The sequence below is a fragment of the Amblyomma mixtum genome, chromosome 8 (genome assembly GCF_055824585.1).
Source record: "Amblyomma mixtum isolate Tamu chromosome 8, ASM5582458v1, whole genome shotgun sequence".
In the NCBI taxonomy this organism is placed as follows: domain Eukaryota; kingdom Metazoa; phylum Arthropoda; class Arachnida; order Ixodida; family Ixodidae; genus Amblyomma; species Amblyomma mixtum.
In genome coordinates, this window is record NC_143019.1 from 5,939,152 (window position 1) to 6,227,509 (window position 288,358).

Below are 288,358 nucleotides of genomic sequence, written 5' to 3' on the forward strand. Positions count from 1 at the left end.
GAGACAATCGACCGCGTACAGTCATGCAAAAAAAAAAAAAAATTAGGGCAGGTGCTTCTGCGAGAAAAAGAGAGTTGCCGCAGTATTGCTGCAGGAATTCAAGCGTTTTCTGGTCCAGTACGGAGAGCAGTCACGACACTATTTAACTAGCAACAATATTTCTAACCATTTCTTCACTACTGTACCTCCTATATCCGCACAGCTTAGTATGAACAGAAGAACGCTTTGCTACGAATACAACCAATATAATGATGTCGCGGTGAGGTCTATGAAAGTTGCTAGATGGCGGCCACCGAATGTACGAAGTACAAAGCTTCGCCCTGAACAACTCCGTTTTATGAAGGCTCCTCCCATATGCTACTGGTTGGGTGTGTACAGCACGTCTACCATGCAGCCCTTCGTGTAGTTATTCTTTACTTCAACCGCATTCTTGTCACCCCAATTTACATTCCATGTTTTTCTGTCGATCCAGCCTCATCTGATCAACCTCGTACCATACCCCATCCCCCTAAGCCGAGTGCGAGAAGGAAAATGGGACACGTGAACGGGTGCTACCACCGCGGTTGTATTAATAACAATATTGGCATCATACGCATGCTAACAGCCTCCCTAAATAGAAGCGAGATGTAGAATTAAACGTAGAAATATTGTGAGAAAAATTGCTTCTGGCATTGTGCTCACCCTGCAGTTCAAAGAGAAAGGCAGTGCATTTCTAATAGATATTTTTTTTCGAAAAGTTGTCATAGGGACACAAAAAGGTTGCTTTATTCACACGATATATTGGTACAGTTCAGTTGAGACGGTTTTTTTTTGTGTCAGCCATACCGGCTTAAAAAATACGAACAAACTCATGTAAGCAGTCGCAGAAGAGGTGGACTTAAACTTATGAAAGGCTATTTCACATTAGACAGCAAGCCTATGTGAATAAACGACTATATAAAAAGGCAATTTAAGAAGCCGTCAATATCACTAGAAATAATTAGTCACAGATGACTATGCGCTCCACCTGAAAGCTTAAGCATAGCACTGGGGCGAGAAGAGATTCCATTGCTGAACAGCGTTTCCTTGGCATGCACTTAAATTTCTTTCAGAGAGGTCTATTATTATAGAAGTACTGTGTTTTGGGTAGATTTGGTTCACCAAAACGCCATGATTACTTCAACTCTGACAGCGAACTTGCTGCGAGCCATACTTACGAGTGAGATATTTGGGGATCCCACTTTGAACTGCCTCGCATCAGCTAACTAAACTCCTCCGTGAAAGTTCAGTACGTTCGGTCACAGGTCACCGCGTTATGTCACTGCCGTGGTTTTTCCTCTGCGCTCTTGTGTGGTTTGCCAAAGAGGGGAAAAAATAGCCTGGAGGGCCCAAGTCTGCACCACAAATATAATGAAGTTTTGTTTGTGAGCCCTCACAATCGAGCTAATCAGAACGTTCAACCAAAATATTGGAGTCGATTACTTAGTTATAACAAAGGTGAGACCATTCCACTCATTCAGTATATCTAATTTTGTCATCAAGTTTAAGAGGAAGTGTTATTTTGAATGCCTGATTTAGCAAAAGTCGTTTCATGGCCTTCCAACTCATGTAACAATCTAACAATGGGAGTTATTGCTCAGTAGCCTCCCCCCAAGCGCAGCCACACGGTTAAAAAAGCCGTACGAAAAGCCACACGGCTGTCGTTTGTAACTGTATGATAGCGTTTGGGTACATGCTATTAGGTAATTGCTCCCATTAATACAAATCTTTTGCAGATTAGAGGAATGTTCTTATCATATGACGCACATTTTACCCCATTTCACTGTTCGTATAATTGAGGATCAAAATTTGGGAAAGTAATAAGCGACGCTCGTAGTGCTTGCACGGCTTCCTCATTTATCTCAGAAACACGTCGTAACGCCGTCGTTCTAAGCACAGTAAGTTTTTGCGAGCTGGGTACATCAATTATAGAATGAAAACATTCAAGCCAAAATTCGGACAGGAATATAACATCCTGGTTTTACGAGCTATAGTTTCTGTAAAGACAACACCCAGGAAGACATAAGTCATATTTTGTTGATGGCGCACAGCTGAAACTATTTCAATTACTAAATTTTTTCTCTCCTTGCCAGAAAGCTGAGGGACCTTGTTTAATAGGCATAACGGTACTAAATGCAAGAAACTAACAATGCTTGATTAGAATGGTTTTACTCTGTTTATAATCAGCTTTATTTTTGCACAAGTTACTTTTTGTATGAATACCGACACGAAAAGTTTCATGTGTAAGTTGAAAATTGCAGCTCTTAATCGTCGTATTACCTGTATTTGCCACGAAGAACTTTCTTATGCATCAGGTGGCCAAAGAAAAACTGACCGCTTTAGGACTGTGCCAGATGGGCGCAATGGGCAGCTTATATTTATGTCATGTGAAATTCATGGGATCTAGGGGACGAGTATATCCACAGCAGTCGTTATCCTCCTTATCTATCGCTGCCCCTACTTGCCTGCGTGGAAGGGTTAAAGTTATATTGGGGAGGTTTTTCGAACTAGAACCGTACCGGCAGCTAGGAAGAGTAATTATGTTATACTGACATTTTCTCCAGATTTAGCACTGTAACGCATGCATTGTTGTGTTTGTTTCGCAAAGATCGACCAACCACAAGGTATAATTTTGCTTTGCGTTTTTCAGGAAATTGTAGAGATGGAAAATGTAAAGCGTGATCTTCAGGAGAAGAACAGATCTGGGACAGAAATAAAAATATTGCTGTGATTACGTCCCTCTGCTGTCCAACTTGCGACTCAGACTGTTTCTTTTTTTCGTTCTACTAACGTTTGAGTGCCAATCAAAAATAGACCCTTGAAAGCGCTTGTTACCCTTATTTGGCGGACATTTTTAGCTTCATGCACACAGTAACATTGCAGTCAAGTGGTATTGGAAACAAAAGTGGGAAGGACATGAGAGTAGTGACCAAGGAGCATATATCTTTCTTTCCGGCCAGTAAGTTCAGGCCATACTGAGGACAGAGAAGTTACTTCAGCTCACTTATCACGAGATTGTTTTTCTCACATAGCACTTTTAGGTCAAAATCGCCAGACGCACGTTAGAGACTTCTGTTTCCGATGCCACATAAAAGACTTTTGCACAAATTCAATCTTAATGAATCCTATGTGATTTTCACAAAGTGTGCCAAGTGTAAATAAAATCAATATTTTATGCTAAACTGCTTACAGCCATGTGCAAATGGCTGCTGAGTTCTTTTGAAGAAGTAGCTCCGATTAGCTACCAGAAAAGTACTAAATCAAGCGATAAATCAATGAAAGGCTTGGAAATTAACGTTTATAATCTAAAACCCGCGTAGCTGCATGAGGGATAACAAAACGGAAGAGCTCTGAATTAATTGGGATAAGCTGTGTTTTTAAGCGAGAGCTTCACTACGGGACCTCGCGCTTCGATCGTCGGGTGCCTAGTTTTGACCTTCAGCTGAGTTACAGGTCAAACCATGAAAAAGAGAAAATGAAATTGAATCAACTTACACGAATGGAAGTCGAACCCGCGGATGCGCGAACAGATCTCCTTTAAGGGCCGCTCAGCGAGACCACTAGGCCTAGGCTATCGCTGCTTTTTTTCTTTCTGCTTTAGTAAGGAAGTCTCAGCCAGGTGTAGAGAAACGTAGCGTTTCAAACATCAAGTACTTGAGAAAAGTCAGAAGATAACGTTTATTCATGCGGAGTCCGTTTATCCAAAATCCCAAAGCGACGTGCCTGAAGAAGTGAACAAGTGCTGCACATAGGGTTGCAACTTTCAGGAAGGCCAGTAGCGCATGTGCTCTAATCTCTCACCATTTCAGCCTCCAAGAAGAGGCATCTTACCTTCGGACAGATCTGGTGTGGCTCACGCTGCAATCCGGACTCTAAACCACTACACGACAATGTCGGCATGGCCATTGGTGTGGTTTTTTAGTCCGATTTGTAACGTGGTGGTTGACTGCTATAATCCGCTCGCTTTCGTCATAGCATCCCAGTTCCACGTCAGAACCTGAAAATTGAAGCAAGGCACCAACCGAAGGTGCCGCCACGGACCCTGATTGAACTGGAATCCTTGTTATGTGGGGCAACGTTCCCAGTCAGCTAACGTTTTTCAGAGTTGCGAATAGGGATCATACGCTGTAGAGATAGCAGAATGAAAAACGAGACGCGGACAAGAAAGTGGAAACCCGTATGCTGAAGAAGAGAAAAGGGTGGGAGGTGAATTGCTCATTGCGACATTGCAGAGGAGAAAAGAGAGGAAGTATAAATAATAAGAAGAAATGCCAGCTTCATAAAAAAGAGAATTGCGAGCTAGGAGCGCATGAACTTTGCGCGCTTCAAACTCATAGCAGTCTAGACACCCCACGAAACAGAAGAATGCTAGGAGTGACGTTGTGCGGTCACTGACAAGATGAAAGATGTGTAAAATCACTTCTCTTCGGTCTCTTAGTACATATGCCAGATTTGTGTTTAAAAGGCAGGGTCCGCAAGCAACGTGGGCAGCATGCGCTTTAGAGAAACCAATAGGTTACCGCCAGGTTTGTTCGGAAATAAACCCAAGCGTCTGCACGTCTAAATGTCGTGTGGACAGAGGAGAATACAACATGCGTAGGTCAAAATTGCAGCTTGGCGAGATTTTGATGACAGCATCATCAAGTGAAGGGTAGCTTGCTGTTGAAAACGTAGGAAAATTTGAAAATAGGTATCTGACAAACACCCCGAAAGAAAATAGTGGCAGTCCGGCTTCTCAAAAGCAAGTACGACATGTTGTCCGCAGAAGTTACGTCGTATCTCGTGATGTGCTCTTTTCTAGAGCGAGAAATGATCTCGCACCTTTCTATGCGCCACGCTGTAAGAGGTCACATGGAGCGCAGAATGTCAGGAAAAAGGGGCAGATAAAACTGCGCACATTGAGCACACACAGCCTGAAAGCAGCCAGGGAGGTCTCATTCTGCAAAGAAATTGAACCCTGAAACCAAAAAAAATGTTTACGGAATGCGACTCTGCTATTTTAGGCGTTAACAACGGCAGCATAAGCAATGCGGAATGAAAGTAATTCTATATTGCTGTAATGAAGAAAGTTTTGCTGTTCCCGCCCTTTAAAAAGGGAACTATAGTGGGGCTGATGCAGGATACAAGCAGTCACGTATGACAGCAAGGAACAAAATACAGAAGAGAAACTAGACTTTTACATTTTCTTTGATGGATACCTTTTGAAGTGAACATGAAGAGAATAATTGAATTTATTCAGATTACACATTGAAACTCTCACTAACTCAGATCTGGTTTCTTGTAGAGCTCGCGGGAAAGAAATATTCCTTCAGTAAGGGAATAAAGATACGCACATCTACATTTCTTAAGATATAACTTATAATAGAATAGTCCCTCGGAATATTTTTAATCCAGACAGTGCAAGTAGACCAATGTAAACAAGAAAAGTAGACAGTAGAAGCGCTGAGTAGCCCATGATCTCAATTTTTATTTCTAAGAATACAAAGACGTGAGTTATCCACAAATCTATCGGCTTCGGTGATGATAAGCTTCTGTATTCTGATACGCCCGATATAACTGTTTTTACCGTATCTTGTGCAAGAAAAAATATAGCATTAATATATGTATATTTAACTTCATTTACTGGCCTTAAAATCCCGAAGGCATTGCACAAGGAGAGGTACGCGTATGGGTTGGAGTGGTTGCAAGACAAAGCAAAAAAGATGAAGAAAAACAACACAATAACATATGGTCTAAGAGCAAGGATAAAAAACAAAAAAGAACATGGAAAGAGAAGTATTAAAAATTCATTACAAGGTACAGCGGACACTGCAACGTCCTGGTGCGGTTTAAGATTTCTGAAGGGTTTTAATGCGCAGCGCCGAAAAACGGGTTGATGTGTTTATGGAAAGCGACTGGACAATTTATCGCTGAATATTTGGCTGTCGGAGCCTGTGAATCTAGTAAAGGGCAGGGTATTCCAAAGTATTTTAACATCTGGGGAAAACCAGTTGTTCATGGCGGACGTGCGAACCGAAATGCATGCGTCGCGAAGACTGGCTTAGGCGGGATAATGTTCACTAGAGTGGTTCAAGCAAGGAATGACTTGGTGAGCGCTTAAAGAGTGTTAAAGGAATAGGCGTGAAATTCTGGAGCGGTTTACGAGCGTTGAAAGGCCCAGGGATTGTTTTAGTTAAACGACGCTCGTATTCCTTCAGTACTTCGCTTTGATGAAACGGGCCTCTGGACTTTCAATTGCTTCTAAGGCCGAGAAGACGTACAGGTGGCATGCGTTACCTATGCCCGCCATTTAAGTTTAGGTGATGTGCATTTTCGTTTGAGATTTTAGATATTATGCACTTTTACTACAGAATTATTCAATTATTAGTAAGCGCTTGTCCATTCTCTTCCAAGTTGATTTCTGCATATCCCTCTGATTCGGTTCTACAATGAATCGCGAACAACATTCGTTTTTTCTTGCGAGGATATCACGGCCAACTTCTGATGTAGCATTTTTTATATGCTTGAACTTATGCTCATCTATCCAGTGGACAACATTTCAAACATTCAGTACTTCACAGTTACGCATGCAATAGAGAAACCTCCTTTTGGTACGACATATTGTCCTTGTTGAAAAGAAGGTGCATCTTAAGATTAGCATATTTACTCGCATACTGAATGCACGTTCTTTTCCCAAAAAATGTTTGAGAATTTGGGGGCTGTATATATTACGCGGGGTTAAAGTTCAGAAAAAAATCTAGGAGTAAATATAGCGCAAAGTATAGTGCGGTATAATAAATACATACTCCGATACATTTATCCTTAAAAAAACCCAGTCTTTTAGCATGGTTGCTATGCTGGAAACCGCAGCACGATAATAGACAGCAATACTCACTCTTAAAACCACTGTCATAACTCACGTACCAGCCCATGATGCTGTCTAAGAGAGCACAACTAAAGTTTACTTTAGCAGAACTTACAGCATTCAGCAAGTAGCCCAAATGCAAAAGTTCCTATCATCTTGCATCATCATCATCATCATTTATTTACCCTTAAGGGCCCCAGGGGGCATTACATAAGGGGGGGGGGGGGGTCGAACAGTAATCAAGTCACAAAGAACAAAGAACAAAGTTGGAACATAAACTTAGGCACATGTAGATACAGCTGTGAACACTTCAAAATAAAAACAAGCGAGTAAGTAGGTAAACACAAGAAAAAGAAAGAAAAAAAAAGAAAAGAAAAAGAAAAAAGAAAAAGAAGAAGGGCCTTCAACGGGAATCATTTGGGGAATAAATCAATTAACATCTGTTTAAATTCTAGGGAATTAACTTCATTCACAACACTGTCAGGAAGGACATTCCACTCGGCTATGGCCGCTGGCAAGAACGAGGAATTGAACGCATTGGTTGAACCATGAATGCGTTGAATACTACGGCAATTAAACAAACGTCGCGATGATCTTAAAGGGGGCAAAATTAGGCTCTCACGCAGTTGGGGAAAATTATAATAAAGTTTATGAAATAGACAGAGCCTTGCTATCTTACGACGGGATGCCAAGGAAGGTAAACCAACGGAGGATTTGATATTAGTAACACTCGACCAAGAATCATAATTTGATGTTATGAACCGAGCAGCTCGATTTTGAATGGCCTCTAACATATGTGCTAAATACTCTTGATGGGGATTCCAAATGCTCGATGCATATTCAAGTCTAGTGCGGATGAAAGTTTCGTATGCGATTAGTCTAACCTTAGGGGGAGAAAATGTGAGCGATCGTCTGATGAATCCTAGTGATTTAGAAACGCTAGCAGCCAGGCACGTAATGTGCTTCGACCAGTTAAGATTACTTGTTATTTCTATGCCGAGGTATCTGTAGGATTCAACTTCAGATAGCGCGGTCCTGTTCAGCGAGTATGAAAAGTGCAGGTTAGATCGTTTACGGGACACGTGCATAAACTTGCATTTAGTTTCATTCAATTTCATGAGCCAGGTAGAGCACCAACTTTGTATCAAGTTCAGGTCGTCCTGCAGCAATGACTGGTCGTTCGTAGTGCTAACACGGCGGTAAAGAACGCAATCATCTGCGAACAAACGGATGGATGATGAAATGCCAGCAGGAAGGTCATTGATAAAGACAAGAAACAGGAGCGGCCCAAGAACTGAGCCCTGAGGCACTCCGGAGGTAACTTTAGTAACGGTAGAAGGATGGTTGTCGATGACGGTGTATTGCGAACGATTAGTTAGGAAACTGCGAATCCATGATAATATCAGCGGGTGCAGTGAAAGGGAGGAAAGTTTAGCCAAGAGGCGCTGGTGGGGAACTCGGTCGAAAGCTTTAGAAAAATCGAGGTAGATGATATCTGTTTGAAACAAGGAGTCAAGGTTTAGGTGGAGGTCAGTCGTAAATTCAAAAAGTTGAGTTTCACATGAGTAGCCAGAACGGAATCCGTGTTGGTTTGGAAAGAAAAAAGAATTTCTATCGAGGTGATTAGCTACTTGGGAGTAAATAATATGTTCAAGTAGTTTACACGCAATGCATGTTAGCGAGATGGGACGATAATTTGATGGATCAGAGCGGTTTCCTGCCTTAAAGCAAGGCACGACTCGGCTAATCTTCCACTCAGACGGAATTTGGCCACTAGAAATAGATTGCGTGAAAATGATTTGCAGGAAGTGGCTGGATATTACTTTGGTACATTTAAGAATTTTCGCAGAAATGTTGTCGGGCCCAGGAGCACTTGATACCTTTAAATCTTCAATAAGTTTACATATTCCTTCGGCTGAGATACTAACAGGTGGCATTTCAGATACATTTAGGCTCTGTGATGTAGGAATGTTTACGGCTGGTTCGTGGGTGAAAACAGATGAGAAGTACGCATTCATTACGTCCGAGCGAAGCTCATTTGGAACATGACAACCATCTTGATCTAATAAAGATATATTATGCGAACCGCTACGACCTGGAGTTAAAATAGTCCAGAACTTTTTTGGGTTGTTTCGAAGGATATCGAGTAGGTCATTGCTGTAAAAATTTTGTTTAGTGCTCTTAAGCAACTTGGTGTAATTTCTCAGGCAGCTAAAATATTTTTCCCATTTAGACGCTAAGTTGGAGCCCTTAGCTTCTCTAAATAATCGTTTTTTCTTATTGCACAGACTTCTTAAAGAGTTGGTAAACCACGGTTTTCCGGCATCACCACGAATGCAAACGAGGGGTACATAAGATTCAGTTAAAGAGGTAATTTTATCTCTATACATGGACCAGTTATCATCAATAGACCTGAAAGAGGCAGTCTGTTCGAAGTGGAGAAGAAATTTGGCTAGTTCTTCATTGATTTTAGAAAAATTGGCTTTTTTGTAGTCGCGTATGTATTTCACTGAGCGTTGTCGTGGAGTGATGCGAACTGAAAAATTGAACAACACTATGCTATGATCGCTAAGACCGGCGATGGATGATAAAGACTGGATTAAATCAGGATTAGATGCAAGTGCAAGATCTAGGATGTTAGTGCCCCGAGTTGGTGTTCTGACTGCTTGAGAGAGGTCAAACGAAAGAATAAGATCCAAAAATTCTCTGGAATGGCGGGAAGATGCGGTTAGATTGTCCCAATCGATGTCAGGGAAGTTAAAATCGCCGCTAACTATAAGGTTGGCTCTGGGAAACTGTTTATTTATGTCGAGCATAATGGTACTTAGGTCGTCGATGAAGGAATGATCGGAGTCAGGTGCTCGGTAACATGCGATTATTATATTAGTGCAATGAGCAAGAGAAACGTTCACGCAAATTATTTCACTTCTACTCTTGACTGCGACAGCAGAAGAGACCAGAATACTTTTAACAAGAACCATCACGCCGCCTCCCCTACGGCCTGGTCTGTCACGGCGGAAACAAGTGAAGGATTGCTTATCTTGGAAAAGTTCGTCATTCAGTATATCAGGTGTGAGCCACGTTTCAGTAAAGATCGCAATATCTGTGCTGTTGTCTTGCAATATAGCTTCCACGGCTTCTTTCTTTGGAAAATAACTTCGGATATTTGTTAGTAAAACGGAAACTGATTTATCGATTGGGGCAGGGGCTGCACGCGTGCGATTTTGGAAGCATTGGTGCATAAATGACCTGTGTGCCTGCGGTGAGCGCTATAAATTTATTTCAACCACAGAATCTTTAACAGCATCGTACACAAACTGTTTGTTGTTCATGATGAGCTTATCAAACCGGATTTTAAATGAGCCACCTCGTTGCTGACCATACGAAAAAAGTTTCTTCCTTGCCAAGCGAACGCGTGCAGAGTAGTCCTCACGGACAGAAAAGGAAGAATTTTTAAGCTTGGAGCTGGCAAAAAGGATACGCCCTTTGTCTTTAAATCTCATAAAGTTTACAATGATAGGGCGGTTTTTTCCTTGTTGGAAACGGCCAAGTCTGTGAGCACGCTCAATATCGTGGCTATCAATTGTGACATCGAGCTCGTCCGCGCAGAATGAAATAATCCGCGCTTCAGACTCGGACCAAGATTCATCTTGTTGATCTGCGATTCCAAAAAACAGCAAATTGGACCGTCGGAGGCGGTTCTCAGCGTCATCACATTTATCTGAAAGTAGCTTAATGTCGGATGAAAGTTTAGCCATATCAGGATCGGCTGATAAACTCGGGCTACTTAACTGATTTGAGCTCGTGGATTGTTCCAGGGCGTCAACTCGCGCTGAAAGGCTGGATATTGAATCCTCGACCTTCGACTGAGCAGCGCGAATCAACGCTAGTTCACTAAGCATAGTATTTTGAGAGCATTCAATGCGGGATATAGCCAAGGCAATTGATTCGAGGGATGGTTGAGGGGCGTTATTCTCTGGGGGTCCTGGATTCAATTCCACATCCCCGGCTAGCACAAGCATAAGACAAACGACATAGGCGTTGATACACTGGTAGCATGAAGAGCACAAGAACCTTCGCAAACTGCAGTCAGCGTCGATGGGGCACGACACCGCAACCAAAAACGCGTTATCAGAGCGAATGCAAATTGAATTTGGTAAGTAACCAACCTGCATGAAAAAGGGCATTCTTGTGACCTGCATCGTTGCGGTGGCGTGCCCCGAGTGATCGCAGTGTGATGGCGGTATTTGTAGTCCAATCAACGCGGTGGCGCTGAGCGTAGTTCCTGGTTGCCAGATGCGGAAACAGTTCGCCAGATGGGGAAAGGTTGATACAAGTGGGTACTGCACGGCGTCGATTTCGTTGTCCATGAAGTCAACTTGCTGCCGAACGTCGGAATCCATGTCCAGGTTGTAACAGCTGCCTTGACAGCCCGGCGGCGTTGACGTGGTAATCCATATCAGTAAGGCCTGCATGAAAAAGGGCATTCTTGTGACCTGCATCGTTGCGGTGGCGTGCCCCGAGTGATCGCAGTGTGATGGCGGTATTTGTAGTCCAATCAACGCGGTGGCGCTGAGCGTAGTTCCTGGTTGCCAGATGTGGAAACAGTTCGCCAGATGGGGAAAGGTTGATACAAGTGGGTACTGCACGGCGTCGATTTCGTTGTCCATGAAGTCAACTTGCTGCCGAACGTCGGAATCCATGTCCAGGTTGTAACAGCTGCCTTGACAGCCCGGCGGCGTTGACGTGGTAATCCATATCAGTAAGGCCTGCATGAAAAAGGGCATTCTTGTGACCTGCATCGTTGCGGTGGCGTGCCCCCGCACATGGCAGTTTGAAAACAGAAACCCTCTGCGACGAGGGGTGGTGTTTGTTGGCTCTTATATTCCTCGCGGAACGGTCTTATTAGCTGTTCTTCCGGTAGCTTGAGGAATATTAACCTTGGCGATCGACTGATGGCAAATTTTGGTATTGCATAGTAACACTGTAATACTGTTTTAGCTAAGACGTACTAGAGTTGAGAAATAATGAAGTTGTCTTAACATGGGATATCAATACCCACATTAAGGAACTCGATGTGCATATGGAGAACAATTTCAAGCTTTTATTAGGCCTCTGTGAGCAAGATACTTTATTATATTTAATAAACAAAAAAAGGTGTGGGGTGAGAAATCTCGCTTTTGGGAAACCGGCATCAAGCACTGACTCCAACATTGCCACGAAAGATATCTAGGAAATGGTAATAGACAAGGAGTGCTTCTGCAGCTTACTGACCGTCCATAGACAAACTACCCTCTACTGGGCCAACGCAGACAGTACGAAGATAGTCAGGCCGGGATGAGGACAAGATCTTTTTGACCAGAAGACTAGTTGTGGACTTTGTGAGAGAAATGAAGAAAGAAGTACCTCAATCAACAACGATAGTTGAAGGCCATACGGACTAAAAAGCTTAATGAGGAAAGAAATAGGAAGGGTAGAACAAAATAACTTTTCAGAAGGCAGATATAAGTCCCGAAGTGGTGGAAAGCAGCACGTAAATATCCGAATAAACTCCGGAGACAGGCAATGAGGGGGCCCGGTGGGGCAAAGAGAAGCGGGGTTGGATCATCATCATCATCATCATCATTATCATTATCAGCCTGACTACGCCCACTGCAGGGCAAAAGGCCTCTCCCATGTCTCCCTAATTAACCCTGTCCTTCGCCAGCCGCGGCCACCGTATCCCCGCAAATTTCTTAATCTCATCCGCCCACCTAATTTTCTGCCGCCCCCTGCTACGCTTGCCTTCTCTCTGAATCCACTCCGTTACCCTTAAAGACCAGCGGTTATCCTGCCTTCGCATTACATGCCCTGCCCAAGTCCACTTATTCCTCTTGATTTCAACTAGGATATCATTAACGCGCGTCTGTTCTCTCACCCACTCCGCCCGCTTCCGATCTATTAACGTTACACCTATCATTTTTCTTTCCATAGCTCGCTGCGTTGTCCTTAACTTAAGCTGAACCCTCTTTGTTAGCCTCCACGTTTCTGCCCCATAGGTGAGTACCGGTAAGATACACCTGTTGTATACTTTTCTTTTGAGGGATATTGGTAAACTGCCATTCATGATCTGAGATAACCTGCCATATGCGCTCCACAACATTCTTATTCTTCTAGTTTTCCCTCTCATGAACCGGATCAGCGGTCTCTACCTGCCCTAAATAGACACATTCTATTACTACTTCCAGCACCTGGCTACCAATTGCGAACTGCAGTTCCCTTGCTAGGCTGTTGAACATTACTTTGGTTTTCTGCATGTTAATTTTTAGCGCCACCGTTCTGCTCTGCCTGTCTAATTCATTGATCATGCTTTGCAGTTCATGTCCTGAGTGAATTAGCTAGGCAATGTCATCAGCGAATCGCAAATTACTAAGGTATTCTCCATTAATTATTATCCCCAACTGTTCCCATTTCAGGCCCCGGAATACCTCCTGTAAACAGGCAGTGAATAGCATAGTGAGAGGTGAAGAGAGAGCGATACATGGGCCGAAAAGTGCAGTTTAAATGTCCGCGAGAACGTAGCCATGAAAATTAAAACAGAAAGCCTCGTTGGATCATGGTAGTTGGAAAAAGAACGCTGACGGTCCGAGTAAACTTCTAAACTTTATGAATCACTTGAGGGGGAGACAAATGATTCATTTTTTTTATATAGGAGAGGTAATGTAAGCATATTAAATGGCCCGCGGATTTGCAATTCATGGATGAGGTAATTCGCGACAAATTTAAATTAAATGGAGGGGCGCCTTATAGGCCCACAGCCGCTGAAACGCCGAAACGGCAGACCGAGAGTTAGAGAACCTTGACTGGGAGAAAGCGCTAGAAAAGATTCCTAGAAATGCGGCAACCGAACCCGATGATTTTCAGAAAGGTTGTTTAGTGAGCTGGCGCTAGAAACTAAACGTGCATTGTTCACATATAGAGAGTAAGCTTTTCAGAGGAAGTACCAGAAAATTCGCCCCGTGGCGCAAGCCATGCCTGATATACCGAGGTAAGTAAGACAGCTCGATGACAGATTCATATGACCGACCGCAATAGCGTTGGTTGCTTGCGATGCAGGCAATGAAAAGAGAGCTACCGTCATGGGCAGAGAAAAATGGAGTGCTGGGAGAACTGCAGAATGGCTCCAGTCAGGGCAGTCCTTTGGAGCAAAACCATTTGTAGTAACGCGGTTTATTGAAATAGCAGTGAAGGAAAACTTGCCGTTATGGATGGCTTTTCGAGACAGATAAGGTGCATATGAGACTGGAAGCCGGGAATTTCTGCGGAACTCCCCAAATGAAGCTGGACTATGTGGCGACGTAGTAGAGCCTGTAAGGGCGATGTAGAGGTACTGGCGTGGAAATGATCGGGCAGTGGATATGTACTAGTGAGGAAGCGAACATCAGTAAAGGTGGCTGTTGTCGCCATTACTTGTGGTATACAGGGTGTTTCGCTTAATATTTTACGCTGCTTTTAAAAATAGCCTATTTGAGTTAGAAGCGCAGTTTTTTCGGCATAGTATTGACAGCGACGTAGTACATCAGAATATGGCTAAGTGCTAACTGGAAGGATGGTTAACTAATATTTAACAGTTAACATTTTAACTATTTTTTAGGCTCCTTAATTATTGAGAGGCGTGTAGACTACCGTAAGTACTATCCATATCAGTTTTTAGAATTCGAAAACGCGTTTACCGTCGCCGCTCTGGGCCAACAAATTTTGCCTACATCGCGCCAAACCACATGTGCTTTCGAGGAACTTCCAGGCAAAGAAACGTCTCCAGTTCATGTAACTCGTCGAAATAGCCAAAATATTTTATGCCACAACTTCTAAGGTGACCGAATTTTCGAAATTGTGAACAGTGATATGGATTTTACATGAGGTGAGCTACATGCCTCTTAATAATGAAGAAGCCTAAGAGTAACCGTTAAAAGTCAACTACTCAATATTCGCTAACTGGTTTGCCAGTTAGCAACACCTAAATTATTCTGATTTACTAAGCAGCTGAAAATCCTATGCCGAAAAAGGACTCTCTAACTCAAAAAACATATTAAAAAAATGGGCAAAGTCTCAGGTGTCTATTTGGTCTATAGCCGGCAAGGACTAACAATCGCCTAATGTCGGTTTGGTAAATTTTGGCCGTGCGTACAGATAGATGCTCGGCCAAAGGGATCTATGCTTTTAGTAATTATCGCTTTATGCGCAGTTTTTTCTTGCAAGAATAGCAGTAGGCAGGAAAGGGTGCATTCCCAGATATTCAAACGGGGATGCGAACTGCGTTTATTGTGAATAGGCCCATGCAAAATTTTGAGGATTTGCTAAACATGAAGTGAAGGCGAAATCTGTGCCGCACTGCGTTTCATACCATCATTCGAAATTACGCCTCGATCCCCTGATCATAAATTGCGCCTTCTCGAATATGTGTAATGCATCGCTTACAAGGTCGCTATGGACAAAGCGCCAGTAAACTAGCAGAACTACGGTTGCACCTTTCTGACCAGGTGGTACCGCGCACCATGATGGTATTTATGGTCCTGGTCTACGTGTATAATGTTCTCATCGCCTAGGAAGAATACGCAAAGAATACGGGACTCACCACGATAATTGTGACGTGAGTGGCGAAGCTCACCCATACAGACATGATCGCAAATTATATGTATGATGAGTATGTTTTTTTTAGAGCGCAGCTCTTAGGCGCCCGTTTTTGCTTTTCGCGGCGTCGCCGTGGACACCAGCAGTGGACACCCTTTAAGCTGCGGAAGCAATGGAGCGAGAGCTTCGAAAGGAGGAATTAAAAGCGCAACTTCCTCCTCTCCCTAGCAACCGGCACGCCAGTGGGGGGCACAGCTTTGCATAGCAACCGTGACGCCACATAATAGCGGTAGAACCAGTGCGCGCGCGTCGGCGGTGGCAGCTGCACCGCCACTCCTTCAAGGCTTTGGACACTACATAAATCCGTGGATTCTATACCCCGACCTTTCTCTTCAGCTGCGCAAATTGGAATAAATATGGTATCCACACAAATGCCGAGCAAGGTTCGTCTCTAATTCACACAAAAGAGTCACCACCTCAGAACTTTGCAGCAGATATTGTTTACAGGCAGAAAGCCAATTTGGCAGCAGCTTAAATCAGCATGAGCTCCTTAACATCATTAAAATCCTTACTCAGTAGGAGTTAAAGCTGTACCAAATATCACAAGGGCATTAAGCTAATAAAAGAAAACCGCAGGGAGTAACCTTTAACAACTGCGAGAACGTGATCGCAAGAGGTGGCAGGGAAGGGTAGCTTGAAATATCCCTTTGAGCATAAACGCAGTCCACAGGCGATATCATTTTGCCAAGGAACAGTTCGAAACGAGGAGACAATTCACTTTTCCTTCGAAGCGTTGTCATAACAATGACTCCACAGGTCGCCATGCGGTACTCAGCGCAGTAAACCTGCACAATGCTCTTCTAGACCAAGTAAATAGCACCAACGCGTCTAGCATTGCAGCTATCTGCTACTGACAGTGACCATTCATCAAAGACAAGAGAAAGTTTGATGAAAAGGTCGTAAATAATTCTATCAAAACATCTATATCTCGACAAAGTGACAAGTGAAGAAAGTGACCAATGGTCATGCGTGGCCACTTGCAGACTTGTCCGTAAACACATAAATCTTATAAAAGGAGTTCAAAAGGCTGTGCCGTCAACATCAGCGGACTTTTTTTTTCACAGCTACCACCAAAATGATGAGCTTAGCCCTAGGGACATTTGCTGCGGCGTCGCTCCTCAGTTTAGTCCAGGAAACTGCCGCCTATGATGAAATGATGCAAAGGCCCATAGAGTTTAGTTTGCCACCCGGACTTATAGGAAACAAAGGCAGTAACGCAACGACAACTAGAGGGACTGTAAGTACACTGCATGAGACAGTTTGAAGTGACGGGTTAAAGGTGCATACAGCAGCGTGTGTTGTCCTCCTGCCGGTTTGCATTCGCCAAGGCTAAGTTCTGATGGGGAGGAATACCTGCCATCCAATAAAGTTTAAAATTATTCCTGGAAAAGTAACTTATACGAAGTTCTATCATTGTTCCAAAATCACCTCCGTCACTACCTTGTATCCTAAGCATTTAAAGGCCGAAGTTTTTACAAAACCTACTGTGATTCTCTGCCCCTAAAATATTGCTTTATGGCATACCATTTACAAATATGTTCCCATCTAATTATTTTTTTATGTCTTTTTAACTTGGATGCTCACGTGAAATTTAACAGGCTAAACACTTGTACTGCCTGCTGTAAAGAAGGTTGAATTTTGGTCAAATGCCGTTTGCTGTTACTAAAATTCTCCCTCAGTGTACAACTCTGCATGTAAATATTATTAGATCTCATCACCTCATATTACACCATCAGCTCATAATGAGCAAAATCTTTTTTGAGACATGGCGGTAGCCGAAACACAGCAAAAAGGACCTGCGACGATCGAATTATTTGTTGGTTGGCATTCCCAATGCCAAAACACCTTCTCATCCCATGTAGTCGTCTTCTTTCTCCCACTATGGTAGCCGCTCTGTGATCTAATAAGCCGACCATCTGTCTGGCGGCTCGCATAGTGTAATAAAAACCTATTAAACTGTCGCAGTGTTGACGCCTCAGTTCGCAAAGCTATGCATGTTCTGTGACCTGCGTAAACACCTCCTCCTGTTTGCGGCTTCAATTCCTTGGTCTGAATAGAGCCACCATTTTTTTAACGAAGAAGGGGCTCCTCGGTGCCGCGCTCGTGATCTAGACCTTCATTGTGCGATGGCCCTTCAAAGTGAGCTCACCCGCGAAGAAAAAGTTGTCATTCGGATTATAAAGTGGCTTCGACTTTCCTAAACTGGCGGTCACTCAGACTGGCCTCACTTCCAGGCTTATTTGCCCGCTCCTAGTGTTAAGTATGCGTATTCCGGGATGTTGTAGTCATCATACAGTAAACGACCTAATTTGGCATGAACACTATGTCATGATTTTCAGTAAGGTCGCAAAATCGGAATCTTTCGCGAGTACTAAATATAAGAAATCAGAGATCATAGCTCCCTGCGTGCACCTTTTGGCCCAAATTCTCGAGGGACCAATTTTTCATAAGGTACATGTATTTGGTAAGAAAAGCACAGATTTTTCTCGCGGTTATAGCTCGTTACATACCTTCATTTCCTCCGGGTCTCTAGGCTTTGAAGCGAAGACAATCTTGCGAATCTCCGCAACGAGTCTCTCCAGCTAGTTTTGCATCCTATTTTTCTTGGGCATAGTGGCCGCATCGGTCATCGTTTCTCGACGTCAGTATATCAGCGAAGCTTATTGCAATGATATAAGGCTTCAATAAATGAAATGAAATGAAATAATCATTCCGTGTAAAACAATAAGGCAACGAACACCGCGAAAAATAGAGTAAAATGATGGAACACAAGTCCAAAACCGGGTTTTGGAAAAGGCGATGATTCTTTTTGTTAGCATATAGCAATTTTTAACAACACTCTCACAAAAATTCTTCTTGACACTGTTTTTTATTCCCTACAGAGGCGGCAGCTTGGTCAGTACTGCAGCTACAGTCGCCCATGTGACGAAGGACTGTGCTGTTTGCGCCGTACAAGATTAAGCTGGAGAACCTGCCGGCCACTGGCTGGGCGTTACCAACGCTGCAGCGACGGCCAGACGAAAGGAGGCAACTACCACCGCCATTGCCCCTGTGCGATGGGAATACGTAAGAACCCTCTGCTGCTCTTCACTCAAGCATTGATATAAAGTTTAAAATGAAAGCGTATCTGTTGCAAGTTTGTTATTGTTGCTGGGAATAACCAAAAGCTTCAAAAAAACTCTTGGGTGCAATGCTGAAACCCTCAAAGCAGGATTTGGTATCCCGCACGCCAATGAAGGAAGATCTTTGTGCGTCTGAGAAGGTGTTTTGTGCGATTTTCATGCCATTTGCATGGTAATTTCCAGAACGTGCTGAAGGAGCCCGATTAGTGCGAGTGCGTTCCTGTTCACCACAGCAATATGGAAAGAAAAAAACGAAGTGCAATATTTAAAGGTGGATAGTCGGCTCGCGTTGCCAGCTGTAAATATTCGAAGCACACTCTGGTGCTCATCGACACAGTTCCTGGAAGTATTCTAAATTATTTGTGCCCATACATAGCTCTACGGCGATTTTTGATATTTCAGTTTTTCTAAATTAGTTTTTTTGGTGCAGTATAAGTTGCGCGCGAACTTATCAGAATATAATGTCAGACTTTTTAAACACCAGCAACTAGTATTTATCATCATATTAAGTCCCTGTTCCCACAGAAGCTTTATTAACAAACTGCTTCCCCCATTGATTTAACATGCCTTTTGATTACAATATGACGCACCAATTTTGGGACCGCGTTTTCAGAATAGCCTGCGGCCATCAGTTATTCGCACTAAAGCCTTCTCAGTTGATAACTCTGACACCATCGAGGCACAGAGTCAGGGAAGCTCTCAATGAAAGTCTAGTCTATGTTGGCTCACCCCGTCACAACATGGTCAAATTTTCTCTCGTTGCAGCTCGCTTTTTTGCCTCTCAGAGTACGCTCGAAGCCTACCCAAAAACGTACAATGCAATTATTGTCAGCAGACAGGTTTAGTCATTCCATAAAGTTCACCCTTTTCTTCTACAAGCCATTTCTAAGAAGTGCGGAACAGTGTTTCGGGTCTTCATTCTGTTGAAACACCAATCAAAAGCCCAAATTCTTTAGTGGATATGGAAGCATAATCTTTTAGGAAATTCTCTGATGAACTTCTTTGATATGACACCTTAATTCGGTGAAGGAGACCAAGTCCACGATCAAGCAATTAGCCCTGTGCCATTACGTTGCCGCCTGTATGGTTTAACATGGAAAACTGATGACGAGGTTTCTATCAAGTACGCTTTTTATTGGTCGCCTACCTACACTACCTCATCCTGGTAGCCCAATTATTTCCATTGACATGGGGGTTTTGAGCTGTGCTTCTTGCGTTTAGCTGCCGATATTGTGGTTAGCGTCTGAGAGTCCATAGAACCGCTGTAGAGCCTGATACCACGGCCAAATCTTTAAAAATATCAGTAAAACACAGTAGAGAGTTTTTCGCTTCGCGCGAAAAATGTCCTTTTCAATAATTTGGTTGATAGATCTAGGGCATCACTGTAAAAATGGAAAACTAAACTTGCACTCACTCAGTATTTCTTCAAACCTTGCGAAGCCGCTGCCTCTGCTAGGAGAGACATTGAACGCTGGTAGAGTTCCATCCCAGAGTTGTGGCCCTAGATGATTGCCGTTTGAACAGTCTTGATGCCACTACGTGCACCCCACATTCCGCTCATTGCCTATAAAAATGTGCAGTAAGTGGTTCTGCCGCAAAATGTGCAACTTGAAAAAGGCGGTGTGCTAATATTAAATCATAACAAACGGAAACTGAGAGCTAACTGAAACGCCCATGAAAGCACAAAAATAGGGAATGAACTGTATGGCAAACAATCGTCCCCAACAACACCTGGAGGAAGAAGAGGACATTATTGCATCATAATATGCTGAGAAAAAGCAAATACGTATTTTATTTCCCACATGTTTTCCATTTCGACAAAAATTTGAAGATATCGCATATTTTTGTCCGCAGCTGTACATAAAACAAATAATGGAGGAGGAAATCAATGCCAGGGGAGTTAAAGAGCTTGAAGTGAAAACCAGACTGTGAAAACGGCGAAAATCGGAGTTACTAATGACACGAACTTTCTACTATACGCCCCGCCGCGGTGGCTCAGTGGTTACGGCGCTCGGCTGCTGACCCGAAAGACATGGGTTCGGTCCCGGCCGCGGCGGTCGAATTTCGATGAAGGCGAAATTCTAGAGGCCCGTGTGCTGTGCGATGTCAGCGCATGTAAAAGCACCTCAGGTGGTTGAAATTTCCGGAGCCCTTCACTACGGCGTCCCTCATAGCTTTAGTTGCGTCGGGACGTTGAACTCCAATAAACTAAACCAAACATCCTCTATACGTGCTCTGCAGTTCTCTCAGTGCCCATGAAGTCTCTTGTCCTCATCTGTTAGCTTATTCCCTACATTCGACAATTCTTTCAAGTAAGACGCCTTGTGACACACCAGCTAACGCATGAGAGGTGGTTATAACACTAGAAGTTTTCCGGCAAAATTTACTTTTAGCAAATTACGAGAACTAGATTGCAAAGAGCGCGGATAATAGTAGCAATAATAATCTTAATATTAAATCTTTTATTCGTCATAGCATTAGAAAGAATAACTGAGCAGGCTAGTCAGGCTGTATCTGCCGTTCAGTCGACGCCATTCAACACATCAACATAATGAGAAAACACAAATAAATAAACAAGCCAAATTTTAACATTACATGCTATAGGTGATGCAAGGAATGTTGTGAATAAGATGGGTTTGCAGAGGGTAGTAGCTGCATGTGATAGAATCTTTCATGCAGCTTGCATTATGAATGCAATATTTCGCTGTTAATTACCTCAGAGCTTATATGGATAAAGCGCAGGTATGCACGTTGAGAGGGAAAACAAATTAATGCAAGCCACTACCACAATATTAAAACCGTCTTGTTATACTTCGTTCTTAACGAATAGGTAGTGATAATGTCTGAGGGTAAGACAAATACCTGGGTGAAAACGACACCATATTATTTAAGTGAAGCGACCATATTTTGTGTGTGATGGCTTTCCACACTGCTTTTACATTGTTCGCGTTATGATGTAAGGCTGCAATGGAGTTACCGGGCTAGATTAACTTTTCTCTACGAGTTCACTTTTGATCCTAATTTTCCTTCGATATCACACGTTGCAGTCTCTGTCTGAGAACAATGCCTCAAGGACGAAAATATTTATCAGGCAGCTATTACTTTTTTCCTTTACTGGTCGCATGTGATTTTTACAGATCTAATTTCAGTACCTTCATGTCATGAGAGTTAGTGAAAAAAAGTGTTCACTGGAATATGTCAGCCAGCATGTCAAATCTTGTATTGGCAATATGAGAGGTAGTGAATTAAAAAAAAAATGACTTCAAGCCTTTTTTTTTTTCAGATGCTTGTGAGAATGGCTACTGTGTCCCATGATACTTCAGACAAGTTTTCATCATTTTCCGCTGAGCAAACTAATCGCCAATAAAAATATTATGAAAGCGTGCTTGTAAGTTATTCTCACTCGCTGAATCTCACTGTGGGTGCAAGAAATTTTTCTTGTTTATTCCTTTACTTCTTCATGTGTATTCCAATCAAAACCTCCAATGTCAACACCAAAGAAGTCCGTCAGGTGTCTCTGTTTTGTAGTAATGGATAGCTGTAGCTGCTTCCTTTGAGCGTTTTTTTGGGAATTCACAGTAAACGCCCCGAAGGCGAAAACGCAGGTGTTCAATTGGCTCTGCCAAAATCAATTTTATGCTTAAGCTGCTGCGGGTCAGGATGCAGTTATTTCTGCTTTTTTGAGTCACGAATAAAATATCTTTCTCAATCAAACACTTCTATTACAAATCAAATTGTGTAGAAACGCAGCAAGCCCTAGATCGCCCGACGGCTCGAAAAGTAATGAAAATATTGCCCACCCTTTGCAAGCGTTAGTACCATCAACGGCTATAAAATAAGTCCTTGTTTAATTTAGCTTAATTAAGTAAACTTTTTCTAGATATATCGCAATTATATATTCGCAGAGTTTTCAAGAGTAGCTATATTATGCTATTGCAGTTAACCTACTGCCGAGAACGTTAACAAAAATCGTCTGTTCTTCAATAAGTACATTAGAAGTAGTATTAATGAGGTGAATTTTTGCAGTGACCTCATATGAGTTGTGTGTCTAAAAAGTGGCAGGGCTTCATTGTAAACAGTCTTTGAACTACAGTCCCTGAAGCAACGCCATTAAAAAGCTGTACCTGAATCATGGAACGATAGTAAACACTAAAAAAACACACTGCAAAAGACCGCGGAAAATTACAATAAAATACAAATTTCAGCAGAAAACTGAGTGCCGAGAAAGTGGCCAGACATGAAGCAAGAAAGGCATGAAGTTGGGCAAGTTGGTGCTTGGAATCAGTCATAATAAAATTGCGCGAAGGATACAGAACAACAAGAAGAGGCAATAAAAGGAACACACAATGCGCAGACTTCCAACTAGTTTTATTGCGTGAAACAAGGGGACTTATAGGGGTCTTTAACATGACAAAAAAAAACAAGAAACAAACCGAAGTGAGCCGAGGACATGGCAGCGACACAGTATAATACAAGTTAGCAACAATGCCACGAGTGCGTTAAGCCCGATAGACAGCCCGAACGTGCCCATCCAGGAATTCGATCTCTTTCCTCAATAACGACAAAGAGGGCGAGCTGGGACAGTTGTCACACCTTTTGGCTGTGTGTAAAGCCTCGATTACCTGTCTCCGGTTTTGTTTTTGCCTTCGCTAGGAAATTTGTCCTTTCCCGCGAAAGCAATAGGTTTACGGTTTTTCTGGAAAGAACAAGGGAAAGGAGAAAAAGGCACTCAGAGGGGAGCTAGCCCCTGGGGATAACTACTACCAATTCCGCATTACAAAATGGGCAGTAGTCTGTGCACATTTATACTGCAGCAGAAGTACTTCGACGTAATGTGAAAAATATTCAATGCACGGGGTGTAAGCTCCTGATCTTGCACCCGAATTGGCAAAGAAGGGAGAAAAATGGTAAGCGAATCTCATGAAAGGTACAAAGCATTCGTTGTTGCCAAACTACCCATCTCGATTGCAGCTACTGCCACAACAAAAAAAAGCTTGTCGACGTGCGCAGTGCACACTTTCCTTCGCTCTCCGCCGCCGCCGTAGATAGTGCGTCCTCATTATTCCCACATGATTTCGCCCAGCTAGACTGTAGAAATACCGCTCTATTCGAATCACGCGTACCTCTGCAAATTTGATCATGACAGGCAGAAAAATTGCAATACTTTATAAACTGCGCTCACACCCATTCTAAAACTTTCTGCGCACTATAAGATGCTTATAAAATGACATAAAGTTTGTAATGAAAATTGACAGGGGCGTAACGCAGTTAAACCGAGTAGACGTGCGAAAGCAGGTGCTCATTCTTCAGCTGGAGGGGGCGCTTAAACTCAGCCTCACGGGTATGACGGGTTTTACTTAGTGGGTTAATGCCCATCTATGCAGAATTGGTCATTCTCTACTAAATGTTCTCATTTGGCGGCCAGTCCTCAAACCACTACCAGCGAAATGGCGCAGCGATTAAGAGAGAGATTGTGTGACCCATATTGTTTTTCCTGAGCAACTTCTGGTGCAGCTGGCGTGATGCGTCTGTGAACTTACTCCAGTAGTGAATTGGGTAATCTGGAGTAACTAGGGCAAGCTCGTGTATTAACTCGGGTTGCTAGGCACCAGCGCAAGCTCCAAGTATGGACGTATGGTGACAAAATTCTTGGTATGTGTTGATGAGCGTATGAGTGCTTTCACACTAAAATTTACTGAAAAGATTTGTTGAGAAAAATTAGAGATCACTGCGGAGACCCGCAATGGGAGAATGCGATAGCATTGACGCCTCCACTGCACTCGTCGCCTCTCTTTGCCTCTTTTTGCCTCTCTTTATCATTTTATTTTTACATGTTAATTAATTTAACTGCTGAATTAGCGTAATTATCATAAGCATTAATTATAGCTAGATTTAGTTACTCTGGTTACAACTTTTTTTACATAAATCAACCATTTTGGTTTTTCACATTACGCGCCATGGTTGCTTTTCCGTCAACTTACTATATCCCTGACCAGACTATGGAACCGTCGAATGGTTTCTGATGATGATTAACTAATTAATCTATGTCAATGAAACTTTTATTTAGATTAATTATCACTCAACAAATACACTCCAATTGATTTCAAGCTTTAGTTTCACTCCTTTCCCTATTTTACCCTATTTTGCCATCCACGGCTGTTTTCTCGTCCACTCATATCGACATCGGCGCTATTTTGACACTTTTTCGACATTTTCGCTCAAATTATTCAACCAATCATCCTATCAACATAACTTTTTGTGGAGCATCTTCACATCATCTTACTTTGATTACCACCATTGGTTTGATACTACCTGTTATGAGAACGTCACAACTGCTGCGAACGCGTTTTGCGGACACGTTTTGGTGACGCGACCCCGCTGACATAGCCTAGAAATGCTTTCGCAATAATAACTTCCTTTCACAGGGAATGCACGCAATGGGACGATACACCAATGAAAGGAAGCGATCTGGCTTGATCACGTGAGTCGTACTTTGGCGACCGCCCAATCAGCCCATCAGGGGACGGCCAAGTGATGATAACCTCAGAATGAATCTCGATTGACCAATGAAACTGCAAATGTGTCTTATTTTTGCCTTGGTGGCACTAGTTCATCTATCTCCAGGATTCGTCAGAGATCCTGGAGATCCTGAGTTCCGCCAATACTGGGCCGCCCTACAATACTGGGCCGCAGGCGAAACGCAGATAAGTGTGCTTTCCAATTGCAAGGTGGTGACAGCTGCTCAGGCACACAGCTGCCTCCATCTGGGCGAACCACACACCGACATCTGTATATCGGAATGCAGGAAACGCCGGGTGTAAGGTCTGTCTGTGTTAGTCAGCCTGACGTCCTGGAACGCCTGCGGATGGAAGACGCGGCTCAGCGGGCCACCAGACTATGGAGGTCGTAAAATAGGCCTCCTCCTTCACATTTATTGAATGCTTGCCTACGTTTCGGTTGGGAGAGCGGTGCGGCATCATCTGGCCGAAGCGAAGGTCCCAAGAGAGCTACAAGCCACGAGCGTTGGCACTGGCGCTACCGTTTTCATCCTATTTCCCAGGGGCGATGCTGACGACACTAGCGCCGCTTCATCCCCTTAGATGAGCAGAAAACATCTGACATACTCGAATACTCAGCGCTCATGTAAGCATTTCGTATCGAGAATGTAGATGAGGAACATCGAAAGGCACCGTAAAATAAGTATAACCGTTGCTTCCACAAAACAAAAGCTAGAGTTTACGATGCAAGAAATTATATTGTTTTTTCGTGATAGAGATGGATGGGCCACTCACCAGGAATAACTGAGCTCGAAATTTCCCGTTTTATTCAGGAGTATCCATGAGCCGTCTCCAAAATGAAAACAAAATATGTTAAAAATAAACCTGCAATCCTGACACACAAAAAAAATGTACTACACTTCTGAATGAAATAAAGGGCCTCTTTTTGCCTGCATTTTGCGCCCACCCCTTTACTAGGCCTATGCGTAGCTGCTGTGCCATGGAGATTCAATGTAGAAAAATCATTAGAAGCGCTCCTTTCCCACGTTACGACAAGGTGATTTGCTCTCATATTTTATTTTGGTCGCTCTGGACACGGTCGCCATCTCTTTGTTTTTCAGGAGAGCGGATAAGCGCGGAGCGCAAGGGGAGAATGCAGTTTTTTTGCGTATGCTATTTTGTTTATTACTTACAATGTCATTACTGAGACCATTGTATATTTATGTGACAGTAACTAGCGAACCCTTCCTTTGAATTTGTTTAAACTACGTTACTTTTCATTAGGAGATATTTCGACGGTTTTTCAACCAAGACACTTAATACAATTTTAATTTCTTGTGGGTATTTTGCTGGTATTATGAACGCCCAGTCAACTTGAGCTTCAACTGTATTCTCGGTCTTCTATCGATCATGCAATTTCTGCGCTCCCAGGTGTGTAGAAAAAGACACTGATTAAGAAAGACTATGCTAAAGAAATTCATCTAACTACAAATCTTACAAAAGTTTACTGATTCTTCTTTCCATGTCCAGTTTAGATAGGCAGCCACAGTCATTCAGTTCCGGCCCCTACCCGTTGTTTATGATTCTCTACTCCGCGTGTGTAGCATTGCAAGGCGAGCATCAAGGCTAATATTGAACTGAAATTAATGTGCCGCGTTTTTTAAAGCTCCGCAGAGTGGCAACATAACCAGTCGCAGCACCTCGAAGAATTCTGAACCTTACAGTCTTTCTCTATCTAAAGTGTTTCTCATATTGCCTAGTGTTAATTCTTGAATACAAGTTATGTGACTTCAATTGCAAGTCAAGCTGCTAAAATTTGATGTTTGTTTTATGAACTGCTGTGGAATGAGCAATGCCACTTTAAAGGTACTGAATGCTAAACATGACGTCGCCGACTACATATTTATTCAGCAACTTGAAGCATTCGGAAAAACACTCCTGATCATGTTACAACTCGCGTAAAAAAGTTAAAAAAAATTTCTCGCCTTCGAAAATTCGACAATCATGCAGAGTTTCGCAGGCACCGTGAGAGGCAAGGTCTTTAAGTAAACAGAAAAAAATACTTCGACATGCCGCATTATGGCATCTCTATACGAATTTCGTATTTATTTAATTAGTTTGGGAGACGAAGATTATCTTTGTATGTAATCCTTAACATGGCTATTGCGCGGAACAAACTAGCTGCTAGAGATTGCAGTAGGTGTGACAGATCCCCGTAATCACTCACGTTTCTTTCCACCAAAGGTTCTCGCAGGTCAGAGACATTTAATCGATACTCTGTGCATTAAAGACTGACGACAGGCCTATCTACGCGCACAGAAATTTGCTCTCAGTGTCTCTGAACGTTGACACAAGAGCTGGAATGGGTTGAGTCGGTATCTAACAATACTGAGGAAGTAAGATGAGAAAACCCAAATATTTGCCGCAAACAGGTTAAGATTATTATATCAATAATTTAACGTCACGAACTTAAATTTAACTATACTGTCTTGCTTTTATCCGTATTCACCTCTGCGTTATTTCTAATTACCATGCCATTGAAAATGGCAACTTCAAATACCATCTAGTTCTTTCTGAAACTGAAGTAATCATGGCTGAAATAATGATATTGGGGGGTATCTAAAGGGCCGAAGCCGCCATTGAAAAGGTTGATGTCGAGCAGGCAGGTTACCGCTGTCATAAAATTGCATTTCATGGAAGAAGCTGAAGCAGTCGGAAATGTCAGATTGGCAGAAACCGTAGCAGATACAAACATGTGGGATAACCTTTACCCAAACGACGCAGCGTGATCTGGAGAGCTGACAAGAAAGTGTTGCTTAATATATGAATATATGAAAAAACTTCTAGCAGAGCAGATGAATTTCTGTCAGTGTACTGCGACAAACCTGGAATGAAATGAAAATAAGAAAAGGGCTTGTTTTTCACTAAAACCGCGTCATAACAATGGCTTCGCTGTTGACCATGTGCTAGACAGATAAGCACATCGGCCCGGTTCTCCGTCGGAGAACCAAAATAAAAGGATCTTTCTAAGCGTTTCAAGCTTCTGTTGTCCTTCAACTATTACACGCGACAGATTTATATGTTAATACATTTCTAACAAGAACGATATTTTTTCTGCCAATTAGAAACCAATTTTTAAACAATGGCGGATATTTTTAAAAGTAAAGCATGGAGCGAAAAGCAACAAAGAAGAAAAAAAAGCAGTTAATATAGCTATATCTGCCAACATCAGTTAATATGCAGAAAGGAACTAAATCCGTGTACGAAATAAGAACTTTGCAAATGTGCAGAAGGCACTGCCAATCTACAAAAAATTCAGGGGGCACTTTGTTGACCTAAAGTGCGGTGAGGCAGAAGCCTTAAGCGCAGAGTTGCTGCTTATGCCACTGGTGTGTGGTTAAGGTGCTGAGCTTCGCATCGTAAGAGTGGAACGCTACAGCGTCTTGCAATGCTTCCAGGGAGTCCACAGAACGCCATCGCTCGTTCGGCTGCACGCCTTGCTGGTCGGTAAATTGGTTTTTGAGGAAAGGGAATGTATCTGTCTCGCATGTCTCGATGGACACCTGAACCTCGCCGTAAGGGAAGGGGGGAAGATGGGAGTAAACGAAGACACCGCATTCACTAGACGTGCCTTTGTTCATTCTAAACCATTGAGCTGGCATGGTGGAGTGGTTAGCGTGCTCGTCTCGCACTCCGGAGACCATGGTTCGATTCCCCAACCCGACCAATTTCCTACACGGTTTTATTTATTTATCTGCTCTCACTAGAAAGGTTAATTAGGCTAATTGGTTAATTCAGCAATTAACTAAACTCAGTGATACTTACTTGGAGCATCACTATACGATCCCTTCAATTGGTTGCATGGTTACTAGCCAAAGTACATTTAACCCCGTTTGAAATTCGCACACTGTGACGTCACGACCATTTCGACCAATTGAAAAGCGTAACATTTCTGTCGACAGCTCCTGCTTACAACGGTGAGGCATTAAAGGCTTCCGCTTTAAAACAAAGCAATGGAAATAATCACGCAAAATACCTATTACTTAATACCGTGAACGGTGACACAGCACGTTCTCTGCAGAAGTCGTCGTTGTCACCGAGTGTAACTGGGCGGTGACTTCAACACATACGCTACTTTTCCTTTAGGATGAGGAATGCGGGCACATATTCCGTCATGCACTAGTGGACACGGCGATCACGGTTAATGAATTCCCCGAACAAAGATTTGCAACCACACCTGTTATCGCACTTCGCTCAGCGTCCAGTTCGAGTGAATGCCTTGAGTTTGACAGCGCTGTCTTGAGCTTTCCTAGATGGTTGCAGCCGGACATTGCTAGAATGGTAGTCAATTACGGTGATCGCAATCAATGCGCGCTGGAGCTGAATGACATGCGCATAAGCTAACTCATGCACTGTAGGTCACAACAGTCACTCGATTACACTCTGTGAAACAGCGATGTGATTTGTAGGAACACATGACCTCTCCTTGATTGCGGTGTGAACTAATACGCGCTTCCATTCTTTTTCGCATCTGTACACTGCATTCTGGGCCTACTACATATCCGCCAAATTCATTTTTAGCACTATGTTGTTTTCTTCTCAGTTAACGTTTTAGTTACGAGACAGTGATAGCGCAGGTCCGGCAATGACGGAGATGGCAGCGCAAAAGGCTATGCCTAAATACGGCCACCCTTAGATTGTTGTGGTACTGCCATAAATTGGGTGTAGTGTTCACAGTGGTTTAGTTACCATTGAAGGCCGTATGTATCGGGCATCTAAGTCTCTAAATAAATAAACAAGTCACCTAATTGAATATGAGTAATAGCGTACCTCATGCACAACAATTACAGCCTGCTAGAATACTTCTAATAGCGTTCCAATGCCCCTGCTATCAGAATCGAAATTTTCGAAACACTTAGCGCCTGGAAATGAGCAAACGAATAAATGATAGTTTTGTAGACAGTTAGTGAGAAGGCTTAAAGAGAATAGAAACAGGGGAGCGGAGAGCGCCTGCTCTCCGTTGATGGCGGCGCGCTCTGCGGTGATAACGCAAAAACTTAACCCCCTAAAAGCATTTCCTCTTTCACATAACCGCAGAAGTTGTTTCTGATAGTCGTTGTATTTTTTTACTTTATGAGCTAGATTTTAAAAATCAATTCACAAGAAAGCTAGTAGTATGGAAATGACCGTCAATGTCGCCTCCACTTTTCACTGCTGATATAGAGAGACCAGGGGCCGTATTTCGTAAAGCATAGTGCCAGAACGAAGAAAATAAAATTCTAAGCATTAGAACGTGAACTGCTGTCGCCGTCGAACTTAAAAAACGATAAAATAAGAGAGCACATCAGCGCGGAACAAAACCGGTCACCTTTCACAAATTAAAGAAATAATGAAAAATCCGAGGCTTGAAGCTAATCTGACAAAGGTCTGAAAAAAAGACAGAGCATTGACATTATCAACTTTACGAAGAAACGTAGCAAGAAACCTGCTCGATGCTTGCTGATCTCAGTTGCTCAAGGTGAAAAATGACACACGCGTGCAGAGCAACCTTTCATGGCATTAACGACTGGCGCCGAAGTTCTCACAAGCAAATGTTTACTTTTGTTCAAATCGGTAAGCGCTGCTGCTGTGTTTGACACGTTTCGAGGAGAAACTACGTCGTCGAGTAAGAAGGGCTTTAAGGCGAGGAGGGCTTTCTTTTTGTGTGTCCAATGGCGCATGCATATCTCAATATGGAAGGAAAGAAAACCGTATATGTCATCTGCAGTACATGCAAGTCAACAGTGATATTTGGAAACTGCATCCAAGAGCGGGATGACATTCTGTGTCCCATCCATTACCTGTGCAATGCTGATATTGTTGATATAAACGACTGAATATTCAAGCTTAAACTGCTCTGCCATGGTAAATATAAAACTGCAGAAGAAAGTGATGGCTAAGAGGCCCGGTTTCCTCCCCCCCCCCCCTTCCCCTTTTTTGTTGGTACTCATATAAGACTACCTCCAGGCTGCTGGGTTTCCTTGTGGCTCGAGGCGAGTGCACTAAAATGGCACGCTACATAGTGGTGGCCAGTGCTGCGCTGCTGGCTGTTATTTTTTTGCAAGAAACAACCGCCAATGATGACGATGGCTTGCTCCAAAAGCCCATAGATATTTCCTTGCCTGAAGGCACAGGAGTGGACAATTTCCCTCAGGAACAAAGGCCTGCTACTCCAGTGAGTACTGAATAGGGCAACTTATAAAAGCGAGGTAAAGTGCAAGAAATCCTGCCAGTTCTATAACCCCTACGCGATCCAGTTAGACTGAGATCAGCCAGATGTAGCTGCCGCTATCCTCCTGCAGCATTGGCTATCGCTGAGGAATTGCGCTTTCTTAGTATTAGTTCATAAATTATAGGAAAACGGCACAACGTAACCAGTGCTTTCGAGCAAAAATAACCCAAAAAATGAGATACAATGTTCAATATCTTTAATTTTTAGAACTGTTGCGAAAAAGAGACAAGCTGAAATTTTTTTCATCTACAGAAATGGCTTACTGATCACGCAACTTAACCGAAAGTCGTCGATCAATCGGTCCTAGCCGGTCTTATCTGTATACAAAGAAAGTCGACAAACGATCGATTACGCAGATTTAGACCTTGATAAGAAGATTCACAAGGTGCTGATACTATTCGAAGCAGCTAACCATGGCATGCAGTTAGCTTCATGCCCGAGGAGCTCCTATGCAGAATAAAACAATGCTAAATCCTATTAGACGAGGCAATTCTCCCACACACATACGCCCGATGTTTTCCACACCAACACAATGTAATAGCGTGTAGAAAAATTACAACACATTTTCCTGTACATTTATTCGTACTCTTAGTGTCCATATTTTAGCAAAAAATTTGTTATCTCTGTCCCAGTCTCTGCGGCTACGTAGGCCTTAGAACCTGCAGCCAAATATTTTATCAAATCATTACCAGTGATGACTTCACATTTTCCCTGTTGTATGAAACGAACCTAATGAAACCCCAATTCAAAGGAGCCAATGATATGCAAACCTCATTGAAATCTTTCCGCGAGTGCACAATTGTGAGATGAAAAATTATGTCTCCCCTATTTAAGAGTTAAAACGAAGTGCCGCAGTCCTATGAAAATTCATCTCATGGATGCTTTTTTATGGCTTTTGTGGTTGTCGCAATCTATATGTTGCGAATAAGGGGGACGCGGCTTTCAGCAAAGCTTTCTTGCTTCTTGTTGTATTTGCCTCAAATGTTTTGAGAAGATTAGAATTGATTTATCACACCTGTGATAAATTTCAGTGTTATTTGTGCAGGAAAATGTTTCCTAATATATATTTTCCCTCCGAATCCTGTGAAAAGACTGCCGAATTAATAAATTGAGGCAGAAAGCTAGTTCAGCATTCCTCACGTTACTACTGACGTACAACACATCAAGACGTCCTTAGATTTTTTTTCCCAATGGTGTGGAATTTTTGCAAAGCAGTGTACCTTGACATGTCAAAAAAGAGAAGACATTTCGATACTATATTTTTAATTTTATACATCTGAAAACCAAAAAAGAAGGCCATGTCTTGGGCTATGCTCCTAGGCGTTTGTCAAAAGAGACCGATGAAAATCTGCACCGCAATATGACTATCTAAGCAGAAAAGAGAACACCATTTCTTCGAGCTCATCCCTGCAATGAACAGCCACCATGGTTCAGGAAACAGGAGGAGGAGGAGGAGGATATAGAAGAGGAAAGGCAGGGAGGTTAACCGAAATAATAATCGGTTTGCTACCCTACACGGGGGGAAGGGGGTGAGGGGATAAAAAAAGAAAGAGAAAGGAGAGTAACAGAAAACTGAAGTCACTATAAAACGTCACTGTTCGTTAAAGTCACAGCCTATCGTGCAGGCCAGAAGTTCTCAAGAAGCGGAGCAGTGCCTTGCAGGCCTTCTCCGCCGACGACCGCCGTGGCCAGGGGCCGAGAATCTTCATTTCCGTGAAAGGGCGTGTATCTAGGCGCTCCAGCGCACGGCTGAGAGACTGCCTTTCGGTGGTGTAGGCAGGGCAGTCACAAAGAATGTGGGTTATGTGGGACTGCATAAGAAGGAAGGAAACAATTTTTGGCCATTCTTTGTGAGGTCAATGTCTCCTCCAACCTTAAGTACGTGGCGCACAAAATAATTCCCGCATGTAAAGTAAGTGCACGCTGGTAAAAATGAAGAGGGACTCATTTCTTTTCAATAAAATAAATTGGCCCCAGGATGACCACTGCTCTTTTAAGTTACCATGCTTGGGTACCGCAAGGTTGAGAGGCCGTACTGTGAAGCAGAGGAGCTTCGAGCCCATGCAAAAAGCATTGTCGAAGCGATTCACAACTATGAACATTACTTATAAAAAAGAATACGTGTGGTCTGCAAAGCAACTTCATGCCGAAAAGTTCTTACATCACAAGATTCTCATGTAAAGGAGAAAATCTTGACAATATGCGTTTATTCATGCAAACGTAAACAAACAAAACGACAAAAACAACGAAGAGGTACAAGGAAGCCGAACTTAACTATGTCGAAGAACGAAGTGTTCCTCAATTAAACTTAAGTTCAGGGGGAGTGAAAACACACGTCGGTCAAAATGTCGCGAGAGCTTTCTACCCCTCACTGAAAAAAAACATGCAATTCTCAATGACTCTCAGTCTTTGTACCTAGAACTCTAGATATATACCGAAAGCGTGCAATAAAACCATGTTAATCGTGTTTATACTTAATTGCGCCTGAAAACTGTGCAGCAGGCAGAATAAATAATGCGCAGTATTTGCAAGTATTTAGGCTGAAAAATTCCAAGGAATGCTTGAAGCTTATCAGATTTAGGACTTCCAGGATTAGATGCATATGCAGCTAAAGAAATTGCACAGAATTTATCTATACGGCTTCTCTGCTTAAGTGAAGAGCGCGTACAGAGAGCGTATGTTTCTAAGTTACGTGATTTCACGACAGCTTCTAACCTCTCAGCTACCTCTTTTCTACTCAGCACTGTCTCCGCGTGGCTATTTTATTGCCACGTTTGTTCGACGGACATTTCACTCCAACATCCAGCAGCTATTTTGGGGTTCGGAAATTCAGGGAGGAGCGCAGTATCCGCGCCCATTGCAATATTCGCGGCTAGCGCATTCAATACAAGTCAAGGCGCTGGAGGAAACTAATTTGATAAATAGTTTGCAAAAAAAAAAGAGCATCGGAAAACTTGCACCCGAGTGGGACGCCGCAAACTTCTCTCCGCGCTGCCTTGCGACGCCTACGGACATCGCGCGAGCTGCAGAACTCTCTACGCGTTCTCGCCGAGCCATTTCAGGCTCAGCTCATTCACTTCACTTTATAACAGCAGTGTGAACTAGCCGATAAGATAAATAAGGCTCTTGTATTTCAGCAACAATTTTCAGTACAACAACAATCTCTACATCACTACAGCATCCTCATTGAACTGCGATCTTTTCTTGAAGCAAATGTCCTAGCAGGGTGTATATTAGCGTAATTAGTCATTCTTGCAGTAAACGTTTCAGGAACATTCTCGTTTTGTAACAATATAAATAGCGTGATCGAGCTTAAATATTTGCTTTTGACGCCTTCTCCAGAAACGAAAGCGTCCCAAGTACTGCTCGAATAGCGACCAATGCGGCAAAGGGTTCTGCTGTCTCCAACGACGACCTCCCTACGGCCCCAGAGTCTGCCGACCAATGGCTGGGCGCTATAGACGTTGTGGTGAAGACCAGGTGAAATCCGGATACTACTTGCGCCACTGCCCCTGTTACCTGGGGACAAGTAAGGATGATTTTGCTTAGTTCGCTACTTCAGAGCAGAAAGCATTCATGAAAAAAAATTGACCTCACCAAAGGTACATGTCATGCTGTGGCAGTCGGAAGAGGTAAAAAATATTTTTTTCCCCGTTGAAATCTAATAACTTTGGGCACCTCTAAAAGGAACGCTATTTATTGGCTGAGTATTTCTGTCGTTTAGGCGCAATATCCAGGCTGTAAAGTTCCTACAGACGCCTAACCAACCCTCCCCTCTCTAAAAAAGTAATCATGCATACAAGCACGATACCTCTGCTGTCAAAAGCGACGTGATCATAGCGAGGGGTAACACCTTTTTTTTTGGTTATGGTGCAAGAAGGACTCGCTGTCTGGCACTTTCAACTACTTTTTTATCTTTGTTTCCTCTACCGAAGATGGCAGGCGATAAGGGGGGCGGGGCAGTGGTGTTAAAATGCACGCCGGAATAGTCTTACTTTTACATGTTTGTAATTATTCCGCCGTTACTGCACACCTTGAACTAAATGAACATGAATTACTACTCACCTAACGGCATTAGTAGCAAATCATTGCCTAGGGGGGATATCAAACGCAGGAGATTGGTACAAAAAGTGGTAGACTAGTCTATAGCCCAAGAATGGATTAGATCAGGTAAAAAAGCCGAAATTATATTTGAGTTTATAAGCAGAGATAGCATAAGATGATAACAAAAAGGATAAATGTAAAAATCAGTATATACATATGCACCTAAAAAGCTCCGGTCGGAATGCACTGTTTTTCAGTTACAGCTGCGCATTCATAATGAATTCTTGTTTCCCACCCACACCCTTCTTACGTTTGCTTAAATGCTAGCTTAAACCAAGCCGTGAAATAAATTAGGAAGGAAATTCAAAGTGTGGAGAGACAAGGAATATGGCAAGTCTTGTTTAGGAGCCTATGAAAAGATCCTTCGAATCTGCCAGTATTTTGAGAAATCGCTTATCTGTTGGCGGTTTAAACTATAAAATATTATTGCGTGCCTAACTGCTGTTGATAAATATCTGCAATATTTGGTCTCCAAACTGCGGGGACCACTTGTAGTTTGTACGTCGCTCAAATAAGCCCTGGTTGGTTTATCGGGTTTTAACGTCCCAAAGCAACTCAGGCTATGAGGGACGCCGTAGTGAAGGGCTGCGGAAATTTCGACCATCTGGGGTTCTTTAACATGCACTGACATCGCGCAGCACACGGGCCTCTAGAATCTCGCCTTCATAGAAACTCAGCCACCGCGGCCGGGATCGAAGCCGTGTCTACTGAGCCACTACGGCGGGGGCAGCCCTGGTACCATATTTCAAAACACTGTAGTGTGGCTGAAGATGGTTGTTAAGGGTGTATGCTGAGCGAACCGGTGCAAACATAGACTAGCCACAAGAGAGGGACAATAGATGGACGAGAGGCTTTTTGACATTCTGCTCCTCTTAATGTTCACCTGCTCTACCTAAGTTGGACCAGCATTGGGACGCACTTTCTATTTTTTATCTTTGCCACGATTAGCAGCCACGTCATGGAATAAGTTCTCTTGCAAAATATCTGCTCTTTCTTAACTGATTTCCTCTGGTGTGAAATTGTGGCTAATCCAATTTAATGGGCCGCCAGCGCTACATAGATGTAATAGTGCCAGAAAAACTGCAAAGAAAGCTCAGTTTGGTTTGGTATGTAGCTTAGTGTCTCAAAGCGACTAAGTCTATGATAGACGCTAGGTGGAGTGTTCCCCGTAATTTCGACCACCTGGGGTTCTCCAATGCGCATTCAAATGGCACAGTAAACAGGCCTCTAGCATTTCGCCTTCATCGAAATGCGACTGCCGCTGCCGCAGGTCGACTCGCGCCTTTCGCGTCAATAGCCGAGCACCATATTCACTGCACCACCATGGCGACAGCAAAGAAAGATGCTAATAAAAAATAACTCGATCAGCTGGCCAAATCCCTTAAATGTTTGTAGACGCTCCGTCTCCACCCGACTCACGAAAACATTGAGCAGGCTTTTGCGCTTAATGCTATTTCTTTTCTTTACTTTTATTTGCGTTCGCGTTCTTCAATTGCTTCTGTTTGGCATCGAATATCTCTCACATACCATAATGCATCTGCCCCGCTTCTACCCAATCAATTTAATGGATGATTAACTGGTATTTGCTAAATGATAATACTGATTCCTTATTAGTTATTCTTTCGCTTCCACTGAGAACGGTAGCCGTAAACTTCATTGTCATAGCCGATATGCAAGGTATTAGCAGAGAGCGGATACAGTGCTATTGGCTACCGACCGATAGGAAGAAGACCTGATTTCCAACCGAACTTTCATAATACTCGACCACTGGCTTCGAGTAAGATTCCTGCATCTTTTCGCGGATGTGGAAGTTTTCGTAGTGATTAGCACTCCTGCTTCGCTGATGGACTTTGTAACACGGATAAGCACGAAGGAGGTATATTCCACTTAGAAAGTGGGGCAGAAATAGAGAGCACTGCACTAATGCTGTGCGCTTCTGAGAAAATAATCCTACAGAAACCATGCCGCGTTGCCGAATAACTAATGAGGGTGCCACTTATGTAATCATGCTGTCGTGTTCTGATGGCTCTTTCATCAGCCTTGGGGACGCTAACCGCAATATTGCAATGACGGCCGCTGGATAATCACCGATAAAAGTGGAGATTGTATTCATTGGCCCAGCGCAAAGCTTAATTCTGATTGTGTTTTGCGATTACCCCACACGAAAAACACATAGGGGTCTTCGATGAACTTTGTGAGCATCCTTACGCACCCAAACATTGTGCAAGTGAGCCTGTGTCTGAAGCAGTTTTTTTTTGTGTTGACACGTATGCTGGAATGCACGTTTCAATTCGTAAATATTTATACGATTTCAGATCTGCCTTGCCTGTCGAAGAAGGCGGTCTGAGAAAAAAGATTATAATTTTCAGTACCATCCTTTTTCTCGCGCATGTTTCTGTGACCAAACGAAGAAACATAGCAGGCCGAAACAAGAACCACTATTTAACATGCGAAGAGCACACTGGCAGGATGTTGAACGCCGTTAACAAGACACTTACTTTGTACTACCAAAAGAGAATAATTTACCTGCCTTATGCACAACAGTAACTTACTCATTGGTATACTAAAAAAAAAAACATCGGCTTCCCTGTCACAAATAGCCCCTGTTCCACTGTGCATCTATGCAGAGTGCGTATTTACTTACAGCAGTAAGTGATCGCTTAAGTTGTGCGGCTTAATGTTTCATAGGCCACCATTTATACAAACGGTATAATTATAAACAGCAGTATTGTGGAAAGAATACTGAGCAGTAATTGCATGGGAACTTTGCCTTCAATTTCTGTGATTTTTTATTTTTGAAAAAGCTTAAAACAGTCTGCGTTGATATCTACCTTTATTATTTGCATTCCCGACAGAACAGTGAAATCAATGAAAGAGTTCCGAATCGCTGTATTCTATATAATACATGGCGATAAAATTGGATTTACAGGTTTGTTTTTTTTAAATTGGGCATTCAGTGGTATCCGAAATCTTCCTTTGCAGTAAGTTATGTGGTTATAGGAACAGAAAGCGAGATCGTATTCTATATAATACATGGCGATAAAATTGGATTTACAGGTTTGTTTTTTTTAAATTGGGCATTCAGTGGTATCCGAAATCTTCCTTTGCAGTAAGTTATGTGGTTATAGGAACAGAAAGCGAGATGGTAACTATCCCCGGCAGTCACTTAAATACCAGAAATGTGTTGATGAAATTTTCAGCCACTGAAACTAGGGTTAATTTCTTGTATTGAAAACATAGAGGCTCTCTAACTGCTAGACAACACCACTTGGTAGAATTCCTCCAGAGCACGCGTGTTAATTGTAATCGCCCCGAAAGTTTTCACTGATTTCTTGTTATTAAGCATGCGAGGCGGTGGCAGTTGAATTGAAACTCTAACAAGGTACCCATGTGGGCTAGTTGGTGTACATCAGACATAACTTCACCAGCGAAAGAACGAGACACGAGGAGAAGAAGAACACAGGACAACGCTGGAATTGAACGTATTGAAACTCATTGCAACTGTGACGCTTCTGTTGCGTCGGCCGTTTCTTCGATTTCGACACCCGGAAGTCAAAGGGAAAGAGCTATAAGCCTCGCCGGCAGCTCTACGCAGTTGGCTGACGCAACTCCGCGTCACGCGAGGAGACGCCTTCTTGAATGCGCAATTACGCCGATTGAGCTGGGAATTAGTAACCGAATATCTCCTAATACACGCTTACTGTTACAGTAAGAATTCTGCCGGATGAAGCTGCGTAGGAATACTACTGTGTAGAAGTTTCCTATATTGAACACGTCATCTTACTAGGGTCCCTGAAATCTTTATTCTTCGATTTTGGTTAAATAGGCGGCCGACGTTGGCAATGATCAAATCATTATCCCTCTCCTGACCGTATAACCTAAGTGCTGATGTGGATTTCACCTTCATAGAGGCGCTTAACTGCAAGAAAGTTGTAATGCCTGTTTTTGTCACCCTCTATATTGAAGTAAAAGGCCTACCCAGCCCTGGCTGATTCAGGAAAATTTTTAATCAATTCCATCGCATGATTAACTTATCAAAATTTCCCCTCTCATACTTATTTAGAATAACTGCAATATTCATTGACAGCCCCCTCTTTTTGCGTTTCGCTCGGTCGCTTCAATTTGTTTCCCTTTTTTTGCGTATTTCTCATTGCACTCTCATTTCCAACGCGCTGTGTGTAATGAACTGGGGCCTGAAAATAATTAAAATGTGTTTACGCGCTTGGCTCATTGCATAAACATTTTAAGTGCGCCTCGCCTTTTCATGACACCCGCCACCACCAGTCTTAGAGAGTTAAAGAAAATGGTAGAGAAAATGCAACGTTGATATTTGTATTCCATGTTATTATTTGGCTTCGGCTTCACGCAAGTGCCTCTTGTGTCGGTCGGAATTTATTCTAAAACCGAGTTAAGTCACACACTTTCAATTCCTATCTTGCAGTACTCGGTTTGAATTTATCTCTCTCTACGTCTTTAGATTATGCTTTCCATAAATGTTAATTTACCCAAAAATAAGGCACAGTTCGCGGGTTTGGTCCATGGGGTGGTGTGGAAATCTGTTGCTTCAAGCGCTCCGCATGTTATCACGTCGTGACCTAATTGAACCCTTACGTTTAGCAACGTGCATACAATCTTATGCTTATCGATACTTGGCATGACAACTTGAGGAGCGAACTATGCTTTCAAATAGGAAAGGTTATGAACGGAATGGAGTAAATGCCCTGTAAACAGAATTTCAAGACATCGGAGGTTTGGTCAAATGTTTAGGGGAATCCCAGAAGGTGCAGTATATTTGTAATAAGGGAGTAATTACTCATTGACTTTCGCCCGAGCGCAGCCATACGGCTACAAAGGAAAGCGTTCCCTTGGCGTCATATAGCTGAGCAATAATTCTTTACTTCTTGTCACACCTTCCAGGCGCCAAAACTGCATTCTTTCTTCTCGGGACAGCTAATGTCGTCGAAGCTATAAAAAAAGCCTATGAAATCAGCAGCTCGTTTTGCGCTATCTTGCTCTGCTTTATGTTTGGGCATGATTTAATACTGATGAGTCTTCTTAACTTACATTTGATGACCCGACACTGCGCATTTTTACGAGGTTAGGCTACGAACAAGACGTTTCACAACGGTAGGTTCACGCATCGCCAAACACGCTTTTATGAATCTTTTGAACATGAGCAGTTACTCCGGAAAGAAAGACGATGCACGGTTGCGTAAACTCTTATTGGAAGAGCATGGCAATCAAAAGCGACCGAAATTCCTGACTAGTGTTCCTTGGTGTTCAATTAGAAATTTTTACTGGCACCCCTTCCAGCTTGCGTGTCATGCATTATTATGCGATTCGACATATTTCTGTTCTATATTAGTGCGATATTGAACTTTTCTACGTATTCGAGGAAGGAGCGAAATAATAGCGCAGCATTAACTGCCATTATATTCCGAATTTCTTTCAGATACTTGTGAAAATGGCTACTGCGTTCCGTAAGATTGGAATGTCCTTGGTCCAGCAATGTGTTCATCATCGAAGCACCCGGGTATGGGAAGGTAATAAAAATTGAGAAAAAAAAGAGGAAAATGAAATGTACAGAAAGAAGAGCGACGATCGGTGACCCACTGAGTGCTTAGAGATGTCGCATTGGCATAAGGGACCGGACAAAGAGAACTATGAATAAACAAATCTTCTCAAAATGTTCTATTTGGCATACTTTGATACCTCTTCATGAATTCATATTGCCAGCTCTCTGTACTTGCTTTTCTTTTGATATAAAACATATACAACTTGTTACAAAGCCACCCAGACGGACTTCCGTCGAAGATATTCGCGACCTAATCATAGCTTGTCAAATTTCAGGTGGTGTTTGATGTGCTCTTGCTGGTGAAATTCTATCTTTGAGAACCTGAATGAACACTTCAGAGGTGCCGAGTTTATGGAGAACTAAAAAGATTTGAAAAGGAAGCTGAATAGGAAAGCGGCAATCTTTCTCAATCACTTAAGACGGCAACGCGAGAACAATTCCCATTTGGGGAAGCTCTGTATATATCTTTCCCTCTAAATCATTCCATGTTTGAAAATGATGCTGGTTTGTGAACCTCATGCGAAACATTACATCTCGATGCCTAGCACATTTTTTCTTATGGCCACGACTAGGTTGGCAAGTAAGACTTTATCACAATTTCTAATAAATTTACTATGGCGTCAGCGGTAAATGTTTAAAGAACAAACCGAAGTACTGCTCTACTCAGTGATCGCGTGCTTTAATCAGACTGCTGAGAAAAATGCGACTTTCGGAACAAAAATTAAATGGCTAAGTTTTTATGCCACAGTAAGTGCTGTTTAAGGAATGCAGATTGTTCAACCTAGTGCACTGCATGGGCTCGGGCTGGCCCGAAAGCACAGGCCCGGCCCGGCCCGCGGGCCGGGCCGGGCCGGGACATGATTTGTTTTGCCGGGCCTGGGCCGGGCCCGGGCCTGAAGTTGCGGGCCCGGGCCGGGCTCGGGCTTAAAGCTGCGGACCCGAATCGGACTTGGGTCAGTACAGAAACGGCTGGTGTCCGACTATTCATTCACTATTGCAGAGTGAAGTACACGACTGCGGCACTGGAGCAGCGACAAGTATGAGCTATGGGTTATAGTACGCGCTGAGAAAAAAGCTAAGCTTTATTCATTCACTTATTTATTTCCTTTCTTCCACGCCGCGGTGGCTTATTGGTCAGGGCGCTTGATTACTGAGCCGGGGAACCAGGGTTTGCTCCCAGCCTCGGCGGCCGCATTTCTATTTAGGCAGCAAGCATGACAGCCATGTACTTTGTAGTATTATTGCTCGTTGAAGAAACCCAGGCGGTCGAAATGATCCGGAGCCCTCTGCTTCGGTGTCTCTCACAGCCTGACTGCCCTTGGGCCCTTAAGCCCCCAAAACATAGCTTTTATTTTAGAGCTATATTTTTCTCATGTCAGAAAACTCACGAACTAAAGCGCGTTTGGTTTTCTTTTTCATCAGTTGACCGGAACGTCTCGTAAATGAAATAGCCACAAAAGCTCGCGAGAGTTTGTAAATCTCATCTCATAACCACATCTATCCCTCCTCGCTTCTTCAGCCTGGTTGTCATGACAAGTGTTTTGCACTGTAAGTTATCACGTTGTTCGCGCGTTATGTTCTGCTCCTCCAGTAAGAGTTAAATTCAACAGCTCTTAATTGGCCATTGATCGTTCGTCATCCCAAAACATACTTAAATAATATTAGAATTGGATTCGGGAAAAAACAAAACATTCTTATACAATATTAGTGATTGCATTCGGAAAGAACATATTAGTTTAGGACGCTTATAGTCTTCAAAACACACACCGTGAAATACTCAAGCCTTTTAGCTTCTCGTTTCTGCTGAAAGGCGATCAGTTCGGCTATGAGCTCAGCCTGTGAGATCGCGTTCACTAAAAAAATGTCATCCTACTGCTTGCTAGGCCGCTTTAATGTTTATGCTTCTGGGCGACAAAATATAACTGATTAAAGTCATGAGGGAATGCAAAGTAGTCTATTACGCGCGTATGCAGCCCTTTTTATTTGGCTCTCGGAACTTCCGACTTTATCTTTGCACACCTACACGAGATCACTGTCCAAAAGACGGGCCTGGCGAGCACTACTCTTAATCACTTCCTTCTGGGTTAAAAAGAACCAACTTTCTGCAAGCCAAACTGTGGTTCCAGAGCCTTTGTCGGCCAGTCTCTTATCGGTCTAGTAGCAGCCTACTTGCTCAGAGTGAGCAGTAAATCTCAAGCGTTACTGTGAAACGGGCCGGGCCGGGCCCGGGCTGGGCTTCACTCCGGGATTCACGGGCCGGGCCGGGCTTCCTAGAGCAATAATTTAGCGGGCCTGGGCCGGGCCCGGGCTTGAGGCCGCGGGCCTGGGCCGGGCTCGGGCTTCAGGTCTCGGGCCCGGGCCGGGCTTGGGCCTCAGATTGAGGCCCGTGCAGTGCTCTAGTTCAACCACTGAAAATGTGAGCTCTGCGAATCCCAGTTCCCACAAAATGCTGACTTCCTATAGGATTCGTAATACTACGAAATACCATTACGATGAAATATATCACTGCAAGAGAACATATCAAATACTTGGCTAAAAAGAAAATAGCTAGAGGTCTGTTTGCCTCGGAGGCAGCTCTTAGACATCATCAGATTAGTTACAGAATAGTGGTGAATGCCGGAGAGTTCGTAGGCGTAGCAAAGTACGGGTACTAATAAATCTAACAAATTTTACACTGAATCTTTGTATTTTCACGCGCATTGCTCCTGTAAACCTTCCGCTGAGTTCGGCTGTGCGTAATTAAAGGATAAAAAAGTACCGTGCTCACTGGCCATATCTACACGCGCGTGTTGTGGCCACATATTAACAATTCATTTTAAAATGCCTGTAAAGCTGGATGTTATATGCGACTGGGATAAGTTAGAATAAATGATTCGGTAACAGACCCCTCTAAAATGCAATTCTTGGCCCGCGTTCACAAGGCTGCTTCCTTGGCATTGTGTTAAGGCGTGCTTTTCTAGCTGCGAGGTTAACATTAACAACAGCGGTTAACAGCGGTTAACAGCGGTTAATTCGTCTTTGTATAGTATGAACATACTGCCACGTATGTAAACCTTAGATTGATAAACAAATTTAAATATTTTTCATAATCACTTATACCAAGCTATACGAAGTTATACCAATTCAGTTATACCAAATACCTTTACTGAGCCCTAAGTCCTGTTTAAACTACATAGGTTGCGTGATCAGCCGGAAGGACGCGGACCTCGGGTCCCTGCGTCTGGAGAATATCAAGAAATCGCGCTCCGCGGCACTTAAATTGATAACTGGCGGCGAGAGGTTGCCCAGGACGAGCAACCTGGGTGTCACAAACTTCACCCATGCCAGCACCTGCCATCGCTGGGCAATGCCGTATAGCTGAGCCGCGGCACCACTGCGCCAGAAGTGGTATGAAGACTCGGGGGGGGGGGGGGGGTGGGGGGGGGGGGGGGGGGGGGGGGGGGGGGGGTATATGAATATAAAGTGGATAGCGTTGGAGCTGCGCACTCTGTCCTGTCAACACTGTTTTGACCGGTGCATATTTGCTTGGTGAAGACCGGGCGAAGCAAAATGGCGGCAGGAGAAACAAAATGGGTTTTATGTACAGTATTTACATGGCACTACAAAGCTGCGGCACTATGGCTTTCCGAGATGGCCTCGCTTAAACGACAGAGACCCGAAAGCTGCGTCTGGCTCGCCGCCCTGACCTCCATGCTCACCCTTATACCGTCGGAGGCTGACCACACTTGCATTTGTCCCATCGTCAGGAGGGGATTCATCGGCGGAGGTTCACGCCGGCCCAGGCATGCTTGAGCGTGCTGGGACGCGTAGCAGTCGGGCGCCAGGCAACGAGGTGAGCCTCGCTGGACGGATGAGCTCGGCGCCTGGTCTCAACATGATGCCAGCGGGAAGGAATTGCGTTGAAAAAGCTCTGGCTCAACAATAGTGACGAATTAACTCTACCGCGTCATAACCTTAAGACGTACCCCAGCTTTCCTGTCCAGTTTTGGATATAGGCCTGGAAACCACATAGATCCTAATGCAGTATCCAGAAATGGAACGTTGTGCCTGGAAATAACCAGCTGCCGAGACAGTACTCCTCTCTATTGCATGCGTCCTGGCCACGACTCCTACTAGAAGAATCCGCCTGCTCTTTACTCAAAACGTAACTAAGAACGGACTTTCACTTTGGACAGGCTAAGTTAACGAAGGTTACTGCATTGAAAAAGCGGCATTCGCATATGTGCAGCTTTAAACAAAAGCACCCAAATGATGCTGATTAACACACGCGTGGAAGGGCTGTTAATCATCATCATCAGCCTGACTTCGCCTACTGCAGGAGAAAGCCTCACCCATATCTCTCCAATCAAGTATCTCCTGTGCCAGCTGCGGCCACATTATGCCCGCAAAATACTTAATCTCATCCGTGCGCCCAATTTTCTACAACTCACTGTTGCACGTGTCTTTTCTTGGTATCTAGTCCGTTACCCTAAACGACCATCCGTTATCTTGACTTTACAGTATATGTGCGGCTCAAGCCATTTCTTCATTATGTTGACTAGGATATCATTAACCCGCGTCTGTTCCCTGAGCTATCGTGCTCTTTTCCTGTCCCTAATGTTACAGTCGTCCTTTTCCTTTTCATAGTGTGCTGCTCCGTCCTTAATTTAAGCTGAACCCTTTTTTGTTAGCCTCCGGGTTTCTGCACGATAAGTGAGATACACGAGTTATATACTTATCTCTTGATTGATATTGGTAAACTGCGATTCCTGATCTGGGAGAACCTACCAGATGAGCTCGACCCATTCTTATTCTTCTGGGTATTTAACTCTCGTGATCCGGATCTTCGGTCACTACCTGCCCTAAGCAGACGTAATTACTAACCCATTCTAGAGCCTCGCTACGAGTAGTGAATTGCTGGTTCTTTCCGAGACTGTTCAGCATTACTTTGGTTATCTACATAATTTTTAGACCAAAGGTTCCGGTCTGCCTCCCTAAATTATTGACCATTCTTTGCAGCTCTTCCTTGCATTGACTTAGCAAGGTAATGCCATCGGCTGTTGTTAAAAAAACCGCTGTTAACACAAGCATATAAAATTCTAAGTTACTTTTGCTGAGGCCAATATCTACACTCACTTTCAGCAGATTTTGCTTTCAGCGATGCATAAGCTGTTTAGCACGGAGCTAAAGGAAGCACCTAGAACTGCATAGTTTTGAGAAAGCATTCACATTTCAAGAGTAGTCGTCATGTAGCAAACACATCAAGAAACAAAGAACTGAGCGTGTGGATGATACTCTTCACAGTCTGAGCCTTTGGCCTGTTTAGCAGCGCCCAAGTATATTGCTATACACTTCTTTCATTACTGCGGGAAATAAACAAATGTTAAAAAGAAATTAAGAATTTATTTATTGAACAGGCGTGCAGAAATGTGGTGTATGACTGCTTCTTGCAGGACAAGTGTTGTCATTCCAGAACGCTCGTAGAACGTTTTTTAGCAGCTTTAGCTGCAAATGACGTCAACAACTCCCGCGAGTGTTATATAAGAGTAATATCTATGAGGCATATATCACAAAAAGGGCGCTATTCTGAGAGCAAAGGCCAGCTTGTTCAATGCCAACGTGACCTATCTTCATGATAAGGCTTTCGACCTAGGCTGAGAGTCTTGAGCACAAAGTTCAGATGTGAGGTAGAGTCTGCTTTAGGTTTAGAGACAGAACCTGCGCTAGTAAGTAAACTGGCGCAGTTTCAGAACGCTACGTAAAACACGTCTAGTAGTAATTCTTCGCTCATGAAAGGCGATTAACTTGTAACGCTTAAAGCCGTTTAGTTCGGTCTACAGGCACAGCCGTGAGATTGATATCAATGTTCCGGCGGTGGTAGCACGATGAGAGGACGCAGCAAGGCAGGAGAGAGAGGCATATGCCGTGGTGGAGGGCGCTGAAAAATTTCGCCACAGTGTTCCTTCAACGTACGGTGACAACCAACGGCACAAAAAAGTTAACTCATTTCTCATACTAACTGCCAACTTGTGACACCTACAGTGCATCAACCTCAACATTAGTCTTCTTGTAACGTGGAAATTAAGAGTAACACCCATTAATATTCTATGGTGCGCAAAATTATAGTATAATGATCCGCTTTATGTGAAAACACCTATAAACTTCTACAGTCACGTAATAATTTTTTTTCTAGATAAAATATAGTCATCAGCAATGCTGCCAATTTCTATTTTATGTCTGACTGCACATCTGTGCACATCATTGTTTTAGGAGTGTATTTTTGTGACTTCCCATGCCTATGATAATGGCCCTATACTAGCTTCACCCATAGGTTCAACAAGCCTTGATGTACTTTTGATTTTGACTAAAATACTTTTATTAAAAAAAGCAGCTGTCACGGTCAGTTATCTTTAAAAGACGCTTTTGCTCATATCGTACACTATATCCCGTAAACCACATGGGCAATTAACTGCAATGCGTTATGTTTTGCTGCATTTGCTCTTTCTATGCTTGCTATGAATACGCAGACAGAGTGATATTAGTGATATTGAAGCGAATGCCTTTAATGGCTCAAACTCGTGACCATGACTCTGTCAATCCGTCCGTCCGTTGCATCTAAAGTGAAAGTCCAGAAAACACACACACACACACACACACACACACACACACACACACACACACACACACACACACACACACACACACACACACACACACACACACACACACGCACACGCACACGCACACGCACACGCACACACACACACACACACGCACACACACACGCACACACACACACACACACACACACGCACACGCACGCACACGCGCACGCGCATGCACACGCACACGCGCACGCACACACACACGCACACACACACACACACACGCACACACACACGCACACGCACACGCGCACACACACACACGCACACGCACGCACGCACGCACACTGCGCTGCGCTGCGTGGCACAAACTTGATAGAAAACAGCAGAACTACAAGGGCGGCAAGGATATACAGCGCATCAGGAGAGTGAACCAATGTGGTAAAAAGTCCAATGCTTCGTAAATGTCCGTTACCTGCAGGAACATTCGGCTAAAATTAATTCTGGGCGAAACAACAGGTTAAACGTTGCAGTCTTGCATGCGCGCTTTCTAAAGGCTATGAAGTCCAATCAGAAGAATCATATTATAGGGTTTCGAGTCAGGTTGGGAAACAACAAGGTAGCATACACTGTAGGAATTTTGGAGAAAATCTTTCTGTAGCGTACTCTGCAGCACATTCTAAAACAAAATCACGTCTTTTGAGCGTGTAGAACAAAGATCCCACCAAAGCATATGCTGTTCTCCTTGTCTAGCGTAAGGACGATAGAGAGCATTGCGGGAAAGGCTTCCGCCACATTGCACTTTGGATCCCCAAAGTGCCCCCTCGAAATTTTTTTGCACCCATCATAAAAGAGAGTAATGTGTTCAGTTTGAAGCCTAGGGCTAATACCGATGTATGTAGTTCAAATAGTGCAGAAAGCGACTTCGTAGTACTGCCAACGATAATATGGTGCGTATGACCAATGCCTCTGAGGTAGGTGGTGCTGTCATTGGAACGTGCAACAGTCAACACAGCCAGATGATAAAAGAAAAGACATTCTTGTACTGTTTGCTGACAGCAATGACCCACAAATACTTTCAACCCTATGGACACGCGCGGGTTAACTTGTGTGCAATAGAGTGTGATTTTTTTCATCAAAAAACATAATAAAGAGGCGGGGTAAAAAGTTTGACAAGGAGCTAGCAAAAGAAGAGGAAAAAATTGTTTGAATGCCTGCGCAGGTGTGGTGTACTGGTGGTTATAAGCAGATGAGATTCGTTGCTGCTAAGAGTTGAGCGTGGGGCTTGTTTACCATCTGGTTTATTGTGTTGCCTGTGCCACGCTTTGTGGCAATTATGAATGCACAATAATTTTTTTCTTACGGCTCCTACTCAAATGGTTCATTTTAAATAGTGCGAAAACCACATTGTGAGCAATCCGAGCCGCTTTCGTACAAGAAATGCCATTCAGTGTGCTGGAAAAGAACAGCACTTAAGCTTCGGGTGTCATATCTGCAGCATGGCGCCCAAGGTGGCGTCGTCTTCTCGCAACTGACCCAGCTCACCAACTACTGTGTTGTAGTGATTTTTCAGCATTGAAAGTTGACTCTGCAGGTGGAAGCGACTGGATTTATTAGAAAACATGGCACCCATTCCTCTTATTTTAGTTCGGACAGAGGTGATTGCTCCCAGGGGCCCGGACGATTGACAGGTGGCCCTCAGTTACTTTCATTACCGCCGTTTTCGAGGAGATCCACATCTTTTAGGCACTCTCTGAAGATACCAGGCAAGTTGGCAAAGATTATGTACCACTAGCAGCGTAGCAAACACAGTTGCATGCAAGATGGCAAGGGGCCCACCTTGGCACTGGACTCCGGTGTGGTCCAAAGTGTTAGGCACCAGCAATTGATTTTTTTCGGTGCTGAAAAGTTTCGTGTGAATAATTCTATAACTATGAATACCCATTTTTCGTTTAGGAACACGCAAAACGTGTATTCAAAATTTTTTATTCTCCTATTCATCGATGGGATGTGTTTAATAATTTCGAAAGTTTCTGTCATAGTGTCTGAAATTTTCGCAAAATTATTGCTGTTTCGTAAGCGTCATATATTCTGCTTTTTTCGTACAGTTGAAAACAGAACTCGATTAGCCGCGGGGCGTAGTGCTGCCTTAAAAAAATTTAACGGATGGGAGAATAAATTTTATGAACACCAGCCCCTTTTCCCGCTGTGAGCAAAGAGTTATAAAAGGAATTCTTGTTTAGAAAACATCGTTATGGAAACAATTAAGAATCAAATACTTCAATCTATTTTCAAAGAAATGCATCTTGAAAAAGTGATTCTCCTTTGTTCAGTTTAGGAAAAAAACACACATGAACCAGTTTCGTATTTTTGCAGTTCCAACTGCTCGAAGGGGAATTGACATACGAGCTGCAATAACCTTTAGTAACTGGAGCAAGGAGATGACAGGTTCTGAGAAGCCACTGTTTACTGTCATCCAACGCCGTGGGCTTGCCGACATATTTCAAGGCAAAATAACGCCAACTTGTAAGAAGGGCTGCAAGGCAGACAGGCTCTTCTCTTTGTATTATCATCTGCGCCGTCATGTCCTTTAAGCTACATATGGAGGACCAAGAAAGCCTCCAGTGTGCTCTGCGTGAGACCAATTACTATAGCGATATTTAACATTTTTAAAGAAGACTGGTTTGACATTACGTGCATCAACCCTTTCAGGCTTGAGGTTGATACCCTCTAGACAGTCCAGTGGGTATTCGGTTCTGAGAAATCCTCTCGGGCCTAATAAAAAGCTGTGAAAGCAAGTGGTGAAGACCTGCAACGCAAGATCACGCCTGAGGTAAAACTGTCAGAGCAAAATCCACAGATGTCCAGGTCTTCGTTGTCGCATCGAGGCCTCGGCGTTACAATGCCGCGCTACGTATTACTGATCAATGCAGCACTGCTGTCAGTCGTTTTAGCGGTACAGGCAGGCGTTAATGATGAAGACATGTTTCAAAGACCAATTTCAATGCCAAATCCATTTGACGTGGACGATGCCAGGAACAAAACAAGGCCATCAAAGCCGGTGAGTACAGCTTGACCCAGTTCCAATAAGCGAGCGAGGGCGCCTGTCCGTTGTCCCCTCGTCTTCTTTTGTCCTTGTGAAATTATTTGCGCCTAGGTGGTTTTTTCTAACTTTGAAGAGTGAGGGCAACGACGCCAGTAAATTGTAAAACTCCGACATAAGACAGCACGAATGAAATGATCCAAAGAACTTGCCGCTTCTTCCAGTGCGCTCGAGTGTGTTTAAATGTTTTTAAACTTTCGGCAGTTAGTACCGTTTAGAAACTTGGGGAAGAGACTCGAAACCTTTATTCATCCACTAACCGGTGAAAAGAAGAGGAGCTAAAAAGCTGAACATCATGCGTCAAAGTGGTGAAGTTTCTAGGTCGTTATGCACACAATGCGAAGTATCCCGTTTTACCTCGAACGTAACAGCCACATATCCCTGGAGGCATATAGAAAAAAAAAATGGTTCTTTACGGAGGTCTACTCCGGGCAAGTGCAAGGGTCATTAGTTTCAGCATGTCTTACAGCTGGTTTTGTTTGATGATCTTTCAAAAACTTCTACACAAATCCTAGAAGAGCACGAAAAACGGATCCATAAGTTGTCAACTGAAAGTTACTCCCACAGTACATTCTTCTAGACGGATCCCAAGCGATAAAAAAAATTCCGAGAAACGTCAAGGCAAAACCTCTTTTAGCAAGTTGAGGTAAACATTTTTATTGAATTCGATTTTTCCAAATTTTATTTCTGTGCAAAGCATAGCTGACGCGCCTATCACACATGACCCTTTAATCTTTTCACAGCCCCCTGATGACATTATCTCTTGATATGAGCAGAACTGCAGACCTTATTGTGCTTTTCAACTCAGTAAGAGGTTTTGCCTTTGTCTGTGTGTTTTCGGAGTTCGGTTTCCACTTGGAAAGTCAATATCAGAATATACTTTGGAACAACCTTTGACACAGTTTACTTATCCTTGTTTTGTACCCTTTTCCGTTTTGGGTCCACATCCAACATTTTCGGACGAAACTTTTCAAAATGGACAAATAGTAAGATAACGTCAGGTAAATATGGAATGCAGTGGTCCATTCTTTTGATATGATGCAAAATCTTTCCCACATATCAAGGAAGATTAACGGTCATTCAGTCAATCCTTCTCAACTGTTCTATGCGATCGAACAGTTAAAGGTGCACTGAACAGTAATCTGAACTCGTCTTTTTGCCGCGGGAACTCAATCTACAGGTTCCCAGCATTCTTGGAAACTTCGAGTTATTGCCCTGTGAGGCCGATTTCTCTAAATAAATGGGATAGACGTCCGGCTCCCACATTTGTTTTTTCATTCCCCGCATACAGTGGGAGGAGTCGATCAACGCATGGAGTGCCTTTCAGGGAGTGGCGTGGCAACTTTGCTTTCGCTTTTATTTTGTTTCTTTTAGGTTTCCGGGAATAAATAGGTCTAGTCAGACACTGCATAAGTGCAAATTAGGCCCACGGAAATAAAAATACGCGTGGACTCTTTGCTTTCGCCGATCACTGCGTATCACTCCGCCGATGGTAGAGCGGCAAGCCGCCACAGGACTGGGTGAAAGGTTGATCGGCTCCTCCCCCTGTTTGCGGGGAAATAAAAAAAAAAGTCGGGAGCCCAACGTTAATCCTATTTAAATTAGGGAAATTGGCCACACAGGGCAATAATTCGAAGTTTTCAAGAACGCTCGGAACGTGTAGATCGAGTTCCAGAGGCAAAAATACGAGTTCAGATTCCTCTTCACTGCACCTTTAAGACGGGCATTAAAAACGAATGCGAAACGCTTTTGATGATAGAAGAAATGTTTCAGAAAAAAAATAGAAGACCGCCGTTCAGTGATCTGAGCATTTATTGATTGTTATAGAGAAATCTTACATTATACGAAAAAACTTCGATTATAAATGGTTTCCCGCTTAAAAATGCTTTTGCCCAGAATTGTTGGGTATGTTTTTCAAAAGATCAAGTGAAAGTCCATGACAAGGACCAACTAGACTAGTTTCAGACACTATATATAATGCTTGTTAGGTATAGCTTTGTATAGCATGTATAAGTGCCTAAAGACTATGAACAATCAAGTTGCATTACGTAAAACGCATTAAATGGTGATTCGTTGTATCGGGCTTGCCGCTGTCCGTTATAAAGTGGCCCCATATTTTGTCTCTCCTTGTGTCCACACCCGCAGAGAGGTCCAGGTTTTCAAAGGCCAGTCTTCTGTTCTGTACCTGTGGTTATACAGTGAACGTATGGCTGCGTGGGAACGCCAAATGCCGTGGAATAGGCTAACGCGCCTTACTCAGCCCGCGCCGCAATGCGCGAGCTTTAGAAGGAGCCGACATCTACAATAGTACTCGTCTCAGCTCAACTGAGTTACAAACGCATACTGAAGTATATATGTCTGAAGACGACAGCCTTAAAGAAGAGAAAACTTCAAATAGCTGCTACGTTAAGACCAGTGAAACGACAAGACACAGGGTCGTTCAAAGGTTTCCAGGCCACAGGGTCTGCTTTCGAGGACTAAAGTAGGGCGTTAAAACACTCATGAAGCCGAAAACCTCTATAGAATAATGTAAAAGTATCATTTCTAGTTTTGAGAACCTTGATAGCTTCATTTTTTATCATAAGTGGCAGGGTAAGCCGCTAAAAAGCAGACCCTGTGGTATAATAACCTTTGACCAGCCCTGTACCTATCGCATAAAGAATGGGTCCTATGTATTGTATGTCCTTGCGGAAAAGAAAGCTAGCCCGGATAGCCTTTCAATGTTTTTGGTAGGTACACTCTTCAGCAGTTAGTGAAGAGCACTGAAAAGTGTTTCACATCCAAGGGAACCCCATATAATGCACTGTTTTAAGCACTTGCATCGCTGTACCGATTTAAGCCACTTAGGCCAGACCTCTAGATTTCCACTCATGATGTCCTCACGGGTATACTAATGTTTAAAGAAGAAATTATTTTAAACCTTTTTGCAGCCACCAATTATTGTTTATTTTCCTCTCTGAAACAAACTATTTCAGGTACCTATTCGAAAAACTTACATCGTCTCTAATTGTTACCTCCATCACTCACTCGTGCTTCATTGAGCTTTTTTTAAAAGCAATCAGATTTGCTTTCTCAGGAGGTGTATTTTCACATAGTGGCCATTAGTTGCTGTCACATTTTAAAAACAAAAATTTCCCCTTGTGCTACCCAATATGTTCAAAGGGTGAGTGTTCTGTAAAAACTTTTTATTTGAAATGCATTTTCTGCCTTTGTCGCTACAGCATCGTATATCTTTTGAAAAGCGAGATTCGTGGATAATGCAGCAAAACCCAAATCTAAAGCAGCCAGTCGATACTCTCAGAAATTTATGTTATAGAGTACGAACACCATATCTTCGTCAGTTACATACACTCTAACCGTGCCTACTAAAATGTCAGCAATAAAGCTCTCTCACAAGAGATACTTCATGAAGTGAAGCGTTCAATGCGACAAGCTGAGTAAAAAAGTAGAAAATATTCTTAGCTAGGCTGCGGTACTGGTCGAGCCCTTGATTTTCGAGTTAAAACGATTGCAGTAAGCTTTTGAAGCACGGACAAATTTGGCAAATAGCAGGTTAAATACAAATTTATGTTCATGAACGGTGTCAGGAAAAGATAAATTAAATGGAAGACCCACACAGAGAGTGGAAGGTGCCATAAAAATTTTCTAGAAGATGCTCGAAATTCGACGTCAATGACTCCGGTTCAGCACACCTTGGTGTTCAAGAAGGACCAGGTCGAAACATGTGCTGGAATTCGCCGTAGTTTTACTGGCAGCATTTCTACGATCCAGCACCCTCAATTACAGCGTCCTGCGTAGCAACGATGCATGGTTCTTCAAGGTGCCGCTTTGATTGTACTACAGGCTTCCGATGTAAGCTTAATTAATTCAGCCATGCAGCATTATTTTGCGTGAATATGTTTGAAACTAGCCTCTTTTATGACGCCTGTGGTCCTGTGCGCATTGTACATAAATATAAACGTAAATAAATACATTCTTCCTCATCAGGTCACTAAGCAATAAAGGCATAGGAAGGCTTCTTAGTTAAAGCTGTATATCTTTTTTTCAGCTGAGTACAAATTAAAGTACCGCAAAATAATACAAGGACTCCAGAATAGTTCAGAAGCGAACCAGGACAGCTTCTGAAGCAGAGTTGTCGAATGAGTGGCAAATCTCACAGTTAGCACGATGGATACAGAACTCTCAACTGATGTGCTTTTGTTTTGCCAATGCGTAAGCGCCACGATGGGCATCTTATTTGAACCGCAGTTCTAAGGAGAGACATGGGAAATTTGGTATCGTAGGATTTGCTTGCCTATCTCGAACGTTCCAATACACGGAAGTAACTTCTTACTGTGCACATGGGGGATTGCCCATTCTTGTTATAAAATACATAACAGAGCTCGAACCATTTACTATAACCCACCTGCAGGATGTGAGAGGGCCCGGCCAAGCCTGCAAAGATACCAGCCAGTGCCCACCAGACTGCTGTTGTGTACGGCAACGACGCCGCGGCCGCAGAATCTGCCTACCACGTGCTGGACGTTATCAACGTTGCAGTGAGGATCAAGTGAAAGGAGGTTACTACATGTACCACTGCCCCTGTTTGATGGGGAAACGTAAGAATGAATACCTTTAGCCTCATTGCTTCATTGTGTTGGGCGGGTATAGAAAAGAAATGCTTGGATGTTGTGCGCTACGAAAGCTGCGACGGTGAGAAGAAACAAACAATCAATGATACTAACGAAAAAAATGCTATAAATTTTAGTGCTCCACCAGGAAAGATTAATTATGGTCTGAAGTCGTTTTGTCCTCGCGCAGTTATAGCGCCTGCAAGCTATTGACAGCAAATTAGCCCTGCCAATAAACATGCCGAAAGGGAAGCAAAACTCTGGTTTAGGAACACACGAAGGAAGTGAACGGTCATCAAAGCCAAGGAAAGCATAGGGTAATGTTCATATAGTTGTATTACTGTTTTGCAATTGTTGTTGCTAAGTAGGGCAATAATACTGTAATTATTTTGTTGCTGAAAGAAAAAGTGATTAGAAACTTGCATAAAAGACACTATTGCCGCGGGTGGGAGCCAAATCGACAATTGTTGGTTTGAATTGCACCGGCAGCATGTGGTTGTGTTTCCTTCCCGTTTGTTACCAAAATATCTTTCAGCGACAAAATAATTACACTAATAATTTCTGAAAGATCAACACCGCAAACTAAAAAGGAACAGATAAGAACATTCAGCTCTGCTTCGCTTGGATGCAGTGGCTATTCACTTCCTTCATGTGTCAACGCGATCGTGTAATTTCTCTTGCTTTTCTGCACTGGTATGAGAAGAGATATGATAGTATAAGAAGTGCAAAATACTTTTTGCCATTATTGGCGAGTATATATATATGGGCGTGTTCAGATAAGAACGGTAATCGAGGTCCCATGACCATTTTTTGTTTTCAATGAACTTTTTATATGTGGTGGGCAAATGTGTCCACACAAAGGAATAAACCTTAGTTTTGCAAGAAACTTCGTAGTTTTCTCGGAAAAAAATCGTATGTCACAAGAGGTGGAAAATGTCGTTTTTGCCACTTCGAAAAGTTGCAAGTTTGGAGCCTCATTGCATGCACAATAAATTTTTTCCGCTCAACAGCGTTTTTTGAAAAACTCTCTGAAACTTTTCCTATCTAAAACAATAACAAAAAGTTTTCTTGCTCTGTCAACCTTTTCAGTAAAAATTTTCAAACTTGGCTTCTGAAGCTACGCGGTGCGAAAAAGGCACTTTTCAGGGCAGCCTTAGGGCAAGATGCCTACAGATCTCGTCCCTAGATATTTTTCTCCATATTTTGCGGCTACTTTTGCTCACTTCAAGCAAGTTCTGTAGCTATAGATTTGACAGATATTTTTCAATATGGCCTCAAAGTTGGCCGGAGTTCAAAAACGTCAAAAAAGTGACAACTTTGACTTGAATTAAAAAAAAAAACATCATTATCGATTTGCATTAAAATTTTTCTGAACAATCTTCAATATTTCAAAATTGTAGCACACTAAAAATGTATTGCATTATATTGTTTTAAAGTACAGAAATAAATACAAAAGTGTCTTCATGATTTCAATCCCTACGACTCCTCAGTATTCCCTCTTAGGATGCGCAATCGTTAGAAGCTGGATTTAGTGTTGGTTGCATATGGGTACATTTTAAACGCTACACTTGCTGAGTTCATACGTGCAATTTGTAAGTGTTTTTTTCTGTCAGAATCAAAGGTTTAAAGCTCCTGTTCGCTTTCGTACTCTTCTAACAGTGGGACTTAAATTACTCTAAGCATATTTTAGCACGTTATTTTGGAGTGACGTGTGTTTAGTGGTAGTTTATGCAAACATTTAATGCACCTGTCGCTGCTCTCAGGATGCCTTTACCGAGCTAACGCCGCTCCAGGGATGAACCGCGCTGAGCAGCCGCTCCTATAGCTGTATAACGCCCGGGGCGATCCCGAATTTGATAGCACCATGTGTGCCGCCGCCGCCGAACCGAGACTTTAGCCACCACTATCGTCTTTCCAGCGCAACACACCGCTTTCCTGAACGCCTGGCAGTTATGTCTCGGCCTTCGACCTTCGACCGAGACAGCCCGTTGTAGCGGTGAGCGGATGTTGTTCGGATCTCGAGCTTCGCGTGTCGTTTTGCAGGCCTGGTAGACGGTGGGGGTGTTTTCTGCACTCACGTGTTTTTGGAGGGATCCCTCGACAAGCATACTTGGGGTCTCAGTCTCAGCTCGTACGCCACACCGAAACAGCATCAGTGTCGACGGTGCGCAGCCTGTGCTAAAAATCCATTCATCTGTCCATATCAACTTCTTGGAAAAGGATCCCTGGGCCCTGCATGTCACCTATTCTTCCTTCTCGCGATAATCTTCGGAAACGGTGAGCTTTTGCATTCATGAAGAAATTTCCGCGGCGAACGTTTTGTGCCGACTACACAAACAGGCACAAACACCAGATTGAAAAAGGACGTAATTTTCGCAGTGTAAAGGCACTCAATATCGCTGCTCTCAAAAAAGTTCTACTTCCCGAAGAAGCTCTCCGAGTACGAGAAAGCGACTTCATCTGTCAGAATTGTTACCGTCGGTTCAAGGAAGAAATAGATAATATGCAGGGAGAGTCAAACGAAACATTCGATGAATTCCGCCCTGGGGAAGAAATCGTAGAAAATTTAAACTCCAGTGTCAGCCTTACCTCCGAAGTTTCACCCCTAAAGCCACCGAGCACTCTAAAAAAGCGCCTCAGACTTTCCTATGCAAAGCGAAAGCAGGAAGAGGTAGCAAGAGCTGTGGTGACGAAAATCCGATCGGGGATACAGGCAGCATATAATATCCCAGAGACTTCGCGCGCCTCAGAAGAAAAGTGTGCGCAATGCACCAGCTGGGAAGACAACCTACATGCAGCCTACAAAAGGTGTACGTCCTTTCAAGAGCGTTGCCAGCTGCTGACACTGCTACCAAGCAACCTAACCGTGAAATATGTGCAGGAAGTTATTCCAGAGGCAACGAGGTACGTTATCCGAAAATCGAAAAAGATGGTGGATGAAGAAGGCGTATGGTCAACACAGGAGAGATTTACAAGATGCAGACTACAACAGGAAGACATTACCGCCGTTTTAGAATATTACACCATGGATGAACTCGATTGCTCTAGACAGACTCCGAACAAAAGGGATGTTGTGAGAATCGAAAAGGAGGGAGAGAAGGAATGGGAACCTAAACGCTTCATGACGCGGTCCTTGCGAGAAGCATACCGCCTCTACAAGCAAGCTCACCCTGCCTCCCAGGTTGGCCTCACAAAATTTATATCCTTGCGTCCTAAGTGGGTGAAATGTTCGCCACAATGGGAAGTGTGTGTTTGCGTGTGCTGTGCAAACTTTCAACTGTGCCTCGTGGGACTGCAGAACGCGTCCGGAAGGTCGCTTTCTCCCGAAGATATTCAGAGTCTCTGCGTATGCCAAGAACCCACTGCGTCATGTTTCCTGAGGAATTGTGAGCACTGTCCGCAAGATGGCATTTTCACCTCGGAAAATTTTGAAATGAGCAGCGAGGATGAGGTTTTGATTGCTACATGGGAACACGGTGAGCTAGTTAAAAAAACTCTGACCGCTTCATCTTTCATGAGAGAATTTCAAAGAATGGCCATGAAATGGATTCCCCACAACTATATTAGATCTGTGCAAGCAAGAGCAATACATGAAGAAAAACACAACTGCAAGAGAGGTGCAATTGTTTTGCATTTTGATTTCGCCGAAAACTGGACAGTTGTGCTTCCAGACGCAGTACAAGCGTACCATTGGCAGAAAAAGCAGGTCACCGTGTTTACGTGCGTTGTCACGTCAAGAAAATCGACTCGGAATTACGCCGTTATTTCCGACGATATGTCTCACGATTCAGCTCATGCATGCTTGGCTCTGTCGAAAATCAAACACACACCTCGAAGACAATGCACCAATCTACAACAACATAACATATGTGAGCGACGGGGCTCCCGCTCACTTCAAGAATAAATATCAGTTTCATGAGCTACAACGCAGTGAATGTCAAGAGACGAAATGGATGTTTTCGGCCACAGGACACGGCAAAAATGCTTGCGACGGCGTTGGTGGGCTAGTGAAACATCGAGCATCACACCACAATTTGCGGAAGCCTGCAAGTGAGGCCATACAAACAGCCAGCGGCTTCGTAGACGCAATTCAGGGAACGCTAAAGAACATCACCATTCTGGAGCTCCCACAAACGGAGCTAGCAGACTTTCGCGAAATGAAGAAGGAAGAATGGAAAATGGCAAAGAAAGTGCCTGGAGTTCAGACGCTCCACATGTGGAAGTACGTTCAGTCAAATGAAGGCAGTGCATCCTACGTAGCCTCCACCGCTGCTTCGGAATGGAAGAGACTGTGATCTGGTTTGTGCTTCGTGCTGGAGAGTACACAGTGCGCAAACCGAAATCAACTGCTGCGGTTTATTTCTTGTTACAATTTTCTGAATTGCAATCTGCACATGAAGTGGCATCCAATTTGTAAATTGCCTCCTGATTAAAATTCCTCCTGTTTAAAAGCCTTGCAGATAAATTGTTCCCCTCAGAAGACGACGTTTTGTCTCCTGACAGTGCCTTGTAGAACCACTGAACACAGAGGTAAAGAGATGCAGGTTCGGAAACGTCGGCTTCAGAAACACATTAATATTAATTTTTATACATAAATTTTTTCTAAGCATCGATAAATGATCTAATAGTTTTAAAGAATAGATTAGATACCAATGAACGTTACGATGACAAATTAGAGAACACAAAATACGTTTGACCGCCACCAGCCAGTTCTTGAGACGTCAGGCGAAATAGCGAATTTATTCTCACTTTGACGCATTAAGAACGCCGCTAGCAAGCGAATAGAAGCTCTACAAGCATTGAGAATGGTTCGGATATTGTGGTAAATAAAACGTAACCACATTCGGTGAGTGATAAATCAAATTTCTGACAGATAATATTTCTAAGAGCCAGTAATAAGCAATTCTAGATAACAAAAAGGTGAACTCAATTTCGTGTTTATTTTTGTAATTTAAAACAATATAATGCAACACTTTTCTGGTGCCTCAGAATTATCAGGTATTGAGGATTATTCAAGCAAATTTTAACAAAATTCGATGATGATGTTTTTTTTTAAATTCAAGTCAAAGTTGTCACTTTTTTGACGTTTTTGAACTTCGGCCAATTTTGAGGCCATATTGAATAATATCTGTGAAGTCTAGAGCTACAGAACTTACATGAGGTGTGCAAAAGTAGCCGCAAAATATGGATAAAAATATTTAGTGACGAGATATTTAGGCACCTTGCCCTAAGACTGCCCTGAAAAGTGCCTTTTTCGTAGCGCGTAGCTTCAGAAGCCAAGTTTGAAATTTTTTACTCAGAAGGTTGACAAAGCAAGAAAACTATTTTTTATTGTTTCAAATAGTACAAGTTGCAGAGAGTTTTTCAAAAAATGCTGATGTGCGGAAAAAGTTTATTGTGCATGCAACGAGGCTCCAAACTTGCAACTTTGCGAAGTGGCAAAAACGACATTCTCTACCTCTTGTCACATACGATTTTTTTCTGAGAAAACAACGATGTTTCTTGCAAAACTAAGGTTCATTCTTTTGTGTGGACACATTTGCCCATCATATATAAAAATTTCATTGGAAACAAAAAATGGTCATGGGACCTCGATTACCGTTCTTATCTGAACACGCCCATATATATATATATATATATGGGCGTGTTCACATAAGACGGTAATCGAGGTCCCACGACCATTTTTTGTTTTCAATGAAATTTTTATATATGATGGGCAAATGTGTCCACACAAAGGAATGAACCTTAGTTTTGCAAGAAGCTTCGTAGTTTTCTCGGAAAAAAATCGCACCTCACAAGAGGTGGAGAATGTCGTTTTTGGCACTTCGCAAAGTTGCAAGTTTGAAGTCACATTCCATGCACAAAAAAATTTTTCCGCGCATCAGCATTTTTTCAGAACCTCTTTACAACTTGTACAATCCTAGAAAATAAAAATTGTTTTCTTGCTCTTTCAACCTTCCGAGTAAAAAAATTGCAAACTTCGTTTCTGGAGCTATGCGGTGCAAAAAAGGCACTTTTCAGGGCAGCCTTAGGGCAAGATGCCTAAAGATCTTCCCGCTGGATAGTTTTCTCAGTATTTTTCAGCTGTTTTTACTCACCTCAGGCAAGTTCTGTTGCTCTAGACTTGATAGATAGTTTTCAGTACGGTCTCAAAATTGGCCAAGGTTCAAAAACACCAAAAAAGTGACAACTTTGACTTGGGTTTAAAAAAAAACATCATCATCGCATTTAGTTAAAATTTGCCTGAATAATCCTTAATACATGATAATTTTAAGGCACTAGAAACGTGTTGCATTATATTGTTTTAAAATACAAAATAAACACAAAACTGAGTTCAAGTTTTTGTTATATAGAATGGCTTATTACTGCCTATTAGAAATAGTAGCTGTCAGAAATTTGATTTAGCACTCATTGAACGTGGTTACATTTTATTTACCCCAATATCTGAACCATTCTCAATGCTTAAAGAACTTCTATTCGCTTGTTAGCGGCGGTCTTTTCCCCTTCCGCCTTAAAACGGTATACTCCAAAAGGTGGTATAACAAGCTGCAAGGGGGATCTGAATACGCGCACCGTATACGTCCGAAGAAGGGCATGGGTTTAGATTCCACTGGCGTTATGTCCATATTTTCTTCGTCTTTGTAATCAATACGTTCCCGATAATGTGATTGCACCTACAGATTTCCTACTTATCAACAACACAATGTAAAGAAACTTTGCCTTTTGCTTTCCTTGGATTCAATCACAGTTGGCTTCCTAATTAATATGTCACAACGTCCGCTCATTTTATAGCCTTGTCTACTCGAAAACTTAGTGAGGGCCTTGATTCCCACAGTCCTGATGCCGTACTCCTGGTGCATAAAAGGGTTGTAGTAGCACAGCTGCCGCCCTGATCTTGCGATCATGTTTCACATGACAATCGCGGTAGTAGATGACGTTCTATGTCCGCCGCTATGGACAAGGGTGGCGCTGGTGAACACTACTTTGTGAAGGCTTCTTAAGTATTTCCAAAAGTAGAAGATTGGAGAGCCGTCGCCATAACTGAGTTGGTGGAGCATCGTAAGCGACATGCAGAGGTCTTGGGTTCGGACCCTAGTGGTGTCAGTGGTCGTTTTAGAGCGGTAGCTCCAAGGCTCCTGTTTAGCGGATAAGGCGGCGTCGGCGTTGTGTGGAGAAATCCGCGGACGCATGTCGAGGAGCCCACGTAACGCGTGGATGTTTTGAATGAAAATGACTGACAATGGGACTTTTTATGTAATCGAATGTGGTCGTATGTCTCAAGCAGCATAACTTTATCAAGTAAATGATTTTTCATAAATAAAAATTCCAATTAATGCTAGTTGGAATTAGATCCAGCTACTCTTCACGTCACTGGGCCACGCGGCAACTTTTTTTGTTGCCTCTACGAGAGTTAACGACAGGTCATAAATAGATTATGTTCGGAACTTCATTCTAAAAATCAGGAGTGGACATGCGCCTCGCTCACAGTAGGAACTCACAACCATTTCGAGTTACATACCTACTGCCACCAATAGGAGAGTAGACCAGGCACCCACGCTTGCAAGCCTTAGGAACAAGCAGGGTTATATACTTCGGTTAATCATATCAAGTGGTACCTTACAAGTGTATGCTTATGAGTATGTCATCCATAGGAACAAGCAGGGTTATATACTGCGGTTAATCATATAAAGTGGTACCTTACAAGTGTATGCTTATGAGTATGTCATCCATCATCGTCATCAGCCTGAATTCGCCCACTGCAGGCCAAAGGCCTCTCCCATGTCTCTCCATTAACCCTGTCCTTTTCCAGCTGCGGCCACCATATTCCCGGAAACTTCTTAATTTCATCCGCCCATTTAACTTTGTGCCCCCTCCAAATACCCCCCCCCCCCCTTGCTACGTTTACCGCCTCTTAGAACTCACTCCGTTGCCCTTGCCCTTAAAGGCCAGCGTTTATCTAGCCTTCGTATTGCATGCCCTGCCTAAGCCCATATCTGCGTCCTCATATCGACCAGGAAGTCATTAACCAGCGGTTGTTCCACCACCAGCTCCGCATGTTTCCAGTCTTTTAACGTTAAACATATTTTTTGCTTCGATAGCTCGCTGCGTTGTCCTTACCTTAAGCTGAATATTTTTCGTTAGCTTCAATGTTTCTGCTCCATAGGGGAGCACCGGCAAGATAAGGCAGAACTATACATTTCTCTTGAGGGGTACTAGCAAACTGTTTTACATTATCTGAACCTCAATGATTGAAACATCAATTAAGCGAGTAGAAAAGTTCATGTCGGCAATTTAATGTACAACTTTACAGCAACAGAAGGTGCTCTAGCAGTATAAAATTTTCTGAGTGCGGAATCTGCGTTATTTTAAGATGGTCCTCAGTGGTCATGTGATTGTGGGTAGTGCAATGAGTACTCTGCAGTGTGTGTGCATATCGAAGCAACATCACATTCGGGAACCGCGTCTGGAAGACTTCAAAGAGAAAAATGTGAAAAACCTGTTGTGATAAATGAGTGAATGTGAATGAAGAACAGTGACAGCGTGTGAAAAACCGCTGGTGGAAGCTGTTAACGCTATAGCTTTATATCTTTGAATGCAGAGCTGAATTGTTCGTTTAATTTTTTCTTCTACTTGCTTACCAAACACTTTTTAAAGAATGTAGATACACTACACATTTCCCGATAATCAACACCACAAATTAAAACTTCTTTCCTATAATTTCCTTGGCTGCGACAAAGTTGTCCTCTTTTATATGTTGGGCTTAAGGTAAATAAAAATGTTTACTTCATACAAAATGGAGCTCCTATGCAGGTTACAATCATAGCGCAATATACTTAAGGAATGGAATACGGCACTGATTAGCCTCGCCTTCAGCAGATTTTATTGTTCTATTGAGTTAAGTTACGGAATGTTTGAGAAAGTAGTAATTGGTAGCTCTGCAAACTCAATGGACCATGATAAGCCAACTCCATGCAAGGTGAACTGTGGTAACGTCTTCGTAAAAATAAATGTACTTCCCCCCAAAACAAATCTTAGCACCACATTGATGTTGAAATATTTTCTTCTGCACGCAACAAATGCTCACTAGCTTAACACGATTCACAACGGTGGTCCCCTGAGGGCCGTTTTAAGAATAAACCTGAGCTCAAATGCGTGTGCTAAATCGGGAATCATGCGCAGTGGCAATTTTGGCTACCGTTCATGCTTTCATCCATGCTGCTTTAATACTAAATGACTAAGCATATTTGTGTCATAATGGACCTTTCTGTCTACTTATTGCAGAAAAGTAAAATGGTGAAACAGCATCATGATGAAATTACATTTCTCTTTGTTTCAGATACTTGCGAACATGGATTTTGTATCCCATAACTATCAAATCAAATCCTCTTGGTGCAGCGTGCCTTTCGCCATCACGGGAACACAATATATTAAACTGCTTAAGTAACCCCCGCCCCACCTCTCTCCCAAGAAAAAAGTACGCTAGGCGATTGACGCAGAAAAACAAGTGGAAAAATTTCGATCGGTGACACAGTGATCTCCTTTGAAACATTCTACCACGATGAGTGAAAGGAAAAAATATGAATAGAAATAAAGATGTTTTCGGTGGAAAAGATTGGTTTTATGCGTCAAGCTCTTCTTATTACTTTTTGCCGCTAGAACTTCCTCTGGAGCGGAACTTATCGAGTGAAATTTGTTTCAGTGTTTCTGGGGTTTTAAATGACGAAACGATTCTCGAGACCCTGAGAACACGTCAAGTGTGCATATTAAACCCAAAATCTCAAAGGAACCTGGGCTCTGAACACGACTCCAACATCGCAGAATGTTTTAACTGTTTATGAGAGTTCGGAATTGTACCCGAAGAGTGGATGCAAGCGCATGTCACCCTGATACCAAATTCCAGAAAACTACCCGGTCTGGAACATTTAAGGTGCATTTCCTCCACCTCCTGCCTAGGGAATCTCTTTGAACTACTAGTCCAAACAAGACTGTACGACTACGTAGAGCGAAAGTATTTTCTATTGCACACATTTTTTGGGTTCCTTCCTCCCGTCTATACAAAGGACGAATTAGTACAGGTCAAGGAAAGGTGCTGACCCATTTTCTCAACGCGGAGAGAACATCATCCTGGTGGTCGACCTCAAGGAAACCTTCGACAACGTTTGCCACGAAGCTATATAATTCGCTAGAACACCCTAAACAGGGGAAGATGGATTCACGACTGCGTAAAGGCCTTCCTCTCAGACAGGACGGCCGCGATCGAAGTCGGAAAGCTTCAAGGAGAAAGAGTCTCGTTGTCCAATAAAGGCACCTCTCAAGGTTAGGTTACACACAACATGAGTACAACCGAAAGTAGAAATTTGGACAGCCCCCGCCTTAGCTAAGTTGGCAGAACACCGTACCCAAAATTCGGAAGCCATGGTCTGGGATCCACCGCTGGTACTAAAGAGTGGACTACACCATTAGTTACACGGTGATATAACGAAAAACGGATGCCGCATGAAAATTAGCCTGAAAATGGTCCTCGGCTTACCAACACGCACCTTCAGTCAGAGGTTAATAGCATTAGGAATCCAGCTGCGCCGAACACCAGGAGGCGCTCCTGATAGTACAGAAGGAGCGCCTACTCTTCTCCGTAACAAGCCGGGCCCTGTTGGCCAGGTTGGTTTATGCTGAAAGCATTCAAACAGTTCAGGAAACGGTTATTATCCCAGATCAGCTGTGTTGGCCACAACGAGACGCCAAGTCGGAAGGGCAGAAACAGCCTAAGTAGACGCTTCCACCTACACAGAAATCAGAGCTGCAGTGCCTCGCTGGTCAATCACACTCATCAGGAGATAACCAGCGCCACTGTCAACTACCAGAAATAAGCTGAAGCAGAGGAAGTCGTCATTACCCTTAGGATGGTCGAATGCTCCAGGAGGGTCAATCCCTACCCAATAACGACGAACCTCGAGGCGGCCTGCTGGAACTATTTGAGAGGTAGGATCAGCAAGTCAGCCTTGCAAATTCTACGTCTGGGTAGTACGGACGACATCGGCGAGCACAAAGTTATATGGACATCAGCGCACGCCCGCTTCGCTGGGAACTGCACTGCAGAATACTCTTGCCTAACTGCGGAAGACCCTCTAGAACAGCGTATAGGTGCGTCCTAGAACAACATCGAAGGTGGACGATAACCACACCACCACCTCAAAGTCAGCTCAGAAAAAAACAGACAATAGCTTGGAGACGGCTACAGACAAAAACTTAGCCGCAGCCAAATATCGTCATCAAAATTCACCGAAGAACCCATACAGCCGCGAGCGCCGAAGACCTACAAGGGAAATCATTACCTGCATGTTCACCGGCTGGGCAAAGCTTCCCAAGTGGGAAAAGAAGGGCGTTGGACGCGAGACAGTGGCATCATTGAAAGCGAAGTCAGGCGAAACTACAGACTTCAGTCGTGGACCAACGAACAGCAGCGATATGAGAAGTCGCTCCTTACGCATGCAGGTAGCGTCAGACAGCGTACAGTGCAGCTTATATATTCTGTGCAGCGAGGGCAGCGCTACTGTCCCCACTGCACTGACATGGGAACGATAGATCGAGCTCTTCAAAACGCACGTTTTCAACCTGTCGTTGATGCGTAGCTGGCCAGATGTGTCCTCCGATTACTATTTTCCTGCGGGCCACGACATTGCAGAGCCGCGTACTCGGACGAAGCCATTTAACGAAAAAGTACGAGCACTACCACATCGCTAGGAATCTAATTGATGCAGCCGATCTGCCACCAGCTGCTGTGTACACTTCAACCACGATTAGTAGTACCCCGTTCCCAAAGATGATTGCCTGTACCAAGACTCTCGGCGAGAACATGACCAGTCTGGAGAGCCTGGAAAGAGCTGCGGTAGCGCCTGCTTTGAACAAGTATGCCCGCATAACGCTGCTTTTTTAAAGAAATAAACACCACTTCTTGGCCACTTAATATTTTCGGCAGTTATACGCAGAGTCAACTTACTACAGCATCGGATATAATGAACGGAATCCGCGTGACCGTCAGGCTCTTCATAAATGGGCTCGACTTTATTGCGTCGTTCCTGTGGCTTTGCGCGGAAAGAAACAAAAATGCTACGAACCATCGCGCCAGTATGTAAACTCTACTGAACGAAGATATAACCTTAGTACTGGGGAACCACCTGCGTTATTTTATGGTATTATACGCATCAAATCGTTCTTTCCATGATTCTAAAAAAAATTTTTACGGAGCCCTGTTTGTCTCCCAGTGTCCGTGTGTGTTTAGCCCTGTGAGGCAAGTGAACCGTCACCAACTAGCCCAACCTTCCATTCCATTATGATGTTTTCGCTGGCATACGAGTACCTAATTTCACTTTGTTATTTACCCAGACAGTTAGGCTGATGTACACTTGCCAAAAAGAGTTATGTGTTGAATTCAGCCATTACGAGCGCTACGCCCGTGGGTCCGTTTCGTTTTTACACAGAACCCGCCGATTACACGGCGTACGCGTCGGGCATTACATTCCAATAACAATAAACTTACTTCCTTATGCTACATTTCTCAGAGATTTGTTTTCTCGTAGGTATTCCAAGGTTTTGTACTTTAATTTTTGTTACGTTACGCTAGTATATTCCCCACGAGTAGTCTTGAAGGTAAACTGCTAACTGATCTTCTCCGCTGCCGGGCACTGCGCTTCAAGCCTACCTTTGGTTAAGCCGGCCCGCATATGTAGAGACGTTTTGTCGTGAACAAAAAAATAATTACAGCGTTTTATTTTTAGTAGCTGGTTGCTAATTTTCACGTCGTCGGTATACGCAGGGTGCTTGCCGTCTGACACGTGCCCCGCTTGGCAGGTGGCAAAGTAAAAACAGGGAAATACCCTTCTATACTTTTAGACAACAGGAGGAAGAGGGGAGGCTTCAGGTTCCAAAGTGAACGGAGGGAAAATCACGCTTCACCTTTATGGCCGGGAAGGTAGACGGAATAGGGAACTAAGAGAGGGTGGGTGGCCAAGGATGCACTTTAAGCTTAGGCATCTGCCTAGGTTGCAGAAGCTGCCTGGTTCGAAACCCAGTGCAGAGTATAAATGCAGTTCTCAGCCAGTCCGGATTTACCTCTAGCTGGAAAAAAGTAAGAGTATAACTAAAGAAATATTCGCCTTTACACCCCAGCTAACGTTAAAACATTCGTGTTTTACGCGCCTAACCGTCCAGTAATATTTTTTTTTTTGCGCTAGCACTTTTAGTAGTCATTCCCCGCGTTTAGCCGTTGTGTGGTTGTCTGTCTGTCTTGCATGTCTGTTTTTCTGAAGCCTATTTTGTGGCAGGCGTAGAACAACACCGAGAAGCTAATTTTTTTGAGTTTATATTTTTTACAAAGATTACACATTTGGAAACTAGTGAACGCATTCTAGTAAAAACAACGAGAAATAAATACTTCATGTTTGCATGAAGTTAGTCTGAGCCTCTGACCTTCTTAGGATGAGCCCAGCACATCCAAGTACACTTTCCCGGTTAGTGCAGGCAAAATATAAAAAAAGGCGAACAAAGCATTGATCTAATCAAACTAGATTTAGTGACACCTTACGGGCATATGTGACTCTTCCAAGTAAATGCTGTGTTCTCAGAGCGTTGCATGGATGTTCCTGTGCTAGCTATCATTGTCATTGACGTCAAAAACACCCGAGACATGAAATTTAGTAAGAACCTTTAGGCATATATCACAATAAGGGCGCTATTCTCAGTGCAAAGCCCAGTTTTTTTTAACACCGACGTGGTTCATCATCTTGATAAGGACTTTGACCTAAAGAAAGGGGTACTGATGTGCAAAGTTCAGGCGTGCGGCACTGCCTACAGTGGGTTCTGGACAGTGTGAACGCAAGGCTCACACTTGAAGCGGCGGTTTATGTCGATGCTGAAGGCTGTCAACAAATGCCGCTCACTACGAACAACTCATATAGAACACTGAAGCTATTTCGCAGAATCATTACAAGAGAAGCGATATGCCAAGTTCTTTTCTCAAAGCTGAAAAATAAGGCTAATTTAAGTTTTGCTTTACACTTAGTGCTTGAATAGCTGAAAAAAAAATAGCGCCAAACCATGCAAACCGCAGGCAACACGACACAGGCATCCTCGCTTTATAATTACGCGGCATAATGGAGATGAAAGTTGCTGCTGTACTGAGCAACACTTTGCCCTGCAAGCCTGCTTGTGCGCCTTGAGATCTCATCGGATTGCAGTCGGTCGCTTGCAGTGAATTCCCTTTTTTAAATGCACATGCGCCGATTCTGATCTGAACTTCTTGTGGTTTGCATGGTTTGGCGCTATTTTTTAGGAGACACGTTTTATGATTCCTTTTTGTGTGCCCTCAGCTGTGAGTCATTCTACATCGCGCTGTGTCTTCATTGCTTTCACTTTGTAAGCCCTAGCACGAGTATGCCAGTTTCAGAATATAGAGGTCAGAGGCGCTGACCGAAATAGAATCACCGTCTGTCCCACTCATTTTCGGAACAGAGCGTGCTATTTTTCAGGCGCTACTTCCGAACCGGTAGGTGTTTTCCTCCGCTGCGCATGCACATGCTGCAGTCTTCGAGTGCCCCGGATCCGTAGACCACACTCGTAGCTATTGCCGCAAAGCCGACCGGGCCATGCAGCAGAGCCTTCAGGGTGTGCGCTGTCTCACTGCTAAATAAAGATCCTGAATATGTTAGCACCTCAGGTTGTGAAGTGGTCCTGAGGTCGCCGACGCAGCGAGTTGGTTGGTTGATTTATGGGGTTTAACGTCCCAAAGCGACTAAGGCTATGAGAGACGCCGTAGTGAAGGGCTCCGGAAATTTCGACCACCTGGGGTTCTTTAACGTGCACTGACATCGCACAGCACACGGGCCTCAAGTATTCCTCCTCCAAAGAAATTCAACCGCCGTGGCCGGGATCGAACCCGCGTCTTTCGGGTCAGCAGCCGAGCGCCGTAACCACTGAGCCACCGCGGGGGCATCCCGACGCAGCGAGTGAATTTTCCCTCGGTGGCACGCGGCAGCGCTTCGGCCCCCAGAGATTTCCTTATATGGGCGCGTCGCTCGAAATTTGACGTTAAATTTCGCATTCGTCATTGCACTCACAATAACCTCGTCACTCGGCTGCTGGTACACCAGAGTTCTTTCAGCGGCGTCAAGCAGCTGATTCCATTCGCAGAATTCCTGCTTTACACCTGCTTTAAGCTTTTTCAATAGATCCTTACCTTGCCCAAGAAACTCGGGCCTCATTAACACTAAGTTCTCTAAGCTCCCTGTGTTTTTTTTTTTCATCTCGTGTGCTGATTTCGCAATGGTCATACTACAGGTGAGCAGCTTCGCTCTATTTTGCTTGAGCTGATTCATTCCTTATGTCTAATACGACCGCGGGCCGAAAGGCCCAGCCGTTCGGAGGCGTCTCGCTGGCGGCTAATTATAAATCAGAAAAAGAAGAGCAGTGGCAGTGAGGAAGTGTGCGAACTGCAGGAGAGGTCTGTGTTTGGAATTGGGATGGCGGCCCAGTCCGCATGCGCAAACATGTCACTAGTGGAGCGACGCACACTGTAGCCTAGATGTAACAGAATGTAGCGCTTACTGTCTACACACAGTGTATTCTAGTTTTTCCTGTCTACAAATAGTATCAGATTTTGGTTCCTAATGTTTTAATTTGATAGCGACGTCGTCGTCGCCGGCGTTGTGTGCGTAAAAATTCCCAGGGAAGCAACATACGTGGGGCATCTTGGTCACGGGACTTGTGGCGGCATCATAACCTGCCCACCTGCGATCCCAGCTGCAGCAGTCGCACTTCTATGGAGGCGATACGCTAGCGGCCTGTGTACTGTTCAATATCAGTGCACGTTAAAGAACCCCAAGTAGACTAAATTATGCGCAGCCCTCCACTACGGCGTCGTCGTAGCCTGAGTCGCTTTGGGACGTTAAACTCCCATAAAACTAAACCAAAACTCCTGCCCAATGGGTTGTGAGGAAACCGACCACAGTGGCAGGTGGCAGTTAAATTATTGTTTAGTACCCAGAGGTTGCTTTAGATCGTGGTGGTGACGTAATTGTACACGCGAAATTGTACCGGCGGGTAATTGTACAGGCGGGAGTGACTCAGGCTGAGTTAAGTAATTACGTCTCTACCACTGTGCCAGGAGTATTATGAGGACTTCAAGGAATCTATGCATGCATAGTCAAGAATGACGAATTCAGCATATTGGACACTAATCAATTGATGTATCGCGTCATGTCCATAAAAGCGGAGCTTAAGTGTCCTCTGGAAATTTCGATCGCATGGTTTCCATTTAAATACTGGAAAAAATTATATAGAGCGCAGTAAGCTCCGTGCATTTTCATCTGTTCCATTGTTCCAACTGCGATTTCTCCTATTAACGAAGCAGAAATACCTTAAAAATTTTGAAGCCGAGAGAAAGCTGTTCAATATTCTAGACACCCATAGCAGAGCGAGTTGTATTAGTAGTCCACGACTTTTTGTACGAATGTGTTTTAGGAATGCAATCGCAATGTTATTTTTCATTGTTACTTTATAAACTAAATGCCTGTTAAACATTTTTTTTTTGCCTTGGGCGCCACTTTATTCCCTTTTTTATTCCTTAAAAAGCAATATTCTGAGTCAAAAACATTGCTCGACCCGAACAGGGGAAAGAAAGAACAACACGGGCTGGTAGACTGTAATCAGAGCATTTATTCCGCGAACTGCCAAAGAAAATCTAAAGAAATGTGCAGAGTAAGCATTGAGATGTCAGCTGGCCTACGTCTCATCTTTATCATCCTAGTCCGTTTCAGCCTTATTTCGTTCTCATTATCGAAGTATTGTTGTTTATTTATTTTTTCGGGAGGGGAAAGGGGAAGGCATTTTCCATGTTTCGTCGTGTATAGACACACCATTGGTTCACGTCTGCATCGCATTTTAAGAGGCTACATTTACTGGAATTTCTCGTGCTCCAGCGTATGTTACATGGAGAAAAACCTGGCGACATTATTTCCAACGGTTCTAAGGTGCAGCTTAGTGTGATATGTCCTTTGCATGGACGATGAATTCACTTGAAGCGCTTTTTCTGTGGGCTTACTCATCTTGACGAGTGTCAGTATAATTTGCCTTAATGCACACTGGAATGCCGCAAGCATAGTGAGCACTGTGCTTTTTTATCTAATTTTCGACAATGGACACATTTGGTCTGCAATAAATGCATGATTTTCTTGAGTGAGATTTATGCCTAGAATAACCATTTACTCATTTTGTAGCTGATATTTGAAACGTCATTGAAATCTTGTCATACTACTGTTTTGTGCCAGATATTCTGAAATGCTCTTCTGTTGCCGCTGGGCTGAAACTATTTTTATAACTTGCAATGCGGTGCCATACAGAATCTGCGCTTTATTTCTATCAGTCTAAGAACTCAAATACCAAAGTGCGGATGCTTCCTAATGTCATCTTGTTTCTAGGGGGCTTGATTTTCAATCTTTAGTGGTGGTTACGAAAAATCAGCATACAGAATGAGGTCCCAGAGTAAATGATTGTATCGGGAGAAAAAACTTAGCACAAAGAACATTTGCGCTGAAAATAAATGCAGCAGTTCTGCCTTTTAGTCATATTCAAGTGTTTTTGAAACTATTTCCTATGTGTCATTTGGTGCAGGCTTTTTCTTGCAAAGAATATGTTAGCAGTCCCTTTTCAATTAATACTTTGAATCTTAAAATACTTATATTATCAGTTTCTGATTGATTAACACCACACATATAAAAAATAAACATTCCCGTATGGGTTCCTTGGTAAAAGTGACTTTGTTTCTCTGGTAAGGAACGATTAAGGAGAGATAAAAGTAGCAGTCTTTGTTTTTTCTTCGCGAGAACTTATTTTTCAGCCTAACTGTGGTTTGAGTCAAGTTATGTGCCGCAAAAACATTAGGCAGAATTCGCGCTTTGATGCATAGCCTTGGATTATGATAAAAAAGCTGAGATGGTAGCTGTCAGTGCAATGGGAGTATTAAAAGTGGCTTGAGCACAACGGAAGCTGTATGACATTTGAATATTTTAGCAGCGCAGCCGTAGCTGAATAATATTTCAAAGATGCCTCAGCCTCAGATGTTAGGGATTCTCAAAAAAGTGTCAGTGATAAAAGAAGAAAATATGAACTCAACAAAATCAACAGAACTTCAATGATAGAGCACGGGTCAATTTTCAGAACATCTTAGGGAGGCCGCATAACATAGCAGTATTAAAATTTAAACACAATTTCTGAAGATTTGTCAAGAATACTTCCCATAATTTGCCAAATATTCTGATAAGGTAGTGATTAAAGAGAAAAATGCGCAGTGATAGTACACTTTAAGAATTTGACAGTTACTTGAGTGCCTTAAACGTTTATTTTCTCTGCTCTCAGTGCGGACCCTCACTAAGTCAGCGTGGCACGACAGTGCACGAAATGCAAAAGCTGTTTCTGCGCCCGTCCACTGTCACGCGAAGCGATTGTTGTTAGACGTAAGAAATCCTCAGGTTTTGTTCATGGCGAGACCATAAACAGAACACAACCCTGCGCAAGCACAACTCTCAGAAGTGAAATGAATGTAGGACAAAAAGAAGCTGCCTCATAAATTACTGGCACCAATTGGAGTACACGCTTCATTTATTTTAGTGCCACATGCCTTACACGTCTGCGGGCTTGAATAAAGCAGATTTAATGTTTTAAATTGAAAGCATTCCTCAAATTTATGAATACAGAGGGAGGCGCACAATAACCGCTGGCCTAAATTTTTCTGTGACTACTTTCAAAAATATAAATAATCCTAAAAAATCTCTGGGGAAGTTGCACCACTACAGTCTAATAAATAGGCGCAGTTTCCGCACTGCTAACTTCAAAAGAAGAAAGACAAGTCATGCTTTGTAAAGCTGGTCTGAACTTCCAGCGATAAAAAACTGTTTTCTTCACACAGTTTAGAAAGCAGAGAGCGTTGAAGCGGTATTAGAGAATCCGAAAGTTCGCAATTCTCATGTTTGAACTTATTCGTTTTCACCGCGAGTACTGAGGACTAAAATCTCGACAAGGATGCTGATGACGACTGAAGTGACATTCACAGCTCGTTGCCAGATAACTTGAAATATTTGTTGCTTTAAAGGTTTCGTTACCTTTGGTCGTAAGCGCAAAGAAAAGTGCTGCGGCCTTTACACCTAACCCCTCAGCAATCGTAGAAAAGACACGTTAAGACCAATCTCGTCTACAGAATCTATCGCATTACTGAGTGTTAGTGTCATAGGTGGTTAAAAAGGTGTATTCTCAAAGTCGAAATGCGTGCATTTTTTTCAGAAATCACCGAGTAAATACACGTTTTTGTCGTTTAAAAAAAAACATTGGTGGTAATGGTAATACCCCAAAGCGTTTCCGCTATCAATGGCGTGAAAAAATTGAAGATTACTTTTTGAGGAAAGAAAATGATGCAGTAACTGTCTCACATGTCTCAGTGGACTTTCGAACCACTCCGTAAGGAAGGGAATAAAGGAGGGAGTGAAAGAAGAAAGGAAGAAAGAGGTGCCGTAGTGGTCGTCTCCGGAAAAATTTCAACCACCTGGGGATCTTTAACGTGCACTGACATCACAGAAAAACATACTGCTTCTCTATGCTGACATCGCACAGCACACGGACGCCTTTTGCGTTTCGCTTCCATCGAAACGCGGCCGCCGCGGTCTGGTTCGAACCCGGGTACTCCGGCTCGGTAGACGAGCGCTTTAACCACTGAGCCACCGCGGCGGGTGAATGGTGTGGCGTTTTCAAAGGCTTGCGCAGGTGCAGACTATGCATGTCACGCTGGTTTTGATAAGGCAGCGCGGCACGTGAAGCGTTCTGCGCAGTATTCGATATGTAACAAGGAAGTGATTACTCATTGGCATCCACCCAAGCGCAGCCATACAGCTACAAAGGAAAGCTATACAGCTTTCTCAGAAACATTTTTAGTTAAGAAAAATTGGTCCGCAGTCGAGGACGAATTTTCTCTACGATAAATTTTTATGTAACTACGAAGCGTCTTAAAGGCTGTATTGCTTTCCCTTGTAGCTGTGTGGCTGCGCTTGGGTGGATGCCAATGAGTAATCACTTCCTTGTTACAAATTCGCTCCACCTTGGGGGTATTCCCCTAGACAGTTCACCATGGTGTCGGTGCTGGCGACGCGCCATCTTTCGACGCTTCTCTTTTTCACTGGAGTAAGTGCTTACTCTAAAAGCACGTCCTATACGATCAGTAAGGGTTCTGGGGCTAAATCGTGGTGTGTGCCAGAAGAAAAAAACGTTCAACAATACCCTGTACAGCCCTCTTGAAAATTGTGCGGAATCGCGCTGAAAGTGAAGGCTCTGCCCTGCGGAGATTAAAGTTGTAGACAATTCTTAACTGCGTGGCAAGAAACCATCTTTGGGTAGATGAGCTTGTAGATTCTACTAGCGCCTAGTGACAATAGGCCGTTGAGGGTAGTAAAATAGCTGCTAGTGTATTTAAGACATTTTAATCATGAGGCCTCTCGTCGTAAGGCATACGCTCTGAATCTAGAATTGCTGTGCACCCTGCTCAGCTATTTTTTGAGGCATTGCCTATGTGTGCGTATTTCGTAGGCATTTAATGTGGTAGGATAATAAAAAGCGCGTCAGAGACTCCAACTGGTATTTGAAAGACCTAGAAGCATGTATACTTCGGTTTGATTTTATTATTTACGTCTACTTCAGAGCAGTGACCCCAGCCAAGAGCGGATATACGGGGAACAATTTCAGGGCCCATGCCCTCCATTCTGGCATCTCTTTGTTTGTTTGTTCTTTCACTCCCACCTTCCCACTTTCTCTTACGCCGCCCTCAGTTCGGGTGTCTGCTGAGATGTGAGACAATTTCTCCGCCACTTCCTTTCTTAAAAAAAACAACAAATTTAAATCAACGAGCCCTGCACCCGCAGCCGAAAGCCACTGTTCAGGCGAGAAAAACTCAGGAGTGAGTTTATAGGGAGTAAAATGAAAACTACCTTTTGTTTCATCGCCTAGATTTTTACTCACTTCACAAAGCCAGGAATTCAGGAGAAGAACATTTTCCAGCAAGAAATTGCTTCTCAACGCGATTTTTTTCACATATCGTTACCAGTATATCAATCAATATATCCGCAGATCTCCACACGGCAGGCTTCTATTATTTTGCTGCTGTCAAAAAGAACCCCCATTGGGCGTTATGGCTATATTAATTTCTTGTTGCCAGCGATGGACAAAGTTTGGTAAAGGATGAACCATTACCTTCGATATTTGCATAGCAGAACCTTACAATATTCCACAGTCGCCTTAAAACTCATACTTATGCCCAAATATCCTGGACAATTTCTGCGCCAACCATGGTCGATGCGAAATGAGAAGAGAACGATGACGTCCAACAAAGAAGTGCGTCACGCACTCCCAGATGATGCTATTACTTCAGTCGTACGGAGGCGCTTTTAACAGCAGGCATATGATTAATTCCTTCAAGATAAGCTTGTGCGTCTGTCAAGAGAACCTAGTGATTGATCCGCCAGAAGACGTGTATGCACAACACTAAAAGCGCCCTCTACGCGAATTGGGAAGGCAGGCTGCCGATAGCGTGAACTGCCGAGGTATAAAAACAAGTGTAAACATAAATGAAGAGGGCGCAGCAAGCAGCCGTCTCGACCATACTCACGTTCGCATCGCTCCCTGTGTCTGAAGCTTCTTGACCCGGACATTTTTCGGCTAGGCTCCGAGAAATGAATGGGCCACCACCATCACCATCGTGTTCCTCGCCACCTATGGACAACGGTTTCAAAGCCTCCGTGTCGAAGACTGCCCCAGGAAATCATCCCGATACATCGGATACGCGTACCGCCGATGCCGCCAACATGGCTCCCAGGCAGCCTCGGCAAGACGCCGGGCCAACATCGCTCCGCGGCGGCAGAGATAACGTGGCACCGTCTGCCGCTGCGCTTGACGCCGACGCAAGCATGACGGATGAGGATTCCAGCCAAGTGGTTGCGGTGATACCTGTCTCCAATTCCTTCTCTGTTCATTCCACGGAAAACATGCCTGGAACTAAGCCTTATCAGGTATGATATTGCACTTTTTTATTTTCGAAATGTGACAAACCAACTCGGACGAGGTTAGGAGCTTCCCAGATTGCTAAAGAGCACTGATATGGAAATGCGCCTACTTCATAAAACAGCTTCGCTGCAGTTTCAAACAGATTGAAGCACGCCATATTCTCACGGCACAATTCCCGGTGCAGCGCAAATTTATGAAAACTCATAAAATACGAAAACGCACCGTATTGAAGATAAGCTTTCCTTCTGCTTCATTCGCCTTACCTGGATAACATGTGCACAAGAAAATAAACACACTGTGAAACTTTAGCGTCAGTTATAACTTAAAGTGTGAATTGACCATACTCGATGCACACTGTAGGAGGTAGGAGCTACACCTCGTGTTCAGAGTACAGTGATGGTGAATACGCGCCTAAAAAATAGAGTATGATATATTAAAGCGTTTATTACAGGGAAGGACTGGCTTTGGGCCGCTGTTTGTGAGTTAGGACGGATGGGTGTGTACGTGACAAGAAACTTCTACTCGGTCATTTTCGTAGACTTTAGAGCTGCCTTTCGTAATTCAGTCGACCTCTCTCACACCACTCGAATAACTCCGCTCTAGCTACCGTTTGGCGCGATGACACGTTGTTTTGCGGAGCTTAACCGCATATTATCTGCTATGGGGGCCATGCCATCATGTGGAATGTCCTGAATTTTGTGTCTCCCTAGCGAGAAAGATGCACAGGTCCATATAAGTTGTGGATCTGGTCTACAGTGTTTTTGGAATAGAGTGCATCTGTTTTGCATAGATGCGTCGTGTCTGGCAAGAGACCACTTGTGAAGTATGTACGGGGTGTACGTCGTGTTTACAATGAGCTCGTTTAAAAAGATCTCTCACAGTCGACTGAGCTCTCCCTTGGTGTCAAGCACTGGCGCTGGTGCTCTTTCCTGTAACATACGCCTGCTGTCTGCTTTTATTTCGGTGCGAACTAGTACATAAGTGCTCTGCCGAGGGAGCCTTCCCTGAACAGTTTCTGGCAGGAATTTCTATCTACCGGGTTCGGCAGGAACTTGAGCAGAAACGCAACTACCTGCCGAACACGGTAGATAGAAATTCTTACCAGAGCAACTACATGCCGCGTGGCATGGGTCACAGTGGCATGGACGCGGGAAACGCCGCTGCATTTCCTGCGTCCGTGCCACTGTGATCCGCTGTCCATTAATATGCATGTTAGTTCCTACGTCTCGGACCCGTTTCAGCCTCTTCCTTGTGTTGTTCGCCGCCGCGTCCGGTGTCGTTGGTATTAGGATTCGATAGTTATTTGCAGTTCACCGTTCCACAATATCGCCTGTGGCGGTCTTAGCGGTGTTGACAGCTCCCCGTACGGCAAGCAGCTCCACGTGTAGGGTTGAGCTTCTGGGTAGGTTATATGTGTGCTGGCCGTTGGATTGCGTTACTGGCGCACAGCCCGTGGCCATTTCAGCCGTTTCGTTTATAACTGCAGCGCCCGTGTAGATGTCTGTTTTGTTCTGTTTCTCATCAGCTTTGTTCTCTATTCAAAAACTTCCTAGCGACCGCGTTTCATCTACTAATTTGTCCCGGTGGCCTTCGTGCGGTCACCGGCATCTCCCAGACATCGGATATGTTACTACCCGTGGGCTCCGGTGTCCTGTTCATTCGGTTGCCCTATGAAATCATCTGCTTCCTTTGTGTCGTTTATTGCCAACATGGATCGCATTCGTACTTTCGCTTCCTTGATTATGTTTCGTATGGTCCGGAGAATTTCGAACAAGTAAGGTGGAGCGCGGCACATATCGTGCCTAATACTCGCTATAGCAGTTGCGGTGGGAAGGTGTCTGTACGCGGCATCTGTGTATGAGTTTTATGATTGTAAGATCGAAGAGATCGAAAAACCATACAAGGCCACCCTTCGCACCATTACTGGTTTGCCAAAACACACGCGGAACGAACAGCTGCTTAGGCTGGTAAACATATCTAAAGAAAGATGCCTGAATGGGCATTTCGAAGTTTTATTGAATAAAGCACACAAAAAAACGGCTAAAATTATTCTCTAAGCACTTTCACTGTTACTTCCTACGCGGCTATTACTAACGAGAAGTTCTTTCACTGCATGAAAAGTGTAGCTTGATTGCGGTGTGGTCGAGTCTGACAATAGCATGTATATTTTTGAAACTTCAAATCCACTTGAGAACCTTCCAGCCATCCCGATTTTTTGCTAGTTAAAAATAAGGCTACTCGGATAGCAGTAACATGAATAGTAAAATAGTTCCATGAGGGCAAGGTTCGATAGATCGTTAGTGAATCTCCCTCACAGCTTCTAAAAAACGGTATCTCAAGCGAAATGTGAGCACTTGCTCGAACATCCTCATGCATAATTTAGGGTCGTTAATTTATGCAAGAGAGGCACAACATTTTAGGGACTCTTTTGAGATTTCAAATTTCATGTTTTAAATTTGTGTACGCCTTGTGACGAAAATTTGATTTGATTCAAACTAAATGCTCTCTCTAGGCACGAGAGCTTCATAAATTCTGGCAGACATATGCTTCTGAGATCTACGCCGTTTGAGAGAAGCTGGGAGTGCCTTTGCTCTGGTATTCATTTGCGTACAGATCTTTGTACATTAGCACGACCCTAAGGAGAAACATAATGCTTATTAATTGGCTACTTTGCATGACCACCTGCATGTGCTGTTGCTGGTGTGTTCGAGCACTGAAACCGAGTCATCCGTCTGCTTATAGCGTGTCAGTGCGAAACTAATGGCACTGGTACATAGGGACGATCGTCTTGAGTAAATATTTTATGAGCAGCTAATAATTTGGATTGGAACATGCTCCGATTGGAACATGCTCCCAGAATCCCTTTCTCAAAATAGCAATTTTAGCAACGCATTGGAAGAACATTTCTTTGGTTATCTCATTTTGTATTTTTTAATGCTGTTGTTTTTATCTTCCCTTTGTTATCGCCGATTGATGCTGTGTTGTTTTTTCGTTTCTTTTGTGTATTGTTAGGTTGTTTGCCCCTCCTGCCTGGGCCACATAGGCCTGCAGTATTTTGAAATAAAAATAATAATAATAATAATAATAATAAAGCTGGCGCTCTCAGTCATTCAGTCATTGCGCGCAAACGTATCGCTTTAGAAGATATCTCGGCATATGAAAGTCGATTTCCCATTTAGAGTTTGCTCATTTTAAACGTACAGTTCTGACAAGGTCCACATAAAAAAGTAAACACTGCCGGGACATTAAAGTGAACAACAAGATTTGATGCCCACCATGCCCTGAGTTTGCTCGCCGTACGAAATGCAACCAGGGACCAATTTAACGAAGCACTGCGTGCCACATCTCTGAGTATTTTCCGGCTTATCCTCGAGTATGGCACGTGATATATACACAGATCACTCCGAGGTGCACGCGCATATTTGTAGTCAAAAGTCAAATAGCGATTGAGTGCAAGCAATCTTCAAAAGTTTGGAGCTCCAGTGCGTTTACTTCTAACCTGTGTAATGGGACTCCTGTACCATTTATGGAAGCCGTTCCCGTTGGAGGTTGCAGAATACCTTACGGCACTATAATATTTGCGCTTTCATGTGACTCTAAAGCCACAACTGTGCCGCGGTTGCCGCGGATATTGCCTCCTTTCCTTAGAAAAAATGAGACGCCCTTTCTCATTTGGATAACACGTCTCTGCGTCGAGGGCGCAATCGGCGATGTAAGCGTCTAACGCCCGCGTATTCAAAATAAGGTGCAGCCAAATTATCGCAGCAGATGTCCGCTATGAAATTCGGCCACAAATGCGTGTAAATGCTATGAGCTATTGCTGATTTCGAGAATTAACCTACTGGTGTAAACGTTCTCAATTTGCATATCACTGGTTTTCATTATAAAGTGCTTGAAGAAATAACATTGAGGTAGAATGCATTTATATATCTTAGCAGTCACATCAAAGTGGTCTGTACAAAGCTGAACATAAGAGTGAAACGCCCGGATGTTAACTGTAATTAACGGCGACGACTTGTACTAAATTAAAAGAATGGAAATTCAAGTGGGAAAGAATGCGGAAAAACGCCACACAATTTTGCAAATCGCCGCCAATTGTTTTTGTTCGCAGATATCAAAAAACATATAGTGCATAATTATACTCTACCTTCCTGGTGTCACGCATAGCAGGTATGAAAAGGCCGACAGAATATAAACAAAGTAAAATTGAATAAACCATAAAGCTTAAAAACTTAGCTGCAGTTCAGCTACTCTTGAACCTGGTTAGAGAGCGAAGGCTATGGCGTATCAGATAATTACACGCGGCTTGGCATTTGTAACGTTGCGTGCGTTCCGGACACTGGATAGGCAGCGCGCCAACGCTGCCACCCTGGCAGGTGGCAGTCGTTGGTTGATCGCGAGAGTTTGCTCACCCAATGAACACAGCGGCCTGCTGTGCCGCGCGTCGGCCACAGCGTTGTCAGCGCTAACGCATGCCGCTCACATCTCATCCTCACCACCCCTACGTACCTCAAACCGCGATTCAGGCGTCCACTAACCCAGGGATCCAGTTATGCGCACTTCTTTTCCTAAAAATCGTCGGAGTGTAGTACACTGTCACCGCCAACGCCAATGAACCCAATAAACACCGACGGCCTATGGCTGCAGTTTCGTGTTTCTGCCACAACGTTGTCAATGCAAGCGCATGCAGCGCAGATCTGTCACATCCGTTACGTAGCTCAAAACACGACTGTGGTGTTCACTCCCACAGGGGCCCAGTCATGCATATTCGTGTCATGCATCTTTCCTTTGCTTTCGGAGCTCCCGCTCTTCATCGGTTTCGTAGCTTAAAGCGCGACTAAGGTGTCCACTGTCCTAGGGGGCGAGTTACGCGCCTTTGCTTGTGGAGGTCAAGGTAATTTGGTTAAAATTTGGTCCACCGCAAAACTGACTTTACCCACCCCAAAGGACAAAATGAAAAAGGGCACGGCGCAAAGCGAGGCGCCTTCGAAAATCTGCGCATTTCTAGCCGTTGCAATGCTTCCGCACAAAAATGACTTCGTGAACATTGACACCATCTTTGGAAGCCCATTTTCCTGGTATTATTTTGTTCCATCGCCCACTAGATTGAAACTCCACGCCTAGTTACACGATGCTTTTTTTTTAATTTGCTGCATTGATCGCATCTTTTTGTGTTTAAGTGTCACCGTTGTTACTCTTTGGATTAGCCATATTTAACACATATGAAGAGTTTTTTTTTCGAAATGAGCCAGATCCACCAAAACAGAAACTTAGAACAAGGCCATAATTTCTTGTCTGAAAGGAATGCGCTGCTATTCAACCTAGTACCTCACAAGTTTTATGGGGCAGATAGAGCAGTCGAACAGCATTAATCGCCAAAAATTTACGTGCATAGTTTGGCCTATACAACAATGGAAACATTGGATTTGGCTCATATCGAAGTGAAGCATTAGATTCAACCCAGCTTTCTCCTCGAAACTTTATTATTACTGCAGTATGTTTCAGGATACATTCAAAACAATATGGAAAAATGCTTGTGCTGTGACTTCAAAAGAAAAAAAAACTTGCAAGTATGCGTCACCCACTTTACACTCATACATGGATAGCAGGCCTGTCTTCCTGGCAGCATAAGCAGCCTTCTTCGCAATCTTCCATGGGCTCATTTTCTTGACAGCGACGTAAGGCAGCCTCAAAATACGCAAGTTCTTCGTTTTCTTTCCATGACACACCAAAGTGAGTCACCAGAAGGTTGCTCACGTCTCTCAGCTTCAGTTCGTTGATGTGGTGTGCATACAGCTCGCACTGTTTCGGTGTTTGTACAAGGGTCTTTCCCCTCTTTAGGACCGATACAAAATTAGACACCGAAACCCTGAAGTGGGGTTCGGCTCTAATTTGAGGGCTTCGGCCTGTCCCATTTCTCTGAATGTAAAAAACCTTCGTTTCAGTAATCTTGAAAGGCAGGTTGGACGTTGATCTCATTACTTCCGTACAGTACGCCTTCCAGGGAACGTTCACCAACCTCTTCATACCCGTCGCAATCCATGCGGAACTAAGTCCGTCAAAGCAAAAGTCTTGAAAAAACAAAGGAGCTCGCGAAACAGACCACGCAGTCCGCGCTATCACGCACGAGCACCGCCGGAACGAGCCTACAAGGAGGCTGCCATGTTGGCTGAATCACGTGGTCTCTGGGTGAGTCTCCTATTGGTTGAACGGATTTGGCTCATTTCGATCCACGCAGTGGAAGGATTTGGCTCGTTTTCGATTTAAAACGTGATCTGCGGGCTAGCTCAGTTGGTGTGATTTGACCCATTTTGTTCTGATCTGTTTTTTAAAGGAAAGTTGACTGGCTTAGCTTGCCACTACAGTTGGGGTTGCGTTACTTTCGGTTTGTGGATTTGGCTCATTTCGAAAAAAAAAACTCCTCATTGTGGTTTGGTTCAATTCCCCCTTACAAAATTGACTTTTGAGCTTCAGTTGACGCCTTTTTGCGCTTTTGTTGAATCAACAGGAAACCAACAGGATCCGAATATATATTGAGCCTACTCAACATCTGCTAAAAAAAAAATTTGTAGAACGTAGTCAACAGATTAATTGTTTAGCAAATTCTATTGAATTTATGTTGACTCGAGTCTCATGGCAGCCGTTTCTAAGCCTAACTAAATGAAATCGTTTCGACATGCATCGTGTAAACAGAATCTTATCAGATGATACATATTAAGAACGCCGCCCCGCCGTGGTGGCTCAGTGGTTGCGGCACTCGGCTGCCGACTCGAAAGACGCGGGTTCGATACCGGCCGCGGTGGCTGAATTTCGATGGAGGCGAAATTTTAGAGGCCCGTGTACTATGCGATGTCAGTGCACATTAAACAACCCCAGGCGGTCGAAATTTCCGGAGCCCTTCACTACGGCGTCCCTTCTAGCCTGAGTGGCTTTGGGACGTTAAACCCCAATAAACTAACCAATATTAAGAGCGCATGCAGCACCTGTTAGAATTCTCGTAAAGCGCTCAAAGTCAATTTCTTCCATAGAAAAAGCTCTAGGGGTGCAATACGCTCTTTCAGGCATACCGGTTTCGGAGGATTCGTATGTGCACTCATAAAAAGGGCGCTTAATTAGTGCTTTATTTTTGTTGTTTATAAAAGAATCAGGTCTTCAACTAACAGATCGTTGGATTTGAATCTGATTACTTCTACTACACATAAAATAAATAAATATAACTACCCTAATAACTTAATAAAATATAACATAACTTTGCTGATTGGCAGGCAATTACCTGCGCAGATTCGGATGCCCTTGAGCAGGACTGTATAAGGGTGAAGCTGCGATTGCGCTTAAGATGTAAAAGTTATAAACTCTTAGTCAGTTCATGCTATAGCCTCGTGTGCAATACTGTTTCGTGCTCTTTATTTTATGGCTGTTTAAGGCGAGAACGCACGTGTTTATGTACGCACACGCACACACACACGCACGCACACACGCACACACGCACGCACGCGCACGCACGCACGCACGCACGCACACACACACACACACACACACACACACACACACACACACACACACACACACACACACACACACACACACACACACACACACACACACACACACACACACACACACACACACACACACACACGCCCACGCACACGCACACACACACACACGTGTCTTTGCTTATGTGTGGAGCACTACACGACTGGGGATGTCAGCGTCACGTTAACGAGAAATTGCACAACAAATTCGAATATACCGCCGAAAATTGCATTGGTAGTGAGTCCACCTGGCGCAATACGAATATATTCCAAGGATTTTTTTTACCACAGCCAAGATTCATAATGATGTGTTGATTCACCCCTGTGATTTCAATTTGAACATGAATTCAACCTCAAATCAATGCAGAAATTTTATTGAGTATGCTCAACTCTAGCATGGTGGCCACTTTTTCGTTGAGTTCAAACCCGGCCTCAATAATTCACCAACACTACGCGATCCTGCTCCCGACACAAACTAAACATGGCATGTTAAGTCTGCCCATGCGAACTTCAACATGTCAAGTAGTATATTTTTAAGGGCGAAGCAAGTGAGCACCAGTGTTTCAATGCTATTGACACCCAAACCTACACTCTTAGGAAAAAGGGGCTAACAGGGGGCGAGAGGTTAGTCTTTTTGGAGACTAACTGACCTGCCACTGGCAATCGTCCTGCGACGACCCCACATATGCGCAGGTCCACACGGGACGGAGAGGCAAGAGGACACCGTATGGCTCAGTTTAAACAAAATGATGTAATCAATAATTATACATGGTACATCAGAGGCTGGGGTGTCCGAGCTTACGTGGCGACGTCGTCATGGGGGCGATGGAGGGGCTCCGGAGTTGCGATCCGTCGGTGGCTGGCAGAAACCGCGCGCCGTCCGGCTTCGGCGCTCAAGGACCCTTTTTCGTGAACGATGTCGTCCTGGGGGCGATGGAGGGGCTCCGGAGTTGCGATCCGTCGGTGGCTGGCAGAAACCGCGCGCCGTCCGGCTTCGGCGCTCAAGGACCCTTTTTCGTGAACGATCGATGTCGTCCTCAGCGTGCCTTTCGTCCGCACTCACCAGCTATATCTGCTCCGCCGGCCACGCCCGATCTCCTGTCTCCCAGGCTGGATTGTTTCTTTCTTCCTCCTTTCCACGGCGGCTCCGCGGCACCCCCGACCTCCCTCGTTGGAATGTCGTTTGTCTCCCGCCGGCAGCTTTCTTCTCTTGTCGGGTTGTCAGCCTCTCCTGTGTCCTTGTACGGCCAGGCAGCCTAATTGGGCTGGCTTTCCCTCCCGCCGGCGCCTTTGTACCATTGTACCCCTTCAGTCGCTTGCCGCCGCTGGGGGCTCCGTCAACGCGGCGCCGCCGAACGCGGACCGTACCCCTTCAGTGGCTTTGCCGCCGCTGGGGGCTCCGTCTACGCGGCGCCGCCGAACGCGGACCGTTTAAGGGGAGACAAGGGAGTAGGACGGTTGAGCACAGAGAAGATTCCGCCGAAGATATGGGCCCTGGTAGCTCACGCACGGAACGTCACACTCGCTCACCCTCCAGAAGAATGTTCTCCGAACATTCCGAACAAGTCCAGGCAGCTCCCCTTCTTTTTCTGAATCGCCTCGCACATTCCGTCCGACAAAACACTTTTCGCTGCACACAACACCACTGCACTGCACCATATGCCGCAGCTGTCATAACTGGCGTCTCCAGGGGCAGCACTGATCTTCTTTCACAGACAAACATGAAACTCAGCACCCAAGCCTCTCCTTACTAGTCCAAACTGGACGAAATAAATTTACCACAGTTACAAAGGAGCTCCAACTTCCAGCACAATCACGGCACAGACAAAAAAATATATAGATAACGAAAGGAAGTCGGGCATGTTCTGCATCCTGTGTAAAAGTGTTACTTAATGACAGAAAGGCTTAACTAGCAACTCCGATATCTTAACACATAAGCACATAGCCATGTTATGAGCTGCAGCATTACACAGTCTTAACCACTCCCCAACTCCGCTCTGTTTACGCCATTAGTCCGACTTAGCTTTCCGATTTCGAAGCGGATATCGGCGTTCATGAGTCGTACCAAGTAATTCTGTGACCCCTTGTCTGCTTTGAGACTCGCGAGGGCTCGTGGCAGGAGCCTCTCTTGGCGTTATCTGCGCGGCAACCTCGCGCGCTTCTTCCTCCAGCAATGCATGAAGTAAATCCGGTGGCATTCCTGCCGTAACCTCTGGCGCTTGCCGAACAAATGCAGGAGAGGGCGTTTCTTGCGAACAATCTGTGCGCTCCGCTTCACTTCGGTCCCCATCAAAATCTGCGCTTCCCCCCTCCTCATTTCGTGAATACTGAACCGGTGCCGACTTGAGGCGATTTGCGTGTATCCTTATCAAGCGGCGGTTCACGTCTCGGACCCTGAAGTTTACCGGAGAAAGCTTCTCGACAACCTGGCACGGTCCTCTCCACCTCGTCTGGAACTTACGAGCCAACCCAATCTGTCTTTGGCAGTTTTCGATGTACACGCTGTCCCCCACATCAAACGGCGTGTCTCTAGCACCGCAATCGTGCACCTCCTTCCTGCGCTTCGCAGCTTTCTTTAAGGCCTCCTTTGCGATGTCCCTCGCCACTTGCAAGCGCGATTCTAGCTCAACCTTATAGCCGTCCAGTGAAGCGTATGGGACACGACGGGGGCCCTCTGGCACTTCACTAGGCTGGTCCGGGTCTCGGCCGTAGAGAAGAAAGAATGGCGATTCGCCCGTGCTCTCGTGTGCTGCGGAATTGTAGGCAAACATTGCATACGGGAGCCACAAGTCCCAGTCCCGCTGGTCGCGCGAAACAAAATGCGACAGGAACCCGGCCACGGTTCGGTTCAGTCGCTCCACCGCGCCGTTGCAAGCCGGATGGTACGGTGTTGTCTGCTTCTTAGTGATCTTAAGCAGCTCGCAAACTCTCCTCATTAGCTGCGACACGAAGTTCGTTCCCCGATCTGTCAAGAGTTGCCTCGGAGATCCATGTCGGAGCACGATCTGTTCGACAAATGCTCTTGCAACCGTGTCTGCTTTCTGATCTGGGAGTGCTACCGCTTCCGCGTATTTTGAAAGGTGATCGACAAATACTAAAATGTACCTGTTTCCAGAAGTGGTCGTGGGCAATGGGCCCATTATATCCATACCTGTCCGCTCGAAAGGAGCCGAAACCTCAGGGAACGGCTGAATTGGTGCTGGCCTGCGTCCCATGGGTGTTTTTCTTTCGAGACAGGAATGACACTTCGCACAGTAGTCTCTAACATCCTGTCGCATGCCACTCCAAAAGTACAAACGCTCGACGCGCCTGCGTGTCTTCGCTACGCCAAAATGACCGGCGCACGGCGCATCGTGGAACGCGCGAAGAACCCTTTCTGTCCACGACCGAGGTATGACGACTCTCTCCCAAGCGGTTTTCTCTGGTCTCCCTTTCCTGGTTGGCCTCGTGCGCCGAGACAGGGTGCCGTCTTTGCCAATGAAATAACCTAGCTGTTCGGGGTGAGATGGTGCGCCCTCTAAGCTTTCGATTATTCGCTTCAGGTCAGGATCTTTGCACTGCTCTGTGCGTAATTCGGCGGGGTCGACTACGGGGACAAACTCATCTATAGCTGACACGGCAGCTGTACGGCTGAGCGCATCAGCATTCAGATGTGTCTTTCCTGACTTGTGCTCCACCTCAAAGCAGTATTCCTGCAGCTGTAGATTCCATCTAGCGAGTCGCGAGCTAGGGTCCCTGACACTCATCACCCATTTCAGAGGATGGCAGTCTGCGACTAGCTTGAATTGGCGGCCGTAAAGGTAGCATCTGAAGTGCTTTACTGCCCAGACAACGGCGAGGCACTCCCTTTCTGTAGCTCCGTACTTCTGCTCTGTCGGGCTCAGCTGTCGGCTAGCAAAAGCCACGGGATGTTCTTTGCCCTCGATAACCTGAGATAACACAGCAGCAACTGCGAACTTTGACGCATCTGTGGCCAAAACGAAGGGCAAATTAAAATCCGGGTGGCGCAACAGCGGTGCACTCATTAGCTTCCTCTTCAGGGCCCCAAAAGCATCCTCCTCGTTTTTGCACCAGCGAAAGGCGACATTTTTGGCTGTTAAGGCAGTGAGCGGCTTAGCGAGCTTGGCGAACTCCTCTATGTGCCTTCGGTAGTAACCGATCAGGCCGAGAAACTGCCGGACCTGGCGGACACTAGTCGGGGATGGAAAATCCGAGACACACCTTAGTTTCTCAGGGTCCGGTCGCACGCCGTCAGCTGAAACAACGTGCCCGAGGTATTTCACCTCGTTTTTGAGGAATTGGCACTTAGAAGGCTTCAGCTTGAGACCAGCTCCTCTTAGTCGCACCAAAACCTGCTCAATATCGCGCAAGTGGTTCTCAAAACTGTCACTGTATATGATTATGTCATCCATATACACGAAGCACAGCTTCCCCAGAAGACCCGCCAGGATAACATCAGCGGTTCTCTGCCAGACAGCAGGGCTGTTGACCAGACCCATCGGCATTCTTTTCAATTCATAGTGCCCTGAGGGCGTGTTGAATGCCGTTTTCTCAGCATCTGCCGGATCCATTGCTATCTGCCAGAATCCCGCCGCCATGTCCACTACCGTGAAGTACCTGGCAGAGCCCAGCTGAGAAAGCGTCTCCTGTATATTGGGAATGGGGTATGGATCGATGCGAGTTACGGCATTTAGTTTGCGGTAGTCCACCACCAATCGATACGAGCCATCTGGCTTTTCCACCAATAGTGCCGGTGCTCCCCATGGTGACTTTGAGTGTTCGACAATGCCGCGATCAATAAGGTCCTGCACCTGCCGCTCCATCTCCTCACGTTGGGAGTAAGGAATCCTGTACGCACGTTGGTAAACGGGCGATGAAGTGCCGGTTTCTATCCTGTGCTTTATAACGCCACAGCAGCCCAAATCCAGGTTGGACGCGGCGAATACCTCTGAGTAGTCGTTCAGCAAACCAGCCAGAGCCTCCCTCTCCCTGGATTTTACGTGGGAAAGATCGAACAACGCATTTGGAGGAGCCGAAGGACTAGCATGCTCTACAGTTGCGAGTACCGTATCGGTGGGCTCATGTTTCTCTATCGCAGAGGTGAAGAAAGCCAATGTTTTGTTCTTGGGAAGGCTCAGTGGCTGCTGGCTACAGTTAACCACCCGTAGAGGCACTCTGTGGGCGTCATTAACAGTCACGAGGCACGCGGCTGCCTTCAGGCCATTACTAAGAGAGTCGACCGGTTCAAGCACTCCCACGGCGCCGCTCTCTACATCTGCAGGCACATAAGCGTACAAAATGTGCTCCGACCACGGAAGGACGACCGCCTCATCGACCAGCTTTACGGCAACCCGCGAATATACCTTCTCTAATGATCCCACTGTTTGACGGGTGTCAATATCGGTATTGCGAACCTCAGCCCTGCTCCTGTTCAAAAACGGAACTTTTGAGCCCCCCGCATTAACTTCTTCTTCAGAGAATGAGACTACTACCTTCCCTTTTCTCAAAAAATCCTGCCCTAATATACCTGACACTCCGTTTGGCAGAGACACCGTGTCCGGGCATACGTAGCAGGGGTGCTCCAATGCAATTCCGCTGAGAGTGAAGTGTAACCGGTAGAGCCCACTTATGCCAAGAGGATCCCCCGTTATGCCTACAAATTTGGTTGCCATACCACCAGACGCTTCCAACACCTCGCGATCCCCTTTCCTTCGAAGCGTGTTAAAGCTGCTTTCCTTAAGCAAGGTCACCTTTGACCCCGTGTCTATCAACAATTCCATACAACAACCATTTAACTTGCAACGCACAACAGGGCATGCCTCGTCGGCCACACAAACCACCACCACCTCATTACCCACTGCTCCCTCCCCACACTCATCAGGATGGGGAGGACAACCTAGTTTTTTGTCCCTGTATCTGGAGCCTCGCTGTAGGCTTGCTTAGGGCGTGTCTCGCCTGCTTCTCTTTGTGGCTCCCCACGGCGCACGTTTGGGCAGAACCTTGCGATGTGTCCGCGACCCTGGCACGCGAAGCACGCGATTTCTTCGAAATCTCGCATACCGCACCTGTAGCTTTGTGGCGGTCTCCGGTTTCCAGCGAATGGGCGCCGTTGAGCGCCCGCTTCAACCTGGCGTTCCACCTGCTGAGATAGCAGCTGCTCTAAGCGATCTAACCGCTCTGTCAAGAGAGCAACCTCAGGGTTGGGCACCGCTCTCTCTATGACGCGTACTCTCGCTGCGGCCGCCGTTAGCGCCTCATTTCGTTCCTCATCCAATGCGGCCGCCACGGCTTGGTCGAAATTGCTCGGCTTGCGCGAGAGCACGAACCGGCGCACGGGGTCTTGCAGACCAGCCACAAACAAAGCGGTCATTTCCTCTTTAAGTAGATCCTCCGCGTATTTCTTCTTTAGCTGGTCTCCTTCCTCCTCCCTACTCAGCGTATCGCGCGCTAGGCGCTGAAGCCGCGACGCAAACGTTCGCACGTCCTCCCCTACCATCTGTCCGGCGGCACGGAACCTCTGTACCCGCACATGACGTGGTTCAGTGTCGAAATGCTCGAACGCGAGCTTCTTAAATTCCGCAAATGATTTTGTGGATTTTACTTTTTCGTCTCGCCAAGCAAAATCATGAGCAGCTCCTGCCATCTTACACCTCGCCATTCCCAGCATTTGAGCATCGGACCAGCCCCCCATTTTCCCAATCTCTTCTAGCATGGAAAAGAAATCGCAGATTGGAACCCCTGTCTTATCCCCCGTAAACGTCGGAATGACGCTTCCTAATGCCAGCATGCTTGCTCCGAGCGACGGCTGTGGAGTGGGAGCTCCGTCAGTTACAGACATTTTTTTCCGCTCCAGCCCTCCGGTGCCTCAAGCCTCTCAAATGGGGGTCAAAGTCTAACAATCAGTCCCGTGATTCCCCTTTCATTACAATTTTGAAGTCATGAATGTCGCAGCATTCAGAGGACATTTGCTTTTTAGACCCCACTTCTGACACCAGTGTGACGACCCCACATATGCGCAGGTCCACACGGGACGGAGAGGCAAGAGGACACCGTATGGCTCAGTTTAAACAAAATGATGTAATCAATAATTATACATGGTACATCAGAGGCTGGGGTGTTCGAGCTTACGTGGCGACGCCGTCATAGGGGCGATGGAGGGGCTCCGGAGTTGCGATCCGTCGGTGGCTGGCAGAAACCGCGCGCCGTCCGGCTTCGGCGCTCAAGGACCCTTTTTCGTGAACGATGTCGTCCTCAGCGTGCCTTTCGTCCGCACTCACCAGCTATATCTGCTCCGCCGGCCACGCCCGATCTCCTGTCTCCCAGGCTGGATTGTTTCTTTCTTCCTCCTTTCCACGGCGGCGCCGCGGCACCCCCGACCTCCCTCGTTGGAATGTCGTTTGTCTCCCGCCGGCAGCTTTCTTCTCTTGTCGGGTTGTCAGCCTCTCCTGTGTCCTTGTACGGCCAGGCAGCCTAATTGGGCTGGCTTTACCTCCCGCCGGCGCCTTTGTACCATTGTACCCCTTCAGTGGCTTGCCGCCGCTGGGGGCTCCGTCAACGCGTCGCCGCCGAACGCGGACCGTACCCCTTCAGTGGCTTTGCCGCCGCTGGGGGCTCCGTCTACGCGGCGCCGCCGAACGCGGACCGTTTAAGGGGAGACAAGGTAGTAGGACGGTTGAGCACAGAGAAGATTCCGCCGAAGATATGGGCCCTGGTAGCTCACGCACGGAACGTCACAGTCCTTTTCGGGACTAACTGCAAAGGGTGTAACTGTTGGTCCGCTTGGAAAGGGTGCGACAGTTAGTCCCCAGACATTTAATGAAGAAATGGAAACGACACGTGATTTACAGCGTAATTTAGAGCGGGATAGCTTCCGACAGAACTTCACACATATAACAACGATAAAGGAAACAGAAATAAACATACATGAAAACACCAGGATTCGAACTGACAACCTTTGAATTATGAGCTGAGCGCGGATATGACTAAGCCACCACAGCGGCCGGTCCAGGGCAGAAAATAAAAGCTTTGTATGCGAAACACACACATTGCCTGTCTGTGCCGCTCAAATTGTTATCAAACACATTGCTGTTCAGAGCACAGTATGGTGATTTTGGTGTCATATGCTTTTGCAACAACCTGCGGTAAGCTTTAATGCGTACGCACAACTGTCTAAATCGCGTTTTGTCCCCCCCCCCCCCCCAAAAAAAAAAGAAGTGCTGAACTGTGTATACATTACAGCTGGTACTTCACAACAACAGCAGTTGTTTTCTTTTCGTTCCGTTTTTTATGCGTATTAGGTGGTCTTATTTCTTGCATTTGGCAGCTGCACATTACAGCCTGTTGAAAACAAATATAGAAGGTGATGGTTCACTTCGTTTTTTGTTACTGGCGGACCGCGGTGACAGGGAATTGGCTGCTCCCACCCACCGTTTCGCTAAGTGTCGCCGATACTTACACAGCATCACGTAAGCTCGTAAACAACGGCAATGATATGAAACTACGTGTACTTGCTCAACCCTAGCCTTTACAACTCACATTCGGCACGTATTGAAGCTCGTAGTATTTGTTTATGCACTTGCACAGCTGCCAGACGTTTGGGTTGCACGAAGCCTTTTTCTCGCGCAAAAGAGTCGCTTCGTCACGGCTAGCGACGTTGCGCTCACTGGCCTCAGGCGCCGTCGTGTGCTTCAAAAATCGAGTACTATTGCAGTCGGGGTCTTCTCGCGCGATTTTCGCGTGCTGCTAAGCTGCGGTTCGCCTCCCGTTAGTCTCTTTATCGGCAGTTAGATTGTTGAGTTTGCGCACGGCGCGCATTTTTGGCAAGAAGAGTGTCGTGTGCAAATTTAGGGACTAAAGAGCCCTTTTGGGGATTAAAGTTGTCTTTACTCCCGCCTGGGCCGGTTTTTTTCTTAGAGTGTAAGAGAGCTTACTGCACTGGAAGAATTTGTTGCGCAAACAGCTGCTCGTTCTGCCCGAGCCGAGTGCGGCGCTAAGCTCTGCATGCCTTGTAATAGAGATCCTCATTTTGTGGTGGGCAACTTTGGTATTTCTGAAAACCTTCACGACACCAGCGCTCCTTGCGTCTTCCTCACTATTCTTGATTTTCCCTATGCGCTACTCAGAATTCATTGTTTACCTTTTGTACAGTGACGCTATCCTACAAAGTGTCAAAACATGGGTACAGCTTTACAGCTCCTAATATATCCATTATATGTAATGTATGCCTCCCGAAGCCACAGCACGTGTTGCCCCATATTTAACCTTCTGCGATAATAATTCTATCCTAATAACCCGAGGTACGAATTCTGAACCTTTGCATAACATCAAGGAATTAACGGATGGTGATAAGTGAGCACTCGGCTTGATCTACAGCGAAAGGTTGATTGAGCTGCACATAATTAAAAAATGAGGTGTGCAGAATTTCGCGTCTTTTCGACCGCTGTCTCGTTCTCCAAGGGGAACATCGCAATTTTTTTCTCCTTACAAGTTTCCGGTCTGGCCAATCTTAAACTCTATAGCTGTGGAGATTTATAACCGGCGCGGGTGTTCGTCCGTGACAATAAGACTAAATAATATCAGCTTATTATTCTATATCTCAATGGTTGATATGTTCCATTCGTTAAATATGTCGTTTTCGGTAAAATGTATTAATTTTGAGTTGTGATTATTTACGAGTATTACCCCTGAATATTTTTATTTCAGGTAATAACCGCATGCGATACTTCATTCATTTATTCGAAATATATGCACTGTTTGCGCCAGGCTGTAAATTGTGCAAGTTTATGCTCCCGAGCATGCTGTTGCATATCCCACACGCTGATGACTTCTTTATTGCATACTGAGCATCAATTTGAACCCTCAACACATGAAAAGTCATACTGGGCAGAGGTCTGTGTTGTTGGGAAAGCGAATTTAATTTTGGTGAGCAAAAAACCCAATCAGAACAGAGAAAACCGGACTTTTCGGAACGAAGAATTTTCCCGAAAGAATCAAGCAGAACAAAGCTGATGCCAAACACATCAACAGCGATCAAAGCGCGATGCCCGAGCGCAGTGACGCATGTGTCCAGAGTATTGACTTGGACTCAACCGTTGTGCTGGACACCAAGCCAAGTCTGCTCAGGAGACTCTTACTTGAGCCATGCCACATTCAACAGACGTACGGGAATGTTAATCCCTCCCTCAGAACACTTCCCGCCTCCTACATCCTCAGTGTACCTTCTGCGACCTAGCGGTTGACTTTACGAAGTCTTAAAAAGGCGAGCAGCAATTCGCCCGCAGTCACACCGGATGATGTAAACGAGTAGGCTCTGAAACGAAGTTTTTTTCTCATTTTCGTTTGGCGTTCTCTTCTCAATTACAGTAAGTTTGAATCCTACACAGAAGTGGGTCTGCACTAGGCGTGCGGTAGTGTTGAAAGCGAGTCGAAGCGCTGACGCAGTCTACTGGGTGGCTTAAATGTGTCAGCGCTGCCATAATGACGGATGGTATTTAAGATAATGCAATTGGGCTGAACGAATGCTTCATGAGGTATTGAAATTTCGAAAATTGTAACTTTTCGCGTGCCGTACATTTCCCTTTGTTAGCAGGTTTTCCGTCAAGTGTGCCTTTCAGGTTTCACATAGTCGAAAAAAAAGGAGCACGAGACTTCAAAATAAAATATTCATTCAGAATTAAGCGCACCGTGTAGTACTGATAGATAGGAGTCAGATTTACTTTGTATTACAATAACCGATAGGCCCATAACTTGGAACAACCAGGCAATGCTGAACTGGATGACCCTAAAGCAAATATTTCACAACCGCAGTATGATAGCACACAATGTTTCTTTTAACTTGCTATTGCTTACAGCCCGGTTCGTACTTAGAACAACAGTGACGCTCAGTGGCTTCAAATCTATCGAAAAATGAAAATCTGCTGCAAAAACAACGCGAGTCCCGAAGTCTTTATTGGTGTCCTCCTGTCACCAGGCGAAGTTGATGTGAAAACTATAGCGCTGCCTTCCATTTCAAAAAATATTGGCAGAATCTATGGAGATGCGGCCATGAGGCTTTTATAGCGTCGATACTTGTTGATTTACATCTACGCGGACTGCTACGTAACATTGCCTCTGTGTACGCGATATGCCTTTATGCCGGTACATTCAAGGCCACTTATTAAAAAAATGTTATTCAGAAATTAACACTGACGGTGCCTTCACACTGTGCCGGATTTGGCGGACACAATATAGCTAAGTAGCGGTCACGGCTATGCAATTAAGTAGGAAAAATTGTTATTTATCTTTTCATTTACTGATTTTTGCCGCATACTTTTATAGGAACCTTGACGCTAGTATTGATCTGGATCGAACTGAATTGGCAAGAACTTGCCAAACTGCAATATTTTTCTGGGAAGATGGGTCCACTCTGCCTTTTCTCAGCATGCGCCGAAAACTGGAGGATCCTGAGGAAAAGGGAACATTAATCGATGAATATTTTAAGCCTTATCAAGTCAAGTCTGTCGTCTTGTTCTGCGCATTGGAGTAGTCTGAAATTATTATAGTCGTCGAGGTTCCCATTGCAGCATGTAGGAAAAATGAATTATTAGAAAACTAAAATGAAATCTGCACGTATATCCTTGTATGATGCAGTAAAGTTGTATGATGCAGTAAGCTCATAAAGGCTTCATCATAGAAATATCATACAATTTGTATGATATTGTAACATCTGTTAATGGCTGTATGATTTTGCAGAAACGTATGACAGTTGTATGATAATGGTGTATGAGTTTATGATAACTGAATAACATTTCTGTGACAAACTGTGTGCGTTTATTGCGTCATACAACTTTTTTCAACAGGGAATCGTACAGCCGCAGGCGCTATCCCACGTCTTTTGTCCTCCTACACCAACACAGGCTCATTAAAAGCATCAATCATATGCCCATAATCGTCGTGTTTTTATGAAGCAGTAAAAATAAAAAAATCTCCCTGTGTAAGTAATTATCATTGCCGTCTCTCCTAGCATTATCAGTGCACTCGGGAGGGGACTGCTGCTACAGACAGACGGAAAATGTTTTGTCACAATTATCGCTGATATTTCCTCCATGCAGAGAGAACTCATCATTATTCAGAACGAGGGAATTTAAATGGTGCTTTGGCTGAAGAAGAGCACATTATGTTTAAGGCTTTAGAGGCTGCTTGTGGAGATTTTTCTTGACATGGAGCTGTATGGTAAATATTAATTGAAGCGGAAGCGCTCCCAGCGATGAATTTGGGGCGTAAAAATTATGGCCGTGTTGCAGCAATAAAAAGTGGGGAACATATCGATTGTTTACTTTTTTATTCAAAGTATATCATCTTGCCGGTTTATAATAAAAAGACTCGAAGGAAAAGCCTTCGTATTCTGCAGCAGCAGCCAATTCATTTTCCTTGACAGAATGAGCAAAGTTATTTTCCTGCTGTTGGTTTGCGTTGCTGCTCTTCGTGATACCGGTGGCGAAGGTTACGATGTCAATACAAGCGGCAGTTACCAAGAACGTGTCGATTATCGTGCTGTAAGTACTCTTTACCTGAGAAAAACTATAAACGCAGTGTCGTTGAGAACTAAGGCCTGGTGCAGCATTTAGAGAATGTTCAAGCCTAAAATTTAGAATTTCTTCTTGTATTATCGACGTCATCTCTGAAGCATTGAACTAGAAACTTACAGCCCAGTGAAATCATCAGCTTATTATAATAATCTGGTATTTTCTTTATGACTACATCGAAATGGGCACTTTCTTTGTATAGATGGATAATATTATCTTTAAATATTGTTCGAACTTGTGCCTCCGTGTTCCTCGCACTTGCCACCTTCATACTTCTGCGCGTCTAACTGAAGACAAAAGAATAGGAAGCGACATATTATTTTGCCGTTAGTTTTTTTCTAGGAGATAGAAAACAGTGAACGTTGCCGTCATTTTTCAGCGCGTGGGTACAATGCCCGAGAAGAGCATTCAGCAGTCGCAATAAAAATTTTAATGTTATCGTCAATGATATACTGAAGCAGCCTGCTGGAACACTCAGTACAGCGGGTTATTTCAAGACAGTGCCGTGCTTCATAAAAATTGTTAATTTGACCCCCTCATGGTTTGTCAAATTCTTAGAAGTAACTCATTACTGCATTTTGTAGTGTTCTAAAAAAAGGTAATTAATCAAGTTTATCTTTGTTATTTCATATTTCCTACAGAACAAAACGGAAGACGAAAGCTGTGAGAACTCTAGTGAATGTTCGCCAATGCTGTGTTGCGTGACGAGAGAGGGAAGCTCGACATGCCAGAAGCTGGCTGTGACAAATCAGAGTTGCTCACTATGGTATCCAATTTCAGGAAAGGCACCCTACAATGACAGCTGCCCTTGTGAGCTGCGCTTCGGTGAGAATGTTCTCTCGTCCATATAATGACCGATCGTTCATTAACGTCCTAGCATTCATTTAGTAATGCTTCGAATTAAAATAGTCTGTGCAAAAAAAATGGCTCCTGCCGTTTGCCAGTGTCCAGTATCCAGTGGCAGGTGGGCAAACTGCCACAGTGGGAGGGTAGCAACCATTCCAGCGGCCTACGAATGCTATCGGTATACTACTCAATATAAGACCTATGTATTTGCCTAGTATACTACCTAGGTACCTTTCATGTGTTAACATCGCATATAACGAAACTCAGTGTGCCAGCTCGGAGAGGATGAACTTAAGTATGTTGCCCTCGGATATTCCAAATCTATGTCGGCCAACTAAAATACAACAAACTTCAGCCTGAGTAAAGCTGAAATGTGGGCGTGTTGTTAAGTATTCAACTTATGGGGAACAGCGCAAAAAAGGCGGTACACACACACAAAACAAAAGCGCTGACTATCAGCTCATTTTATTGAATTTTGAAAATAACGAACTTCAAAGCGATAACCACGGTTTCAATGAACTTTTATGTCCTGACCTCGGATGCAATGAACTTCGTGCTCGGACCTGAGGTATAAGGAACGTAAAAGTATCACGTCGGATTTGGATACATCTCGAGTGTACCACCTTGGTTATGAGTAGTGTCTGTTTTTCGCGGAGTAAAACACAGATCAACAGTTTGTAACCCCATTTCGGATTTCCTGTTAAAACCATTGCACTGGGTAACTCAGCTCTTGCTACAATTTTCTGGCACAGAAGTATAACTAGTACGGGCGATAAACTCCAGATCCAATTTTCTGGTCTTGACTAGAAGTAAGCAGTAGTGTAATGCTGCACAAATCACTGCCGTGGTAGTGGGTTTGTGCTTTCTGTGACCATTGAGTGTCAACATAGCCCCAGTTATCAATGCCATAATGGTCCACTTGTAATTAGACACCTACGATGTCAATATGCTACGAAATTTCTTACTATAGAATTGTTGTAATTTCCTCTAACGAACAAAACAGCAATTTCCTAGTTGACTCAGTTCGTGACATTGATGCGTCCAAAGCTTGGAACTGCGTTTAAAAGATGCCGTAGTTATTTTGTAATTCATGTCTAACGAATGTTGCCAACAGCGATGGAGAAATTGTTTTTACCGCCGCTTTGGAGATCTCACGCATGCGGTAAGTGTCTGGTCCGGGAAAATGAACCGGCCATTGAATGCACGCTTGCCGAGCAAGTTAAGTGTCGCAATACCTGGTTTCCTTACGATAGCGTGTATGAGCCTACCACGAGAAAAGTAATTACGGTTTTCCTGTAATTTTGTAACAGAAACACTGTAGCAGTTGTAGGAGAATGTCAGTAATAGGTGGCCGCCGCGGTGGCTCAGTGGCTATGGCACTCGGCTGCTCACCAAAAAGACGCAGATTCGATCCCGGCTGCTGCGGTCGAATTTCGATGGAGGCAAAATTATAGAGGCCCGTGTACTGTGCGATTTCAGTACATGTTACTGAACCCCACGAGGTCGAAATTTCCGGAGCCCTTCACTTCGGCCTCTCTCATAGCCTCAGTCGCTTTGGGACATTAAACCCCCATAAACTAAGCCAAGTTGCAGCTTTTCACGAGCCAGGGATACAAACGGTGTGGTACCGACAAGGTAGCGAAGAGAGAACCGAGAGATACTGCCGAGCGAAGATGAGAGCGACAGCATGGCGCATACATGGGCACAGAAATCAGTAGTATCTAGCCAAAAAGCGCTCCTTTGTTTTGGACATTCTGGGGATTTTTCGATCTCTGCGATCAAGCAATGACAGAAATTACCGAAGACTAGGTGATTTGGTTTCGCATAGCAGTGAAAATGCTGGCTGCCGGCTGCCATCTTCAGAAAAAGTAGCGTGGAGATTCCTCTGATCCTTATCAAAACACCCGATGAAGTGTCTAAAAGTTCAAATAATTGAATTTTAATTATTTATCTCAAGGACAGATTACGCCTAGGGCAGCTTCACCGAGCAACAAAAAAGAGCAAAACGCTGAGGCAGCATATGAGTATCAAGCGTTAGCAATATCGAACGAATATTGCGTCAATAGCAATCTTCGCTATATCAGGTAAAAATGTTTCGTTATACCTGGATGTCTACTTGTTTGATGCCAACGTACACAGCACTTGAAAAAAAAAATCATTTCACGCACATTTCGGATGTCCTACGCCAATCAGTTTGGCCGTAATAACGGTTGAAGGTTGAAGAAGTCATGGTTTGGGGACCAAAGGTCGTCGGTGCGAATCCCTGTGATGTGCTAGGCTTTGATTCGACTAGTAATCTTGTGCTCCGCAACGCGCTGAATCGTTTGATACCACTGCGATCATTCTATCTAAATTAGATGGCCGACAATATCTGTACCAATGGTACCAGCCACTGGTCCGACTTGAATGACCTTATGTTGCATACCATCGCGACCTTGAGTAGTGCGAGTGTTAGAGCTAACGGTCTAAAATTATAACGAGAGCCGCTTATTTCAAAATGAACAGTATTATACTGCGTTGTGAAACTGGTGTTTTGTAAAAAATGAATACACCTACCCTGTTTTACTTGCTCTTTCGCAGGCATTTGTGAAGGTGGTATCTGCGTTAAAATCCCGGAAATATATGATGGTGACAATAACAATAGCCCTAGTCGTTCGTCAAACATTTTGGAGGCCAATAAACAGCGGGAAGAGGAAGCGAAGGAGGAGGAATACCTGCTGCAGCAACTCATGGCTTTAAGCAATCGATAAAGCAAATGTTCTTTGCAATGAATACTGACAGCGATATCTTTTTTTTTAAGTTTGCTTCAGATACGTCTTGCACTACAGTTTGCTCTTTGCGATTCTTTTGAATCTGTTCAAAATACCTTGAAACAATCACACACAGGCACATTATTTTGAACCTAAAGAACAAAAGCCGCTTTGTGTGGTTCTCACGGGACGTCACAGAAAGATATACATCCCAAAGATGTTGGCCTAGTCCTTGAATCCCACCCACTTAGTACTGAAGACTCGTGCTATTACTGGCTTGAGTTATTACTTATTACTGAAGCTCATGTCGCAGGAAAAAGATACATTTCAAAGTCAGGAAATGCACCTCTCGGCCCAAATTATTTTTGTGAGCTACAAAATGCAGAGTAATATCCAAAGAAATGCTGTGCATAGGTAGCGGAGCGCAGGGGACGGTTTCTTCTATGGTGAGCCTGTAATTCACCACGAATGCTTTTAGCTGCTTTCAGCCACACAAAAATGCACTGAATGTCATTTATTGCGATGAATAATAAGCACCGAATAGAAACAATGAACACATCTTTATAGAATAAAGAAGACGCAATCGCAAAGATTGGCTCTATTTCTGTCCTTCAGTCAGAAGGCTCGCTGTGGCATATTCGGAATTTTAGAGTTGCTGCAGCATTTTCAGAAGAAATATCCCACCCTGCAGCCTGTGAAATGAATAAAAAAATTCTGTTCGCATAAAGAGCGTTTGTGCTTCCATCAGTCTACGGCGGGAGTAAAGCAATCGTCTGTATCACGGTTATTTTAAAGGATCTGCGCATCTCTGTCGGCCACGAGGCAATGGGCCATCTAAAACACGAGCGCTAGCCTCTTACTCTTAAAGGTGCACTAAAGAGGAATCTTAAATTATTTGTTTACCGCGGGAATTCCATCCACGCTTTCCGAGCATTCTTAGAAAGTTTGAATTAAGGCGGGGAGAAATGTGCGATTAGTGCGATTCACTGCGGCACGCCGTTGCGAACGGCGTTGCGACGTCCGATCGCAGCTCGTCGCCTGCGTCCCACCTGCTGGATGTCAACGACGGGCCGCGCGCGGCGACCGCAACGACGGGAAGCGGAAGCCAATGCGAGCGCGGAGAGCGGCAGCGTCATGATGACGTAGAGCGCGCTCCTCGGGGCCTGGCTGGCCGCCGGCGTCTAAAAAACTCACTAGTATTGTTTGTTAACGTTCATAGCAAGCCCTGGGATAGATGAATGTCAAAAAATGCGTCATTTCTGACGATCGTTGGCCAATACCGAGATGGCGGTAGAAGTGATGACTGCAAAACAAGCAAATTTCATCCCATAGCCGCTTTGCTGCTGCTGCTGCCTGGTGCGGTTCACCTGCCGTCTGCTAGCTGCGTCTGGTTCTTTGACTCAGATTCGAATCGATAACCACTAATCCAGGTGACATAGAGTCGACGCTGTCCTCACAACTGTACTTGAGAGCGCAATGACACACTAGTTCAAACTTAGCTGCAGCTGCCTCATCAAGACCCTGCCTAAACGAGCGCAATTATTCTACATGTATCTCATCTTTATCAGAATTGCGCATTGCTCAGCAATATGAGAGCGTGCGCGAGGTGGAGTACGATGAAAAGCTTTTGGAGCGAGTTAGGCTGATGCCACTTAGGACTCGCCCTGCCTATTTCTAAATATAGTGATTCTCGAATTGAACTGCTCTGAGAGGCTACAAGCGATGCTCCGGAAATTTCGACCACCTGGGGTTAAAGAACCCCAGGTGGTCGAAATTTCCGGAGCCCTTCAATACGGCGTCCCTCATAGCCTGAGTCGCTTTGGGACGTTAAACCCCATAAACCAACCAACCAATATATGTATTTCCGGACAGGCCGTATATATAGACGGTTTGCAGTTTCTTGTTCTTTTTCAGAGGCACCTTCTTCTGTTGTTACTCGCAGGCATCACCATGTAATTGCCTCTTGTTTTTAGGGAACACTAGTAAATTCATAATTTAGCTCATAATTCATAATTTATAAATTCATAATTTAGATTCAGTGCGCACTGGCTGCCCTACGACCGCTAATATTGTCACTGACATGTTTGCTGCGGCACTCAGACCTCCATCCAGCGTTGCTAAAACAACAGCTGCATAGCCACCTGCCTTTGGCGAAGCAATAAGCAACGAATATATTTCGTTTTAGGAATTGACTGGCTGGAGTGAAAGAAGCCCACACGCGTTCTTTTCATCCACGCAGCCCACAAAAACATACATCTGAAACGTTCCCGCAAGACGTTATGGAGGCGCCTCAACAAAGCTAGCGCTGCTACGTAATCAGCGCTTTACAGCGCATGAGAATGAATGCTGCTGAAGGCCATCTGAAGGGGCAATTTCTTGGCGTTTGCTCGGAACGTGAATTTAAGGAAATAGAAATAGTGTTCGAGGCCTTCTTTTCCCAGATGAATGTACACCCGCACTCTACAGCAATTTAGTATTAGTTTTTATAAAGTCATACCCAATAACAATATATTATTTGTATACTATAGAGGACTATACATTTTCCCTCGAACGCTGGCACATATTCCATGTAGAAGCATACAAAGCAAAGAATACACCCGACCACTGCACCAGATATGGAGCGGTGCTTCTAATACGGCCGACGGCGCGGACAACATGCAGTTCATGTTGATAAAAAGCACTTACGTATATTTCAACAGTGCATTGCTGAATGAAAAAAAAAAAACAGCGCAAAAACACGGATGAAGTGAAGTCAGTGGAAAGAAAACAGAGGATCGGCAATACAACGAGGAAAACACCACCTCCGGTCATAGTCCTGGTCTTCAATTCAACCAAGAAAACGGCAGTTATTTCATGCTATTTCTAATTGAATTGTCTAATACTTCCATGACTCAAGAGTTTTCAAAACGGTGCAAGACTTGAGCAGTAAGCTATGGCGCTCATCGGAAGAAGGGGAAGCGAACGGGGCGAAGGTGTCACTTTCCTTTGCGAAGGTAAAGATAGATGGCAGAGGGTTCGTTTGGGACGAAACCGAACATAACAAGATCTAAATGACAAGAACGGCCAAATATACAAGGCAACACCAGCACGCATCAATTCCAGGGGAAAGCACTAGCAGGAACAATAAATGACCAATGAAAGGGAAAACAATCAGAATATTCTCTTTTATTGCAAGAAGAGCTGGAAATAAATGAGGACTCCTTCAGCAGCTAACTGTAGTTCACCATCCTCACGTTCTAAAGATATCGAAAACATGGTTACATGCAGGGGTACATGACCAGGAAGTTGTCCCCACATCATATAAACTACTATGTAAAGATAGAAGATCTCGAGGAGGTGGTGTAGCTGTACCTGTCAAGAACAATGCAAAGTATTGACCCTTGAAGTGATTGGAGGTCAATTTAAAAGTACTAGGAACAAACACAGAAACGCAGAGTGCTCGTCTACCGCGATTAGGAATGTCGCTTTTGTCCATTTCACAATCACAGAGCGTGTAATGCGAATTCAAAATAACCGCTAGTCCTTAAGGGTAACGGAGTGAATTCCAGGAGAAGGCATGCGTATAGCAGGGGGCAGGAGAATGTTAGGTGGGCGGATGAGATTAAGAAGTTTGTGGGGATATACAGTGGCTGCAACTAGCGAAATACAGGGTTAACTGAAGAGACATGGGAGAGGCCTTTGCCCTGCAGTGGGAGTAGTCAGGCTGATGATGATGATGATGATGATGAAGCTTGTAATAAAGCTATCAAAAGTACATGAAGTTCTTATAATCTGTTCGTGCTGTTTTGATGCACTGTTTCGTAAAGAGAGTGTCGCTAAGGGAGTCAAGCATGAAAAACCTACCAGTCTCATTTCCAGCTTTACTGAGGTTCTTGCAGCCTCGTTTCCACTGCCATGCAACTGTGACGAATTTTAAGGCCTAGGTCACAAGGATTACCATGTGGAAAACGTCGCATTACGCATGCTGCAGAACCTTTTTGCCATTGCTTGTTATCTATGCTAAGTAGAATACCTCCAGTTCTAAATATTCTGCAAATTTGATCTCATTATAGATGCCTACTTTTCTGTGAAGTCGAGAAATGTTGGTTTATTTTTCCCCACTTTTAAGCACAAGATACTTTACATTGAAAAAAGGCGCATTTGCCACTCGAACAATTCGTTAGCCGGATTCCAAGGAGCCTTCAAAGAAATGGAAGTTTTTTTTTCGATTTTAAGAAGTTATGCCTGAAGAAGCAGTGATGGTCGAGAAGCTTTGCTTTAGCAAGTTGTGTAGCTGGTGAAAAATTTAGACGCCTCTTCACTTTGGTGCCAACTGGTTCCTTCCATGAAGATTACTCAGTATGCATAACAATGGCTACTAACTTAAACGTCAGAGAAATCTTACGACTGTAAATAATGTTGTTCGGATATCAGTTTTCATATTCGAGTAAATGTCTGCCTAACGTAGTCCACCACCCGAGGTTTTCAAACACTCTGTTGGCTGCCTTATTTTTTTTTTTATTGAAAGAAATTTATAGCTATCGGTCATTTTGCTTTCACGGAGCGACCAAATAACGATGTGCCCTAAGAATTTTTTCCTTTCATTTTTTTTAAAACTACAGGTATCTTTAGCCAGGATCATTTTGTGCCTTAGCGATGTAATTACTGTTTATGCAAATTACCAGACCCACATCGTAGTGGTGCACAGCACTACGCACCTCTTTTATGGCGTTCGACCTCGCCGCGGTGGCTCAGTCGTTACTTGTGCTCGGCTGCTGACCGAAAAAACGCGGGTTCGATCCCGGCCGCGGCGGTTGAATTTCGATGGAGGCAAAATTCTATAGGTCCGTGTACTGTGCGATGCCAGCGCACGCTAAAGAACCCCAGGTGGGCAAAATTTCCCCAGCCGTTCACTAAGGCGTTCCTTCTAGGCTGAGTCGCTTTTGGACGTTAAACCCCAAAAAACTAAACTTTTGTGGCGTTTGCCATGAGGTGTCCATTGTATTTCTGTACATTTTTTTTCTGCCGCCTCGTACTGGCTAGAAGTAACAGGAATCAGTCATCCTGGAAAAGAATGAAGTATGAATTATATGTTCCTTGAATTTAAAAGCTTTAGTCTCATTTAGAAAGATATTTTTTTTATTCTCAAAAGGCCTTTAGCAATGGAGGCACGCGAATTAACCAATTTTCATTTGCAGCCTTCAGAGAATTTTCTATTCAATTAATTTTGCTGCAGACCATCTGAGAAACATTTGTTTTCAACATTCTTTAGTAAACAATGTAATAGCATTGTAAACATTACCATCTCATTTAACCATAGCATGCTAAAATACCGTAACAGTAAATACTGTGAAGGTAAAGGAGGGGGCAAGTACCTAACCACAGAGGTGCGCAGATTGTACTCCCGCAGGAATTAGCAGAACAATTCTAGATGACATCCTGATTTTGCTTGCACCTGATTGACCTATGCCATCTGCAGAAATCTTGAACATTGTATTCAAAATCATATGGAAGTCTACAGAAGACACTCATAGCTCAAGATGGCATCGAGTAGCGTTGAATTTCGCTTCCCAATTTTGGTCCGTCCTCCTGTTTTTGAATGCCATCAATACTTGCTGCATTTTAGAGAACACTCTGTACCGCCATAAGTATTGCATTTCACAGAGTATCTATAATGATTTCATTAAATTCGGCATGGTATTCAAGCTTAAGTGCCGAGCTGAAACGCTGCTTTCAAAGGAACTGTTCTTTCGTGAAAGGTGCTGACCCTTCGACCGCAATACGTAGGCCATTACGTACTGACACACTTACAGGCTTTCTGTCACGCCATCAGCATTTACACGCGGCAGCCAAATGTTAATCACACGTTGGTGATAAATTAGGCAACTGAATTTCAAACGTGCGGGCGCATTACCAACATAGAAAAGCTCGAAAGAACTGTCAACTGACGCATGTATCAAAGATATATTTCTGAAAATGCTTTCCACGCTTGAGGAGCGGCAGTCAGTGATACTGCTCCTTCAAATTTTCTTTGCTGCATTCAACGAAAATTCAGAACAGTACATAAAAGTTAATTAAATATGTAATTTTTTGGCTTGTTTTCCTTTCACATGGATTAATGAAATAGAAATTGTCTCCCGAGCATTCTAAATAAGAATCAGACTCAAATGCAATGCACCGAAGCTATCGGAAAAAAAAAGTACTGTGCCAACTCAGACGGCATAGCAACAGAAGTTTCAAATATCCTCATAGCGCAGAGCTTCTGCTACAAAACAAAAAAAATTGTCAGTCAACACTGCCTCAGTGTTCGACTTAGAAGTGTTAGCTACGGGAGCTTCAAGTCTTTGCATCGGTGCGCTCTGCAAACGCCCAGAAGGTGAATTCCAAACATCTGCGGACGTTTCCTTTTGGGAAACAGCCCTCTCATATATTTTGCACTCCTATTGCGATTTGCAACCATCTTCGCTATTTCCGGTATATTTCCTCGTTATATCATTTCAAAAATTCCACAAACGCGTGAATCACAACACTTCGAATCGTTTGACACTATCCGGAGCCTCCTGCGGCTAACGGTTCGGCAGTAAAGGCCGTCTCAAAGTCCTCGGAATGCATGGTTTTGGAGTAGAAAGGTCGTCGGTTCGAATGCCACACATATTTTGCGCTTCCTCTAAATTAGTAATATCATCCTCAGGAACATGGCAAGTCATTTGACACCACTTGGAACATTATGCGTCAAACAGGTGGCCCTCGAATCTTATGCAAATGGCGGTTGAAGAGGAGGAGTCCCACTTCGATGGCTGCTATATAGGCACATATAAAAGGAATCGAAAGTATACCTGTATGTATGAATTGAGGCGCTACGTGCCCACTGTTGCTGTGTGATATTATGTGGTCCCGTGGTAACTTTTGGTCAGATGAACCGTCAGTGCAGACAGACGCGTCCTTGACAAACTTAAGTAGTAAGAAATTAAGCCCTAAAGTTTACTGAGGGGCTTTAGTAAGAAACGCTGTTAAAAATTAGCTGCGGTTCAACTACTGCTGAACCCGGTTAGAGAGCGAAAGGTGTGGTGTATCGGGCAAATATACGCGGCTTGGCGTTTGTAGCGTGGAGTGCGTTTCGGACACTGGATAGGCAGCGCGCCCACTCTGACACCCCTGGCAAGTGGCAGCTAAAAGTTGATCGGGAGAGGTTGCGCACGCAGTGAACGCTGCGGCCTATTGCTGCAGTGCCGCGTGTCTGCCACAGCGTCTGTGCCACAACATTGTCAATGCCAACGCACGCAGCGCCATCTGTCACTACCGCCACGTAGCATAAAGCACGACTGAGGTGTCCACTGCTCCAAGAGGGCATAGGAGGAGGAGGAGGTAAACTTTATTAAAGAAGAGGTCTCAGGCGCGGATTGGGGTGATGTTCCCCTCCCTGCGGTGGGCTCCTCTTCTAGGCCGGACGCCAGGTGGCCGACCGACGATACCGTTCGGCGACCTCTTCGGCTCGCTCTGTGACTCGAAGTTGAACCTACGGGTCCGAGCTGAGCAGCGCGGCCTCCCACTGAGATTGGGTAGAGAGCTGCAGACTGTGCGATGGCTTGTCTTGATTACATAATAATAATAATAATAATAATAATAATAATAATAATAATAATAATAATAATAATAATAATAATAATAATAATAATAATAATAATAATAATAATAATAATAATAATATTAAAAATTATTTATTTGGAAAATGACATTGTACAAATACGAGCCTGCCGAAGCCAACAATGGGCTTGTGGGGCAGTGCTCGGCAGAATGGAGCAAGGCAGAGAACGGCAGTCAATAATTACTGCACAAGAATCAGAATAAAACTGAGGAAAGGCAGTAAGAAAGGAAAAAAAAAGAAAAGAAACAAAATTACACATACAAATCGAAGATAGCAGATTTCACTTCTTTCCGAGTGCTGAAAGATAAAACATTATCTGGCAGGTCGTTCAACACATCTGGTACATAAAGGGCACGGACACGTTTACCATATCTTGTCCGTACTCTGAGCAAGGTAAAGCGGTCGCGTGGACGTAATGCTCTGGCGGGGACATACGGGAGGCAGAACTCATTGTTCCATATATACATAAAGATCACAGTTTCGTTGAATAATAGCCTGAATGAAGGCATGTGCGAGCATGAAAAAAGACTGGAATTGTTAGTAATGTGCACACCATACATCACAGCCCGAATTATAGATTTTAGTAAAGAATTAACTTTGTTGCGCCAAAACACTGAACAGAAATAAAAAGAACAGATTCCATATCGCAGCACACTGTAGGCCAATGCATGTGCTATTGTTTTCCTCATGTAAATTGGGCATAGTGCTTTAATAGAATATAGCAGGCAGGCTATTTTGCGCAGCCTTTCATAAACGTTAGCCAAATGAGTGTTCCAGGACATGTTAGAATCGAAATGAACACCGAGATAATTGACACTTGAGAGGTATGGAATTATGGAATAGGAGAGCAAGAGCAATTGTTACACAGAGGAGAATGAAGAAACACTGGAGTGATGACAGAAACAGATTTCAGCGGATCGTGAAAACAGACTAATTTAGTTTTATTTTGGTTAATAGAAATTAAGTTGTTACGGTAACAACTGATCACATTTACAGTGTCAGTTTGTAATTCAGCCACGGCTTGATGGTAATTAGTATGACGAGATACTAAAAGCGTGTCATCTGCATATTGAAGCACCCGACAGTGAAAAATTGCTTGACTGAGATCATTAACGTACAAGTTGAATAAAAGGGGAGCTAAAATCGACCCCTGGGGTACCCCATGAGTATAGGATGTGCGGTGTGTCTGCCTTTTGGTGCCCACAGAGGGAACAGACGGGGCTGTACTGCTCCGGGAACCATATGGAGTACATGTACGGATTAAAGAAAGTTATGCGCTTTCCTTTGCTTTTGAAGCTCCCGCTCTTCATCGGCTTCGGCTTCGGCTACGGCGCAGCTTCGGAGCAGCTGAAGGTCGCTGAAGGTCAAAGCGACTGAGTCGGCGAAACTCTCGGAACATGGCTTAGTTAAAACGAAGCAAACCTACCGAAAAAGCTATAAAGCGGATCTCTTGATTTCAGATTTATCATGTCGACTTTCTCGCGCCTTAAAACACTATGCTACCATTTTAATGTCCTATTAGAAGAGACACAGGACTTCACATGAGTAAGCGCGAAGGGGAATGAGAATATTTCTATGTCAAACGCATTCAACATGTACTGCGAATAATTCTACCAGCTACTGTACCTCTACGTATAGGAAAAACGCGTGCCTGCTTTCAGACCAATACTTCTACGTCAACGCGCTTTGAAAACATATTCTTTCGCACAGTCTAACCCTCGTGATGCGAAATGAAATTGGAAAATTGGTTTTTGAGAAAACGAAATGGCTCAGTGACTGTCTCGGTCGGCACCCAAACCGCGCCGTAAGGGAAGGGGTAAAAGAGGTAGCGAAAGAAGAAAGGAAGAAAGAGGTGCCCGTAGTGGAGTTCTCCAGAATAATTTGGAACACCTTGTGGTCTTTAACATGCACTGACATCGCACAGCACACGGTTGCCTTTTGCTTCCCGCCACCATCGAAATGCAGCCGCCGCGGTAGGGCGGTAAGACCTTGCATGGTATGTCACCGTCAAGGTAGACATACCTTGCAACCTGAGTGCAAGGTATGTCATCGAGCGCCAGAACATACGGCGGGTGAAAATTGTGAGCACTGCAAAAAGTGTGAACCACGACGTGATGAGATAAGGATTCTGGGCAGGAGCGGTGATATTAAGGCACGGGAGGTTTTGGAGGCGTACCACATAAGAAAAAGAGCAAAAAGTTGTGTCAGCGATACGTCAGTGAACCTTTTTAAAACAGAAATTTCATATCTTGAACGGTTCTGTTGATTGCACATGAGGTTACTTTTTGCGCATGCTTATATTTTTGTGTATTTGCTCGCTTTTCAGAGATTAAAGTCAGATGGAGTGAGCGCTTGTCCTACGTCATTCTTAAGCTGTGTGTGTGTTTTTCGGCGATACTGTTTTTCCATTTTCGAGTACAATGAACCATCTAGCCCAAATAGAATTTCTTCTTAATTACTCATGCAAATCTTTCTGAAAACCCTTCTTCAGCCTTATACAGAAAGATCCACGCATCAATGACACAATTCAGCCCTCTTTTCTTAATCAAAAATGCTTTCTTACATTTCGCGGGCAACACGTTCGCGCCTTCTACCGACAACAACGGTTTATTGAAGGATGGGCCTACACGAACCCCCAACGCAGCCCTTGCAATGAAGCGTCAATGGAGCTCTTGCAATGAAGCCTCAGTATAAGCAGGGCACTACAGTGATTGCCGCTCTTGCAAATAAATGCGATTTGGAATAATTTGCTATTGTATGGCATAAGATGAAGTATTTAACGTCCGTAAGCGGTACATAATAGATGACGGACGCCGCATTATTCACATCGCGATTAATTTCGGGCACCTGGTGTTCTTCAAGGCGCACTGTCGTGGCACAGATATGGGAGTTTTTTGCATTTTTACTGCACTAAAATCGTACCGCTGTGGCCGGGATTCAATCCCGTCACCGTGCATTTGACAGCCCAGCGCAAAAGCCACTCAGCTACCCCGGGTGGGTTCATTGAAGAAGGCACGGAGATTTTAGTCCGATAGCTGCATAGATAACGTATCTTGCGGTAATGTCTTTGTTGTCGTCTGCGAGCGCCAACATTTAATCAGAAATTAAGCATGTCAAGATTTAACGAATTGGTTTTTGGATTTGGTTTAATTGCATACAAAGCAACGTTGCGATATTGTTTCCTTTAGGATGTTTCTTATATGTGCGCCGTGCGTCAGTACTATTTGAATGAGTAGTGCACATGTATTTATGAGCAAGAAAGGCTGTCCTCTTCTTTGTGCATCGCTTTCTGACATTATTCTTTCTATCCCCTGCTGCAAAAGGTACCCAGGCCAAAGCACAAATCACTGAGTAGGCGCTTGTTTATATGGCGATGCAGTGGTAACGACCACATGCGGCTTTTATATCAGATATATCAAATTTAGATTCCGATACCACACAAAAGCTCCTGTGAACAAATAATAGACAAGTTCTATATAGCAACAAGTAGGTACGACCACAGTCTTACAACGTGAGCTTCAAAACTATTTAGCAGGAGTTACATCACATTGCAGCGGTGAAAAAATGAGCTCAGCTGCAAACAATATTTGAGCCTATAGATCGTGCCAGGCAGCAGGTGTAGCGACAGCGATGTCTTAGTACAATGATAGATCTGCCTTTATTTTCCTGAGGACAACTGACTTAGAGGTTGTCCTGTAAGGTGATAGCCATTGTGTAGGGATGTAGTGCGGAAGGCAGGAGGCGGTAAACAACTGAATGTGCCATATGATCGATTTTAGGAGTCATCCGACAACAGCTCACCCACCTGTTCTGCCCAATCGCCTATTTCACACGTGTTACTGAAGGTGACCTCAATTTCAGCTCCTCGCATACACTCAAACGCAGCAGAATTTTCCTAAATGAAATGAAAACTGACTTACGTAGCTTTCAAAAGCACTGAAATTGAGCCGCTCCTAATTTGGTGCAGTTAATTCTACTTTAATTACAGCAAGAACCATATTGATCTCTTCAGACAGGAAAACTTACACGTGCAATGCAGAGCCCTAAAGTCTCTCGTTTTATTTAAGTGTTCTATTTAATCTGGCACCCTCTGTGCCGCTCAGCCAGGTGCCAACTAAGCTGCCAAAGTGAAATTTGTTATAAGACAATAAAATCATGTTTCCCTCCCTATCCAAAGAGTTGCAAAGGCTTCCTAATAGCAGAACCTAACAGAATTGAGCCAACTGGCACTTGACCAAGCCAAATGAACCAACTGACCAAAAAGAAAACAAGCATTTGCAAAGTGTAGAAAGATGCCCGTATATCTTCAAATAGACCATTATTACAGGTCATTAGTGTTTTTACCACACTACTTTCCAAGTTTTCTCTCGGACGTTCCGTTGTAGCCGAGCTACTTTTTCTAGCTACATTTAACATGCGCAAGAACTTAAGTTGAGCAAACAGAGTTATGCCGGAATAAACGGCTCAGGGTGAATACCAACAATGTGCGGAAGAGCACTGCATCAAGTAAATTTTTTTCATCAAGAAGTACGCCTGCAGGCTCGGAGTGAGCGAGTTTCAAATGCCCAGGAAAGCAACGAAAGGAGAGGTAACATGCGTTCCTGTGGCAGACTTGCAGACTGATTTACCCTGTAGATAATTGCATAAAGACATAAAACAGAAGGTTGCTGTGCTTGTCATCACCCCGCATATCTCGTTTTCTCTGTGGAACTAGATATTGTATTTGTCTTCCTATATAACGCGAGAGTGTTAGGACCCCATGGTGGAAAAAAATTCTGCGGGAAGCGCAGGCGCTTTCAGTTGTCAGTTGTGTGCATATAATCTGTGTTTTTTCAAATAAACTTTCAGTTGTTAGTAGCGCTTGTCCTTGTCTTCCTTCTCTGTTCTTGTTTCTAGTCGCAGCGCTGGTGAAATTTAAAAAAAATTCTCTGGCTTTGGCGACCGTTAGGAGCCTCAGCCTGAGCGGCTGGAGGAACCGGCCGCTCCGGCAACCTATGTGGGTCACCTAAGTCACGTGGCCTTATGGCGTGATCGCAACCTGCCGACCATATTGTGAGCAAATGGCCATTCTAGCTGGTGGCAGTTAATTTTATGATTGATGGCGGTAAGTTGTTCTGGCAGAGCGACCTGGGTCTCACATCCCACACCGGTGGAAGCACCTGTCATCGCAGGGCAGCAGCGCATCGCTAAACCGCTTCACCGCTCTGCCAGAAGTGGTGGGGGAATTCATAAGCAGAGATGCAACTACCTGTGGTGAGCAACCGTACCGCGCAAACGTGCCAGGTGCCGCACTGTCGTCGACTTCGGGTACTCTCTCCGTTCGCGAGTCAATAGAGCGTACAGTTTTAACAGCGATGCTGTTTACGCCGGAGGTTGTTCCGTTAGTCGTGCGCAGCGGATTGTTTGTCGTGCGTAGCAGCTTATTCGTCGTGTGCAGCGGTGTGGACCGGCGATAGGTCCACGCCTGACCAGCTGCTGACTGGAGGCACGACACAGGAGTCGGGAATGAGAGTGAATAGAATGTAATTACCAAATAGAAACAACACTTTCACCATGTCCTCAAGAATAGCACAGCATAGACACAGGACAGACGGGACAAATTTAAACTTTGACACACAGCATCCAATATGACATGTCAGAGGAAATACAAATACAAGGCACTTTTGAAGGAAAGGATTTAGGTTATAGTTCGTAAATGTGGGAGTAGCGGGGGCTTAGCTACTAAGGTGGTCTAGGTCCGATCCGAGAGGGGCTGTCGATGTCGGGTCCCCGGAGTCGCTATCCGTTCCCAGACACTTCGCGACGAGCCGACCACCTCTCGGCTGACACTTCACACACACGCGCGGTTAGCCAGCACACCACCACATCCAAGATCTCCACCTCGACTGCTCTCCGCCACATTCCACAGTTCCCCCGTAGTGTCCCCCTCTCCCTCTCACTGTCCCCAGACAGCCCGGGGCACGGGACCGACGAATCAGCGGCGGCGTCGAAACAAATAATCACTCCGAAACATCTCGCGCCGAGACCCCGGCTGGCCCCGCTGACTCCCGAACCGGAATTCCGCGTACAAATGGTCACTGGCCAGACAGCTGCTTTGTCACCGTCAGAGACCATACAGCGAAAAGTGTGTGCGTGAGGGGGGCGGGGCGGAGTGCGCCTAGTTATGCTTAGGACGTAGTCCCCGTCACCGGGCTCGACCTCCTCTGTTGAAAATCGCAATTGGCGAGAATTCTATTTCATAGGCCATGGATGGATTGATGGATAGGAGTGCCCCCTTTGAAACGGGGTGGTGGCAATTGCCACCATGCTCAGCTTTTCTTTCTTTATTATTATTTTTTGTTTACTTTGTTGGCAATTCTCATTAAGATTCGCCATCATCTTTACCTACGGTTTCCTACAATTCTAACCTTATGCCACTTCTCTGATTTTCAGCCACCAATCCTCCAATCGGTTTCTGGTAACTTCCACGGCAGATTTATTTACATGACCATTGTTATCTTTAAACCCTAGGGCCTCAGAAAGAGTGACTGTGCCTGCATCGACATCCGGATGGATACCATCACATTTGATTGTGAGATGTTGAATTGTTTCCACAGATCTACCACACACTGCACATATGTCATCGTCTTCGTTAAATTTCTTTTTGTAGCTGCGCGTTCTAAGACACCCTGACCTAGCTTCAAAAAGTAGGGCACTGCCTCTTGAATTATCATAGAAAAATTCTTTCCTGATCTGCCTTTCCCAGTATCGATATAGTTCTACACTATGTTTCTTTTCCATTGAAACCTACGGACGCCTGACGCCCCCTGTTGGAGCGGACGACAACTAATACAAAAAACAGACACCCTCGGGACCTTTGCGTCACCACGTGGTATAATAAAAGGAGCTGCACTCCGGCACCTGACGACATAGCGGCCGTTTCTCCAACGAAGAAAGATGGGGCTGCGAAAAAGAATCTCTCTCCCCAAGAGTTTCGAAACGCGGCGTGAAAGCCGACGTGCCGCTGCTCGAGAACGGATGCGACGAACTTCGGTCCAATAGAGAGTATCGTACTGCTGAGCATGCGTCAAGATGTCAGCGAGTTCCAACAAAGGATTCGAGTTCCGAGTGAGGTGAAGACGGACTGGAGGAAGAATTCCCCTGTGTAGACGACCAGGACGACGAATGAATGGTGGTACTGAAATAAACACTTGTACGTACTGATGACTGAGTGTTCGTTGATCTTGGGGGAGGGAGCGGGGGGGGGGGGGCACTATAGACGACAAAAGACAGAACGGACGAGTATAATCAGGGTTAACTTAGTCGAACCAAACTGAAACAGCATCGCTGTGTCATCAGTCAATGCTAACAAATTTATACCTTATCAGTGCCGTATTAATGTGTTCAAATATTCATTTTTTCCTAACACGATTAGTGACTGGAACCAGCTCCCGAATGAAGGGATGGATGCGCCTGATTTTGAAGACTCTGTTCAAAGCCTTGTTCGTTGAATTTATCTGAGCATTTTACTTGTTATCAAATATAGCCTACACTACTGTATGAGCTCTTCATATGTATTTTCTTTGTATTGTTCTACATCGTTATTGCACTCTTTTTATGTTTTCCAGTAATATTGATTTAGTGTTTTTTGTTGCTAACTGGTGTATTCATGAGCATTATGGCGAACTTTTTGCCATTGTGTGACACCCATGTACAGCCGGCCAAATCTTTAGCTGGCGTGCGTGACGGCCGCTTTTTCTGTGCTCCTGCGCTTTGTGACGAAGCCAACTAGCGGAAAGCTGTTTGGTTTGGTTTGGTTTATGGGGTTTAACGTCCCAAAGCGACTAAGGCTATGAGAGACGCCGTAGTGGAGGGCTCCGGAAATTTCGACCACCTGGGGTTCTTTAACGTGCACTGACATCGCACAGTACACGGGCCTCTAGAATTTCTCCTCCAAAGAAATTCTAGCCGCCGCGGCCGGGATCGAACCCGCGTCTTTCGGGTCAGCAGCCGAGCACCATAACCGCTGAGCCACCGCGGCAGCTAGCGGAAAGCTGTGTTGTCAGCGCTGTGTTGTCCATTTCCTCCTTTCTTCCGCTCTCTTCTTTGGCCTTCGGCATTGCGCTGTTTCAATCATATCATGTACAACCAACTCGCCCATCAGCTCGTGCTCTCAATATTTAGCACGGGCTTCGCGAGCCTGTGCTTAAATTTGATATTTTCGCAAGTTTTCTCCGTCATAAGCTACAGGAGCACGGAAAACGCGACCGTCGCACACGCCAGCTAAAGATTTGGCCGGCTGTGCTTAAACCCCCTACAATAATGCCTTCTGGCGATGTAGGTATTCTCAAATAAATAAAAAATAAATAAATAAATAAGTAAATAAATAAAATTAATGAATAAGCCTTACACTAGAGTGTAATCTCTCCTACAATTTTTCCCTTCATTCTATTAAGAATCTTTGTTTCAACGCAGGCCGTGGTTTCTCAAGTAGTGGCCTGCTAGCTACTTACCGGAACAACCTGTGTGGGCTTCATCCGACACCCCACTGGTCTGACGGCGATACCACTAACATGCGCACAAAGGTTGCTTAACGATCGCCGCCTCTACCAAAGGCACAGCTGCCGAGACCCAGTTGGATCGATTTCCCGAGCGTTTAGGGCCCATGATGGCCGAGTACCAGGGCGGGAGCGTGCTAGTACCTATTTTACTGGCAGGTAATCGGCGACAGCAGAGTATCTGCCGCGGCTGGTGCGGGTGCTCAAGCCACAACGTCATGCTTGGTTGGCAGTGGCGCCCGACATCCGCTGCGCCATAGGCTCCCCTTCCGGCTGGAGCCTCCTAAGCAGCGGTGCACCTGTCGATAGGACATCTGTACCATTTTGTGCCGGTGAGTTCCAGTCGGGTGCACCCAAGGGGCCCTCCTCCCACAACTCCCAGCTGGTTTCTCCGAGACCAGCGTATGTCCTGTTGGATACGTTTTGAGAAAGTTCTGCGCGCTGCAGCCCCGCACGAAGGACTCAGCACCAGGCCGGGGAGGGGGGGGGGTCTTGTGCCTATTTTACAGGCAGGTGCCCAGCGACATCCATGGCAAGTGTTTTCTGTAGCTGCGGAGGTGCTCTACGATACAGTATGCTGTCCATAGTCGGCAACAGGACCCCATCATACTTTTTGGCAACGGAGCTCAGAGCCACTACAAGCCCCCTTTCGAGACGTTACCTCCTTCGACTGCTGAGTCCCAAGCCAGGGGACGTCTCTATATTAAAAAAAAAATCTACAGCAGTAGGGACCGAATAACGTGAACCACGTGGAAGACGAATGCGGCAAGTCCGAAGCGACACACAGGCTTTGAGGCAAGCCGTCGCGGAGGGCTCCGGGCTAATTTCCGCCACCTCGGGATCTCTGATTTTTTTTTTAGATCGCGGTTCACACAGGTATCTTCGGAATTCACTGCCATTGAAATGCGACTGCCGCGGTCAGGATTCAATCCAGCAACCTTTAATTGAGCAGAGAACGACAATGGTTTATGGTTTCGCGTCCCAAAGCGACCCAGGCCGTGAGGTTCTGCGATTCTTTAGCGTGCACTGATATGTACATGGTCTCCTAAAATTTCGCCTTCATGGAAATTCGACGACCACGGCCGGGATCGAACCCGCGTCTTTCGGGTCAGCAGCCAAGCGCCATAACCAACCACAGAATCCTAGCGGTGGGACTAAGGACAACACAGTTGCTAGTACAAGCCAGCCCATGAAGATTTTTTTGTCTTTATTCGCAGTACACACAGTTCTTTATAGAAAATCATTTTAATATGTCGACCGAACTGCAGCACAACCTTCGGGTGTTATGTTTATACGGCCTTTCCGTTTCGAAGCCACGCGTGTGTTGTGGTCACTGGCTTGATCGGCGCACACTATATGCATTGGCAAAGAACGCTTGGCTACGCTGGCATTCAGTGGTGCTTCCAGTGATCGAAACTGAGCGCGCTCTGGAAAAGCCTGGGCAGTTGTCCTGGGACGCAAGCTGAGTGGTCGTGGAAAATCGAGCCGCGCCAAGCGAACGGGGCAGCTTGCCAGAATTTTATCATGTTCTGGGCTGTGTCGTATCGTCCAAGTGCGCATTCTTATTTAGTGCTTTTTACTACGGAAAGTGCCATCCGCACAAACCATGCTCTCTGTCATAAACAAATGATTGTGTAGTGCATCTTTCGGGGCCACCTGTTGGACATTTAAGCCGTGCACTTCATCACAGCAAGCGAGGAAGAAATGAGAAGTTAGACTTCTTTTGCGCCAAGTTAAGTCAGCGATGTTGTGTTTGTGCGAGTGGGTAGGTAATAACAAAAAAATGAAGTTGAATATCTCCCCTGTACATTATTTCCGCTTTTGTGAGGACACAACCACAACACATTCAAAGAAAGTAATAATCATGCGGTATAAGTACTTTGAAAAAAAAAAAACAGTGTGCCCGTATCAAAACCTGCTGGCTGGCTTCTGCTGGCGTCGGCCGTATAGCTCACAGGAGTTTTCGAAAGCAAGTTTATGGACGAATTACCGAGCTGTGAATTGTGTCATGTACTATCACAGACAAAAGTGGCGTACTCCACTCAGCCGGAGCCGGAGCAACGGAAAACTGCGGCATTTTGGCGAGCTAAAGCTAGAAACACTGAAAATAGCCTAGCTACATCCCCGCTGATAACAAACGTCACGCAATGGCTGTCTCGATCCCTCATTCCGAGTGCAGGTGGCGTTGCAACGCAGTTTTCCGTTGCTCCGGCTCCCGCCGCGAGGAATATGCCACTTTTTCCCCCGATAGTACATTCCTCGACTTTAGTGCTTGCACCTTCGGAACCACTCAAAGCCATTCTTCAAGCACACGACGATATGCAACAGCGTTCATTGCGTTCTCCCCATCGCTTCTTTAGATATCCGTGCCGTGTGTTTTGTTGAGATATGCGTAACTCGTGAGTATATTGCTGTTTTCCTTAGTATTAAACTCGTGAACAAAGTTCCTTAACTACGTCTAATAGATCACCTCTTCTTTTGCTTTAGGCACATCTAATGGCGTGATTCTTCGTACTTGGCTGTCGTTTTCTCTGGTGCATCATCGAATACTATATGCTAACTTTGGCGGCCCATAGCGAGGTGCAATGCCATCATATTTCCAAATCATTTGTAACTCTGTGCGAAATCTAATGCGGGGTCATTGTTTTCTTACATAATATATTTTTATTTTTAAAACTGTGAGAGATGCATCAGTGCGGTCAGTTAAGCTGAAATGCATTGCAATCGGGACATTAGATACCTAATAAGGATCAATCATCAGACGAATGATCATCAATACCAGCCTTACAAGGCGCACTGCAGGGAAAAGGCCTCTTCCTTATTTCTCCAGTTAAACTTGTCCAGTAGAAGCTCAGGCCACCCTATCCTCGAAAACTTCTTAATCTCATCCGTCCATCTCACTTTCTGTCACCCTCTTCTACGCTTGCCTTCTCTTGGAATCCAATTCATTACTGCTAAGGACCATCGGTTATCTTGCCTTCTGATTAGGTGCAGTGGTCAAGCCATTTCTGCCCCTTGATTTTCACTAGGATGTCCTTAACCCGCGTTTCCTCTCTGGCCCAACATTAAAATGAACCCATCAACATTTAAAATGAGCCCATATTTCAGTAATAAATGTGGCCGCACGGTCGGACGTCAAATATACGCGTCTAAAATTTGTAAACTTGGGTTTCGGTAGCTAATTAAAAAACGACGTCACTGTGCTTGGGAATTGTCGTCGAAATCAAGTTAACTTTTTCAACATCGTTAAATGCAACTTCTCTTTTTTTTTAGTGCACAAGAAGTACGAGAGGCGCCATTTTGTAAATATTAGATGAGGGAACACCAGCTGAACACGCGTTCAGAAATGTATCTTTCGCTTTTGATATTTCGAACTCCATTGCCGATCAATAAAATTTAAAAACACGGGCCAGCCATGATCTTGACGGCAATCCATTTCGCGATATAAGCTTGCTCCCTGAAATCAAGAATGAAAAAGTTAATTACTTAGTTTGAAATAGCAGTCTATATATTGCTCCATTTCAGGTGCGCGCAATGCCCGGCTCGCTGTGCAGTCCATCTCAACTGATCTCTCCATTGTCTCGCTCACAGTTTTAAATACAAAAATCTGCCAATGCTGAAAAAACATCCAGAACATTTATAAGTGGCCTGGACATTTGTTTTCACTTTCCAGCGGTCTGTTCACTTAGCTTTCTTTCGTGTGTCTAACTTCTGCAGCGGGCTTTCTGAAACACGTGAGACTCTGTGGTGACGGCATATTGAAGAGTTCCAGGTACAGTCTTTGTCAAAAGTAACCAGGCTGCATGGTTTGCTTCTGATTTGTATAGTAGAGCCTTTACGGCTTTTCCTAAGGTCGAAAAGTTGTCTGAATGTGAGGACAGGGGTTCTCCTTACCATACAAATATTTAGAGCTTCAGGGATGGCATAATAGTTGAAATATACGACTGAGAAGCAAAACCATGCATCCTGGTTACTTTTGACAAAGACTGTACCTATTTTCTGTTCGAAACTTACTACCACCGAATGGTAACAGCTTTTCACGAGTGCAGCCTTAATACTCGTGGATGCGATGCCTTCTTTATCAGCCTATGTTGTTGCTGCTGAAAGGAGACTTTCTTCGACCTCGGGTTGTGCGTCCAGCATAAGCATGGCTTTTAAATTTATTAAGGGGCTAAATACATTTTATTGTGCCGCTGGAAAATTCCCGAATAAATTCAACCTGTACACAACAGCACTGCGAGCAACTCGATCACACGGAAAACTGCAAGCCATGCTCCTAGACATACACACTTTTGGCAAGCATGCGTGTAAAACCTACTCCATGCAAAAGCAATGATTACTTGTAATCTTCGCCCTCAGGACCCCTTCTCAAGTAAGATATTCCTAATGCCGAGGCACACTTGGGAGTGCCGTGCAATGCGCAGGTTCGGTTGCATTTCTCTCAATTCAGAATGCGATATGTCCCTTTTGCCTGATATCTTCTTGTGGACTTCTTCCACCGAAATTAAATGAGGCAAATTGCATAAAGGAGAAAATATATAAACGAAGTCAATAATGTATGAAACCAAGTAGCAAAACGGTATGTTTTTTCTTAATTTATAATTTGGGATTGCGGTGAGCGGGGTAATAAATATCGAATAATTTTATCGCTTAGTAGAACGCAGGCTTCATCCATATATATGCAATAACGCATCCCTTAGTTCCCTTCGCTTGCTTACTCTAAAGGACGAAAGTAATTTTGAGGAAATGTGCGCTCCAAGTACTCCTGAGCAATTAAGCCGGCGTTTTTCGGGCTGACTTATTTACTTCGTTTCCGCTTCGCAGTGACAACAAATGTGTAGCCTGCGCCACACGGTTGTCTACTTAATTGTCTCAAAGAAAAATATTGAGAAATCAGGCACCATTGTCTTACGTTTGAGAGGAGGTGTAGAGTGTGATGCACTCAGATCTGGTAGAATTTCCTCGCTGCATTACTGGCGAAGATCACAGCTTCTTAAAGCAAAGATACATTGCGCATACCAAGTTACCGCGCACAGGATATGCGTCCTTGATTCTTGTATTCCTCGTAGTGTAGCTTACAGAGGTCAGGTTTCCTGTAAGGAGGGATTAATCGTAGTAATTGTGGTCTTTCTCGCGAATTTAGCGAGCTTTTGTATATAATTTGAGAGAATATATATAGAAGAGAAAATTCCCTGTTTTATTCCCAGTTCCATTTCTGAAGATATTTCTTGGAACTAATAGAACTAACGCATGCATTCACACAAACTTTGGCCTCAATGATAGAGTACGAAAAGTGAAGAGGTCACAAAAATTATGATGTTTTCAACAATTGAGCCCGCTTACAATAGTTTTCAAGGTCACGCGAATGTGCTTGTTCTATCCGTGGTTCCCAGAAAGTGCACTTCTCATTTTACGTTCTGAAATATCAAGTCCAACGAACTTCCAAACGTTCTTTATACGCGTTGACTTTTGAAAGGTGACCTCATCACGGCGCTAACGAAGCCTCTAAGAATGGTCAACTTTATGCTCCAGCTATTTTAGGAACAGAATATAACTAATCGCTGTTAAAGCATCCAGGGCTACCGGTGGAAGGTGGCGTTCCTCCTCATCGTCATCATTATCTGTGCAATGGGGCAGCGCTCATAATACGCGAGGATTAACCGTTCATTGTTTTACTTTATGAACGAAGTTATCTGAGGCGAGATAATGTCTGGCCATCTGTGCATCAAGAACGCATTGCTACAAAACCACATGCGTCTAATTTCAGTTCTTTCTTGCCCGGAAAACAATTTTCTGTGGAAGCGATTCCTGATTGACTCGGCTGAAGTCCCAGCCATATGGTCTTAATAAATATATTTCTCAACAAACAAACATTTCAGAACTTAACAGCGACATCTGGTGCGTAAATAGCTATAAACGTCAGCAGCGCCATTCGCTGACCAGACTGGACATCTTGAGTGTGTGAATGACGCCCTTGTCCGGTCTTAGGGTCTTGCACTTGTGATTTAGTGCTGAGAAGAATGTCGCAACAGCCGAAGAACGCAACACGTGATACGTTGCAATGTTGTCAAGCATGGGTTCATGCTCGTAATTGTTTCGCCATGGCGTAGTCAAACTCAATAGGCTGCTCAGTGAGACGATCGTTCAGTGGTACCAATCGCGTCATTGTATCTTTGGGGCTTGGTTGCACGCTCGTCGAATAAAAACAAAAAGTCACCCATCCCGCAGGCTTGCGTGTCCGGCCTGTTGCGTCAAAAAACGTACCTCTCAGAGCATTGTACTGTCCTAGGCTTGCCGAGGATAAAACGATGCAGGTCTTGCCTTTCGAAGGATGCGTTTTCGACGAAAGCATTTGTTACAGCATTGCAATGTTCAGTGCAATATATCGCCATTTTATTGCATTTCTGGGTCTAAGCGTTGTTTCGGGGGAGGGTGTTACGGGTGCCTGGAGGCTTTCTTCCATCACCGCGCTACCCGAAATTCAGAGTTTTTTGTCTGCGGGGCCCAGTTTATGGTGCCCCCTTGTTCGTTTTAACGAAGCTAGCCGCCACAGTTGGTAGTATCTAAAACGGTGACCCATTGCCATAATGCATGTATTTTAAGGTAGGACCGCCCTTGTTCGCATTAAGCGAGCGCTCGCTATAACTGCGGTTGTTTTAGGTGGCCTTGACTGTTGTATGAATTCACACTGTTATGCAGGCCTTTCAGTGAAGGTAAAAAGGAACAGGCGGCCACCAGCTGGCCTAAGTGGATAGGAATGATTGAAATTGATACGGTTGAGCCTTAGTTGAAACCTTCCGGTTCTTGGGTTCCTCGCATTGCCCGGCATAAATCATGAAGTTTTATTTGCTCTCGAGACGCCACGCTGTGACATGTATGCAGGCAACACTTTATCACCTCGTAATTTGCTAGTCGTCACAAGTTGTGCTAACATTTTGTGGTGTAGACCAAGTCTAAACACGTAACCAAAAACTTCTGGATATTAGCAATAAAATTTTAATTTTCATGAAGCGCTGCTGGTCTCACTTTGAGAGACCCTCCAAAATTTTGTAAATAGCCCTCAAAACTGATTTCAGCAAGTTATTAAGAATAAGATCTGCATGAAAACTGCGTTTTCCGCCTGTTCTTACCCTTGTGAGTAGCGAGCCATTAGTTTATCAAGATATTTTTCTTATAACAATGCACAAGGCCAAATATAGAAGCAAACGTGCAGAGCAAACGATAAAGCATCACTTTTCATTGTTGAAGGTAGAAGCGAAGGAATATAGCTGACCCTTAAGCACAACGTACACGCCTATTGACGTAACCAATGTGTGCAAAAACATTCCACAATACGCGCGGAAAACGAAAATAAAGTGCTTTCTTTTCTTTGACAATTGCAGGAGCACAACATTCTACACAACTGGAGCGCGCGCACCTGCTTGGCACACACGTGGTCATACCTGCTATAAAAGGTCACTGAGCGAAGCAGTGAGCAATACAGACAGAATATATTCTTTAGAAAAACGTCCACGTTGAAAAATGCGCAACCTGCTAGTGATCACATTTGGACTCGTGCTTGTCATTTTTGCACATTCAACGGCTGCCTATCGACGACGACACGGTGGTTTTGTAAGTGTTCTATATTCTAGCCCAGTCATTGCGCATCTTTTAGTGAACATAGCTCCAAAATCCTCCTGCTTCTTTCATATGGCGGGGGTTACCCATAGAGACTCAGCTGAAACTATGTCTCGACTGCTAGCTGCCATGCCATCTGGGATTTTGTGAAGGGCTGTAATACTGGTCTGTATACCCGATAGAGGAAAACGACATATGTCTGCGAGATAATAGAGTGACTTTCAACTTCTTGTTGCTGCCTCCGGCGTTCAATGCCTGCCTGTGTGACTGTCAAAACTGGCGTATGCCTACTAAGCAAGACTTCTCCCCTGGTACTTGCAGTCTTCGAGAACCCTGCGTATCCAGTTGTTCTGGGGTGCGGCTAGTTTAAAACAGCTGGGATGGGGTTTCATTTCTTCACTGCAAAGCCTGCCATAACAAAGGTTGCCGACTGAAAGCATAGTCCTGTAGCACCGTCTACGGGGTCGCAGCCGCAGCATTTATATCAATCAGGCGCTCTGTCGTACGCGACCGCGATTTCGTTTCTCACCACGTTCTCAGAAAAAATTGGAGGGGACACTTAATCTCCGCCATAAGGGTATGACGTGATAGCGTCATTTTTTCCCATATATGCAGAAGATTATTCTCTACTTTGCCTCTGGAGTCCTCATACCCCTCTTGGCGCAATGGTGCAGCGGTTAACGATGCGTCATTGCCCTGCGATAGCAAGTGCTCCCAACGGTGGGCCTTGTGCATCTAAGGTTCCCTAGCGACCAATCATTAATTTAACTGCCACGTGCCAAAGTGAGCGGTTTACTCAATAATCCTGTGGGCAGGTTGCGAAGACGCCGTTTGGTCACGTGACCTAGGTGGGCCATCTGCCCCCTACGCTGCTCTCGGGGCACCACCTTCCACAGTCATGGTCGTGATATTTCGCTCGCAACGCTGACGCCGACAACGCCAACACCAAGTTTTCTGGACAACGGGCGTTTAAATCTCTGGCGTTAAAAGCATTAAACCCTCACTCTGACTTAGAGAAGCAAACTATGTAGTAATGCTTAACGTTCCTTTTCAACAGTGGTGTCAACCGAATTAGATAAAGCTTTCGTCAACGATTCCAGGTTCGAAACAGCCCCGCAAGTTTCATGATTAACTGAAGCGTTTTCTGTCTGGAGCTCTGTTTCTTTTAGAAGTCTACGTTTTTCACTCTAACTTCCGTGACTACCTCGTGACCGCAATATGGCGAGCACCTCAACAAGGCCTCTCAAATGGTCTCCTCAGTGTAGCTTGCTAATATTGTATCCACTCCTTCTCCTCCTGTGGGCATATCTTGGGAGATGTTCAGTTTGGGACATTCCTTTCCCCAGGAAAACGTGAAATTAGTGAGAGCCCAGCTTCAGCAACATAGCCTTCGCGCTGCTCTTTAGCCGGAGCTACTAGAGTGTGCGACATGGGCTGAAAAATAATCCAGGACCACGAGTTCAATATGCTGCAACACACATTTTTTCCGTTTAGCAGTCCTTGGTCTTCCCAGTTTCTACTGAAAAAAAAAAAAGACTGCGCCAAGCAGTTTTGCGTGGATTACCGACGATTGAACTCCATCACTTGCACCGTTGGGTACTCCGGGCTGGGTGTGGAAGATGCATTGGACCAACTTGAAGGAGCCAGCTATTTCTGAACGCTACGCCTTTTCTGTGTCTACTGTGAAATGTCAGTGGACCTGCATGACACCGAGAAAACATGTACATCTGTAAGGAGATAGCGCCACCCAGCGGCGTTCGTGAGGAGAAGAAGACAAAGCACGAGGAGCGCGTGCGGAGGGGAACGCGGGACAGGTCGAAGAGGATTACGTGGCAGAGAAGAGAAGAGCGCGGTGGGCGACGGACGTGGACGAGTTCTGCTGGCTCCCCGAGTTCCGGGCTTGGGCCTCAGCCGCAGACGTCCGGGCCACCAGACCTGGACATCCATCGTCGAGAGCCTCAACCACCAGGCCCAGGCGCCACTCTTCTCCGTCCATCCGTCAGCTGCTCCACACAGGCCGCTTCTGGCGCCTACGTGACTTTTCCGGGATACCAGACCTGGAAACCGTGCCGGGAGCCCACAGACGCCGACGCTGCGGTAGCGTTGCATCAACATTGGAACGCCCAGAGACTCCCTGACTGCCCGACACCCAGCCAGTCCTCCCCGCTCGTTGCTCGAATAAGAGACAAGTAGTGTGACTTTCCTCTTTGACTTTCTTTTCCCTGTATTGTCCGTAAGCATTTTGTTCTGTTCCCCCGTGTGTTTTTCCCGTGTGTTGTTGCGTTGCTCTCTTGTTCCTTTCCTTTTTTCTCGCTCATATTGAAATTGGTTTCCTTTCCGATAAAAGCCGCCTCGTTTATTGTTTGTACTTTTGTGTTTGTTTAAAATAAGACCTGCAATCTTCACACAGATTCTCACAACATCATACCTGACAGAGGGTACAAGTTTAAACATCTCAAATTTGGCCTCTTGAGTTCACCGGCCGCGTTTCAGCGCCATCTCATTATAGTATTAGGACATCTGAACCGAACAACTGCCCTTGTATATCTTGACAACATCACCACGTACACGGCCACGTACAAACTCCAGTGCCGAGTCAAACAGGTTCGCGAAGTCACAGGAACAACTTTTAGTTGTCTGCACTTGTCTCTTAGGCGTCGCGCGAGATCCCATATACCCAGCCAGAAGCGTTGTGAACGCACAGAACTGGTGCGCAGTTGCCTTCATTTGGCGGGTATCCACATCACTTTTGTTTTTATCAGAGTCCAGTGGCGCGCCGTTCCCCCTCACTTCATGTTCGTAGTGTTTATTTCGAGTGTGCGCACCGCGCAGTCTTTGCTGTCACCTATGTGTGAGTGTCTCTGCTGTTTGTCTGTGGTCTTTTTTTTGCTAGCTGTCTCTGTGCACAGTTGAATGCTATAAGAACACGCGAGTAAATTCAATACGATAATTTTTCACAGAACCGGCCCCTGGTCGAAAGGTCGAATAAATGCGTCGTTTTTTTCAGTGCTACGTTTTTTTAATGGTCATTTCTCTTTGCATTTAGTTTTCACCAGCTGAGTAACAATTTCTGATATTTGACCTCTTAAAGAAGAGGGAGATACGCCGGTGTTCTTTGTTGAGCTGTATTGTATAGCTGAGTAGTGCGCAGTAGATGTAGGCGACACGATGGTTCGACAGGATGTCGGCAAGAGCTTTTAGGAGACAAAATATCTGATTAAGGAGCGATAAAACATGAAAGCATCAAACCGTACAAATGGAAACGAACTGAAAGAGTCATTGCAGTTCATCATTAAGCATACGGTAACCGTCATAATGAAGTTTCATATGGAGATAATCGAGCATGCTCGAAAGAACTGAAGTAGCCTAAAAGCGGTCAAATGGAAACTGGACGCAGGCAAAAATCAGATGTACGCGTAAACAGACAAAGAGGGCTATGTCATCATGGATAGGATATCCAAAATAGCTGAAGATTTTTATACTGTAAGATGGGTACTGGGATGGTTAGAGTACTGTGCGCCGGCGGTAGACACAGAGACACAGGCCTCGTAGACACAGAGGTCGAGCACCACGAGCACACACACAAAGCGATGGCAATGCCGCTCAACACAACGGTAAGAAGTTCGTCGTCGTCTTCGCTTGAACAGGAACTTCTTCGTCGTTACAACTGCCCCTCGGGGAGAAGAGGAGCCATCCTGGCGACTTACGGCGTAGGTGGGACGGCCGGGTCATAATACGGCTTGAGGCGCTGGACGTGAACAGTCTCGCGTCCGCGCCGGCGAAGATCAGGAGACGGCATCAGCGGTTCCACCACGTAATTAACAGGCGAGGTGCGTTCCACAACTCGGTAGGGGCCGTGAAACTTTGAAAGAAGTTTCGAGGAGAGGCCCGGAGTACTGGATGGAATCCAGAGCCACACGAGGCTACCAGAAGAAAAGTGCGGGGACGTGTGATGGCTGTCGTGGCGGGATTTCCGACGGTATTGGGCCTCAGTTGTGAGAGAACGGGCGATTTGGCGACACTCTTCTGCGTGTCGTGCAGCTTGCGAAATAGGAGTACACTCAGATGCGTCAGGCTGGTATGGGAGAATGGTATCGAGTGGAGCAGAAGGATGACGGCCGTAAAGAAGATAGAACGGTGAGAAGCCGGTAGTCGACTGCGTTGCGGTGTTGTAGGCGTACGTCACATACGGAAGGACGAGATCCCAATTGGAATGGTCTGATGAGACGTATATAGAGAGCATATCACCGAGGGTGCGGTTAAATCTTTCTATAAGGCCGTTAGTTTGCGGGTGATAGGCAGAGCTTGTTCGGTGAATGATGTTGCACTGGCGGAGCAAGGCTTTGACGACATCCGATAAGAAAACGCGGCCTCTGTCACTCAGCAGTTCGCGCGGTGCGCCGTGGCGAAGAATGAACCGTCGCAAAATGAAGGAGGCTACGTCAGACGCTGAGGCGGATTGAAGGGCGGCGGTTTCTGCATACCTCGTCAAGTGGTCAACGGCGACGATAGCCCAACGGTTACCGGCTGCAGTGTAGGGAAGAGGTCCATACAAATCAATGCCTACGCGGTCGAATGGGCGCGGTGGGCAAGGTAGCGGCTGCAACTCGCCTGCAGAACGGTGAGCAGGGGGCTTGCGACGTTGGCAGGGCAGGCAAGAGCGGATGTGCTTAAGGATGAAGTTATACATTCCGCGCCAGTAGTAACGCAGCCGGATCCGATTGTATGTTTTGAAGACTCCTGCGTGTCCGCATTGTGGGTCAGCGTGGAAATAATCACAGACTTGCGAGCGGAGATGGCGAGGAACAACTAGTAACCACTTGCGACCATCGGCGCTGTAGTTGCGGCGGTAAAGGAGATTGTCACGAATGGCGAAGTGAGAAGATTGGCGACGGAGAGCGCGTGATGGAGAAGCCGCCGTAGGGTTAGAGAGGAAACCAAGCAGAGACGCAATCCAAGGGTCCATGCGCTGCGCTGAAGGCATGTCGTCGATGTGAAGCAACGGAGGGAGTCTTCGAGTGTTGAGAGGCCGGCGAGCTCAACCGGAAGGGGGCAGCGAGAAAGGGCGTCGGCATCTTGGTGCTTGCGTCCGGAGCGATAAACTACGCGGGCGTCGTATTCCTGCAGACGAAGAGCCCATCTTGCGAGGCGGCCGGAGGGGTCTTTCAGTGAGGATAACCAGCAAAGCCCATGGTGGTCCGTCACGACGTCAAAGGAACGACCATAGAGATAAGGGCGGAATTTGGTAAGAGCCCAAACGATAGCCAAACACTCTTTTTCCGTTACTGAGTAATTGGACTCTGCCTTCGTCAGGGTGCGGTTTGCATAGGCGACAACGTACTCAGCAAAGCCAGGTTCGCGCTGCGCGAGTACTGCCCCGAGGCCAACACCACTGGCGTCGGTGTGGACCTCGGTAGGGGCCGTCGGGTCGAAATGGCGCAGGATAGGTGGTGCGGTGAGGATGCGGCGTAAGGTATAAAACGCGTTGTCGCATGCGGGTGACCACTGTGAAAAGTCGGAGCTGCTGGATACGAGTTGTGTTAAAGGGGCAGCAATCGATGCAAAGTTGCGAATAAACCTACGAAAGTAGGAACACAGGCCAAGGAAGCTGCGCAGTTCTTTGACAGATGTAGGCTTGGGAAAAGCAGCGACCGCACGAAGTTTGGCTGGGTCTGGAGAAACGCCTTCCTTGGAGACAACGTGCCCTAAGATACGAGCGGCAGTTTACGAGTGGCAAAACGGCATTTCTTCAAGTTTAGCTGCAAACCGGCCTCAGAAAGGCAGTTCAAGACGTGCCTCAGGCGATGGAGGTGGGTGTCAAAGTCCGCAGAAAAGACGACGATGTCGTCGAGGTAGCAGAGGCATACCTTCCATTTTAATCCCCGCAAAATGGTGTCCATCATCCTCTCAAATGTTGCAGGCGCATTACAAAGGCCGAAAGGCATAACTGTAAATTCGTATAAGCCGTCGGGGGTTACAAAAGCGGTTTTGGGGCGATCGGCCGCTTCCATGGGGACCTGCCAATATCCGGAACGAAGATCGAGGGAAGAAAACAGTTCGGCCCCTTGCAAACAGTCCAAAGCGTCATCGATGCGCGGAAGAGGGTAGACATCCTTCCGCGTAATCTTATTAAGGCGGCGGTAGTCGACACAAAATCGGATGGAGCCGTCTTTCTTCTTGACCAGCACAACAGGCGAAGCCCAAGGGCTACTGGAGGGCTGGATCACGCCGTCTTGGAGCATTTTATCAACTTGCTCTTCGATAGCATGGCGCTCGGTGGCAGATACACGATAGGGGCGCTGCCGCACTGGTGCGTGGTTGCCGGTGTCGATACGATGGGTGACCGTTGAAGTTTGGCCCAAGGAACTCCGATGACAGTCGAAGGAGGAGCGGAACTGGTGAAGGAGGTTAAGAAGCTGCGTCCGTTGCGGGGAAGGAAGATCGGTGGCGATAGAGGGAAGGAAGAGGTCTGTAGCGGAGGAATCAGGCGCAGAAGATGGAGGGCTGAGCGCAGTCATGGCTAGATGAGGTGAATCGGCGGGGTCCTCACAGGTGAGAATGGACGCAATAGATTGTACACTGCCGAGACATTCGCCATGGCGCAAAGCAGTAGGGAAGGAAAACGGGTTAGAGACCCATAGCACGGAGAGGCCAGCAGAAATAGTGAGCACAGCGTAGGGCAGCGGGAGGGACTTGCGGCGCAGGAAAGTGCAGGCCGGCGTGAAGAGAACAACGTCATCACAAACAGAGTCACAAGAGATGCTTACAAGCGCAGTGGAGCTGGGAGGAAGGACGATGTCTTCGGTGACGACGGCTTTAGCGCAGGGAACAGAAGGAGCAGCGTCTGGCGAGACATTAGGCAAAGCGGAGAACCCAACTTCTGCGCGAGCGCAGTCGATGACAGCTTCGTGACGCGACAGGAAATCCCACCCTAAAATTAAAGAATGTGAGCAAGAAGGCAGCACGACGAACTCGATGTAGTATAGTGTGTCCTGGATTCGAACTCGAGCGGTGCATGCTGCTAACGGCGTAATCGGCTGTGCGCTGGCCGTGCGCAGCGTTAGTCCCGAAACTGGCGTCTTAACTTTCTTTAAAGAAGAACATAACTTTTCGTCCATTACCGAAAGCGCTGCACCGGTGTCTATCAGAGCCATCACAGACACGCCCTCAACAAAAACATCAATAAGATTCGCAGGTGATCGATGAGGTCTTCGAAATTTCGACGGGGGCGCAGTTCTTGCCTCCGGAACTGCGGCGCCTAGTTTTCCTGCTGAGAAGAATCAGGGCGACGTCGCATGGGGGAGATAGAGCGGCGTCGTGGCGAAGGGGAGCGGCGGCTGGAGAGGGCTGAACGATCAGGGGAGTAAGGACGACTTGGCGTTTGGTCGACAGCCTCAGAATATTGACGGGTTGGAGGCCAGTACCCCGAAGATTGCGCGCGTGGTGCTGGCGCTTGGAGATGGCGACGGCAGTAGCGCGCGACGTGGCCAGGCACTCCGCAAGTGTAGCATACAGGACGGTTGTCACTCGTGCGCCACGGATTGCTTGCTCTTCGAGCTGGTCGCAGGGAAGGTGAAGACGCTTGCACAGGCACGTACATTGTAGGATAGGACGACGGCGGGGGCTGTACTAGAACGTCGGCGTAAGTCCGAGGACCGGCTACAGGTCTTGGGGCGACGTCGGCGCAAGGCATGGGACTGGTGACAGACCTTGGAGCAGCATCGGCGTAAATCAAAGGTGCGGTGACAGGTGGCGGAGGATGGAAGGATGGAAGCGCCTCAGTAACCTGGTGTTGTATGGCCTGTCGAAGAGCCGGGGCCAAATGAGGCGGCGCCTGTTGAGGGCTAGGCAGAAGAGAAAGTTGCCGAGCTACCTCTTCACGGACGAAATCTTTGATTTGCTGCAGCATAGAGGTGTTGTCAGCTGCAGACGCCAGTCCAGAAAGCGATTCAACCTGGGCTTGGTGTTGCCGAGTCAGTAATCGCTGTTTGCGCAGCTCCTCGAAGCTCTGGCAGAGCGTGAACACATCCTTAACGGTGCGCAAGTCGCGGGCCAATAGCATCTGAAAGGCATCATCGTCGATACCTTTCAAGATGTGTTTTATCTTGTCGGCTTCGGACATGTTCGCATTGACACGTTTGCATAAGTCAATGACTTCTTCTATATAGCTGGTGAAGCTTTCGCCGACGTGCTTCGAGCGTTCACGCAAACGCTGTTCAGCGCGAAGTTTACGGACAGTGGGGCGACCAAAGACTCCGGCAAGCTTCGTTTTGAAGGCCGCCCATGTTCGGATGTCTCCCTCATGGTTCCGATACCAGAGGTTAGCGACCCCCGTTAGATAAAAAATTACGTTGTTCAGCTTCGTATCGTCGTCCCATCTATTGTACAGGCTCACCCGTTCGTATGACGCGAGCCAGTCTTCCACGTCATTCTCATCGGCTCCGCTGAAGATTGCCGGATCTCGCTGGCGAAGGGAGCCGGCGCAGATGAGAGCTGGTCCCGTTTGCACAGATTGGGTTTGGGCGTCTTCTGGCATTTCAAGAGTGGGAAGAGTGCGGTTACGCAGCTCCACGATGCAGATTTCTACCCCGCGACTCCACCAAATGTAAGATGGGTACTGGGATGGTTAGAGTACTGTGCGCCGGCGGTAGACACAGAGACACAGGCCTCGTAGACACAGAGGTCGAGCACCACGAGCACACACACAAAGCGATGGCAATGCCGCTCAACACAACGGTAAGAAGTTCGTCGTCGTCTTCGCTTGAACAGGAACTTCTTCGTCGTTACAATACAAATATATAGTATACAGCCAATGTACTTATAACGATAACCAGAGATGCTGTAGCGCACTGCAATGGGACATCCTTTAGTAAAGAAAGAGGACTAAAGAAATCCTTAGGAGCAGTGCATAGGGCAAAAGCAGCTGGTGAGTATCAGGTAACAGCATATCCGTTGAATGACGGTGGGGAAACTGTGCTATAAGAACTAGTCATCCTCTATACGCAATGCCTTATGACGTTGCAGTGTATCGAAGCTTGGAACAGTTCTAGCATCATCTTAATCCACCAGAAAGAAGACATGAAGGACTGGAAAACTTAAGATTGATCAGCTTACTGTCCGTTGCCTAGAAAGTAATAATTAGGATAAGCGCCAATAGAGCCAGAACCACCTTAGACTTCAATCAATCAAAAGATCAGGCATTCATTCTTAAAGGCTACTTGACGATAGACCGTATTCACACTACCAATCTGGTGATACAGGAATGCCAGATTATAATCAACTCCGATGTATATTCTTTTTAGTTAACGAGAAAGCAACTGACTCAGTCGAAACCTCGGGAGTCATGCAGGCATTGCGTACTCAGGCTGTAGATGAGCCGTATGTAAAATTTTGGAAGATATTTAAAAAGGCTGCAGAGCCGCTGTTGTCAGTGTGTCAGGTCGAAAGACAGGCTTTCGCCATTGCAATTTACCACATGTTTACTGCAGGTATTCAAAGGCCTGCATTGGTAGCAGTTTGGTATGAGACTTAATGGAGAATGCCTTACTAAGATGAGACTCATTGATAACATTGCTTTGCGAAGTACTGTGGTCATGAATTGCGAATCATTATCGATTACTTAGAAAGGCAGAAGAGAACAGTGGATCTAAAATTGATATGCAGAAAATGAAAAAAATTTTTAATAGTCGGGGACTTGTAAGCAAATATAACTTGTTAGAGCAGGTAGTGACCGCTGGTCTGGATCACGGGAGGGAAATAATTAGAACAATAAATGTCGTGCAGTGCGTTTGGGCTGTTCGGTATACTTTTGGCTCGGGCGCAAATATGGCCGACGAAAAGGTAAAATATGTGGAAGAATGATTACCTATGTTTCGGCCCCGGGACGAAGGCCGATGTCGTGACCGAAACGTCATCTGTTCGTTGTTTCCCACGTCTTACCGTGTTTTCTTCCATGTTTGTGTGTATGCACCTACGTGTATGTATGTATGTATGTATGTATGTATGTATGCATGCATGCATGCATGTATGTATGTATGTATGTATGTATGTGTGTGTGTGTGTGTGTGTGTGTGTGTGTGCGTGCGTGTGTGCGTGTGTGTGTGTGTGTGTGTGCGTGTGTGTGTGCGTGTGTGCGTGTGTGTGTGTGTGTGTGTGAGAGAGAGAGAGAGAGACTTTAATGAAGAGCAGAGAATTTAGCCGGCGTTTAAAAATCGCTGACATGCTACTCTGCGTAGGGAGGGGAATTTGGGAGATAAAGCCAGAAGGAGAGCAGCGTGGAAGAGGTAAAAAAAAAACGAAGATGAAATGCGGCCATGAAATGGGTACTAAGGATGCAACGGCGAGTATTGATGTAACCTATGGAATAATGGAGTGCATAGTCCGTCAAATCTGGAGTAGCATGCCAGGCATATAACCAGGCAGACCTCTCCATTATCCATTAAAGTCTCTTTCCTTTCTTTCCTAGTCCGTCAAATGTGCTGACGAAGTTCACTGCATGAAGAATGCATGAAGTTAACGTGCAAGTGAATTTAAAGCTTATCGAGATGTCCAATGTCTTTTAAATATGTGAATAGAAAGTTCATTGCAAGTCTCTGTTGCCTAAGGCAGGCAAGGGACCTAAAACTTTGTCCATTGTTAGGGGCACTGAGCAGAGCTTCTGCATGCAATGTTCATAGTACGCACGCTCGTTAGCATACGCAGGGCACTCAAGCAAGATATGTTCCACAGTTTCTATCGAGGCACAGTTGTCACAGTGCGGACTGTTCATTTGTCTAAAACGGTATCGTAAGCCGTTTGTATATGCAGCATTCAGACGAAGTCGATGATAGTGTTTCCAGATGTCGAGGAATTCTGGTTGAGAGTCTTGATTTAAGATGTGGGTCGATTGAGTGAAGAAATTGGTACTGATGTGTCGGCAAACTCCAAAGCCGATACGTTTCTTCGGAAGCAAAACTTTTAGCCATCTGGGACGCATCAGATTTCGTGAAAAAAGTTCGAATGTATCTCCGATGTTGATGGCCCTTACGGGCCGCTTCATTTGCTTTTTCATTAGCCTGAATGCCACAGTGAGCAGGTACCCACTGAAATGTTATGCAGTGGCCTGCGGCAATAGCTAAATGATGTAGATATCCGATGTCCAGGGAAACTGGCTGGTGATTTGTTTTCTTCAGCAGGTTGGCCGGGATCTGCAGAGATGCTTTTGAATCGGTGAAGATAACCCAACGGCCGGCGGTTCGGCGCAAAATGTAAGAAACAGCTTCCTTAATGCCGTGAAGCTCAGCTGTAGTAGAGGATGTCCTCCGCTGCAGCCGGTAAGAAAGGGCATGGCCTGTTGAGGGCACATAAAGACGACATGAAGAGGTTTCTTTAGTAGTTGAACCATCGGTGAAGATATGGGTTTGCTGCCTATATTCCTCCGTTAAGTAGGCGAGAGTAGTTTGCAGAAGTGGTGCCTGCGGCATGCGGCTCTTTGCATTCACACCTGGAACAAACTTCTTTACCTTTAGAGGAGAGAGTGTCCATGGAGGAAAGGCCAGAGGTAGTAGTTTCTGTGGCTGATTAATAGTAGGGATGGGCAGGAGCTGCACTGCCTGGCCAAAGCTAGAGTTGCGGTGAGTTAGGTGGACACGGTGCATTGAAGTGCTTCTTGCCTTGAAGAACATGGCGGAGATGGGTACGCAGTTTCCTGGGCGGCAATCACCTCTAGTGGGAGACATCCTGCCTCCGCTACTGTTCCTGATGCAGAGGAACCCTTTGGGAGGCCAAGGCATATTCGCAGGCACTTGTTCCGTGCGTCAACGAGACTTATTGCTTGATGTAGATAACCTTTGAAACACTGGTAGACAGTAGCGCAAGGTTCCTTCAACGTAGGCTTTTTCAAGCAGAAGCATTGATCGGCAGTTGCTACCCCACCTTGTTCCCGCCATGAACCTAAACACTTGCGATGCTTCAGTGATCCTCTCGCGTAGTTTTTTGATCTGAGGTGTCCATGACAGATTATAGTCGATTACAACACCCAGGAATCGCTGAGATCGTACATATGGTAGCGATCGTCCGCCTAGGAGCAGCGGATATCGGGTCATCGTTTTTCTTGTAAACGCCATTGAAACACTCTTTTATGGCGAGAGACGAAGACCTCTGGAAGCCAGGTACATCGAAATGTGCAATAGCGCTCTCTGTAGACGTTGCTGGGTAATATAGCGCGAGCGTGATGCGGTCCAGATGCAGATATCAACATGTATGTATGTATGTATGTATGTGTGTATGTATGTATGTATGTATGTATGTATGTATGTATGTATGTATGTATGTATGTATGTATGTATGTATGTATGTATGTATGTATGTATGTATGTATGTATGTATGTATGTATGTATGTATGTATGTATGTATGTATGTATGTATGTATGTGTATGTGTGTGTATGTATGTATGTATGTATGTATGTATGTATGTATGTATGTATGTATGTATGTATGTATGTATGTATGTATGTATGTATGTATGTATGTATGTATGTATGTATGTATGTATGTATGTATGTATGTATGTATAGCAAATGTATGTATAGTAGGCCGGCGTCGGTGAGGCAAGTCAGAACCTGCTGCAGGCGCGTGAGGTGAGTGGAAAAATCTACCGAAAAGACAACGATATCGTCCAAGTAACAGAGGCCCGTATGCCACTTCAGCTTCCGTAAGACGTTATCCATCATTCTTTCGAATGTAGCTGGCGAGTTGCACAGGCCGAATGGCATAACGGTGAACTCGTAAAGGCCGTCGGGGGTAACGAATGCGGTCTTCTCACGGTCAGCGGCAGCCATCGGGACCTGCCAGTAGCCCGAACGCAAGTCAAGAGAGGAGAAGTATTCGGCGCCTTGGAGACAGTCAAGAGCGTCATCGATGCGGGGAAGCGGATAATTGTCTTTGTGGGTAATTTTGTTCAGTCGCCGGTAATCGACACAAAATCTGATAGAACCGTCTTTCTTCTTGACCAGCACCACCGGAGAAGACCAAGGGCTGTGAGAGGGACGGATGACGCCACGGTGCAGCATGTCTTCAACGTGCTCACTTATCACTTGACGCTCAGCCGCAGACACGCGATAGGGGAGCTGCCGAAAAGGCGGGTGGGAGCCGGTCTCAATGCGATGAGCCACGGCTGATGTACGGCCTAAAGGCTGATGGGCTGCATCGAAAGCGAAGCGGAAAGTGTGGAGAAGGACTGAAAGCTGCTGACGGTAGGTGGACGGAAGAGTATCGTCGATGGCGGCGCGGAAAAGTTCGTCAGGCTCAGGTTCAGTAGCGAGCTCGGAATGCATGGCGTTTAGAGAGGGACCGCTGGCTGCCTCGTGGACATTAAGGGCAGAGAGAAGGCAGACAGGTTGAATGCAGCCAGGGGACTCACCAGGTAGCAGGGTAAGGGCACACGGGGATGGATTGTAGAGCAGCATCTTCGTGACACCCCGCCGGACATCGAGGACAGCAGAAGGTAGCGGCAGGTTCTTCCGGCGTACAAAGGAAGCAGACGGCGTAAATAAAACGGTGTCATCCGACGCGGCACGGCACGACAGGGAAACAAGGGCAGATGCTCCCGGCGCTACTTCAACATCTTCAGCGATAGTGACCTTGAGTGGCAAGGGGGCAGAGGTTTCAGTAGTAAGCTCGTCAAACAAAGGAGAAAATTCAACTTCAGCGCGGGCGCAATCGATGACGGCGTTGTTGTGTGACAGAAAGTCCCACCCGAGAATTATGTCATGTGAGCATGAGGACAGCACCAACAATTCGACTGGATACAATATATCGTCAATGATGACTCGCGCTGTGCACGAGGCGAGAGGGGCAGTGCACTGTTCACTAGCGGTGCGGAGCGAGAGACCCGTAAATGACGTCGTGACTTTGCGCAAGCGGCGGCAGAGTTTTTCGTGAATCACTGATACTGAGGCACCCGTGTCGATAAGCGCATGTACCGGCAGTCCGTCGACGATGACCTGAAGAACGTTGCGTGGGGAAAACGGAGGCCTTGAGCTTTTCGAACAGCGCACAGTTCTTCCCTCCGGAACTGCGGATCTTAGTTTCCCTCTTCAGCGGAGGGAGGGCGACGGCGCATTGGTGACAGTGAGCGGCGGCGCGGTGATGGAGAACGTCGGGTCTCGTAAGCACGACGGTCGGGGGCGTACGCGTCTAGCGGCGAGGATGGAGAAGCTGAATAAAACATCTGGGATGGATGCACAGGGGTTGAGATGGTTGGCGATGCCACCATGCGACGGCGACAGTGGCGGGCGACATGTCCCGCGTACCCACAGGAGTAACAGATGGGACGGTTATCCGATGTGCGCCAAGGGTTGTAAAGCCGCTGCGGAGACGGCGAAGAAACCGGGGCTGGTCGTAGAGACGGGGCGGGGCGCAGGACGGGCTGACGAGGTGGAACAGTCAGGGGCACGGAGCGCGCCGCTGCTTCTGCGTAGGTCATCCGGGCGGGTGTAGGAGATGGTTGGGGATACTGAGCCTCGGCGTAGGTTAAGGGAGCAACCGAAGGGACTGGATGTGCAGTAGGAATAGCCTCGGCAACTTCATGGCGGATGACCTCCTGCAATGGCGCCACCAGAGGAGTCGCAGCGTCGTGACTGGAGGGCATCAACGAGAGCTGACGCGCGACTTCCTCCCGAACAAACTGCTTTATCTGAGGTGACAGTTGCGCCGGGTCGGTGTCAGATGTGAGGGAAGAAAGCGATTCCTGCTGCGAGAGCGGAGAACGGGTGAGGATGCGTCGCTTCCGAAGTTCGTCAAAGTTCTGGCAATGAGTAATGACGTCGGCGACTGTGGTGGGATTGCGTGCCAGAAGCATCTGGAACGCATCGTCGTCGATTCCTTTCAAAATGTTCTCAATCTTGGCGCGCTCAGACATAGAGGCATCAACTCGTGTGCACAGGTTCACAACGTCCTCTATGTAGCTGGTGAAATTTTCACCAGGCAGCTGCGCCCGACTTCGCAGGCGTTGTTCCGCGCGCAGCTTGCGCACCGCAGGCCTGCCAAATACATCAGAAAAATTGGACTTGAAAGCTGACCACGTGGGGATGTCGGATTCGTGGTTTCTGAACCATAGGTTCGCAACGTCCGAAAGGTAGAAGATGACGTTGTTGAGTTTGAGTGCATCATCCCATTTGTTATGGGTGCTCACCCGTTCGTACGATGCCAGCCAATCCTCGACGACATCGTCGCCGGTGCCACTGAAGAAAGCGGGATCACGCTGCCGCAGCGCTCCAGCGCACAGAACGGTCGGGGTGGGTGGGGCAGGACTGGGCAAGGAGTCCTTAGGCATTGTGAGCGGCGGGAGAAGACGGCTGCGAAGGTCCAGGGCGTCAGACGACCGCAACCTCCACCAAATGAAAGGGGGTCCGCGTACTAGTGAACTCAACTATACAGTTCACCAAACAGCTGAGCGGACGGCAGCAAAATCCCAGTCAGTCACAGCCAGAGAGCTGGAGCCGCACGCCGGCACACTTCGTCGTCAACTTCTTCGTCTCCCATCGAGGCAACCTGAGGCGCATGCATAATAGTTCAGGCGCGTTCATTGTAATTCACTACAGTATGTATGTATATATGTATATATGTATGTATGTATGTATGTATGTATGTATGCATGCATGTATGTATGTATGTATGTATGTATGTATGTATGTATGTATGTATGTATGTATGTATGTATGTATGTATGTATGTATGTATGTATGTATGTATGTATGTATGTATGTATGTATGTGTGTGTGTGTGTGTGTGTGTGTGTGTGTGTGTGTGTGTGTGTGTAGTTTAGTTTAGTTTAGTTTAGTTTAGTTTAGTTTAGTTTAGTTTATGGGGTTTAACGTCCCAAAGCAACTAAGGCTATGAGAGACGCCGTAGTCGAGGGCTCCGGAAATTTCGACCACCTGGGGTTCTTTAACGTGCACTGACATCGCACAGTACACGGGCCTCTGGAATTTCTCCTCCAAATAAATTCAACCGCCGCGGCCGGGATCGAACCCGCGTCTTTCGGGTCAGCAGCCGAGCACCATAACCACTGAGCCACCGCGTATGTATGTATGTATGTATGTATGTATGTATGTATGTATGTATGTATGTATGTATGTATGTATGTATGTATGTATGTATGCATGTATGCATGCATGCATGCATGCATGCATGCATGCATGTATGTATGTATGTATGTATGTATGTATGTATGTATGTATGTATGTATGTATGTATGTATGTATGTATGTATGTATGTATGTATGTATGTATGTATGTATGTATGTATGTATGTATGCGTGTCCCTGTGCGCGCGTGCACGTGTGTGTGTGTGTGTGTGTGTGTGTGTGTGTGTGTGTGTGTGTGTGTGTGTGCTCGCGCGTGCGTACTTATGATGGTCGTATATATATGTGTCAGACACGATGCATTTCATTCGAGAATACGTATCACTAGGGCGGACACAGCAAATTGGAGAGGCTAGTTAATAGCATCCTGGCTAGCTACAATGTAATTCTTCACTGTTTACCTCTTACCACTCGCCGCAAATTTCAGTTAAATACATATTTGACGCTAGCACTGTCATTAAGGCATATCTTTTACACATCGAAATGCATTGTTATCGCAGTGTCAGAGAAAGACATTACGGCTCTTTAGGCACGTAAGGACAACATCTGTCTGCCGGAACGCTCATTACTTAGGACTGCAAATCAACGTCACTCGGAGCTACATTACGTGATGTACCCATAACTAACATTAGTTAGAACTGCAAATCAACGTCGCTGGGAACTGCATTATGTGACGTACCCATAACGCACGCCGTGAGCGAAATAGAGCTTGCGAGAGACTCTGGCTGTCTGGTAGCGGAGTTGCTTGCTTTTTACCTCTTCCCGAACTATATAATTCGCTTCTTTGACACTCCTATTAGTCCCTAATTTTGAAAAATGACAAACCTCATGCGCTGTTTCATCGCAGTGAGCTTCAGATCGCTACTTCTTTTTCACATGCCAAGCTGTAACAGTCGACACCACGATCACAATCAGGCATCGAATCAAAACCCGCGACACGTCGCGTGCAGTGCTCTGCGACATGCGTGTCTCGACCATAGGTAGAATTTTTGCAAAAGAAAGTTCCCAGTAAAAACTGGTGCACAAACATTTTGTGTTTTTGAAATAACTGCTTCCCTTATCAACTGCAGGGCCCCAAGCCTGGCACAGACTGCAAAAGCGGCCGCGAGTGTGGCCCTGAAATGTGCTGTTTGAAACAACATAGAAAGCAAACATGCCAGCCTTTGGGTGGATATGGGCAGCGCTGCACTGAAACACAGATAAAAGGAGGATGCTACGACCCCTACTGTCCTTGCAGAGCAGGCTATGGTAAGCATATAGCTTAAATACATACTCACTCTTGTTCTTATTAATTTTTCCGATGCGAAAAAATTGTCTGCTCTTTGATATACAGCTAGCTGTTCCTTGAAAATAAGTTTGACTTCCTGCAAGCTTTGCGTAAATAGTTATACCTTCCATTTTTCGGTGTCATGGTTAATTTAGAAACGGTTAAGCAGATCTTCTTTTCAGCTTCAAATTAGTCCGGAAAATAAGCCATTCTTAATCACTGATCTGTGCACGCCGCTGTAATAGGCAGTGATTAGCACCGCCCACTGGAAAGCATGATAACGGGGCTATCTCACTCACAGCACAGCCAGAGCGCATCTCTGGGTCACATCAGTAACTCCATAAGAACTCTTTATTAACAAGCCGCTGCTGTCCAGCAACAAATTGGCTGGAGCCATTTTACATGGTTTGCTGTGTTGAAAAGTAATCATATCTCCAAGAACGTCGGATCCAGAACTCAGAAGTGAGAAAGGCAGAGAGAGGCACCCATTTCAGTAATATACAACGGGCGGCAAAATAAGGCGGGGCACGCGACAGGCCGCCAAATCAACTAAAAATTCAGGGGGCACTTTGACTGTCTAAAGTGCCTAGAGGCGAAAGCGTTTTCCGCACCACTTTCAGTGTTTCTGTGGCACTGGTGGCGTCACATGTAATTGAGTACTAATTACTAAGTGATGACAAATCACTAATTAATGATTAATTACTGATTAATGCCTGAATACTAATTAGCTGCTAATTAAGCTTAAGCTTAAGCTTCGCCTTTAGGAGTGGAACGCGACAGCGTGTTGTAGCGCTGCCAGGGAGTCCACGGAACGCCACCACCCGTTCGGCGCGATGCCTTGCCGTTTCAACGCAACGGTTTTTGAGGAAAGGAAATGGCGCAGTAAATCTCTGTCATCTCGGTGGACACCTGAACCGAACCGTAGAGGAACGGAGGAAGTGGGAGTGAAAGAAGAAAGATAAAGAGGAGCCGTAATGAAGAAAATGAAAATTGTATTTGAGGAAAGAAAATTACGCAGTAACAGTCTCACATATCTCGGTGGACACCCGTCAAAATTCAGGGGGGGGGGGGGGGGGGTGCACTTTTTCTACCTAAAGTGTGGTCACTGATGTGTGGTTAAGATGTTAAGCTTCGCCTCTAAGAGTGGAACGCGAGAGCGTCTTGCAACGCTGCCAGAGAGTCCATAGAACGCCATCGCCCATTCGGTTCTACGCCTCGCTCGTCGGTAAATTGGTTTTTGAGGAAAGGAAATGTATTTCTCTCTCATATATCGGTGGACACCTAAACCTCGCCGGAAGGGAAGGGAGGAGAATGGCAGTGAGCGAATACACCGTATTCACTAGACGTGCCTTTCTTCATTCCAAACCATCGAGCTGGCATGGCGGAGTGGATAGCATGCTCGTCTTGCACTCCGATGACCGGGGTTCGATTCCCGAGCTCGACCAATTTCTTACTAGGTTTTATTTATTTATATGGCCTGACTAGAGAAGTTAATTAGGCTAATTGTGTAATTAAGCAATTAACTAAGCTCAGTCCCACTTACTTGGAGCATCACTATATGGTCCCTTCAATTGGTTGCATTGTTACTAGCCAAAGTACAATTGGCCCCGTTTGAAATTGGCGCACTGTGACGTCGTACAATTGGCCCCGTTTGAAATTGGCGCACTGTGACGTCGCGACCGTTTCGACCAACTGAAAAGCGTGACATTCTCTGTCGACAACTGCTGCTTACAACGATGAGACATTAAAGGCTTTCGCCTTACAACTGCATTGCCGCGCCATCTGACGCTGCACTTCTGGTGTCGAGACGTCCCAGTGCACGTCCGCGTCCTTTCATGCTCGCTGCTGTGTCTTTTTTTTGAAGCGAAAAGCTTCACTAGGCTAGTCAACACCGGGTCTGGCGTGCGCCGTGATCAATTTTAGCCACAGCAGCGCATGCGCGAGTTCGCCGCGCGACGTCATTTGAGAGGCGCACGTGGTGGGCGGATCCGCCGCCGAGCGCGGCTTCGTCGGTCGACCTTCGCCGTCGTTCGCGTGCTCTGGGCATGTTACCGACGGTGCATCGGCGCGCGCTCGGCTTCCTCGTGCGACGCTACTTGCAGCCGCGTGTTTAACACAGTTACTACACATGCTGAAGGAGGGCTATATAACGTGCTTGCCTACACTGTTATCGTGGTGCTCCCAGTGCATTGTGCGTGAACTGCGACAGCCATGACGTCAAACAAAGCATAACCTCAGGTTTTCGCTTGTATATCTAGGCTTAACCAGAGCTAAGCCACTCCCAATTTTTTTCTCGCTTGGAGTGGACTATCCGATTACATCCACCTTTTGGCGTTAGGCGTCGCTTTCTTTATTCACAGCGTGACGCTCGCAGTTCGCTAAACCCTTGCCATGCGCCCGCAGAAGTGCGAGCGTGACGTAGCTAGTAAAGAAAGCGACCCCTACCGCCACACGCTGCAGATAAGCAGCTACTCAAATGCAAGCGAGAAAAACGATAGGGCTGAGAGCGTGAAAGGACGCGCACGCGCACTCCGATCTCTCGACTTCAGAAGTGCAACGCCAGACTGCGCGGCGATGCAGTTTTATCTAGAGTTTTATCCGATTCCGGCCGCCTGTCGCATGGCCGGCTTATATTGCCGCCGGTTGTACGTTGATGTAGAACGCTCCAAATTCCTAGCGAAAGAACGGCTCAGCAAAGCTGATATACCTCTCACGTGACTGCCGCGGCAGTAGAAATTGTATTGTAAGCACAGGATGCACCCCGAACGAATTGCCGCAAGCATTTTATCGTTATTGTGGCTCGGCCTTAAAAATATGCCCTGTCTCTCCTGTTGTGGGAAGTCACCGGACCGTTCGATAACGTCTCTTTAGCACGTAACAATTTCCTTCCTATACTCCGTTTCATACAGCACGTGCACCGCTGTGAAAGCTATGGAAGTAGTCCACAAAAAAAAAATAAAGAGAGGTGTATCACTCCACGCTGTTCTGTGGCCGTGTGGTCTAGCGCGTCGCTCCGTAGAGTCGGTAGGCAATCGGAGTGCGTGGGTTCAAATCCCGCATGGTGAAATTTTTTTTTTCGTGCATTTTTTTTTCATCGCAAGTTGAATTTCGCGTGACTTGAATGAGAAAACTTGTTTTGTTCAGAATCGTTTGAATATTATGCCGTGTTCTGAAATGAACTGCATGTATCTGCTCATTTGATGCATACCGCGTTAATGTGAATTGTCCGAAATTCGTTGTCAATGAGCTCGCACCGGCTTTTGTTCAGCAGTGGCGGTTTTCTTCCCGATTCTGCGGCATTGTGACTATACTTTTTTAGATGCAAGCGAAAGGTTTGTGCGAAAGATGACATTCATTCGTCTGGTTTAATTAATTAGCACAGTGGTGACTGCTCCGCAGTGGCTCGATTGACAAGTGGCCTTCTGCAACTTTCGATTTCGCCGTTGCCGAGAAGCCCACATTTTTGTGGGCCTCTCTTAAGGTACCTGGCATGTTATGAATTGTTCTGTGCAACCTGTTAGCGGCTGATCCAGTCTTCGCCAAAAGAGTCTGGGACCGACTTAGGCACTGTGCTCTAGAGTAGCCCAAAGGACTTGTCTAGATCAATTGTTTTTTTAGATCGCAAAGTTCAGAAGGAAGATGTCTGTTAATTTAGAATGCTGGTTTAACATGCAGGAGCACACGAAACATATCCTATACTTCTTAATCGCCTATTTTCTGACTGTATATGTGTCACATTCTTTTGCATATCTGCAATTCTTTTGGTTTTGTTAAGATATCTTTTGTTCTTAAGCAAAGCGTGTTTTCCTTTGTCATTGAAGAGAGCTCTAACACTTCTCTATTGTATGCGGCAAAAGAGCAGTATATTTAAACTGATGGGTCAAATCATTTTTGCCCACACCACCTCAATATGGCCTGTTTTCCCGTGTTAAGTGTTAAATTTAGAACATAGTGTTGATTCACACAGTGACAGAAAATAGCACTGCCTCAAGAGTTACAGATTTCTTGTCGTCCACAAATGTATATGAAGGCAATACAAAGGCAAGTAAGCTTGTCTCGATTTCCCTGCTCTCCTAGAAGAGCAGAAGCTGCTCAGGCAGGATTTTCATGCAGCCAGATAAAAAGAGTTCCAAGCTGTGGGAGCGTCAAGTAAGAATGCAGAAAAAGTTGTACAACGCTAGGTAAAAATATTTCGAAAAATCAAACAATAAATGAGACAGGAAATAAGGAATGCTGACCCCGCAGTGCTTGCGAGAAATGGTTTATTCTGGAAACAGCCAGTGGCATGGATCACAGTGCATACAAATTAAAGGACACATGCAGTGGATGTAAACCGACACACAACCAGTCAAGTGCTCCAAAATTGAAAAAAAAAAATGTGCAGCCACCGAGCAACACTACTTGATAAAACGAAAACCTGACCAATGTACTAACAAAGACATGACTCGAAACAAACAAATTCACACTCAACTGAACAAGAGCCAGTTTGAAATCATTCACACCTCCGAAAAATTAAGGACAAAACATACAGTACTGGCTACCTCAACACTGGCACTGCATAACATGTCAAAATGACCAGAGATTGACAGTGATGCAAGACAACACCAAACTAGGAATCCCTTCTCAGGGCATGAAGATCAGACACCCATACATACCATTCCCAACCCTCACACACAAAATGAGGCTCATTCCTGGGGGTTTGTGAATGTTCGAACTTTTTGGAGAGCACATTGAATAAATTTATGTTCAGTTAGTCGAACGAATCCCTGCGAACGAATTACTTCACTGCGAATACACATTAGAAAAAAAGAAGCCGGAAATTCCTAGGAAAACTATTTACAATTACGCACGGGCGAATGTTGAGGGATTGGTTAGTGAACTGTCATTGTTCAGTGAGCAGTTCCTGGAATCAATATCAAGCCGCTGTCCAAATGACAACTGGAATATTCTAAGCGCTAAACTGAAAAAATTAAAAGAAAGACACATTCCAAAAATCACGCTCACAACGTCATCACAGAGCGTATGGTTCACTTCCAACGGCAAACGATCCATCAGGAAAAAAAAGCGCCTTTACACTAAGGCAAAACGTTCGACATCTGAGGATGATTGGAATAAATACCGTGCACAGTCGAGAATATGCCAAGCAGAAATTAAGAGAGCCAAAGATAAATTTTTTAATCATGACATATCAACTTTGCTTAAAACCAATACTCAAAAGTTTTGGAAAGTAGTCAATCCTAAGCCTCCTTCATCTAGTCTGATAACAATAGTAAAAGACGGTGATTTTATTCAGCCGTCTGAGGTTGCCATCGAATTCAACCTATTTTTTAGCTCGGTGTTTACTAACGAAACACCACTTCCCACAGGTTTTAATGCTGTGAGTATAAACGCGGTCATGAATGACATCCTAACTTAGGAGGGTAGCTGTGTAGGCCAGTTGGTGAGACATGAAGGCGCTAGACACCGCAGCGGACACGGGACATAGAAAGAAGACGACACAGGGCGGTACTTGCAATAAAGCCATGAAGTTTCAAATAAAATTTTAGTTGCAAGTACCGCCCTGTGTCGTCTTCTTTCTATGTCCCGTGTCCGCTGCGGTGTCTAGCGCCTTAATGACATCCTAATTACGCAGGAAGGCATTGAGGAAGCCATTGATCGTTTGCCGAGTAATTCAGCCCCCGGACCCGATGGTATATGCCCAAAACTGATCAAGTTAACGAAATCAGTGATAGCTTCCATACTCGTCCCAATTTTTCAGCAGTCCATTGATACAGGAATTGTGCCCGATGCTTGGAAAATCGCACGCATTATACCTATATTTAAATCTGGAGATTCTTCTAGCCTTTCAAATTACAGGCCCATCTCATTAACAAGCATACCATGCAAAATTCTGTAACACATCATATCATCAGCAATAATGAACTACCTCAGTCAGCAGAACTTTTTTTTTTGTCAACCAACATGGATTCTTGCGTGGCCGTTCCTGCGAGTCACAGTTATTTGAGCTCGTGGCTGACCTGCACGACGCTGTACATCATTTCATGAGGATTGATGCCGTATTCATTGATTTTGCAAAAGCGTTCGACAAAGTTGCTCATAATCGTCTTATATTTAAACTTAGAAATCTTAACATAAACAGCAATGTCTTGAACTGGATTGTTAACTTTTTAACTAACAGACAGCAGTTCGTGTCTGCCAATGAATTTTGCTCCGCACTAACCCATGTAAAGTCTGGTGTGCCCCAAGGCTTGGTGCTCGGGCCGATCCTCTTCCTTATTTACATCAACGACATAAGCAGCAACCTCACTTCTACAATTAGGCTATTTGCGGACGACTGTGTTATTTACAGAAATATTACTGACCCTCATGACACTAATGCTTTGCAATCAGATCTTGATGAAATAGCTAAGTGGTGCGAACAATGGCATATGGAAATAAACGTTTCGAAAACGAAACTTGTAACATTTACGACGGCTAGAGTCACTGAACCCATCTTTTATTCAATTGGTAACATGGCCATTGCAAAAGTTCCTGCAATCAAATACCTAGGTGTCTACATTTCTTCTGATTTAACATGGCACAAACACATTGAATATATAACCACTAAAGCATACAAAACCCTGGGTTTCATTAGGCGTAGCTTGTACTTTGCAAATCAGGCGACCAAACTTTTAGCATACACAACTTTAGTCAGATCACAACTAGAATATGCCGCTTTCATCTGGAACCCGCATCATGCTTATCTTGCGGATAAACTGGAATCACTTCAAAATAAGGCTGCTAGGTTTATCACAAGGAAATACGCGCGCTACTCCAGCATCATATATATTAAATCATCTCTAAATTTAAGCTCTCTTGGAAAGCGAAGACTTGTCACCCTGCTATGTCACTTTCACAAGATCTATCACAATCACTCGCCATTCACAGATTCTCATATCAAACCAGCACATCGCATTTTCCCCCGATTAGACCAATGCTTCAAAGTGCAACCCCAGATAGCTCACACTGAACTTATGCGTCATTCGCCATTGTTCCTTGCCATCTATCACTGGAATAAACTACCTGCAGAAATCGTTTCCGAAAACAATTACGACGCATTTCTTAACAAACTGAAGAGCTTACTCTTTGCTGGCCCTTAATGGAATATTATCAGAAGTGTATTCTTTTTTAGATTGTCTTGAACAATGTGGTCCATGTGTGTGCGTGTTTTCAAATACTTTATTTATCCTGTTGTCTTCCCTATTTATCTGAGCACATGTTTGTTTATGCTTTGTGATATTTTTCACTGTGTTATGTAATATGATTGCTTTATTGTTTTTCTTTAACCCGCTATGTAATGCCTGTAAAGGGCCTTTAGTGTATGTGAATAAATAAAAAAAGAAACAGTACATGATCAAAATTATTTTAAATGAATCCAGTTTGCTCTCAAATTCTAAGATGCTTTTTGAATAATTGACACAACGCTTTATTAAGCTGCACGGTATTTTTCTAAATGAATCTTCCAAAAACTGCACACATTGACAACGTGTACCAGTATTCATATTCTAATTGGAAAAAGTACTATTTGCACTGCCTTACAAATTCTACTTCTCTACAGACACTATTAACACGACCACCTCACCACCTACACTACAAGTTACTGCCCGATACAATTTCATGCAATGAATTGCAATGATGCAATGATTTGATGGAAATGTTACAATTTCCTCGGTAGTCTGATCAACACACACACCCACATGCACACATATTTCACATTTCCACCCACACACGCACCAAGGTGATCACAGCATGCCGGTGAGTCCTCTCTCTTTCCTCGGTAGCATGTGTATTACCCATCAATTCGAAGTCAGACAAGTTCCTCGACGCCACTTAAATCTTCATCACTGGAATCAGTGCTCGACTCATCAGAGGAGGAGTTGCACGAGTCAGAAATGCTGAAGACAACCGGTTGAATTTAAGCGTCAACAATCATATGGCGTTGCCATGCTTCAACCTCAACTTGCTCCACATGAACACAACAGTTTTGCCAGTTTTCCTGGCTTATAGACGCCAGTGCTTACGGCAGGAGCTTTTCCACTTCAGCCAAAGTGAAACATTTGTTCCGACTTGCAATGTATCCCTTCACCTGGCTCCAGACAAGTTCTATGGAATTGAACTCGCAGAGGTATGGTGGTAAACGAAGCACTTCGTGGCCATGGGTAGCCGCCAGAGTGTCGATGCGGTACACAACGCTGGGTGTTGAGAAAGCTCCAGCATTCCTTCCCTCAACATGTCCTGTCACCACGGAACACCTTTCTTTGTGAGCCAAAGCTGAAAAGTTCAGGGGGCACTTTGGCACACTAAACTGCTTCAAAGCGGAAGCCTTTCCTGGAGCACTGTTAGGCATTGACTGCGAGACTGTTTGTAATTGACTAGTGTTTTATTTGGCTGTATACTTTAACTGCGCATTAAAACTACACACTTTCAGAGGCGCGTTTCACTTCTCCCCTAGTGCGTCTCTTTATCTGCTTCTTCGACTTCGGCTGTATCCATGACTTCCTCAAAGTTTAGGTCGGGGGAGATTTCCGCAGATGGCTCATGCCCGGTGAATTCTTTATGCTTGATCGGGTCTACGTCGACTACTACCGCCTTGTGGTCACTGAAGTGGAGTGATATGTAGTCTAGATCTTTGACGCTTGGGTGGGTTCCAAAGACCAAATCCAAGCAGCTTCCGTACTTGGTGGTAGCTTTGTCCCGTAGAGTAGACAAGTGCAGACCCAGAGATTTCTCCATTCCATCTAGGCAGTCTTGATGCGTTCTGGCATCCTGGTTGAAGTCTCCTACCGCTATCATTGGGCCAAGCTTGAACCAGCTTGGTAGCACTCGTCCCATGAATTCGTGGGCAGCCCGTTAGGATATGTGAGGTGACAAGTAGACGCACACCATGTTAAGTCCACTTTCGAGCTTGACACCGCACACTTCCCCCACATCAAAGTGCAAGTCGTCAAACTGTAGCGGTGTTAGGTTGACGTCTGGGTGCGCGTAGATGGAAACTCCCGCTGCTTGGTTGGAAGCACGACTGGCTCCTGTAACGCAGTGAAAGCCTTTGATCTCAACTGGTGCCACCAAGGGATTCATCCATGTTTAAGTTAGACAGAGAACCTTGCACCGAGCCAAGACATGGTCATGTGCGACGTCTTGACTGTGTAGCGACAGTGAACGTACATTCACACACGCTAGTCGGAGCTGTGATGCTTCTATGATCGCATTGCACCGCTGGGTGATTGTAGTCAAGCGATGCTCGTTTAGACGCCTGAACTCGTCCATGAGGCTGCGGTTTGGGTTGCTAGTCAAGCCGTGCCGGAACTTGGCCGTTTACCCTGGGCGTGGTTCATCGTATGTGGTTAAGTAGAGTCCCTCCAAGCTGGTAACCCTACTGAGGGCGACGTACACTACAGCTTGTGGATGTCTCCAGCTGTAGTCGTAGACGACCGACTGGAAGGGACTTATGTATGGTAATCGCTGAAGCGGCAGTTATGGGAAACTGATCGCGCTTGAGTTGGATATCTCCTATGGCTGTACCCTTTAGGAGACAGGAGAACTTGACCCTCTCTATGGGAACCCATGCTGCGCCAATCGCCTTGCCGTGGATCCTGTGATGCCGACATTTGGTACGAGCCATGGAGCCAGTCTTTGGATTGGCGAACTGCATCCACAGACGCACGGGGACATCATTGATGTCGCGTTGAATGTAGCGCAGAGTCGCCATAGCGCCGTTCGCCAGACCATCTATGACATTAATGTTTCGTGTGATCATGTACGGGAAGCCCACGCAGAGCGTTACGAATGGGAGTAAGCACCCCGTGTGTTCCTTCTTGAGGGACTGAACTTTCTCCCTGGCCCTCTGCTTCTCTTCCTGCGATCGACTCCCCCAATGACATCAATGGCGGCGAAGGGTGTCTTGTCTAGCGAACTGGTTTCAAACACCGATGCATTGTAAGCGTCTGTGTCGGCGTTGGAGTAGTACAAGCGTATGGGACCAGGACAAAAAGCCTTGGCGATGTCGATCGAGACGAACCTGCTCTCGATGACAGCTCTCTCTTGATAAGTGAGCTCCATGCCATCACCAATCTTGGTGAGCAGTGACGAGAAGGTGGCGTCGCTCTGTCGAACTACTTTGGTCAGGGCGTAGAAGGACAGCTGCTGCCAAGGTACAGGCTGTGTACTGAAGAACGAATTCGAGAGCCTCGACCGCGAGTACACGACTGCTTCCTGAACCGGCGGCAGCTGTCTCAGGTCGCCACAGAGGATGATGTCGTACCCTCCGAATGGTTGGTCAAGGCGCATGGAGATGTGGCGCAGGCGCTGATCAATCATCACGAGACAGTCGCTCGACATCATACTTACTTCATCGATTATGATGCACTTGATGTTCTTGAACGCCATTCTGAATGTATTAAGATCGCTGTGGCTGAGTCCTTGGTTCGGATTCTTGGACTGAACCACTAGCTTGAATGCGCTATGTATGGTGATTCCGCCCAGTGCATTGCTGCCTTGCCAGTTGTGGCGCACGCAATGTAGGCGTTGGATACCCTATCATCTCCCCTGGCTGCGTAGTAACGGTTGTAAACGTCCATCACCAACTTTAGCACGAATGTCTTGCCGCGGCCTGCAGGTCCCGTGAAGAAGATTTGCACGGGTTCCGACTCGGGCGTAGTGAGCCTGTGGATCATTTCTCTAATGATTTCGTACTGTCCCTCGTTAGTGAGACGCACGTTGTCGAGAAACTCTTCCGTCGGTAGGATGTCCTCTCGCCTCTGGACAGCGGGGCATCGTGGGTGCATGACTTTGTCTTGTATGGATTCAACTTCTGTTTGAGTCGTATGTCGGAGTCGTCTGCCAAGTCAGCCATTCGGATCGTTTCCGATGCTTTCCTGGCTTCCCGCTGCATCTCTGTAATCTCGGCGGCTTGGTGCGCTTCCACTTGCGCCCGCATCTCTCGTTCGTCGGTAATGATGCGGTTGCACATGGTGACTAGTTCTTCGATGTTTACATTATGAGTGTACTTGCTCTTCACTAGCATGATTTGCTGGTAGTTACTGTCGAAGATTTCATTGGAGCGGTTGCAGTCTAGGATGTCAAGTTCCCGCTTGAATGGATGGAAGAGCAGCACATGATCACGTTTAAAGTTAAGGACGTCTGATTCGGGGTACGAGTGCCACTTTATGGGGCACTTTACTGAGGTCTCTGCCGAACCACAAACGTTCACATACACTGCACACTGCACCGAACTCGTTCTGCACAAACTGCTTGTCGAAGTGGTTCGTGGCCGACTGAAACTTGTTGAGAGTAGTTTGCGAATTCACCGCCGCGAAGACCGCAGTAGGAGCGCTTGTGCTTGGCTGCGCCCACGCATGGAGCCGCTGCTGGCTCCGCCTCAAGCGCTGTGCTTCTCTAGCCTTTCGGCGGCGAGTCTCGGGGCTCTGTGGTGGTGGTGGACGGCTACCGCTCGCACACGACCCACCTTCAGCATTAAGTCGCTGCTGATTCCGCATCAGACGTAGTGCCTCCCGGGCCTTTCTACGCCGAGTCTTGGAGCTCTGTGGAGACGGATGAGGCTGCATTGCTTGGCGTACACGATCGGCCTCCCTAGATCGCCGCTTGCGCTCCGCGGCTTTAGCGCGCTTCGTGTTGGGAGACAGCGCAGCTCGAGGCATCCTCACAGGTGGCCGCTGCGATGCGAACTGAAGACGTCAGGGGTGGCCACAGCTTTTAAGACGAAAGCCTTTAATGCCTCATCGACAGAAGGTTGTGAGCAGAAGCCGCGACAGCGTCTTGCAACGCTGGCAAGGAGAACACAGAACGCCATCGCCCGTTCGGCAAATTCGGCCCGTTCGGCAAAGGAGACCACAGAACGCCATCGGCCCATTCGGAAAGGAAATGAATCTGTCTCGCATATCTCGGTGGACACCTGAACCTGACCGGAAGAAGGGAGGGACATGAGAGTGAACGAAGACACCGTATTCAGTACACGCGCCTTTGAACATTGTTTTTTGAGGAAAGGAAATGTATCTGTCTCGGATATGTCGGTGGACACCTGAACCACGCCATAAGGGGAAGGGAGGAAGATGGGAGTGAACGAAGACACCGTATTCACTAGACACGCCTTTGTAGTGGTGGCGTAGTGGTTAGCAGTAGTAGCTCACTCTCCGACAGCGGCAGAAGAAACCGCCATCGCGCTGGCCATCGCTGACCCACGTACGCGCACAGTCCTAAGCGACTCCAAAAGAGCGATACAAAATTACTCGGCAGGTTTTATCTGCCACCCCGCTGCACGCATCCTTCGCGGCTGCACTCTCGACCATAAGAGCAACCTGGTCTGGGTACCCGCCCACGCGGGAAACTCTGGAAACGAAGGGGTCGACCGACTAGCCCGAGGACTAACCAACCGGGCGGCCGGCCCCACGGATCCAGACGCTCTTGCCGAGGCTCCCCAGACCTTTGCCGAAATTACCAACCTCTACAGAGAGATGAGACGCCAGTTCCCGCCTCCACACCCCGACTTTAATCGAGCGCAAGCCAGCTTGCTCCGCAGGTTGCAGACGCACTCCATCCTTAGCCATTCTAGACTTTCACTCATCACAGACGGGGAATATGACCCCGTCTGCCAAAATTGTTACCAGGGAGAAATCGCCACCCAGGCACACATCCTCTGGGGTTGCGCGGGAAATCCGCCCCCTCGAACCTTACTGCCAGCTCCCTCCGAAGAAGGATGGAACCAACTCCTCAAAAGGCCAGACAAGAGCATCCAACTGGCACTCATTTCGTGGGCCCAGGAAGTCGCCCCCACCTGGGGGCCACACCAAGCCCACCTGCCCTAAATCCCACCAATCTATGGCAATAAAGTTGTTTCTCTCTCTCTCTCTCTGGTTAGCATGCTCCTCTCGCACTCCGAAGACCCTGGTTCGAATCCCAGCTCGACCAATTCCTTATTCTTTCTTTATTTGTCTCGTCTGATTAGAAATATTAATTAGGCTAATTGGTTATTTAAGTAATTAACTAAACTGAGTCCCACTTACTTGGAGCACCACTTACCATTAGTTTAATTGGTTGCGTGGTTACTAGCCAAAGTACAATTGGCCCCTTTTGAAATTCGCGCACTCTGACGTCACCACCATTTCGACCAATTGAAAATTCAGGGGGGCACTTTGTTGACCTAAAGTGCAGTGAGGCGAAAGCCTTAAGCGCGGTGTTGCTGCTTGTGTCACTGATGTGCGGTTAAGATATTAGGCTTCGCCTCTAAGAGCGGAACACGACACTAACTTGCAACGCTGTCAGGGAGTCCATAGAACGCCATCGCCCGTTCGGTTCTACGACTTGCTCGTCGGTAAATTAGTTTTTGAGGAAAGGAAATGTATGTGTCTCTCATATCTCGGTGTACACCTAAACCTCGCCGTAACGGGAAGGGAGGAAGATGGGAGTGAACGAAGACACCGTATTCACTAGACGCGCCTTTGTTCATTCCAAACCATCGAGCGGCATGGCGGAGTGGTAGCGTGCTCATCTCGCACTCCAGAGACCGGGGTTCGATTCCCAAGCTCGGAAAATTTCCTACTCTGTTTTATTTGTTTATCTGGTCTCGCTAGAAAGGCTAATTGGTTAAGTAAGTCCCACTAACTTGGAGCATCACTATACGATCCCTTTAATTGGTTGCATGGCTAGTAGCCAAAGTGCAATTGGCCCCGTTTGAAATTCGCGCACTGTGACGTCACGGCCATTTCGACCAACTGAAAAGCGTGATATTTCTGTCGACAACTCCTGCTTACAACGATGAGGCATAAAAGGCTTCCGTCTTAATATCAGCTTTGCGTGTAGACTTGGTAGGTGCTTTTTCAAGAGCCATGCTATGATATGGAGCATTGTCCATGACGACAATGCTATTGGCGGAAATGTTTGACAAAAGCTTGTCGGGGAACCACTTCTCAAAGCAGTTGCCATCCATCTCAGAGTGGTAGTCAGCGTGGTTTTTCTTTTTTGCTCTGAAGAAGTCAGCAGAATCTTCCACGAATCCTGTTGCACTGCTCCCAGCATGTAAAAGGATCAAACGGGCCCCCTTGACCGAAGGCGCAGCCAATCCCGTTGTTAAACCTTTCAGGAAGGCATCCTGAGATGACTTCACAGTCTTGTCTTGCCATACGTATTCTTTTGTGTGCCCTGCGTTGACCCAGGATTCATCTAGGTAGATGATGCACCTGTAAATGCAAAACAACCGAGTGCACGAGTTAATGCTTGTCAGTAAAAAAACACACTGCAGCATGTAAGCAGGCAACGCACTGCAAGAAACACACTGCTACCACTGTCTCACAAACAGCCGCTCAAAGACAATCGAGAAAAAAAATTATCTCGGCTTTATTACTCCCTTGTTCGGGCTTTCGCGCCCAGGCGGCATTTGGTAGCCACTTTATATTCACTGCATATTTGCATGGGGTACTTGACTAATTCGGCAACGTTTGAAATCTCTTCACTTGTGGCGACTGCGAACAAAAATTCCCAACGTTCGCAGCAGTAGCGATAGTAACTCGCACCACCGGAGCAACGGGCAGTGTACGGTGGGTGTTTATTCGTTCCTACGTTGACAACGAGTTGTCACTACCCATTGCGGTGCTACGACATTTTTGGCAGTTTTGTTGTTTTTGATTGCCGCACAAACTGGGATTTGGCTATTAAATCTGACCCATGCTGACTCGTGCCCCACCCAAACGTAGCGCAAAACTGGCCGTGAAACGTCACCTCTACGCAAACGGTCCGCAACAGCAACGTGGTTAAGACGATTTCTTTTAAATGTGTCATTCAGAAGCAGCACTCACTGTCACGACAACGAGGTTGCAACGCTAACATAAGCTCTATGTGAAGCCAGTCTAATCGTGCTGCGTAAGAAAACAAGCAAGGAACGACTCGTACCTGCCCTGTTCTCGAAATTCCTTGATCGCCCGCAGGTACCTGTGACGCCAGGCAATGTTGTCACTTCGCTCGATCAGCGCAAGGTTCCGTTTTCTTTTTTTCAAATGTGAATCCGATGTCCTTCATCAGCCGCCACAACGTGTCTAGTGAAGCAGCGCTACGGCACAGGGCCAAAGGGGAGAAAGGGACGAACAAAGCGCTATCAGCGCTGTGTTCGTCCCTTTCTCCCCTTTAGCCCTGTGCCGTAGCGCTGCTTCACTAGATATGTCAGACCAACTCGCCCACCAGTTCATGCTCCACAACGTGGTTTTCTTGAAGTTCGGCAGGTAGTCGTCCTCATTGACAGCCTTTAGCACACTGTCCAGGGTTGGGACTTCCCTCTTCGCGTACATACTGTGCACTTTCAGACGGATGGCATGGACTGTGAAGCTGTCATTCTTTACTGTTCGCGAGCTTGGAATCTTCACGTCGCGAGGTCTTTTCTTCGCAGACGCCAAAGGCCCACACAGACGCTCCGCCTTGATTTTGGCAGCGGTACGGGGAGATACTCCGGCGTCCTCGCTCACAGCACTCAGTACTTCCCGAACAGACTTCTCCGGAAAACGGATCCTGGTACGGGCGTACACATTTGCAATTACTTGCTTGGCGTGCCTTGACAGCTTGGATGTACGAACCTTCGAGCAAATGCGTACAGGAGAGGTGGCCGGGGCCGCTGACCAGGACGCCATTTTCTCAACAGTGAAAGGGCGCCTGACGGAAAGAGTAAACACGGCCAGGGTTGCGGAAAAAGTGAAAACGTGAAATGGAAAAAATACGACAAACGCGAAATTCAGAACCACAGATCTCGATCAATTCGCTTGCAATAGCAGCGTTTTTGTCGCGCTGATGACAAAATTATTAGACATGAAGCCTGCCGGCAGAGCATTTGTTATTTTATGCGAAGCATATTACTAGAGCTACACTACAGCCCGTCGAGCGCGGCGGTGGAGCTACCATTGACCTTTAGCGTGACCACGTGACACCACGTGACAACATGACGTCACAGCAGAGGAGAGATGGGCTGCCGGCTCGCGCGGTCGGCCGCGGCGGTGGAGGCTCGACATCAGAGGCGCGGCGGCTGACCACGTGACGCTACAGCAGCGGTATAAAGCGGAGCTTGCCTCGCTCTCCGGGCACTTACGAGGCGGCCGGGTGTTGGGATGCCGCCTAGAAGCAGGGCTGATTTGAACGAGAAGCGAAAGCTTCAGCGTGCCTCAGAGACCGATGAAGAGCGGGATGAACGTCTGGCTAAGCGGCGTGCTCAATATGCGGCTCGGCGACAACGTTCTACAACAACTGAAGAACAAAGCGAGGAACTTTACCAAGCCTAGCCATCAATATGCTTCGGATCTGACTAGGCTTAACCTTAGCTAAGCCTCAGCCATTTTTTTCGCTCATCACAAGTAACGCACTATTTTCTGTCTCGGATGCAGGTTGCGCAAACAGGAGCGCTAGCATTTGCAGCGTTGCACCTGATGTATGAAACGTAGGGTAAAAGAGCACGTCTCTTCACTGATGCAACAAGCCCGATGCCAAATCTACAGTATACAGTCGGCAGCGTCTGAAGTAAAACATTCAGAGTTAGTTCCCCACTGTAAAAGTTGAATAAAAGAACCACAAGCTCCACACATCATCCACCGCGTCGCACGAAAGAAGACATATGAATGGCACAAAAGTTTGTTTTTGAACTTGTTCGAATTTTCCCGCTCCTAATTCCACTTCGTCGACTGCTGAAAACACCTAACAATGCAAGCAAATGGATTAGAAGTCACAGCACAGTGCATAGTGGAGAGTCGTCCGTAGATAGTGTTCTCTGCAGTAGCAAAAACACAGCAAATGAATGTTTAACGTTTATAGAACCGTTAGTAAAAACACTTTTCCCCAATTGTGGAACAATCATGCTATCCTGCCAGCATTATGGAGGGTTTGGCAAAACGTGGCATTTTGTTACGACACCTTAACTTTTAAACGGGCAATTATATTGACTTTAAGTAAAGATAGCATGAACCAACACATCTGTGTACTACAATCCAGTTTAATGTTGATCCAATTCTCTTAATGATGACCCGATCCGCTCTTTCTTGCCATGAACGTGGGATCTCATGTGAAACGGTCACCTTACAACGGTACATAGTCGGCGCTCGTCAAGCAGTTTGTGAGGTGGAGCCAGCCATTGAGGTGATTTTGTTACGCAAAAGACAGAGTCGTTATTGCCGCTGCATCTCCGACACCAGCTGTGTGGGCGGGCAATGTCGCCCGTATAATGCATGCCACGAGAGTCTTGCTTAATGCGGAGAACGAAGCACTGGAACTTTTTTCAATACAGCGGCATTGATTGTGCCGTAGTAAAAATAACGGAACTGCTTAAGTGTGTAACTTTCTCCAGTGAGCAAAGCATTGAACTGCACCGCAAGCTTTAAAATTAGGGCGATTTTCCTTTAAAAGTGAATTCTATTGTTGTTTTCGCAATGAAATCAGAGAGTTGCAATTCCTTCCCGAATAAATTACACAGAAGAAAGCACGAAAGTGCAGTGGTCGATTATGCATCTGGAATAATGATGGGGTGAATGATACTTGAGTGTTCCATTTTATATAACTGCTGCTTTGCAGCACTAGAGCATTTCGCAGTTTCTAGATAGAATCAACAATGGTAGGTTTTGGGCCAGTTGATCCGACATACTTGCAGGGGAAAACCGCGTCTTCAAAGAGGACGGGGACACACAAGACGAGCGATAATCCTGTGCAGTTCTCGTCTCCGTCTGGTTTAAAGTCGCGGTTTTTCCCTTCAAGTTGCTAGATAGAGTTCGGATACTTCAGGTATGTGGAGAAGTGCAAAAACACGAGTGCTGCAATTCTTATCATAAACTACAGGAAAAGTTGTGTCAGAAACACCTCAAGAAAGGAGTACGCCGACATAAGGAATACAAGAGCCCGCCGATTTGGCGGTTTCGCGTGCTTGTGGTGCGGAGAACCAATTCCTGTATTTATGCAGACCATGTAGGACGAAAAGCTATTAGAGTCCAGCCTGTCCATGGCCTCTGCTATCAGCCAAATCTAGCTGAGCTTGTGCTACGACTGCCATGTCGAAGTCCAAGTCTCAATGTCAAAGATAAAATTCATGTGACGGATTCTCAGTTCTCCTAAGTATCCTTGTAATTTCCCTCATGTGACCCCCAACAGCATCCGGCTAAACAACTCATAGTTGCAGTTTTGAATCACTCTCATGCCAAACTTTTTGGAGTCATCTCATTGTGAAGAATGGCAGTAAGCATACAATGCATTGCAAGATAGGTGAGGTAAATTCAAGGATGACGCATTACGGTGCCAGCCGCAATCTATGAATGGGTCTCGGCTGGATGCGCACGCTTTTGGACACGTTACTGGCTTCACGCGCTTCTCTTCTCTGAACTGGAGTGTGCGCAAGCTATTCCTAACTTCATTTTGTTGTTAAAGTTACACTAGGCTATCAGAAGCGCATTTGGCGGAGCCGAGCAAAGGCCGCTAATACGCATGCGCCGTTACCATGGCAACCAGTTGCGCTGCAGCAACAGGTGTGCGCCGCGCGCCCTCTCTCCGCCGCAAGCGCTGCGCCGAGTTCCGCCGCGAGTGTCGTCACTACTTCGCCTCACTGGGCATGCGCAGAGTAGCGCCGCGCAGCTGGTATATAAGCCGGAATTAGAGAGTACTAGAAGAGTCTAGCCGGAATCTATGTCCTCGCTCCTCAGACGCGCACCATGGAAGAAGGACAGCGGCCGTGCTCGTCGCGGCAGCAGTCCAGGCTGCGTCAAATTGAGTCTTCCGACCAGAGGTGGCCTCGTGCTACAAAGCCGGCCGACAGCGTGAAAGCGAGGCTAGAAAGGCTAAGCGGGCGGCCGAGACGCCCGAAGAACGAGAGGAACGTCTCGCGAAGAGACGCCGCCAAGCTGCTGAACGACAACGACGGCGTGTCGCTACCGAAATGTCAGTAGACAAAGCTGCTTTCGCTACGTATATACTGCCTTAGCTGAGCAAAGCCACTGCCAGTTTTTTCGTGTGAAGAGCGGCTGTCATGAGCTTCTTCTCTTCTTTCAGCTGGGCAGCGTGCTTGGCGGCTGCTATCGCTTTTGGTGACGTACGAACCATCACGTGCATTCGCTTCTTTTGGTCGTTCTGGGCAACATGGCAGCATCCCTCGCTGCTTTCACTATTTGGTGCACCGCATGGTCGGCATTTTCCTCAGCTTCACCGACTCGCGTCTTCCACCACCTTTACGTCTTCGTTTGTGGACGCATAAATTTGGTGCTGCCGACAATAGACCTACCGTTAACTGTCACGTCATTATACCCTCATTGTGGAGTATATCGAGAAGGTCCTTGATATCGTTTGACGGACCTGGATTCAGTACTTTAGTGTTCGGTAGTGCTTCGGAGCATTTGGAAAGCCACAACGAACGGATGAAAAACCGCAACGATGAGAATAAGCATTCCTAATGCCCTTCTAAGATTTTTTTCTGCGCGGTTTAGTAAACAGGCTGTGGTCTCAAGCAAAAACAGTAGCAATCACCATCGCAAAGTAGCACCATCTGTTATATACATGCCGATTTATTGGCTAGGAAGTGGGAGCATCTAAACTGTAAACGAATTACGACACTCATAGTAACCGGTCACAGGACATGTATCCTAAGCGCAGCTTCGAAAAATTATATATGGCAATTTGTTTGTAGGCAGTTTTCATACCGTTTTTTTTTATAAGGTTGGTAATGGTTGACGCACCACAGTTTAATGCAGAGCATTCGGAAAACTAGGGTGGTTCTCTGCCATGTCATCGTTGATGCATTTCATGGTTAGTCGCCTCCGCCGTTCCCTCGTCTCCGTTCCCTCGGCGTCGCGCCTCCGTTCAGAAGTGAGCAGGCTTGTATCGGAACGCTCGAGCAGTTCTCTGCAGAGCAAATGAAAAGAAGTTTTACAGCTGGTACTGGTTTTCATGGTCGCTGCTTGCACTAAAGCGAAGATGCGTAAAACTGTAAGCAAAGAACAAGTGCGCTTTCTTTTAAGGGCTTGTCTTCTAACATTTCTTCCGCAGCGCCCCACTCCATCGCTCTTACAAGTCGGCCCACGAAAGCCATACATACAAGGAGGTTGCTTGCTCGACAGAAATGATGCCCACACGTAAACGTACAGAGCTTCACCTGCCTCAATTGGAATCCAAGACCACCAAAGTATCGCAAATCTTACTCTGAACGTTACACACTGATTTCGCAAAGCATTGCATACCTGCCACAATGCAGTGGTAAGCCGCATAGGTGTTTCCATTTTTCTTACTTTCCCGCTGAATAGAGGATCAGCACTGGCGGTCTTGGCATCTCTAAAAACGTCCTGGAGGTGGCCAAGGATACCGTGCGGTTCCTCTTGCATGTCGGACGTTTGCAGACGCAGGTCGACGATCTCCAGTTTTTAAGCGTTTCGTTGCTTTACGCCTACTGATGCGAAGTTTTTAACTAAAACTAGGCGCTCACTTTCAATGAAAAAGTGTGACTCAATCGTTCATTCAAGGACAACTCTTGACATGCACCCAGGCTGGTCATAGACGGAGTCGTCTTTAGGGCTGGCATTTTGGCTCATCTGCAGCGCCATTTATAGTTAGTGAAAATCGCCTCAAATTTTGCCTTCAAGTAGAAAGAATGTCTCTGCCTTTAGTGCTTTCAAGTTTTCACTCAACAGTTAACCTTGAATTTTGTGGCAACATCATTCGCTGAAAAACTGAAATAATTATTGTTTTTCTTTTCATTTCAGTATGTCAGTATGGATGGTGTACGGAGTGAGTCCACAAATGCGCCTTCTTTTACGTTGAAGAACACTCAAAATAAAGAATAAAATTTGATTTCGTTCCTCCTTCCAGTAATTGAACAATAATGCGAGCCAAAAAAAGACACCAGGTTTTGGGCACACGAGGTCATGTGCTTTGCGCGTGATGGATCGAGGACGACCGTGCAAAAATTTCGGAAAAGTTTCGTGCCGTGCTGAATCAGCGAATGACAACTTTAAATAGACTGTTGCATATAAAATTATTATTTAGGTGGCATGAGGCTGACTGTCGCTTGAAACCATGAGTATGAAATAAAAGAAATGGGGCAAAAGAAGACAAACGATAGAGATCTTTGTAAATTGAGATATTTTTCGGGATAAACGACGTAACTGAAGATAGGGTACAAAGCAGAGATAGAGGATGAGTGTAAAAATGAACGGGCGTTGAGCAAGGGTCATTAAAGCATGAGCAACAGCAAAGCAACATGCTACAAGCTCAGCGGCGTAGGCAGTAGAGGGTGGTTCTCAAGAAAGGCGACGAACGTATAGAATATTGTGTGTTGAGCTAAAAAAATTGGCAGTGGCCTAGCTCGGCTATGCCAGGATATACGTAGCGAAAGCATGCGACACAGCTGGCGAAGCGAGCGGAGGCGAGCGCAATTACGAGGCAAGCGGTGTGACATCATACCAGCTGGCGGCAGTGGTTCCGCGGCGAGGCGCGCGGTGTGACGTCGTGCCAGATGGCGCGCTGTGTGCGCGGCGTCCGCCAGCTGCGGCGGTTGCTAGGCGACGGCTAAAGGTCGGTCTCTGCCTCCTCGGAGCACCGCCACAGCGAAATTGCAAGTTCGTGGCCAATGTAGCTTTCGCTACAAAACAACAAGAGCCGCACCAGCTGAGTGATGAATGAAAGACCCAAAGACCCCTCAGTGTAAATATTCTTTACACGTTGTCAAGAAAAGGGCAAGTCTTCCTGAGAACTAAGTTGAACAAAAGCAAATTCAAACTTCAATGAGGGATAGTCTGATCCAGACATTCAATAAAGGATGAGTTTGACGTGGGTTATAAAATGTATTACCGTATACTACGGATAGCGGTAATGTGAAAATGGTAAACTGTGCGCATAACTGGTCTAAATAAATCTTGACATGGAGGAACCACTGGCAGCTCATGAATAAGAGCGATTCGCGTAGTATTGTAGGCACCAGTAATAGCAAGACGTGGAATTCCATGAAGCGATAAGACGCGATCTCGTAGCCGGTAAAGGGGGCAATGAAACCAACAAGCTGGGGCGGCACAGGTGATTGTAGGAAGACTAATGTGCTGATAAATTCTGGGGCATATGAAAAGAAGAAACACAAAAATGGAAATAGAACCGGTTAAGACGCGTGGTGGTAGATGCTAGAATTTTCGTTTAGCTTAGATGAGAGTCAAAATAAACTCGAATAATTTAATACTCAGTTCACATTTGAGACTGCAAGTGCCTAGTCGAATAGCCGACTGGCGTTTGTCTAACGTCGCGACTCCATGAGAAATAAAACCTGAGTATTTTTCTGGGTTCACGTCAGCGCGGTATTAGTAGACCAGTTTTAGATTAAAGTTATAACATTTAGGCAACGAAAATTGAGGCCCATCTTCAGCAGCTCGTGCTTGTGGAATGCGCTGATTTTGTCAGTCGCAATAATCTACGTAGGGTTCGTCCGACTTACAAAATAGCATCGCTTCTGGCTACTCACAGTACTATGAAGTGCGCCTGCAGTAGGAGGACTACGTTGATGCGGAAGCATTAAGGTCCCTGATGTCCTGACGATGTCCAGCGGCCCTTCTGGTTCGGAGTTTGACACTAGTCTCACCGCTCTGTACCTCGTGGTGTCGAGAACTCCAAAAGCTTGTGAAGCTGTTGTTCCGATTGTGTCGGGTGGTCGATACAAATGCCTCCCTCCTGCGAGCCAGCGCGGTCAGAGCTGCGCAATCTCGATGACGTGCGACTCACGGGATATTGGAGGACCAGATCCGTAAGAAAAGTTGTCAACAAGATCGCACGCTGCACGAAGCAATACGTGCTTGAAGTCATGCCGAGAGCATTCAGGCATCTATTGTGCATTGGATGTGGTCATAGAGGTATCGCAGTTGCTGAATGTCAGAAGGTAAGGATATCGGCTTCAGATTAAATAGGCTATTAAGATTATCCAGCATGATAAGCTGTTGATCACCGAAGTATATGTGCAGAATCTCGATGGTGTCCTCATAGCAGGTTTCGTTGGGCTGCAGACCTGAAATGGCCGATGCCGCTTTTCCAGTCAAAACGCTTTTCAGGAAACTGAACCCGTCAACAGCGCTGAGCGCGTCGTTCTCGTGGACAGATAATTTAGAACTGCGTCCACAAGAGTTAAAAAGGCTTTCAGTTCTTGTTGAACTTCATGCAATCAATATGCAAAAGCCCACAGTTACCATGAGTAGTGGTGTGGTCGCTAGTATGCTAAGGAGATGGGGGTAACCAACTCGACTGCAGCTAGAAACGCAGCCTCGCACTCATCCTAACCACCTAACCACCTGTCACTGAACGCCCCAGCTTCAACTACTCGGTTTCGAGCAGGTCATCTGGCATTTCGTCTCTGATCATTTCGTCAAGCATCTGAACCAGACGGTACAACGTTTCGAGCCTTGCCAGTACAGCGTTGACATCGGGAGCAGAAAGGTCTGCGGCCCGTCATAGGGCTGCCTCCGCTTCGTCTAAGATGTCGTTTAGCTTCGAGCGGGGAGCCCAGTGTCATAGAAGGAGGCACTTCATTCTTTCTGTTAAAGCCTGGACCGCTACGCCGAGGTTGGAAGAACCACGGCTCATCAGGAAACTGGTGCAGTCCGTTGCATCGCTTAGGTGGGCGTCGAGGAGGTCTCTCCCAGGTTTGGGCACCATTTAGCGGACCTACGGGTCCCCTTTCCTTGCAGAGACGCCGGAGATCGGAGCCGCAACTACAAGCATATCACCGGGATCAATTGATGCAGTGATTGTACGCACATCATTTGAACAAACTTGACTTTTTCGCGGCAGAGTTACGAGGTTCCTATTCTGAAACGGCCTGACTGTTTCTCAACTCTCTTTCCTGATTGGGCTCCAGTACAATTACAACATCTATTCATCAGTGCTATTCATCTGGAAACTTTTCTGTCCTTGATCGAAACTTCTTTGTAGTAATAATTTTTTTCTATTCTCTGCCCAAAATCATACCGGCTACCTATTCCAGCACTTTTAATTGACCTCACATCATACAGTACTACAAAAGATCATGATTACACGTATTGACTGATACCTGGAGCGCTACTCAATATATCCGGCAATATTGTAAGCGTTTCGAAGTGGACGCTCCTCTATTGACAACGGGGCTGACCAGGTTTCATCCGTCGAACGCCAGCAGTGGCATAGTCAGAAACATTTTTCGAGGGGTATTATACGTCACCGTTAAAAAAAAATTGAAAGAGCCTGCACCCAAACATTATCTGTAATTTTTCTGCTGCAATAAAAACGAAGGGTTAGTTATTTCCTTAACTGTAATACCTACATAATACGAGGGCACACAGGTCTACAAGGACTTGATCCATAAAAATATTTTGTTCTCACTTAACAACACTTACCGAAAATCGCGGATATTCAAAATATTTACACATAATACACAACGACACAAATGTTGGTGCTCTGCAACGAAGTCAGCAATAGTGAACGAATGGCATTTGTCAAAACTTCTACCCCATGAATGTGAACCTGCGCCCGGACGCAGATGCGGTTTAAAAAAACGCACTTGTTATTGCCAACATATAGCAAGGCAGAGATCTGGGCAAGTTGGTATGCATTCATACTGGTGAACAGCGCAAAAAAAGCAAAGCGAAACTTTGTGCGCGGAAGCGCGCCATCTTGTTCCGATTTCCTTTCTTGCCCCCTTTCATGAAAGGGAGCAAGAAGGGAAATCGGAACAAGATTGCGGGCTTCCGCGCACAAAGTTCCGCTGCAAAAAGTGCAAGTGCGCACCTGAGTACAAGAAAACCGAAGTTCTGTTCCGCCATAAAGATAAGCTCACGCGCGAAATAATGGAAGCGCATCACATCCACAGGGAAAGTGACGAATGCATCAGCAGTCTTTCCGTGACACTTAGCAACAAGGAATTAGCTTACATCACTTCTTATGTGACAAAGGTTTTGGTTTTCACGGCCCTTTCACACTTTAATCTTACTTCTTTGTGTTATGTTTTCGTATATATACCCTTCCATCCTTCAATAAACCCAGTTGATAGTCAGCGCGTGTCTTGTCGTTGTCCCGCCTTTTTTTTGCGCTGTTCACCAGTATGCATAATTGTCAACATAGTTTATGATCATTTCAGCACAATGCAAAGGATGAACAAGCAGGCTGGTGTGGAAAGGGGCTTTATTGTTGAACTGTGCCTACAACTAAAAGGAGTGTCATACGTCGTGGGATGGCGAAGAGTGCGTATTTTCTGCAATAACTTCCGCTTCATATTAGAGCAGTAAATATTTTTTTGAGCCAACCTGCGCTCATGTTATTTTTGTTTTAACATTTTATATATCGATGCGGTATGAATAACGCAGTCGAAAAAAAGGTCGCAGGAGGAGGGGGTAGGGGCAACGCAGCACTCAGAAAACTTCGGGGGGTGCTCTGACACCGAAACATCTCTCCTGGCTACGCCCTTGAAAGCCAACACATTTGAAGCGTTTCTCCACGTATTTTCTCTGCTTAATAAGGGCGCATACGACAACGTAAATCATCAGACCATTCTAGACGCTGTGGAAGCCGTTGAACTTGGTCGTTGCAAATAAACTTCATGGCTCCATATGACGCAAAGCTATATTAAATTTTCATTTCTCAGCCCAAAGATGGCTGTCAGTAAGTAAATGTTTTGTACTCATTTCGTTGCGCAACTTGTAAGCACCCTAATGGCAGCAGAGATGGCGTAGCGCGCGCATGTCAACTGAGCATCACCGCCTCTTCTGAGTGCCTTCGAAAAGCAGTGCTTTTAGATTTTCTTTACTTTCTAATTAATCACGTGTTGGAGGTGTGGTGCGTCAGGCTTATACAAGGAACAAGGACATTGGTGTTTCCACAAGCGTATTTATGTACGTTTTCTACACTCCAGTACGCATTTGCAGCTGCCGCCAGGATACTGAGTGCTCCCTTCCTGCTTAGTTTGTTATGTGGTGGCGGGTACTCTCGCCTGCCTTCTCTTTAATATTCCAATATTTCTCCGTATGTCCGAAGCAAGACTGAATCGTTCGCAAGGCTTCGACCTGCTGGATTGGAGTTTCTTCGAGCTATGCTGTCAGCCTAAAATTGCCTTTCACGTCTTCGTGCACCTGTCCATGTAGTCCGATGCTTTGCTTGCGATGGGCACCCCGTTCTTATGATATTAGCGGCCCTTTTCCCTACTCCTCAGTTCTTGAAAATCCGGCACGCGTCCTGGGAGTCCGTAATCATTTTTAGGGACTTTCCGGTTCTTTTCATCACGACGACCACCACATAAACTGCGGTCTCCTCAGCGTCCCGAACCGTGCAACCCCGCAGCGATGCGCCGACCAATTCCTTGTACCTGTGGTAGATAACCACAACCACTGCATTATGGTCATTTCTATACACTGCTGCGTCCACGCCCACAGCATCTTTGCAAATTCCACACACCCGCTCGGTCATCCTGACCGCGAGCTGCCCCCTTCGCATGTTGTGGGTCGGATGCATGTGTCTCGGTAGTGGCGTAACCTTTAACGTGGCCCTGATCTCATCCGGCACATCTGCCGTCCGCTCGATCTCCCTTACTCCGTCTTGATAGACCAGTCGTAACGAGAGGGCTCTCCCAGTTGTGAGCAAGAGCTTTTCCCTCTGTGAGACTAGCTGCACTCCGTAAGCTCCTCGTACTTTTTCATCAGCCTAAGTTCAGTCATTTTCGCCGCAGCCATTCGTATTTGCAGACTCAGGGTGGTCTTATCCGCCTTCCTGAAAAGGGCCTCGGCCTCTTCGCCTTCCCGTTGGTTGAGGCGGTCCGAACCTGTCCTTGGTTAGATGATAGATCTAATCTCTATTATATTACATGAGGCTGCCAGTGTACCATGGCAATCCCGGGACAACGCACCGGGACAACGCAGCTACAACGCTGCAGCTACAACGCGGGAGACCAGCTACAACTCACTGACCGCGCGTGCCGTGGGCAGCAACGGTCACCGGAGTCCTAGGCTGGGGATCCGACCACTGAAGATGCCGACAACAGCATTTGATAAGAGCAAATCAACTTCTCTCTCTCTCTCTCTCTCTCTCTCGACACACGATGAGCCACTCGCACACAAAAACAATCAGGTGCGAAGAGAGCAAATGACGACGCTATAATCACGTGCTCCAACACGCCCAAGAACTCTTCACAAATAAACAGACTTTGCGGGTTCAAAAAGCATAGGAAGCTGCAAAGACTTACGGTGTCTTTTATATTGATCTTCGCCGTTTCCTCCTGGCGCTTAGCTTCGTACGAAATTAGAGCGAGATTTTAAAAACGGTAATGTTACTGCTGCACTCAGTGCAAGCTAATTATTGTATGAGCAATTGTCTGTCCCTTTCATGAGCTTCCATAACTTGCATGCCGTATGCCAGGACAGCATTGGGGGTATCTTTTCCTGCAGGAATCGCTTCGGTGGACGTTGTTGCTGCGAAGCAGGTGTTTTTCTCTACCTTTTTTTTTCAGGCGTCGATTTTTTTTATAAGAAACATTTCTATGGCACGCGCCAGTGATTGTGGCGCAGTTGAAGCTACTCATTTACTTGTGGTGTGGACTGATGATCCCTGGACGCCAAAAATGTGCGGAAAACAGAGGTTAAGTTGAAACTATTCAGTGCATTCGTGAATTGATAATCTGTTCCCACGGCAGCAAACGCAGCCTTCAGGGGGCGCTCCCGTCCCTCGTTCATGTTTTCACGCAGATAAGTCAGGAGGAGGCATTACAGGCATTAAAAAAAATCAGAGGTCACTGCGACGAACCACATTGGGAGAATACGAAAGCATTGACGCCTCCTCGGCGCTCACCTCTCTTTGGCTCTCTTTATCATTTTCTTTTTATTTGTCAATTTAACAACTGAATCCGCGTAATTATCTTATGCTTTAACTAAACATCGATTTATTTACTCTGATTATAGCTTGTTTTATCTCAATCAACCGTTTTGGTTTTTCAAATCTGGCGCCGTGGTTGCTTTCCCGTCCACTTACTATATCTTCGTCTAGCCTATTCAAGCGTCCAATGGGTTTTGAATACAATAAATTAACTAATAAATGTATGTCAATGAAACTGTTTTGTTCGATTAATTATCGCCCATCAAATAGTTTTCAATTCATTTCAAACTTTAATTTCACTCCTTTGCCAATTTTTGTGCTATTTTTCCATCCACGGCGGCTTTCCTGTACACTCACTATATCGATGTCCGCGCTATTTCATCGTTTTATTTACATGTTTGGCTCTAATTAATTTACTAATCACCCTATCGACATAATTTTTTTCTTCGCACCGTCCTCACATCATCCTCTTTCGATTGCAACCATTCGTTTGATGCTACATCTTCTGAGAACGCCACAACTGCTCCGGACGCGTTTTGGTGACACGACCCGCCGACATAGCCTAGAAATGCTTTCGCATTAAAAAAAAAAAAAACGAATCCATTGCTGGACCGCACAGAACGTAAAAGAGCTGTAGCAAAGCTCCTAGCCACATGTGTTGCGTTGCTGATACCTCGGGTGGAGCATAGTGCGCCAGCAGTCGTTACAAACAAGAATTAAAAACTATACTCTAACGCAGAGGTCATGTTCCTCCTCCTAGCCTCAGCGATAGTCCTTTGCAATAGGCTCTAGGAATAAACCTCACAATTATCAATATTGCCACCCATTACTGACTCCGTCTTCCGCAACTGTTCTCCGGCGCATCAAAAATATATTGTCCTAACGACGAAGCAAGGGTCTTTTTTTTTTTCCGACGATGAGCACAAGCGTAAGCATCGCGAAGATCTGTTGCATTCAGAAATGAGTCTCCAAATAAAACCCGCAGGAGAGTTGAGTCATTTTCTAAGATGAGTACATCACGTCCTTTTTTTTCGCATGCATGGTATTCTATGGAGAAAGCTATTGAGAGCAAATGCCAATTGAATCACTTTTTTTTTCTTGCATGTTCTTCCGAGAATATTGGGCAAAAAATGCACATAAAAGGGTAAAGGATGTTCGAAACAGGCTCAGTCTTAGCAACTCTAGTGCGCCTGTCCCGAAAGCGTGTACACTGTCAGGCAGGTTAGGTTAGGTCAGGCATAGCACCCGTAGCTGCAGGCACCCGCCTGCAGCTATGGCTGCTATGATGTTCGTTTTCATTTTCGCATATGAAGCCGGGTTTGTCAGCCTAACGTTGCAAAAAAAAAATATGGCAAGAAGATATTACGATGTACAGTGCTCTACGACAATAGCCTATACGTGTAAGTGCCACTCTTAGGAATAAAGGAGCGCTTCAAACTGCGCTTTCTTTGATTAATTTTGTGTTAGAGTATGCCTCTTCAATAAGATCCTCGTTCTCAGTAACCAAACCAATAAGAAAGACGTTCGTAGGCAGGAACTTAAAAGAGAGTGAACCGCCTTAATCCGTAATAATCTTTGTTTAACAATTATAAATGCATGTACTCTTTTATGCACTGCCGCATTGATAGGACATCTCTTTCTTGATTACAAATTTTCTTCACTACTGTGTTTTACAGTACAGAGGTGGTGCTTGTTTTGATTTGTCACGTTTTGAATCGCTTTTTACCGGTTCTAATTGCTCAGATGGAGTAATTACTTGGCGGAGACAAAATTTGATCGTGAGTGCTGTCGCTATTTAGCACAGCTCGCTTCTAGCCTAGCAGAGCAGAGCGGAGTGTTCGGTGTACACTAAATAAACGATATTAAGCAGAACCCATACAGCACCCGTCCTGTCATGTCCTCTGTGTATTCGTCCTAAAAGTTAGCGCTGCTTATATTTTAACGAAAGAAAATGCATAACCAACTAGCCCCGCAACGTGTTTTACTAAGTAAACCATTCAGTCAGCACAAGTACACGTTCTTTTTCTGTTAGGAAATTGTCTCATCGCACGTTTCAAAAGCAGTTGTATAAAGCATGAGTCTAACCATTCTGTAAAGCATTGATATTGAAGAAGTATTTTGAGAAAGAAAACTCATTACCAGGTAAAGTTTAATAAGTAATTCATCATTAGTGTCCACCGGCACTCAGCAGTACGGCTGCAAAAAAAGTAACGCAGCTTTTTTGGAGCACTTTATTTCTGTGGTCTATCGCGTTCCCCTATATCTGGCTGTCTGTACACCAAGAGAGTTGCTGTACCAACTAAACTAACCGGGACTGCATGAATGTGGCACGCTTGACCACATGGATCGACTGTAAACTGGAACATAGCATCCACATAGCATCCATGTCAGGCAATAGGTCATAACTGCAATACACATGACATATACCTTGAGCGCAGGAGAAAAATATTTTTATCCGCTAATTTAAAATACTTGAAATCTCAAATTTTGAAGCGCACTAGAAATAGCCAACAACCGCTAGTGCATCATTATATGAGAGAAGCAGCCAACATAAACGAGCTCCTCATTCCCCTTCCCTTGTTTGCTTAATTGCTTAGCGAGGGCCTCGGTTCTGGCAGCCTCGACGCCATAGGAAGCATAAGAGGGTTCTCACGCAGCTTCCACCCTCGCCGTTCGATGACGTTCTACGTCACACATGCGGTAAATCAGGACGTTCTACGTCCGCCGCTTATGAACGTGGGTGGCGCTGATGAACACTCTCAAGGTTAGGTTACTTGTAAACATAAATACCCCCGAAAGTAGAAGATTTGACAGCCGTCGCCGTAGCTCAGAGGTAGAGCACCGGACGCGTAATTCGGAGGTCGTGGGTTCGGATCCCACCGGCGGCATGTGTTTGTTTTTTCTTCTGCTTTTCTAATCAATTAGCTTTAAGCGATAACATATTCAGTAATATTCTAAATTGATCAACACCACAGAATAAATAAAAAAAAATAAAAATCCCCTGTGCCCGTTGGTTTCTGTGGCTGTTGGCTTCTGTCACATTGCTGTGTATAGACTGCTAAAGGTCCTTTTGTTCCCACTTCGAGTTACTGATCAATTCGCTTTCGCCCTACAATAAGCTTGCCGTACCGGTTAGCTCAATTGGTAGAGCGACTGCTCCGGTGAAGCGGTGGTCCCGGGTTCGAACCCCGGACCAGGACGAATTTTTAACTACGAAGTTTCTGAGAAAGCTGTATAGCTTTCCTTTGTAGCCGTATGGCTGCGCTCAGGTGGATGCCAATGAGTAATTACTCCCTTATTACAAATGTACTCCACCTTGGGGGATTCCCCTAAAACATTTGACCATTTGAATGCAGCATAAATGCAACCAAACAAGCTCTGCATCACCTCTATACAAAGCATTTCTGGGAAGCAAGCCACTATCTTTCTTTAAAGCGTGCTTTTTGAGTTATGAGGACTGCGGCTGTTGTACTATTATAGCAGTGTTGGCGGATATGAGAAAGCAAGTGAATATTGTTGTCTGGTATTCTGGTTACAACATTTCTGGTAAAAAAAAATTGCACTATTACAGTTAGGCGGCACGTTCCAATTAGATATTTGTAGCTGTTCGGAAGTACTAGCCATATCAGCTAAAATTTCGAAGACGCACTTACTCTCCGTGGTGCTATCAACACATTTTAGCGATCTCTCAACAAAAGACAAACACTTGTGAAGAGCCCTTCAAGCCCGCACGCAAATTCACGCCATCCAAAGCACGTCACACAATTCCGCAAGTACCACGCGACATTCTCTTTCCGCGTGGGCTGGAGCCAGGAGAAGCGGCGAGCTCCGTAGCGCAGGCGGGAAAGAAGATAACGTGGCACTTTTTACTGCGCGCGTATTTTCGAAAAGGGCCTATTGTTCGCTGATAACGCAATAAGGAAACAATCTCATAGGACTAGCCGAAGGGTGGCTTTATTCAACCTTTGAAAGATTGTGGTTATATCTCTCTCACTGCGACTACACCGTCAGACTATATTACTAGGCAAAAAGTAAACAAAGATTATAATTCGCTTCAAGGGGAAGTGAAGAGGTTTTAGAAGTCGACAAGTGTGATGTGGTCGAATGTGTGAATAGCGCTGGGCAAAGCATGCCAGGTATTTTTGTGCTGGAGTTTGAAATGGAGGCATAACCACCGAATAAAGCCACATTGGAGTTTAGGCTGCTCTGCAGTTCAGAGTGACGGGCAGATTCAGCAATGATAATGTCACATACGGTGGCGCTACGTTGCCCGAAAAAAAACGGTTTTTCAAAAATCATAACCAACATCGCTGAAAGTACACCCCAAGAAGAATTGCTTGGCCGCATAGGACGGCGCGCGGCAGAATGCAGGGGAAGGCAGCGGTCATCTGAAATTTCAGCAACAATCACGTCATCCCCAGTTTCTCCGCATTTTCCCAGCGTTGGGAGGAACTTCCCCTGATAGCTATAGACCAATAGCCTTTACAAGCTGTCCCGCCAAAACTTTTGCAGGTGTCCTCAATATAAGAATAACTTTTGACCTTGAATCCCGCTAATTTGCCATATCAAAGCAGTTTTAAAAAGGCATGCTCCACAACAGGCCATCTTGTCCACCTCGAAAATACAATCAAAGAAGCTTTTATACACAAACAGCATCGATATTGAGAAAGCGTAGAGGTTTGGGATCCTCCGCGATCTAGGGGACGTAGGCATCCACGGTAGGATGTTTAACTTCCTGAAAGACTTCTTCTCCAACCGTTCTTTCACGTACCACTAGGCTTAACCCTCTTAAGGAACTTTATTGAGGAGAATGGAGTACCTCAGGTGTGTATATTAAGCACGACCTTATTTATTGTAAAAATGAATTTCATAGCTAAAATGTAATCAGTCTACGTTGATGATGTTCAAATAGCCTGCACATCCTGAAACGTAGTAACATGCGAAAGAGACATAAAACTGACAGTAAACAAACTAACAAAGTGTACAGATAAAAATAGTTTGAAGTTTTCCACGCAACATCAGCAGCTGTTTTCCTCTCGCTTGGAAGAGGTCTGCACACTGATGCCAGCATTTTACTGAACGAAGTCATATTACCAGTAAAACACAAGCACAAATTTTTAGTAATAACTTTTGACAAAAACTAACATTCCTGCCACACATAAACACCCTGAAAAGAAAACTTCTCGATCCCTGAACATACAAAAAATGCTCTCACGAAAACACTGGGGCTCTGATAGGGCATGTCTCGTACAACTTTATCACTCTGTAGTATGCTCTACCTTATGTTATGGATGCATGGTTTATGGGTCGGCGAGAGCATCGCAACTTAACCTACTGGATTCAGTACATAATTTATGTTTGCATCATTCCACCTGTGTATAAATGACATCGCCCATAAACAGTCAGCATCTAGAAACTAACTAACCATCACTTACAGACAGAAGAGCCATGATGACATGGTCGCACATTCTAAAAATCTGTTCAGTGCATAAGCATCTATGTTACCCAATCGCTACAAAAAGCCCATCAAGAAAATTCTTGCACATAAAACCGCAAGCTACCCGGCTACTGCTGTTGAAATTTGAAAAGATGTGCCAAAACTTCTGCCTACTAGACAGACTGCCAAGCATTGCTAGAAGACGAGATTCACTGCCGCCATGGTACAATTTCCCTGCAATCTCTGATTTCACTCTTACACAGTACCGTAAAAAAAGACTCCACAACCACATATAATACAAAAAATTTCTTACACTTGAGAAAAGTACTTTCACAGCTTTTTGTACAGATGGTTCGAAAACTGATGCTTACGTTAGAAGCGCAGTGGTAGAAGGGAATGGGAATAAAATAGTAATACCTCCACAGTGTGCGTCGATCTTCACGGCTGAATCCTACACCATCTGTGTAGTGGTAGAAAAATAATAAACAAGATCCTCGCAAACATCCTTTTTTAGACAGGCTCGCTAAGTGTGCTTACAACCCTTAACTCTACAAATGCAATCACTCCGCTGCTAGGCGACATCATACACAACATAAGAACAACCATAGATCAAAAACAAAACATTAAACTGTGCTGGGTACCAAGTCCTGTCGGCGTAAAGGGCAATGAAAGAGCAGATTTGTGCGCTGGTCAAGCTTGTGGCAAGCAAATTGTAAGTGTAAATATGCCTTATAAATATTGCATCAACTTAGCACATCGTAAGACAAGAAAAAAATGGCAGTACGCTCAGAGCAACGAAATAAATAACTACTGCTAGTAAAACCAGTTTTAGGTGAATGGAAATCATGTGTGCACCAGGAACGTTTCAAAGAAGTAATTATTTTTGGTCTCCAAATAGGCCACACACACACTACACTGAACTTTCTACTGACGAAACAAGACAAACCAGTTTTTACACGTTGAGATGAAGGTACAGCAAATCACGTTTTATTTCATTGTTCTAAACTTGAAAACCTAGAGAAAAAATGCTTTTGCTCGTTTTAAATCAAGGCATCCCTTTACACCCAGCGCTGCTCATAGGTGTAGGTGATAATGCTTTTGTGAACATGTCTTTTGTTTATAGATCTTTAACAGAAGCAGATTTTAAATATGTAAATCATGACCCGGTGCTTCACTTGATGCCCCTCAGCCACTTTCTCATTCGTGAGAAAAAGGCTGAGGTTTTCATTTGTTTCGTTGGGAGCCTCGACATAATGTCCAGCCAAGGATGGCCGCTGAGGCTATCTGATCGTTTCTCTAAAGCTTTTATTTACCATTAGCCAGTGCGAATATTCTTTTCATCTGTTAATGCTAGGTAGTTAAATTTTTTGTCCTCTATACCACCGATCACTTTCCACGTTTTTTTTTTTTGAAATCCCGCAGGAAACTTTTCCTTTACCTTGTGCTTGGCGCATGATGGCCTTAGCTGCTGTGTACCATTAAACCCAACACAACACAGCATCCACTTATTGACCAGTCCTTTTCAGTGTCTATGCGAACGACATCCCATCCATAGCCCGTAATATAAGTTATATTCAGTACGCCGATGAGACAAGTTTTTTTTCCTCACTGGCTGCTCTTCCGTTTAACTAATAAGTAGAGGAAACCTGGCTCTTCTGCTTTCCACAAATTGCCCAAGGCTAATGGTTTAGTAGATAATCTAAGCAAAACCAAAGGTGTCTTTTTTCGGCTCCTCAGCCTGGATATTATTGTAAACAATGCCCTGCAGCTAGAAAATAACATCATTGAAATTGTGAAGTTGAAACCGCTCGGCGTTGTTTTCGTCTCTCGCATGAGATGGTCGGACCATATAATGCATATCGAAAGTAAGCTTACTAGAACAGTAAGCTTCTTACTAGATCGTACTCAGGTCTGTAATCTTATTTACCATGCTATATTTCAAGTATATGTAAACTACTGTCACCTCTTTTGGGGTACAACATCTAAAGCAAATCTAAATATTATACTTGGTCTCCAAAAGAAGCCAATTAGAGTGATCGCTGGTGCGGATTATACTTCCCACCCGGAAACTTTATTAGTATTCACCATGTGCAACCAGGTTTGAATATCGCTTGTTTCACTGCCTTAGATTCTCACACAATGCTCATGCGACTTGATCAAGAATCTTGCTAGACTCAAGCCATTCGAGAAACGCTCACACCAGAAGCAAACAAATTTGGGATGTTCCCCCAGCGAGGACGCTATATGGAAGCAACAGCGTTCGTTTCATTTTACTATACCCACTAAATAGTCATCGAACAAACAAACCAAACATCTTTACCGCCCCCATTAAGGACTATAAGTTATATTTCATCAGTGCCGCACAGTCTTTCTGTTATTTGCTTTGTTGAGCTTTGTCATGAGTGATCACTAATTTTTAGGTTCAGCCATGTTGCCTGCATACGGTTGACTATTAAGCATTTTAATTTGTTTTTTTCATGAGCGCAAATATTTCCCCTGCCTTTGCTGTTTTCTATGCTACATTTCATTTCTCTCTATGTATGTCCGCCTTGAATGTGCACATGTTCTGCTGCTTTGTCTTTCCCGGACATAGAGCATCTCTCAAGCTACCCTTGTAGCTTTTTGCTCGAGGCGCATTTCCTGTATGTCTGGAAAAACTTTCTTCAATTGAAAAAAAACCAGTGATGAAAAAAAAACGGCGCACTTCAATTCAGTGACGATTACCGCCTCTTGAACAACATTACGAAGAAGGACGTCTGCCTTCTCCCCAGCATCGACGACACACTGGACCATCTCTGCAACGCCAAGTATTTGTCATCGATGGAACTCAAAAGCGGCTACTGGCAAATTGAGGTCGATGAAAGAGATCGCTAGAAGACCGCTTTCGTTACTGCGGATGGCCTCTTCGAGTTCAAAGTGATGCCATTTCGTGTCTGTTCCACACCGGCGACGTTTCACCGAGTAATGGATATAGTCCTGGCAGGTCTTAAGTGGCAGATTTGTCTGGTATATTCAGATGACGTCGTTTTCTTCGCCTCAAACTTTCAAGAGCACCTAGAAAAGCTTCGAACAGCACTAGAGGAACTCAAGTCATCTGGTTTGACCTCTGAAAATAGAGAAGTGCCACTTTGCCTATGAAGAGCTTTTGTTTCAAGACCACATCGTTAGCAAAGAGCGAATACAAAGAGGGAATACGCCCATACCTGTAGGAAACAGCTGCTATCGCAACGTTTCCGCCGCTGGCCGATAAGCAAGCTGTGGGCAAATTCCTTCGACTGTGCTCGTATTATCGACGATTTGTCAAGAACTTTTCGCGCATCGCCAAGCCTCAGACTCAACTGACAAATGTAGGTGCGCCATTTAAGTGGAAAGCGCCAAAGGCCTTCAAGGTACTTCAGCGTTGTTTGCAGTCCCCATCTATCCTCGCACACTTTGGTGAATATGCCGAGATTTAAATTCATACCGACGCAAGCAGCGTGGGCCTGGCACCATCTTCTTTCAGAAAACCGACAGAATGAAGAAAGTAATCGCATGGTCCAAAGCCGAGGCTAAGTATTGGACAAGCGAGAAGGGTCTTGTCATCATCTGGGCCACTCTATCCACGCTAGACTCCATGGTTCGCAACGTTACCGAAGTAGATAACGTTGCCGTCGCCGCCTACGTTCAGAGCGGAAAAGCCTGAAGGCTTGCCCGATTACGGATCAAAGACCACCTAAGGAACGACGCCAGACGCTACAACCTACGAAGATGCATTGCGGAAGCCAAGAGACCGAGTGTTAGTGGGACGCCCATTCGCCGCCGCGGATTGAGAGAAAAACTTTTCCACCGCTATTTCAGCCCGTACAAGTTTCTTCGTCGGCTAAGCGAAGTGAACCATGTAGTCTTCCCTGAAGAAATGAGTGCATCCCAGCGACGTCGCGTACTCCGAGGATTTCTCCATGTCGTCCGTCTAAAGCCGTAGCATACGCTCTAAAGGACGCCGTGTTTCCACTCCCGGTGTTTATTGTGCACAGCCCATTTTATTTGTTTCCAGTGACCTTATTTGTTTTAAGACATATAGGGTCGATGCTTCTTTGAGAGGGGAGTAAGACCGCGAATCTTTGTAGTGTTTGTTCTGTCTTCAAATTTTCCAGTGCGCGGCTTTATCGCTTTCTTTGTAACGCTAGAAGCGGCCAGAATTATCTCAATTTATCGCGTCTAGGCTCAGCCGAGTATACGTTGTTCCAGACTGTTGCGGTAACTTGGCACGCCGTATCTCGAAAGTTCGCTATCAGCTTTAAATTGAGCAGGGGTTACGGCGGTGGGCATTTTTTTCGACGACCGCCGAGCGCGCTTGTTGTTACACTGCCGCCGAGTTCTGTTTTTTTGGGCGCAAGTCAGCCTAATAAAGAGTGATAAAGCGATGCGCCAACTAGTTACCTGTACCTGTGGTTGATAACCACAAAAACTGCATTATGGTCATTTCTGTACACTTCTGCGGCCATGTACGCAGCATGTTCAAAATTTACACAGACCCGCTCAATCGTCCTGGCCCTGGCCTGCCCCCTTCGCATGTTGTGGGTCGGATGTATGTGTCTGCGTAGTGGCGCAACCTTAAACGTGGCCCTCATCTCATCCGGCATATCTACCGTCAGCTCGATCTTCCTTACTCCATCTTGATAGCCCAGTCATCTCAAGAAGGCTCTCCCAGTTGTAGTGAGCAGCAGTTGTCCCTCTGTGAGACTAGCTGCGCTTCAATAAGCTCCTCGTACTTGTTCATCAGTCCAAGTTAAGCCATTCTGGTCGTAATCGTTCGTATTTGCAGACCCTAGCGTGAGAAGGGCCTCGACCTGTTCGCCTTCCCGTTGGTTGAAGTGCTCCGAACCTCTCCTTGGCACGGTTACAGACTGGATCTCTATCATATTACGTGGGTCTGCCAGTGTACTACGGCAGTCCCGGTGATTCCGAACGCCACTGCGGAGCATTGAGAAGCTACGTTGTCCAGCTAACACGCGGGAGACCAGCTACAGCTGAGTGGCCGCGAGTGCCAGGCAGCAAAGATCACCGGAGTCCTAAACTAGGGATCCTACCACTGAAGATGCTGACAACTGCATTTGATACGAGCAAATAAAGTTATCTCCCTCTCTCTCGACACGCAATGAGCCACCCACATGCAAAAATAACCGGGCACGGAGAGATCGAATTACGACGTTGCCAGCACGTGCTCCAAAGCAACAAAGAAATCCTCCCAAAGACAGACACTTTGCTTGTTCCAAAAGCATACGAAGCTGCAAAGTCTTACAGTGACTTTTATATTGATCTTTGCTCTTTGCTCCTGGTGTTTCGCGTCGTGCGAAATTAGAGCGAGACTTTAGAAACGATAATATTACGGCCGCCTTCACTACAAGCCAATTATTATATGTCAAACGTCTGCTCTTTTCATGAGCTTTCATAACTTGCATGCCAGATCACAGAAGGGCGTTTGGGGTATTTTTTGCCTATAGCAATCGCTTTGGCGGACGTTGTTGCTGCGAAGCACCTATTTTTGCTGTCTTTTATTTCAGGAACAGATTTTCTACCAAACCTTGCTACTGCACGTGGCAGAGATTGTGGCGCAGTTGAAACGACTCATTTCTTGTGATGTGGACTGACGACCACCGGATGCCAAAAATGTGCGGAAAACAGAGGGTTAAAGAGTAACTATTCAGAGCATTCGTGGATTAATAACCAGTACGAAGGACAGCACACGCAGCTTTCAGTGGGCGTACCCGTCTTTCGAGCATGTTTTCACGCAGATAAGTAAGGAGGAATCGTTCGTGGTACCAAAAAAGGTGTCGTTGATTTTACTGCAAAATTCTCAGAACTCTATATACGGCTTATACGTTTACACCTTGATATACTTCGTGCATTTATGCGTGGGAATGAAAGTCGCACATCACCAGCTGCGAGCAGCACGCCTCCATACGTCCGTACAAAATATATTTACGGTTACTGCCAGCAAACACCCGCCCATTAGAAGCATTTTCTTCAGCTAAATTGCCAAGAAGACCTGTTGAAAGTGCCTGCGCCACTTCCGCGGGGGCCGTAAAGAAAGCTGTCGTGAGCTTGCGCAGCCACTTACCAACCCAACGTAGAAACAAGCGCGCGGCACCCAAATATGTTGCACTACCTCGTGGAAATCTTTCCTTGTTCCCGGCTCTGTGCCTTGCGTAACTAAATGTTGCGGAGGTTAATGAAGTCTACTTGCGTTCTTTAAAAGCGAAATAATTTTTTAATTCGTTGTTTTATTTCCTTTTTTTAATTTTTTATTCACTTTTTCATTTTGAGCCGCCGACGTGGGTCAGTGGTTATGGTCCTCCGCTACTGAACCGAAAAATGAGGGTTCGGTCCCAACTGGGGCAGACGCATTTCAAAGAAGGCGAAATGCTAGGGGCCGGCGTACTGTGCGATGCCAGAACACGTTAAAGGAACCCCGGAGGATCGAACATATCCGGAGCCCCCCTACGACGCCCCTCATGGCCTCATAGCGTTAAACCTCATAAAAAGAAACCAATGTTTGATGAGAAAGCATTACTAGTCCCATTACGAGAAAAGCAGGTGGCCTGTGTGTGTCAGTATCTGAACTCGCAGATGGTACAGGACATCCCAGCCATGGCAAAAGTAGTGTGACGTCATCAAGCGGCCGTATGGCGCACAGAGCAAGCCGAGCAAGTGACTCTGCATGACCTGGAGAGATTTACGCAGACTGCTCCAGACTGCTCTCACGATGAAATCTCATCTTTGCAAAAATCTGAGATTATTGGCTCTGATAAAAGTACACAAAGAACCCAAAGAAACTTGTAGATGCTGCACAAAAGGCCTTTGCCTGAAATGATAACAGCGTCCATTCAAGCCCAATAAAAAGAGATTTGAAGCTGCATTCCTCAAACCTGTTTTTTTTCAATATTTATTGATGTGATATGTGGGATGAAAAGTGTTCAAAATTATTAAAGACAACTCCCTCATCTTTCAGAATTCCCGGAAATCACTGCTGCAGTGAACGTAGTGTTTACGACAAATTGCTCCGAAACAAAGTCGCTGATTGTTCCAGATTCCTTCTTTGGAAAGGCTACTTAAAATATCCTTGTTAGTGCTTTCGTAAAATGTCTGCAATTAAACGGCTCTGCCCTTTCTTAGGTCACAAAGGGCACCCCCACAGTCCAGGAGCATTATATATAAAAAATAAAAGCCAAGGAAGCCAGAAGTGCACATGAAAGTTGCTATTGGGCGCCTGAGGTATAGGTCACCTAGGGAGCAAGCTCATGCAGGACTACCGTCAGCATACAGCTACAAGGACGAACGAATGCCGACTTCATTAAATTTAGGAATAATGTCATTTTTGACCTTATGAGTTAAGACAATTGTGGCCACTCGCTAGTACAAAGTATACGCGCGTGTGCTTAGACAAGCTCTAAAATTAAATTTCGTCGAATCTCAGCCAAATTACTGTCCGAGCTTCGCCCTCTGTGACTTCATATTTCGGCGTAAAATTGACAGAAAAAGAAGAATTGCTCTCTGTTGTGGCTTGAGCGCATGTGCTTGTTAGTGGCTGCTACTTAAAGTAAAGCATTATTTCAAGCGGCATCGGCTGTCTTTTGTTTCTGTCTTATATCTATATGTTTCTGTCAACTATATTCATGTCCATCTATCATGAGATGATTTCTCGGGAAATCAAAATGCTCGTTATTATGGTTTTCCAAGTATGCTTAACAGCGGGAAGGTTAGCGGCGTTAAAACTGTCATGTGATTGTTCATAGACCTGCATCAAGTGCAATTTTTGTACGGGTTGTTATAATCTGGTGCGACGCATCCTTGACGTCGGTTTGTTTACAGAGAAAAACCTCATTCCCTTAATTGATGGCCAACGTCATGTTCTCGTCGTGTCACATTTCTTGACGTCATGTTGGAAAAAGCGTAGAGAGCGCATATGAATCTTTTCGAGGGAGTAGATGAACGGTATAAAAAGAGCTCGAATCAGCCAAGTTTTGTGCAGTCCACCTCATCCTTCTGGAGCGTCACTTTGCTGGCAAAAAAATGAATCACGTAGCACTGACCATTGCCGTGGTGCTCTTTGTGATTGCTGCTTTCGAACCAGTGTTTAATCAACAAGTGGAACAAACTGATATTTTGTTTCCGCAATGGAACTCATCACATGGAAGCAGTGTCACGGTGAGTACCAAACACCGCAATTTTTCACTCACGGAGCGGGCAACACTACTGTAAAAACTTAGGACCATTTCCTTCCTTGGAATTATTTATTCTTGGTGGTCACCACTATCGTTTCGAACTATGCACCCCAACCTGCACTTAAATTAGCGTAAATGGGATATTGATGGTACACAAGGAATTCTAGTACGTAGACTATTCGGACTGAATATTTCTCATCAACGAGCAAGGCAATTGCTTACACTTCCACTTGCAACTCTTGTCAGGGCCTAAAACCGTTCCTAAATTTGCAAGTATTTGTCACATTCTAAAATAGGTCTCGCAAAATTCTTTCCAGTTCAATTTGGCCTCAGTTAAGACAACGACCATGTCTCCATATCTCTGTTTCGGAACAAGCATAATCCTATCGGCACTATTTTATAGATTTACTTCATGGCATCATAGTTCAAAAGTACATTCGAGGAAGTTTTCTTTCCTTGATGATACCATGGCGATGCAAGCTTTTTGCAGTGTCAGTTGTCCTCAATATGCAAACTGCTGTTATGGAAATTAGCTCAACTTGTCCATGCCGAACGTTCCCCCTGGCAATGCTTCCAAGTCGTTGTGTACAACCAGGCTGGCCTACTCCAAAAAGGCTTTACAAAGTGGGGCCAAAGTTCTGCTTGCGTAAATCAGTCGCATCAGTCCCTTCATGATCTCCCAACAATTAACTTAGCAATACCGATCATTAGGTTCACAGCAGATAGGCGTGAAGTTCAAAAATATACAGGGTCTCTCGGCTAACTTTAGCCAGGGTTTAAAAATAAGCGGAGGCGCTTTGAGACGACGCGACTAAATTCAAGTTGCTGACTGTTGCATAAAGCAAAGCCCACTAATTTTGCATTCTGCTAAATTGCGCAATTAGTCTAAATTAACCAATTTATCAAGCAACGAAGTTAGAGAGAAACTTGAAATCAGAAAGTTGCCGAATGGTCCGCAAAACGCCCTACTAAACAGTGTCTAACTTTCCATCTATTATGTTTTAGTTTTTCTGTTTACTGCTGGTGCCTGCGAAATACAAATCGTTACTGGTGGTTTAGTGTTGCTAAGCGCGAAATATTGAGCGGAGGCAGGTTTTCGCAGCCGGACACCAACGCCACATACATCAAAGCGAGATTGAGGTGTGCACTGACCCAGGGGGCTAGTTGCACACCTTTCCTTCGTCAAAATGAACGGGATCTACAACAATGTCAGCGCCAACGCAAATAAACCCAATGAATGCCGGCGGGCCACTTGTTTTGTTAGCTTTGGGTTTTGAGGAAACGAAATGTTGCAGTAACTGCCTCACATCTCGGTGGACTCCTGAACCGCGCCTTATGGGAACCTTGGGATAAAGGAGGGCATGACAGAACATATGTCGCGCCGCGACTGCAGTGCTTTCAAACATTCCCCCTGCAAACGAACAGCTGACTTAGACGGGTGTGCTGCCGCTTGAAAGGCGGCAGGGCAGCTACGCAGGCGCTGGCTGTGCAATTTATGCCAGCACAAATAAGTGCAGCGTTTGTCGCTATCATGAAGGTCCCGAGGGAAGCATACCACTGGTGTAAATCATTTTCCTCTATCATTCTATGATCCACAGAGTCGGAGCTTATCAATCGCCCTAACATTGAGGTAGAAGTAATTTTTATCCCTCTCCGGATTAGACGGATGAGATGAGCGCGGCTGCTAAAACGAAAAGAGGGCACTCGGCACCACGACTGATAACTGTTCCCAGTTTAAGTAGGATGTTTTTATGGCTGCCTTGTGAAGCGTTACGCCTACAACGAATCGACAGCGTGTTTTCCATCGTATACTACAGACGGGGCTTCAACAAAGGCCTTAATAAATATGCATTATTTACTGAGCTCGAGCTAATGTCCTCTATCCACTTCAGCCGCCCGCGTGCCTCGAACGAAGGAAAATATTTCGCTTTTGGCACTTAGCATAGACGATACTGAACTGAAGCAATAAGCAACACTTCATTACAGCTTTATATTGGCTTCCTTTATAAGTTTTATTACCGAATAAAGTATGACCTAAAAACTTTGTATATAACCTTTCTGTGCATATTGCTACCGCGTAGCACATGGTAACATGTGCTAATTCTGCCTTAATGATCTCTAGCTTTAAAATAGTTTCGTCACAGCTTCAGTTCGCCATTTTGCAGTGCATGATATTTAAAATAAATCAACCACACAAAAGAAGCGGTCTGGCTCACGCAGAAAACATTTTCGGTTTAATTAAACCGCCAACTTAGTCGGTTTACGCCAAATTACGTTTACGCCCCAAACAGGTCAGTTCACCTGCTTGCGTTGCATAATTTAGCAGGCGGCATAAAACTGTCTTAGTTACATAAGTTGATCACTCCTTTCTTTCCATATTCCGCTGCAGAACCGAACGCAAGGCCAATCTTGCCGGAACACGGGAGAATGTTCTGTAGGACTCTGTTGTGTGCAGCGAGATAACCGCCGAAGTTGTCGCCCGTTCGCTAAACCTAAGAAGAAGTGCACCAATGGGCAAATTAAAGGGGGGTATTACAACGATTTCTGCCCATGTGAATTCGGTGGCGCAGGTAAGAAGACAATTCTGCTCTCTTGCCAACTGATCACAGCTGAACAATTCCACTCCTGGATACTTCTATAAATTATTTTAATAGTTTCACTTTTGCTGCGGCAGCTTCAAATTTAGAATTGTGATATGAACGCCCACAAGCTAGCTAAGCAAGAGCCGCAACTGCAGCTGTATACGTCCAAGAAATAGGTAAACAGCCCCGGAGCAACTTTTTTTTTACCAGCGAAACACAGCTAGCGCTTACGCGTGTGTTTAAATGGTCGAAAACTTCACTGCGACTCATTGTTCTAAACCTGTCAGTCGAATACGGTGTCCCTAGGTCTATATGCTGCATGCTGCATTTCGTTTCTCTGCAACGCGCTTCAGAAACACGGTCACATATTGTGATCATGAGGATAATGAAGACGACAAGGTGATCACGATAATCAATCATTCTTTAATAGTTCTTCAAATTCACTATTTCGCACTTTCCCGCTGTGAATAATTTTCATATTAAAAAAGAATTATCCAGTCAAAGTATTGCAGCATATTTGAAATTTTGCTACTACAGCTTTAGATGGCGTAGTTACTGGTTTATAGTGAGGCGTGTTTTTTCGAACCATCAGTCATCAAAATCTCAGGTTGGCCAATACTCCAATCATAGCCAAGACGAGGCGGAAATCTCGCTAAAAACGGGAGAAAGTAGGAACATGCTCGCCATTGCTCGGCGTGCCAATAGGCAGGGATGTCGATGGGGAACAAGAAGAGGGAGCTCCTCCGTTCGAAACCTTCCCGCGGAAACAGCTACTGTAGTTCGTCTCCCCACCGCCATGACCGCTGGTGGCGCTGACGGCACGGCTTCGTATAGTCGAAGCCATGTGACGAGAATGGGGCCTCTGGAGCGTGAAAGTGGCCGAGAATGGTATCGAGAGTTCGATAGACGGTTGCGGTATGTGTGTGGGCAGTGGTGCGGAGGTGGGAGGCAGGTGGCGCTCGCGACGCGGAGGCTTACGCTACCAAGACTGCTGTTTTTTTAGTGAGAGCTGTGCTGGTCCCGCATTATAACAGAACATGAAGGCCTTTAGCATCACACTGAAGGTACCACGCAGAATCATCAAAATGTGTATAGAAAGGAAGAAAAAAACGAGAAAGTGCCAAATGAGCAAGATTAAGGAAGCAGTAATCGAAGCCCAAAGCCCAACAAAGAAAGAAGAATTAAACTGCGACAAAAAATTGATGTATGCCGTAAAACCAGCAGGCCACGGTAGTAACAGCAATGCCAGCGTAATACGGCGACAAAACACTTTTTTCTGAAGCACATACTAGAGAGCAGAGGCCGATATTTGCCCTTTAGAAAAATTAAGGTCGACAACTTAGAGCTTCGGTTCGGAGCTGAAGAAGTAAAAAAAAATTATCTCACTGAATTATTCGTGCACAAAGAGAGCGTAACGAATAGATCAAAACATCTCTTTACAGTCGGAGAAGTGATACTGCGAGAAATGCTTGCATTTCTTTATACATAACGTCTTAAGGCGACCAGACAGAGATAAAGGTTGATGATATACCTACCCAAAAAGAAGCTTATATCAAAAATATTAAAAATACAAACTGAAACACTTGTTAACTACCTCTTACAAGAGCAATAATTATTACGCAGCATGTTTTTTGGTGTATAGAAGAGAACATGAAGTAGATCTTTGGGCATAGAAATGCATATGGACCAAATTAGATGGGTACATCAGCTTAAAAAGTGCGGGCATAGCGATGAAATTGAACATAATTAGAGATCGGAGCATAGTCTTACTCACGAACGCGCCTAGAGACACTTCCAAGTTCTACCCGGGTGCTGACACATGCCGTCATGTGATCGTGCCAGTGAGCATTAACATCTAATGGCATTTTCAAGAGCTCTGGCATCCATCTGCGAGTGCCTGACAGCACTCCCACCAAGAACCCACTGAAGGTGCTATGAATGTTAAATAAATTAACTGTGCTCGCACGTAGGAACTGTTAAAGTGGTACTACATGTGTGTTTTAGGCTGCCTCTTAAAACAATTGTTTTAAAAGACTAGCTTTTAAAATTCGTTTTCTCCGCACAGGCGAAAAAAAAAAGTGTGGGGGATGAATGCAGTTTGAATGCGTTAATTTTGGGGACTTGTTAAATTAGGCACAGGAACATTCCACAAGTTGTGGCTCGAACTCAAGACGCCGATCGCTTTTTACTTTGTAAATTTCGTTCGGCGCTCATTATAGATCAATCTTGCCACGACTCTTTTCAGCGAAGACAAAAGGATAAAAGTATTGAATTTGGAGATATGTCGCTCTTCTTCAACAGCGGAAGGCCTGTGTTGTCTTCTGATGAAATTCATTTTACTGGCTCTCGAAGCAATGTTTTTGTGTTCTTTTATCTTCTTCCTTCAGATGCTTGCCAGGAGGGAAGATGCACCGCATTATAATCTCGACTGAACTCAAGCGAGATGGTGAAATGCTGCATTAAGCCAATAAATATTTTTTGAGCACTGCACTTCCAATAACTAAAAGAGCGTGTGGTATATTTTTATGCATTAAAAAGAGCTAGAAAATCTCGCATTTTCCTGTAAATATATTTTACATTTGATACTAATACTTCAGTACTCAGAATACCGATACTTAAGAACTGTGCCGCACTCAAGCATGATTTGCAGAATGCGGCGCAGAATTCGACCCTGTACGCGAACGTGAAAATAAAGTGATTGATTAATATTATTAACAAGGCACTGTCATATCTTCTGGATAAAACCACGTAAAATTGAAAATATGTGGACTCCACGCTAATAAACGCAACATATAGCGCCCATGCATATTGTACAGATTTTTGCAGCTAAAAGAAATCACGACTGAAAGAAATTCAAACCGGTCATCTGAGCGCAATTGAACTGAATGTCGTTAGGAGAAAAGTAAAGTACCAGCTAATATTTTTCCGTCCTATTTCGTGTAAACTTTCATTTCTAGGAAATATTATACTTCAAATATGGTTTTAATTTGTCAGGTGTGAACATGAAATTTGTCGAGCGCAGTCAGAATCGGTCACCCCTGGTGCATACGAGGAGGTAGCCTTAGCGTAGCCCTTTTTGATCAGCAAAATTGAAAGCCGTCGAAATTAAAATAAATACCACGTGAGAGAGTACTTCGTGCGCCCTGTGCATAGCGGCTTCGGAAATCGATGCCAGATTCGCTCCTTCTGGCAGTGTTTTTGGTGAAGCTGGTAGGGCCTTACGAGGTCGCAGATAAGAACGCAGTAATTGCGGCGCTTTCGGGCCCACGCAGTATGCTCTCACGTGATGTTTCTGTTTAATTTCGCAGGCTCTCTACTTTGGCGAATCAAAAGGGCTGCGGTAAGAATACCTCATCAGAAGCCATTTTGATGGCGCTCTTTAACTTCCTATAGGCACACCTCAAAATTTAGAGCCATGATAAAAAGTTAAATAAGCAATGGTTTGGTTTATGGAGGTTTAAGGTGCCAAAGCGACTCGGGCTATACGGAACACCGTTGTGAAGCCCTCCGGAAATTTCGACCACCTGGGGTTCATTAACGTGCACTGACATCCCACAGTACACGGGCCTCTACAATTTCGCCTCCATCGAAATTCGACCGCCGCGGCCGGGACCGAAGCCGCGTCTTTCCGGCTAGCAGCCGAGCGCCATCACCACTGAGCCACCGCGGCGGCGTTAAATATATAAATAAATAATTTCAACTGCTTATTAAAGTAGGCGTAACGCAAAAATATTAGCCCGTACTTTACATATCTCCAACCAACCTTAATTTGATTTTAATTTTAAAAATCATTTTGTTTTTGCTTTTAAATTTTGATGCGTTTTAGCTGCGATATCATGAAATACAGAAGATACTTGCTACAGACCACTCCAACGCTGCACAAAATAATCAAAAAACCGAAATAGGAACAATATTCAGTGTACATTATACGCGCTTGCATTTTTAAATACATTGAGTAATTCTCTAAAATACCTCAGTAATATTTTTAAATCATTCTCTGAGGCGAGATTTGCATATAATAATTGACGAACACAGCTCTTATCACATACCTTTAATAGAAAAAAATGCACTTTATTTAATCATCGATATTGGTTGTAAGTATGAAATGCATTCAAGGACTGGTGTATCGGAATCAAAGACGGGTCATAGGTACCCTCCTTGGTTCTAGAACGTTCCACCGCGTTCACCCACTTCTGGTGAGCGCGGTTTTTCTTTAGGCTGTTTTTTCGGCTTTGCAAGACGCCACCTTCACTCTTTTGTCTTCTTTTATGCGCCTCACATGGTGTCCGTCACTACTTCTGCTACTTATCGCTCTGCACAGTTTGATAACGTTTATTGAGCCGTTGCTGTGAGTTAGGCCTTCTTGACGGATTTCTAACCATCATTTGCTGGTGTGTAATGCTCCCACCTGCACTAACGTAAATTCCTGTGCAGCTCCTTCTTCTAGAACCGCGTAACACTTTTCGTTCCGAAGCTATAGACGACCGCAGTCATGTTTATGTTAGTTTTCTTCATTTAGCCTAGTAGGCCGCACCACCCTTGCGCTCTGCGATCCGCCGATGTGGGACCTGCCAGTTTTGCGAGGGAAGCAGTTTTAGTCGCGGTAAGACATTTGGATTTCCTGTAAATGCCAGTTCTGAGGGAAATTTTTACTTCGGATACCGCAGTCGTGGCCTAGTGGTCTGGGCGTCCGCTTCGGCTGCGGGAGGTGGTTGGTTCGAAACCCACCGCCGGACACCCACCGGTAAAAATGGGTACAAGCCACCCCCGGCCCGGCGCCCGGCTTCTTCAGGGGTGTGCGCTTGGAAGAGGCTCCGTAAACCCCGCTGCGCCCCTTCGGGGGCAACCTAGTTTCGAGCACTCAGCCTGCAAAGGTGGTTCGTGTTTCACTGCAAAGTGAGGAGTTCCGACTCAAAACTCGTACGCTCTAACCAGCGTGTCTCAAGACAAACACTGTAAGCGATCCTTCGTTTCGAAGAGAAAACTTCAGAGTATCACAGCTGACTAGACATGGCGGTTTTTCCGGCTGTCTGACTTGCGAGAAAAAAAAAAGGGCCACAAATTGGGCTTATGCCGCACGAGGCGGACTTATGGTTGCTTGGCAGGGGAACTTATCACTCATCCGCCAAGGCAACTGTTTGGTCTAAGACCCTTTTCCCAAGCATTTCACCCTAGAAGAGCCGAGCACCAGGCCAGGGGAAATCTTGTACCCATTAAAGAAACCGGTGGGTACCCGGCGGCACTGGGGATCGAACCCAGCACCTCCCGAATGCGAGGCGGATGCTCTACCACAAGGCCACGCTTCGGTGTTGGCTTCAGCGCGATTTTCGGACAACATGCATCAGAATTGACCGTCTAGGGAGCCTAACTGTATTTCGCACTTCGCGCTTACTTTCAAAACTATAAACCAAAAGTAAGTCATAAGCAAATAAGTAAGAAGTTAAGTAAAACCATTCTTAGCCTCATCCGGAGCACCTCACACCTAAATTGACATCTGCCGGAGGAAAAGACGCGTACATGTACGGCACTTTTCACAGCCTTTTCTTGTATGTCTTGGATAGCTACAAATAGCGCTTCGTTCCTGTCCGCACTGCACTAAACAAACAGACTTACTTCACTTATTTTTCATGATGTTACCTGACAGTCGGGTATGTTCTGACGTGTCCCGTGCTCCTTGCTGCCCACTTCCCCACAAGCCCTCTGTTGGCTCGAGGAGACCCGTGTATGTAACCTGGAATTCCACGACTAAAAATTTTTACTTTTGCTACTAAAGAGGTTTTCGCCTGAAACGAGTTCTTCCATCTTCTGAGGGCATGCATTCAGTGGAAAGCCAATGGGGTGAAATTTGGCGTGGTTACCGCACACAGCTGCCGCGTGGCGTACAATAGGCAGTACACCAACACGATCATTACGCTAAATGACAGAATCTTTCTGCCTAGCAGCTGCAACACCAGCAACAGCGAATGCAGGGCAGATTTGAGTTATTTAACGCAACCCTATTGCAAACGTGTACAGATCTGTGCTCGTCACCGTAAATACGCCGACACTCTGCAGGCAGAGCGAGCAACGTTTCTCCTAGTAATCAAGTTAATACTCCGACACCTGTTTGAAAGCCACCAAACGCTGCCTCCTATAAGTGGACCCTCCCCCCCCCCCCCCCCCCCCCCACCCGGGTACTTGTTTGCGAGCACGCAAGTGAGGCGGAGGCCGTCATTGCATGTTCGCTTATAAAGTAAGCGACTTTATCGTCACATTCTCAGAACTCCAAATAAGACTTATACGTTCAGCACATAATATCCGAATGCCTCCACACGAAGGTATGAAATTTATCGAATGCTCCCACACTGCGGGTAGCACTGCGCTAAGGAGTTTACCCACAGCGCATTTACCCTCTGTCTTGCCGCAAACACCACCCAATTCGACGCCCTTGTTTCACAGAAAGAACCAAAAAGTGTCATCACAAGTACAAGCGGCAGTCTTACGGCCACCGTAAACACAGCTGCGTTGAGCTGGCGCACCTAATTCCCTGCCTACCGGAGAAACACATTGGTAGCACCCAAGTCTCTTCCACCACTTTGCGACAGATCCTGCCTTGCCCAGGTATTTCAAAAACTAACCCGTAGAATGGAGGTTCCGTCGTTGTCCGTGACTGCTGCCCTCAGTTGCTTCGAGTTTCCGATTTAGTAATCGAAGCTTAGTGCTAAGACAGTAAAGGAGCTGCTTGCGCAGATCCACCGGATAGGCTTGGCAACTTCGTGCGTTGAGCGGCACACGGCAGCACGTTCGTCCCTGTGAGATTTATTTTGCAACGATTGTTTTTGTGCTTGTTTGACTGAGTCAATGTCTTGTGGTACCTGCTACTGGTCTCGTACGTCTTGAAGGATGATGTCATGTGGGTCGCGGAAGGAACACGTCCTTAAAGCCATTTGCTTGCATAAATGCTCTCCAGACATAGGTCTAATTGGCGCGCCATAGCCAGCACTGAATATTGACGAATCAAGACGTCACGTTCGACATGCCCGAAGAGTTCTGCTGGCGCTGCCTCCATCTTAGGGAGGGAAGTGGGCGGCCGTTCTGTGACCAACTCGGGAATTGATCCTCGTGGCAGGACTGGACTGGATGCAGTGGGTTCGCGTCCTGGCCGGCTGTGCCTTTGAGGTATCGATTGCTTTCCAATGTCTAGTAAAGGCTGAAATCACGACTAAACGAAATGAAATGAACATTTTAAAATAGGTGCCCTTCTCAGTATAAGCGAAGTTTGAGTGAGTGAGTGAAAAACATTTATGGTTTTAGCATGTATAAATTTTGGAAAGTCCCTGCTTGGAGTCTCCGCCAGCAGACCGCCTCGTGCTGTGTTAATGATGTGTGGGGTGGTGAGTATTTGAATCTCCGCCCTCTGTGGCAGTTTAATATTTCTGCATACGTTGGTTCCACCGTCATCGGGTCCTCCAGGGTTTCTGACCGCCCTGCTCGGCTCGTGATCTCGCGAACTAGGCTGTCTACCCTCGAGTTACCCTCTATCCCGGTGTGTGCCGGTATCCAGAAAATCCTGTGTCTTAAGGTCTTATTTGGAAGCTTTGCTTCGAGGAGGATTCTCAGCGCTTCCTTGCTTGTTTTGCCCTTTATGTAGCTCCTGCATGCTGCTTTGGAGTCTGTTAGGATTATCAAAGACTTGTTCCTACGGTACCCTTCGGCTGCCGCTAGAGCTACGGCAGCTTCCCCCCCCCCCCCCCCCTCCGTTACCGTACAGTTTCTTAATGTCGCGCTGCTAATTGGTTCCCCCATGTGGTCTACCACTGCTGCCGCGACTCGGAACTTTCTGGTCCTGCGGTCCCATGGATAGAGGGCCGCGTCTGTGTATACTGTGTTTTCCATTGTGGCTAGGTTCCGCTGCACATAGTCTGCCCTGGCCTGCCTTCTAGCGACATGGAGGTTGGGATCCATGTTTCTCGGCAGAGGGCTGATGTCCAGTGTCTGGCGGACCTCGTCTGGAATGCTAGCTGTTCTATCTGCTATCCCTTCTACGTCGTGCCCTAATCTCTTTAGGAGCTTGCGGCCGGTGGCTGTCTGCTGGAGCCTGGCTATTTGCGCACTTAGCTGGGCTTCAGTTAGTTCTTCGAATGTGTTGTTTAGGCCCATTTGTAGCAGCTTTTCATTTGATGTGTTTCTTGGCAGGTGGAGTGCAGTCTTGTACGCCATTCTTAGCAGCGCCTCCGTCTGTTCTTTGTCTTTCTTGGTCATGCGGTGGTATGGCAACGAGTACGTGACTCTGCTGACTATCAGGCTTCTGACGAGCTTGATCGTGTCGCTTTCTTTCATCCCGCTTCTGTTCTGTGATACCCTCTTTAAAATGCGGCTTATTTGTTCTGTTGACTTCTTGAGTAGGCTAATTGTGTAGGTACATCTCCTGCTTCCTTGGATCCACATGCCCAGGATGCGTATCATGTTCCTTTCTGGTATATTTTGGCCTTCTAACTGTACTGTCAGTTCCTTCTTGGTAGGGTTGGACCCTACCCTAAGAAGTTCCGACTTTTCCGTGGAGCAGGCTAGGCCCCTTTCCCTCACGTACTCTTCTACACACGTTGCTGCTTCTTGCAGTCTCTCTTGCTTTTGTCCTAGCGAGCCTCGATTCAACCAGACCGTAATGTCGTCGGCGTACATTGCGTACTGGATGCCATCGATCTTGCAGAATCTTCTGGCCAGTCCGATCATTGCAATGTTGAAAAGCACCGGTGAGATTACGGATCCTTGCGGCGTGCCCTTACGTGGAGTGGTAAAGGTGTCGCTTCGCTGGTCTCCCAATCCCACTGTCGCTGTGCATTCTGACAGGAAGGCTCTTACGTAGTCGTGGGTTCTTCTTCCGCAGTTGGCGTTGTTTGGGCCTTCCATGATGGCCTCGTGGCTAACATTGTCGAAGGCCCCTTTGATGTCCAGGGCCATGATAATGTTTTCGCCAGTTCTAGGTGCCGTGTCTATGATCTCTTCCTTGATCTGCAGCAGGACGTCTTGCGTCGACAGGTTCGCCCGGAAGCCGAACATGCTGTGCGGGCACTGTTCTTCGTCCTCCAGGTATTGTTGGATTCGCCTGGTGACGATTCTCTCGTACAATTTGCCAAGGCACGACGTGAGGGAAATGGGTCTCAGGTTCTCAATCTGAGGCTTCTTGCCGGGTTTGGGTATCATAACCACGACAGCGTGCTTCTACTCCTTCGGCCCCACTCCCTCTGCCCACAGCCTGTTGAGGTACGCCGTGAGCTGGTCGATCGCCCGGTCGCTGAGGTTGCGGATCAAGGCGTTCTTGATCTTGTCTGCGCCGGCTGCTGTATTTCTTGTTGTCTCGCTTATCGCCGCCTGGACTTCCTCTCTTGTGATCGGCCTGTCCATTGCGGGATTGTCTGCTACTTCGTACTCCCCGTTGAACCCCTGGGGGTTGTCCTTGCCGTAGCATTTGATGCGGACTGCTTCTAGCAGTTCTTCGTCCGAACCTTCGTACTGGTAGACCAATTTCTGAATTGCCTTATGAAGTTTGAACAATTTCTTTATTACGCCCAATAAGGCCTACAATAAACAGGGCGCTTATTCCAACCAACATCGACTTGTGCCGCCGCAATAGCAGAGCACCCATGCGTCGATATGAATGCTGCTAGCAAGAGCGCTGTCTATGGCTAGAAAACATGTTCAAAGTAGAGCATTTCTGAAGTCAGTCCTGATGTACATTTGTTCTTGTCCCCTCCTTACTTCTCTACTTCTCGCCTTACGCTTTGCAAGAAAAACAGGCTGGCTGCAAAGACGCGAAAAGTGGTTACCAGATGAAAGTAATATGTTTTCGTGTCTTTGCTTTGATTTCAGTGCTCCCCGCTCTGCTTTGTTCTCAGTATTTTTTTTTTAATTTTCTGACAAGTTCACATAAAGGCCAAGTGAAGAGTTTTTAGAATTTTTCGCATATGAGAAAGTTCAGGTAAACCATTATATTTTTTTGCCCACCTGCCACTGCGGCAGTCTGCTCACAGTCCGGTGAGGACGCAGTGATGAAGTCACAAGGCCATGTGACCTAGGTGGCTTGCCTTTCTCCTAGGTTGCTCCTCCGAGAATTTGTCGTAAATTTTTCGCTCACAGCCTACGAAGTCGACGACCGTGATGACGCACGCCTTTCTGCGAGAGGGGGCCCCTCACTCTGTAGCGTTAAAAATCAAAAAGCTTACCTTTCATTCCTGAGACCATTCTGGCCAGGGCATATTCTAACCAACACATGGACGCTGTGTTAAATCTTAGTCGGATACGTAGACACGTAATAGGCCCTCCTGCCTATTACGCTGCAAGCACGCTGCAAGCCAAGGAGAACAGAACCATAGAGTTAAGTCTCTGCAATGAGCTACAGCAACGTGCACAGAAGACAAAAAATGGAGGGCACTCCCAGTGATGCTGCACTCTTCCCAAGCAAGTTTTTCTTCTGAGTTGAATCGAGTTCTTATGAAGGAATAATGGTCCCGCGCAGGTTCCCTGTCTCGCCCTATTCTGATACTGTGTAACAACCTTTCTTGGTATTTCTTTAACAGGGCTTGAATCACTCTCCCAACTGCGATTTCGAATTTAGTGAGGCGACTTCGAAGTTATTTTGTATTTTCTAGCAGAATTCTATTAAATTATTCGAAACATTTTAAACATAGCTCCACTGCTAGTTAACCTTCAATCCTTAAGACTTTTTTTGAAGGTGAGGGTAACAAATTTTCGCCGCCCATAATCCAGACGCTGCGCGTTCCTTCAATCCTTGACCTACATCTCGACGTTGAAACGACGAAAAAAAAAACGGTCAAAAGCCAGACTTCAATGGCCATTGTGCTGCTTCTGAGAACACGCAGCTGCAAAAGTGTCAAGTTGGCGGCACTTCTGTACAATAGAAGCTTTAAAAACTTTCCCCGGCCCTCCAGTAGCTTTCTAAAACTTTGAATCCTACACAGTCATTGTCATCAGATAATGCGGCTGTGGTCGAAACGCTGGGTAGAAACAGCAACACGTAGAAAGCAAAGTTGTAAAGGTAAAACTCAGGCACAAAAACCAGTAAAATCACTTCATCATCAGACAAACTAGCACGGTCGACTCTGCTGTTCCAGAAGAGAAAAATTCAAAAGAGGTCCAGATCAGAAGACAAGCTCCGAGCAATGTAATTTCTTCACTCTAGAACACAATGATTTCGTCAAAGCATCTCTTCGCGGTTAAGCCTGCTGCCTAGTTCCATTCTATTCATGTGTTACCTAAGGTTCATTGAAGAATGTTTATTTATTTTAGCAAGTTCCTTCAGTTAACACTTGTTGCTGGGCTAGTTGGTGCATTTTTCTTCGTACAAAAGCTAGCGCAAAACACGACACACACAAGAAAGGTAGACAGGACAACGCGCTACTGACAACTGATCCTTTATTGGAATAAACACGTAATATATAGGCACACCGTCAACCCACCTATCAGCTGCAGCAAACGTCACAATGATGTAAAGGGTCATAAAAGCGATAAAAGACACAAAGAATGAAAACACTACGTAGCTAAAAAACGATAAAAAATGACGAAAGAACATTAAAAGCATGACACGTGGTGTATAAGGCCAAAGAAACATGACTGACAGGAATTCAACAGGATGATAACAAAACGATATTGCATGAAAAACGTAACAAATGCAGTAAAAGAAAAACACGTGAAACAAGAAAAAACCTGATAAAAAGCCTGTGAGCTGAACACTTGAGATTACATTGAGGGGGAAAAAAACCTGTACACATGCTCGCCTCAGGAAAACCTTTCTAAAAAGCATTCTTCAGTTTTATACAAGAAGATAGATGCATCGCTAACAGCATTCGCGCCCTTTTTTCTGATCAGAAAAGCTTCTTTTAATTCACGGGACACTCGATCATGGCCTCTACCTAAAACAACGGTTTTTTCCAGAATGGGCCGGCAAGAGTTTTGTTCACAGTCCTTGCAATGAAGAGGCAGATTCGAACCTGTTCCTGTCCCCATCGAACGAACGTTGAAAGGTTGAGGGAGCATGAACGTTCGATGGGGACAGGAACAGGTTCGAATCTGCCTCTTCATTGCAAGGACTGTGAACAAAACTCTTGCCGGCCCATTCTGGAAAAAACCGTTGTTTTAGGTAGAGGCCATGATCGAGTGTCCCGTGAATTAAAAGAAGCTTTTCTGATCAGAAAAAAGGGCGCGAATGCTGTTAGCGATGCATCTATCTTCTTGTATAAAACTGAAGAATGCTTTTTAGAAAGGTTTTCCTGAGGCGAGCATGTGTACAGGTTTTTTTCCCCCTCAATGTAATCTCAAGTGTTCAGCTCACAGGCTTTTTATCAGGTTTTTTCTTGTTTCACGTGTTTTTCTTTTACTGCATTTGTTACGTTTTTCATGCAATATCGTTTTGTTATCATCCTGTTGAATTCCTGTCAGTCATGTTTCTTTGGCCTTATACACCACGTGTCATGCTTTTAATGTTCTTTCGTCATTTTTTATCGTTTTTTAGCTACGTAGTGTTTTCATTCTTTGTGTCTTTTATCGCTTTTATGACCCTTTACATCATTGTGACGTTTGCTGCAGCTGATAGGTGGGTTGACGGTGTGCCTATATATTACGTGTTTCTTTCCAATAAAGGATCAGTTGTCAGTAGCGCGTTGTCCTGTCTACCTTTCTTGTGTGTGTCGTGTTTTGCGCTAGCTTTTGTACGAAGACAAGTTCCTTCAGCACCCCAAATGCACTTCATCCGGGAGTTGTTGCAAATAACAGAATTCTTAGAATCTGTTAATTCTGAAAATAAGTCACGGGGGTAGAACCGACGTAAATAATGAATACGTAAGCAAAACAAAATGAAAAGTATGAGAACTGCAAATGTAGAAGTGTCGTAGTAAAACAGTTGCGTCCAGTGGCCGTGAGAACAGCCGCGGACGGTGCCGTGGTCAAGAGAGTGACAACATTGTGTAGTTCTCGTATCAACTCTTTATTGTTCTAACGTGCGCCCTGAACGAATGGAACAACATAGAATGCTATTCCTGTCAGCCTGTTACAATTTACAGACAGCAGCGAATTTTAAGCAAAAGGCGGCTTCAACATTTGCAATATTGTTCATTGTAGGAACAACCACGCTTTACCACGAAAGTTCGAGACTGCTATCATATCGAGTAGCGTACTAAAGCGCCATTAGGCCGTGTGTAGCTGGTGGTCACAAAATCTCTTACAGACGAAGAATGAACCCTTCGCGACAGCTGTCTAGGAGGCAAATTAGTAACCAAACGAATTCCTGAGAAAGCTGACATGCGATCTCTGGTCAGACATTTAATATATAGGGTACCGATTGTAAAGCAGCAACTGTTAACACAAAAAACACTACAGCTTGGCAGCGAAGCTTCTGTTATTTATTTGCGTCATTGCGCACTTCGCCTTTGTCAAATATAGCAGCCTCAAACCGAACTGTGGCGTGTATAAAATTGCGAATACCTCGCCACACTTTGGACTTCGAAGTTTTCTTACAGTAACGTTTCTACAAAAGGAAACATATGAAAAATGTTACCTTGACATGAATCTTTGCAACTTCCTTTTTCGTAGAGCCGCACAACTTTTTCATGCAATTCTTACGAGCTGCAATTTATATTGAATATTGATCCACTGCTCTCTCCAAATCACTGTAGAAGAATTATGACGTTAGTCATGGCAGCCGCAACAGAGCACTGCAATAACGTCCCAACGTCCAACTCGAACCTCTGTGGTAACGCTAATGGATGCTACAGTAAGACTGTCAAGGATGTTGACATGAAATGATGTCATTTAGAGGCGACTGATATTTCCGGCTTGTAATGGAGTAACCGCGCAAGTAAATCTGAGTCGAGGTGCAGGATATCAGTTGCACTTGTACTGTATCGCGTTACACTCCTATTAGCTCACATATAAACGTCGCGCTAATTTATTTATTTTACAATACTGTTGGCCGGTTAAGGCCGTTACGGGGTGGAGGCAGAAAACAAGCTTTTTAAGAACAAAAAGTAAGGTTGTTAGAAAAAGAACAAAGCAACGACAATACAATCGTGACGGTGCAGCAGCCCCTCAGCAGTAAAGCGAGGGGGCATGACGACACCATTTCACTTCGCTTGCTTAACCCTTTTTCTCCACAGCTGTATAGCACGAAACTTGGGCTCGTCTCAAACAAGCCTTTTGCACTCCAACGCGACGCCCGCTGCGCCACCGGAGCAGGTGGTGTAAATCTCGATCTCTGCACATCCCTCCCCGGCGCTTCTTCTCTTCGCTGCTCTGAATGCCACTTGCGATACTCTCGTCCTCGGCGGTAGCCTTCACTGTGCTTTTTCTCGAACGCCGACCCACGCTGCCATTTCATGCTCCGGACATCAGACAATGCAGAAGCCCAGTGACAACTAGCAATGCTAACTAAGAGCTAAACCATCTCTGCAATACAAGCAGCGGCAAGGAAGCATTCTAGCCTAGGCAAAATAAAAAACGCAAATCTGACCATTGTATGCTTCTGAAAGATAAAAGATGGCCCCTCAGTTAAAAGTTACAGTCAGGTTAACTACACTAGGCATGTAGCCAAGTGGGTGGCGATATGTCGCCTAAAGCACAAATAGCTCGGACGAAGCCATTGGAAGCCCAGGGAAAAAATAAAGAATAATAAAGATCATAATCGAAACACATGCTACTCTGTGTTAGTAGAAAAGGAGAAGAAAAAAAAACTACGTGAGACCGATGATCCATGAAAAGTGACTCATGGTATTCAGAAGTGCACCAATACACAACATTCCAACGGAAACATTGTGACGTCCCTTACGCGAATGTGGTGAATTGTTTCCAAATCCAGGCCTGCTGCTCGCTGCTCCTGTCCTTGGGTCAGGTGTGACAGAGGTCACGTGAAAAGTGCGCCGCCAAATTGGATGTGCTGGCGGGCGTCTTGCCTACACTCCACACCAGCACAATGTTCGTATGAGTTGTGGGGTGGTGAAAATAATTCGCAACGCAGCGCTTCCGATAATCGCTTCAGCTCTACAAACGATCGCTAATGTAGTTCGCCAAGAACTTAGTTTTACAGCGTCAACTATTAACTGGAGGTGTCTGGATTGTGTTGTTCATTGGTCGTCCGCAAAAATCACGTTGCCTCTTGGCTGAACAATTTAAGATCAATAGCTTTTTAATGCGGCAGCATTTGAAGCCTCACCATGAAAAAAAGAAACAGTGTTAATATTCATAAAATTCTCTGATTGGTCGAAGTGGCGATGACATCAAGAGGTCGCTTGACAGGGTCATGCGCTGCCAGGTCGACGGTGTGTGTTACGCCATGGAACCACGCGACATGACCGAGAAGGCAGGTGCGCAGCAGGTTGCAGTTGGCAAGTGACATGGCCGAGCACTGATTGGTCACATGCATTTGACGTCAGGAGACCACGTGATATAGCCGAGTAGGAAGAATTGTAACTATAAAACAATAAAAAAATAGCTGTGGTTTAGCTACTGTTGAACCTGGTTAGAGAGTGAATGCTCTTGTGTATCGGGCAACTAGACGTGGCTTGACGTCTGTGACGTACGGTGCGCTCCGAACAACTGCCAGCACCGGAGCTCGTCGAAGAGATTGCGTCTTCATTCTCATTCACATCACAACCGTCAGGGGCGAGAGCAGCCTTGGTATGCATACTTTCAACGCACCGATTGACGTCATATCACACTGTCATGTGACTTACATTGCTTTATACCGTACATGACAGCATCGTCGACTCATTTTTATTCTTGCATTTGGCTAACATCTTCAAGGTCAAGCTGAAGGTCACGTCACGTGTTCAGCACTTACAACGCTTCTTTAGCAGCATTGCCATCAACTTATAATGGAGGTAATTGAACTGTCTAACTTGTGTTACCCAGTCAGGCTAAACTTCCTCTTCCCAATTATATATTACACGTGGAGATTCCTATGTTTACTACTAATTATGCTCTTTGACTATGACGTTATCTTATGACGTTATGACTATGACGTTATCCTGGTTAACCACAGTAACTAGCACACGCTATATACTGTCTTAGTCAGCGATCCGGCGGAGCTACGCTGCGGCGAAGAGCGTAGCTCGGCGCAGCGACCACCTGAGACGCAGACCCGGTTGTTAGGGACGCCGTTGCTAACCACCTACTGCTCCGCTCGAGGCTGCGGCAATACTCAGCGACACTCCAATTTGCACTAGCATAGTACAGCCTTCGCTCTAAAGTACTTGCTGAAGAACAGACGGTTCAATTAACATCTTTAAGTACTGCCGTTCGTGACATTGTACTGAGCATTAATAACGCTAATATTCAGCTTCCCTGAAACAAAGTCTTCTCGTTTTTTTTAATTGTTTCGCAGCTTTCCAGTTCGCACTTTATCTCACGCTGACAGTAAATTTTGAAACGACAGTTGTGAGGCTGCAATTTCGCGAGATTGTGTCGGGTTCATCGTCACCACGGGAGGCGGCGGCACCGCGCCGCACACTTCCCCGTCTTGTGACGACGGGGTGATACGGTACAGCCGCCCCGCATTCTAGTATTTGGTGTTGGTCAGACGCAGAGATATGCCGGCTGAAGGAACGTAGTGGTGAGGTAAACAAAACGAACTCTACGTGGAGCATTTACATCTAACCAATCTTCATATATGGTTTTCATAGATTACCAGAAAGCACTCAAAAAGCTATGGGGGCACTTTGGCAGCTACGCTAAAGCTTTTGTCGCGTTACTTCGACTGCCAATGATTGCCTATGTTTGTTACGGCTGCGCCGCTTGGGAGCCATCCTCCTCCACTATCTGCCGCACACCGACTGACGACGGAGCAGCGCCTGACGCTGCCGCGTCGACAGCCCCACCTGTCAACGAAGATGACGTCACCTTTGGGCAGCTCCGCTCGTCTATGAGTGACCCCAGGCGCTGGATGTAACGCCGGACGGACGGACGGGAGAATGAGCCATTAAAAGCTGTCGCCTTAATAGAGTCGCAACCTATGCTGACATCCATGCATTGGCATCCTAGATCCGGATTCGATCCCAGCCGCGGCGGTCGAATTTCGATGGAGCGGAAATTCGAGAGGCCCGTGTACTGTGCGATGTCAGTGCATGGTAAAGAACCCCAGGTGGTCGAAATTTCTGGAGCCCTCCACTACGGCGGCCCTCCTAGCCCGAGTCGCTTCGTCACGTTGAAACCCATAAACCAAATAATAAGTTCTGTACTTTATAAAAATAAGAATCTTGAGTTGGAAGAGTGCTTTGAAGAGCATAGAACTCTCAGCGATGTATCGCATTAGAATACAGTTAGAATGTGCTATGCTAACTAGTAGGCCAGTTAACTAATATTGACTAGTTCAGTCTTTAAATTTTATGTTAGTCTTCTTATTCATCGGTGGCGTGTAGCCCACCGTAATTCAGGTTCATATAAGTTTTTGGAATCTGGAAAATGCATTTAGCTTCGGCGCTGTGGCGCAAGAAATCTTGAATGCTTCGGCAAGTTACGTGGACAGAAGTGGAGTCATTGCCTGCAAGCTTATTGAAAGCGCATACACTTTGGTGCGACATAGACGAAATTTGTTGGGCCACAGCGCCGAGGCTAACTTTGTTCTCTAAATTTTAAAACTGATACAGATATTACTCACGCTGGGCTACACGCCTGCCAATAAGGAGACTAACAGTAGAAGTTAGAAAGTCAGTTATTGAATATATGTTAACCAGTGTTCTAGTGGCCTTAGCTGTATTCGGCTGCGCTACACCGCCAAAAATGCTATGCCGAAAAAAGCGGTCTTCTAACTCAAGACGCTTATTTTTGAAAATTACCGAACATCTACGATGAAACACACTCTATATAAAACTACTGGAAAGTACCCATTACAGTTACACAGCAGCAATTGCCCTACACTGAAAGGAATAAAATATAGCTTAGGAAGGTATGTTTACCGGAGCTATAGAAAGAACTGGATTGCGAAGTCTAGGGGAGACTTTTCCAGGCTCAATCAATGTCAGGTTTCCAGATGAACTTACAGAGTTACCCAGGCGCCGAATTGCGAAGCAAGATCGAGAACCTAGACAGACAAAGCATTACGGCTAGTCTAAAACTTATTATGAAGAACTCGTAAATAAACGCTGACACAAAGGCGACGCCGCTTGCATGAGATAGCATCGCCGCGGATCATGTCCGCTCATCTACGTGCGGTGGTGGTGGGGGTGAAAACTTTTATTTCATGGAATAGAGTTTGGGAGCCACACAGTGGCCCCGCTGCATGGTCGGCGTTCCTAGTCCGGGACACCGCATGACGAGGCCCCGTCTCTCGCCCGTTTCACCAGAGCCCTTTGGGACTCAAGCGAGGACTCGCAGGGCAGCAAATTGATAACACTGCGCTGGTTACAACACCAGGCTTCTACAGGCAGCCAACTGCAGGAGCTCTCGTTTATGTATCGGCTAAAAAACCATATCATTTCCCTTCGCATATCCCTACTATTTCCTGCACGCGGTCATTCCAACCTGTCCAATACCCAACCTCTTACCAGCACACCACACCGTCAATCCGTCGCAGCACTTCCGACGCGGGGCACCAGCCTTAAATGGATGGTTTAGTGACAGTGCGAGGAGTACGTTCGTACACATGGGCCAAGTTGTGCGTAAGGCACACCTACCAAACATGCCTGCGCTCAGACCCAGCGCCCATCAAGCCATTCACTAAGCACACCTATTGATATGGTAGTTTTGCACCACTCATGCCTTCGCTGCATTAACACAGCCAGAAACGTCTGATCATTTCAAGCGGCTAGCTTGGCTAAGACAGCTGAACGGAAGCGGAAAGCGGAGTAATGACAGCAGCAGGACGTCGCCGCGACAAATATTTTCAAGCGGGATAAGCTGGACAATCCATTTGGCCATGCGTGTTCTGTGTGTGGCCGACTCTGGTACAAGCGGTACCTAACCCTAATGACTGCGAACAAGATTGGCACGTTGGCGACAATCTTTCAGGTGGTGAGTTCCGCAAGTGGATTTGCTATGTTCGCGTCTCGTAAAGTGTCCTTGAGACAAGGAAAGGTTCCTTGTACTCGTGAGTAATGGTGATGCAAACCTCTCAAACGTACAAATTTCTGTCGCATTTTAAACCCTGCTGCGCTACGGCTGCTATCTCCCCGAATCTCAATAATGCAGGTTCACCGACTCTTGGGCAGCTCTGGTCATTACCGGATCAAGGGGCCGATTGCTAATGTTTCGGTGGAAACAGAAACCATGCTGAAGGCTTTGCCGCATAAAATCGGCAACGACTTTTCCATCCTGGTCAACACTAGGCGGAAAATGGTTAGCAAAACTTCCTACCTTTCGGACTTGGTTTCATAGTGCATGGTTATGCCACGGATTTCAACAGAGTTCGTAGCCCGACAGGGCTTCACATGAGCGGAAAACTGCTGTCGCATATATAAAGCACTCACAATCACGGATAAATCGCCAAAAACACTTTTGCCTAGCTTCAGTAGCACCGAATAGATATATAATTAAAATTATGGTCTTCCTCTCCCTCCTCAACTCACATACTCCCGTATGCCTGAAAAAAAAAAAGAAATAAAAGATGTTGGTACTGCTCCGCACCCTTGAAAACGTACGCGTTTCCAACCAATCGTGGCGCTTGCTTCCGGTGGTGGCGCTCGCTCACCAGCCAATCAGCGCAGTCGCTTCCATACGTTTCAGCGCTGTCATTGCGCACACACTGTGAACCCGTATCTCAAGGCGCGGCTTCTGCAAGTGACCACCGCGATAGGCTACGAACCCTACAAGTACGCCGTGCATTGAAATTCTACTCAAATGCACGAATAGGACCTCATTTTCTTCAACGGCGATTGTTGACCAACTCACTCTAGCCAGCAAGGGAATTATAGGTAAGGCTGCCAAAGAGAAATATGAGAAACGAATTCTGCAATAAAAATATAAAAGCTTGGTTGTAATTACGATTCTTTTATACACCGGTACCGGCACACCGGTAAAAGACACTAAACGAATTTCTAACTTCTCTTTCTTACGTACCGGAGAATCACCTAGGCTCCATCCTATTGTGAAAAGAGCGTAGATCACGCTCTCACTCAGAGGAAAGCGCATGGCATGCCTGCTCGCTGAAAGCACGAGCATTCCAGTACCGTCTTCACGCTTTCCTTTTTGATCTTTCACATTGCAAAAACAACAGAAGTACCACCTTATTTTCCCTTACTGCTCTTCGTGCGACACTGCGTATTCCTAAACCTTGCCCTGCAGTTGTTCCCGTTGGCAAAGTGAGCCTTTCGGCCCGCGAATCGGCGCTCTGAGGAGACACATAATAGGCTTTTAATCATTGTTCGCGACACCGAAGGAAGGCAGAAAGAGGTGTGCAATATCGGTTGCCTTCCAAGAAGAAGAGGCTCACTTTTTTTTAAACAAACCATTGTAGGAAAAATATGGGGCTGCGTTTTTTTCAAAAACTCAAGAAGGATATATGGCACTCGGTCTGTCCTATTCTGCTTCATAGAAGTTATACTGCACCTTAAGTAAAAGTAAAGAGCGCGCGATTGGACATGCAATATGTTTCATAGAAAGGCTAGGTAGAAAAAGGGAGCTTTCAAATTAGACTCATTCCTGTTGCCCAACGAGTACAGATAACTGAAATTAAGCGCTTCGTAAAAGATGCGTTGCTTGCTTGCAAATGGCGTTGTACTGCTGCTCATCATAGCCATGCATGAAGTGACAGCCTACCACTATGGCGTTGATTGGGATGGCTTAGTTCAGCGCAGAATCAAGAACGGACGAGAGCGTGGCTACTTTTATCGAGTAAGTATTCTACCAGTTATCCGCTCAATTTACGTAAGTTCACATCGGTTATCGCGTCGCCAATGAGTGTAATTGATAAGGGCAGCCAGCCTAAATGATGATTTTATCGAAACCCACCAGGTCAGCAGCTGGACTGGTAGGAAGTATGGAAGCTCAAAGTTTTTACTTTGGCCAGTTCTTACAGCACAATTTTGCAGTTCATTGAAATGTGCAATTTAACTTGCTCACAGCATTGTTAATTGAGAAGCACATTCTTTCCTTTGTGTCTTCTTAACTTGGCCATCCGCTCCCGCATCCAAAAGAATTTATGCCACGAAACATATAAAAACTCTAGTTCTGCAAACATTGCCCATGCAAAAGCAAATAAAACGAGCAAAGTTGGCTAAGTTTAGAGGCCATTGCTTTTTGGCGCAGCATTTAACGCTTCAGACCAAATGGCTCAAAAGCCTACACAATGCTTCCTGGGCTTGTGTATTCATAACGGCGAAAAAGGTGCATGCTGCGAATTCAATGATATTCCCAGTTTCCTTAGAAAAGCAGCGCTGAGAGCCAAAATTCATGCCTCAGCTCATCACAACATACTGAGTTGAATTCCACGACAAAGTTTTAGCTTCCCATTTAGTTTTACCGTATGTGATACTCACGTCACGAAAGGCATTGACTGGAATTTTAATGCTCGTGACTATGCCAGCTTCACTGAAATTTTTTTCACCGTTGTGTGCATTTGCAGGCTAGTTCGGGGCCACCCAACCTACTGAAGCATTTGATATGATAGGCGCATATGATTTTATGACAATACAGGGTCCATATATTAAAGAAAATAATGTGAAGGTGTATTAGCAGTACGTTTCGCCTAAGGATTTCGTACTATCTCACTATAATTTCTCAGATCATGTTAATTTGGAGCCCGCATGTCATTGAAAAAACTCCAAACTCCACGTGGTTTTATTTTATTTTTATACGGCTTCCATATGCAATTCATATATTTTCAATAAAATCTACATTATCTGCATGCCATCACGCGTAGTATATATGTATACCAATATCCTTTAGGAGAAAAGTATTCAACAGCTGTACCTTACCGGTACTCGCCTATTGGGCACAAACGTGGAGGCTAGCCAAAAGGGTTCAGCTTAAGTGAAGAACAACTCAGCGAGCTATGGAAAGAAAAATGATAGGTGTAACGTTAACAGATCGGACGCGGGCGGAGTGGGTGAGGGAACAAACGCGGGTTAATGACATCATAGTCAAAATCGAAAGGAAGAAATGGACTTGGGGAGGGCATGTAATCAGAAGGTCAGATAACCACTGGTCCTTAAGGGTAACGAAGTGGATTACAAGATAAGGCAAGAGTAGCAGGGGGCGGCAGAAAGTTAGGTAGGCGGATGAGGTTAAGAAGTTTTCCGGGATAGGGTGGCCGCAACAGGCAAAGGACAAGTTTAAATGGAGAGACATGGCAGAAGCCTTTGCCCAGCAGTGGGCGTAATCAAGCTGGTGATGATGATGGTAATGTAGAGTATATGAATTGCATCTCTTCCGCACGCGTTCTCCATATATTTTGTTCAGATTCCGTACGCTCCACATTGTTTTCATATCAGTCATAATGAAAATGTAAGTAATTACGGGATTCGTCACGAATGAAAAGTGAAAAATTCCAGGATGCGCTTCAAATTGCGCGCCCGGCACTGCCAATTTATGGTAGGTTTGGGAATCCACATATAAGGAAATAGGAACAGGTTACATCCTACACCGACAAGCAAGAAGACCAGCGTTCATATTCCGGAAACGCCCACCTCGTGGCCATGCCCAAAAACACATGGCTTAAGCAGGGCGCGCCATGTGGCTCCAAAAAACCAGAAACGGAAATGCCGCCGTCTCTGAGTGATTTAGTTGCGCGATAAATTTTAGTGCCTTCAAATCGATTAAAGTGCCAGTGGCCCCTTTTCAATGTTTTATTGTAAACTCTAAGGATTGACTGCACTTATTTTAAATATTCACTTGTACCCTTAAGTTGCTGTTGCCGTGACAAGTGAAGTTTCATCGGAAATAACGAAACATAAAAGGCGTATCAGCTGTGTTCAAGCAGTCATTACCTCCGGACTCTACACGGGTCGGTGTGGAAACATGTCCACTCGTGGACATTTGCCGAGGACGGTCTCCGCTTGGCGTTTCTCGCGATGACGTTGCGTACTTTCAAACAGCTCAACAACAGGGCGTTCTCTTAACAGAATCCTCTTAATATTATGACTCAAAACAAAGAACTACATTTCCAACCAAGCGTTATATCTGTAGCTGAAGAAGTATTTATGTTACCTTGCTGCACGGAACACAACGTGTATTTGTTTGCACCCATAGGCATAGCATCGTACGAAGTCACAATGGTTATAATTTTTAACGTCGAAATGCCAGGATTTATAAAAAAAATTTACCTAAGGGTCATAGAATCGTGATTCCTTTCGAAAAGTACTAGGCTCTAGAAAGACGAAAAAATCGCAAGGCGCTCGTAAAATAGTAGGGCGCCGTGTATTTTGGGAGATAAATATGACGTAATGTATATCGAGTTTCGTGATAGTTCCTCTTGTGTTAGGCTCATGAATAGTGATTAAATACTCCCATCGCGCATTCTCGCGTTTGACAGCTATGCTTACTGACATTGTGTTCTTTCAGTTCTTTCCATCTCGATTGTCTGTATTGTTTGCGCTCAAGAAAGTACCTGCATATGGGCGCAATTGCTTTCACCCTGCACTCCCGTCACAACTTCAGATCGCGGCGTCTGTTTCGTGATGTTGACTGCTGCGGTAGATTCCCTTTGAGGATCACAGTCTCTGGATGCCACGTCGAAGAATTGCTCGCGTGTCGTTACGTCGACTTCGAAATCGGCTAATAGCGATTGGCGCTTGCGAATGTGTGCTTGACGAATTTCAGGATCTTTCTCTGCGAGCCGTCTCGAGGCGTTTGTCAGTGTATATTACCACCGGCCTACGATCTGATGGCGCTGCAAGTGTGCCTGAACGGGGTGGTCACGCAATTGTGGGCAAACGCGCTACACATATCACGGCCTCGAAGGAAGCTTTAGACATGAATGGGACCAGTAGATAGCAAACAATTTTCGAAACCCTCGAATGAAGATCAGACTGCAAGCGCTCTAGCAAATTATTTTATTGCTACCACTGTCTGCATGCCAATGTCAGAGGACGTTGTACCAACCTCACTCTTTCTAGAACAGTAATTTTATTTCCTTGGCTAGCTGGCACACAAAGGAAAGACAGCGAAGCAATGAAGTCATTGCTTTGTGTAGCCCACTCGCGGGGGGTGCAGCCTTTTCGCTCAGTGAGAATTTCTGTAAACACTGCCTGAATATGTTAATGAAGACTTTTTTCAACCCGCCGCCGTGGCTCAGTGGTTAAGGCGCTCGAATACCGAGCCCGAGTAACCGGCTTCGAACCCTACCGCGCCGGCCGCGTTTCGGTAGAGGCGGAACGCAAGGCGCCCGTGTGCTGTGCGATGTCAGTGCAGGTTAAAGATCCCCGGCTGGTCAAAATTCTCCAGGAGACCTCCACTAATTTACTTACTTACTTGCCTCCACTACGGCACCTCTTTCTCTCTCTTCTTTCACTCACACCTTCCTTCCATCCCTTACGGCGTAGTTCAGTTACTTGCTTACCTCCACTACGGCACCTCTTTCTCTCTCTTCTTTCACTCTTTCTCTCTCTTTCACTCTCTTCTTTCATCAGTAAAGATGACTGCGTCGTCTTTACTGATTTCTGTTAGGCCCCGATATAAAAGAAGGTGAGGCTTTGGTCTATCGTTGCACCTTCCACTTTGCTTTTCCTCTATTTATTTCTTTCTGCTAGTGCTTAATGCCGAAATATCTGTGGCAATGACTCTACACATGCACATATTTCCACAGGTGTAACACAAGGCAACCAATAAATAGGTGTAAGCGGTAGGCCACATTAAACGTTCGCCTTGGTGAAATGTCGATTAAATAGCGGGAGTTTAAAAACGTGCCAACAGCGTAAGCACTTTACATGCTTTTATTTCAAAGCGACCACTCAGCGCAAACTTACCGAACACGAATCTCTCAGAACACAACACCTATATCTTTAAGCTTCAGTTTGAAAACAAGGCAAGAACTAGGAAAAAGGGACGCCATACATGGCTATCCACAAGCATTTTTTCAATACAACCACACTGAGAAACCTTCCTCCAGAAGACAACCAAATGCTACGTGTTCTAAGCATTCCATTTTTTTCAATATCAGCTTCAAAATGTACTTATTTTTTTGAATGCAGTGCGATAAACGAGCCTCAAATTCAGTTCTCTGTGACTATTTCCATCGTCTATCTACTCCCCTTCATAATTATACACCGCAAACGCTACATTTATGTCAAAAAAAGATACATCATTAATGGTTTACCCTTGTATAATGATACAGAATAATTCTCGTGCTCTTCGCCACGATAAATATGCGCCATAATGTATCTTCCGCGGTATCCGAAGTCCTCTTCTGTTTGACCCACTTTTCCTTAAAACTTTCAGCAAGCGCCTATTGTTAGCCGAGAATCGGTGTGATGATACATTCCCGCAGCCTGTTTCTCGACGTTTTCTCCGGCCTGCGCCAGCTGACAGCAAAATCGATGCGACAAGAGCACACATTGTAACGAACAATGAAAAGGTGCAGTTGCTGCCGTCCTGTTCGCTCTGAAACGAAGTCGCTTACATAGGAAGAGAATGAGAGGCGACCAGGCGCAGTGTACGTCTCGTGCTCTGAGAATAAAGATTTGAGCTTATGCATGTGCAAATATTGATATAAATATTACCATATTTTTTTCTGTCTGGAGACCAGGAACTACTGCGTATACGGGGGCGAATAAGCTTCATAATTTGGCTCTGTTCTTGATGGTAACTAGAAGAGCGCGCCGTAGTTGCTAGCACGAAATAACATATGGTGAGAAACGAGGGCAACAGGGCATGTATTAGATACGGCTAACTTTTACTGCCAGAAAGGCAAATACACTATATAACGCAAAGAAACAAATGGCCTGAATACTTAACAAACGACTACGATTGCAAACAACGTCGGAGCGCTCAAAGAAAAACTACTGCTTCGTTAACACGCAGTGCTCCTATCTTGACCATTCTTTTAGGCCAAGGATTTTTTTTGATAGATCAAACCTTCCTAGGCTTATCCAAAGCAAAAGAAAAATAAAATTTAATAATTTCTAAATAGAAGAGACTACCACAACACAGTTTTCACAGAAGAACGCAAACAACGTGGGGTTGTTTAACTGAATATCTCATTGCCACAATAGTTTGCATTCGCCGCCGAAAGGTGGTGCTTCATTTGTGTTGGTAATTTTCAGGGCTGGTTACAAGAGCACCTGTAAATGACCAGTATCGTAATAAGAGTATTCAATATTAAACAAAATTCCTTAGTGCATTGCTTTGAAAACTCAATCAGGCTATGGTGCCTAGATTTTGAGTTAGAGAAAAATTCAGGGGGCACTTTGACTGTCTAAAGTGGGTAGAGGCGGAAGCGTTTTCCGCGCCACCTTCGCTGTTTCTGTGGCACCGGTGGCGTCACATATAATCGAGTTCTAATTACCAAGTGATTACAAATCACTAATTAATGGTTAATTACTGATTAATACCTGAATATTAATTAACTGCTAATTAATGACGATTAAGCTTCGCCTTTAAGAGTGCAACGCGACAGCGCGTTGTAGCGCTGCCAGGGAGTCCACGGAACACCACCCGTTCAGCGCGATGCCTTGCCCTTTGAACGCAACGCTTTTTGAGGAAAGGAAATGGCGCAGTAATTCTCTGTCATCTCGGTGGACACCTGAACCGCACCGTAGAGGAAGGGAGGAAGTGGGAGTGAAAGAAGATAGATAAAGAGGAGCCGTAATGAAGAAAATGAAAAATTGTACTTGAGGAAAGGAAATTACGCAGTAACTGTCTCACAAAATTCAGGGAGGCACTTTTTTGAAATAAAGTGTGGTCACTGATGCCCCTAAGAGTGGAACGCGACAGCGTCTTGCAACACTGCCAAGGAGTCCATAGAACGCCATCGCCCATTCGGTTCTAGGCCTCGCTTGTCAGTAAGTTGGTTTTTGAGGAAAGGAAATGTATCTGTCTCTCATTTGTCGGTGGACAACTAGACCTCGCGGGAAGGGAATGGAGGAGGATGAGAGTGAGTGAAGACACCGTATTCACTAGACGCGCCTTTGTTCATTCCAAACCATCGAGCTGGCATGGCGGAGAAAAATGCAAGGTCGTCAGCATATTTCTCCGCCATGCCAGCTCGATGGTTTGGAATGAACAAAGGACAAGCCCAGCATTGATAATGTGTTGTCCACAATAGATCAATTCGGCATCGTTTCTGGTGCTCAAATGAATCGCTCCAAAAGTTCTGGCCTATGGTTTGGTTCATGGGGCACAACTCCACCTCTGTACGCTGGCATAGAATGGTCTTGTGTGCCTCCTAAATATCTTGGCGTTCCACTTCATGCCTACAAATCCAGTGCCCATTACTGGAGAGAGCGAGTTCCGGCTGTTGAGCGTTATGCTCAGACATTTGTACCGCATCGCCTCTCAATTTTTGGTCGAGCCCAGGCTTGCAACACCTTTCTGGCAACAAGAATTTATTACGTACTCCAGGTACTTCACTGCGCCAGACATTACATACAGCGTTTCCATCGTATATTTGCGACGTTTATTTGGTCCTCCAAATTTGAGCCCATGCGGCGTGATAACCTTTTCAGGCCTGTTTGCGCAGGAGGCCTGGGCCTAGAGCACCTGTATGTGAGACAGTTGGTTGCCCGTTTCTTCTTTTTTCGTGCTTGTTCCCTTCCGATTATTAGAGCATTCTTGCAGGTTAACTTCATGACTTTACTTCCGAACTTAGTAGTTTCTTCCAATTTTACTGAACGACCCCGTTTACTAGGCTTTATGCAGGAAGTTTATGCCTCCGTGCGTTTTTTGACAGTTCGGTTTTCAAATGAGTACTTATATTCTGTTTCGCGCAAAAATCTGTACAGGGATTTGATATCCATGCTCTTCCCGCCCCCACTGTATCGTTCCGTCTACGTTGGGCTCATGGGTCATGATGTTTTAAAGCGAGTGCGTAAAATGCCAATTTCTCCTTGCACCAAAACATTTTTCTATAAATTACACACTGAAACTCTACCTGTCAAGACGTGGCTCGATAGGAAAAACATTTTTGTGTCTTCTGTAAACTGTCGCTTGTGCAATGTGCCTGAAACAATTGAACATTGTTTTATAGACTGCAAAGACGCGATTTTGTTTTGGGATGTGTTGCAAAGGACGCTACAGAAAGATTTTCTCCTAAATTCCTACAGTGTGCGCTACCTTGTTGTTTCCCAACCTGACTCGAATCCTTATGATATGATTCTTCTGATTGGACTTCATAGTCTTTGGAAAACACGCATGCAAGATCGCAACGTTGAACCTGTTGTTTCGCCCAGAATTCACTTTAGCCGAATGTTGCTGCAGGTAACGGACATTTACAAAAATCGGACTTTGTACCGGATTGGTTTCCTCTCCTGATGCGCTGTATATCTTTACCGGCCTTTTAGCTATAATATGTTACTATTATGTTTCTGCCACCTAGCGCCTACCTAGGTGCTCTGTAAATAGTTGTTTTTGTGTGTGTATATGCACACACATATGTATATATATGCTTTGTATACAAAACCATGTAAATAAATACCATGAAAGAAAAAAAAAAAGAGCTGGCATGGCGGAGTGGATAGCATGCTCGTCTCTCACGCCGAAGACCGGGGTTCGATTCCTGAGCTCGACCAATTTCTTAATCGGTTTTATTTATTTATATGGCCTGACTAGTAAAGCTAATTAGGCTAATTGGATAATTAAGCAATTAACTAAGCTCAGTCCCATTTAATTGGAGCATCACTGTACGATCCCTTCAATTGGTTGCATGGTTACTAGCCAAAGTACAATTGGCCCCGTTTGAAATTCGCGCACTGTGACGTCACGACCGTTTCCACCAATTGAAAAGCGTGACATTTTCTGTCGACAACTGCTGCTTACAACGATGAGACATTAAAGGCTTCCGCCTTAATATATTTATTTTCTCTGCCTTAGATCAAGCTTTAGTTGATGTCAAGCGAAAGTACCCTCATTCTATTTGCTTGGCCCGTATTATTTTACGTTGATAGTTACAACGCTTTGTGCTTACGCAGGAAACTGCTCCGCTGTAACGGCTAATTATTAATGTAAGAATAATTCACTCATATCATGGCTGTACCTCTAATACACCAACTAATATTTTGCGCTGTAGTATTGTTTCAGGGCGACAGTATATTCGGGCCGCCAATTTCGCTTGTTATTTACGCTTTCCCTTGCAGAGAAGGTACAAAGGCGAATTCTGCGAGAACTCGGATGATTGCTTTCCTGGTCTGTGCTGCGTTCAGCGCCTGTACCGCACCTGTCAGCCACTGTCTTGGTACGGCCAACGTTGCGGTTTGGGTCAGATAAAAGGAGGGTGTTACTGGAACCACTGCCCGTGTGTATATGGAGATGGTAAGTAGATTGTATTTTTCGCCTCCTATTCGAAGCTTATATCCAAATAAACGTTTTTTTTCAGAGTGGTTATTAAAGCGCGTCGTTTTTGAAGAACTGCCTCGTTGCATTCAGCGATCGAGTAATTTTAGTTGGTTTCATTCGAATAAACACTTGTGCGCAATAAATCGAACTGTCGTTTTTCTTAATTCACAGTTACATCGTCCTGCCTCTTCTCGCCGTAAAGCACAGCTAGCGTTAACTAGACGCAAAAAGAAACAAAGCACTCATCTTCGTCTAATCGTTATCAGCAGCACCATGACTACGCCCAATGCAGGGAAAAGCCTTCTCTCACATCTCTCCAATTATCCCTGTCTTTTATCAGCTGAAAAGCCCTATCCAAGCAAACTTTTAATCTCTTCCACCCACCGAACCCCCCCTGCGCCTTTATAGCAGCTCTGCGCGGAAACGCCTATTGACAACTTTAAAATTAGATAGTTAAGAGAATATTTTATTTGTGCTGTTTGAATACGCCAAACACAACCTTAGAAACATAAAATTCACACATAACCCCTACTTAGGCTTGGCCTTTCTTTTAGAGTATTCTTTTCTTCTAGGAGTGAAAAGTGGTCACATTTTTTGTTTTTAAGAAAAATTTAGTCATCACTGAAAAAACGAAATGGAAATATGAAACTTGGACAGTAATTTTTGTTTCTCTTAGAATAACTTCACGGCTACATGAGGCTAATGAACCACAAACTTTTTCATGCTCTGCCTTTTTGAAACGCAGACCTAGGGGGCGTAAGCCATGAGGAGTTGCATTAAATCGTGCTCGCCTTTAACCTCAGTTACCTTTATTGCAAACACCAGTGAGTTCCCTGCTTCACACTCACGCAACTCCACTAGCATTAAGTACAATCCCTCAAAAGAAACAAAAAAGTCGGTGTCGGTAGACGTAATATGACCCTATATAGAAATTGACGCATATAACTGCTCACGCATAACAAATTCACGCATATGACTGCTCAGAACTCTCCTTTGGCACTGAAACTCTAATTACAATTTTAATCATGGAAAGAATTTTGTTTGATGGCTATCGAAATGGCTGCTACTAAGTGACAGCGACCATGCCTAAGTGTTCCTAAGGGTATAGCGACATTATGCCTGCGATGATTTAATTATGTATTCAGGTTATTCGCATACTTGCACGAAAAACGCGTCCTTGGTGAAGCAGAAATTAACATCAGCAGTATTGATGCTTAGGCGTCAAAGTTTCTTTTGATTTAGAATTCGAACATGAGAGGCAAGTCTTGTTTTATTTCATTTTACCGCCGAGAAGCTTTTTTTCATGCCAGTTCACGGGGTGTGTTTATGGCATTGTGAGCAAACCTACAACTTAAGAGCGATTTTACTTATGATATACGAAGAGCCAACCAGTGTCTCCAGAAAATACACAAGCTGCATTTGGTTTTTTACAGACCTCTGTCATCGAGGCTTCTGCCAAGCCTAGTGCCCGGTGTGCATAGACATCTTAGTGAAGAAAGAAGAAAGAACGTTTTCATTTCAAAACCACGTCTGTCGATGAATGAACGCAGCGCAAGCAATCCAAAATGAATCAATAGAATAAATGCTGCCTTTAATAAACGACGTAGTACAAAAGATAAACAACCAATAAACTTTATGGGCTCATTTTGCACGTATCTCGTCTCGCATTAATTCCACCTCTTTGGTCTGTCTTGTCTGAGTTACGAGTGCCTGAAGGCAAATCTCGTTTCGGTCCTTTTTATTGCAACCGGCTTAACTTCTAACAAAACTCGCAATGTTTAAAGCCCGTAGTTCCAAGTGTACCACAACAGCAACAGAATATTTCTAAGTTGTATGCCAGCATATTGAACTTTGAAATTCGGTTCTTTTTTGCAAGTTTTACGGCAATAGAACATGCTGGAGCAAGTACACGATGACTTTCTACCTGATAAACCAGCACACCAAATAAGACAAGTCCATCCAATGCTCCGAGCACGACAAAGTGTCGACAAAAGTAATTGTATAATTGGTAATGACGCTAATCTGGGAATTAAATAACATATCGTCACCGTTGGATGCCCGCTCAGTAATACACACTAGAAAAAGTCTGCCCAGCACTTGCCGCAGGCTTGGAGCAGCCTATAAATAAAAATCAGTATGTAAACTCAAGTCTGAAGCATACCTCTTGTGCTATGTAGGGCTGCTTGTAATATACGGCACTGTATTGCAATAGGTATAAAAAACACGCTGGCTATTCTCGTATGGTACCGTTCATAAGGCTTTTACATCAGTGCACTCATTTCCCTTTTGATAAAGTGAATGTACCACGCGTAAATCTTAGCACAGTGAAGAAAGCGGCAAAACTCTAATAGGATCAATCCTGAAACAAACTGTCAGAAAATGTGCTAGATTTGCTTTGTAGTTCTGGCGAGAAAACGTCTCTTGTCATGGAATATTTGTGCTTGTTTGTGGCACGTGGAGTGTTCGAGCCCCAAATAAGCTGTACTTGATCTGAAAAAGCAAGGTTCCGGTGTTCTTAATATAAATATTTTCACTTTACAAACCCTTTCGGCACACTTCCACGCTGCTGCTGGATGCATGGGCCTGCAGATTCCCCTCTGCCCACCGCTACCCGCTCATAAAATGGGAGAATACAGCGGAAATAAAGATGGACTTCTTGAAATAGTTTTAAATTTTTAAACACAAATTTTATTTCATTTTTTTCTGTTCATTTTATCGCCACGAATTATTAAAGAAAATAATGTGGATCACTGAGTCCTGAATTGCCAAACATTCCCGGATGCGGGGACAATCGGAAGGAGGAAAAGCTTAAAAAAATTATGGCTCTACAAAACTAAATAACATTACCCACAGGTAACACACAACCCTCCCGAACTTCACCGCTCTCAAACAACACAGCATCACATTTCACACACCTCTTTCTAACTAATAATGCTAAGTGGCGCAGGTCGCCCTCTTGGCTGTATTAGGATAGACTGATAAAAAGACGTCCATAATCAATAAACTTTAGTTACGTCGTTATTACGATGAATTTCGCTAGCCATTCTAGGGAAATGCAATGGCACTTTGACGAGGATCAGCCATTCCGTCAGCTTTGGTTGCTATGATGGCCTGATGCAAGAGCCTATACCACGTAAGGAGTTTATTAAAGGAAAATAGCGATGAAAATAGCCTATGTTTAAGAAACCCCTATGAAGGTTACGGGGAAGCAGCAAAACCTGGATTTAAAGACCACCCAATTGAAATCTGATCGAGATCCTAATTATCTTTCCTAGCTATCAAGAGCAAAAAAAAATTGAAAGCTACTTAAGCTCCGCCTTAAGGGTACGGCGCGATAGCGGTAATGGGCGCCTTCAGAAGTTTGGAGCTCTCTTCGTACACCCCTTGGCAGACACGAGTGCTGTTTTTATTTAGATTGTCGTTTTTAATATTTTATGCATTATTTTTATTGTTATCTTTAAATATTTATCAGCTTCAGGACACACAGGGCCTTCCTTTAATCAAGTCGAAAAAAACCCTTGCTGGCCGAGGTATGGCGAGCCCGGATTACGGCCCAAGGGTCAGCGGTTCGAGATCCTTCCAAACCGTGTTTCTTTTCAGCGCAACTACTTTTCTTTCTTCAGAGGCGCTGCATAACAGTGGTGGAATGACGTCATGACACAGTAGACCCTTGAGGTATTGTGTAGTAAAGTCATCGCCGCTGTACTGTGTTCTCGTTTTGGGGTGTTTGAATTACCAGCGCGAGTACATGTGGTTGTAACGTCACGACCCTGCCGACCAAACCCTGTTTTGTCGACACAACGCCAACGCGAGCAACCCCAACGCCGGCTTTTCCGCTCAACAGAACTCTGATGCGTTAAAACTACAGCGAAACTTGGATTCCATCCAGTCCTGGTGCTCAAAATGGCAAATGTCTTTGAATGCCACAAAATGCCAATTTTTCTCTTTCACTCGAAAGCGTTCCCCATTACAAACAAACTACTCACTACAAAATGTTCCCTTGCAAAAAGTACTTGAATACAAGTACCTCGGCGTTTATTTTTCATCTAACCTAACATGGACGAGGCAAGTTGAGTGCACTACATCCAAAGCCTGCAGAATGCTTAATTTCTTGAAAAGAAATTTCAATAAAGCACCGTCTAATGTCAAACAACTCCTGTATTTCACTTACATCCGACCGATTCTTGAATATGCCTCTCCTGTATGGGACCCTCAGTTTGCTTACTTATGTGATATGCTCGAGCGCGTCCAAAATAATGCTGCGAGATTTGTGTCCAATAGTTACAGCTTCTCAACTAGTGTCACGTCTCTTAAAAACCACCTTCGCTGGGGATCTTTAGCTAACCGTAGGAAACATTTGAGATTACAAATCATGCATCGCATCTATTTTGGAAAGCTGAGCATTGACAAAGACCGGTATCTGCTTCAACCTCACTTTTTTTCTAGACGAGTTGATCATCAGTGGAAGATCCGAGAGATTAAGTGTCGCACAGATGTTTACAAAACCTCGTTCTTTCCACGGACGATCAATGAGTGGAACAGGCTACCAGCCGGCGTCACTGAGTGCTGCACGGAAGGTCAATTCCGCGCATTTTTATCTGATGTGTGACGTGGCGCGCAGTTGTCTTGCGCGTGTCTTTTTCATTTCGTTAGTGTTATTTTATTTGTGGAGCGTGGTTGTCTTCCTTCAGTGCATGTTTTTCCTCATCGATTAGATGTGTGATTGTATTTCTGTTATTATGTGTACTTTCGGCCAAATGAGCAGAAGTTATTGTGTTTCCCCCCCTGGAATAATCCCCTTGGGTGCTGCAGGTATCTGTAATAAATAAATAAACGATGTCGTGTTAAAACGGCGCAACCCAATTACTGACCGGCACAGCTAAAAATAGAGAGGCCCTTGGACCACCGATCAAATTTTGCCCATGTTCGGCATAGTGATGCATTTATACGTTTTAAATTTTTTCAATTCACCTTTATTTTCAACATTTTCACAATGTTGACGGTCTCCCAGGCAAAAAGCTGTAGTAACAGCTTGACGAGGCCTGGAAGCCGGCGGCAGACAGCAGTGACAGCGGTACAAAAAAAAATTATACACAAGATATCAATTGCTATTACACACGGTCACACACATTTTATCACGGTCACAGTTATCACAGATTTACAAAAATAAGAGGTGAAGTAAACTAATCAAAAAAAGATATAGAGACATTATACAAAATCCAGGGTTAACAAGCACATAAAACTGCAAAAAAAGCGATAATTGCACATATGAGAGGTTAAACTACGATGTGTATGTTTTTATTAAGCACGTTACCATTTTACGCCAGAAACAGCAAACACGGGTCACTCCAGAAACATTGAACGCAAAATCTTACGGGTTATTCGAGCGTTATTAAAACTAGATAGACTGATAGGATTTAGTAACACTGGCACTGTATAGCTTAATGACTGGAGAAAGTAATTAGTTCGGTGGTGTGGAATCAACCATTTTTCAGCGGTACGTGTTTTCGAAATATTACAGCGCAACGTTGCACCTGAGAGTGAGAGAAGGAATTCTTTATACATTTCGTTAGTTAAATAAAAGTGGTAGAGGAGGCGGTAACTATAAAGAGACGTGCCTTCAAATTCTAAATTTCAAGGTTAGCATTTCTAAACAAGAAATATTTTGCCAATCATTTTAAAAACTGGTTTCTCCTGATAACTATCCAGTCAATCGACACACGGAAAATCGCACAAAATGCGTTCCCCAGCGGGCTGCGTGTTGTGTTGTTAATAAGTACCCCGATAGCATGTTCTGACAATGAACAGATAGATTTCAAGGGACCACTGAATTTTGCTACATGCTCTGAATATCATTCGAATTCGCAGTAAATGCCAAATAAGCCTATCAATGGTGTACTATCACTTTTAATGGATGCCTTGTTTAAAGAATTCAGAAGTCGATTCTAAAGACAACACAAAGCTTGGCAAAGCTTTGAGCAGGTTTTTGCGAATTAAGAGGTGCAGCGCTGCGACCGCAACGTCAATTAAATAGATATCGGAATGTTTCAACGCTTCAAATAAATTTCAAACCACAGAATACTTCAACAAGTTTCGAACTGTTACCTTCTGCCTGTAGAACTCTAGAATTCCGTTCAAAACTACAGACATCAGAAGAAGTTGCACAACCAAGACAAAAAAAAAGTGCCCGAGTGGAAGCTTTGGCGAGTTGGTGACGGTTCACTTGCCACATTGCGCTAAACAGACAGGGGCACAGGGAGACCCACAGGACGGGCGCCCGTCCTGTGTGTCTCCCTGTGTCCCTGTATGTTTAGAGCTATGTGGCAAGTGAAAAAAAAAAGTACTCGTTAAACTAGGTAGAGAATAAAACTTTCGAGAAGAGTGGTCATGTTCATCTCTCTCCGCTCTACAGCGGGCCTGCATTTTTGCTTCGTGTTGTTTTATTATATCTGATCTCCTTGCGGCTTGAATTGGCTTCGCAGCCTTCGAGCGGTGCTAAAAACTACTACGAGATTCACAGTTGTGGCCCAGTGGTTTGAGCGCCCGTCTCGGCTCCGGGAGGTGGTTGGTTCGAAACCCACCGCCGGACACCCACCGGTAAAAATGGGTACAAGCGTCCCCCGGCCTGGCGCTCGGCTTCCTTTAGGGGTGTACCCTTGGGAGAAGTCAGAAAAAAGGGCCACAAGTTGGGCTTCTACCGCACGAGGCGGATCTATGCTTGCTTGACGGCGGAACTTATCTCTGATCCGTCACGGCAACTTTGGTCTAAGACCCTTTTCCCAAGCATCTCACCTTAGAAGAGCCCAGCACCAGGCCAGGGGAAATCTTGTACCCATTAAAGAAACCGGTGGGTACCCGGCGGCACTGGGGATCGAACCCAGCACCTCCTGAATGCGAGGCGGTGCTCTACCACAAGGCCACGCTTCGGTCAACTTCGGTCACACTGTCCTTTACAATCTCACTCTATATTCTGTCCCTCAGTGTGACACTGTCCACTAATGCCCCCGCGGTACATTAGTGGAGCGTGAGAGGTTGTCCTTTACAACCTCACTCTATATTCTGTCTGTCCCTCAGTGTAGGATCCGAGATGGTAATGTCGAATAAAAGAGCAGAAAGACTTCTGCGATCACTGCCAACCTTTTCAGACTAAAGCAGTAATCTCTGAAAACAAATTCTTTTCTGATGACAGCCGGAACAGTCTTAAGCGCGCAACACAGTCGCACATGTCACACTCTCGAGTGCACCTATTACCACTAACTGCAGCTTTGTTGAATGTAGGACTGCAGTTGTCGCTCCAATATCGCATGTCGAATTTTTAGAATTCAGAGCCCTGTCCATATGCAGATGACCGACCGACGTGAGCATTTTCGTCCATGTCAGCCACGTCGTTGAGGCCAGTAGGCTTACTCCACACTAATACCTAAACACACACCACACCATACACGAGTGCTTCACTTGATCAGAAACTCTTGTTCAGGGCAGCTTGAATGAAATAAGCAGCGGTAAAAGACACCCATGCTCCCCTCCACCAGAGAAAAACACATATCGGATGTTCCCTTCCGTCTTCACAACAGGACTAAATTTGTGTTCGTCCAATTTCTAAAAAGCATACTTGGCGCCGTTAATTTTTTTCTATTGCATAGCGTTTACAGTGACGTGTTTGTGTGCACAAGCACTCTACATATCGATGCATTCTGGTGTCAACAAGTGCCAGCTCAATTGGCACTGTTCTCTTGTGTACTCGAAACTTTAAATTCTTATGGAGCCACTGCGGCCTAGATTCGTGGAATGAGCAACACGGAAAAGGTTGCACTTTTCGCAATGTAAGGTCACACTTTGGTGAGGGGTTGTGCGCAAAAATATGCCAGAAAAGGGCAGAAAGGATACAACTCAAAAATTTTGTTTTTTTTTTATTTTCACAAGAGAAAGATGGGCGGGGAGCAAATATATGCGAGAAAAAACATTAATGTCAAGCGGATACACCATAATGGGTGCCCTCTAAGAAGGGTATTCGAGCATAACAAATCTCAAAATGACACACTTTTTACTGCTCTTTGCAGAACAGTTAATCCAGAAAATGTTCCACTTTTAAAAGAGTGAGGAGACATTTAGTGAAGTAGGCGTCACGTTGAAACATGTGCACGAAAAAACGAAAACGAAAGGATGGCCAACAGTTGTTATTTAGGCAAGGAGGCAAGGAAAAAATGGCAGCACATACCAATCAAATGCGTGCGTTGTATGGATGAAAATGAGTATAAAGGCCCTGAAAACGACCACCATTTTCTCCACAACTCTTTAGTTCTCACGAAAGCGGAAATATCAGCTAAGATGCGTTGCCTGCTCGTCAGCTTTACTGTGCTGCTAACCACATTCCTTGCACTTAACATCGCATCTACACAGGCCGTGTATCAAGAACGCTTGAAGCCGACTCTACCACCACATTTGGTGCCGAAAGGAGGAAGCGTCAAGGCCGCTCATAAACGTCACGTGAGTTTCCTTTCATCAAAGCGCTCTCGGTTGGAAACAGATGACTAAAGAAGAAAATCAGTGCTTCGAGATTATATTTGCATTACCCAGGTCTAGACATTACAGAATCATTATTTTTCAGGAAGGCTTGAAATAGTCAGACAAAACCTGTATAATACTATTTTCGGCAGGATACTGATTTAACTCCCAGTGGTAAAGGAAAAACCTTGAGATAAGAATACCTTAAATGTAGTTAACAGTATCCTAGCTTTAATCAAAAAGAGAAAACTGCTTGGCCGGACACCAAACCTAAAGAACCAATAACCTATGGCCTATTTGCATTTCAAGATAGCCACAGGGTTTTTTGTTTCTTTTAGGTAATAGAAAAGTTGCCCGGCGCTGCGTCAGGCACTTAAATTGGCTGGTCGTATTGGGAAATTTGCTGGGATAAAGGAAGTCTTTGACCGGTGTGACTGAAGGTCATTTTGCGAACTCTCTATCATGCTGTGGAGGCTGGTTGAATGGTTATTACGCAAAAGGTTAACGAGAAGAAATATTTCCAAAACTAAGCTCATTTCGTCATAGAAATGGCGAAGAGCAGGATATGATTGTTAAGATTACCTGTCCGAAACTAAAGCTTCGCAACTGAGGTTGGGTGCGTTATTTTGCGCTACTTATCGAACTGCGCTGCCGCTTCTGTGACGGGTGTCCGCTAACAGATGTTGTTTCCTTGAAGCAAATGCAAAATAAAGTGGACATTTTTTGTTAGTAGACTGATTCATTTACTTGAGCAATGAGATCTGTGTTGTTTTTGTGTTGCTTATTCAGCTCAGCTTTGATACCATATCTTATGGCTTCAGTTAATGTTGTGTATGAGGTGCATGTCTCACATATCAAAAGCAAGCAGAAGCCGACCATTCTTGGTCTGGAGCTGCGATTCTTCGTGTTCAGAGCCTCCAGTTGCCTAGATCATATACGGTCGCAAAACTGAAAGCGGCACATTGCCAAAAACATTAGCATTATTTCTGGTATTGCTGTCTCTGAAGAATGGAGAATTATATTTGCTAACAAAAACTACCGTCAGTGCCTCCGATGCCAGCAAAAAGAAAACAATCTGTAATGGGGTCTAAAATATTGCATGTATGTTCGCAACAGAGCCGAGGTGTCGGCGATCCCTGCAGCAGCGACAGAGACTGCAAACAAACACTATGCTGTGTCAGACAGGACGCCAAGGTAACATGTTAGGCCCTCTCTCAACCAAGGCAACCATGCACAAACAGCCAGTTGAAAGGAGGTTACTACCATCGGTCCTGCCCTTGCGCGCAAGGTATGAAACCAAATATTGCCTTTTCAATTCTGACTTACTCATGGTAGCGATAAGCATGTGTATGCGCGGACAGAAACAAATCTCGAATGCCCTTTTTTCTCACTACGTTCATTCCGGTCGTACCAAGTAATTAGGTACAGATACGGAGCTGTCCTTTTGGGCCTCTGTTTAAACGGTACTGATGATTCCCTTCCAGGCACCGCCGCGTGAATTCAGTTCGACTACTGCAGCACCTTCCCACTGCCCCAGTCTTGACGCCGGGTGTGCATTGTCAGGTGGCGCTCGCAGACAATACGGCACGTTTCAGAACTAGGAGGGGAGAAGCGGACGGGGGGAGGGGGGGCAGAGACTTTTGACCTAGATGTACAGTACGGTCAGTTGTTAAAGGGAGCATGCGATCGCGTGGCCTCCGCGATTCACGAAACCCTGCTGCCTAGATGCGGCGAGAGCAGGCGGCATGAAGCGCATGCGCGGAAAGACCAGCCGCCATGCTTACTGCGCATGCGTCTTGTGCCGACAACTCCCACAAATTCTCGGCGGCAGCGCTCCGCGAAACGCGGAGGCCACGCGATCGCATGTTCCCTTTAACAATGGACCGTACTGTACATTGTACCTCAAAAGTCCACCGAGTCTTCTGCTATACATTGTGATTATATGGGGCTTTGAATAGTTTTTCTTCTTTTTCTAGAATCCGGTTCCATTCAGCAGGGTACAACACCAGTGGGGAACCTTTCAGCATATACATAAAAAGTACAACTGAGTGGAGGAAGCGGAAGGTTATTTGAGATTGGCTGCCTGATCTGGTATATATAGCAAGGTTCAGTTCGGTTTATGAGGTTTTAACGTCCCGTAGCGACCCAGGCTATGAGGGATGCTGTAGTGCAGGGCTCCGGAAGTTTTTCGACCAACTGGGGTTTTTTAACGTGCACTGACATCGCACAGCACATGGGCCACTAGAATTTCGCCTGCATCGAAATACGACCACCGCGGCCAGGACCGAATTTATAGCAAAGGAGCTTCCTTTGAAGTAATGCTAAGGATACCCAAGCAGCAAATAATTAGCCCAATATTGGACATGGATCGTTTCGCTCAGGGATTTTGTAGGAGCGACCTTTGCCAATACCTTTACATTATTGGACCGATAATCTCTCCTGCTTGGCTACATATCGCGCCGCCTAATGGGTTGCACGACCTCGAGAATCAAGACGCACACAGGGGCTAATCCGTGTCTGTACATGTTCTGACGTTCTCCAACATAAAGTGCGAGAGCATGTCACCAAAAGTTGCTGAAACTATTCCTTAACCAATGTTTCTCAATTTCGCCGAGCGTTCTTTCCACACCGCCACAAGCTTTATGCGCTTTAAGCATGCTGGAAGGCTGAATTGCTAACGAAGCAACCTAAAACAAACAAGCAAAAACATGAGCTACATGGATGGGCACTGTTTTCGGAGGTAACACAAGTGACCCACATTACACTACTTTAGACCATTTAGAGCTGAGAAGCGACTGCACAAACTTGCTATTAGCGTAAATTGAAAAAGCGTGGTAAACATGGTGTCACACAGTGAGCTTATACCGGTAAAGCTCTTTATAATTGGCTCCTGCAGGAATTTTTTATTCCTTGGGCATAATGTTGGGTGCAAAATCCATATCAATGGCCTTCATCCGTTTGGATCCTAGACGTAATGGCAGCAGAAAGATTTGACTTATAAGCTTTAAAGCATAGCTTCCTAAATGCTCATTATATTCTTTTCTATCTTTTCTAGGGACCTGCAGTGCCACTGGATTTTGTCCGTAAATGTTGCTTTGCATAGGTGGATTTAAAGTTTGAAGAGAATAAAGGATGGATTGCTGAGGGATGCTTAGAAAAAATGGTTGGCAGTCATGATTACTTTTCTGTACGAATTCTTTCGGACATCCTCTTAAGAATATTATGTTTTTTGTCAATTATTTCAAGATTGCTGAGAAAGATCAATGCTGCCTAGAGAAAGAATGAAAATTATTTTATTCGTGCTGCAGTATCCACGCCTAAACAGGCCACAACTTGTCGCATCAGCGCCACCCGATCGCCCCATCCTGTCGGTGCCGGTGCCAGCCAAATAAATTCCCGTCTACGGTCTTATTATAAGTCACACGTGATCGCTTCACGTGTTTGAACTCTTTGAAATACGCTACTGAATCACATTATTTGCCAAATGTGCCGTAACTTTAGTTGACAAGTCAGTTAGTTTAGTTCCGAGATCAGGATGTGTGGTCTCTGTTGAACCGTAAGCACTCAAAAAGTTCAGGGGGAGAGCTTAAGCCACCTTACATGCAGCAAAGAGAAAGCCTTTGTGCCATACTGCTGAGCTCTTTGGAACGCTTCTGATTCTTCATTGTGTGCATTAGCGAAAAACCGCCATCGGCTGCAGCAGACTGTAGTTTTTCGCCGATCGCGAACAATCCAGGCAATATACTCTAAAAAAATATTTGAATTTATAGAATAAGAATTTAGTTCAATAATAGTTAAAACACTACCAAGAGCAATCGTCGTTCACTATTGTTCTTCTTTGAAAGCACTAAACCGCGCCTGCTTAGATCCGGGACACGTGCAATACCGGAATTTCTTTACACTGTTATATTTAGTGGCAAAGCATTGCAAGGCAAAGTCTGCGGTAGGGTAAAGCGCACGTGGCCACACCTGCCAGACAGGGCTGTGATATTCATTGTGCGGCAGCAGGCCGCAGTTATACACAATACTAAACAGCTCTGGAGCACAGCCTTTGTTCAGAAAGATGTGCTCTACGTTTTTTGCTTTTGTAATCTTTGAACACGTGGCTAGAGAAACGAAGCTGCTCGCTATCTAACGTAATTCCATTCGCCGTGTCTCAAAATGAGATAAACTCTCTTCGAAACCAAAACTGTCAGCCTGTAAACTAAGATAATTTGCCTTGCGTGCTGACTAGACAACGGGCACTCTTGGATATGACTCCTTTTGTAATGTCATCAAAGTAACTGTGATAGCGAGCGTAGATATAACATTATGGACGTTAAAAGAGTAGAAAACTGAGCTAGTTGGTTCATAATTCTTGGTGGGTACAGCCGAAATAACAAGACGAAGACACAGCTTCGTCTACGTTCTACGTGTTCCTTTCTGTGTCTGCGTCTTGTTATTTCGGCTGTACCCACCAAGAAATAACATTATGGGGTTACCAAAGTTGAGTTGACGATATCCTAAAAGTTTTGGTTTTGTTTGGCTTTGTTTACGGGGGTTTAACGTCCGAAAGCGACTCGGGTTATGGGGGACGCCGTAGTGAAGGGCTCCGGATAAATTTCACCACCTGGGGTTCATAATTTGAACTGAAACTGCACTGTACACGGCCTTATAGCTTTTCGCCTCCATCGAAATGCGATCACCACGACCGGGATCGAAACCGCGTGTTTCGAAACACCAGCCGAGCAGCACCACTGTGACTGATATCCTAAAAGGAATTATGTAGACGCTGAGGGCAAATATAAGGTCACATTGCTTCGGTAGATTCCCAGGTTTTAATTACAATGTGCTGTATGATATGAAAACATAGTTGTTATAACCTAAAACATTTTAAATTGGATTGAGAAATTGCATTCAGTAAATCTGAGTAACGCTTAAAGCGGTAAAATGGATTTGGACTGGCCAAAATAAGAGGAGCAGGTAACGCGAGGTCTCATTCGATGCATGAGTGGATTCTGAGGGAAAGGAGAGGTAGCCAAGGACAGCGAAGCATTAGAAGAAAACAAATTTCCCGGCGACAGGGTGGCCGCTTTGGACTGCTTTGGGAGCGGTCGTTGTCCTGCAGCGAGTGTAATATGGTAGTGGCAACCAGCCTTATTGACCGTCATCATGCCCGCGGGAAATGAACAGGCATGCAACTCTCGCTGTGACTACTTCTACTCGAGTAAGGCCAATGCCAAAATGTACCAGTTCCTTCAGAGAAATATCAAGTCTAATATGGCGTCTGTGTCAAACGCAGTACAGCTCAGAACCGCCCGCAACTTTTTCACGTCACAGCAGGGGCACATAGACGTGCATTAAATCGAGTATTCTGGCGACATGGAGCCTTTAAATTCGTGCATCGAGGTGCATAGAGCTCCTATTGTCATCGATTGTAGCGCATTGTGTTCTTCCCTTGTGTAACCAGCCGCCGACCTGCGTCTACGGGTTAGTGTGCTCACACTTGACGTCACTTTCTGCGAAGACTAACCAAACTTATTTTTTAAGCAACGCAAATTTGCTTTAAACTTAAGGGCCACCTCGAACCATTGTTGGAAGAAGGCAAGCGCTCGGGCGAATGTTGCGAAAGGTTTTCTTAAACCTAACGCAAGAGTCTATGGGCGCTCGCCTAGTTTCCTTCCTTTTTCCAGCTGCGCATTCATTAAAAAAACAAGACGAACCGCGAACAGACGGGAACGCCAGTAGATGGAGTACACGGGACAGCGCTGGGCCAACAACTGAAGTTTCAGTGACAAACGGCCAACCTAGGATACCATGCGGCGAATACGTATCAAAAGCGCAAAACGTACGTGGCCAGTCACCACAGCAATTAAACTTGAGTTGCTAGTCCAGCGCTGTCCTGTGTAGCTCCTTCTTCTGGTGATCCCACCTGTTCTGTGGTACCAATATGTTCGATTCACGCCAACTGGCCTGCATGGTCACCTCCTTAGGCAAGGGTGGAGCTTGGGCTGCTTCAATTTCATATCATACTTCTCGGTAAGTTGCAAGGCTTCACAGCGAGCTGTGCCACCCACCAAACCGTGGACCTACAAGCCGTACAGAAAGCCTTCTCGCCATCGTTGGAGCTAAAAGGACAAAAAGAACTGAGACACAACAAAGGTCACCCCCGAGGGTACGAACCGCCAGCCGCCGCCGACAACGGTACGCCTAATTTCCCCTCCCCAAGACACACCAGGCCTGGAACGCTTCGCGTCCACTCACACGAACACGCGCAGCCCAAATCCTACAAACACCAAGAAGAAGAATAAAGCCCGACTACATGATCATCTCCGGAGCAGCCGGGGCTCGCAGAGCATCAGGCACGGGGCCGCACACTGATGGCCACTCAGGATCGAGCATCTAACAGCTGCTGCTGGAGAACCAGCGAGGCTGACCGCCGCCGACGGCGGTACGTACCCGCCGTTTGGTGGCGCTGGGGTCGCGGGTCTCTACGGTGCCCCGAACGTCGTGACCAGAGGGTGTGGCGGATGTTGTTCGGAGCAGCAACCGATAGGGGGCGACCAAGATGACTCCGCCAGCCCTGCTTCTGCGAGTGGACTGAAACACCAGGGATCATCCTCCTTGCTTCCCCACGATGCTTTTTTATCCTGATCTTGTTGTACGCATCGCTTGTACTTCTTGGTCGGAAAGAGAGAAGTCGCGTGCGCAGTCTCAAGTATACTTCCGGTCGCCGTTTACTCAAGACCTGGAACAGCGACCTTGGTGGTGAAAAGATTTAGGGTATGATGGCCCGAGTCTGCAAGTCGACTATGAGGAAAGCTACAGTGGAAGAATAATTTCTGCCACCTGAGGATCCGTACGTGCTCTGACAGCATACAGCACGCGTGCATTTTTTAATTGCGCATCTTCGCAAGGCTACAAAAGTGGATATAGCTGTTTTGGCTCGGCATAATGAAAACATGAACCATGGAAAAGCGCATGGACCCGGCGTTTCATTAATAATTTTCATGGATAATGGCGCCGGATATCAGTTGGAAGATGTCAGTCGAAAAAATAAATAATAAGAGAATTACAAAACTATCTCATTCCCTCAAAGTGCCACAGCTGGAGGCAGTGTATGTGAGAAATTCTAGCGCCTCTCCCTCCCATTTTTTTGCTCAGTTCCATACTGACAGCGCGCTTGAAGTCTTCTTCAACCTGGTGTTATTCAGCTCCGAGCAGAATACTGAACGCAAACCTTTCATGGCCTTTACAGAATTTAAGTTTAGCTTTCAACGGTTCTCGCAACGTACATACCTGTGGTTTTGGTTCGTTGAATAAACTTAAAAATTGAAAGAGAAAACGGTTAAAAAATCAAGGTGTGCTCCCATTGGACACAACACAGACACGAAGTACCCGTAAATAGGGATCCTTCTCCGTAATAGTTGGTAACACGCGTTCAAGTTACACTGCTGTTTGAAGCCCTATGGAAAGAGTGGAAACATTCAACCGCGTTCAGATGAGTCGATTAAGAAAGGACAATAGTGGTACTTCTCAGCTCACAAGTGCTCATTTGGCAGATGAAAGCCCATTCTGAATGGTGTCAAAGGAACCACGAATTCTTTCAAGCTCCATCGTGAGAAATTATTTTGCTCTGTTTCTGGCAGCTCTAAGCAAACATCGGCAGAAGAAACCGCCGGAAAATTTGATTTTGTACCTTCTTCTCAGCGTCCTTGCAAGCAAAAATGTTTCTTTTCCCCCAGTCAAGCGATGTTTTTTCTCAGAACATTGCAGCAGATGAAGGTAACTGCTGACGCGCCACTAATTTTCGATTAGGGGCATTTATTCCGTTCTGGAAATCATACGCTACAAGGGTTTCCAATGCGCTTTCTCGGAAGCAAAGCAGTGAGTACGCTTTTCAGCGTGCGTGCAACTGAAAGTCAACTTTTAAGAAACAGACAGCGAGCCAAAAGCCTATGCGCAAGGCCACAAAGCGTCCTACGAAGTGTGGGTCATTCTTTTTAATCCGAGCATGTGGGTAATAATTTTCTGCATAATTTTAGCTCACCTTTTTTTACCTTACTTCTATTTCTTTGAACCGCACATCTATATGGGAATTCTCGTGCCATGCACGGAAGCCTTCTTCGTTCAACAGCAATGACTGAAGAAAGATACGTTCGAAGTAATGTTAAGCGCAGCGGAGAACCGAGTTGAAACATACGGAGGATTGCACTGCAGATGCAATATATTTGTATTTTGCGAACTGTTGTGTGCATACATTATTAACGCGATCTACCGTACTCCTTCCAAACACGAAATATGCCCTGTTTACCTTCATTCTCCTAATTGTAGTGCTCTTCGTTCCATTTTTTTTTCTATAATTTGCTGCCAATATTAGCCACCTTACTATGACTACCGCAGCTGTTAAATAATGACGTTTCAGACACTGGGAAAACTGGCATGTTAAGCAAGACCGGATGCCGGCCACGTGGTCGGCGAAGCGCCTTTTTTCACTTCGCACTGAACCCGCTCTCTTAACATCCCTGGTTCTCCAAGTACTCACTGCGGTGGCTCAGTGGTTACGGCGCTCGGCTGCGGGCCCAGAAGACGCGGGTTCCATCCCGGCCGCGGCGGCTGAATTTCGATGGAGGCGAAATTCTAGAGGCCCGTGTACTGTGCGATGTCAGTGCACTTTAAAGAACCCCAGGGGGTCGAAATTTCCGGAGCCCTACACTACGGCGTCCCTCATAGCCTGAGTCGCTTTGGGAGGTTAAACACCAATAAACCAAACCAGCTTCTACAAGCTGCCCAATCACGAGTACATAATGTCATGTTCATGCACGGTGCATTGTGAGCCTTCTTTATTAGAATAGGCGTATATTGAGAGGGGCAATGTCTTTTTGATAGTGGTAACCCGTATACAGCATGGAAGTTTCTCAATTTGTCGAAAACTCATGCTACAAACAACTGCCGGCTATAAATGTCAATTTTAGAAGCGAAGTCCTGTTGCAAAGCCCATCGAACCCGATAATGTGCAAAAAAAGAGAAGAAAATGTGAAGAACACGGTAAACTATTCCATACTTTTGAGACTGTTCTAAGAAAACAAGCGATGTTTTTTTGCAAACTGCCCCTCCTGGTCTTCCCACCACACGAAGAGCTTTGCTAGCTTCCAATCGCCTTGATGTCCAGCCGTCCTTGGTAAGCCTAGATTTCGTCAATGGCACCTGAATGATGTACAGCAAATAAAATGGGTGAATTTGTCTCAATATGCTCTATGCTGCTATATACTGAATACTGTAGCATCTTAATGGCAGTTGTTCTAATAGAATTCTCGCGCTCAGAAATTCAGGCAGCTCTTTCTGTCCAAGGAAGATATGTACAGAAAAAGCTCCAACACAGTGCAAATGGATTGCATGATTCAGAGAGCTATGCCTTTCCGGAGTATACATTTTTTTATTGAGTCAGAGTGCCGGTTGGCACAAAGTATTTACTACAAGTATAGACACAGAGTATTACATACTCCTTCCATTGGGTGCAATATTTTTCAATGCAGCATTTTGTTTCTAAATGACAAAATTATGTCATGCCGGAGAATAAAACGAAGCGAGAGACAGCAAGACGCTTTGGCAAAGATGAAAAGTAAACAGAGAGCATTACAGGACAAAGTTTGTGGTCAAGATATACTGGCCTTCCTTCATAAGAAAACGATTCTTTTACGACCTGCCTGTATACACGCAAGCAAACTCCTGTAAAGTCGACTTCTCTACAGGGAAAGAGGCCTAGGCAACTTTAGATGAATCACGAACTTGCAACTAAGAGGCTCGAAAGAATTTAAACAAAGCACGCGCGGTTATTAGTGCGTGAACACTGAAGCTTCCACTCAGCCGCTTAGCCGTTGTCTGTCCGATCTAAGAACAAGGTACTTTGTGACAGGCTGAACTAACACAGTTATTATGACCACGAGCCCACAAACCTAGCGCAAGGCATGTGTTGAAAACTAGGCCGTCACGTGACCTTTCACGTGACGGCCATGGCCGAGGAGGCTGCTTGCAACAGCTCTCGCTGTCCGTTACTTAAGAGAGTCGAATTTCTTTTCAGGAGATCAGCAGTCATCAAAGGCGAGTTCAATATATAGCAGGAAGATAGAAATCCATCGCTTGTTTAAAGGGACAGTGAGGAGAGCTCTATTAATATTTTTTTTTAAAGCAAAATCTGATAGTTTGGCATTTCATGGCTTAGTTGCCACTTGCCCGGCCGGCAGCGAAAGATGCATTTATTTCTAAAAAAAAATGGATTCGAAGTTGCAAAAGTTTTTCCCGCCGCTCTGATTCAAACTTGGGATTCTCTTATGACGACACAGGACTAAGTGACGTGAAACATAACGTGCACATGACGTATCGCAGACTCCGTGATTTCTGGCGGCCAGCAGTGCGGCCTAGCAGCAGCCGAAAAGAAAGCTACCGCCGGCCGCACGTTGAAGGCAACTATCGGCTATTGCGGCCGTCGGTACACCGTCGCTTCGCTTACGTTTGCACCGGCGTTTTGGATCCCGCTCTCGAAGTCGTCAACGAAGTTCTCGCAAATTGACACCTTTAGCATACCGTGTATCTTGTTGCCGTTAGCGGAATACCGGGAGCCCGCCTACCGCTGATGAGCAGGCGCTGATTGGTCCCGATGCTGCAGGCGCGCGCATAGCTGCCGCGTACGTGGCGTCATCTGGCGACGTCAAGGAGATTTGCGCATGCATTGGCTCCTCCTCAGTGATTCGTGACTTCTCGTGTCCTAGTGTTGCTTGGTTGCTAGAACCATTGGTTCTAGCAACACTGTTTTGTCCTATGACGTCATCACGCTTGTACTTGCGAGTTTGGCCTGTGGCGGCGATACCTGTATTTTGGTTTTTGCTCTTTTCTACGTTACAAGAGCTTTGTTGTCAGTATGAGTGGCGTTTTTGTAATCAGGAGCTGGTGTTCTGTCGATACAAGCCAACTTCATTTTCTCCTCAGTGTCCCTTTAAGGGCGATGGTCGTGGTAGTGAGTTTCGATCAGTTTTAGCATAGCGAGCGCAGAAATACGCGAAGAGATAGCGTACGCTGAAAATAGCGTGCTTCGTAATCAGCATGCTGCAAATGATATTAAAAGTCTAGAGCGCTTCGAAGCAGTACTCAGAGCTTCAGAATGAATTCGTCATTGTTACTTTGTTTTTGAGCACTCTCAGTAGCCATAGATGGAGCACCAGGTTCTATCTCTGTCTCATCGCGTCCTTAACGAAGCATATGAGCGATAAATTGGCTTTTTTTTTCATTTCGAGTGACAGTACTGCAGCTGATACGCCTAAGGAGGAGCGTCGCTTTTGTTATAAAAATGGTTCCTGTTCAAACAGTCAGATGGAGCCACAATGCTCAAGTTATCTCTTCGTCTCCGTTTGCATGCGCTGAACTAAACGTGCGTGCGTGATATATGTTCCCCAAAATGCTGGCGTTTATCGTATGTAAGCGTGCATATACTGTTCGAAAACAGTCTTTCGGCGCGTTCCTGTGCGACAAGCACGCCTGGGTAGAGTTAAATGCCGCGCCACCATGAAGCACTACGCAACCAATAAGGCCTCAAATAACGGGCCTTGATTCGCTATTACGAAGGGCACGTAAGTAAAGGAGCGGCAAAGACCTGCAGCCAGAATTGTGTCCTTACCACACCCATCCTTGCACGAAAGGCGATGAACAGCCCATCCCTCGCTGCCACTGCGATACGACAGGGGGCCAACCGCACAAAACGTGTGCTCTCTTTGGGCGCGGCAAGTGCAAAGCGTGCACCACAAAATACACACCGCTTAATCACTCCCTCCCCTGCTCCTCACACACGCACACAGCACAGATGCACAGTTTGGAGAGAGCCGACGAGTGGGCCCAACGCTGCGACCGCACCCATCACCAAGCCGCACCCTCATTATGCATCCCGCACGGAAGTGTAACACAGATGAGTCCATCGCTACTGTGTGTGCACAAAGTACTACTCTCCGGTCTGCTCGTAGGTGTGGCCTGCGTCTTGTAAGAGAAGCCGTCATACGTGAGCGTTCTAGATAGGGCGTGGCCCGCGGTGGCTTTTTTTATTAATGCCCGACGTAATAAATTGAGAGGAGTGGAGCATAGCTTCGCATTAAGCGTTATCGTTGCTTCGGCAGGGAAAACAATAGAGAAGAATCGATGGTTGCAGCTATCTTAAGATATCAGGGCGATTGGGCAACCTACTGTTTCGCCTTTCAAAATCCATGCCTTGATATGAGACGTGCAAATCGATCAATAGGTTCGTGAACTTTTGCATGATTATCAATGGTCTCAAGCAAGTTTTCAATACTAGGTTGACACAGCAATTAGATTAAGGAAAATGCTTTGCCGCCTCTGAAGAGGATTAGACGCACGATCGCCGGGTATTCGAGAGTGCATGCAGTTTCTTCAAAAATTATAAAATTATCTTCAATAAAAACATTGAAAAATTATCGCGCCTTTTCGCGTTCCCGAAAGCAGGTCGTTACGATAGTCCTCATCAAACGCGTAATACCTTGACAAGTTTTTACGAGAGGTGCATGTTCTTAACCGGCAACTCGTTTAGAAGTACAGTCGGCAACGAAAGTTCATGGGAAGGTGGAACTAGCCAAAAAATCTGTTTCTTCACAAACGCACAAGACAGTCTCCTTAATTGGCTGCAAGCATACGAGGGTGCGAATGTTTCCCCAATAGTACCTATATCAGGTGAACGTTTACGGCGGTAGAACTGCAAATGTCTGTTCCTTAGCTGACAACAGAAAGCTGGAATAACTGATTACAATCTCAAATTATAGCCATTGCCAGCCATAAATGTTTACGGGCAGAGGACGACCCAAATACTCGACTTCAACTCTACAGTTCAAGTATGATGTCTGTCCCGTCAGTGTTTTTCTATCTTGATTTTCTCCTAAAAACTTTCGTATAACTTTCTCCTCGACACTACCTGACGACACTACCCCAATTGCATGAAAAAAAAATGTTAGTGTGGAGAACATGAGCCTCACTTCAGTTCAGTGCATTTATTTCAGTCATGTACAATGGCTGAGGAGAAAGGAAAAAAAGCCGCGCACGCGGCTTGACAAAGCTCCCATCTCCCGTAGCGGCTTGGCACGGCGATGACAGACAGCAGTAAAACAATAACAAGAGAATGCATGAAATAACAAATATGTACAATATCTTCATAGCAGATCACCAGAATAGTCTCGGTACTGTTACACACACGCAAATGATAGTTTAATCACAGCACATGGACACTTTGTTTATTTTACAGTTGGATATGATTCATTCTTTTGTAAGAACATATTTCTGACAGCGTTATATGAAACGGAAAGAATGGATTGATTAGTGAAGGCGTTACTATTAAGGAAAGATGGCAACACATACCTGAGAGTTTGAAAACCGTAATTTGTGCGTGGACAAGGTACATACCAATATTCGTAGTGTCTTGTGTTGTGAACAGCGGTATTTTCCCGTAGATTCGCAAGGTCAGCAAAAAATGTGGTGTCACTATGTATCTGAGATTTGTACTGCTGAATTACACGGTACTGATGAATAGCCCTTGCATCCATAATGCGGTATTTTGCAAATAGAGCACTCGTATGTGCTAAGTATGTGGCACCCGCAATTGCTCTGACTGCATTTTTTTGTAATGTCAAAACCTTCTGAATATTAGTTTGCGTCGTTGTACCCCAGACCAAGTGGCAGTATTTAACATGAGAGTCAAAGAGGGCATGGTAAATAACAAGTTTTGTCCTAGTAGGTATCATGCACTTTAACCTTCTGAGTATGCCGACAACGCGAGCTAGCTTACTCTCCATTTGCTCGATGTGGTAGTCCCATAGCATAAATTCATTGAAGTGAACGCCAAGTGTTTTTACAACATTAGTTATTTCTATCATATTACCACCCAATACTAAATCTGTATGTACAGCCCATTTGACATTTTTAGCTCTAAAAAATATCGCCTTTGTTTTCCGTGTGTTTATTAGTAGGGAATTTTTTTCAGACCATGAGTTAAGTTTGCCCAACACGCTGTTAGCCTTTTCTACTATATCATTCGCGTTGGTGCCAGACAGAAATAAAGTAGTGTCGTCAGCGTAAATTACGTATTCTGTTTCGGAGTCAATCTGTACTAAGTCATTAATATATACATTAAATAATAAGGGACCAAGGATACTTCCTTGAGGTACACCATGCTTTATTTTATTATAAGTAGAGCGATGATTATCTATAGAAACGTACTGATATCGGTCAGTTAAATAGCTGGTGATAAGAGATAGTGCCTTGTTCCGGACAGCGTATGCAGAAAGTTTAAGAAGAAGAGTTTCGTGATGAATCCTATCGAAGGCTTTGGAGAAGTCTATATATATTCCAAGGGTTATTTGTTTACATTCAATGTTATTTAAGATTATTTCTTTTTGCTTCAGGAGAGCCATTTCAGTAGAGGACTTAGGTCTAAATCCAAACTGTCTTGGAGTTATCACGTTGTATTTTTCAAGAAAATTGGAAAGTCGCAAATGTATTGTTTTTTCCAAGCCCTTAGAAAAAATAGGCAATATAGACACTGGTCTATAATTACCAAGATCGTTTTTCGAACCACCTTTATAAAGAACAACTACTTTTGCTATTTTCATGTCCGAAGGGAAAATGCCGGTAGTCAAAGACAAGTTATAAATATAAGTTAAAATTGGGCAGATAATGTCCAAGACGTACATAACAGGTTTCATTTTCAGTCCAAAAGCATCTTCACTGTTTGTATTGTTCATGCCTTTATATATATTAAGCACCTCATTTTCGTCACAACATGTTATAAAAATACTGTTACTTGTATGATTCGTAATGTAATCCAATGCCATATTATTGTGTTCACTATCAACAAGTCCACTGAAATAGCTATTAAACTTGTTTGCGAGTGCGAGTCCGCTATAACTAATGCCTTCCATTGTAATACTTTCAATTGTATTTGTAGAGTTAGGGCTCAAGACTCGATTTAACCTATTCCAAACTTTCTTTTGATCGGTCAAGCCAGCGAACATGTTAAGGTGATATGCATTCCTCGCTTTTCTTAAAGTTAAGTTCAGGTTGTTTCGGTACCTCTTGAATGTTGCCCACGATTCTGGACTGCGACTATGTAATCGAAAATCAAAACTAAGCGAAAATCAAAACTAAGTATGATCCCACAACGGCTCCTAAGATTGATGTAAGATTTCCCTCTGATTAATTGCACAAATTCCCTGCGGCATCCCGCTTCATCGATTGCTTAACCCCAACACACCGCCGTCAGCTGGGCCGTATGCGCTGTGCACATGAAAAGCCGACCTCAGCGCCGCCATTTTTCTCAACAGGCCGCGCAAGAAAAATCGTGATTCTGTGCACCGGCCCGAACGAAATCTAGAGGACCAACTGTATGTGCACCGCCTCGCTACCCGGTCGCCTCCCTGATTACACGGCTTGGACAAACGAGCCTAGGGTGGAATTGGCACGGTAGATCCGGTAGCACGGTTGCGGCAGAGCCAGCGGGAGGCGATAATGATATTGCTACGTGGAGAGAAGATTATTTATCACGAAACGCGAACGCGATCTACAGGCCGAAACGCGTTTTGCGTAAGGCGGGCTCTAAGCGATCCTAGCCTGCGCAACCTTTACACGCCTATCACGCTGAACGGAAATTAGAAGCAAAGAGATGCAAAACACTACTGAACAGCAGTTCTTCTACGTCCGGTTCTAAAATATGCTTGAAATTGAGAACATGATTGCTGTTTTTTTTTTTTGCGGCTTCAGAACATCCGCGTACAGAAATATCCTTGCCAGAATTAAGACTTTATCTCACTTTTTCTCATCCCAACTCGAGAAAGTGCGCCTTTCTCTCGGTAATGTCTAGCGTAGTAATACACAAATGCATTTAGCGGCCACATATTCACCTCTCTTTTCCTGCAGGGTTTTGTCCGTTAGTTGGTCCGTATGCCCCCGACTCGAGAAAACTGATGAAAATGAAACCCGCGCAATGGTATAGGCTTCAGTGAGATTTGAACCCCCGGCCTTTAGGCATCCGTATGGGTAACAACCACGCAGCGTCGACGTGGCATCGACGCGAGCAGATGGCGCTCTTACTCTTTCCCCCTCGTACATGGAAGAAGGAAAGCCCAGTAGAGGCCCTCGCTATCCGAGCTGCACGCCAAAAAGTGTGCCGGAAGTAGCGCGCTTTCGCAAGGACAGCTGGGAGTCTTTGGCCGATGGTGCAGCCAATAGTAACGCGAGGCGTAGCGGCGTCGTCTGCTGCAATGCCTCCTGCGCATGCGCAAGCGTGGTGACACGGCAACCAAAAGCGGGGGGAGGGCACCGGCTTCAAAAAATGTGACGTAACCACCTCTCCTGAGTTCTTTCCTTAATTCCATGACCTCGTATGAAGGTAGTATAGAAGCTTATGCAGAACGCACTTGCTCACATAATCCTTTCAAACTAGCGTGATATGAGTAGTAACAGTGTTTTACTACCTGGCACTAATTTCGTATACAGGGGAGCACGAAAAGGAAAGCAGAGATAAATTGTTGCCCAATACCTTCACCATATGTCCATAGAGAGAATGCTTCTAAACATTGCTGCTTTATCATGGGAGAGCCGCATCTGCAACGTCTCTCGAAAGCTACGGGTGCTACCCCGTGCACGTAAGCCATGCCTCGCGCAATGTTGCACGTTTGTTGTGAACGGGTAGGACGGGCGGTCAGTGCTTTCGGACGTTTAGTAATGCTTCTGGGACGCTCCGTGTTCATCTGCTACGCCTCTAGAAACTTCGAAACACTTTCAGCGCGCTCTGGCGTTCGAGGAAGCGCCAATTGAGAGCACAGCACAGCTGCCTGGAGTAGACACCTGGAGGCTGGGTCCGCTGGCTTATGGATCACGCGCACTATAACATCCAAATCTCGAGAACTCTTCGTTGCCGTCCTGTGCGACGGGGCCCAAAGACAAGTGCAACGAAACCGGTTCATAAATATTTCTCTGCTAACAACGCTCGCTGTCTAAGCTAGGCAACAAAACACAGCTCGTTACGTATGTGTGCATTCCAGTAGCAGGGTAGTCTAGGCGTAGCACGGACTATACCGCAAAGTGCGATTGAATTGCATTTTTTGGATTTACATTTTGCCTACTGCAGCCACAAAGAAAGAAGGTATGAAAATTTTGTAGGGTAGTCTTTCATATCATTAAGCCAGGCTTATACCCGGACGCGGACTCGAAGCAATTAAGTAGCGATTGTAAGTGGGTTCGTGTTAAATTTCGTTTTCCCAGGGTCATACAGGGTCGTGTCTAATAAACATCCTTGCTTAACGGCTTATTTGAACAGACGGTATCCGAAGTTTTTTTTTTTTCTCTCAATCGGCTGCTAGAAGAGGGAGGGCGGTTCTCAGCTTTTAGTAAGTAAAGTTTTTGCTTAAAGTCCGCTGTAGGGTGAGTTGCAGACGCCGAAAGTTGAAAGATACTCTCTGTGTTTGTTCGCTGAGCGGTGTTTTCGCTCCGTCAGTGGTGTTGCTGGCACCATCAACGCAAGCTTCGGGCTATGAAAAATATACGCAAAGCGCTAAGAAGCATCACTTCCTAAGGGAATCGCGCAGATTTTTGCTGCTGGGGCCAGACTGTTCATGTTTGTTCATTTGAAAAATGTCATCGCCTAAGCAGTCGCTGAACACGAAAAACTCAGTGAAAAGCCGTGCGCGCGGTGGTGTGAAAAATGAAAATTAAAATTGGTTTTTAGAAAAGGAAATCACGCATAACTGTCTCACATATTTCGGTGGACGCCTGAACCGCGCCTTACGTTAAGGGATAAAGGAGGGAGTGAAAGGAGAAAGAGGTGTCGTAGTGGAGTGCTCCGGAAGGAAGGAAGGGAAAACTTTATTTCTACTAATGCTTTTTCGTGCGGTTTGGGTCTTCAGAGACGTCTTGGTTCTATCCCCAGCAGCCTTCTCTGTGGTGGTGGTGAAAAACATTTATGGGCAATTAAAATTTTTTACAGAAAGGTGATTGGGGTAGGACCCTATTGGCCCTTTCCCCTCACAGTACTAGGTGGAGCCCCTATTCCGGGGCCCCATTGGCAAGCAACGCCGCCCGCGTCCGGTGAACCAAGGCCTTTTGGCTCTTTAGATCTTGACAGCGGAGCAGGGCCGCCTCCCAGTCCTCTCTGGTGGGGTTGGGGTTGGGGGGGATAGATGGGTTAGATTGACACGCCCAAACCATGTGGAAGGTGTCAGACACCTCCCCACAGAACTGGCACGTGCCATCAAAGGATGTATTGAAATGTTTAAGCACCGCCGGGCACAGTACAGTGTTAGTGAGAATTTTGATGAGGAGGCGCTCGTCAGCGCGATCCAGACCCTTACAAGGGGCCGGGTAGCGCCGGTTCTCCTCCTTGTAGTAATCGGTGATTTGTTTGAATGTAATGGCCTGTTCGTTTCCCTGGAGACCCTGGTGACCGGGGGCCAAAATCAGGTTGCGTGGAGTTGGATCTTCAGATCGACAGCTATATTCCAGTATGCGCCAGGCAAGCGGGGGAGCCCAGCCCAACTCGTAGTTCCGACAGGCCCCTCGCGAGTCGGTGATGATGTGTTTTGACTTGGGATTCGTGAGAGCCAGAGCAATGGCGATCTCCTCCGCGTGTGTAGCGCTGTAGGCTTTGAAAGTGAGCCCGTTAACTGTGTTTGAGTTGTGTACGACTGCGGCCGTGTACCACCCCTCGTGGTGTGGGCCGGCAACGTCTACGTAATACACATGTTCTTGGTTACCATAGTATCGCGCCAACGCTTCCGCGCGCGCCTGGCGACGACCGCTATGGTCTTCTCTGGACATGTTGCGGGGAAGGGGTTGGACCCGGAGGGCGCCTCTCCAGGGTTCTGGCACTCTCTCCCTTTCCTCAATGTGGCAGTCGTGTTTGATGTGTAGCCGGTCCAAGAGGCGGCGACCGGACGTGGTAAGACGCGTGTATTGGTTGACTAAGTGGGCTTCTCGAAGCTCCCGGAATGTGTTCACCACGCCCAAGGCACCACGCCCAAGGCCAGAAGTCTCTGGTTGGACGTGGTGACCAGGAGATCGAGAGCCCGCTTGATGACTTTCCGCAGGATGACCTCCAGTTGGTCATCATCGTGTTTGCGCAGGTGCAAGTAGGGAGTTGAGTAGAGGATTCTACTCGTTACGAAAGCATGGGCAAGCCGCAGTGCATCCTTGCTTCGTAATCCGCCCCGCTTGTTGGAGACCCGGTGGACCATTCGGCCCACCTGGTCTCCCACCGTGCGAAGTTTGGCTAGGGTGGTGTCGACTCTGCGTTGGTGGTGTATGAGTCGAAGTTGTCCGCCTTTAATCAATGGTCGGTTGCCCTCAGTCCAGGGCTCCGCTGGCCACTGCCGCCCGTTGAGCTCGCTGTACCAGACCTTGTTGGTCTTCACAGCGGTCGCTGGACAGCAGATTCTCCCATTGCTCCGCACTCGGGTTTTGTATTTTGGGAACCACGTCTATGTTTTGGCAGGCCCATGTGATGTGATATAGAGTAGGTTTTTCGTCGCGCCAGGGACATTTGTCCGCGTATATCGTAGAGTGCATTTTATTTAGTATATGTAGGTTTGGGAAAGAGCCTGTTTGTAATTGTCTCCAAGTGACAGCTTCCTCTCTGCTGAGAGATTTGTGCGGCGGGGGATATCGCATTCTTCTGCCTCTATAGTTTTGTAGTATGGCCGAGTCTCCGGAATAATTTCGACAACCTGGATATCACTAGCGTGTACTGACATCGCTGAGCACACGGGCACCTTTTGCGTTTCGCCTCCATCGAAACCCGGCTGCCGCGGTCGGGTTCGAACCCGGCTACTCCGGCTCTGTAGACGAGTGCCTTAACCACTGAGCTACAGCAGCGGGTACGGTGTCGTTCCCTCTGCTGTTAGACGCCTGCATTATTATGACAGCGGCTTCCAGAAGCCCACCGGGACCCATTGCCTTCTTCGCTCGGAAGGAATTCGAAGAGGCATTATGAATGACAGTGACCGCTGCTAAGTTCAGTGCTTTAGATTTAAACTACGATCACGAGTCTTTATTACAACAACGGAGAACATCTTTAACACTATAACACTGTCACTAGACCTAGCACAGCGTTGATACGGTAAGCGCGCTATATTGTAGCCTAAGTTAACTGGCGCGCTTAGTGCAGTCAGCCGCTCTTGAGTCTCACTAAACATGCTCGTGGGTAGCAAGTTCAAGGAACGTCCTCTTTGAAGCAGATCGGCAGATCGGCCGCAGAGCAACGCGTGGTGTTTCCTGCTGGTCACCGAGGCTGCCTTTTCCACCCGAATTTGCCCTTTCGCAGGTACTGTACAGGGCAGCAGTGGAGAGTGCTCCTAGACGAAGGCACGAAAACCTGCGTCTCTCCCGAGAGGGGAGGACAGGGAGCATACCCGGGGGATTGATTGCTCGAAGCGCACATAAGGAGACACGCCTACCTGGCCCATGCCACGACTGCGGCCAATTTAGGACGAAAGCCTCTGCCTGGTCGTCAGTTACTGCGACATCCGTCCACACTCTTTCGCTGTTGGCAATTCGGCGAGTAAGAAGCGCGGACCGGTAGTGCCGGGGACGGGAACGAACTTCCGGTGTGGGTGAGCTCCCTAAAGCAGCTTTCTGCTGTAGAAATGTAGCACTTGATATAGACATGACGCTGCGTGTACAGGAACCTCATTTAATATCCCCAAGTCCATTCCCCCTCGGTTGCGCCTTATATCAGTTGCTAAAACTATGAGAAGCTAATTCGGTTGTTTAGAATAGACTGACCCTATAGGCTAGGGTAGCAGCGGGGCACCAGTCAGCATGCTCAGAACACTAACCAACCCGTAGTTTTACTATTCATCTACCGGCACGGACACTGTATCATAAAACTCGCTAATATACAGCCAGGCCTCTGCTAGCAGTACTCTGTATTCACTGATATAGAGTGGCCGATATGTTTGAAAGGACCTTGCGCTGAGTATTTCCTCTGTTCACATAAGAGGAATTTGCCGTTCCCCGTACTGATTACTTCCAAAGGTTCGAAATGAGCCCGTATGTTACGTGCGTGCCTCCACTTCCGCATGCGCTTTGCTCCCCTCACAACCTTCATCGAATTTGATTCATAGGCTCTTCCTCCATCTACAAGACAACGCAATGTAGCGTCGATGAAAATTCATTCTGTCTGCCAAGGCACCGGTGAAGGCCTCAACGGCCGCTGTGCTTTTCACTCCTGCTTTCTTTGTACAAAGAACTCGTTCAGCTTTCTCTCAAACCACACTTCATCGACACGTTCAGCTGCGGCTTTACTCACTAAATTCGGCGAGTTTTTATTGCATTAATGCCAAAACCCTCCTCGGATATGTTAAGTTTTGTGCATAGCTGTAAATAATAATCCGCTTCCGCACTTGTGACCACCGGTTATACAAGCTCGAATTTTTACAGATTTGCATTATTTTTTTTTCAGCCGCTCGCATTAATAGTTGATATTTCTCTGCAAACGATTCGCCTTACTCTCAGCAAAATGGTAATCTGCAGTTCAAAATGCAAGGTTTGCCCATGTCATTATTCAAAACTTTATAATTCCTCGCGAATTGTTCCAGATATATCGCGAAGCTTGGCGGGCACTTTCACACGAAACTTACGCACGTACGCTGAGCAGTCATGCACAATATCTTACACGCTGTCTTTATCCACCTGCGCTTACTTCTTATTTTAGGGCACGCTTTTAATACTGCCTAAATATTTCTGTCCATCATGCATTGGCATTATCGGCTACAGAAGCATATGTGGTTATCCCTCATTGCGAAATTCGTAGGTAAATAAATATAATGTAATGGAAATGAAATCTGGCCGTCGGCACCATTTTTACTCCTATTTCGACCGCCGCCGCGGTGGCTCAGTGGTTATGGTGCTCGGCTGCTGACCCGAAAGACGCGGGTTCGATCCCGGCCGCGGCGGTCGAATTTCTTTGGCGGAGAAATTCTAGAGGCCCGTGTACTGTGCGATGTCAGTGCACGTTAAAGAACCCTAGGTGGTCGAAATTTCCGGAGCCCTCCACTACGGCGTCTCGCATAGCCTTAGTCGCTTTGGGACGTTGAACCCCATAAACCAACCTATTTCGACCACTGGAATCGAAACTTAGCCCTCTAACGAAGCTTTAATCGCGATACAAAGATCGTGCAAGAACGTGTGAAGAGGGGACTAATTTCATTTGAGATATTTCCAGAGTCTAACGGAACATCAGGACGCCCAGTTGCGTACTCATGGATACTTGCCGTAGATGCAAAGTCCTGTGCACAAAACGCGAAGCGTTAAGCATTGGTCAAAATCAATTCGTCGCTAGGTCACTGAGTCATACATTTACCGATTCATTCAGTCATGCGATAAATAACGTTCTGACTGGAAGGTCACAGCAGTCAAATCGCATCGGCACGTGCAGCAACACCCAAAATGGTTTATCAATAAACCATTCAGATCTTCATCTCAGAGTGCCCTGCGGTATTATCCCGTGCACATGTGAAGAAGTGCGTGTTCTATTCCACTTCAGTAACAACAAAAACTACAGGGGAAAATGAACACGGACGCTGAAACGAACGTGCGTAGAACCCCACTCCCTTTCTTACCTTAGAATAAAGCAAACGCACTCGCGGGTATAGCTCAGCAAAATGAAATAAATAAATAAATAATAAAAACAAGGCTGTCCAAAAACACGAGGAGCACCCGTTGCGCCGCTCGAACCGAGAGAACCGATAATTTGCTGCGCATGCTCGGACACGGGTACCACGCCCCCTACACCGCAGGCGGACGCGCGCGCACTGGAAAACGGCGCGAAACGCCCCAAAAACGGGAACGCTTGCCGTCATTACCCCAGCTTTGCGTGTTTCCCTCAATACAATGACAAAGCAGGAAAACCCAAAAAGAAAAAAGTTTGTTCACAAATGACAAAACGCACAGGAAGCCGTAAGTGCAGGATGACTCTTCTTGAAGACGCTAAACGTCCGATGTCTACCACAGGAATGATGCGGCCGGGGCCGTGTAGTCGTTTACAACCCCGTGTTTCCCTTGGATGTTCTTTCATAGGACTGGAGAAGAAGAAAGAGAGAAAGAAAGAACTTTAGAATCCATTACAAGTTCCGGATTGCAGCCACATCCCCGTGATACATCTTGCGGAGCATGTTGCTTACTAGTACAGTGGCTGCTGGTCTTTGTTCCAGGACAGGACTGACCGGGCGACTTTGTCTTCGCTGCCGGCTTGCAAGATGACGCTTGTAGTAGACGTTTGTCGTTTCTGAAGAGGCGGTGCTTGACGTCGTTTTCGGTAATGTTCACCTTAGCGGATGCCGCGGTTCGTGTCGGCGCCACTGTGTCCCCTTTTAAGGGCATCAAGCACCGATCCGCCTGCGTTTTGAGACATGGCATTAGGAAAATGAAAGCCTTGTGACCGTCTGATGCGTGTTTCTAGACAGATTTTCTTGGCGTCTTAGTCTCTTTTTTTCTCAAACGGTAGCTGAGCATTTGCAAAAATACGCCGCTTTCTACCGGACGTAGCTCACAGAAGTAAGGGCGATTCATTGTTGCTGAGAGCCTGTACTCTCCCACAAGCACGAATTTTGAAACATAATGGTTAAAAGAAAAGACACAGACAATAAACGTAAAGATGGCTAAAATGCGACAACCAAAGGGTACCCGAAAATCCACGTGATACCTGGACTCGACCTATGTATCACATAGTTCCGCAATCCGTTGAAAAATGATTATAAGCGATGGCAAGCGTTTTGTTGAAGGCTAGCCCGTTGTCAGAACGTTGGTCAGTGGATTTAAGAATTTCTCCCTGCCGCCTGTTTAATTTAATGCTGTCAGGAATTACATCCCTATATTTTCCCTCTGTATTCTGTAGGTACCTCTCCGTGTTCCACTTAAAGCACAGACACGCTTCTCAATACACCAACGAAATTCCGGCTTGATATTAAGCAACGTATACGGCTTGTATACGTTTGGCACGACCTGCCACCACAGTGATCAGACCGGTGTAAAGCAAATAAATCGAATGGCGTGGCATCTGACATTTGCATTATACCGAACCAACAACAATCAGCGAAGAAGACATGGATACAGTAAACGTAAAACTGGCCAAGTGGGACAACCAAAGAGTATCCGTAAAACCACAGGAGACTTGCACTCGACCTACGCATCTTGTAGTCCCAAGAGGATGAACCCACATTCATCGAAACTACTGATAGCCCTTCTTTATTTTTCTCTGGAAACGAAGCCGAAAAGATATAAAAGCGACGAGCTGAGAGACCGGAGAAAGCGGTCTGAATGGAGCTGCAAGGAATGTGGTAGGCGGGCTTCAGTGCGAGGCCCGCGACCTCACGAATACACGCAGACACAATTTCCAGGATTGCGCGCTCGTGCGGAAGCAGTTATGGGATGTAGGGGAGGAAGAAACGCCGACTTCTCGGGGCCGGTCATGATCGCCGTCAGAGCACGTCCGGTAGGCAAGTGCCCTCAAACAGAAGCACGCGGGGTGGTTTTCAGGACCGCATCAATGAACACCGCTGCGTTCCGTACAGAAGATGACAAAGAGGAGGGGAGGGTAAAGAAGCGGAGGGATTCCATTGGAGAATTTTCTTTGGGCAATCAGGATGTATTTTTGGTTATCACTGTAATATTAAAGTCACTCTGACAAAGAGTAACCATGGAATTTATGGTGTATTTGCTACTTATTGTATTTTGCCAGGTATTTTATGACCTCTAGTTGTTAATCTTATCTAGCACCTCCAACCACTACTAAAATACTCATCGAACTGGAGCATGTAAAAATAATTAAGCGGAAAGTTGTCAATATATGGCAAAAGTGAAAATACAAGTAAAAACTTCATTTGTAAATGCGGAAAATTTCTTGTTTCCATAAATGTAGTTACAAAAAGAGGCTTCTGTTTGACTTATACATGCTGACGCCGCCGTAGTACACCGTCAATAAAACTACCCCCGTTCAAAACATTATATTCCTAGGTGATTACGTACGGTACATAGAAAATCAGCAACTTTCACACAACTAGAATTATGGCGGCAGAATAGCAGCTGGTATTTCGGATGACATAATAGCCCTCTATATACAGCTGTACTGGCAGTCATGGTATGGGTCTCCTTGTGAAGGACTGCATACGTGAGGCCTCTATATTGCTCAAAAGAACTTATACTCCATCGGCTAGTGCCAGAGACATTGTGCCTATCTCCAGAATTATTGACGAGGACAAGCTTTCGAAGGCATTGCTGTGGAAGGCGGTGGGCGCTACAGAGGACAGACGACTAGAAACAGCCAGAGGAGAGAAGACGAGGGCCGGGCGCCGGGAAGAGAGGCAGACCATGGGAGCGCCGAAGCAGCCGCGGCCCGCTGAAGCAAGATGAGAGGAGTGAAGCCCCGACCTGACGGACGGACAACCAGATCTCCTAAAAGCCAGCGGTGAGCGGACTCCCAGCTTCGCCTTCAGGCAGAGAAATAAATAATGTTTTGCCAGGTTGCCGCCTTGTTGGCACAATTCTCCTCCCTTCAGCAGGACCCGTAGACGGCAACTAATTGAGTTGCTTTGTGACTGACCCCCGACAGGCTGGAACGTCACATCCTTACAAAACAAAATGGACAACTTCCTACAAGACAAGCGAAATTCATCGTCATCATCGTCGTGGTAATTATCCTGACTGGGTGGCCTCTAGAACAAATTCCTCTTCTAATGCTCTCCTACTGTCCGCGTCCCGCTCCCGTTGCAGCCTCACAATGGAAGCAAAATTTCTGACCCCAACTCTGTACCAGCCACCCGACCAATCACGTGGCGTCTTCCTTCGCTCGGAATCCATTGCGTTAACCGAGCAGAATATTGCCCGTTCGCCGCCTGATGTCTCCTGTACAAGTTGATGCTTTCTTTGAGTCGACTTCCTCTCTTCATATCTAGCTTGGTTTTCCTTATCATACCCGTTTCTAAAGCTCCTGTGCTGCATTCACGCTGACGATTCCGTGAATAGTCTTTTAACTCGAAACGTTTTTCCTGTGATTTCTTGTGAAGGCCTGTAAGGCGAATGAATACACGTACGGGTGTGTGCGAAGGAGTTCGTCAAGTTAATTACATGGTAACAATAGCCCAGCGAAAAGTTTATCAAAGTGCTTCTGCAGGGCAAGATCAAGACAACCCACGCAAGGAGAGAACTACACAGGGCGAAGGGCCAGACTGCTTGGAAGCAAGCATCTAGCCAGCATGTCTCTTTCTGACATAGTCATTTCAGGACGCCTCCCCAGATATTAGCCAATCAACTCTCTTCAATGTCAAGCTAGTCACTCCTATAAAAACTAGCCAAAGGAATGTCGGAACGGACTTCTTTCTTGATTCTGTCTCTGCCATATATTTTGTTCCATCCACAAAGATTGCAACACGACCTTTGGAATCCAATCTCCTTATCTAGTGGTCGCGGGTATTCTTGGCTTTTCAAATGCCGCATACAAATCGCACATTTTTCTTTACGCTTGCCCCAAATAACCTCAAAAGGAGTTTGCAAACGAAAATTAGCACCTAATGACCTTTAAACCATACAAAAATCGCATCTCGGACCCGACCGCACTTCCAAATTGCACGATACCCTGCATGAATGCAGTGGCTGCCCACAATGGGGCTACAAAAAAAAAAAGTACTAAGGCATTTTCAGGAGGCAGCTCTAGTCTTAAGCGGTGTTCCATGAAATCACCCACAAACACATACATAAACACTACCAGGGCATAAGCTCAGAGGGCACCAGCGCCACAAAGGCCGATACATCCGCCTGAAATTAAGCCAACGCGGTCCATACTCCCGGCATCCTTCTTGTTGTCTCCCCACCTTCTTATAGCCCTTCGCGGTGTATACAGACGCTGCGGCTCGCATCTGCGCATAACACCGGCACAAACGGATAGATCGCCAGCCAGCAGCACCAGCGAGAGCAGCCGTAGCATCCGACGCTGATAATAGCGCACGAGCGAAAGCGTAACTATCAAGAAAAGCGCGCAGATGCGCCGAGCGGCGCCGCAGCGATTGCAGTATACGCAAGTACAAGCGAGCGCATGTAGTATACGTAATACGTGCGCGCATCGTCTGTGCTGCGGGCGGACGGCGTCCAAGACCGTGGTCACGACGCCGGTCGGTCACCCACATCCTCCGAACACCCGCCCGCCCCGACGCGGCGTGCATCGGCAGCAAGCAGCCCCCGCGCGATCACGACCTGACCTTCCGTGCTCGGGTCGCCTGGCGTCGTCCGGCGAGAGTGAAAGGTCAAGGTTCCCTATTAGAGAGAGCGGCGACGCAGTGCGGAACAACGGCCGTCAGAGCCAGGCTGGAGATGCTCGTCTTCCACCACCCCTCGAGGTACCGCCTATGTTGTCGCTTGTTGTTGTATTCTAGCTGTGGCTGTCCCGGTGTAGCCCCAAACTTTCGCTCCGTGCGGTGGTTATGAAATGTTCCTGATCCAAAAGAGAGGGTCAGTAACACCTGCCCTGTTCTCGTATAGGATGCGGAGGTGTGTAAGCCCAGGCAGGACGTTGTGTTGCCTGACCTCACTAGGCCTAAAATGGCGCAGACTCGGCACGAATTCCTTGCTTAGTCAAGTCCGAGAATTAAATAAAAACAAAACTTCTAGGGACACATTGCGTAAAAATATTATTTTTGTAATCGTATATTCTGTTTCACTGTTGCTATCCAACTATCTCGTAAGACGTCAGCGTGATAGTTTACTAGAAGGGGGATTCGCTGAGTCTGCTAACTAAAACTATGGCTGACCATAGGCAAAGAAAATAAGAACGTTGAATCTGGGAATGAACTGTTGCCAAGTATTATCCCAGCCTTTTTTGTATGACCTTGTCCGGGGGCCAAGAACTAACAGCGATAACTGCAAAGCACCCCCCGCCTCGCTTGCGCACATGCGTGCTCACTCTCAGGCTTTCTTGGATCATGGTATAAGGAATGCAGTATCTTCAAAGTAGCCCGCTATCATATCGAAACATCCTATGTAGCACGAGAGCAGCGCAAACGGCACAGTTAAAACGCGATTGAAATAACATAGAAATAACGATGATACAAGGGCAAGGTCTGTTTCAAAGAACGCGACCTAAAGATGCACGGAAGGCCCATCGCTGTAGCGCTGCTGGCATTTGTTTATAGAAACAGGTGTGATTGGTTCACTGGTTTGCTTTCATTGCTGCGAACCATTGCAAATGCTGGTTTTCTTTTTTTAAATCTTTTTTACACACATTTTTCTGAGGGCCGGTACAAGATAATTTGTGCAATATATTCGACCCCAGAATCGCAGACAATATTTCATACCTAGAAATTCTGGTGAAAAGCATTTTTGAGCGGGAAACCATTCATGAACGCAATTTTAAGCATGAAATGCTTTTAGCCCCCGTTGTCGGCAGTGTGGTGACGTCACGCCGAGACCGAGAGCCATCATCCGGGCACTGAAATCCACTCATCCGGGCACTGAAATCCACTCATCCGGGCACTGAAATCGAGTCATCCGGGCACTGAAATCGAGTCATCCGGGCACTGAATTCCAGTCATCCGGGCTCTGAAACGAGAACATCCGGGCACCGTACGAGACTTAACGAGATTTAACGAGACTCTCTAAGCCCTCCTACGCGACCGGCATGCAAGCAACGGTTGGTCTCCAAACGAGTCACAAAAAATAACTGCTGCCAGTGCCTTCTCAATGTTTATCAAGATATCAGTCGCGCTGTGCGTTTGATAATGCACGGAATTATAATTTCCGATTTCTAATAACGCCTGCAAAAAGCACATAAATGCCACGTACACTTCGTTGTCGTACGTGATCTCTTAGGGGCTTCGCGCATCGAAGCAAAGCTGCGCAGGTGCACAGGGGCCCGGGGGAGAAGCGCTGCGTTCAAAGGGCAAGGCATCGCGCCGAACGGGTGGTGGCGTTCCTCCCTTGCTTTACGGTGCGGTTCGGGTGTCCACCGAGATGGCAGAGAATTACTGCGCCATTTCCTTTCCTCAAAAAACCAAATGGCAAGGCATCGCGCTGAACGGGTGGTGGCGTTCCTCCCTTCCTGTACAGTGCGGTTCGGGTGTCCACCGAGATGACATTAGGCCCATAAACATTTCATGCTTACTCTACTCTCGGTTACGGGAGAGGCAGAGATTTTTTTCATATCGTGGAAGATTTCAATGTAACCATCAATATGTCCGCAGATCACCCGAGGGCGTTCTTACATTTTTGTTTCTATTAACGCTTTTGGTATCGTCAACAGCGTTCCCCCCTGGCTTTTTTATGGCAGTCTTAACTGTTCTATACGATCGACAGAAACTCTTTGAAAGAAAGATTTTTCTGCATATGAGAAGATTAGACCATTGCCTTCAACATTTCCACAAGGTTTCTTACAATTTTGCAATTTTCAAAATTTTTGGCCCAGAATGTTGGACATGAGTGCTGTGGAACATTCCTCGAAGCTATCTTTGCGATCTGTGACGCGGCTTATTAATTATGGTCAGTCTCAAAGCCGAATCGTTTCCCTTGAGGAGGCGCCCAGGAATCGTGGGAATCAGAGCGCACGTTCTACGCTGGCACTAAGATAACCATGCGGATCCAAGTATGATTCATGACGCAGTAAAGGAATTTAAAACACTAATTACCACTAGTAAGAGTTCAAAGAACACGTATCAGTGCAGCCTAGCGCGATTTGATGGTTATCAATACATGCTTAGAGCCACCGCAGTGGCTCAGTGGTTATAGCGCTCGGCTGCTGACCCGAAAGACGCGGGTTCGATCCCAGCCGCGGCGGCTTAAATTCGATGGAGGCGAAATTCCAGTGGTCCGTGTACTATGCGATATCAATGCACGTTACAGAACCCCAGGTGCTCGAAATTTCCAGAACCCTTCACTACGGCGTCCCTCTTGAGTCGCTCTGGGACCTTAAACCCCCAAAGACCAAAACCAATTCATTCTTAACCTACTCGAATTAAACAACGCTGGCACTGTTTATTTTCTCACGAAAGCCGCAATGAAGACGTAAGCTCAGCTGACAGAAAGACACTTCTATTCAGCACTGTCATGTTTGTTGCGGAGTGAGTGGCTATCACGCCAGGAAAAAATTCTTGGTCTGCTTAAGCCGGCACGAACGTGGCTACGTTCAAATCGCACTGGGCTCCACATACTTCAGTGACGTTAGCACTGTGGAAGAGAAATTTCGTAAGTTTTTTTTTATCATTGGACATTACCCACAGCTTTGCATCAACTTAGCAACCCGGCGAACAATATTTCAATCTTTTCTTGTGGATGCGTACTATCATGTCCAGAGCGTTTAAAAAATCAGGGGGCACAACTTTTGCTCCAGATGCCCGAAGTATAACTTACGCTATCATATTATATGTCGAAACTGTATGAAACGTATAGAACATATTCCTTTTACGCGGAATACAACGTTGTTACAAGTACCTTTTATCCTTTCGCTGGATAGCCATGCTTTATGAAATGCTGTCCATGCAGCCAGGCTGAAAGGCTCTCGTCAAGCATTTTACCAGCTTTCTTTTGTGTCTTGAATGGCAGTTTTCTATAAAATTGTCGTCAATAAATGAATAGAGTGTGGCCATGAAGAACGTAGAGATCGCAGAAGAGGCAAGCATACTTGCCCCAACTGACTTTGGAATACAATTAATTCTACCCCCTTGCCATTTGAGTACTTGTGTATAGCAGCCAGTCGTGGCTATTATATAGCTGTGAAATAAACCGCGAAGGCCCACGGTGCATATCATGCTAGTTTCGTGATGTTATCGAACTTCATTGCGGGACCTCGGGCTTCAATGGTGGACCGAGCAAATTGGACCTTAACCTGAGTTAGAGGTCAACCAAGAAGAAGAGAAAAAGAAATTTATTCAATATCCATTACAGGAAGTCGAACCCGCGGCTGCATGAACAGATCTCCTTTAAGGGCCGCTCAGAGAAACCACTAGACTATCGCCGCAGCCAACAAACTGCTCCACACTCTCGCGGTGTGCATTGGAGAGCGTTGTATTCATCAGCTTCCAGCTGCTCCGTCCAGCGGCACTGCCTGCTCACCGTCGTCTTCTACGCAGCACAAATCCGTGCTTTCGCTACGATTCGAATGCAGTAAACATCATCTGTAGTTTTTTAAAGACAAGATGCCGCCGGTTATAAATAGCCACAAGACAAGTAAACGAAATAAATGATGACCGCCACGCCCGTTGCGAAGACGCCAGAGATGTCTGGGCCCCACCCCGACGTCTTAAAGACAACACAAAAATGAAAGAGCAAAAGGTGGCCGACCTTTACCAGCCTCCGCGGGCGGCCGACCTTTGGAACCGCAACACCGCCGCGTGCAGTTCAGAGCGTGACCCCCGGGACCCCGATTACGTGACCCTCGAGAGCCCGATACACATTTCCTATGCGTCGGACACACGTGGTCATAGCGGCGAAGCGGCTGCATGCCGAGGCTTTCCTCGGTCACGTGACACCGGCCCTTCTAAGAGCATTCTTTCCAACGCCCCCGCACGGGATTCCGATCTCAAAAGAGATACAAAGCCGAACGAAAGAGGGAGAAAGAGGGGAAGAGAAAGAAGATCTCTGAAGCTCGGCAAACAAACTATCTCGCTCCGCTCATTTCGTATGCGGCACGCCAACGTACCACGGCAATGAACATTGGATGCAGCGGGCCATGGCCTTCTTTAGTGATACTTAGTATCCAACGCTATTCATGCGTTTCAGGAGTGGTTGAAGTGAGTGACAAGAAAAGATAACTCAGGAAGAAAAGAATCTATTTGGTAACTGTGTTTAAATTTTTCCTGAAAAACGAGACATTTCATTCACACCTAACAATTCTGGACGCGAGAATTTTTGAACGGGAACCAGTTTGTGAGCGCCATGTTTCTTTTTTTATACATTGCAAGGTTTTACTATAAAAATCAATGTATCCGCAGATCTCCCGTCGGCAGGCTTTCTTTCTTGCTATTAGTGTTTTTGCTATGGTCAAAAGCGTTCCCCACTGGTTTTCTATATCAGTCTTCACTGCTCAATACGTGCTACGGAAACAATTTTAAAGTAAGAATTTGCTACACGTCGGAACAATCGGCCATTGACTTCAATATTGCCACAAGAGTACCTCACAGTTTTCTGATATTCAAAATTTTCGTCAAAGGATGTTGGAGATGAATGGGATAAAATCTGAGAGAGCTTGGTAAGTGCTATAGTCGGATACAACTCAAGAAGCGAAAGCGGCTTTTCCCCTTCAAAGGACTGCCTGCCAACCAAAGGCGTCGGCCGATTCTCATGACCCTGCGACCCTGACTATTCAGGGAGGGGCAATCACCGTGCATGGAGGGAAAGGACTATCCCCTTTCACCTGCCACTCCCTGCATTGTCACACTAGCATTCTCTCTAGAATCGGCCGACGCCATTGGCTGGAAGGTGGTCCTTTGACGGGGAAAAGCCGCTATGTTCTTGACTTGTATCCGAATGTAATAAACTACAACTTTAAGCAATAAGCTCCAAACAGGCACTTAGTTAAGGCGCAGTGTGTTTCAGTATGTACGCATTTAACAATTAGTTTCCAAAACTGCGCTATTGGTTTATTGTGCGCAAATATTGTAACGTGGCTGCTGGGCTAACCCCCCGTAATAATGTAAAGAAAATTTTAACATCCTGTATTTTCCGCTGCGCGATGTCATTCACTGGGAATCAGGATGTTTAAAAGATGTTCCAGTCAGACTTCAAATGCAGGAATCATGAGTGTCTGACAAAAGGCTATATACCTCAGCTGAAAAATAAAAAAAACATGGTCAACGAATTTTAATCTGCACATATTAATTTAGTGCGGCGTTCATCTAAAAATTACTAGACGCAGAATATTTAGAACACTATTTCATAAATCGAAAAAATAGCCACCAAATGTTGCCTTCATACAGAATTCAATGAGTAATTTTGCAGGCATAACCGAATCACATGACGTATAATCAAGTATATTATGCACGGGTACTTCGCCTTGCATGTGTTGTTACCTGACGTAGGTTGCTCGAAGCCAGAATTGACGCAATTTCAAAACCGTTTTTGATTGTTCAGCAAGTTCCACTTCCGCGTGTTAATGACGGCGCGAGGCGCTATTGGAAGGATGAGGAATAGCTGAACACGCGTGGAAGTGCTTGGCGTCATCATGAGAATCAAGTATACATGTTCTTTTCCATTAAAAACTCAAACGGCTCCGGTTCCTCTTGCGTTAGGAGCTGGATATTCCTTCATTAGAATGAAGTGTTACGTTGCACCAAAACTGACATAGCAAGTGAAACAGTAATAAATACCTGCTCAGCAAAAAAAGTACGAGAATGTTAGTAATATCAACATCAGAACTAAAAGCTTAGACAACAGTGGGTCATGGGGATCATGCTAATGAGAGCTAATTTCTACTTCAGTCTTTATCCAAAGTAATAGCGCGAAGCTTAATCAAAGAATAAAGCTAAGCTAAAAAACTGATGTATGCCCGGCGCTTGTTTCTCATACCTTATGATTCAAGATAGGTGGAAAATATATTCTTTAAAGGTTGCGCGGTGGCCTTTAAAAATTTACGAAATAGAGCAGACAGCTGGACAGGCTTTATTTAAGAATTTGACAGCTTTGGTCCTGTTTCCTCTGCTGTTACACAGCGCTAGCTACCTGGATTTCTGATTTTGTGGTTTCCATCGAAAACGACGTTATTACTCGTCAGGATCCCTTGTACACATATCTAACGGAATTTCGGCGATGAAAACGTCCCCGATAGGAATGGCCGAAAGTTAACTGAAGCGTCTACAGCATTCTCGCCATGCGTTTAAAAAGGCTTTAAACCCGGTTTCACTGAAAGCGACCGGATAAATATTACTCGTACGCATCTTTGTCTCGCATGCACCGAGACCGCCGTTGGAATATTTACTCCTGAACTGAACGTAGATGAACTACTTCGCAAGCATAATCGAACAGCGTCTACGACTGCCCTTCTGAATAGTCTGCACTTGTTGCTTCAAGTTGCTAAAGGAATAATTTTTGGATAACCGCTACCGATCCTCATTTTTGTTACTATACAACAGAAAGGTAGACAAGTACATGGAGAGTCTGAGATGCCATTGCTATCAAGAACATCGATTATCTTCTCTTGGATTATCTTCAAATCAGCATATGCCTTTTTTCCCGGAATTTCAGGAACATTTTATGCTCTGGCACAATTTTCTGTTTCTTTCGTTTGATCTCTCTACTTGCCTGAACATGCTAGTGTTCCTGATTCACGACTTTATTAGACTAAGGCGTAGACAGGAGCCACAAATTAAGTCAATGTCATAGGAAGGTTGGTTTGGTTTATGGGGTTTAACGTCCCAAAGCGACTGAGGCTATGAGAGACGCCGTAGTGGAGGGCTCCGGAAATTTCGACCACCTGGGGTTCTTTAACGTGCACTGACATCGCACAGTACACGGGCCTCTAGAATTTCTCCTCCAAAGAAATTCCAGCCGCCGCGGCCGGGATCGAACCCGCGCCTTTCGGGTCAGCAGCCGAGCACCATAACCGCTTAGCCACCGCGGCGGCGTCATAGGAAGGTATGTGTCGAAATAAAGCTTGATTACTTTGTAATTTGCGGCCTCAGTACTGTCCCGTGACTCACATTAACAAATGATGGTTTGGTTTAGTTTATGGGGTTTAACGTCCCAAAGCGACTGAGGCTATGAGAGACGCCGTAGTGAAGGGCTCCGGAAATTTTCGACCACCTGGGGTTCTTTAACGTGCACTGACATCGCACAGTACACGGGCCTCTAGAATTTCTCCTCCAAAGAAATTCCAGCCGCCGCGGCCGGGATCGAACCCGCGTCTTTCGGGTCAGCAGCCGAGCACCATAACCGCTGAGCCACCGCGGCGGCCATTAACAAATGATGTCCTTACAATATCCGACATTAATCATTAATTAACAAAACAAAATGCTGCTGTCGTTATCTTAAAACTGCCGCCATAATTCGGGACATAACTGCTGCGCAAAAAAAAAACGATATTTAGGAAATACGGCCAGTGATCGAAGAACGAAAGATGTACTCAAAATTGTTTATTGCTCGAAAGCGCGAATGAATATAAAATTTGTGCTATGCACGCAAAGGAAAACTAATAAATAATAAAATAGCATATTTCAAACAGAACAGTTTGCCATGGACCATGAATAAAACACCTTACGACACAAGAGAGAACCACGTCAGCCACATCGCAAATCCTGATTCAGTCCTTCAGCCCATGTTCGCGGTGAAACGGGGATTCCAAAAGCTCAGTACAAAGGCTTCCACAAATGTACAGTTTTTAGGCTAGAGACAACAACGGAGGCGCAGGAGCCGTTGCCTCACGCTGGTAGCTACCGCTACACGGCCAGCAAGTTTGAACACCTTAGCACGCCCTAGCACGGCTTCTCCACTAACCGCTACAGCACCACCGGTACAGCGTTACCGCTACTTTTGGAAACGCTCCATCTAAACAAATAATCACAAGAACGTGTCCGCCAAAGCGCACCTCGCGAAACAGGCCGCGTCTATGTAGCCGCCGTTGCTTCAGCCGCTACCGCCAAACTAGAGCGGGTGGCGCCATCTCGTGAACAGGCGCTTCACTTCGGAGGAGACCTAATGTGGCGCACAAAACGGTCCCAGTATTATGCAGTCCCTATCTCCCATAGTTTAACGTCAGGAAAATCAGGTATATGTTTGCGTGTGAGTGAAGCAGGGGGGAGGGGGGCGGATCAACTAGCCGTACGAAGTGATTAGCGATACAGCGGGAATTCAGCAATAATTAGTGTTTTACGTCATACGCCTTGCTCTCCCACCGATGCCGGTAACCAGCTCGTATTTCGGAGATTCCCGACTCCAAGCCCCGAAATGAACAGAAACCGGCTCCCGAAATGAGCGTTGCCGATTCACATACGTTTAATCATCTGATTCCACGTTCAAGTAGGTTAGTTAATCGGTGCATTGTCTGCAAGTGTATTCTGTGCCTGCACGCTGCGCTGCTGGCAGGCCTTCGCGCGCAGAACCAAGCTTTACGTGTAAAACGCGGCTTCGTTACCATCCAGGAAAAGCGGTCCAAAAAACCTCAATGACGTCATCAGCAAGGGAAAAAATTCATTCGGAAGGTACGGGTAAGCGAACCAAGGACCATCGGATTGCGAGGCTAGCACGCAACCCAATATGCCACAAAACCGAGCTGCCTCTTATGCCTGTATGCTAACGTGTAGGTATGTTATTAAAAAGGAAGGGCCAGATATAGAATAAAAATTAGTGCTTTCGCCTTGAAAGCACGTACGTAGTCTTAAAGGGCAGCTGCAGCACTTTTTTGAGAATCTCGCGTTATTCAAGGATTCAAATCTATATAGAATGTAGGTAAAGCATGCCAAGTGTTTTTGCACTAGCATTTAAAATAGTGACGTAATCGACGATTGAAATTTGCGCTTCTCCTCAATGCACCGGAGAAGTGCAGGAAAACTCAGCGTGACGTCACGGAAGGTATGATTTCAAATTACCGCTGTCATCAGCCACACCCTGCCCTGACACGTTAGACGCTGCCAAACAACTCTCAGTAGGGTTCGCCTTCGGTGGCGTTGGTTTTTTTCCTTCAAAGCAGGCGTTTTTCTGTTGGAAATTTACCGATACCTTCGATGACGTCATCATGCGCCCCCCACTTGGCATTGCGTGCTGCGGAGAAGCTTGAAGGGCGTCCGGATTTTAATCGGCGATTACTTCACTATTTCGAGTGCTAGCCCAAAAAGACTTCGCATGCTTTACCTCCAAGTTTCGCACATTCGACCCTCTAAAGCTCGTTGATTTCTAAAACCTATGCTGTTTCCCTTTAAGTGCCTTCCCTATTCTTCCATGCGTACTGAAGTTGCACCTGCTTGTCAGGGCCAGGTCTTTGTTCTCAGTTTGATCTCGTGTTGCGTGTCTTACCGCTACGGTATGTATCATGTCAGTCTACGTGAGATTTTATTAGTTTGTTCTCTCTGCGGAAAGTGACAACCTTCAAAAATTTTAGCGAAATACCTCTCCCTCATATGTTCAGGTCCATTGAAAAGGGATCTAACCCACGGCCTACAGAATCATTGGCCATTTTCTTTCTGTTCTTAGACTGCGATCACGTTCTGGTCTATAAAAATTGTAACGTAACAAGCGATAGTATCATGCAACAGCTACGTGTTAAAGGTGAATACGATTAGAAGGCAGCGTTTTGCTCGAGACCGCTTATGCTTCACGCAGTAAATGGGAAACCACAAGAACCACACATGAATCAAATGTTTTTTAATGCGTGATGCAAAAGTTAGCATATGCTTCAGCAATGAAGCGTAGAAAGGGCTACTTAGTAGCGAGTGTCAGGGCGATAAAAGCTATACATACAGCACTGATTTTCCTTTCTCTGCTTAAGAAAATTTTGAAAACGTCGCAGAGTTACACAAACCACGATTTTTCGTTCTATCTTTTCTCTTCTATATAAATTCTATATTTTTTTTCCTAAATGTTTATTTCTCTTTATTGCCAAACGCATGGTGTAAGCAGTAAAGATGAGCAGTATAAGCTACAAGATCTCTTAGAGCAAAAGCGAACCTCTATGCTAAAGTAAGAATTTAACCAAGCGTGCTAGTTAACTGGCACGAGAGGAGGTAATGTTGATATCGCCATTGTTTAGAATACATAACTAACTATGTTGTTGGTTGGCACTGTGGACAGTTTTGCTCTTTCTGTATGCGCAGAAGTTTTCCCAATTTGAGCATTTTTATTATAGGGTACATAGTTTCTTCAAGAAGCTTAACGGTTCGTGTATAGTTGGTTCTCCACCTACGACGTCGTGCAATATTATAAAATTGGCTTTTTGAGCTCGAAGAACGTTTTTTTTTCGGAAAAGGATTTTAGCGGTGTAGCTCACGAGGCTAGCTGACTAGTACGCTGGTTAACTAATACCGAATAGTCAAATTTTTAACTAATATTCTTTAACTCGTTATTGATTGAGATGCCTGTAGACCACCTAAGTAATATTTATATCAGGTTTTAGAACCTCGAAAGCGCACTTACCATCGGCGCTGTGGCCGAACAAATTTCGGCTACTTCGACGAGTTACTATACAACCGGAGGTGTTGCTTTGCCTGCAAGCTTCTCGAAAGCGCCTGTATTCTGGAGCGATGTAGGCACAATTTGTTGGGCCGCAGCGCCGAGGGTGTCTGCGCTTTAAAAATTAAAAAAAAAACTCGTTTGCTTATTACGTACGGTGGACTACATGCCTCTCAATTAATGGAGGCCAGTGGTAATATGTAAAAACATAACCACAATATATTTCTTAAACAGTCTTCAAGTTACCGGTATTAGAATGCGTTACACCACTGCCAATGTAATACCGAAAAAAAGCGCGCTTCTAACTTCAGAAACCTGTTTTTAAAAATGGAGAAAATCTTAGGTGAAACACCCGGTATGTCAAATGTATGTACCGTTCTTAAAGAAGGGAATTGCGCTTAAAAAGACACGGACGAGAAAGGACATGGACGGGCGCAAATTCGCGACTGATTTTATTCAGAAAGAACACAAATATGTATATACCTAGATGCTTATCCAATCATTGCCTGAGCGCACATGCCATGAAAATTTTCTCTTTGTTATACAAATTGATACTAAAATCGCTTACGCATTTATCACCTGACTTATCAATGAAAAAAGCCTCTGCGAGTTCACGTGCTACCTGGTTACGACTGCGCCTTAAAATTTTGGTTCTAGCCAGCAAAGGCTGGCATGCTTTATGAAGCGTAGCCAAAGGGCATGTGCCGTAATGTATGTACCGTCTTTGTCAAAAGTAACCAGGCTGCATGGTTTGCTTCAAGCTTGTATAGTGGAGCCCTTGTGACTTTTCTAAAGAACAAAAGTTATTGGAAGGTAAGAAGACCCCCAGTCCTTACCTTTAACGACCAATTAAACTTCAGGAAAGCTGTAAGGGCTCCACTGTACAAGCTAGAGGCAAACCATGAAGCCTGGCTACATTTGACAAAGAGTGTACTTGCCAGTATTGAAGAAATGCTATGTTCGGAACATTTATTCGAAATTTTATTTCCCTGAGCATTCCGACCTTCTGCTTTTAACAGTTATATACAAGACGTTTCAAATTATCAGGAGAACATGATTTTTATGAAGAAAATTTACCCCATTGCGTTATGTGCAGGTGAATTGTATGGCAAGGCTCGTATTATTTGCGTACCGACGTGGGAGCAAAAGTTGACTTATCAGATAAAATAACTTTGCTTCTTTTTGATATCAGAGCAGCATAGTGTGCTCCAAAATTGAGGCACTCGACATTTAAGGCAAGCTCAGCTTTTTTGAAGGGTCGGAATCATCATTGTGGTTCCAGATATCAGAAGTGAAAAACCGCACTTTTTGAAAACTCTTTAGCTGGACTTTCCCATGTCGCATTGATTCAATTAATCAGATAAATTTTGAATTCTTCAGTTACTTGTGCTCCTCTTGTGTTCTATAACACAAATATTCGCTCTTTTGTCGGCATACGTGCAGCGACGTCGTTTGATGATTGTGCAATATGCGAACACCAACTTAACCCCTTAACTCCCAAGCCCTAGCGTTACACTGCCTAAAACTTGGTTCCAATATCGCCAATACCAGACACACTCGTCCAGGCCGACGCTTTCTTGCTTCTATTTACAAAGTCAAGGTACGCTCCTCCATCGTTTTTTGTTTTTTTTAACACTAAAATGCACGAGAAGCTGCAGAAAACATTGCATTTTGCCAATCGCACGCATCTAGTTTTTAAACTGAAATTTCAAAATGGCAGTACAATGGAATATTCCCATTGGAGGCGATGTTCTATGGAAAGAGTTCATGCACAACTTCGAACAGTGGCGATCAAGAAAGCGCCGAATATGTCTCCGAGAGTAAGAGCGGTGTAGCTGAAGGACCCGTCGACCACTGATATATAGTGACGAAGGCGACGTACTATGTAGCGTTCGTGCGTGACAAGTTCTCTTGCGCTTCTAGAAAGCAGTGCCTCGGCACCTGAATTTTCTTATAATGCGTCTATTTTAAATACTGCAGATTTCAGAGCTGGTGATCTCATAACTGCAGGAATTAGTAGAAAATCTTTATGAAAACAACTTTTTCCTTTTATTTTTTGAATTTATTGCAGTCATGAACCAGCCCAAAATAAGTTTATGAATCAGAAGTTCACTGGGAAAAATATCAGCAAATAAAGAGTCTGTGAAATTTAGTACGATTCTTTTCGGAAATAACAGAGAATAAAGGGTTAATGAGTGTTGGAATGACATCTTTCTAGCGCTCGATATATCGAAGCACGCTGCCGACCCAGAACTCACTTTCGGTGTTGACGGCTTTGAATTTCGCATTATAACCTTTTGCTGCAATGCCAATCATTGAAATTTTGGTTACCTAATTTGTCTTCCATTTGCACATTATGAAATAAATAATCTCCACCTAGCCGTACTATCCACCTTCCGAGACTTCACAGCCACATCTTTTACAGCGTTTTCTTTTAAAAGAAAGATACGTAATGAATAATCTCAATCTCCCGGTACATGCGACACATGCATCCTGTGCCTAAACACTAGTGCGTTATACGCTCTGGGTACCGATACTGTTGTCTTCCTTTTCTTATTCTTTGAGCTGTCGCCTTCCTTCAGCGCAGGATTCTCTTGCCACGCTGATAGTTTTGTGTTCTTTCTCTTTCTTTTACTGCAGTTTTTGTTTCTTTTTTGTTTTGATTGATTTCTGGGATTTCGGGTCTCTTACTACTTTCTCGTTTTCATTCTTTTCTAAAGCTCCAAAGCACACCTTGTCGGGCAAAAAAGCAGAGGCAACATGTTGAACATCCTTTTTTTTTTTGCTTTGGGATCTTTCATCAATCAATGAATAAATAAATCAATCAAGTGGTTTATTTTCATCAGAAAATGATGAGGGTTGGCCCGCGACTAAAAGTGGAAACATATTCCACTTGAATTCCAATTTCCATCACGCTTGTGAAAAAAGCATTGCGCCATTTCTATTGGTAGCTGCAGCTCTGTCTCTTCCGCTATCAATCTGCCTGTTCCTCGACCACAGTAGTTTGAAACCTGCAAACAGCCCATAGCTTCTGGTATAGATTCCGATTATGCAAAGCCAAACATGCGTACACTCTTTCCCACGGACACAGGGCACAATAGGCCCAGCCTCTCCTCCCCGACCCGGAACTAGACCAAACCGTACCGCGAGTAGCCATCGGGCCTCCAGTGCGTGCTCCCCTAATCGGCCCGAGTCAAACCGGTTGACCCCTGAGTGCGGCCGGCCGCGGGTCACGCGAAGGGTCAATGCAATTCATCGCCCAGCCGCTCCGCATCGCTCCGGTCCCTCGCTTCGCAACCATGGCAACGGCCGAGTGCAGCGATACACTTGCGCGTGTAACCCCGCCAAATCGCAACCCAAATTGCGTGGCCCCGACTACCCCGGGACAAACCCCTGCTATAATACCCACCCCTGAGCGTCGGTCTCATCAATTCTGCACTCTGGAATTGCGAAAGAAGCAGCGAGCGGGAAGGACAGTGCTCACAGCTCTGGCCGCTGATGAGCCATCAAGTGGTTCCACGTTTTGAACGCACTTTTATATATATACAATAGCGATTCCTTGTGCAGTCTTTGCATTGACTCGGGGCGTTGGGTGTTTCAGGCAGATCCGTTGTGTCTCGAGTCCCTCACCGACAGGTGCAACACACGATGTTTGAAGCAAGACAGAAACCATGCAAAAAGCCGCGACAGCTGATATCGTGTCCTCTGAGTCTAGTGACCCTTTTCAAGAATGTCATCGATTTCAATAATGGATGCTAGGATATAAGGTAAAGGAGTGCTTTCGTCGGTAGGGAATTGACTTAGATCTGGACAAGGTAGCCGAACGCTGGAGGATACCGTCGCCCTAAATGCCATGGTCGTCAGCTCACAACATAATCATATTTCACAGTGAGGGATATCGCGATAAGCAGCTAGCGTTTCTAATCCTCTAATGCATCTTTCAGGTACAGAGTCAACAGGCACATTGTAGCAATGGTGGGACGCAGCCCAGGTTCAATAATTCGAAACGGTTATAGCTTTTTTTCGATTAAAACTGTTAATGTTGCTACAGTAGACAGATTTATCTTTTTATTTTTTTCTTAGCATTTCTCATGAACAAATTACGCGGCCGACCTTAGTACGAGCTCACTGCATGTACTTCCGTGAATGCGGTACATTCCGGGTGCTTGACCCCATTTTTCTGTCAGTAAAATAGCCGTACACTCACCAGTTGTTACTGGTAGTCTACAAATACCATTTCTAACAAGAATCTACCGCTGTCGCCAGTCAGAGGCGCTTGCCTACCATTGTTATTTATCTCAACCTTTTACTTCACACCAGCTACACCTACATCGGTGTAAGGGATGCAGCGAAGGAACAACAAACCTGAAAAATGAAGAGTGACCGACCAAATTAACTCCAAAGACCAACCTACAGAAGAAGCAAACAATCCACACCATAAATGTCCTCAATACAGGAATCACTGCTGGACGAAAACGATACAAAGTAAGAGAGGCACTTGAAACAACGACACGAGTGGTCGCCCTACCCCAGTCGGGTAACAACCACCCCCTCTCAACCTCACACGCACTCACCCTCGCTGGACACGGATTCCCACACGTCTCGAGCAACTAGAAGTGCCACTTTCGCAATCCGCTCAGTGGCAAGCAAACCTAGGACATATGTCATTGCTCTAAACGCTGCGCCAGAAGGTCAAACCACTTCACCTAAATTGCTGGCGTAAACGGTTCTCTTCCCAGCAGCTACTCTTTGCCGGACTTGAAAAGCAGGCAGGCAAAGGGAAAGAGAGAACAGCTCCAAATCAGACTTCCCCGTTTGTTCTCGCAGAACCAAATCGCGAGCCAATTACCGTGCCACATTACCAATTCCGTTACTTCTTTTGTGATTTGCTTTCTCAAACGGACGGACGGAATACCATTTCCCACTTCTTTTCACGGTTATGCACTTGCGTAGTTGCTTTAACACGAGCTCGATAGCCTAGACCGAATTGCTTGAGGATCTGCAGTAAAGTAGGTCAAAGAACTCACCTACCATCGAAACTACTTGAACACGTCGAAGAGGTGACAGTACCGTGCAACTTTTAAGTACAGCTCACCGCATGACTTTTGTCACGGCACTGTAGTTCCTGTAGAGTGACGGAGATAGCACAAAACTTCTATCGCCTGCAGTGCGGATAGTAAGCGAAGAGAAATAATCTTTCAAAGCCAAGAAAAACGGTAAAATAAGCCGAAAAAACGAAACTGTTTCGCTCGTGAGTCGGCAAGGAGTGGAATCGTCAATGTAGCGGAGTCATTCGTAAGCCTAACGCATTACTCGCCTCTTTTTTACACGCGCAGACGATAAAAGTAAATAGGGAGCGCTCAACAGTCAATCCAATCCAAGCCATGCCAAGTCAAGTCAAAAGGCTATAAATTAAGAACGGTCGAATATTCCCGCGTAAACGATAACGGCGGGCCGCACTAGGAAAAGCCGCAGTCCCGGTGGCAACCGAAGAAGGCTCGTGAGCAACGAATTCTCCCCGACCGTGTTCGTGAGAAAGCTACTATATTCAAAGTTACTGAGCGAAATAAGCCAAAAAAAAATAAAAAAAACTCTTGTATACCAACTACGTGCAAGGAAGTGCACTCTTCGCAGTCCAGGGCATTAGCGTGGAAGCAGGATGCGCTTTTGGTGCTACGGCGGCATTTTGAACATTTGGAGTGAGCTATAGAGGTAGCGTGGTTCGACTAATGGGGCTCGGCCGGTTGAGGCGCGACGCAAAAGCCTCATTTCGGGATACAAATCGTGTCTGAGGTGTGCGCCTCGAAAAGAATATATAATGACGATCGCTTTCTGCAGTTGTGAAGTTTTAATTTTATAGACAAAAAATTTTCCTCGTAAAATGATGTTTCCTAGAAAATACATGTTTCCTCGTAAAATTCATGTTTCCTATAATAATCACAGCTCTTGGTGTGATTAGTATAGCTGTGCAAATATGAAGTTTTCTACTGCAATTTAACCGAGAGAGTTCGATTATGAAATCGAATAGCGAATAAAAAGAATCCTAGCTGCACACCCAAACTTGAACATGCAAGTAGCCTCTTCCTGCGAGCCGCAATGTTGAAACATGAGCAGAGGAATAAATATTTTCAATCAGTAACCGTGTTAAAACTTAGATATTCTCCTATAAAGCATTCTGTGGCCACAATTTGTCTGAACAAAAGGCCAGTGCGACTGCTGGCATTGTGAGTATGGAGTTTGGAATTACTGCACTGAGAACAAAAGGAAAATTGTGCTAAATGTGTTTCGTACAGTCCTCTGATACGTAATTAATTTAGCTGAGAACGGAATAAAGGTCAGTACGATATTACGTTGATTGTTTTTGGCAATATGTTCTGATGGAGGTGAATAAGACCGAGAGTTATCGATGGAAATGATATTTTATCACGGATATGATCATGCCAGTGCATATGTACAGAAAAATCTGCACCAAACGACACGATGTGAAAGGGTTTATTATATTGCTTATTTCGAACTTATAGTAAGAGGTACGGAATATATGCATATCCTGTAGTGTATCATAAATATAATCAGAGTGCATAACTAGGCTAGACTTCTACAAAGAATGGGACAATTGGGATTTTATACTACCAAAATTTTATAGAACAGCAGTACAGGCTCGTTGAATAAAATAAATAACTAGAAATATGGTTGGCTCGTTTGTGGGGCCGAACGTCCCAAAGCAACTCATGCTATGGGGGACGCCGTAGCGAAAAGCTCAGGAAATTTTCACAACCTAGGGTTTTTTAATGTTCACTGAAATCGCACAGTACACAGGCATCTAGGTGGCTGTAGCATTAGGTTGACGGTTCAGTATTTATTATTTGGCATTCAAACATGGAAAAAAATAGAGAAGTTGCCAAGGAAAAGCTCCAGAGTAGCATAAGAAAATAAAAAAACTACAGGACATTTTGCAACTTTACGGCAGCAAATATTTTATGCCGCACTCTTCTTGAAGACCAGATCAAAGCCGCCCTTACGTACAGCCATCCTCTTGCCGCAGTGAGAAAAGCCAAGAAGAAAACAAAAGAACTATAAAGCAAAAGCCCGCCTCAGACAAACGCAAGGGTAGCAATTACAGCAGACGGTAGTAGCATCTTTGAAGCTGTATGGCATAAGCAAAAAGAAATCAAGCGTGAAGAAGTACTCAACCGCAGCGGCGTGATCGTTTTGAGCGGGAGTGACGGCCTTTTACTTAGAGGGGGGGTGTTTATCCTTTCAGAAAAACGCCGAACGGAATGCGAGCGGAGCGGATCTTTACTGTGCGTCGTCTTTTTCCGCCAGGCAGCAGGCGGAAGTCGACCGTCACTCATCAGGTAATTCCCTAGACGATGCAGTTATTTTCTCTATTATTTTTTTAAGAGGAGATGTTTGTTCTCGTTTTGCATGTTTCTCAGAGAGCAGACACCCATTTTTCCTGCATTCGTTTAGGAGCAATTAAATACTTTTCCAGTATATTTCACACGGTTTCATTTTTCCTGAAAGCAGATACGTCTTCCAAATTTTGTTTTTCTCTATGGTTTAAGTTTATGGTTATCATGACTTAAAAACAGAAAAGTGTTCTCTGGAGCTTGAGCTAAAATTTAGAACACGTTACCAAGTAAACATATTTTTTCGCCGAAACCGATGCCACAAGAGCGACTTAAGTAAAAAGAGCAGGAGGGGCAAAATATAAGGCAGCAGCAAAAAAAAAAAACAAAAAAAAGATTGCTGGCGGCGATAACCGCTAATATCGAAAATTCGGAACCGTCATGGAACTACCACTTTAACTTAAGGTGTTCTCATGCTTCTTACATCATTTTTCTTGTGTTTTTTTTTCGGGAGCTACTTGAAAAACACCCAATAATTACGAGAAAGCCAGAAGGGGATGTTGCGCCGTTGCAAAAGCAGCAAGGGTAGAAAGCAGACAGGGAGTTAGGTGGTGGTGTCCCAACCTCCCGCCCATCTGCCCCCGCGCGCTCCCGAGAGTCCGCGGTCGCAATTAGTGGTTGCGCTCACGGATCTAACCGCTTCTCGGCGAAGCCTGGAAGCTCCACTGAAACCACTGACGGCCGTGATCCGTACTTGTGTGTCTACTTTTCTCTCGTTCGCATCCCGGTGCCTTGCATCCCCACCCTGGTGCTTTTTTTCTTTCAGGGGGTGGTTTCGCACTAAGCTTCCGTAATCGCGTCCGCCTTGTTTTTAAACGCAGCGGCGACTCTTCAACGCGGGGACCCATTTAGAGCTCGTTACTTGTATTTGCGGGCCAATAATGAGCTGCGCCTTATTGGCTCCGAACAGTAAGGGCCCACCACCGGCTTCGCTGTTGGAGCCAAATTAGAGCTCCAGAGTTTCCAAGACCCGGATGCTTTCTAGCTGCCCTTTTTTTATGTATTTTTTTTTCTTGGAGATAGAAAACGCTTATAGACAGGGTTTCGGAAGGGGCCCCATCGAACAAAATATCGCGCGAAAAAGGTAGAAAGAAAGAAGCCAACCTCATAATAACAACCTCTTCTTCACTCTCCTCTCCCTTCCTCCCCCCCCCCTCCCCCCGCACCTCTTTCCGCCAACACATTCGCTTAAGTGTAGTGCTATGGGAGGCGTTCGGCAATAGCTCCAAGGGTGGTTTCTGTGGTCAGGTGTCATTAATTGTTAGTTGACGTAGGCGACCAAATTTGACCTTTGCTTTTTTTTCCCTCTCGCGCGAGGAAACGCAAGCTTCTTTAGTAAACGAGAGTTTAAAGCAAAGAAATTTAGAAAAAAAAAGAAAATTCCCGGACCGAGCTCATTCAAACCAAGGTGTGGTTTCGGGAATATCCCGGTGAATTGGAATAGTAAAAAGCACCTCATAATTTTAGTTCCACCTCCACTTCACACGGCACTTTGTCGCAAGGCATAACTGAGGCTCTCCACACAAGGCCTTCCGCGACGGCTTGTGGCATTAATCTGGAAGCGTGACATGAAAGCAAAAAATAAGCGCTGGAGGTGATACCACTTGACCCTGCATTGTTCCTTTAATGGCCGGAAACTATTGTAGCGATTACAGTGCATACCTGGCATTACCCTAAGTTCTCCTGGTAAGAGTTTCTTACTGGTGGGTATTTACACTTTGCATTTTTGTTGTTTTTGTTTGAGAAAGCTCCAGCGGCAAAGTTGATTGTTCCTGGCCAGCTGTCACTCGCTATACCGCTAAATATCTAGCAACACATATTTGTTTTTTTCCCCGTTAAAAACACCTCACTCCCACTCAATATAACTTAAAAAGAAAAAACCGAAAGTGTCTTAAAATGCAGTTCAAAAAGACTTAAAGACTTTAAATACTCTTCAAATGCACTTTTCAAATGTTCGACTATGTTCACTAGGCTTCCAGCTTCCTGAGACCTCATTATTTTCTTTAAAGAACCATTTCGAAAGCTTTAAGTGTAAATTGCGCAGTGAATGAGACCTATTTGTTTCTTTTATTTCAGCATGTAAATCCTCAACGTCCATCTATGAAGAACTTGTGTGTTTACAATTTTGTCAGCCGATGCAGCAGTACAGGTGTTTAAAACATATTTATTCCATCGAACTATGCGCGCAGCCTAAAGCAATTTCAGGGTTACTGCTGACGTTCCGGCAAAAATATTTTCTGGTGTGTTGATCACTCATGCTCTCATTAAAATTGCAGTGCAAGGTAGCGGCGAAATGCGCCTTGCGAACGGTATGTATTGCTATTACCTTCTTTTCCTTGGAAGTGACATCTATTAGAACGCTTTAATCCAGTTAGACTGAGTTAAAGTGATTACCTCCAATCGTGTCCAACTGTACGTTCATACTCCAAGCCGCAAACCAAATAGTAAAATTCTCTTTTATGAAATCAGCGATATCTTTGGGAATTCCTCCTTACGCCTAGTTCTATTACTTACCTGGCGCTTTAGTTCGGCTGCATACTGCCTCCAACAAGCTACCTTTGTTCACCTGATTCGGTCGGGCTAAAGTGGAGGTGGGCATGTATCAAGTCCTTGTCCGTTGCGAAATAACAAGGGCCACTCTCGACCATATCTCTTTACGGTGCGTCCATCATTTCTTCTGATCCTTACGGGGCTTTCAATAAAACAAAACCCTTTTGATGTGATATAGGTTGGGTAAGCTCCTGTTGGCGCAATTTTATTTCAGAGTGACTTCTATACCTTCTCTAATCTGCGTACATCAGCCGGCCTTCTTAATTCTGGCAGTAATGAGACTTTTTGGATGCGCTCGTAGGCACTTGTCAATGATGATATAAGGTTACGAAAAATAACTGCAAACTAATTAGCAGAGCCTATAAAACATAGAAAACATGCAAATTTAACCATGACGAGGGTAATGATTCCGACCTCAAACATACGGTGAGAAATACCAGAAACCTAGGATGCGAAATAAATAAAAATCAAGTCAGCAGCGGAGCTGAAGTATTTTATACAACCAGGCATACGTACTTAATTGTGGCGTACATTGTCCCAGCACACTGTTCATATATCTTTCAATTTGGTCCTACTATCTCCAATCGCGGATCCCGTCCTGATCCCCGAGCTATTCTCCCTGTTACTGGAGGCCGGCGGACTCAATAAGCCTCGAGACAGCCACGCCGCAGCCAGAGCGGGTTCTCAGCTGCCGTTCCGTTTAATTGGCGGTTCACGTCCGTGCGGCAAGGGGCGGCCAGCCCGCGAGCGATCAGTTTCGCGCCACATCCGCTAGGGGCGTGGCCGTCACTCGCACGCTCTGCGCGCGCCCCCGGCTTTGCCTCGCCGTCGACGGTGGTTCCTGCTTCGCAAGCACTCACCGCAGAAGCCGCCAGGGGGCGGGACCTCCCGATCCGCCTGCAGGGGCAGTGCTTTACTTCCTCCTCTTCTTGCTACTCCATGCCTCATTTAGCTACAGCACTGCAGATGTACTAATCCGCAACACTTTTTCCTCTATTTATCTTTCCACAGAGAAACCATGAACTAAAATGCGGCGAAATTTTCTAGAATATTGCGCAGAGCCTTCAGAGAGATGTTTGCCCTGAGTGCTTGAAAAGGTATAACCACAGCGCAGTCAGTATCTGTCCACGACGAAGAGGAGAATAGTGATCAAGGACTAGCTTGCCACACCTATGCGAATTTGCCCAATCAGTGCTCTTTTCTTAATTGGTGTCCCATAGAGTAGACCAACATTGTGTCACCGTCCTTTCCATTGTGTGGTATTACTAGATATTCATAGGTCTCCCTGTTGCTTCTTCTCCCTAAAGGTGGCTACGAAAACACTGAAAACACAGTTTTCTTTCATAATTTTGATTTTAAGCTCGAGAAAGAAGCGAAGGCGTTCCGTGTGTAAATAACAGGTAGGCTGAAATTCAGCTTCCATAAAACTTACTCACTAAACTAAAACTAAACTAAAACTCAGTGCGCAGCGTAAACCGCTCTGATTTACTAGTCTACCCAATGGGCACTGAAGCACCACTGCGCTTCCGCAGCACTTCAAAATCCTGCCCAGGACGTCCAAGAGAGTTTAAGTGCCCGCTCTGTATTCCGCTCCGAGTTGCAGTTTCCCATCGTGCTGTTAATTTTCAAGTTTAACATTGCGTCTGCTTTGGCACTTCCGCTCTTTGCTGAAAAACTGCAAAGAATTCCGATCTTGTTCTGGTTTAACACAGAAAAGAGGAGACGTTTCTTTCTTTTTTCCAGGCAGCTGGTATTTGCCTCTCATTTTTTTTTCATTTTTCCATGAAAGTAGTCATTCAAAGTTATTTTTTTTATTTTAGTGTAGCTATTTTTCCGTCTTTTTCATTCAAGATGGCTTTTTTTTTTTGCCTTGCCTTTAAAAAGAAACTTTGTTTTTCTCCTTGCATACATGTGTACACACTGAGCAAAATGGTGGCTGATAAACTCTATCCGGCGTCCAAACAATTAGGGGCAAAAATACAACACCGGAAGAGAAGAGAATGAAAAAGAAAAATATTCATGGTTGAAGAGAGGCGAAATGATCACGAACCGAGATCATGAACAACTTAATTCTCGGCGTATTCTTTATAGAGCCCATAACACAAGAAGTCTACTTACAATGGATCTCAGACGTAATATGATATCGGCGCTCCTGATAAAACAAAAGCAAGCCGTACTACTATTTTTAACGCACAGCTTTAGGCCCTGCCTTATTTGTGCACAACAAGGTTATGTATAAAATGCGAATATAATTATTAGAAAATGCGAATATATTGCTTAAGGAGATACTGGCGCTCTGATTTAATTTTCGCGGCAACAGAGTATGGTTTCCTGACCTTGCAAGTAAGAAAGAAAATGATGAACGCCAAAGCTGGATGTACTCGTTGCTTGCAAAAAGCGGATAGAGGACCTTCAGCCATGACGAAAGTACATCTGAGGCCAGATATGGAGTTAAAACGTCAGTAAAAATAAAAAAACAGAAGGCTTGCAAGCAAAAGAACAACATTGCAAACTTCTCCTCTGATCAGTGCGATAACCGCCGTCCTTCCGATTCTCTATCCAAAGGATTCTTGGACAAAAATTTTTGTATATTCGAAAATTGTAAAGTACTCCTAATGAAGTGTTGATGGGCTGCATTCTTCCGATGTGTAGAAAAATCTTTCTTTTACGGTCTTGCCATCGCTCGCATCGAGCAGTTAAGACTGTCCCAGAAAATCAATAGTTAATGCTTTTGACGGCCCCAAAACGTTAACAGCAAAAAAAAAAATTAAAGCCTGTCGACGGGAGATCTACGGTTATATTTGTTGTTATAGTGAAATCATACAATATATTGACACGAGGATTAGAAGTAGAAGTAGAAAGCGATGGCAGCGGGTAGAAGTAGACGACGCTGAAGTTTCTTTTCAGTGTAACAACTGTTACACATCTGGTGGAGGTGCGGGGTACGCTTCCCGACCTGCGTACGCCTACGACATAAAGACGGAACTCACACCGGTCCATCAGCGCCCAAGCCGCCGCCTCCGCGGTGAGTCACCTGAGTTCGGGCCTCTTGCCAACCCGACGAGGCAGACGCAGCCTCGACCGACGGTCCCGCCGGAAATGGCCACAGATAGTAGGTCCCCGGCGCCCATCCTCTACCACACGCCGCGAACACCGCCATCTTTTCACGGCGACGTGTACGAAGACTGGTTAGACACCTTCGAGCGGGTCGCCCGCTACAACGGCTGGAGCGACGACCGCAAGCTCCATAACGTTTATTTTGCGCTCGAGGACTCCGCTAGGACATGGTACGAGAACCACGAGAGCAACCTGTCCACCTGGGAGACATTTCGTCAAAATCTCCTAGCTACATTCCCCAACGCAGACCGCCGGGAGAAAGCTGAAGCTGCGCTTCGCTCCCGTAACCAGCGGACTAACGAAAGCGTCCGCATGTATGTAGAGAACATGACGCGCCTCTTCAAGCGTGCTGACCCATCCATGGCGGAGGAGACGAAGCTTCGCCACCTCATGCGCGGGGTCAAGCAGGAGCTTTTCGCCGGTCTTGTGCGCAGTCCACCGCGTACTGTTGCCGAATTCCTCACGGAAGCGACTACCATGGAGACGACGCTCCTGCAACGAGCCCGGCAATACAATCGGGATGTAAGCACGCTTGGGCCCGCTGTTTCTTCGATGCCGCTAGGGAGTGATGCGGCCGTTTTACGTGACCTAATCAGGTCGATCGTCAGGGAGGAATTACAAGCCCTCCGGCTGCCTCCCAGCGCGCCGTCTGTTACATCGCTTTCTACTTCTACTTCTAATCCTCGTGTCATTTGGCCAGATGGAGCCTCCGTTTGCAGGAGTACGACGTTACGGTCGTCTATAAATCGGGTCGGCAGCACCAAGACGCGGACTGTTTATCACGAGCTCCCGTGGAACCGGCTACGCAAGACATCACCGAAGATTGCCCTATTCTTTGTGCCATTAACATCTCCCGTATGGCGCAGCTTCAACGCGCAGATTCTGAGTTGGCGCCACTCGTTGAGTATCTGGAGGGTTTTAATGCTCATGTACCTCGTGTGTTTCGCCGTGGACTACAGTCCTTCATTCTGCGGCGTGGAGTCGTCTACAAGCGCAACTTTGACAGCAATAAGGAGACGTTTCTGCTTGTTGTGCCATCCCAGTTACGCTCCGAAATCTTAAGCGCTTGCCATGATGAACCATCCGCCGGCCACTTGGGGGTCAGTCGCACACTGGCAAAGATTCGGCTTAAGTATTACTGGCCCAATTTACTGCCATCCGTGCGTAAATACGTAACAACATGCCGGGATTGCCAACGGCGCAAATCTCCTCCTCTGAAGCCAGCCGGCTTTCTGCAGCCCATAGCACCACCAAAGACCCCTTTTCAGCAAATTGGCATAGACCTCGTCGGCCCTTTTCCGAAGTCGTCCAGAGGAAAACGGTGGATTGCAGTCGCGACAGATTATTTGACCCGCTACGCTGAGACCACGTCACTTGCAAACGGCACTGCTGCTGAAGTCGCCGACTTCTTCGTCCACAACATCGTCCTGCGTCATGGCGCTCCTGCAGCTGTCATTACTGACCGTGGAGCTGCATTTACGGCCCGCTTCACTCAGGCTGTGCTCAAGCTCACGCATACCAGCCATAGACGTACAACGGCCTATCACCCGCAGACAAATGGCTTGGTGGAACGCCTCAACAGGACCTTGACCGACATGCTTTCCATGTATATTGATATCGAGCACAAGACATGGGACGAAATTCTTCCATACGCAACATTCGCGTATAATACCGCGCAGCAAGAGACGACGCAGTTCACTCCGTTCGAATTAGTCTTCGGTCGACAGGTTACCACCCCCCTGGATGCTATGCTACCCGTGGACCCCCCTGACAGTGAGAGTGAACTTGATGTCGACGTCGCCACTTATGTTCAGCGCGCGGAAGAAGCGCGGCAACTGGCCAGACACCGCATTCACCGTCAGCAGCAGATCGATGCTGACCGCTACAACCTTGGACGCCGCCACGTTACCTACAACCCAGGCGACTATGTGTGGGTTTGGACGCCCGTTCGTCGCCGCGGGCTGTCCGAAAAGTTACTGCGCCGCTACTTCGGCCCTTACCTTGTTGTCCGCCGCCTCAGCGACGTAACGTACGAAGTTTCACCAGCCTCGCCAGCTCGTTCATCGCACAACGGCAAGCGCAGCGATGTTGTGCATGTGGTGCGAATGAAGCCGTACTACGAGCGACCCCCTGAGTGACTTTCCGGCCGCATGTAGTTATATTCCGTGATGTCAACCTGGTGGTGTAACTCTTGAACACGTTTTCTCTTCGCTATTCGGTCTGCCGGTAACACCGCATCGGGGCGATGCTCCAGAAGAGGGGGCAATGACACGAGGATTAGAAGTAGAATTAGAAAGCGATGGCAGCGGGTAGAAGTAGACGACGCTGAAGTGTTGGTCGGTTTTCTCTGGTGCCCTCGTTCAGCCGCTGCAGTTTCTTTTCAGTGTAACAACTGTTACAATATAAAAGTAATGCGCTCATAAACTGTTTCCCGTTCAAAAATGCTTTAGTCCAGGATCGTTGTGTAATAAGGGAGAATATTACTAAAAGGCAACAACCCAAGCGTAACCACTGTCGTAATTATCTTTTCGTGTCCATCTCCTCCATGCTATCAAGGCCACCGAAGTCTATTTGCACTTCGATATGTATTTATAGCCACCTTTTTATGCCTATTACGTCGGCGTCCAGTCCTTCTTCAGTGAAAAGGTATAAAAAAAATTGCCGACCATTACGTTACATCCTAATGAGAAATTAGAGCGCAGTTTCAGCTTTTCGATAGATTGAGGCAAAGAATTCGAGCAAGACGTGCATGTACAATTACAGACAACTTGTTATTTTTGCACACATATTCCTTCTTCAAAAAATGGCTGAGGCTTAACTTGGTTAAGCCTGGAGAATGCGAAGCATCATCGTGTCGCGTAATTTGGAGGCGCACAACCACAGCGACGGCGCGAGGTGGGCCCCCGTTTCTCCACTACCGTGACGTCAATAAGTCACGTGGTGTGGCATCATCGTGTCACGTGATTTGGAGGCGCACAACCACAGCGACGGCACAAGTTGGAGCCCCGTTTCTCCACTGTCATGACGTCATCGTGTCACGTGGTGTCACGTCATGTATCCCGTGATTTGGAGGCGCACAACCACAGCGACGGCGCGAGGTGGGCCCCCGTTTCTCTACTGTCGTGACGTCATCGTGTCACGTGGTGTGACGTCATATATCACGTGATTTGGAGGCGCACAACCACAGCAACGGCGCGAGGTGGGCCCCCGTTTCTCTACTGTCGTGACGTCATCGTGTCACGTGGTGTGACGTCATGTATCACGTGATTTGGAGGCGCATAACCACGGTGAAGGGCTGAAGTGGCAGCTAAAGTAGTATTCTTCGCATAAAAACACTCCACTAATAGTTCTTGATTGTCATGAAGGAAGCTCTGTGGATGGAGAAATAGATGGATATACATGTATGCTCGACTTGCTGCACCAGTGCCTGGTTCTCAAAGACGAGGTCTAAGCAACAATTTCGTGAGATTGTCAGAGCCGTGGGAGCCGTTAAGAGCGAGAGGAACAGGATGTTCTCCCGCATAAGTACTAAGGGATTCCTATTTGTTGTCTTTATATCTACATTAAAGTCCGGCCCACCCTGTCACCCTGGAAGGTGGCAGTTCATGGTTTATCGCGAGTGTTCGCTCACAGTTGTCTGCCCTAACGCATGCAGCACACATCTCTCTCTCTCATCACCCCACGTACCCATAAGCGCTATTCTGGCGTCCGCTGACCCAGGGAACCAGTTATGCGCACTTCCTTTCCTTAAAATGATCGCAGTGTAAAACTTGTCAACGCCACCACCACTGAAAACAATGAACGCCGACAGCCTACGGATTCAGCGCCGCGTTTCTAGAACAACGTAGTCAATGCCTGCAGCCCACATTTCTCTCCGATCACACCAATTACCTATAAGCGCGATTCAGGCGTCCACTGACCCGGGGCGCCAGTTATCCGCACTTCCTTTCCTTAAAATGGCACAACGTTGTCAATGCCAACGAATGCAGGGCACATCTGTCACTACACCCACGTAGCTTAAAGCACGATTCAAGTGTCTACTGTTCCAAGAGGGCAGTGATGCGCCTTTCCTTTGCTTTCCCAGCTCCCGCTCCATTAGTTTCGCAGCTTAAAGCGCGACTAAGGTGTCCGCTGCTGGTTACAACGGAGAACGGTGACAGCGACGCCGCGAAATGCAGAAACGGGCGCCAAGAGAGAGAGAGAGAGAGAAAACTTTATTTACAAAGGAATTCGGGGCACGCCCCAGGGTCCCCGCACGACCCCACTGCACTCAAGTGTTTATGTTCCTGGGGTCCATAACACTGGCAGCACGGCCGGTGGCGATGGTCTGCACGGCCGGGTCCTCCGAGTGCAGCAGGGTCTCCCAGTCCTCCCAGGTCTTGAGGTTCTCTAGGTCCCGCGGGGGAGGGTCCGCCGGGCAGAGGGAAAGGATGTGGAGGGAAGAAGCGAAGGGTTCTGGGCATAGGGCGCAAGCAGGAGTGGGGAAGGAGGGATGATAGTGGGTTAGGGTAAGGGGCGAGGGGAGAGTATGTGTTTGTAATCTGCGCCAGAGTGTTGCGTGTCTGTTATCTAGGGAGGGGTGGGGCGGGGGGTAGAGCTGGCGAGAGGCTCTGTATGCCTGGGTCAGCTCACTGAATGAGTGCATGCGATCCTTCGTGAATCCCCGATCCGAGGCCACCTGAGCCCGGTTTAAAGAACCTCGGGCTAAAAGGTTGGCGGCCTCGTTTCCGGGATTCCCGGAGTGCGCAGGCACCCATATCAGCTCCACTTGGCGGGGCGGGGGTGCATCGGGCGAGTCCAGTATGCCAAAAGCAGGGACATGAACTCGGCCTCGAGCAAAATTTAGAATCGCAGTTTTAGAGTCAGTTAAAATATACCGGGCTTCCGTGCGGGTTATAGCAAGTGCAATGGCGGCTTCCTCTGCAGCCTCTGGGGACGTATCTGGAGGGAGAGGTAGTGCGAGGAGGGTGGATGAAGAGGAGTCCACCGCAGCTGCTGTCGCTTCATCACCCGTGCAGGCAGCGTCCACCCATACGGCGTCCGGCTGGGGGCCGTACGCTCGATGGAGTGCCTTCGCACGGGCTCTGCGGCGCTGCTCATGGTGGGACGGGTGCATATTCCTCGGGAGCGGCCTGATGAGAAGCTCTCGTTGAAGGGATCGTGGGATGGCGAGAAGGGTTGGGACGTTGGCCGGTATTTTGATTCCCAGGGAGTCCAGGATATACCGATCTGTGGAAGTTTTTGTGAGCCTGATGTATTGGGCCTGTCGGTGGGCCTCCACCAGTTCCCCGATCGTGTTGTGGAGGCCCAGGCCTAGTAATCTGTCTGTGGGTGTGTTGAGGGGAAGATGAAGTGCTACCTTGAATGCCTTGCGAATCAAAGCATCCAAAGCGTTTATGTCATGTTTGGATAGTTGTAAGTATGGGGTAGTGTACAGTACACGGCTGAGGACAAAGGCATGAATGAGGCGACATAGGTCGCGCTCCTTCATACCTCTATGATGTCCCGAAACCCTGCGGATGAGGTGCGATATCGCGCCTGCAACCTGCTTGAGTTTCTTGAGGGTAGTGGTGTTTTTGCCATCGTTCTGGATGTGCAAGCCCAATACACGAAGGGTGCCAACCTCAGGTACCGGGTAACCATTCAATTCAATGGCAATGGGGGAGCGGGGACAGCGGTGGTTCTTAGGCCGGATGAGGAGCAGTTCGGACTTCTCTGGGGAGCAAGACAGTCCGATGGTCCGTGCGTAATTTTGGGTGAGGGTGACTGCTTCCTGTAAGGTGTTCTCTATGTCGCCGTCACTGCCGTGGGTGGTCCACAGGGTGATATCGTCGGCATAAAGAGTGTGCTTGAGGTGGGGAATAGTTGCCAATTTTCGGGCGAGGGGTATGAGGGTTATGTTAAAGAGAAAGGGGGAAAGGATGGACCCTTCAGGGGTGCCGATACTCTGAAGTGTGTAGGAGGTGGAAGACAGAGACCCGAAGTGTATCTCAGCCGTGCGGTCAGTCAGGAATGCTTGAATGTAGGCATACGTGCGCACACCCACATTCAATGGGGATAGAGCAGTCATGATCGCCTGATGTTCAATGCGATCAAAAGCTTTGGAGAGATCCAAAGCTAAGACTGCCTTGGTGTGACCTGGAAGAAGCGGGTCAAAAAGGTCGTGTGTGAGTTGCAGCATGGCATCCTGTGCGGATAGATGAGGGCGGAATCCCACCATGCTATGCGGGTAGAGATTGTTGTCCGCCATGTGACTTGTGAGTCTCGCTAACACAACATGCTCGAGGAGCTTCCCGAGGCATGAGGTTAGCGAAATCGGGCGAAGGTTTTGAATGGTGAGTGGTTTGTTGGGTTTTGGTATAAATATTACCTTCGCGTGGCGCCAGGACTGCGGGAGGTTACCCTCCCTCCAGCACTGGTTGAAGTATTTCGTAATGTGGGTGATCGATTGGTCATCCAGATTACGGAGCATGGAGTTTGTGATTTGGTCTGCACCAGGTGCGGAGTTGGCGCGGAGAGTCAGGAGGGCCGCTCTGACTTCCGTCTCCGTGATGTCGGTGTCGAGTGTTGGATTTGCTTGTCCTGTGTAGTGCGGTAGAGGTATGGGGCCGCCTGGAGATGTGTACATGGTTTGAAGTGTGTCTAGAAGGGTGTCGGGATCGTCAATGTGTTCATGTGTGAGGCGTGTCACGTGGTGCTGTGCTGCTGATTTGGTGCGTGTGGGGTCAATGAGGTGTCGGAGGAGTTGCCATGCACGTTTGCTGGACAGGTTTCCGGCGATGCCGTCACATATCTGTCCCCAGTTGGATCGACAGAGCTCCTCAGAGTGCTGTTGGATTTGTGTCTGCAGCGCGGCCAGCCGCTTTTTAAGCGTTCTGTTGTGTGTGTTGCCTTTCCAGCGTTCCAGGATGCTGTGATAAGCCTCCCAGAGGTGGGCTAGGCGTGTGTCAAGGGTCGGTGTTTCGGTTGTAGTTTCAATGTGTCGCGTGTTGTGGTGAACGTCATGCTTGAGTGATTGTACCCATGCATCGATGTCTGCGATGGGAGTGTCTGGGAGGGCGGTGCGTGCAGCGCGAAAGGCATCCCAGTTAATGAGTTCGTGTGTCATATTTGCGTGACGGGGTGGTTTGTATGGGACAGTGATTTGTATAATGTAATGATCACTGCCCAGTGTATGTTGTGTTCTGTTCCAGGTAACGCCGCGGATACAGCGGCTCAGCGTCAGGTCCGGACTGGTGTCCATGCTGACACTGTTGCCAATCCGCGTAGGCGTCTGAAACGTGTTGTGCACAGTGAGTTGGAGGTTCTGCAGGAGCAGCCAGAGCCTGCGACCTCGATGTGTCGTGGTTGTGTATCCCCAGTCAGTATGCTGACTGTTGAAGTCCCCACCAAAGAGCTGCGCTCTTAATCGCACCGACTCACGGAGGTTTTGGGGAGTCGCACGCGCAGCAGTTGAAATTGTTGTTTCGCACCGCTGGAGCTGTTGAGCGAAGAGGGCGTCACTCCATGCAGCAACACGCCGCCAAGGGGGCGCGTGCATCGAGACACCCTGGGCACCCTACCGCAAGATGATGTTCCTTCCTGTACATGGTCCCAGAGCGAGCACAGTTGCTCGATGATTCACGTGAGTATTCTTTCCTGCCTAACTGTGACCAAAGTACTGCCGAAAAGCCGCTGTATGGCAGGAAGCATGATTAGGGCATCGTCTGCGGTGTACGGTATTTCGCTTGCTTTTTCGTAGGCAGCAAGTTAGGACCAATCAGAGACTACACATTTTCTTTGCTCTGCTTAGATCCACAGCCCATGATGGAAAGGTCCAGGAAACACTAAGCCGAAAGCTAGGCCGTCACGTTAGCCGTCCGGAAATCGTCAGTGATTAGCCTTGGATTCTGCTGCATCGAAGACGGCATGAAGGGCGCCACTATGAATTCAAATAAGAGTTGATACATGTTCTGCTGGTAGCCCAATGGGGACTTGGAATTTTAATTGCAGCCAAGACCTAACGCGTCAGTGTCACATTATCCGAGTAAAAAGTGCGTCTCGGTACCGCCCTCGCCTTTAGTAAATCCCGCACAAGCGCATTTGTTTCGCCGGTGCCATGGAAACAATAACACGCTATACAATACGCTTGGCAGGCAATTTATGCATAACGTGTACCGTCCCCATCGCCGTGTACCACTCGCCGCCCGTGCGTCAAGAAGCTTAAAAAATGACAGCGCCAGTACCAAAGCCCACGTGTAGGTGGCGCCAGTTCTTGCACTTGTCGCCAGAAGATTCGAGCTGTTGTGTGTGTGCGTTGTTGTTACTGAGAGAAGGATGAAAAGGAAAATGCACAGGCCTGCCTACTGGCTCGAGCCAAGCCACCACCGCTGCCACGTGCAGATAGAGGAGAGTTAAAAGATCAGAGGAAAGAGAAAAGGGAAAGAAAAGACGCGCGTCGCAGCAACAACTGCGTCCGCCGGAGCGGACGCTGCTGAAAAAACAGATAAGCGGCAGAAGCCGCGAGAAGATTCGAGCTGCTGCACGTTCAAAAAGTAGTGCTCCTCACGTTAAGTCGGAAGTGCCGCATAAACTTCAATTATTTTGCGTCCTTTCGAGAATATATTGTCGCCACCCACGAAACAGTCACGAGTGCCACTGTAAAAGCATTTACAGAACTATTTACAGAACAAAGGCAGATAATAGGTAGAGAAGAGGCTAAATGTCATGCTACAGATATAAATGAAGCCATGGAGAAAAAAAAACTCCATGAATGATGCGCTCTAAAGCCCCTCAATGAAACAAAAGTAGCGAAAAGCTTTGAACTTTCCGACACTCCTCCTCTCCTGGCGCTCCGCCGGAGGATCAAGCCTCCCATTGGCCGAGGCGCCGTAGTCACGTGTTAGCGCGCGCTTTTTGGCTCCGCGGCAGACGCCGGCGCCATTGCTGGGGCTGGGAGTCGCGCTTCGTTTTCTTTCTGTGCAACAGTTTTGGCGGGAAGCGTTTTTTTTTGCCATCTTTGACGGCGTCTACGTGTTGCGGCGATGCCGAGCTTCTGTTGCGCGTATAGATGCAACAACCGAGGTGGCAGTGGCAAAAGATTTTTTGTAATTCCTTCCAGAAAAAGCAACGCGGCTCGCCGAAAGGTTTGGCTGCACAGGATCGGCCGGGCTAACTTCGATAATGTTGTGGATCCGCGTATCTGTGAGATAAGTCGTCGTTTTTCAGTTGTCAGTCGTGTTTTTTCGGATGATTTTGTGTGGAGCGCCAGCGGCTGCAGTCTTTCTTCGCACTAAATGCCATTTGGCATGATTTTAAATAGACTCGTTCGCTAGCGGGTACGAAAGCCGTGCTGAAGTGCAGGTTTAATGTTGCTCGCATTGCGCGGCGTGTCGGCTTGGTTTCAGTCGGGCTCGTTCGCATGTTGTTCGAGCCCCGCCGTTTACGTTGCTCGCTATGCAGGTCCAGGCTTGATGCTGCGCGCATTGCTTGCCGTATTTGCGTTGCTGCAGCTGGACTCCTGGGCTCCCGGACACGATACTAAAGGGGCGGTACTCGCTGTTTGAGCCTACTCTGCTCATGTTGCTCGCGGTGCAGGTCTAGCTTTCATGTTGAACGCATCGCTAGACGTATTTGTTTTGTTACAGTTGCACTCCTTCGCTCACGATCTCGACACCAAAGGTGTGGTACATATTGTTGAAGCTCCTGCTGCTCATGCTGCTTGCGATTAAGGTCTAGCTTTCATGTTGCGTGCATTGCTGAACGTATTTTTCAAGCAGGGTTCTAAACCGAAATCGGGCGTTACTGTGCCTAGGCACATTAACGCACCAGTCGCTTGAATACTCGATATCTGCGTGGATAATACTTGAGAATGCAAGCAAGGACCTCTGTAAAACATAGTTTCAGACATTTTGGGTTGAGGCCGTCGTCGCTGCCGCGAATTCCTGCGAAAATCACGCTGCGTGGAGCATTGTAACGTGGATAGGGGGTGTCAAATGAATCACTAACGCAGGGGCGCACGCAATGATCCAGACCATTTCCAAAGTTCGACATTGGAAAAGCTCCTCATGGCTTTTAATGCGGAGTTGTGACGTGTTAACACTTGTGTATTCTTTTTTCAGTTATGAAGGGTCACGCTCGATATTTTTTTTTCATGCCTTGTATCTCCCACGCCACAATCTCAATGCGGCCGAATCGGAGGCAGAAAATGCAACAAAAATCATGCGGGCGCGCGGTCCGCTGCGCGCCAAAGCGCGAGCGACGAGAAAGCCACTCGTCGAGCGATGGTAGTCACTAATGCCGCGAACTCGCTAGCGCGCGCCACTTCCAACGTGTACTCCGCAGTCAAAGCGATCGAAGAACAAGAAGTTTCACTTCACTTCACTGCACTTTATTACCTCCAAAGCAATCCAACGTTGGCCGCCGCGGTGGCTCAGTGGCTATGGTGCTCGGCTGCTGACCCGAAAGACGTGGGTTCGATCCCGGCCGCGGCGGCTAGAATTTCTTTGGAGGAGAAATTCTAGAGGCCCGTGTGCTGTGCGATGTCAGTGCACGCTAAAGAACCCCAGGTGGTCCAAATTTCCGGAGCCCTCCACTACGGCGTCTCTCATAGCCTCAGTCGCTTTGGGACGTTAAACCCCATAAACCAAACCAAACCAATCCAACGTTGGTCTGGGTAGTTATTACAGTAACTGATTTTTCAATCTCTCATTTCATGATGTCATTTTGACTGAAGCCAAGTCACAAAACGCAACACAAAGTTCATTTGGGCGCGCGGTCTGCCGGCCGCCCAAAAGGCGACGGTGGGGAGCGTCTGCTAGCTGCTCCCGGCCTAGGTGCCGCCACCGTCGGCGCCCGGGAGAAGCCGAGAGAAGGAGCGCCGACATAGGAGGAGGAGGGAGGAGATGTCGCTACTTTTAGTTTATTTAGGGGCTTTAATGCGCTCTGACTTGTAGTGCCCTCAATGAACTAGAACGCCAGACATTATTCGCGCTGGTCACGCCGCTGAGGAGAGAGGGCGCCAGAGAGGGAGCGGTTTCACAAGCACTTGGCTTGTGAAGGCTTGTATAAAATAATATATTTCTTGCTCGCTCGTTTATTACAACTACTTCCTGCGCACATTCTCATCTACTGCGCAGCTCTTCTGCATCCTTGAAACACCTGTCTGGCTTTGTTCATTGCGACAACATTCATTCATTCATTCATTCATTCATTCATTCATTCATTCATTCATTCATTCATTCATTCATTCCCAAATGCGATCATTTTAAATGCAGAAAAGCCTTGCAGCTGGACCCCGTTAGCTTGCCTAAAGCCTGATGAAGTGATGTCAGTGACACGTCTCATTAGTACCCCCACTTGTGCTTCTCACTTCTGAAACGTGCTGTTCAAACTTGGCCTCAAATTAAGCACCATCAAAATGTAAATTCCTAAAAGAATTTTAAAATAACTACTTGATTGCAAACGCTCTCTGGATGAACGCACAAGATGTCCACTACTTTGCTTGCTGAGTCTTCAGATTTGTCCCTACGAAACCTACGTTTTCCAGAAGGCGTCTTTTCGGGTAGAATTCGGGGTTAACGCGATTTTTAAGAAATTCATTCTAGGCGCAAAATTCGGTTAAAATCGCGTTTTGCCCCAAAGCGAAGGGTTTTATATATACATGGCATCACTAGGAGAAGTATAGTAGCTCGATTCGAGAATACCGCTTATCCGAAACACGACGATTCGTGCACAATCACGCGAGAGAGTGGACAGAAGGATGAATTTCTACACGAATAAAGGCTAAGCCGTCCACCACACTGTATCACGATAAGAAGAGCGCCTCGGTAGTGTAGGCACCTTCGGTAAAAGACACGTATCGCAGTTGTGGCCTTCGGTAGCCCGATATCACGATACGTGGTATGCCAAAGGTCTCAAGGTCTCAATATACCGGGTGTCCCAGCTAAATGTAAGCACACTTTTAAAAAAGGCGAAGTGGCCTAGTCCAGTGAAACCAACTCAGGGTAGTTCATAGTCGCGTGGCCTAATTTTGAGTATTTTTTCGCTCTTCAAAGTTAATTAATTAGTTAAGTTTAATTAGCTAACTTTTTAATTATTAACATCAGGAATAAAATGTCAATGCAAAAGTATTACACCACCTCGAAAAACCGCCAGTAGTGCAGTTTCCGTCAAGTTACGATTTACGTAGCTTCATTTATTGGCCTTAAAAGAAAGTTGTCACGTGACCAGCTGCTCGCTCACTTCTCTGCCCCAATGTGCACCCAAAGTCTCATCGAGGAGAGGACTTCAGAAAAAATGGATTTTATTCTTTAAGGCGCGTCTTGCAGCGTTGAAGTGGCACAGCTGTCATGTGGAAGCTTTTTCTTATTGTGCGGGTTATGGTTAAATGCCGGTAAAAAAAACTACTTTACGTAAATATTACTTTGCTGCAAATGTCTCAGTAAGCTGTTTCTCAAAGCGATCTACAACTTTTCCATTAGCACTTTGTTCCTCAAGTCAATAATTAAAAAGTTAGTTAATTAAGCTTAACTAATTAGTCAACCTTGAAGAACAAACACAAACACCTTTTAAGAAACACCTTGTGTTTTTTAAAAGCTTGGTTACATTTAGCTGGGACACCTGGTATATGCCCGGTCATCGGCTCCACTGCGGCCATTCTACCATTTTTACCTACCAATAGATGAACGAACGGACGGAACGGTGCGTGTGCGTGCGTGTGCGTGCGTGCGCGTGTGTGCGCGTGCGTGTGTGTGCGTGCGTGCGTGCGCGTGTGTGCGTGTGTGTGCGCGTGCGAGTGTGTTTATCGGTGCGTTTG

General features: G+C 45.6%; 4 protein-coding genes and 1 pseudogene across 6 annotated transcripts; all 5 read left to right on the forward strand.

Moving 5' to 3' along the window:
* The first annotated feature begins 16,580 nt into the window (after positions 1 to 16,580).
* On the forward strand, positions 16,581 to 22,039 carry LOC149331203 (uncharacterized). Its single transcript, XM_089555420.1, has 3 exons — positions 16,581 to 16,769; positions 18,415 to 18,598; positions 21,938 to 22,039. The coding sequence occupies exons 1-3, from the start codon at positions 16,608 to 16,610 to the stop codon at positions 21,967 to 21,969; spliced, it is 378 nt and encodes a 125-aa protein (XP_089411546.1). The 5' UTR covers positions 16,581 to 16,607; the 3' UTR covers positions 21,970 to 22,039.
* A 9,121-nt stretch (positions 22,040 to 31,160) lies between these two features.
* LOC149331204 (U-scoloptoxin(18)-Er1a-like) lies at positions 31,161 to 64,980 on the forward strand. Of its 3 annotated transcripts, none has more exons than XM_089555421.1 (3): positions 31,161 to 31,365; positions 34,765 to 34,951; positions 55,200 to 55,338. In XM_089555421.1, exons 1-3 carry the CDS (start codon positions 31,198 to 31,200, stop codon positions 55,328 to 55,330), a joined length of 486 nt encoding a protein of 161 aa, XP_089411547.1. In that variant the 5' UTR covers positions 31,161 to 31,197; the 3' UTR covers positions 55,331 to 55,338. The 3 variants fall into 3 exon arrangements, with proteins under 3 accessions (XP_089411547.1, XP_089411548.1, XP_089411549.1); XM_089555422.1 differs by lacking the exon at positions 55,200 to 55,338 and adding an exon at positions 40,979 to 41,249; XM_089555423.1 differs by lacking the exons at positions 31,161 to 31,365; positions 34,765 to 34,951 and adding exons at positions 50,345 to 50,746; positions 64,736 to 64,980 and having other exon boundaries at positions 55,200 to 55,386.
* Positions 58,424 to 59,693, forward strand: LOC149331205 (uncharacterized; annotated as a pseudogene).
* Positions 64,981 to 77,306: 12,326 nt separating the features above from the next.
* On the forward strand, positions 77,307 to 217,442 carry LOC149331206 (uncharacterized). Its single transcript, XM_089555425.1, has 4 exons — positions 77,307 to 77,495; positions 205,601 to 205,747; positions 215,635 to 215,809; positions 217,267 to 217,442. Exons 1-4 carry the CDS (start codon positions 77,394 to 77,396, stop codon positions 217,296 to 217,298), a joined length of 456 nt encoding a protein of 151 aa, XP_089411551.1. The 5' UTR covers positions 77,307 to 77,393; the 3' UTR covers positions 217,299 to 217,442.
* Positions 148,784 to 149,523, forward strand: LOC149331207 (uncharacterized). Its single transcript, XM_089555424.1, has one exon. The coding sequence runs from the start codon at positions 148,784 to 148,786 to the stop codon at positions 149,492 to 149,494; it is 711 nt and encodes a 236-aa protein (XP_089411550.1). The 3' UTR covers positions 149,495 to 149,523.
* Positions 217,443 to 288,358: the final 70,916 nt, after the last annotated feature.

Excerpts from the sequence above, each read along its gene's own strand:
- LOC149331203 (XM_089555420.1), top strand. The coding sequence starts at position 16,608 with ATGATGAGCTTAGCCCTAGGGACATTTGCTGCGGCGTCGCTCCTCAGT. Across the intron at positions 16,770-18,414 it reads CAACGACAACTAGAGGGACT|AGGCGGCAGCTTGGTCAGTA; the intron begins GTAAGTACACTG and ends TATTCCCTACAG. Across the intron at positions 18,599-21,937 it reads CCCCTGTGCGATGGGAATAC|ATGCTTGTGAGAATGGCTAC; the intron begins GTAAGAACCCTC and ends TTTTTTTTTCAG.
- LOC149331204 (XM_089555421.1), top strand. The coding sequence starts at position 31,198 with ATGGCACGCTACATAGTGGTGGCCAGTGCTGCGCTGCTGGCTGTTATT. Across the intron at positions 31,366-34,764 it reads AACAAAGGCCTGCTACTCCA|AAACGAAAGCGTCCCAAGTA; the intron begins GTGAGTACTGAA and ends CGCCTTCTCCAG. Across the intron at positions 34,952-55,199 it reads CCCCTGTTACCTGGGGACAA|GATGTGAGAGGGCCCGGCCA; the intron begins GTAAGGATGATT and ends ACCCACCTGCAG.
- LOC149331206 (XM_089555425.1), top strand. The coding sequence starts at position 77,394 with ATGACGGATGAGGATTCCAGCCAAGTGGTTGCGGTGATACCTGTCTCC. Across the intron at positions 77,496-205,600 it reads CTGGAACTAAGCCTTATCAG|GTTCACCGACTCTTGGGCAG; the intron begins GTATGATATTGC and ends TCAATAATGCAG. Across the intron at positions 215,810-217,266 it reads CCCGTGTGTATATGGAGATG|ACCTCTGTCATCGAGGCTTC; the intron begins GTAAGTAGATTG and ends GGTTTTTTACAG.
- LOC149331207 (XM_089555424.1), top strand. The coding sequence starts at position 148,784 with ATGGAAATAAACGTTTCGAAAACGAAACTTGTAACATTTACGACGGCT.